This window comes from Oncorhynchus keta, chromosome 6, assembly GCF_023373465.1.
Source record: "Oncorhynchus keta strain PuntledgeMale-10-30-2019 chromosome 6, Oket_V2, whole genome shotgun sequence".
In the NCBI taxonomy this organism is placed as follows: Eukaryota; Metazoa; Chordata; class Actinopteri; order Salmoniformes; family Salmonidae; genus Oncorhynchus; species Oncorhynchus keta.
In genome coordinates this window covers 14612413-14842083 of record NC_068426.1, presented here as the reverse complement: position 1 = coordinate 14842083, position 229671 = coordinate 14612413, and the positions used below count along the sequence as shown (strand labels likewise).

The 229671-nt window shown below is 40.7% G+C and overlaps 19 protein-coding genes across 33 annotated transcripts; 12 read left to right on the top strand and 7 right to left on the bottom strand.

The window, feature by feature from the left end:
- The first annotated feature begins 2736 nt into the window (after window positions 1–2736).
- Window positions 2737–6820, top strand: LOC118385028 (palmitoyl-protein thioesterase ABHD10, mitochondrial). Its single transcript, XM_035771813.2, has 5 exons — window positions 2737–2905; window positions 3636–3819; window positions 3932–4043; window positions 4383–4520; window positions 5597–6820. Exons 1-5 carry the CDS (start codon window positions 2824–2826, stop codon window positions 5936–5938), a joined length of 858 nt encoding a protein of 285 aa, XP_035627706.1. The 5' UTR covers window positions 2737–2823; the 3' UTR covers window positions 5939–6820.
- A 3986-nt stretch (window positions 6821–10806) lies between these two features.
- Window positions 10807–14208, top strand: LOC118385027 (transgelin-3-like). Its single transcript, XM_035771811.2, has 5 exons — window positions 10807–10981; window positions 11850–12048; window positions 12592–12766; window positions 13017–13119; window positions 13386–14208. The coding sequence occupies exons 2-5, from the start codon at window positions 11869–11871 to the stop codon at window positions 13525–13527; spliced, it is 600 nt and encodes a 199-aa protein (XP_035627704.1). The 5' UTR covers window positions 10807–10981; window positions 11850–11868; the 3' UTR covers window positions 13528–14208.
- Window positions 14209–14566: 358 nt separating this feature from the next.
- LOC118385026 (matrin-3) lies at window positions 14567–24201 on the bottom strand. 3 transcript variants are annotated; one of them, XM_052520829.1, is made up of 21 exons: window positions 24009–24201; window positions 21205–21746; window positions 21015–21076; window positions 20830–20871; window positions 20628–20728; window positions 20476–20519; window positions 20197–20313; window positions 19933–20058; window positions 19683–19847; window positions 19319–19443; window positions 18659–19211; window positions 17350–17443; window positions 17191–17210; window positions 16927–17055; window positions 16682–16804; window positions 16426–16554; window positions 16206–16336; window positions 15833–15956; window positions 15435–15603; window positions 15194–15315; window positions 14567–14868 (listed from the first exon to the last, which is right to left on the bottom strand). In XM_052520829.1, exons 2-21 carry the CDS (start codon window positions 21712–21714, stop codon window positions 14830–14832), a joined length of 2925 nt encoding a protein of 974 aa, XP_052376789.1. In that variant the 5' UTR covers window positions 21715–21746; window positions 24009–24201; the 3' UTR covers window positions 14567–14829. The 3 variants fall into 3 exon arrangements, with proteins under 3 accessions (XP_052376789.1, XP_052376787.1, XP_035627702.2); XM_052520827.1 differs by lacking the exon at window positions 24009–24201 and adding an exon at window positions 23026–23172; XM_035771809.2 differs by lacking the exon at window positions 24009–24201 and adding an exon at window positions 23026–23163 and having other exon boundaries at window positions 15435–15579.
- A 3372-nt stretch (window positions 24202–27573) lies between these two features.
- zgc:175280 (cationic amino acid transporter 2 family protein) lies at window positions 27574–34631 on the bottom strand. Its single transcript, XM_035772955.2, has 11 exons — window positions 33969–34631; window positions 33582–33737; window positions 30355–30517; window positions 30111–30247; window positions 29780–30002; window positions 29550–29686; window positions 29305–29407; window positions 29070–29203; window positions 28817–28983; window positions 28632–28740; window positions 27574–28439 (listed from the first exon to the last, which is right to left on the bottom strand). Exons 1-11 carry the CDS (start codon window positions 34336–34338, stop codon window positions 28330–28332), a joined length of 1809 nt encoding a protein of 602 aa, XP_035628848.1. The 5' UTR covers window positions 34339–34631; the 3' UTR covers window positions 27574–28329.
- A 3568-nt stretch (window positions 34632–38199) lies between these two features.
- Window positions 38200–42064, top strand: eif4e1b (eukaryotic translation initiation factor 4E family member 1B). Of its 2 annotated transcripts, none has more exons than XM_035771808.2 (7): window positions 38200–38417; window positions 38599–38699; window positions 39093–39188; window positions 39368–39389; window positions 39550–39663; window positions 41145–41284; window positions 41757–42064. In XM_035771808.2, exons 1-7 carry the CDS (start codon window positions 38391–38393, stop codon window positions 41869–41871), a joined length of 615 nt encoding a protein of 204 aa, XP_035627701.1. In that variant the 5' UTR covers window positions 38200–38390; the 3' UTR covers window positions 41872–42064. The 2 variants fall into 2 exon arrangements, with proteins under 2 accessions (XP_035627701.1, XP_035627699.1); XM_035771806.2 differs by having other exon boundaries at window positions 38223–38417; window positions 39368–39431.
- Window positions 42065–42191: 127 nt separating this feature from the next.
- casr (calcium-sensing receptor) lies at window positions 42192–48517 on the top strand. Its single transcript, XM_035771804.2, has 7 exons — window positions 42192–42402; window positions 43659–43962; window positions 44145–44451; window positions 44539–45378; window positions 45532–45762; window positions 46325–46448; window positions 46550–48517. The coding sequence occupies exons 2-7, from the start codon at window positions 43778–43780 to the stop codon at window positions 47686–47688; spliced, it is 2826 nt and encodes a 941-aa protein (XP_035627697.1). The 5' UTR covers window positions 42192–42402; window positions 43659–43777; the 3' UTR covers window positions 47689–48517.
- A 12378-nt stretch (window positions 48518–60895) lies between these two features.
- LOC118385023 (uroplakin-1b-like) lies at window positions 60896–94537 on the bottom strand. Of its 2 annotated transcripts, none has more exons than XM_052520823.1 (8): window positions 94459–94537; window positions 93496–93576; window positions 92998–93198; window positions 92669–92743; window positions 92249–92383; window positions 91653–91832; window positions 91125–91208; window positions 60896–60989 (listed from the first exon to the last, which is right to left on the bottom strand). In XM_052520823.1, exons 2-8 carry the CDS (start codon window positions 93565–93567, stop codon window positions 60951–60953), a joined length of 786 nt encoding a protein of 261 aa, XP_052376783.1. In that variant the 5' UTR covers window positions 93568–93576; window positions 94459–94537; the 3' UTR covers window positions 60896–60950. The 2 variants fall into 2 exon arrangements, with proteins under 2 accessions (XP_052376783.1, XP_035627696.1); XM_035771803.2 differs by lacking the exon at window positions 60896–60989 and adding an exon at window positions 90050–90274.
- b4galt4 (UDP-Gal:betaGlcNAc beta 1,4- galactosyltransferase, polypeptide 4) lies at window positions 60928–69865 on the top strand. 3 transcript variants are annotated; one of them, XM_035771800.2, is made up of 7 exons: window positions 60928–60973; window positions 62093–62697; window positions 65913–66145; window positions 66360–66547; window positions 67747–67869; window positions 67974–68078; window positions 68179–69865. In XM_035771800.2, exons 2-7 carry the CDS (start codon window positions 62415–62417, stop codon window positions 68312–68314), a joined length of 1068 nt encoding a protein of 355 aa, XP_035627693.1. In that variant the 5' UTR covers window positions 60928–60973; window positions 62093–62414; the 3' UTR covers window positions 68315–69865. The 3 variants fall into 3 exon arrangements, with proteins under 3 accessions (XP_035627693.1, XP_035627694.1, XP_052376781.1); XM_035771801.1 differs by lacking the exon at window positions 60928–60973 and having other exon boundaries at window positions 62089–62196; window positions 62308–62697; XM_052520821.1 differs by lacking the exon at window positions 60928–60973 and having other exon boundaries at window positions 62090–62196; window positions 62332–62697.
- Window positions 78330–90068, top strand: LOC118385021 (rho GTPase-activating protein 31). The gene is made up of 12 exons (XM_035771799.2): window positions 78330–79102; window positions 82912–83014; window positions 83285–83429; window positions 83596–83678; window positions 83781–83888; window positions 84080–84222; window positions 84399–84606; window positions 84962–85086; window positions 85310–85366; window positions 85527–86240; window positions 86369–86544; window positions 86656–90068. Exons 1-12 carry the CDS (start codon window positions 78868–78870, stop codon window positions 88804–88806), a joined length of 4248 nt encoding a protein of 1415 aa, XP_035627692.1. The 5' UTR covers window positions 78330–78867; the 3' UTR covers window positions 88807–90068.
- A 1878-nt stretch (window positions 94538–96415) lies between the features above and the next one.
- Window positions 96416–99415, bottom strand: tex55 (testis expressed 55). Its single transcript, XM_035771798.2, has 4 exons — window positions 99284–99415; window positions 97761–97898; window positions 97592–97654; window positions 96416–96995 (listed from the first exon to the last, which is right to left on the bottom strand). The coding sequence occupies exons 2-4, from the start codon at window positions 97896–97898 to the stop codon at window positions 96936–96938; spliced, it is 261 nt and encodes an 86-aa protein (XP_035627691.1). The 5' UTR covers window positions 99284–99415; the 3' UTR covers window positions 96416–96935.
- Window positions 99416–101053: 1638 nt separating this feature from the next.
- On the top strand, window positions 101054–154321 carry zbtb20 (zinc finger and BTB domain containing 20). Of its 2 annotated transcripts, none has more exons than XM_035771796.2 (5): window positions 101054–101631; window positions 105040–105146; window positions 130418–130603; window positions 133628–135157; window positions 141822–154321. In XM_035771796.2, exons 4-5 carry the CDS (start codon window positions 133648–133650, stop codon window positions 142349–142351), a joined length of 2040 nt encoding a protein of 679 aa, XP_035627689.2. In that variant the 5' UTR covers window positions 101054–101631; window positions 105040–105146; window positions 130418–130603; window positions 133628–133647; the 3' UTR covers window positions 142352–154321. The 2 variants fall into 2 exon arrangements, with proteins under 2 accessions (XP_035627689.2, XP_035627690.2); XM_035771797.2 differs by having other exon boundaries at window positions 105026–105146.
- A 4018-nt stretch (window positions 154322–158339) lies between these two features.
- Window positions 158340–167557, top strand: si:dkey-251i10.3 (uncharacterized protein LOC553498 homolog). Its single transcript, XM_035771795.2, has 15 exons — window positions 158340–158783; window positions 160513–160609; window positions 161038–161108; window positions 161454–161518; window positions 161695–161843; window positions 161932–162087; window positions 162171–162290; window positions 162542–162636; window positions 163170–163293; window positions 163422–163499; window positions 164921–165317; window positions 165478–165938; window positions 166120–166304; window positions 166433–166532; window positions 166663–167557. The coding sequence occupies exons 1-15, from the start codon at window positions 158416–158418 to the stop codon at window positions 166945–166947; spliced, it is 2751 nt and encodes a 916-aa protein (XP_035627688.2). The 5' UTR covers window positions 158340–158415; the 3' UTR covers window positions 166948–167557.
- A 628-nt stretch (window positions 167558–168185) lies between these two features.
- Window positions 168186–170416, top strand: si:dkey-251i10.2 (uncharacterized protein LOC562682 homolog). The gene is made up of 5 exons (XM_035772854.2): window positions 168186–168508; window positions 168890–169008; window positions 169112–169221; window positions 169770–169834; window positions 169934–170416. Exons 1-5 carry the CDS (start codon window positions 168316–168318, stop codon window positions 170041–170043), a joined length of 597 nt encoding a protein of 198 aa, XP_035628747.1. The 5' UTR covers window positions 168186–168315; the 3' UTR covers window positions 170044–170416.
- Window positions 170417–171331: 915 nt separating this feature from the next.
- Window positions 171332–173637, bottom strand: si:dkey-251i10.1 (uncharacterized protein LOC100038774 homolog). The gene is made up of 4 exons (XM_035771794.2): window positions 173444–173637; window positions 172135–172618; window positions 171902–172042; window positions 171332–171767 (listed from the first exon to the last, which is right to left on the bottom strand). The coding sequence occupies exons 1-4, from the start codon at window positions 173552–173554 to the stop codon at window positions 171610–171612; spliced, it is 894 nt and encodes a 297-aa protein (XP_035627687.1). The 5' UTR covers window positions 173555–173637; the 3' UTR covers window positions 171332–171609.
- A 744-nt stretch (window positions 173638–174381) lies between these two features.
- On the bottom strand, window positions 174382–190871 carry LOC118385015 (pre-mRNA 3'-end-processing factor FIP1-like). Of its 5 annotated transcripts, none has more exons than XM_035771792.2 (16): window positions 190847–190871; window positions 188669–188711; window positions 188451–188541; window positions 187015–187118; window positions 185256–185314; window positions 185045–185155; window positions 184804–184934; window positions 182220–182359; window positions 177128–177227; window positions 176857–177001; window positions 176700–176723; window positions 176409–176466; window positions 175870–175907; window positions 175587–175758; window positions 175292–175468; window positions 174382–175030 (listed from the first exon to the last, which is right to left on the bottom strand). In XM_035771792.2, the coding sequence occupies exons 1-16, from the start codon at window positions 190854–190856 to the stop codon at window positions 174907–174909; spliced, it is 1527 nt and encodes a 508-aa protein (XP_035627685.1). In that variant the 5' UTR covers window positions 190857–190871; the 3' UTR covers window positions 174382–174906. The 5 variants fall into 5 exon arrangements, with proteins under 5 accessions (XP_035627685.1, XP_035627681.1, XP_035627682.1 ...); XM_035771788.1 differs by lacking the exon at window positions 190847–190871 and adding an exon at window positions 189095–189391; XM_035771789.1 differs by lacking the exon at window positions 190847–190871 and adding an exon at window positions 189095–189391 and having other exon boundaries at window positions 175870–175904.
- Window positions 190872–196171: 5300 nt separating this feature from the next.
- On the top strand, window positions 196172–199585 carry wdr55 (WD repeat domain 55). 2 transcript variants are annotated; one of them, XM_035771786.2, is made up of 10 exons: window positions 196172–196415; window positions 196540–196599; window positions 196718–196771; window positions 196892–197037; window positions 197129–197229; window positions 197388–197475; window positions 197670–197849; window positions 197979–198078; window positions 198219–198388; window positions 198697–199585. In XM_035771786.2, the coding sequence occupies exons 1-10, from the start codon at window positions 196200–196202 to the stop codon at window positions 199031–199033; spliced, it is 1452 nt and encodes a 483-aa protein (XP_035627679.1). In that variant the 5' UTR covers window positions 196172–196199; the 3' UTR covers window positions 199034–199585. The 2 variants fall into 2 exon arrangements, with proteins under 2 accessions (XP_035627679.1, XP_035627680.1); XM_035771787.2 differs by lacking the exon at window positions 196172–196415 and having other exon boundaries at window positions 196423–196599.
- A 1603-nt stretch (window positions 199586–201188) lies between these two features.
- On the bottom strand, window positions 201189–220053 carry LOC118385012 (uncharacterized). 2 transcript variants are annotated; one of them, XM_052520824.1, is made up of 8 exons: window positions 219868–220053; window positions 219305–219375; window positions 219043–219216; window positions 218895–218962; window positions 218746–218805; window positions 218223–218567; window positions 216818–216939; window positions 201189–202077 (listed from the first exon to the last, which is right to left on the bottom strand). In XM_052520824.1, exons 1-6 carry the CDS (start codon window positions 220029–220031, stop codon window positions 218442–218444), a joined length of 663 nt encoding a protein of 220 aa, XP_052376784.1. In that variant the 5' UTR covers window positions 220032–220053; the 3' UTR covers window positions 201189–202077; window positions 216818–216939; window positions 218223–218441. The 2 variants fall into 2 exon arrangements, with proteins under 2 accessions (XP_052376784.1, XP_052376785.1); XM_052520825.1 differs by lacking the exons at window positions 201189–202077; window positions 216818–216939 and adding an exon at window positions 217820–217913.
- Window positions 201999–211583, top strand: LOC118385010 (UDP-glucose 6-dehydrogenase-like). Its single transcript, XM_035771782.2, has 12 exons — window positions 201999–202167; window positions 205583–205751; window positions 206006–206107; window positions 206507–206707; window positions 206820–207017; window positions 208838–208985; window positions 209184–209278; window positions 209428–209558; window positions 209673–209815; window positions 210072–210163; window positions 210327–210437; window positions 210853–211583. The coding sequence occupies exons 2-12, from the start codon at window positions 205590–205592 to the stop codon at window positions 210955–210957; spliced, it is 1488 nt and encodes a 495-aa protein (XP_035627675.1). The 5' UTR covers window positions 201999–202167; window positions 205583–205589; the 3' UTR covers window positions 210958–211583.
- LOC118385011 (putative nuclease HARBI1) lies at window positions 215616–217998 on the top strand. Of its 2 annotated transcripts, XM_035771784.2 has the most exons (4): window positions 215616–216309; window positions 216403–216518; window positions 216632–216743; window positions 216830–217998. In XM_035771784.2, exons 1-4 carry the CDS (start codon window positions 215877–215879, stop codon window positions 217219–217221), a joined length of 1053 nt encoding a protein of 350 aa, XP_035627677.1. In that variant the 5' UTR covers window positions 215616–215876; the 3' UTR covers window positions 217222–217998. The 2 variants fall into 2 exon arrangements, with proteins under 2 accessions (XP_035627677.1, XP_035627676.1); XM_035771783.2 differs by having other exon boundaries at window positions 215617–216518.
- Window positions 220054–229671: the final 9618 nt, after the last annotated feature.

The window sequence follows — 229671 nt, the reverse complement described above, 5'->3', positions numbered from 1 at the left end:
AGAGTTTAGGTGTATTTCTGGATATCAGAATCATCTTAGGTGGAGATTTTAATTCTGTATCTAATGTGACGATTGACAGATATCCCCATCCTAACAGATCCAGCATGGTTTAATCTATTTCTTGGTCTTGGAGATCTAAATATGCTGGTAAAAAGGACTTCACTTGGAGTAACAAGAACATGTTTTTGTCACCAAAGCCCCGTATAGTACCCACCACTGCGACCTGTATGTTCTCGTTGGCTGGCCCTCGCTTCGTACTCGTCGCCAAACCCACTGGCTCCAGGTCATCTACAAGTCTCTGCTAGGTAAAGTCCCGCCTTATCTCAGCTCACTGGTCACCATAGCAGCACCCACCGTAGCACGCACTCCAGCAGGGATATCTCACTGATCACCCCCAAAGCCAATTCTTCCTTTGGCCTCCTCTCCTTCCAGTTCTCTGCTGCCAATGACTGGAACTAACTGCAAAAATCTCTGAAGCTGGAGACTCTTACCTCCCTCACTAGCTTTAAGCACCAGCTGTCAGAGCAGCTCACAGATCACTGCACCTGTACATAGCTCATCTGTAAATAGCCCATCCAATCTACCTCATCCCCATACTGTATTTATTTATTTATCTTGCTCATTTGCACCCCAATATCTCTACTTGCAAATTCATCTTCTGCACATCCTAGCATTTCAGTGTTTAATCGCTATATTGTAATTACTTCATCATCATGGCCTATTTATTGCCTTACCTCTCTTATCCTACCTCATTTGCACACACTGTATATAGATTTTTCTACTGTATTATTGATTATATGTTTGTTTATTCCATGTGTAACTCTGTGTTGTTGTATGTGTCGAACTGCTGCTTTGCTTTATCTTGGCCAGGTCGCAGTTGCAAATGAGAACTTGTTCTCAACTAGCCTACCTGGTTAAATAAAGGTGAAATAAAAAATAAATAAAAATGTCCAGACAGTCAAGAATTGACTTCTGGTTGATTTCTAATTCATTATATAACACTGCAGTCAAGGTATCCATTGAACCATCAATTCTTGCTGATCATAAAGTTATATCCTTATCTTTAAATATTAATGGATCTCATAAACCGAATCGGAGTTATTGGATACTCAAATGTAGAATGTTGGAAAATGATAATTTCAAGATGAATGCCAAAGATTATATTATACAAGAAAATTGGAGGAAAGCACAACTATTTGTTGGGTCTTATGGGAAATATTGGGAATTAATGAAGTATGAAATAAGACAAACAGCCATGGAGAGAGGTAAAGAAATTGCTGAACTTCAAAGATTGAGGGAAGATGAACTTTTTTTTTTACAACTAGAAATGGACCGCATGTATGAAGACAGAGCAAAAGGGGCATTTGTAAGATCAAGAAGGAAATGGTTGGAGGAAGGTGAAAAAAAAACCTTTTACAATTTAGAGAGAAGAAATTCTGAATTTACCTCTGTTCATAAGCTTAATATAAACTCAGCAAAAAAAGAAACATTCTCTCACTCTCAACTGTGTTTATTTTCAGCAAACATAACATGTGTAAATATTTGTATGAACATAACAAGATTCAACAACTGAGACATAAACTGAACAAGTTCCACAGACATGTGACTAGCATAAATTGAATAATGTGTCCCTGAACAAAGGGGGGTCATTAAAAGTAACAGTCAGTATCTGGTGTGGCCTCCAGCTGCATTAAGTACTGCAGTGCATCTCCTCCTCATGGAATGCACCAGATGTGCCAGTTCTTGCTGTGAGATGTTACCCCACTCTTCCACCAAGGCACCTGCAAGGTCCCGGACATTTCTGGGGGGAATGGCCCTAGCCCTCACCCTCCGATCCAACAGGTCCCAGATGTGCTCAATGGGATTGAGATCCGGGCTCTTCGCTGGCCATGGCAGAATCACGCACGTCATATGACCAAAGAGCTATTGAAATTCAAAATTGTAAATAAATAATTTAAGATAGTGCGAGATGTAAATCGACAAAATAAAAGTGTGTGCAATGTGTGTCTATGCCATCGGGTTAGCTACAACCAGTTTTGAACGTTTTAGGAGTAATGGTTAAAGAGCTATTGAAATTTTAAAATGTTGAATTGTCACTATGTTGATGCTCCCTAACTGCTGTTGGTGAGCGTAAGGAAAACTACAGGCGAATATCCAACTTGAAACTGACTTTACCTCGGTCAAATACCGTAAATCTAATAAGGTGAAGTATCATACGAACTCATTCATAGAATCTACCCTGTAAAGACCTTTATTATACACAGATTCAAAAATAGCTGTTGATAACAAATGTGTATTTTGTGGTTGTGATCCAGAAACTCTTGACCATTTATTTTGAGACTGTTCTTACTGTTCTTAATACTTTATTTTAAAAGAAACGACTATTATTAGTAACTACTAATTATTAGTTATTAGTAGTTATTATTTAACGACTATTATTAACGACCTGACTTAACATTCATTGTTCATTTGTTTATTTTTAATGGAAGATTATTTAGCAATAAAATGAAGTGGGCAGAGAACAAACCCCTCTTCACATTATTTAAGATACAATTGAAATATTATTTTGAAATTATCAGTAAATGTAAAAAACGAAAAGCAATACGTTTTGACAAATTACAAATGTATTTTGATATGTAATACTGTTAGGTTAGGTCTGTTAGGTTTATGTACTCTTGTTTGTATATTTCTGTATCTGTATTTGTTTTGTTCATCCAGCGCAGGGGTTGGTAGGACCCGGAACTGGAAAGCTGGCTGACTAGCTAATCAGCCGGTGTCATTCAAATACACCAGCTAGTTCAATAAGGTCGGACTGTTGTCAGAATGGCGATGGCGTATATTCTAGTAAGGCGTTTCAGCAGGGTTTTCCAATTAAATGTCCAAAGACAAGATATTATGTTTTCAGGTGAGTACTAGCTAAAAGTGTTTAATTCATGTCCCAACTATTACACTTTGAGTAATGCAGACTTCCATAAAAGCAATAACGTCAGGTGTGTCGCTACACCACTGTAGGAAATTAACGATACAATGAGTTAACTAGCTAGCTAATTAACCAATAGCTAAATCCTTAACGAAAAACGTCTACTGGCTAGCTAACTAGACAGATTTTCAAACGAATGTTATTTCTACGAAATCATTGCTTCAAAAACAAAGTATGTTGGCGTTAGCTACGTTAACGTTAGTTAACTAGTTATTTAACAAACTAACTGTACCACTAGCCCAGCCAAGCAAGGCCAACTAGCCCAGCTAGCGAACTACAGTAGTTGGCTAATTTGATATAATGCATGGCTTGGCGACATCGTCTTTTGCTGCACAACCCTAAATAGATGGCTAACTAGGTAGTTACGGGAAAGTACCCTGTTAATGGGAACCTGGAGCTAACTCGCCAACAGTTATTTGTCAGTATTGGCTAACTAATGAGGGTTAACTAGCAAAGTAATATCTACATCTGTCAGCACAGAGCACGATTGGTCAGAGGTGTCAAACAAGAATCAAATCAATATTGGAGTCACAAACAAAACCGTTGTAAATCACCCTTGAACCACATGGCTATCATTGTAATCTCATGACATCATGTATTGCATGATTGACATAGCTAATGGGTTGGGGAAGCATGTAATGTTTCTGTTTTACAGGAGTGAGACACAAGTCTACAGTGCAATATGCTACACGCCCAGATTTGCCGAAACTGGCTTATAGAAAAGTGAAGGGGAAGAGCCCAGGGGTAGTGTTCTTGCCGGGGTTTGCCTCAAACATGGGTGGGAAGAAAGCAGAAGCCCTTGAGGAGTTCTGCCAGTCACTAGGCCACTCTTACCTAAGGTAAGTTGGCTATAGTATTTTCAATGATAAAGTCTCATTCGTGCATACCAGTATGTCAGTCCTTCAATTAGTCAGGAAAACCAATTGTTGCAGATGTATGTGGTCTTTCCAGGTTTGACTATACAGGCTGTGGGTCTTCTGAAGGTGAAATGGTAGATGGCACTGTTGGCACTTGGAAGAGGGATGTTCTATATGTATTGGACGAGCTTGTGGAGGGGCCACAAGTAAGTAGTTCCCCTCCGTTTCTATGAAGAGACCAATTCTAATCAGCCAGGTTTAATCCAAAGTATTTTTAGCTGAAATAGACCTGCAAAGGCTATTGTATAATAGTGTATAACCATTTGGGATGGTAGTTGATGTAAAACTGATACAGATTTCAGTGTGAATTGTCCACTGAGTTAACAATAAACCTCTGGAGGGTTTTAGGGTTAATATACCTCGACTTGGCCTTCAGTTGTATAATAAGACTTTGGGTCCTCCGGCATGCGTAATTGACACTAAAGATATCAGTGCTGTCATTTAGAAGATAATTTCTGATCTAGCTAATTGTTCTGATGTTGCAGATTCTGGTTGGCTCCAGTATGGGCGGCTGGCTGATGTGCCTGGCAGCTATAGCTCGTCCAGAAAGAACTGCGGCCATGGTTGGCATCTCTACAGCAGCTGACCACTTTGTAACTGTCTACAATACACTTCCTATTGAGGTGAGTCAGCATCAATAACCTTAACAGGCTCGGTATACAGAGCCATGCACATTTCCCCTAATGACATGCTTGATTAAATGAGTCATATCAATACACTGAAGGTGGTTCAAAGGAAAGGGACATGTGCATTGTACAGGTAATTTCCTGTATTACTGAACATTGAGAGAGCAAACCACACACAAGTCAAGAATATATTATAAAGTACATATTTAATTATATGAGCTTCACCATAGCCCTGTGACTCTCCGATCAATTCAGTGTCTATAAATGAATTCTCGGAGTGCTTACAAAACAGTTCTTTGTATAATTTATAGCCAAGACACACCCATCTCAACTCGCATGACTAATAACAGATCTTAGGACAAAGAACCTTTTACTTGAAAGAGGAGTATATCCCATAGCTAGATAGCATTAGCTATACATTATTGTTCAGTTTGGTCTCCTAAACTAAGTTCCTATCTTGTTCTTGGTACCACTTAGGACCAAAACATTACCTCATCCAATGGCATATATCAATTGTCAATTCTAGATACTCCCATCTCACAAACACCCCCTCCTGGACAAGATCAGAAAAGACAGTGAGCTTCCTAGGTAATGTACTAAATCAAGATAAGGGCAACCTCAGAGGGGACATACAATAGTTACAGACACATCCACATAAGAAGTCGAGCCTCCATTCTGTCCTCCTCCCCTTCTGATATTCTTCATAGTATCGCATGGTTTAACAGATACATTGACATATGACGACAAGCCTGATCTCCCCTCTCTGGGCCCCTGGTGACTAAGCCCTAGCAGAGAAGGGATAACTGCAAACTGACAACAGTATTATCCAAAAGAAGACATCCTAATGACATATCTCACATAAGCATTATTATGTAAATAAAACATCTTATTTATCAATGTTACCTAACTAATTCTGATTCAGCCACGACAGTTTAATCTTGAAACTGCAAGAACAACATTTGGATGGAATTACAATTGAAACATCTTTACTAAGCACATTTTTTAAATGGCTGCCATCTTAGATAATGTCTTTACCCCCAAAATAAAATGGTATCGTTTTGTTGTCATTGTAGGTGAGGAAGGAGATTGAAGAGAAGGGGCAGTGGGTGGTTCCTACCAAACACAATGAGGAGGGCTCCATCACGTTCACCACAGAGTTCTTGAAGGAGGCAGAGCAGCACTGTGTTCTGCAGAGCCCCATTCCAGTGACTTGCCCGGTGAGGCTCATCCATGGGCTGAAGGACCAGGATGTGCCTTGGCATGTCTCCATGCAGCTAGCTGAGCGTGTGCTTAGCAATGACGTTGATGTCATTTTGCGCAAGCATGGCCAGCACCGCATGGCAGAAAAGGAGGACATCAAGCTCATAGTCTACACCATCGATGACCTCATAGACAAGCTGACCACGTTGGTTTAAGTGACCAAATCAGGACAATGCTGTGGGTGACTCCTACCACCCCGACCCCAACTTTTCCGCACTCAGGCCGTTTGGTTCCCAATGCGTTACATAATCGAAGGTGCTATTGTACCAAACACACACTGTGAAGAAAATGAACTCTTGTGTTTTCTCCCGGCTCTCTCCATGCCTTTTTATTAGGATTTGTATTTACCATTGCCATGACGCTTTGTTCCCACGACTACCAAACTTCTTGGGCCTGCTGTGAACAGTTTTGATTTATTCCCACAATGTGGTCTGATAGTTATTCCGTTAAACCTTCAATGAGTAGGGATCACTCCTATTAGAGTAGCCCATCAGGTACAGATGCATTATGTCCATTTGTGAGATATTTATTTTATCCACTGTCAATTTTAGTCAAACAAGTGTGATGTGCCTTTTGTTATATGTATGCATGTACTCTTAAAGACCAATAGGAGGCAGCAAATATCAGCACAGTATTTTAGGCACTTCACCATGTATTTGTATTATTATGAATCCCCATTAGCTGCTGCAGCTACTCTTCCTTGTGTTAAGGCATTTATACAATGTCAGTTATGGTGTGGCAGTTCTACTATGTAACATGTCTCTAGCAGAGGAAGGGGGGTGTTGTCTGTGGAACGATCGGTTGAAAAATAACTTTACTCAACTAATGCTGATGTCCATGCGTTGCCCATTTCTTATGCTGTCTGTATTTGCTGTTTGGTTCAAATGCTGACAGAACATATCTCTGTTTGTATTGATTTGTCCACGCCATTTGATTTTGCACATAAGGTCAGAACAGAATATTGACTGTATGACAACTCATGTAGAACTGAGCATTGTGTTATATTAAAGTGTATTTTACCGTTTTGGTGTAAAATATATATATAATGGTGAGTGATTTTAGTGCAGTCCAGAATTATAACTTATGTCATTTCAACAGTCACTCTGGGTAACTTTTCAATGTTGGCCCAGTTCATGTTGGTTTTGTTGCATGTATTGGCCATTCCAAAATGACAAAGATTTAAAATAATGATTGAACAGTAGCATGAGATGGCCTGGTATGTTTGACTGGTCTAAGACGCACAAGTAATTAGGTGAAAAGCATTGCTGTGTAGGAAGCTCATGTTTTAGTATAGTCAACATTCTGATTTAACTAGATAAAATGCCATGTGTGGCTACTACGTCAAACAGTGATGGTAAGCTGTCATTAGTGTAATGTGACCCCAGATACACTGCCTAGCACATTGTCTGCTGAAGGTGGTTAGGACTTGATGTCATTGGTTTCCAACATACACTGCATGACTTAAAGTATGTGGACACCTGCTTGTCGAACATCTCATTCCAAAATCATGGACATGAATATGGAGTTGGTTTCCCCCCCCTTTGCTGCTACAACAGCCTCCACTCTTTTGGGAAGGCTTTCCACTAGATGTTGAAACATTGCTGCAGGGACTTGCTTCCATTCAGCCACAAGCATTAGTGCGGTCGAGTACCGATAAGCAATTAGGCCTGGCTTGCAGTTTACGGTCCAATTTATCCCAAAGTGTTCGATGGGGTTGAGGTCAGGGCTCTGTGCAGGACAGTCAAGTTAATACACACCAATCTCGCCAAACCATTTCTGTCTGGACCGCACTTTGTGCACTGTCATTGTCGTGCTGAAACAGGAAGGGCCTTTCCCCAAACTGCCAGTTGTGACGTGTGGTTCATCACTCCAGAGAACGCATTTCCACTGCTCCAGAGTCCAATGGCGGCGAGCTTTACACCACTCCACCCAACGCTTGGCATTGCACATGGTGATCTTAGGTTTGTGTGCGGCTGCTCGGCCATAGAAACCCATTTCACGAAGCTCCCGTCTAACAGTTCTTCTGCTGATGTTGCTTCCAGAGGCAGTTTGGAACTTGTTAATGAGTGTTGCAACCGAGGACACATGATTTTTACGTGCTTCAGCACTCGGTCCAATTCTGTAAGCTTGTGTGGCCTACCAATTCGCAGCTGAGCCATTGTTGCTCCTAGACATTTCCACTTCACAATAACATCACTTGCAGTTGACTGGGGCAGCTCTAACAGGGAAGAAATTTGACCAACTGACTTGTAAAGGTGGCTGCCTATGACGGTGCCACGTTGAAAGTCACTGAGCTATTCAGTAAGGCCATTCTACTGCCAATGTTTGTTTATGGAGATTGCATGGCTGTATGCACAATCTTTATGCACTTGTCTGCAACGGTTGTGGCTGAAATAGCTGAATCCACAAATTTGAAGTGGTATCCTCATACACTATAAATACAAAAGTATCACAACCCCTATCTGGAATGTTTCATCTTGTGAAATAAGTTTGTATTCGACATGTTCTATATCACAGTTAAATGTTTCTAGGTGATAGTACTATGTTGCAGAATTGATGGGCTAGCTCAATCAATCAATCAATCAAATTTTATTTATATAGCCCTTCGTACATCAGCTGATATCTCAAAGTGCTGTACAGAAACCCAGCCTAAAACCCCAAACAGCAAGCAATGCAGGTGTAGAAGCATGGTGGCTAGCTCACTGTATAGTGATGCTAACAATGCATCTGAAGCTGACGCCGATAAGAAAAGTACCAGAACTTATGGATGGACATTTTAGGATGGGCCTAACACATTCGTTTCCACATTTTCACTTGTTTATTTCTGTCATACTGTACATCAGGTAGGCCTCTTTTTTTCTTTTTTTAAATGAGCCATTTCCAAACATGCATAGTGTCTTGTTTCTGATATATATTATACATACACACACACTGCTTTCCTTAATAAAAGCTCAATGTTCACCAATTTAAGAATGAGATATGCTTGTCCTTTACAGTAAATAAACCTAAATATTTGTTAAGTCGGAGTGGAAACAACGTTTCTGTACAGGGTCTCTGCTATGTGATCCTCAGTGCTAGACTTGTCTGTATAAGAGCTTGAAAGCACCAGCCCAGCCAGACAACTTTGTGTGAAAGGCCTATTTCTATATCAGAGCTCTGGCACAGAAACAGGTTGCTAACTTGCAAGTTTGCTGGTATTCATTCCTTAGGGCTTTCTGCATTCCCTGTGAACGAGAGTTCTGTTCCCTTCACATCCGTTTGTGAGATTCCAGCCCAGAGACTCTCACATGCCACAGAGCAACAGCTCACGTCTCCAGTTTCAGGTAAATCGAACTTATTTCTGCTACCTTTTCCAGAACTCCCTTAAATACCTTTAACAGTTAGGTGGTTGAAAGCTATGAGATGTTGCAGCTGTGGTATATTTTTCCAGATGCATAATCAAGCTGTCTGATTTATTAAGGTTTGTGGGGAAACGTAGGCATATTATGTTAGTGTCATATATTGACAAAAAAAACATTTTGTTTTGGTCATTTACACAACTGGATTAAGATTTTATTTTTTCAGGTCAGAAGCAATCCCAAAATAAGATGTTTTATCAATTACTAAACAGAAATGTGCAATACCACTATTTTTTAACACCGGTTTTTGCTGCTTCATTCCTTAAGGAAGAGGAAGCTAAGCTACTTGATTCATCAGACTGATGAGATCATCAGGATACTGGGATCCCAACCAGGACCAGTGGGCTTACACTGTTCAAGAACAGGTGCCTCCACATCTACCATTGTATTGTGTGTATGGATTTTCATTGTATTATGTGAATGGATTTTGTATTGCCTTTGACCAGTCCGAGCTTTCCACCTGTGTGAATATGTATGGGTGTTTGTTTGCATTGCCATGATATATTGCTCTCTCTACCCAAGGCCAATGAGCACTGGACACAACTAAGAAAAGATGCCAAGTATTACATGGATATGGGACACCTGATGTTCGACCACTCTATGGCTACTTAAGTCGCCCATATATAACCGTAACGAGACCCCAAACAAGTCCTATTTAGAACACGCCTTACGAATTCATATAATGTGTAACTCTGCTGTTGGCATGCGTTTTTAAATCGTCAGATTGCATTTATGTATTCCAGGGGAAACAACAGGCTCTTCTTTATGGAGATGCTGGGTAATGCTTGTATTAACCTTGACAGGTGGACAGTGACCGATGGTCAGTAGATGTGTTGTGGAGATGCTGAGCAGGCAGTGTTATGGACAGTAGCATCACCTCCGTGAAGGTGGATGAATACAATCACTGCGCTAAATGTGCTTTCTCTACGGCGCTGTCCTTGACGTAAGAGTGTATAGCTTGCAGAATGCATTTACTGTATGTAGCCTATTATCCTGTTTATTCTGTCAAAATAAACAGTTAAAGGAAAATTCAATTTTTTCGTATGTATGTTTAGTTTTTGCATATACGTTTTGTTCATATAGCATACGCTACTGTATTTCTGGGACATGCATTTAAGTAAGTATATGAATATAAACTATTTTATAGGAATTATAAACATGTGGTTTCGTCGAGATGAAGGCAAATATGCCTTGATTCGACTGACTTTTGAATCAAACAGTTTCTTAAATAATCCCTCCTTTCTATGGCTGTGATACGTGGTTGTCCCACCTACCTATTTTAAGATGAATGCACTAACTGTAAGTCGTTCTGGATAAGAGCGTCTGCTAAATGACTCAAATGTAAACGTACAACAGATCAATGTTTTGATCAACATAGAGAAAGCACATACACATAAACCATGGTAGTAAAATGAACTGGTAAAGATTATACACAAATCATGCAAATTGAATCATTGATGGCCTACAATATATTAATGAATTAATTGGAATGAACTCCCAGTAAATTATTGAAGGGTAATATAGTCCTAAAACCATTCCTGGACATTTCCACTGGATGTTGTGACGTTTCTCCCGTTTGGCCATGAATTAATTCCTTAAATGCCCTGCCCGGGGCGCTGAGGCATCACTGAACTCGCGTGGCTCTGAAAGCTGTGGCGAGTCGGAGAACAGTTGCTGAGTAGGGATGCTGAGCTTGGTACTGCACCCCTCAAAGATGTACAATTTGAACAGCATGTGACTGCAGAGCCGGACTAACGACCAGGAACGGAGAGAAGCGGACCATACATTCATTTAAAATTAGTAAGTAAACGAATGAAATGGAAAAAATAATGTGCTGAGGAATGACATTCCGAAGGGGCCTAAATGTATTGCGCACGCTATAATAAATGAATTCATTTTGCTTGCACTTGCAGTATTTTCCCTCGGCGGGAGTGTATCCAGACCGTTTTGCCTAAGTTATTTCCATAGCTCGAATGTCCAAGAGGAACTTTATTTTGGGGGGGATCCATTTGCCTATCTATGCAAGTGCATTATGGCGTTTCATAAATCCTTCATTGGATATGCTCTCCAGTGGCGAGTGACACCGCGCGCATCACGGGACCACTACGTATAATACATTTCTTTCATATTTACCTTGATTTTTTTTTTAGAGAGAAGTATCACTCACACGGTTAAATTATACATTTCTCGATATGAAACTAGAGGTGTCCGAATATCAAGAAAATTGATGAACTTTCCAACTACGTTTATCTGCATCTCCTTGAAGTCAGAGGCTTACGCATGCCCGCATCTAGCTATATATAGCCTACATATGACATCAGAAATGAAAGCGCAGGGCGTGATTCTGAGTGAGCTGCATAGAGTACATTATTTATGAATACAAAGAATACACAGAGAGCAGAGAAATTTACACAGGCAGCCCAATTCTGATATTTTACCCAATTGTTGGCAAAGGAGCTGATCTGATTGGTCAACAGAACAATTAGTGGAAAAAAATATCAGAATTGGGCTGCCTGTGTGTGTTAACACAGCCATAGTGTATGGTTCCAGCAGCATAGGCCTACACATCTGACACATCCTCAATCTAGATGGCAGTTCAATTGTTATGTATTGGGCCCACAATAATTGATTAAATTGAACCCTTTCCTTGCCGTCCCTCTTTTGGAAGGTCTGTAACTCTGGCAGCCATGGCTAACAGAGGACCCAGCTACGGACTGAGTAGGGAGGTTCAGGAGAAGATAGACCAGAAGTATATTCTGGACCTGGAGGCCAGACTGGTGGACTGGATCATCTTGCAGGTTGGGGGGAACATAGAGCGACCAGAGCCTGGGAGACTGAACTTCCAGAGCTGGCTCAAAGATGGAACAGTGAGTCTCTGAGCCAAACTCTGGTTCACGTAGGGCAGCGGGTAGCCTAGAGAGGAAGGCACATAGCGCTAAGTCACTATGGATAAGTGTCTACTAAAAGGACTACAATTTAAACATAACCTCATGCCTGTACTGTATTCTAAACCTAACTCTTAAAGATGCAGTCCGGGATCTTTTGTACAATAAATTTGTTACATATTGGATTCTTAACATTAACATATCATACAAACTGCAACAAAACCTTTTTTTTTTTGGGGGGACATGTCATGAAATGGATGAGTAGTGCAGAAAAAACGGAGACCCATTTTGACTTGTGAGCACCACTTTCAGAACTACTGGCTGAAATTATACACAAATTATGGAGCAGCACTTTAAAACACACATATACAGATAATCTCAGACTCTAATCTACCATGGTCATAATGTGCCATATTTGATAGCCTTGGGTATTATGGGGTTTCTCCTCCAACCAACCCCTTATGAGGCTGGCTGGGTGTAGGCCAGTTGTATCCTGTCATTACAACATTTCATATCTCGTTACAGATTCTTTGTAGGCTCATTAACAGCCTATATCCCCCTGGTCAAGAGCCCATAAAGAAGATCCCAGAGACAAAAATGGTCTTCAAGCAGATGGAAAAGATCTCCCAGTTCCTGCATGCAGCTGAAGCTTATGGGCTAATCACCGGGGACCTTTTCCAGACTGTGGACCTGTGGGAAGGTACAGCTCTCCTAATACAGTGGTGATTCCACTCCAGCATAAACTCACATGCAGCAAACTGTTAGTTGTTATGTTAGATAACTTCAGGTATGTAAATATATTGGTTCAATATAATAACTTTCTGGAATGGATTACTTTGTCAAATCATACATTTTCTTTAAAAAAAACAAATTTGCATTATAGTCAATGAGGACCAACTAAAGCCAAATATGATATTGAAATATCTGTCTGGTATGTTGCGTGACTACAGGGAAGGATATGGCTGCCGTGCAAAGGACCTTGTCGGCTCTAGGCAGTATGGCACTCACAAAGGATGATGGTCAATATCGTGGTGAACCTGATTGGTTTCATAAGTAAGAAACGAATCAACTAATTATGTTTGTAATGAGTCCTACAAAACAGCAAAAATGGTCAATTTCTTTATTAGATGCCACTCTAAAATTAACTATTTACAATGAGTCTCATTACCCAACACCCACTACCTCTCTCATCTGTTTGTTTATGCATCCATGCTATTACTGTAGGTGTAGGCCTTCCTATCTGACATAGATGTTTGTACAAGAGATTCAAATTTATCACTGCAGGTAACTAACCAGTTGTGTCTCTCCTGTGCTTCCAGGAAAGCTCAGGGAAACCGGCGGGAGTTTTCTGAGGAGCAGCTGCGTCAAGGCCGTAGTCTGATTGGCATGCAGATGGGCGGCAACTCAGGGGCGTCTCAGTCTGGCATGACAGGGTACGGCATGCCACGCCAGATAATGTAAAAATGTCACTTGGCTCCCCTATACGGATCCAAAGTTGCTCTCATTAGCTCAGGGGCAGCGTGAAGTTTCCCTGATGATCTCTCTATAGGGGCCCTAGATGTCACTTCATACTGAAAATCTGAGCGCTCTAATGGAGCATTACAGACATCCTTAAAAAAAAAACACTTTTATGCGCAGTGGCTCTACATCTGCATTTACACAGGCAGCCCAACTCTGATATTTTTTCCACTAATTGGTATTTTGACCAATCACAGATCTTTTTCCAGAGGTGATCCAATTGGTCAAAAGGCCAATTACTGGGGGGAAAAAAGATCAGAATTGGGCTGCCTGTGTAAACAGCCTTCACTCAGTTACATGGTCAGGTGTGTCATTTCGATCAGTGCGGATATATGTTGTCTGTGAATCAGACTGGTGTTCCAAGGTTTCTGTCAACACAGTTGTGACACGACAGCATGGAACTGTGCCATTGTCAAAGAAGACATTTTTGGTTATTTAGGAAAGTCATTGTAATGATAGCCACAATAGTATTACATTACAGTATTCTTTATTCAGGTCATTTACAGCACGACTAGTCTTATTTTTTACTAGTGTGGAATGCGAACGCTATACAGCCATTTTCTTCACATAACTTGGTTGCATGCTAATGTTCAGTATTGAATATATTTTCTGGTTTAATTTATATTACTTGATGTATGAGTACTGTGTGAAATGTATCATGTTATATATTTACAGAATTTCCCCCCAATTGGTTTCAAAATCCTCTAGGCCTCTATGGATTAAATCCTTCATGATGGTTTGGACTGAAAAACCTCCCCCATTTGTCCTTTCCTCAAGCGAATTGCTGCTCCTTGCGACAGGGTAGGTAAATCTTAGCCAGCTCGCTGTCACAGTCAAGCACCAGATGGTTCTTTGCTCTCTGGGTTATGGCAAATTCTGTAGTTCCAGCCAATCCTGTGCACATGTCCTTGATGACAGTTAACCATTAAAAAACATTAACCATAGACCTGGCAAATAAGGTTCAGAGTAAATGTTAGCCATATCAGAAGCAACAAATTTAATTCCAGAAGTCAAAGAAAACATCAAGCAAACATTTGTTTATTCAATAAGAGGAAACTATATCCAGGTACTATTATTAACCACATAATGGGACATTTTGTAATAGGCTGCATTAATTAATTTCAAATGGATAACAATGCTGTCAACAGTAACAGAAAATACTGGAATGTTAAAACTGGACAGAAACATTTATACTAAAAACGGCCAATCTTCCTCTGGGAAGACTACAGGTGGACAGCAACCCTCTCAATCAGCTACGGGCTGTTTATCTTCATCCATCTTTCTCTGAAAAGAAAAATCAGTGGGATATTCAAATGGGGGTATTAACTCAATACCAAGAACACCAGCTAAATCAGATCCCCTAAAAAGGTCTCATATCTTTCCATTTGGTCAAGATTCCACAAGCATAGGTAAAACTCGCTTAAATCAACAATGTTTCCCTATGAAGGTGATGATTATCCAAGATATTTATTGTTAAAAATTAACATTTGACAGTGAAACCTGAAGAATGTTGAGAATGTATTGTGGGCTCCAAGGTCAACTACATTTTCTTACCAATACACCACAAAGTAAGGATTCATAAGAATGACTTGTTACAGTTGAAAATTACCGTCAGGTTTAGGTAATGTGCCTCACTGCTACAGTGGACAGATTTGGCTGTTTTCTCATTTGTGTAGAAGATGTTACACAGCTTGCAGAAGAATCCGGTCCTTGGCACCAGATAGTCTAACCCTGCAAATAAAAGGACAGAAAACAACGTAACTTGTTTTTGTCCTACCTGATATCACCCATGATCATAAAAAACAGACAGCCAAACTGAAACAGAAGTCAGTATCTCTCTAGTCTCTTACCAACTGGGTTGTTGGGTTGATAAGGACCCAGAGGCTCCTGCTGCTTCTTCTTCTCTCCCTCTGGGACAGCTTCCACACCACTGGTCTCCTCACCCTCAAGGTCCACACAGACCCCCTTACTATCAGACACAGGTCGCTGGACATCCTGGCCATACAAACACAATAATGTCTATCACATATTAATTCTATTCAGCCTGAGATTGCGAGACCAACACCAATAAATAATTTCACTATTCTCTGTGAAGCGTTTTAACTGACTACATCTTGACTAACTGGGCAACTATAAAAGTATTGTTCACAGAAATGCCTCAATACATACATATTTCAGCAAGCATTTCACTAAACAAGGTAATCCCTCACCTCATTTAAATTGGGGAAACAAAATTATAGCAAATAACCTTCTCTTTCACCACTGGAGAGTGGCTTTTGGCTGACTGGCCATTAGTCTCATCTCCATGGCGATCTCTTGTTCTCCTGTTGTTCTGACTGGCCAACCACAGCTCATACTTGACTGGAGGCTTCCTGTATCCAGAGTACAGAATACAAGGTCAACCCAGTACTTGAACTCATACAGTCCAGTTTAACCATACAATAATATTGTGTTTATATCTGAGATTGATATCAATTGGAAGAATGAAGTATTCAACTAGCAGTGGACGTTGGCTGGATAGGATATCAGCATTCTTCAAATTCAACTTTAACTAATTTCCATCATCTACTCTGCTGCACACTTCTACTGTATATTCTTAGGGGCTATTGAAAATTACTTACCAGGATATCAGTGAGTCTCCCTTTTTGCACAAACTGACCCTTATCAGGGTGCCGTAAAATCTGGGAGGACGTTGGAAGCACTTCTTCACCATTTTCTGAGCGGCTTCCACACTCTCAAACTGGATATAACACTGGAGGGGGAAAAAAAGAAAAGTTTTTCCTTTACCAATAGAAAAACACATTAAGTCCTCCCTAAAGAAATGGGCTGGTGAAAGCTTACCTTTCTATGAACCCAGTTCAAATGATAGCCAGTGATTTTCCCAAAAGGTTGGGCAAGCCGTAACAGAGAGACGTCCGAGTACTTCTGCCGTGGAAGCAAACAAATGTAGATGGATCTCCCACTGGGACTCTACAATGACAGAAACATAGTCTTTGTGTTACAAATATTGACTATATGCTAGGTGTGTAGCTTAGCTTATTACAATTAATTCATCAAATGCATAACGTGTAAAGCATAGGTACTACACCAAACCAACCTCCAACTTTTTCTGTGAATAGCACATTCTAATATCGACAGGTTTCCCCAACAACTGTCCTTTGCCTTTGTAGAATTTCACCATCTTATGCGCTTCATCGGTAGTATCAAGCTCTAACCATCCCTGCAAATATAGAAAAAGCACAACGGCATACAAACTATGATAACATTATTTCCATCCCATAAACAAACTAGATAACTGATCCCCAAATAACATATGGGCAAGTAACATAATTATGAACCTACCTCCTGTCTGAAGAAGGATATGGTACGGTTTACAACTTTCACGTCTGCTCGCTCTGCCAGTTTCAAGATGGCCACCTCTACGTCTCTATAGCCCTTTCTGATTGGGCTAATATGGACAACTTTTCCATCCTGTAGAAAACAGTCTTACTGAGCAACCTACTAGCAATAATGTTGGATAAAAAACTACTTCTACACTTTTGATACATTCCAACTACACGTTTCTAAATGAACCATGTAGTCTAGTGAACCATGTAAAATACCAACCCATGAAGAATCCTTTGACTCTGCAAATAAAAAGAAACGTAATTTGTATAAATTATGATATGCAGAGTGTCTTTATTTGTTTTCTACACAGGCAGAACAATAGTAATAGTTATGTCCTTTGCTGCCAAGTAAGAATGTTTTTCATCATTCATTGCTTACCCATTGACGCGTCCTCTCCAGCATCATTGTCGAGTTCATCCAATGTAACAAAATCATCCATGTTATCAGGGAAATCCATGTCATCCATATCATCCTGTTGGAATAAGTACAGAACATCAATAAGTTAAAGAATTAAGAATGTTTCAAGTTCCAAAGTGCTGCAACAGAACCACATCGAATCTCATGACAAATATTTATGAGGTTTTTATGGGAAACTGTCAAAAGCTGCTCAAACACTGAAGATGTAAGTATGCAAAACTGTATTCAATGGTCTTGAACTATGATGAAGATCCATATCTCTTAAAGCTAGGACATAAATTCTGTGGCTGCACTATAACAAATCGATAGACAGCTTCAAATCGTATTAAAACCTGTTGGTCAGATCAACATGTTGATCAAACCAGTTAAGGCTGAACAGCTACTCATCCATACATCTAAAATGTCTGGCTGACTGGCTGTGCTTCAAAGCTGTGCCACTTGAACTCAGTCCTACTATGGGAGCCTTAAGCACCTGTTCTGGATTCCTACTGACAGGCTATGTTTTCAGGAACTTGTACAGAGATGATTCGATCACCTTTGATATTCAACCATGGAAAGTAAAGAGAAACCCTTCAGAGCTGATCTCCATCATTTAACTGATGGAATGAATAAACCATGAGCATGTCATTAAGCCTACATAGAGATAAGCCATGTCATTAAGCCTACATAGAGATAAGCCATGTCAGTAAGCCTACATAGAGATAAGCCATGTCATTAAGCCTAAATAGAGATTAGCCATGTTATTAAGCCTAAATAGAGATTAGCCATGTTATTAAGCCTAAATAGAGATTAGCCATGTTATTAAGCCTAAATAGAGATTAGCCATGTTATTAAGCCTAAATAGACATAAGCCATGTTATTAAGCCTAGATACATTGCATGTTATGCTACCAAGCAAACTCAGTATTCCAACAATCCATGACTGAAACCGGGCATTGCCGACATAAGTCACAGAAAACATCTCGACTGTTTGTCTGCGTTGACGAGGTTCAATCTGAGCTTCAATCACAAGTGTCAGATCGATTTGATTTGCCACTGAAACCATTTCAGTGGTTCTACGCATAAGATGCCCACATCTGTTTCAACTGATCAATGGAGGATCTCAACCAAACTACATTCACTGGAATGCACTCAGAACTTCAACCAAGCTGCTTTAAGAACCCATTGCTGGGAACCAACATCTTGTTTACTCGACAAAAACGTATTTTCAATTCTGCGAACAATGCCTTTGTTGGTTCAGGTCACACATATGAATGACAATAATTCCTTACACCATGTTCATGAAAGCTCTCCTGTTCCATCATGTCCTCCATTGAGACGTCAGCATCACACAGAGCTGGATCATCGACAGCCTTTAGGTCAGAATCCACCAAGGTATTGTCTGCCAACAATTCTGTGCTTTCAGGTTCCCCGTTATCTTTTGAGTCAGCCACCAGAGAGGCACTTTTGGAAGGAGCAGAGTCGTTAGTATCAGCTCCAAACTTATCTAACAAGCTTTGGTCATCTTCAACCTGGACGCTCTCTTTGTCTGGTTCTTTGTTTTCCAAATCAATGTCCTCCCCCTTTCTCTCATTCTTGACCACCTCAATCGTTTCCTTGATCTCCTCGTCCTTGATGTCCTGCTTTGCCTCTTCCATAACCTCCTCTGAGGAGCTTTGTTGACCTTTTCCTTGTTCCACCACTTTCTCAGCAGGTTGTTTGCCTGTACTGGATCCCTCTTTGTTTGTGGAGTTTGAGTTCTTGCTGGTCTCCTCGCTCTTCTGTCTGCTGCTTTGGCTTTTACTGGAATCTGTTCTTCTGGATGTGGTGGAGTCAGGACTTTCTCTACAAGGCAAAAACCATTGAGGTAAACTTCCCTGACACAAACTTCCCGACGAGGCCCACAGGAAAATTGGTCTGGCCGCCATTGCACCAGGTGGACTCTTACTTACCTCAGACGCTTCAGTGACGATGACAAGCTGACTTTGACACTCTTTCCATTGATCTTGAGGGGGTTGGAGTGGTAGTACTTCACCATAATGTCAGCATCCTTCCAATCTACCATCTCAATCAGGGCCTGCAGATGGATAAGGAAGAATGTGTAAGAGAAAGCTAGAGGTGGTGGTTAATAACGGAAGTGTGTGTTGATTGATCTACTCCAGTCATACAATTCCATGCTATTCTGAACTTAAAATAGATACACTACATTGTTACATCGTTTTAATAATGTTTTTCTATTTGACAGAGACATTTTGAAGATTTGATTGATCACAAGCAATATGGAATTGATTCAATTCCATATTGCTCAAACCTTACCTGATCACTTAAAAATGACGAATGTCGCACATCCCCAAACATCTTGGCAAGATCGAGAATTTCAGATTCTCTTTCTTTCCCAGGAGATACATGGGAAAAACAAACTACTGTACTGCTAACTTGTTTGTTGGGGCGTTTTCCTGGTGGTTCATCCGATCTTGGCGTCTAAAGAAAAAAAAACAAGCTCATGCTGGGAATTCTGTGATTAAGAATACAGAATCTGTCACTTTTAAGAGGCAGGTGCACTTACATAAATACTGCACACTACAGGTGACAGGTACAGAGTCAAACCATTTCCCTTCACAATAGCTTTGCTTTCACTGTAGTGATCCACCATATTGACTGCCTCTTTGTGCGAACTCAACTCCACAAAGCCCTGGAACAAAAAACAACAGTGAATCTGCCAATAGACAAACTACACAACATTAAAAAAAATATTTTTTTAAAATTAAAAGGCAGAACGTTAAGAGTTGAGTGTTTAAACTTGAGGTTCTTATCAATTTGTGTAACTTACCTTGCAGGGGAACACCAGATGTTTTACAACTGTGCCGAATGGCTTAGCCAAAGTCACCAAGTCTTCAACAGCAACAGACCCACGGGGATATTTAGCGACCACTACCTTTGTGCCAGCCTGATGCAAAAGATAAGATCACACATTCAAGCATGCATTTTATTTTTATTTAACCTTTATTTATTTAGCATGTAGACTTAAGCAAATAAACTACATTATAAGAAGTGAATGGGAAATATGCTTTATTTATTAGACAACACAATGACACAGAAGGGGCATTACCTTGGGCTTCAAATGGTGTCTTTCTGGTGCAGACCAGACTTCACCTAAAGATGAAAACATGTCAAAAAAGATTACATTTTCAAGTGATTTGCCATTGGGCCTTATTTGGTCTGGCTCAAAATTGACATTAGGACAGGACATGAGGTTATCACCTCCTACGCGGTCTGAGCTATGTTGTCTCTTGTAAGGCATAGCAGGACGTGGCGCTCTTCTGGGCGGTGAATTAGCATCTCTACTTGGGATGGAAATTGGTCTGGAAGATAACAAACAGTGCTAAGTAAGAACAGGATGGCTAATTGTTTTACATTATGACATGCTTGTTTTCACCATGAAGCTTTATTTCATGACCCTCACATTTTCTTCCCTTGGACATCTTGTTTTTCCCAATCTGGGAATCTGTAAAAAAAAAAATGTTTTTAAAGAAGACAAAAACAAATCAGATTTGAATAAAACCAGGTAATAGGAAATACCTCTGCGGATTGATTTTGTGATCTGCATCAGTTTATTTTCTAAGTTTTACTTTGCATTTAAACACTTACAGACGCAAGAGTTCCCGACAGCCCTCTGCATGGCGTAATCCATTGAGATGATCCTTCCATTGCTGTGAAAAAAACAAACTCATATTAAGCTAAAATGAATGTCATTACGAAAGGTTGAGTGTTCTGATTAAAAGCATATACTTGTTGACACACTCCAACAGCAAGAGTATTGAAATATAACAAAGCTTACCTTAGTAGAATTCAACATACAGAAGCATAGCGAGCATGTGTGTGGGTAAATGTTGGGTACAACTCCTTGAAAATCTTCCAATTGATAGGAAGAAGGTTGGCTGTCTGATGTTTTTTCCGTTGAGGGCCTAGTGTGGTGGGAATCTTTTCTTGCCTCGGCCTGCTCTGGTCGCACCTCTACTTTCTTATAGTCAGTGTCACTATGGCTGCTTGACCGGAGACGGAATGCAGGGGGACTGTCCAGTTTGCCGCGGTCTTTAACATCTGTATCCTCTTCCTGTCCGTCTCTCTTTGGGGAGGGCTCTCTCTGCTCCTCTTGCTTGGCTCGATTGGCCTTCAGTTTCATTATCAGATAAGGCAGTGTCTCCACACTGATCTCGTTCTCTGGAATCTTGGCCAGATCATCCACGTCTTCTGGAGAGAGCCCCAGAGTGGCATATAAATTCATAGCGCTCAACGCTCCATCACCAGATCCTTTGCGTGCAGAACTTTGACCCTCACTGCCCGCCATCCTCAAATTTCCAGGGCACACAGAAGTGTATTCTGAAATGGGAGAATAGTTTGGATTCTGTCATTTCAACAGATGGCTAAAGTAATGAGTGTAACTGTGATGACTGTGGGCGGAGTGCACTGCCGACTACATCAAGTCACTGTCAGCCGATACAAAGAAACAGGTTGTATTTGACTAAAGTTTTATTAAAAAGTATGGATTTCAGTAGCAGACTAAACTACACGATTTAAGATGAAGTTGAGCCATGAAGTTAAATCCGCTTTGTGTTTTGTTTCCTTGCTATGATATAGCAATATTTTTATTATCAACCGCGATTTTCAGCGCCGAATTGAATAGCCCACATTTATAATTTATATACAGCAGGTTTTTTAAGGTCCAAATACTTTGGTCTGCCTGCTTCATGTTATCATTTTTGCCATGGAAAAAATATTGCGATACTGTTATCATCCCGGCCGTAGTAGTTTTGTTATAAAAACTGCATAGCTCCAGTCCGTCCACACTAGTTGCCGCTTAACTCCATCATCCTAAATCGTGGAGTTGAGTCACCTGGGATTTCAGTAGTGATGGGACACTGAGGCTTTCTGAAGGCTTTAGCGCTTTCACCAAATTGGTAACAGAGAAACTGCGCTTTGTGCAGAAAAACAGAGCTTCATTATTTGTTCACAATACACATTAGTGACATCTGCTGGTCAGCAATAGCAGCGTGTACCAGAGAGGTATTTTTTTCTCCATTGTTTTCATTCTAACACTGTGGCTCAGCAGTAAGTGTTTGGCTTTAGTAGCCTGTAATCAGTTGGAACACCAGGTTTGCATCTTACGTCATGCTTCCCTTTTTGCCTACAAGTTGACTATTTCTGAAAAACTAAATCTACGGCATTATTTATGACGCTTAAGACAGACACTTATACTATAATAAATAAAACCAATTATTTGAACAGGGCAGAATGAACATTTTTCAAAATAGTGTGCCTACAAGATTCAAACTCATACGCTCACGACCCTGAATGTTCCATAGCCATTCCTCTACCTGCTAAACTACCTGTCAGGTAAACGTTTGTTTACAATCCTAACTATATTTGTAAGTACGTGTGCAATTTTCAAAATGGTGTGCCATCAACAAGATTCGTCCTCATACCCTCACGTCCCTGAATTAATCAATAAGGCTGTTCTTAACCACGATGCGGAGTGCAAGGAAACAGCTCTTTAGTCATGGTATATTGGCCATTTATCAAACCCCCCAAGGTTCCTTATTGATATTATAAACTGGTTGCCAACATAGAGCAGTAAAAAAATGCTTTTTTTTTGTCATACCCATGTTATAGTTAGTTATACGGTATACAGGGCTCGAACCACCCAGTTTCTGATGTTCCATAGCCCCTTCCTCTACCTGCTAAACTACCTGTCAAGTAAAAGTTTAAGCGTAGTAGAGGTCGATGTATGAAAACAGCTTGGAATCGGAAAAAAGCACCGGAACCAGGTAGAAATCAGTTGGATCTCTCAACTCAAGGTTTGAAAAAGCACGTGATCAAACGGAGCTTCGGTCGCCATTGATGACGTACTTCTGATAAAGTGATACACCCATAAGCACACTACTTCGCGATTTCGACGCATGCCTAGCCGCCGGAGCACCGGTATCAAACGTAACTAGGCACACTGCAAAGGTTTAAGTGTTACAGTTGAACAATTATCGACTGAGCGACTCGATGTAGTCGGAAGTTCAGTCCGCAAAGTAGTCTCCGTTCATCTCAAGTACATCGTGAGTTAAGAAAAAGCTCGGCTAGTTGCTGGTTGGGTAAAAAAAGTATAGGCCCAAATTAAGACTCCTTAGTATTGACTGAATGCCTACCATCTTCAATTCATTCCATGGTTAGCTTGATCGTCTTCATTTGCAATGAGCAATTTGATGTCCCTTGCTGACAAAAATACACGTTTCCCAGAATATTGTTGCACGCTAAATAAATCATGGTGGAGAGGCCTTCAATACAAGAGCTTTGTTGTTAACGTTAGCTACGCATCTTTAACTCTGCAAAACGAAGCTCAATATCGTTTTACCCCCCTGATAAAAAATATTAGATATCAACCAAGCGCTATGTCAATGTATTGTTAGTTACTAGCTCACGCTGGTGTTACCAAGCTGCACGCAGCACTTGGGAATGCGGCCCGCTAGCATGCAAGAAGTAGTTTACCAAAGCTTTCTAGAAAATTAAGCAATATCAGATTTTTTTGGCCTGAATGTTTAAGCATGAAGATCAACTACTACGTCGAATTCAAATTGTGATTGCTGTAAAACATACCTTTAAAGAAGTCCCCTTTCAGGTATTTCGTAAAATGTTCTAGCTAGTGGCTACAGCACAGTTTAAGTCCTATAACGTTACAGTCTGGCTAATCGTTTTTTCCTGCACCACAATGTGTGCAGGACGGTAAGCAAACGTTTTCATTGGTCAGTTTAGGATGTATGTCAACGGAGAACTTCCGCTCTGTCGTTTGGAAGGCAGAGTGGAATATTTGCTCACTATTCAGAAACACAGACAAATATTATTACCTTTATTCAGGATGCCCACACACTTGCGCAATCTGAACTCAGGGGTAGACGTAACATAGTAAACTGAAGTATGGAATACTTCAATAAGCATGAAATGTTACGTTTCGTATGCTACAATATGCATTCAATTGTGGATGTCCATTATTCATTTCTTATGATAGTGTAACGACCCAGGGTTTATAAACGCGGATATTGACTCTGTCGCACGAGCACCCTTTTACAGCACAGTCGATTGCACACTGGACTTCGGGGTAGAAGTTCGAGACCTGCTTCCCTGCCTGTTTCGTTACAATATGTTACGAATTACAATCCGTATGATGTGCTATGAATTGCCATATATGTTATATGTTACAATTTTGTAAAACATATACACTACCTTGAAACATTTTGGGGTCACTTAGAAATATCCTTGTTTTTGAAAGTAAAGCAATTTTTTGTCCATTAAAATTAACATCAAATTGATCAGAAATACAGTGTAGACATTGTTAATGTTGTAAATGACAATTGTAGCTGATTTCTTTTATGGAATATTTACGTACAGAGGCCCATTATCCTGTGTTTCAATGGCACGGAGTGTTAGCTAATCCAAGTTTATCATTTTAGAAGGCTAATTGATCATTAGAAGGCCCTTTTGCAATTATGTTAGCACAGCTGAAAACTGTTGTTCTGATTAAAAAAGCAATACAACTGCCCTTATTTAGACGAGTTGACTATCTGGAGCATCAGTATTTGTGGGTTCAATTACAGGTTCAAAATGGCCAGAAACAAAGAACTTTCTTCTGAAACTCATCAGTCTATTCTTGTTCTGAGAAATGCAGGCTATTCCATACGAGAAATTCCAATAAACTGAAGATCTCGTACAGCGCTGTGTACTACTCCCTTCACAGAACAGATCAAACTGGCTCTAACCAGAATAGAAAGAGGAGTGGGATGCCCTGGTGCACAACTGAGCAAGTGGACAAGTACATTAGTGTCTAGTTTGAGTAACAGATGCCACACAGGTCATCAACTGTCAGGTTCATTAAATAGTACCCGCAAAACACCAGTCTCAACGTCAACAGTGAAGAGGCGACTCTGGGATGCTGGCCTTCTAGGCAGAGTTGCAAAGAAAAAGCCATATCTCAAACTGGCCAATAAAAAGAAAAGAATAAGATGGGCAAAATAGGTGTTCGGATCACAAAGAAGAACATTCATGAGATGCAGAAAAAATGAAAAGATGCTAGTGGAGTGCTTGATGCCATCTGGTGGTGGTAAGGTGGGAGATTTGTACAGTGTAAATGGGATCTTGAAGAAGGAAGGCTATCACTCCATTTTGCAATGCCATGCCATACCCGGTGGATGACGCTTAATTGGAGCCAATTTCCTCCTACAACAGGACAATGGCCCAAAACACAGCTCCAAACTATGCAAGAACTATTTAGGGAAGAAGCAGTCAGCTGGTATTCTGTCTATAATGGACCAGCACGGTCACCAGATCTCAACCCTATTGAGCTGTTGTGGGAGCAGCTTGACCGTATGGTACGTAAGAGACCATCAAGCCAATCCAATTTGTGGGAGGTGCTTCAGAAAGCATGGGGTGAAATCTCTTCAGATTACCTCAACAAATTGACAACTAGAATGCCAAAGGTTTTTAAGGCTGTAACTGATGCAAATAGAGGATTCTTTAACAAAAGCAAAGTTTGAAGAACACAATTATGATTTCAAATAAAAATCATTATTTATAACCTTGTCAACGTCTTAACTATATTTCCTATTCATTTTGTAACTCATTTCATGTATATATTTATGGAAAACAACAACATTTTTAAGTGACCCAAAACTTTTGAACGGTAGTGTATGTTATGAATTCCAATTTGTTGTGGATAACGTGAGCTAGGTGGCTAATGCAAATGTTAGCTAGGTGGCTAACATTAGCTAGGCTAGGGGTTAGTGTTTAAGATTAGGTTTAGGAGTTAGGTTAAAGGGTTATCTAACATGGTAAGTATACTGAACAAAAATGTAAACGTAACATGCAACAATTTCAAAGAATTTACGAAGTTATAGTTCATATAAGGAAATCAGTCAATTCAAATAAATAAATTAGGCCCTAATCTATGGATTTCACATGACAAGGAAAAGAGATATGCATCTATTGGTCACAGATATATATTATCTGACATCAATGAGACAAAGTCCAGATATTTCTATCTCTGTGCATTCAAATTGCCATCAATAAAATTCAATTGGTTCGTTCTCCTTAGTTTATGCCTACCAATACGATAACCCCACCACCACCATGGGGCACTCTGTTCACAATGTTGATATCAGAAAACTGCTCACCCACACGACACCGTACATGTGGTCTGAGGTTGTGAGACCTGTTGGTTGTACTGCCAAATTCGCTAAAACAACGTTGGAGGCGGCTTATGGTAGAGAAATTAACATTAAATTATTTGGCAACAGCTTTGGTGGACATTCCTGCAGTCAGCATGCCAATTGCGCGCTCCCTCAAAACTTGAGACATCTGTGGCATTATGACAAAACTGCACATTTTAGAGTGGCCTTTTATTGATACCCGCACAAGGTGCACCTGTGTAATGATCATGCTGTTTAATCAGCTTCTTGATATGCCACACATGTCAGGTGGATGGATTATCTTGGCAAAGGAGAAATGCTCACTAACAGGGATGTAAAGAAATGTGTGCTCAAAATTTGAGAGAACTAAGCTTTTTGTGCGTATGGAACATTTTTGGGATATTTTATTTCAGCTCATGAAACATGGGACCCTCACTTTACATGTTGCATTTACATTTCTGTCCAAGTAGTAAGTAGTTGCAAAGTTGCTAATTAGCTAAAATTGTCCATGATGAGATTCAAACACACAACCGTTGGGTTGCTAGATGTTCACGTCCACCCTACTTTCGTTTTTTGCCTTAATTAACGTTCTGTCTTATGTAACCATACCAAAGGTAACATATTATACTACTTTGAGTGTCACGGATTTACATTTACTATACTACGTCAAGTCAATGAGACCAGGCTGACTTGTGAGACAGACCACACATTTAAGCCACTTCATGTTTTTCTGCAGCAAACACAATTAATGTGCCATCCATCCCACTTCTGACACCGATGTGACGAAGTCCAGGTATTTCTGACTAGGTGTGAACTGACAATCTAGTATACACAAGGTGGACATCTAATCACTGTCAATAGAGAAACAGCTCTCTTTGTGATTGTACTGTAGTATTTATGAATTACTATCATTGTTTAAAGGGTAGCAATAAATGAGCCAACTGACCTTTCAATACAGTATTAAGACCAACAGAAAGTAAACATTTAATTTGTATTACATATAATAATATATAAAACACAACAGATACATCATGCAGCAAAATCTACGGCATTTTCCCCCTGTAAATTCGTAATGTATTTTGATAGACAGATAGTTGGAGTGACAGGAATGATAGAGAGCAGTGTCAGGAAAATGGTGAGATAGATTCGAACCCTTGCAAACAGTGGTATATGTATGATGGATGAAGGCAGCAGCACTAACTCCAATACCACCCACTCACCACATCATATAAAGCACTTTTATTGTGATATGCACAACATAATAAAAACCACTGGTATTTTCAGTATACTGTAGGCAACAATGAAGTATATTGGTAAACGTTTGTTAATGTTGGTTACATTACTGGTCTCTTGTGTCATGATTTAAGTAAAAGTGTATTTAAAATTCATCATTACAAGTAGTTTTACATATCGCACAATCAACATGATTTTCAGTGTCAGGGCAACACCTTCAAAGATTAAATTGTTCGCATGATAACTTGAGTTGCTTTATGCAAACTATTCACCTTGTTGTTCAAATTCAAGGGGTATATATTTCAAGAGTTAAAGTGAGTGATTAGCAGTAGGGTATTTTATGGAATGCTCCTTTCAAATCAAAACAGCTTTGTATGGCAATATGAATAACAATTATTATAATTATATCAAATACAATGTATTGATGTTTCCCTTCTTTTGAAATCTTGTATTTCAATTCCGGGTCAGATATCAGGGCCACAGGAATCCTCATCCGTCACAAAGTTTTACTCCATATTTGTGTTAAGACTTTGTATGTTGACCTGATTGTGTGAATTTTCCAGCCTTTGCTTTTGCACACTGTGATGAACTCCATAACAAAAGTAGATCAATAACCCTGTGAAAAAAATACAACGTCACTAATATTTTTGCGACAATAGCATGACATGACTTATTTTCAAATGTATGCGTTGTTGAAGAAGTCAATTCAACGTCTATTCCACATTGATTCAACTTAATTTAATTGAAATGATGTGGAAACAACGTTGATTCAACCAGTGTGTGCCCAATAGATGCCTAGGTCCCTTACCCACTGCCATCCAAACAGCATAGCGAATCCATGTATCTCCTCCCAACTGAACCATCAGATAGACATTGACAAATGTACTCACAATAGGAAGTGCTGGTATAAAAGGAACCTGCAGAGATACCAAACAAAATGGGTGTAAATTGTGGAGAAAACCAAATCTGAGTTAAGCTTTGACACAATGTTACCATAAAAGCAGCTTTGGTTGTATTCTGAGGCTGTCTCCAGATGATGAAAACAGTGAGGACCAGCATCAAAAGGATCACAGAGATGATTAAAATGCTCCACCACGCCTGGTTCATCAGGGAATCCACAGCCTTGGTCAGGAAAATGCTCAGAATAATTTCTAAAAGGACTGGGGGACAAAACAAATGTGTCAGTCCTCTAAGAGAGTATGACACTGGATATAAAAGGAAACAGGATATAAAGAAAATCGCTCACTGATAAAGACTGTGAACATGGATACATTTTTAGAGGTTTGAGCATTGGGCTGAGAAGGAGGGTTTAGGGCCTCTATCATCGAAAATGATTCAGATGTATTATCACTGGACTCCTCACCAAGATCTGGTTGGTACCTAAATAAAAATGCATACACAGTAACCAGATAAAATGCATACATGCTTTGGTGTTAAATCCTATTGTGTAAAATGTCTCTGTTCAGATCAATCAAGCATACCTCAATATGAGAATACATATTGCTACAAGAGTGTAGGCAAAGAGTGTTCCAATTGACATCATGTCCACAAGTGCTTTCAGGTCAAATAATAGAGCCATGATTGCTGCAAAAACAAAAATGTGATACACAGTACATTGTGAATACCAACCCAAACAATGAACAGCATCTGCATTTTACTTTTTAAAATGTCAATACATAGTTAAATGACCTAGGCTTGATGATTTTGTGCTGTTCAGCAACGTTACCTGCCACAACACCTGAAGATAGAGTGGCTACCACAGGACTTTGTTGAGAACTCATGTTACTGAGTGGCTTGAAGAGCAGTCCGTCCCTGGCCATCGCAAAGAGGACCCGGGGCATGGGAAACATGGATCCTAGAAGACTGCGAAACCAACACACCATTTACAATCCACCACTTGAACTTTACAAATGACACTACAGGGGACAACTTATGTAATCATACATAATACCATACCTTGTTGAAAGTGCACAGAGGGAGCCTACAGCCACAGCATACTTTGAAGGGCCCCAGCCGATGTATGTAAAAGCTACAGGTAATGGGCTATTGACACTGATCATGCAGTAGGGCATCATGAGGGTCAGTGCTGCCGACACACCAAAGTAAGCCAGGAAACAGATCAGCAGGGATGCTACAATGCCCAGAGGGATGGACTTCTGAGGGTTCTGCACCTCCTCCCCTGGGAGATTACACATACAGATGTTATACATAAAGATGAGACTAAGGCACATTGATTATACTTCAGATCATTCTGCCCAAGGTTTTCAGCACATTATACAACAGTTACCTGTTGTGGCTATGCAGTCAAATCCAACAAAGGCGTAAAAACAGGTTGCAGCTCCTGCCAATGTTCCCTCAACACCAAAGGGGAAGAAGCCACCAACACCGTAATTTGTGGTTTCATTTAGTGCCGATGTGAAGTTTCTGAAGGGGAATGACACACTTCATGTTCTTTGAATTTCAATTTACTGTACTTCATTAGAACACTTATGTCGTATTTCATAATAGTGCTGGAATTATAAAGTTCATACTCATTTGTTGTTATGTTCAGGATAGTGTCCTCACTAATGTACCAGTTGTCAATGTCACCTTTGATGAAGCCAGCGATGATAACAAACACCAAGACCACTGTATTAACTGCTGTAAAACCCTTATTCACAATAGCAGACTCTTTAACGCCAAATGCAAGGATCCCTATGGAAGTGATACATTATTAGAACCAAGAGTAAGCTCCTTATACAGTATACTAAATATATATATATATATAATATATATATATATACACTGATTGTACAAAACATTAAGGACACCTGCTCTTTCCATGACATACTAGATTGACCAGGTGAATCCAGGTAAAAGCTTAGATCCCTTATTTTTTTATTTTTTTTATTTTACTAGGCAAGTCAGTTAAGAACAAGTCAATTAAGAACAAATGACATACTAAATGACATACTAGATTGACCAGGTGAATCCAGGTAAAAGCTTTGATTCCTTATTTTTTTATTTTACTAGGCAAGTCAGTTAAGAACAAATTCTTATTTACAATGACAGCCTACACCGGTCAAAACCGGAACATGCTGGGACAATTGTGTGCTGCCCTGTGGTACTCCAAATCACGGCCGGTTGTAATACAGCCTGGCTACGAACCAGGGTGTCTGTAGTGATGCCTCTAGAACTGAGATTCAGAGCCTTAGACCGCTGCACCACTCGGGAGCCCAACTTGATGTCACTTGTTAAATCCACATCAATCAGTGTAGATGAAGGGGAGGAGACAGGTTAAAAGAAGGATTTTTAAGCCTTGAGACGATTGAAATATGGATTGTGTACACGTGCCATTCAGAGGGTGAATGGGAAAGATCAAATATTTCTGTGCTTTTGAACGGGCATGGTAGTAGGTGCTAGGCATGTCAAGAACTGCAAAGCTGCTGTTTTCCCCCCACATTTAACAGTTTTCTGTGTGTATCAAGAAGGGCCCACCACCCAAAGGACATCTAGACAACTTGACACAAACTGCATTGGAGTCAACATGGCCAGCATCCCTGTGGAACGCTTTCAATACCTTGTAGAGTCCATGCCCGACGAATTGAGGCTGTTCTGAGGGCGAAAGGTAGGGTGAGGGGTGCAACTCAATATTAGCAAAGTGTATTTAATGTTTTGTACACTTAATGGATATATACAGTTGAAGTCGGAAGTTTACATACACTTTGGTTGGAGTCATTAAAACTCGTTTATCAACCACTCCACACATTTCTTGTTAACAAACTATAGTTTTGGCAAGTCAGTTAGGACTATGTGCATGACACAAGTAATTTTTATAACAATTGTTTACAGACAAATTATTTCACTTATAATTCCCTGTATCACAATTCCAGTGGGTCAGAAGTTTACATACACTAAGTTGACTGTGCCTTTAAACAGCTTGGAAAATTCCAGAACATTTAGAAGCTTCTGATAGGCTAATTGACATAATTTGTTTTTATTTTATTTTTATTTTACCCCTTTTTCTCCCCAATTTCGTGGTATCCAATTGTTTTAGTAGCTACTATCTTGTCTCATCGCTACAACTCCCGTACGGGCTCGGGAGAGACGAAGGTTGAAAGTAATGCGTCCTCCGATACACAACCCAACCAAGCTACACCGTGCATCTGGCAACCTTGGTTAGCACGCACTGCACCCGGCAGGAGTCGCTGGTGCGCAATGAGACAAGGACATCCCTACCGGCCAAGCCCTCCCTAACCAGGACGACGCTAGGCAAATTGTGCATTGCCCCACGGACCTCCCGGTCGCGGCTGGTTACTACAGAGCCTGGGCGAGAACCCAGAGTCTCTGATGGCACAACTGGCGCTGCGCCCTTAACCAATGCGCCACCCGGGAGGCCTAATTGACATCATTTGAGTCAATTGGACGTGTACCTGTGGATGTATTTCAAGTCATACCTTCAAACTCAGTGTCTCTTTGCTTGACATCATGGAAAAATCAAAAGAAATCAGCCAAGACCTCAGAAAAAAAAATTGTAGACCTCCGCAAGTCTGGTTCATATTTGGGAGCAATTTTCAAACGCCTGAAGGTACTACGTTCATCTGTACAAACAATAGTACGCAACTATAAACACCATGAGACCACGCAGCCATCATAACGCTCAGGAAGGAGACGCGTTCTGTCTCCTAGTGATGAACGTACTTTGGTGTGAAAGTGTAAATCAACCTCAGAACAACAGCAAAGGAGCTTGTGAAGATGTTGGAGGAAACAGGTACAAAAGTATCCATATCCACAGTAAAATGAATCCTATATCAACATAACCTGATAGGCCGCTTAGCAAGGAAGAAGCCACTGCTCCAAAACTGCCATAAAAAAGCTAGACTACGGTTTGCAACTGCACATGGGGACAAATATTGTACTTTTTGGAGAAATGTCCTCTGGTCTGATGAAACAAAAATAGAGCTATTTGGCCATAATGACCATCGTTATGTTTGGAGGAAAAAGGGGGAGGCTTGCAAGCCGAAGAACACCATCCCAACTATGAAGCACAGGGGTGGCAGCATCATGATGTGGGGGTGCTTTGCTGCAGGAGTGACTGGTGCACTTCACAAAATAGATGGCGTCACGAGGAGGAAAATTAGGTGGATATATTGAAGCAACATCTCAAGACATCAGTCAGAAAGTTGAAGCTTGGTCGCAAATGGCTCTTCCAAATGGTCAATGACCCCAAGCATACTTCCAAAGTTGTGGCAAAATGGCTTAAGGACAACAAAGTCAAGGTATTGGAGTGGCCATCACAAAGCCCTGACCTCAATCCTATAGAAAATTGGTTGGCAGAACTGAAAAAGCGTGTGCGAGCAAGGAGGCCTACAAACCTGACTCAAAATTCACCCAACTTATTGTGGGAAGCTTGTGGTTGGCTACCTGAAACGTTTGATCCAAGTTAAACAAGTTTAAGTCAATGCTACCAAATACTAATTGAGTGTACGTAAACTTCTGACCCACTGTGAATGTAATGAAAGAAAGAAAAGCTGAAATAAATAATTCTCTCTACTATTATTCTGACATTTCACATTCTTAAAATAAAGTGGTGATCCTAACTGACCTACGACAGGGAATTTTTACTAGAATTAAATGTCAGGAATTGTGAAAAACTGAGTTTAAATGTATTTGACCAAGGTGTATGTAAACTTCCGACTTCAACTGTATATATAGTTATTTACTGTCACCATTGTCCAGTTATTTTGCACCATGAAACCTTTCTGTTAATAGCACTTGCCTGCCAACAGCATGATGAGAGCAGCAGCAAAGAAGTCTGGGTAGGTAGCGAGGCCTGGCATATCCATTACTGCATGTTGACCTAAAGAGTTGGCAATGGCATTTCCAATGAGGTCATCAAAAGTCCCACTCCATGCCCTGGCTACACTCGATGTTCCTGATCAGAGAAGAAATCAAGAAACCAAAGGAGGTGATGTTGGCTATGTGTGAAGGACCATTACAATATGCCAATGAGACATTGTCAATGCAACAGTGAGCTCTAATTGTTATTGTTGATTGATCATTGTCATCCTTTATACAATCCTTATGGGCTTGAGCTCTGACAGTAGCTTCCAATAAAACATATTTTGCATCAAATATTCTATATTCCATATCAGATGTCACTTGCCTATGACATATGACAGCAGCAAGTTCCAGCCAGTGATGAAGGCCCAAATCTCCCCCACTGTCACATAGCTGTACAGGTAGGCAGAGCCAGTCTTGGGCACACGCGATCCAAATTCAGCATAGCACAGCCCTGCGAAAATGGAAGCTATTGCTGCCACAAGGAAAGATATAATTATACTGGGCCCAGCTACGGCCCTGGCCACCTCTCCTGACAGCACATACACGCCAGCCCCCAGTGTGCTGCCAACCCCCAGAGCCACCAGGTCAAGGGTAGTCAGACATCGTTTAAAGTTGGACACCTCCCCCTCTGGCTCCAGGGGTTTCCTACGAGACAGGCTTTGTATGAACAGTAACAGCCTGGCACCAGACATCCTGCAAGAGCAGAAGATCTGTCCATCAAAATGCCATTCATCACATAATTTGTACAACCAACTGTTTTAGAACACTGAGTAATGGTAGGTGTATATTACATCAAAACAGGGTTCAAATGTATAGACTGACTCGATCTATCAACCAATGACAAGCAGTGTTGATTTTAACTATAGATCGACTGTAAACTGTTGTACATACTGCTTGTAAGACACTACAGACAAAACTACTACTATTGTAAACCTTTGCAAGCAGTACATTCAGTATCTAGTATTTCATAAATAGGATTAGATCATCTTCCACATACATTACACATTTGATAACAAGATCAGAGTGACATACAATTTGTAAAAATCAAACAAAGCTATGACCAGCTGTATGTTTAACCCATGTGAACTTCATCAAGCAAACAATTAGCTCTTATCTTTTGAAAATTAGATTTGTGATTGACTATAGCAGTGGATATTCTTCTCCCTGTTTCATAAATACGTTTTGATATGAGATATTTTCAGTTGGAAGACATCTTGCCCGTAGAGCAGCAGATGAGACCATACAGATCCACTCTTTTTGACCAAGGCTGCAGTACAGAAGGCTACAGTGCATGTCACTATTAGTATTAAGTTAAGGTAATCTTACCTTCTTGGCCGTGTGCTAAGGTGCGGACCCTCTGGGTTGTCATGGATTCTGTCCTCGGTATTCGTGGGCACAAACCCATCCTATAGCTTCTCTCCTGTTAACTTTCACATCTCTGAAGTACAAGCATTTTAGACAGATTATGTTACATTTCAGATGTCTGTGCCATTTCTGAAAAAGAGGACCAGACTGATTTGTTGTAGAACTTGGACTTGGTCCGCAACCTGTCCATAATTGGTCATGTCAACGACTCAAGGGGTTGTTTTAGAGAATATGTCCAATAGACTGGGGTTTTAATAAATTATTTGTTTATTGTTTTATTTAATTGTTGTTTTTTGGTTACAGTATGGTGGTGAATTCATTATTTTAGGGATGGATGGTAGTGACTTGAGCTTGATGCTCACCTTCATGGCAAAACCTATATGAACATTCCAGAACAGGGCACATTTAGGTGACTTATGATGTAAAAGGTAATAAGGTACATACAGTATTTCATAATTTACTCATGTATTTCATAACCAGTTGACGATCACAGTCCTCTAGAAGATGTATCAAATCCCCACTTCAATAGATCTTATTCTCTAATAGGAAATGTTTTGGGTTCATTGTTTATTGACTGTGTTTGGAAATTTTACAACCATAGACAAACATATAGTATGATTTATGACAATAAATCATAATTAAATAAAACACTGCATACTTATTTTCGTTATTGCTTCTACTAAATTTCATGAGATGTAAAATGTCAATGATTATGCTTTGTTATATTAACATGCTCAAAGTGTGCAAAATGAATATGCTTTAGAATTCACTGTGAAAATGGAGTTCAGGCCCACTCCCTTCAGTCCAGAAGCTCTGTACTGCACATGTGGAATCCTCTGATTTATGTGGAGAAATCTGTTGTGAACACTTATGAGTATGGTGGGCTGAATTTTCAGGCACTTACTACTTACACTTAATACTTTTAAGATCAATTGGATAAAACAATTCCACTTCTATGTGGAACTTTATTCCTCATCATGTCTTCTCTACTTTTGGTGGCCTTAACTTCATGTTGGATTGCAATTATAATATTGACAAAGTTCCAGTGAAACTTTCTGCTTTTCATCAGCAGGTTCTTTCCCTGATCCTTAATTTATAAGCATCATTTTTCTCCACACATATATTATGCAGTTTAAGTCGGAAGTTTACATACACCTTAACCAAATACATTTAAACTCAGTTTCACAACTGACATATAATCCTAGTAAAAATTCCTTGTCTTAGGTCAGTTAGGATCACCACTTTATTTTAAGAATGTTTATTTCAGCTTTTATTTCTTTCATCACATTCCCAGTGGGTCAGAAGTTTATGTACACTCAATTAGTATTTATATTTGTTGTATTATACATTGTATTATACATTGTTTAACTTGGATCAAATGTTTTAGGTAGCCTTCCTCAAGCTTCCCACAAAAAATTGGGTGAATTTTGGCCCATTCCTCCTGACAGAGCTGGTGTAACTGAGTCATGTTTGTAGGCTTCCTTGCTCACACACGCTTTTTCAGTTCTGCCAACAAATTTTATATGGGTTTGAGGTCAAGGCTTTGTGATGGCCACTCCAATACCTTGACTTTGTAGTCCTTAAGCCATTTTGCCACAACTTTGGAAGTATGCTTGGGGTCATTGTCCATTTGGAAGAGCCATTTGCGACCAAGCTTCAACTTTCTGACTGATGTCTTGAGATGTTGCTTCATAATATCCACCTAATTTTCCTCCTCATGATGCCATCTATTTTGTGAAGTGTACCAGTCCCTCCTGCAGCAAAGCACCCCCACATCATGATGCTGCCACCCCTGTGCTTCATAGTTCGGATGGTGTTCTTCGGATTGCAAGCATTCCCCTTTTTCCTCCAAACATAACGATGGTCATTATGGCCAAACAGCACTATTTTTGTTTCATCAGACCAGAGGACATTTCTCCAAAAAGTACAATCTTTGTCCCCATGTGCAGTTGCAAAACGTAGTCTGGCTTTTTTTATGGTAGTTTTGGAGCAGTGGCTTCTTCCTTACTGAGCAGCCTATCAGGTTATGTAGATATAGGACTCGTTTTACTGTGGATATGGATACTTTTGTACCCGTTTCCTCCAGCATCTTCACAAGGTCCTTTTTTGTTGTTCTGGGATTGATTTGCACTTTTCTCAACAAAGTACGTTCATCTCTCGGAGACAGAACAAGTCTCCTTCCTGAGCGGTATGACGGCTGCTTGGTCCCATGGTGTTTATACTTGCGTACTATTATTTGTACAGATGAGCATGGTACCTTCAGGCGGTTGGACATTTCTCCCAAAGATGAACCAGACTTGCGGAGGTCTACAATTTTGTTCTGAGGTCTTGGCTGATTTTTAAAAAAAAATCCCATGATGTCAAGCAAAGAGGCACTGAGTTTGAAGGTAGGCCTTGAAATACATCCACAGGTACACCTCCAATTGACTCAAATTATGTCAATTAGCCTATCAGAAGCTTCTAAAGCCATGACATAATTTTCTGGAATTTTCCAAGCTGTTAACTTAGTGTATGGAAACTTGTATTCATGTCAGGAATCTGTTTTCATGTCAGGAATCAGTAGATTTATAATTTAACACATTTATGAAAATGTTACACTATTATGGAGAGATGTGCTGCTTGGATTCTTTACCGACAATAGAAATAAGTTGAAACAGTTTTATGCAATTCATTTCAGATTTTTGGGGGCCAAATCTTATATTCACAAATGAAAATTTACAAACAAAACACTACATGTTCTTACTTTACAAAAATACATGTAACTATTACATTTACATTTAACTATGTTTTAAGACAATTAAATACTCTACCAACAAAAAGGCAGTTAGAATTCTAAATGTTTGTAGGCCTCTTAAGACCCTTGTGTAACTTGATATTGTACCCTCTAGCCCAAATGTCCTTTGTATATTCTTTAAATATACTTGTGTTCCCCCCATGTACTTTTTGTATTGATTTAATTATATTTAAAAAATCATCGGATTTCCCCCCAACAAATGTCCATAACATGTTTAAAGAATAATGAAAACAACCGTATGTTGCCTACGGCACCATCTTGTGGTAAATGCTTAAAGTTCATGGGTGAAAGGCCAACATGTCATAACTGAAGTTTAATAAGAGATACTGTATATAATGACGAGATGGTCTTATCTCTGCCCGAACAATTGGAGTCGTTCCTAAGGCGGGAAGGCAGCTGTCTTCAAAGCGGTCTTCTTATCGCTGTATTCCCGCGTGGAAAGATTATGACCGGAGAGGACTCTCTCGCTTTGCCTCTTCCTCTCTGGTTTAATCCAAATTTCGTTAAAAATCCACCGGAAGAACCCGTTTCAATGATCTGCGACACCTCAAGTGCCACACCTGCTTCGTCAAACTAATTACGTTCATGATGGCGTGCGTTGCAGCTCGCTTGGTAAGATTTCATTAGGCTATATTTTGCTGGAATTCTCGTTTTAAATTGACAAACTTTTCTTTAGAACAGTTTTGTTAAAATAATTATTGCTTTTTTTGATACCGGTGCCTTTGAATTCAATCGAAGTCTCCCTACGTGTTAACTAAATGGCTATTTTATAAATGTGTTCTCCCATTTTTAGGACAAAGGAGCCCTAAAAAAGATTGATGGAGCCAAAAAAAGGATCGATAAAGTGGCGCGTGTTGTTGTGGGACCACATGTGAAGCATCCCCTACAAAACAGGTGTGTTTTCCGGTTGAGAGATGTATTGGTACATTTCAATTACTTGGAAGTTTCTATTTTGTCAATCAGTAACATTTATAGTTCATGCCTGGGTGTATTCATTACGCTGATTGTTGCAAAACGTTTCGTCTGCTAAATGTTTTCGCAACCAACCGTTTACTCAACGGAAAACGTTTAGAAACGAAAGGTAATTTTATATTGGACAAATTCAGGTAGGTCCCTCTAATTTTAACTTACTCTGTTTGGTTCATTAACGGTAAATGGTTTCTGTTGCAAGATGAAATTTTAATGTGCAGGAAGTGAAATCACTCATTTAAATAGTTCTGAATTGTAATATTTGAAGATCCACCAACCCCCCTCCTTTTATTCAATCACTTGTGCATTGTGTTTCAGATGGGCTCTCTGGTTCTACAAGAACGATAAGAGCAAAATGTGGCAGGACAATCTGAGGCTCATCACAAAGTTTGACACAGTGGAAGACTTCTGGGCGTGAGTTTTGCAGTATCCTTGATTTACAGTAGACTAAATGGCTGATATCCTTGACAGTTTTATACCTACTGTGGTGAAGTTTCAGTAAATTAAACCTATAAAAGTATATTGAGAACCTATGATGTAGGTCACCACTTTTTTTTTGTTTTCTTGACTGAAAATGTATTTTTTTTTTATAGGTTGTACAACAACATTCAGCTGGTGAGCAAGCTTTCATCTGGTTGTGACTACTCAGTTTTCAAGGTGATGTAGACTTTTGGAGAAAAGTATCCTTCAGTTTGAGATTTACATTTTCCATAATACTTCTCGTACATGTACTCTTATATTAATTGGACTAAAGTGATCCTGTCACTTCCCCCAGGATGGCATTGAGCCAATGTGGGAAGACAGGCGTAACAAGTGTGGAGGACGCTGGCTGATTACACTGTCGAAGCAGCAGAGGCACACTGAACTCGACCGCTTCTGGAAGGAGACTGTCAGTAGTTGGTCCATTCTGCCCAACACTTTCAGTTTTGTATCATGATGAAAACCAGAAATACTGTTTGCTCAATATTTATGTCAGAAAGCTGACTCAAATCTGAGTAAAATTATTGGTTACATTATTTAGCGGACGGTATTGTGGGTGTAGCAATGCTTGTTCCTAGCTCCAACAGTGCAGTATAATCAAATAATAATAATACCATCGAAAAGTAAAATTATGGAATTAAGAAATACTCGGATGATCAATGTCTGAGTACAGAGTAACTATGTGATGTCAAGACATTATGGACAGTGGATATAATATGTAGTATATGTACAGCAATATATTAAAATGATACTGTTTTACCCATTTCATATGTATACACTATGTAAACATTAAAGTGACCAGTGTTCCATGTCTCTGTACATAGGGCAGCAGCCTCCAAGGTGTAGAGTTGAGTAACCGGGTGGTAGCCGGCTAGTGAGTAAGTTTAGGGCGGGAGGCTGGGAGTGATGGCTATTTAAGTCTGATGGCCTTCAGATATAAGCTGTTTTTCAGTCTCTCAGTCCCAGCTTTGATGTACCTGTACTGACCTCGCTTTCTGGATAATAACGGTGTGAATAGGCTGTGGCTCAGGTGGTTGAAGTCCTTGATGATCTTTGCATTGTGACACCGGTGCTGTAGATGTCCTGGAGGGCAGGCAGTGTTTCCCGGCGATGTGTTGGGCAGACCACATCACCCTCTGGAGAGCCCTGCGGGTGTTGCAGTAGCCATACCAGGTGGTGATACGGCCTTACATGATGCTTTCAATGGTGCATCTGTAAAAGTTTGTTGGTCTTAGGGGCTGAGCTGAATTTCTTGAGCTTCCTGAGGTTGAATATGTGCTGTTGTGCAGCCTTCACCATACTGTCTGTGTGACTGGACCATTTTAGATTGTCAGTAATGTGTACACTGAGGGACTTGATGCGTTTCACCTTCACTGTGGTCCCGTCTCTGTGGATAGGGGAGTGCTTCCTCTGCTGTTTTCTGAAGTCCACTATCAGCTTTGTTTTGTAGAGGTTATTTTCCTGTCACCACTCCGCCAGGCCCCTCACCTCCCTGTAGGCTCCGTCGTTGTTGGTAATCAGGCCTACCTACCACTGTGTCCGTAAACTTGATAATTAAGTTGGAGGCCTGCGTGGCCACGCAGTCATGGGAGTACAGGAGGGGGCTGAACACGTATCCTTGTGGGGCCCCTGTGTTGCAGCTCAGTGATGTGGTGTTGTTGCCTATCTTCCCCAACTATGGCTGGCCTGTCAGGAGGTCTAGGACCCTGTTAGGGTTCAGACCCAAGGCCCTGTAAGACTGAGGACACCAATGATGTGGGACCACTGAATTAATACTGTCCCTTGTTTTTGTTGTTGGAGCGGAATCTAACTGTAGTCCTCTGAATTGAAAGAAATCTTTAATTCATGCATTTCATTCAAATTAATTATTTTAAATGTTTTTTTTAACAGCTCCTTTGCCTCATTGGAGAGGGCTTTGGCTCCTTCAGCAGGGATGTTTGTGGTGCTGTCATTAATGTTCGAGCCAAAGGTGACAAAATTGCCATCTGGACCACCGATACAGAGAATGGAGAAGCAGTTACCTATATTGGGTAAGTCTGACATTATTCAGTGTAGCTGGACCAAATTACTAGTTTCTGTAGTGTCATGTCTACCCTGGTTCACAGGTGTCTTGACAGACGAGTCATATTTGCCTTGGAACAGTCATGGATTTTATCTGCCGGCTTCACTCCAGTTACAGCTAGGCTTGGGCCAAATCCCACAGAAGCCAGATGTGTCCTGTTGGCCATCATGTTGTAAACTATAATTGTTCAGGATGAGGACATTTGCATAGCAACCTAATGAAAAATTGATTTCCATTAGACCAAGGAAAGACCTAATGGTGCAATCCATTGCTCCCAGGATATTAGTATTACATATAGCATTGGCTACAAATAATTGGCATCAACCATTTCCCTCATACATCCAGATTTAACAGCTTTTCTTTATTTTCAAAGCTATCTTTGTTTGATCATGTGATTGGTCAGCTAAATGAATGTTTTACCGTATGATTCATATTTTCAGACGAAAGTACAAGGAAGGACTAGGACTACCTCCAAAACTCGTCATTGGATATCAAGCTCATGCAGACACAGCCACCAAAAGCAATTCAATAACGAAGAACAAGTTTGTGGTGTAGAAATGTTTTTTCCAAGTCTCCTATTGCAAAGGACAAGTCTGCTCTGTTTTTCTGTACTGTAATTTAAGTTTGTATTTGTGCTTAATTCATTACCTTATTTCAATAGTAACTTTGGCATGATACATGTCAGACATTGTTTCTTTTGACATTCTTTTGTGGCTACAAAATAAAATGTATATGTTTGTCTTTGCAATTTTCTTCAGATCTTGGAATCTTATTTGACACTACACTAACCCCTGAATTTGGTCTGCCATTTCAGTGCATAACTAAGATTTGGGAAGTACCTTTTTTTCCCCCCCGAATTTACTCAACTACAACGAACTTGAAAAAGGAGTGCCCAAAGATTGGCTCCATCTCCTAAAGGAAATGGACTGTCCTCCTAGTTAATGTTTCATCTAGTTCAGATGCGGGGTTTGGCAAAACCACTGAGCTGAATTAATTCGAGACTAGAATTGCAGGAGAGTCTTTGTTCCAACAGCATTACATTTTTGTTCTATCAGTTGTATTTCCTTTGGTTCGTCTGAAATCAAGGTAAGATTCTTGCCTCAGCTCTTCATATGATGGATAGTGTTTGTATACCATTAAATGCAAACACAAACCTTGTGCTTTTGGGAAATTAACTGTATATACAATCATTGGGTTAATCTTGAAACACCTGTTTCACATGTTTACCAAAGATGCATTAGCTTAAATGTATGCTGTGAAAATAACTTTTGTATTTATCAATTCTTTTGAAGGAAACTAATTTTAGTGTATTCATAAAGTAAAGACTAAGGAACTAGGAAGATGTTTGCTTTCAATTATGCATCGTTTTATGGGAATTGTGACCTGGGGCACCCGAGTGGTGCAAGGCACTGCATCTCAGTGCTTGAGACGTCACTACAGACAACCTGGTTCAAATCCAGGCTGTATCACAACTGGCTTTGATTGGGAGTTCCGTAGGCTGGCGCACAATTGGCCCAGAGTCGTCTGGGTGTGGCCATTGTAAATAAGAATTGGTTCCCTAACCCTTGTCTAGTTAAAGGTATAAAAAAAGAAATTGCTCTCAGACATTACTATGCCACATGAAATTAAATGATGGTTGATGGTAGCCTTGTAATCCATCCTCCCTGGGTTTTCATTATTGTAATATCCAATAACTTTTGCCAGTCACAGCAACCATAGACTCATCTGTGGATGTACAGTATCACATTTTCACACCAATCAGTTTAATTTCTTAGTTGGGCACACATTTGAAAGTTAGGTTGGTATCGACGGGGCATGCCGACCTCTGTATAACCTGTTCAGTATCCTTTTCCAGAGAGTGTTCTAGCAGGCTTTTGCTCAATAGCACAGTCCTGCTCTAGCATTTTTCCAGGATAATTAGCCAGACGCAGGCCGTTATTACTCCCTCTCCATGGTGACCGGGTACACTGGCCACAGCATTGCACTAGCAGGAAGGAAGAGCAGTGGAGTGTGACGCCGCTCTCAGTGCATGTCACTCCTACTGTGCATCTACAAGAGGGAAAAAGACTACAACAATAGGAGCTCAGACACTTGTAATGCTTTTATACCCAAAAGGGTTCACGGTGCAGAGCGACTTTTTCCTCCGTGTTCTACATTGGACAAGATCTAACAATGGCAGTCATTAGGGCCAAACATGGTTAGCTATATTTCATTAACCTTTAAAACATTGTATTTTTTAAATACTTTTTTTCACAGGATTGTTTAAGACAATTGACTTGTCAAACTAAGAATATACACATTTCCAATTCTCTCTTTAATGGACTTCTCACACTGTTTTTCAGATCAAGAACAGCATGAGTCAGAAACAAGGTGACAGCCAGAGTCACTGGAGGGGACAAGACTGAGGTTAACTCTGAAGTCTAATGTGCTGAGAGAACAAGCCCCTCTTGAGAGCTAAACGATGAGATTTTACCTGTATTACCTGGTGCTTTTGGGCTTCAGTTCTGTCATCTCCACCTATGGGCCTCATCAGAGAGCACAGAAGACTGGGGATATTCTGCTGGGCGGGCTGTTTCCAATGCACTTTGGTGTTACCTCCAAAGACCAAGACCTGGCAGCGCGACCAGAATCCACAGAGTGTGTACGGTAAGGTTTGAATCTGCAATTGAGGCTATGTTTATTTTTATGCAAAACTGTATAAACTATGCTTTGTGCTAACTGACGATGAAATGTTTTTTAAATATATACATGAATGTATTGCAGTCAGTATTATTGGATTGTACTTCATGAAAAACAAAAGGTATCTAAATGCATGTTATGGTGTGCAGGTACAATTTCCGGGGATTCCGTTGGCTTCAGGCCATGATTTTTGCAATAGAGGAGATCAACAACAGCAGTATTCTCCTGCCCAACATCACACTGGGCTACAGGATCTTTGACACCTGCAACACCGTGTCCAAGGCCCTGGAGGCTACCCTCAGTTTTGTAGCACAGAATAAGATTGACTCTCTGAACTTGGATGAATTCTGTAACTGCACAGATCACATCCCTTCGACTATAGCAGTGGTGGGGGCTTCTGGGTCAGCAGTCTCCACTGCTGTTGCCAATCTGTTGGGCCTCTTCTACATCCCACAGGTGAGTTACAATCTCAATTCCAATTTCCTGATTTATTTAAATCGATCAACAAATCACAGTAACTTTATTCCCCATGTACTGCTGCAGATCAGCTATGCCTCTTCCAGTCGCCTGCTGAGCAACAAGAACCAGTTCAAATCCTTTATGAGGACCATTCCCACAGATGAGCACCAGGCCACTGCCATGGCAGATATCATCGACTACTTCCAATGGAATTGGGTCATTGCAGTGGCGTCTGATGATGAGTATGGACGTCCAGGGATTGAAAAATTTGAGAAAGAGATGGAAGAACGAGACATTTGTATCCATCTGAGTGAGCTGATCTCTCAGTACTTTGAGGAGGGGCAGATCCAAGGATTGGTTGACCGTATTGAGAACTCCTCAGCTAAAGTTATAGTCGTTTTCGCCAGTGGGCCTGACATTGAGCCTCTTATCAAAGAGATGGTCAGACGGAACATCACAGACCGCATCTGGTTGGCCAGCGAGGCTTGGGCAACCACCTCCCTCATCGCCAAACCAGAGTACCTTGATGTTGTAGTTGGGACCATTGGCTTTGCACTCAGAGCAGGCGAAATACCTGGCTTCAAGGACTTCTTACAAGAGGTCACACCAAAGAAATCCAGCCACAATGAGTTTGTCAGGGAGTTTTGGGAGGAGACTTTTAACTGCTATCTGGAAGACAGCCAGAGACTGAGAGACAGTGAGAATGGGAGCACCAGTTTCAGACCATTGTGTACTGGAGAGGAGGACATTATGGGTGCAGAGACCCCATATCTGGATTACACGCATCTTCGTATTTCCTATAATGTGTATGTTGCAGTTCACTCCATTGCACAGGCCCTGCAGGACATTCTCACCTGCATTCCTGGACGGGGTCTTTTTTCCAACAACTCATGTGCCGATATAAAGAAAATAGAAGCATGGCAGGTATAAATGGATACTTTAAAAAGAGTAGGAAATCTAATGACTAACATTGACACATCCATTTGTATACTCTTTTTGTTTGCTCCCAGCTTTGTTGACCCCTTTGTATAATTTCCTATATCCCTTCCTGATCAAATACCTGGCTCTGTGTTACAGGTTCTCAAGCAGCTCAGACATTTAAACTTCTCAAACAGTATGGGAGAAAAGGTACATTTTGATGAGAATGCTGATCCGTCAGGAAACTACACCATTATCAATTGGCACCGGTCTCCTGAGGATGGTTCTGTTGTGTTTGAAGAGGTCGGTTTCTACAACATGCGAGCTAAGAGAGGAGTTCAACTTTTCATTGATAACACAAAGATTCTGTGGAATGGATATAATACTGAGGTATGTTGCTCCAAACAGGGACAATCAACATAGGACTTTCTGATTTGCAGGTTTTGCATGGGTGGAGTTTTGGCTTGCCTGGTGACATCACCAGGCGGTGTTAATTTATTTGTATTTATTTAACCTTCATTTAACTAGGCAAGCCAGCTTAGAACAAATTCTTATTTACAATGACGGCCTACCAAAATTAATATAGACCAATAATTAATTAATTAATTAGTAAATTAATATAGACCAATAAAATAGCTCAATCTCTCTGCCAATAACAGCTAGTTTACAGATTACACATCCATCGTCCTTAGACCACTCCCAGACAGTCCTATCAAAATTCTTGCTTGAGAAAATGTTTTGCTAAAAAGCCATTTTTGCTGCTTTTTGACCATTTTAATGGACAACTATTACCGTAAGGCACTTAATTGTTACCCAGAAATGATTTGATATTGATTTTTTTTTAAATGTATTCTTCCTAAAATAAAGTATGTGCTGCATTTTGTTTCTATTGTGTCTGTATCCAAAATCATATGATGCATGATCTTTGTCTGGGTTTCTGTCATTTCATTAGGTGCCATTCTCTAACTGTAGTGAAGATTGTGAACCAGGCACCAGAAAGGGGATCATAGAAAGCATGCCAACGTGTTGCTTTGAATGTACAGAATGCTCAGAAGGAGAGTATAGTGATCACAAAGGTAAGAAAGACAGTGAAAAATCTGAACTACCCCATTATATAAATCTGTAACTATTTCATGTTTCTATCAAAAATACAAACACTACTTCTCTATTCCTGCAGATGCCAGTGTCTGTACCAAGTGTCCCAATGACTCATGGTCTAATGAGAACCACACATCCTGTTTCCTGAAGGAGATAGAGTTTCTGTCTTGGACAGAGCCCTTTGGGATCGCCTTGGCATTATGCTCTGTGCTGGGGGTATTCTTGACAGCATTCGTGATGGGAGTGTTTATCAGATTTCGCAACACCCCAATTGTTAAGGCCACAAACAGAGAGCTATCCTACCTCCTCCTGTTCTCACTTATCTGCTGTTTTTCCAGCTCCCTCATCTTCATTGGTGAACCCCAGGACTGGACATGCCGTCTACGCCAGCCTGCATTCGGGATAAGTTTTGTTCTCTGCATCTCCTGCATCCTGGTCAAAACTAACCGAGTACTTCTAGTGTTCGAAGCAAAGATCCCCACCAGTCTCCATCGTAAGTGGTGGGGGCTAAACTTGCAGTTCCTGTTGGTGTTCCTGTTCACATTTGTGCAAGTGATGATATGTGTGGTCTGGCTTTACAATGCTCCTCCGGCGAGCTACAGGAACCATGACATTGATGAGATCATTTTCATTACATGCAATGAGGGCTCTATGATGGCGCTTGGCTTCCTAATTGGGTACACATGCCTGCTGGCAGCCATATGCTTCTTCTTTGCATTTAAATCACGAAAACTGCCAGAGAATTTTACCGAGGCTAAGTTCATCACCTTCAGCATGCTCATCTTCTTCATCGTCTGGATCTCTTTCATCCCTGCCTACTTCAGCACTTATGGAAAGTTTGTGTCGGCTGTGGAGGTCATCGCCATATTAGCCTCCAGCTTTGGACTGCTGGCCTGTATTTTCTTCAATAAAGTCTACATCATCCTCTTCAAACCGTCCAGGAACACTATAGAGGAGGTTCGCTGTAGCACTGCGGCCCATTCTTTCAAAGTGGCAGCCAAGGCTACTCTGAGACACAGCTCAGCCTCCAGGAAGAGGTCCAGCAGTGTGGGGGGATCCTGCGCCTCAACTCCCTCCTCATCCATCAGCCTCAAGACCAATGACAATGACTCCCCATCAGGTCAGCAGAGAATCCATAAGCCAAGAGTAAGCTTTGGAAGTGGAACAGTTACTCTGTCCTTGAGCTTTGAGGAGTCCAGAAAGAATTCTATGAAGTAGGGAAGTATCTTTTGGTGGGCAGAGGTCTTTGTCAAAACCTGAGTTGGTGTTGCATTCTTTGTTGGTTGGGTAGTTGTAGCAGAAATTATGATATTAAAAGCTTTGATGTATTCAGAATGGTGACACAGCATAGGTGGCCAAGATTCCATTATATTACAATAATCTGTGTTGTTCATTATGAGGACATTTCAAAATGCGGAAAATTGTCAAATACATAATTTACTGCGTTTTCTTGAGAATAGAATAGCCCATTCAAGTCATTGTTGAGCAGACATTAATTAGTAATACTTTCCATACCAATTGTCAATAACAATAGATTCACATTGTCAAAGTTCAACTATGACCTGTAAAATACATGAGGTATAACAGGAGACAATAAAACTATGTAATTCACTCTGAGCACAGGACATAGGCCTACTAATGTAGACTATATCAGTCTCTTTCCTGTCTCTCATTAGGCCAGTGTTTAACAACCCTGGTCACTCGGTACCCACGACAGAACACAATTTTGTTGTAGCCCTGGACAAACACACCTCATTCAACTCATTGAGGGCCTGATGATTAATTGACAAGTTGAATCAGGTGTGCTTGTCCAGGGTTACAATAAAAATGTGTGCTGTTGGGGGTACTTGTGGACCAGGGTTGGGAAACATTACATTAGGACTACTTGTAGGTTCTTCAATATGGTGTCATACTACTGTCTGGTTGTTTTCTGCAAGTGTTTATTTCACCAAGTTACTGCACATGTTAGACCTATACACTGGAATAAAAAGTTTGTTTTCACAATGCATCCAATGACAATAAAATCACCATATGCCAAAGAAGAGAAGCATCAGAGTCTGCAATAAGTAGCCTATTAGTGGATGCTCATCAGATGTAGGCGAGTAGTGGAAGCCTATCATTGCATCAGTCTGTCTGGGGACACACATGGAGAAGAGGCTTTTATTTCAGCCCTGCACTAACACACCTTTGGTATCCTGACGTTCACACATTTTGTTTGTGCATGCTGCCACCTAATGTGCAGTAGTGTGTGTTTGATTACATAACATTTTGTGATACAAAAAGGAAGAGGGTAAAAGGAAAACATTGCACCACCAACTAACACCTAAATAGCACTATTATATACCACCAACTAACACCTATATACCACTGTTATATACCACCAACTAAAACCTATATATCACTATTATATACCACCAACTAACACCTATATATCACTATTATATACCACCAACTAACACCAATAAACCACTATTATATACTACCAACTAACACCTATATATCACTATTATATACCACCAAATAAAACCTATATATCACTATTATATACCACCAACTAACACCTAAATACCACTATTATATACCACCAACTAACACCTAAATACCAATATTATATCAAATCAAATCACATTTTATTTGTCACATACACATGGTTAGCAGATGTTAATGCGAGTGTAGCGAAATGCTTGTGCTTCTAGTTCCGACAGCGCAGTAATAACCAACAAGTAATCTAACTAACAATTCCAAAACTACTGTCTTATACACAGTGTAAGGGGATAAAGAATATGTACATAAGGATATATGAATGAGTGATGGTACAGGGCAGCATACAGTAGATGGTATCGAGTACAGTATATGCATATGAGATGAGTATGTAGACAAAGTAAACAAAGTGGCATAGTTAAAGTGGCTAGTGATACATGTATTACATAAGGATGCAGTCGATGATATAGAGTACAGTATATATGTATGCATATGAGATGAATAATGTAGGGTAAGTAACATTATATAAGGTAGCATTGTTTAAAGTGGCTAGTGATATATTTACATCCTTTCCCATCAATTCCCATTATTAAAGTGGCTGGAGTTGGGTCAGTGTCAATGTCAGTGTGTTGGCAGCAGCCACTCAATGTTAGTGGTGGCTGTTTAACAGTCTGATGGCCTTGAGATAGAAGCTGTTTTTCAGTCTCTCGGTCCCAGCTTTGATGCACCTGTACTGACCTCGCCTTCTGGATGATAGCGGGGTGAACAGGCAGTGGCTCGGGTGGTTGATGTCCTTGATGATCTTTATGGCCTTCCTGTAACATCGGGTGGTGTAGGTGTCCTGGAGGGCAGGTAGTTTGCCCCCGGTGATGCGTTGTGCAGACCTCACTACCCTCTGGAGAGCCTTACGGTTGAGGGCGGAGCAGTTGCCGTACCAGGCGGTGATACAGCCCGCCAGGATGCTCTCGATTGTGCATCTGTAGAAGTTTGTGAGTGCTTTTGGTGACAAGCCGAATTTCTTCAGCCTCCTGAGGTTGAAGAGGCGCTGCTGCGCCTTCTTCACGACGCTGTCTGTGTGAGTGGACCAATCAGTTTGTCTGTGATGTGTATGCCGAGGAACTTAAAACTTGCTACCCTCTCCACTACTGTTCCATCGATGTGGATAGGGGGTGTTCCCTCTGCTGTTTCCTGAAGTCCACAATCATCTCCTTAGTTTTGTTGACGTTGAGTGTGAGGTTATTTTCCTGACACCACACTCCGAGGGCCCTCACCTCCTCCCTGAAGGCCGTCTCGTCGTTGTTGGTAATCAAGCCTACCACTGTTGTGTCGTCCGCAAACTTGATGATTGAGTTGGAGGCGTGCGTGGCCACGCAGTCGTGGGTGAACAGGGAGTACAGGAGAGGGCTCAGAACGCACCCTTGTGGGGCCCCGTGTTGAGGATCAGCGGGGAGGAGATGTTGTTGCCTACCCTCACCACCTGGGGCGGCCCGTCAGGAAGTCCAGTACCCAGTTGCACAGGGCGGGGTCGAGACCCAGGGTCTCGAGCTTGATGACGAGCTTGGAGGGTACTATGGTGTTGAATGCCGAGCTGTAGTCGATGAACAGCATTCTCACATAGATATTCCTCTTGTCCAGATGGGTTAGGGCAGTGTGCAGTGTGGTTGAGATTGCATCGTCTGTGGACCTATTTGGGCGGTAAGCAAATTGGAGTGGGTCTAGGGTGTCAGGTAGGGTGGAGGTGATATGGTCCTTGACTTGTCTCTCAAAGCACTTCATGATGACGGAAGTGAGTGCTACGGGGCGGTAGTCGTTTAGCTCAGTTACCTTAGCTTTCTTGGGAACAGGAACAATGGTGGCCCTCTTGAAGCATGTGGGAACAGCAGACTGGTATAGGGATTGATTGAATATGTCCGTAAACACACCGGCCAGCTGGTCTGCGCATGCTCTGAGGGCGCGGCTGGGGATGCCGTCTGGGCCTGCAGCCCTGCGAGGGTTAACACGTTTAAATGTCTTACTCACCTCGGCTGCAGTGAAGGAGAGACCGCATGTTTTCGTTGCAGGCCATGTCAGTGGCACTGTATTGTCCTCAAAGCGGACAAAAAAGTTATTTAGTCTGCCTGGGAGCAAGACATCCTGGTCCGTGACTGGGCTGGGTTTCTTCTTGTAGTCCGTGATTGACTGTAGACCCTGCCACATGCCTCTTGTGTCTGAGCCGTTGAATTGAGATTCTACTTTGTCTCTGTACTGACGCTTAGCTTGTTTGATAGCCTTGCGTAGGGAATAGCTGCACTGTTTGTATTCGGTCATGTTACCAGACACCTTGGCCTGATTAAAAGCAGTGGTTCGTGCTTTCAGTTTCACGCGAATGCTGCCATCAATCCACGGTTTCTGGTTAGGGAATGTTTTTATCGTTGCTATGGGAACGACATCTTCAACGCACGTTCTAATGAACTTGCACACCGAATCAGCGTATTCGTCAATATTGTTATCTGACGCAATACGAAACATGTCCCAGTCCACGTGATGGAAGCAGTCTTGGAGTGTGGAGTCAGCTTGGTCGGACCAGCGTTGGACAGACCTCAGCGTGGGAGCCTCTTGTTTAAGTTTCTGTCTGTAGGCAGGGATCAACAAAATGGAGTCGTGGTCAGCTTTTCCGAAAGGGGGGCGGGGCAGGGCCTTATATACGTCGCGGAAGTTAGAGTAACAATGATCCAAGGTTTTACCACCCCTGGTTGCGCAATCGATATGCTGATAAAATTTAGGGAGTCTTGTTTTCAGATTAGCTTTGTTAAAATCCCCAGCTACAATGAATGCAGCCTCCGGATAAATGGTTTCCAGTTTGCAAAGAGTTAAATAAAGTTTGTTCAGAGCCATCGATGTGTCTGCTTGGGGGGGGATATATACGGCTGTGATTATAATCCAAGAGAATTCTCTTGGTAGATAATGCGGTCTACATTTGATTGTGAGGAATTCTAAATCAGGTGAACAGAAGGATTTGAGTTCCTGTATGTTTCTTTCATCACACCATGTCTCGTTAGTCATGAGGCATACGCCCCCGCCACTCTTCTTACCAGAAAGATGTTTGTTTCTGTCGGCACGATGCGTGGAGAAACCCGTTGGCTGCACCGCCCCGGATAGCGTCTCTCCAGTGAGCCATGTTTCCGTGAAGCAGAGAACGTTACAGTCTCTGATGTCCCTCTGGAATGCAACCCTTGTTCGGATTTCATCAACCTTGTTGTCAAGAGACTGGACATTGGCAAGAAGAATGCTAGGGAGTGGTGCACGATGTGCCCGTGTCCGGAGTCTGACCAGAAGACCGCTACGTTTCCCTCTTTTACGAAGTCGTTTTTTGGGGTCGCTGCATGGAATCAATTCCGTTGACCTGTTTGTAAGGCAGAACACAGGATCCGCGCCGCGGGAAAACATATTCTTGGTCGTACTGATGGTGAGTTGACGCTGATCTTATATTCAGTAGTTCTTCTCGACTGTATGTAATGAAACCTAAGATGACCTGGGGTACTAATGTAAGAAATAACATATAAAAAAACAAAAAACTGCATAGTTTCCTAGGAACGCGAAGCGAGGCGGCCATCTCTGTCGGCGCCGGAAGTATACCACCAACTAACACCTATATACCACCAACTAAAACCTATATATCACTATTATATACCACCAACTAACACCTATATATCACTATTATATACCACCAACTAACACCAATAAACCACTATTATATACCACCAACTAACACCTATATATCACTATTATATACCACCAACTAACACCAATAAACCACTATTATATACCACCAACTAACACCTATATATCACTATTATATACAACCAAATAAAACCTATATATCACTATTATATGCCACCAACTAACACATAAATACCGCTATTATATACCACCAACTAAAACCTATATATCACTATTATATACCACCAAATAAAACCTATATATCACTATTATATACCACCAACGAACACCTAAATACCACTATTATATACCACCAACTAACACCTATATACCACTGTTATATACCACCAACTAAAACCTATATATCACTATTATATACCACCAACTAACACCTAAATACTGCTATTATATACCACCAACTAACCCCAATAAACCACTATTATATACCACCAACTAACACCTATATACCACTATTATATACCACCAACTAACACCTATATACCACTGTTATATACCACCAACTAACACCTAAATACCACTATTATATATATACCACCAACTAACACCTATATACCACTGTTATATACCACCAACTAAAACCTATATACCACTGTTATATACCACCAACTAACACCTAAATACCACTATTATATACCACCAACTAACACCTATATACCACTGTTATATACCACCAACTAACACCTATATACCACCAACTAATACCTATATACCACTATTAAATACCACTATTATATACCACCAACTAACACATATATACCAATATTATATACAACTATAATATAACACCAACTAACACCTATATACCACTATTATATACCACCAACTAACACCAACATACAACTGTTATACACCACCAACTAACACCTATATATAACTATTATACAGCACCAACTAACACCTGCATTCCACACTTATATATTACTATTATATACCACCAACTAACACCAATATACCACTATTATATACAACCAACTAACACTTATATACCACCAACAAACACCTACATACCACTATTATATACCACCAACTAACAACTACATACCACTATTATATACCACCAACTAACAACTACATACCACCATTATATAACACCAACTAACACCTACATACCACTTATATACCACCAACTAACACCTATATACCACCATTAGATACCACCAACTAACACCTATATACCACAATTGTGTACCACTATTATATACCACCAACTAACACCTACATACCACTATTATATACCACCATCTAAAACCTAAAAACTGCTATTATATACCACCAACCAACACCTATATACAGCTATTATATACCACCAGCTAACACCTTTAAACCACTATTATATTCCACCAACTAACACCTACATACCACTATTATATAGCACCAACTAACACCCGCATTCCACAATTATATACCACTATTATATACCACCAACTAACACATATATACTACTATTATATACCACCAATTAACACCTACATACCATCAACTAACACCTTTATACCACTATTACATATCACCAACTAAAGCATACATACCACTATTATATACCACTATGATATTCCACCAACTAAAATCTATATATCACTATTATATAACACCAACTAACACCTATATACCACTATGATATACCACCAACTAACACCTATATACCACTATGATATACCACCAACTAACACCTATATACCACTATTATATACAACCAAATAACACCTACAAACCACTATTATATATCACCAACTATTGTATGTTCCTAAGACCTTTTTCACTTGGAAATAAGTATTAATAACTAAATAGAACAATAACCGTGTAAAGTCAGAGCAGACCTGTATGCCCTTTAAAACAGTATCTTAGTTACTGTATACATAAAACATAAATACAACTTTCAGTCTTCTTCGTAAGTTTGTAAATAATTTAGGCCTTCTGGTCATACAAGAACAAACTAATAAATTGAGGAACCTGAGTATTCCGAAAAATAGTCACCTGATGCATGTTAGGTAACATTAATCAATACAAGGAAAATGACAATACCATGGCCGAAACCATCAATATGTTCCTTCTGGTGAGATTCTAGGGAGGAATATACATTTCTGGACTGTTGATGAAGCCTCGTCCTCCGACGAAGTAAGCAGCCTTTCCCTCATTTCGTGCTTTCTTGGTCGTGGGCCACAACTTGTTCCTTCTTTCTAAGTCCTCTGGGCTGAGATGCTCTGCGAAACACATACCATGGCTCTGAAGGAAGGGGTTCTTCCTAGCAGCTTTCCAGACAGCATCCCGGTAGAATCTGGCAGTGAAGAGGATGGTGATACCCCTTGGTCTTGAATCGTTTTGCTGTTGCTTCTTGCCGAGGTGATGCACAACATCGATGGTATCACCAACTTTGTTCTTCTCTGCAGGCATAACTTCTTGGCAGATGCGGATAGCCTCTCCTCGCACATCCTCATTCTCCACCTCTGGCGCACCTCGTCGCGTGCGCAAGAGTTGCAAAATACATTTAGAAATCTATGTTATTCAATTATTGCACCCACACAGGCTGGCGCGCATCGACATTGCCAAGGGCTAAAATAGAACTCCTTTCTATTTCTGACACAGATCGCGTTGCAAGTCCTGCCTCTCCCATCATTGGTTTATAGAAGCAGGTATCCACGTACCCTCTGCTCATTGTGTCAGGTTCGGACCTTAGTTCCTTTTTTATGTCTTTATTTTAGTTGGTCAGGGCTTGAGTTGGGGTGGGCATTCTATATTGTTTTTCTATGTTTTGTTCTGTTATATTTCTATGTGTTTGGCCTAGTATGGTTCTCAATCAGAGGCAGGTGTCAGTCGTTGTCTCTGATTGGGAGCCATATTTAGGTAGGCTGTTTTCTATTGTGTTTTGTGGGTGGTTGTATCCTGTCTTAGTGTTTTCACTATACGAGACTGTTTCGGTTGTTTGTTTTTATTTGAATTTAATTAAATTTTAATTTTACCACTTTTTTTCCCCAATTTCGTGGTCTCCAATTGTTACAGTAGCTACTATCTTGTCTCATCGCTACAACTCCCGTATGGGCTCGGAAGAGACGAAGGTTGAAAGTCCTCCGATACACAACCCAACCAAGCCGCACTGCTTCTTAACACAGCGTGCATTCAACCCGGAAGCCAGCTGCACCAATGTGTCGGAGGAAACACTGCGCACCTGGCAACCTTGATTAGCGTGCACTGCGCCCGGCCCGCCACAGGAGTCGCTGGTGCGCGATGAGACAAGGACATCCCTACCGACCAATCCCTCCCTAACCCGGATGACGCTAGGCCAATTGTGCGTAGCCCCACGGACCTCCCGGTCGCGGCCCGTTACGACAGAGCCTGGGCGCGAACCCAGGGACTCTGATGGCACAGCTGGCGCTGCAGTACAGCGCCAGCAGTCTGTCCACTGCGCCACCCGGGAGGCCCTAGAAGTTTGTTTTTACTTTTGTTCAGTGTTCTGTTGATTTATTAAATATATCATTATGGACACTTACCACGCTGCACATTGGTCTGACCCTTGCTACTCCTCTTCTGAAGAAGAGGAATTCCGTTACACATTGGTTATACCCACGTGGGTGATTGAAAGACGAACTGTGTTGCCGGTAGGTGTAGTAATACTATGAAAGTTTAGATGCCAATCACCATATAAGCTCAAAGATGAAAAATCCTGGAAGGAGGAGAGCGGACTAGAAACGATTCGGTTGACCATTTTATGTGTGGATTGTGTAGAGTGTTATGTTTGTTCCTTATATAATAACAAACCGGGGTGTAGGTTTAACGAACATATACTTCAGCTAGAAAACTCCATGTTTAGCCATGCAAGGCGTTCTTTAACCATCCGCCTCCCAAGTAGCCTGCTGGGTAACGTAGTTTAAATGTTTGAACACAAAACAACACATTTTCTTTCTTTTAAAAGAAAACTACTTTTCTATGTAACTACACATGTCACATCACATGTGTTTACTCAACCTGCATAACATGCCATTTTCAATAACACACATTTCTTTCCCCAATTTCTTTTCCTGAAAAATAAATATTTTTTCAACTAAATAGTCTGTCCAACAATACTCTATTGTGGCCCTATTTCATTTACATTTACGTCATTTAGCAGATGCTCTTATCCAGAGTGACTTACAAATTGGTGCATTCACCTTATGACATCCAGTGGAACAGCCACTTTACAATAGTGCATCTAAATCTTTTAAGGGGGGTGAGAAGGATTACTTTATCCTATCCTAGGTATTCCTTAAAGAGGTGGGGTTTCAGGTGTCTCCGGAAGGTGGTGATTGACTCCGCTGTCCTGGCGTCGTGAGGGAGTTTGTTCCACCATTGGGGAGCCAGAGCAGCGAACAGTTTTGACTGGGCTGATTTCTTTTCACATAAACCAAACATTCAGTCCAGGTGCCCCTTTTTTAAAATATTTTTTTTTTTAGCTATTCTCAATAAGCCTTTCAGGGGCTCTGACAGTCCTTTTTGGTCGTTCTGCTGAAGTGCTTCCTGAAACAGTTGGACAGCGTTCATTGTCAGTGTTCTGACTGAATTGTCCATTTCTAAAGGCATTTGACGCTTCAGCAGTATCCTCCTGATGATCCTCAGTCCCGTGAGTGAATGGCTGAAACCTTAGATCCACTCTGTTTCGTCTCAGTTGTGATCCATGCTCCGTTTGGATCTCATAGGATCGTGGTGCAACTTCTCTCTGCACACACCCTTGCTGCATCCAGGTTCCTGTAGTGATATCTCGGAGTCGTACATGATCTCCATGTTTCAGTTCAGGTAAGTGTCTTGCAATTTTGTTGCGTCGCTGTTTTTGTTTGTCTTTCTGTTTCTCCTTTGCGAGTTTGACTTTCTGAGCACCTCTGGGTGTTAGCAAGTTCTCATGGATGGAAGGTTGGTTCTGATGGAAGGTTGGTTCTCATGGAAGGCTGGTTCTGATGCGACGTCCCATCAACATTTGTGCAGGTGAAAGTCCGTTCTGCAGCGGTGCGCTGCGGTAGGTCATCAGATTTTTTAGGAAATCCTCCTTTCCATCGTGTGCCTTTTTCATCAGACCTTTGACAATTTTGACTGAACTCTCTGCTAAGCTGTTGGACCTTGGGTAGTTGGGGCTGGAGGTGTTGTGTCAGAATCCCGTTAGCGAACGATCGGAATTCATAACTTAAACTGCGGGCCATTGTCCGAGTACAGTTCAGACGTAACCCCATGTCTTACAAAGACTGATTTCAGGTAGGTGATTACAGCTTTGCTGGAGGTCGTTGGCAGTGTTGCTACTTCACAGTAGTTTGAGTAGTAGTCGGTAACAACAATGTGACTTTTGCCATTGCAGTCAAAAAGGTCAACTCCAACTTTGTAGTAGGGTCTGTTGGGTACTGGATGAGGCATTAGTGGCTCTGCTTGCTGATTTGGCATGTAGATCAAACACAGTTCACATGAAGCAGTGGTCTGGCTGATTTCCTGGTTCATTCTTGGCCAGTACATTGCTTCTCGTGCTCGTCGTTTGCATTTTTCCTCACCCAAGTGGCCCTTGTGTATTTTCTGTAGCATTTATTTGCGTAGTGTCATGGGAATGACAATCTTGTTGCCTTTGAACACTATGTCATTCACAACGGTGAGCTCTGCTCTGCACATCCAGTAATCCTGTATTCTCCGTGGACAGTTGTTTTTCTGTGCAGGCCATCCTATCAGTGTTGTCTCTTTAGCTTGTGCTCTGGTGGTTTCAGCTGCTTGACACATATTCACTGCTTTATCCAAAGTTAAATCTTGCTCACGCAGCAATCTCTCCTTGAGTCCATTATCAAGTATGCCACAGACTATCCTGTCTTTCACTAGTGAGTCTTTCAGATTTTGAAATTCACACGTTTTGCTCAGTGTGTTCAGCTCAGCCAAATACTGGTCAAGACTGACTCCGTTTCTGAACATGAGAGAAAAAATTGTATCTCTCAAACGTGACGTTCTGGCTTGGTACAAAGTACTCCTAAAATTTAGCCATTAGCACAGTCAATGTCAAGTTTGCCTCGTCTTGCTGAAAGCTATTGTAACTGTCCAATGCATCCTCTCCAATAACATGCAGAAAAATGGAAGCTTTCAATTTGTCATCATCTCCCCCTGCACCACTGGCTGCTAGGTAGATATTGAATCTCTGTTTGTTTCCAATTGTAAGCTAAATTGCCTGTTAACTGCATAGGAGTAGGAGGACTAAGCCTATCCATGACGGAGAACAGGAACAGTGTAAATTTCTCTTATGTTGCTCATCAACTTGCTCGTCAACAGATTCCAATGCAGCCTCGCTCTCGCTGCTGTCGCTCTCGCTGCTGCGGCTTGTTGACCTCGCTCTTGCAAGCTAGCATCTTCGACTACTCACGTCACTTGACTTGTGGTAGAATGTTCCATTTTCGTCACGGAAATTTGCAGAGTTACTTCTCTCTTATCTTTGTCTCGTCATAGCGACTACCAATCTGACACCATGTTATGTTTGTTCCTTATATAATGACAAACCGGGGCGTAGGTTTAACTACTTTTAATGAACATATACTTCAGCTAGAAAACTCCATGTTTAGCCATGCAAGGCGTTCTTTAACCATCCGCCTCCCGCATAGACCTTGTGCATTTCAGGTAAAATAACAACTCAATGTTTATATCCCAGAACAAATTAGCTAGCAACTTCAAGCTAGCTAAATAGGACAAATTAGCCAGCAAGTGCAAGCTAACTAGCTAAATTGACATAAATGTTTAATGCTTTTCGACCTATTCCCAAATTAATGGAATTGGTTTAGTTTTGATATTTTAACCTGCATGTCGTGATCGCGTTTGGGGACAATATAAATTTCTGCACGATGGCGCATTTGCGCAGCTGGTTCGGGTTCCGTGTTAGTCTCAGCTTCCATCTTCTTGTGTATTGTTCCAGATCAGTGAGATGTCTATGGTAGACAATGTTATTCTTTTCACACTTTTTTCAACTTTTGCCACTCTCGTTTTCACATCCTTGATTTCACCACATACAAACTCCACAGTCTTTTTCAAGCCTTTGATAACCATGGTGTTCACGCCTACCATTTTCTCAATGGCTTCAGACCTGGCATTGATAAGGAGAGGGTAGTCACGATGTCAGAGTTCACGTTGTTTTTTTTGGAGGGTGGAGGTTTGGACGGAGTAACCGGTAAAGAGGGGAATTCGTCATCTTCAACAGCATTCGAAAGCATGATATTATCCATAGGGCAAGCGTAGTTATGGCAGTTGTCTATAAGCACGTTTCTCTCTTGTTGATTAGCAATAGTACGGGTAGCTTCTTCCTTTCTTTTTTTTGGTCACGACTTCGCATGCAGAAATAAATGATCCAATTCTTATTCCAGTCACAGGAAAGTTCTTATCTTGAACAAATAAAAATAGTAATGACTGTAAACTAGTTTTTTTTCACAATCTTTCTTAAGTTTGGTGCGGAGCTCTGTAAAAAAAAAGCGTGTGTTCAAGCCCCGATCTTGGACTCCAGGCAGCTAACCAGCTAAAGTTAGCCAAGCTCGCTAGTTGATGTGCTGATCCCACCTCTGTCACCAATTTGTAACGAACCTGTAAGGCCACTGAAACTCGCACGCCAATTGTTTTTCACATTTTTACTAACTACTATGGTAATTTAAACATCTGACAACATGCAGCCTTTCTCCACCATGCCAACTTTTTCAGTCACCAATTAATCAATAAACAGTGGAATTAAGCAATGGGAATGTCACAGAATTCAGAGCGTGCGCAGATTCAAAATTTGCAAATTAATTTTTGATTCACAGCAGAATATTCAAACTCGTAAATGGCTTTGTAATAATTCTTACAATTGTCCTTACAAATCTTATTGAATGCATTCAAATGTAAAGTTACACGTTTGTGATCGTTGTTTAATTTGTCACGCATTATGATATAAACTTGCAAAATTAAATGACACATTTGCCAATTTGACTTGCAACCACGAAATTCAAAATACAAACTCATGTAGTTCTGTCATTATAATCGCATAACCAACCCTCCCTTCATGTTCACTTGTGGTGCCGCGTTCAAAACAACTGGGAACTCGGAATTATCTGCCTTCCGACTGGGAAAATCGGTTTGAACGGTCATCCAACTCGGAATTACAAATCTCTAGAACCCCGATTTTCCGAAGATAAAATATTTGACCACGTATTTTTCCGAGTTCAAAGTTCTTTTGAACCCGGCATGAGTCTTGAACCTGGTCCAAACGCTCACATCCTTCCACGTAACGATGTTTGCGAAAGTAGTAGCCAGCCAGGATCCAGCCCAAAACAACATCAGAACTCGAGGCATCTCACAGGCAAGACATCTTCCTTCTACAAGAAAAAAATATTTTGTCGTTAAAAACGGCAAATGCTGCGTAAAAACGTAACTTGTATTTTGGGATTTAATTTCTACCTTGATAGCTATCTGACACAATGGTCGCAGTAGCGGTTAGCTGGCTAGCTAACTAACGTTACAATGCTATTTGCATTGGATAACGATACACTCCACGAGCTACTTACTGCTAGCTAGTTAGCTATCTGCTAGCCTCTTGGTTGCATAACACTGCAACCATTTGTCATCTTCTAAAGTATGTGTCACTGTTCAGAGTTTGCAAATCAGGTGAACGTAGTATTTAATTTTGCGTGGTGCTTAATCAACTATTTCCAACTTTGACCACCCAAAATATGTCGACACCAATCTAGTCAACGTTAGCTAGCTACTGCCAGTTTGAGTAACATTGAATGTGTAGCAGGCAGCATTCAAAAAACAAATACATTCACTCTGTCACAACAGTTTGGCAGAAGGCTACTAGCTATGTCATGTTTCAATTCCACCTAATAGGTAGCTAGCTAACAAGTTAGCTGCCAATTTGTAAAGTTACCATTTTACATCAACTAGTTGTTTTTTTGTCATGGGCCTGTTCTTTAGTCATTTTAGCTTGCCTAAACACAGTTTAGATTAGGATTATAGGTATCCCATTTTGGTTATGTGAAGAGAAGGAGAAATAAGAACAATTTGGCAATGTGATGTGTTTTAAGCTAAGCACACACAAAAGCAGTCTACAATTACAGCCTAGGATTACTATCCAGGACATCCATGAATTGTGTGCATTGAAAGACAATGGCTTGAAGCCGTGTCAACAACATGAAACCAAAGAACAAACAGATGTGAGTGAAGAGGAAAAGAGAATTGTTCCACTTCAGTTACTTTTCCTTTTGGGTGGCGGGAGTATATAGATTAAACACCACAGATGAGTGTACAGCCAAGGTAAAGTAGCCTACTGTGAATTCTGTTGTCGCATAAGCCTCTGTCACAGGCATTCACTGAAGCCTGGGTGCCCAAGGCTAGTTGTGGCATAATGCCCTGGTGGAATGGTATAAATGCAAGTAGGTAGTGTCGATGAAAATGTAAATATTTCTTAATTCATGTCCAGGTACAACAGGCAGAAGAATTGAGTGACCCACCTTCGTTCACATGGACTGGATTTTCTCTGAATTTAAACTTTGCACCAGTGGAAAATCAACAAAATAATTAAAAGTAGGCCTAATGCTTTTTATTTTTACATTAGTGACAATGATTATGAAACTTCCTCAGAATGTTGTGTCATCATGGGATGAGTGATCAGGGGTACTGGTGCTCTTTACCCAGTTATTCCTTCTGTGGCTGCTGCAGAGGAGAACTAGATGTCGTAAACCAAGACTGAAGCCTACCACATTTTGGGGGATTTGACGCTGAACATCTACAACTGAGAAACCATGGGAGTCTGTCCTGCTGTGTCTATGTTTTTCCGCAAGTGCAAGTATATGATACTGTTGCTGCTCTCCGTTTCCGTCTTGGCTTGGTACGCCACTTTTTCCGGTGAAACAGTGAAAGCAATTCAGGGAACCCTTTTGCCAGTGCAAACACTTGCTGATAATACTGAGGTCCTGAGTGGAGGAGAAGGAAATTCGTGGAGATCAGTGACACAGGTCTTCTCCAATCCTCTCCCTGACACCTCACCACCAAAACAAAGCTGTCCTGAGAAATCGCCACTGCTCCGTAAGTACAGACTCCGAGTATCCACAGATGTAATTGTAAGCTTGATACAGGTCTTTCTATAAACTACATACTGATGATGCCATGTTACTGTATAATTCCTTGTAAAGAACGATGATAATGCCATGTTACTATATCATTCCTTTTAAAGAACATTATGTACGGTGTGGCTTAATGTGAAGAGAATAACATTGGTAATCAAGTAAATACTTTAATGTTTTATGTAGGGATTGTGTAACAAGCATTTGTTACTCCTTAACACTGCTAGGCTATGGCTCGTTTTGATTATTTTCACATACTGTAGCAATCTGTGATTATCTCATTCCCAGTCTGATGGACCAACATGTCAAATTTGGCCTTCGTTATTCAGTACTGAGAGCCATGAGAATCTCCCGGCACGTAGGCATTGGCTTAATCATCTCCTACAACACTACCCCTAACAGGCTGACTATACCTCTCGCATCATGTGCGCAAGCATTGCAAAATAAAGGTAGAAATCTATATTATTCAATTATTGCACCCACACTGCTCGCGCGGCAATGAGCGTCTGTGTTGCCAAGGGTTAAAATAGAACTCCTTTCTATCTATGACGCAGATCGCGCTGCAAGTCCTGCCTCTACCATCTCCTCATTGGTTTATAGAAGCAGGTACCCATGTGCCATCTCCTCACTCGTTATACCCACGTGGGTGACAAAGACGAACGAGGTCGGTGGCGGTAATGCACCTAATTTATGATAGTTCCCAATTGCAATATAAAGTCAAGAGAAGAAAAAGCCTAGAAGGAGGAGAGAACTAGAAACTATTCGGTTGACCATTTTATGTGTGGATTAATTGTCGGAGTAAAGGACTTTGTGCATTTCAGGTAAAACAACAACTCAATGTTTATATCCCTGGACAAATTTGCTAACAACAGCAAGCTAAATTGCCATAAATGTTTAATGCTTTTCAACTTGTCCCCAAATTAATGTAATTAGTTCAGAGTTTTTGATATTTTAACCTGCGTGTCGCGATTGGTGTGGGGGGACAATTAAATCATGCACGATGGTGCATGCGCGCAGCCAGTTTGGGTTCTGTGTAACCCTCCCTGTACTCTAGCACACCACAAGCACAGAGCCACGCCTCAGTCGTGTGATTCGCTAAAATTAAATGATGACAAGTACTGTACTAAGTTGTTCACTCCCATATAATTATATGGTCACTCCCATTAAGGCTAAATTTGAGTGGTTGATATCCAAGGCTATATGCACTGTGCGCAATAGCTTGGGGACTCAAAGACTCTGTAATGTTTCGTAGATTGGTGGTATATGAAGCTTTACTGCTTGCTCTGTAATATGAGTAGGATTCTGAATTCAATAACAATTTTCTTACATTAATTTATGAATATTAAAATATATAAACATGAATTTTGAAAAAATACATGATTATCCCCAATTTGTTGAACAAAAGATACTCTACGGCCATATCAAAGTTCCAGAGTGAGATCTCTGGACTATTTTATACAGAGAAATTGGCATAGTATACAATGTAACCAATCACAGCCCTCCTTTTACTTGTATCATTACTTATCATACAAATCACCAGCATAGGGTGACCATTTTGAATCCATTTTCACATTCACTCTGTTGGTGATGTTTACAAAATGGATCATAACTCTAAAAGTAAGGTGGGTAAGGCCCACATGTCATAAATATGCCAACTTGGATTTGTAAAGATATATTATTATTCTGCTTTTAGATATAAATGTCAACAATCCTTCCTCCAAAGGACCATTCTATAGATAAAATATTGTGACAATCCCCCAAATCATTGTCTTTTATTTTGTCCTGGCTTCATATGGAATCAATCTATAGGCCTACACCTATGGGATGCAGATTGCACAGCATTACAGTGGGTTTCCATAAACACATTCAAGTTTGAAGACAGTTTGTGTTTGTCGATGGCCCAAACAAAACAAAAAAGTAAAAGTGCAATATGTGCCATGTAAAAAAGCTAACTTTTAAGTTCCTTGCTCAGAACATGAGAACATATGAAAGCTGGTGGTTCCTTTTAACATGAGTCTTCAATATTCCCAGTTAAGAAGTTTTAGGTTGTAGTTATTATAGGAATTATAGGACTATTAATCTCTAAACCATTTGTATTTTATATACCTTTGACTATTGGATGTTCTTATAGACACTTTATTGCCAGCCTAATCTTGAAGTCATAAACAATGCTGTGCATCAAGCATTGCTAAGAGCTGCTGGAAAATGCAGTAAAGTGCTGTTTGAATGAATGCTTACGACCTGCTGCTGCCTACCACCGCTCAGTCGGACTGCTCTATCAAATCATATACTTAATTATAATAAAACCACACAGAAATACGAGCCTTTGGTCATTAATATGGTCAAATCCGGAAACAATCATTTTGAAAACAAAACTTTTATTCTTTCTGTGAAATACGTAACCGTTCCAAATTTTATCGAACGGGTGGCAACCATCAGTCTAAATATTGCTTTTACGTTGCACAACCTTCAATGTTATGTCATAATTATGTAAAATTCTGGCAAATTAATTACGCTCTTTGTTGGGAAGAAATTGTCTTCACACAGTTCGTAACAAGCCAGACAGCCCAAACTGCTGCATATACCCTGACTCTGCTTGCACTGAATGAGAGAAGTGACACAATTTCCCTAGTTAATTTTGCCTCCTAACATACATTTATTTTAATTACATATGCAGGTTTAAAAATATATACTTGTGTGTTGATTTTAAGAAAGGCATTGATGTTTATGGTTAGGTACATTTGTGCAAAGATTGTGCTTTTTTTGCAAATGCGCTTTTGTTAAATCACCCGTTTGGCGAAGTTGGAGGCTGTGATTCGATGATAAATTAACAGGCACCGCATTGATTATATGCAACGCAGAACAAGCTAGTTAACCTAGTAATATCATCAACCATGTGTAGTTAACTAGTAATAATGTGAAGATTGTTTTTTAAAATAAAATAAGTTTAATGCTAGCTAGCAACTTATCTTGGCTCCTTGCAGCCACAAGGTCCTTTTGATGCTGCACTCGCGTAACAGGTGGTCAGTCTGCCATGCCGTCTCCTCGTGGATTGCAATGTAATCAGCCATAATCGGCGTCCAAAAAGGCCGATTACCTATTGTTATGAAAACTTGAAGTCGGCCCTAATTAATCGTCCGTCCTCTATTCATTATGCCTACTATTGTCTATCTACAGAAGGAGCCCTAAACCTCACATTTAAGGACTCTCTAACGCTTAAGGAGGTGGAGAGTGAGAACAGTGGAGTGGCTGAGGGCCAATACCAGCCTCCAGACTGCCTCGCCCAGCAGAGTGTGGCTATCCTCATTCCCCATCGTAACCGGGAGAAACACCTCCTCTACCTCCTGCATCACCTGCACCCCTTCCTTCAGAGGCAGCAGCTGCACTACAGCATCTACGTCATTCACCAGGTATTACTCTCATGATGTGTAGTAACAGAAAAGGATGTCAGTTTCACTCTAATAATTTGTGAGTGAATTCAAATTTGTATAACCGTTTCATGACGAGTATTTAAATGTTCAACATGTTTCACTTGACTGGAGAATATTGATGGGGGAAAGTGCTGCACTGATTTTGAGCCTGATATGAAATTGATGTTTGTAGTTGATTTGTTCGTTTTGACAGGCTGGAGAGGTGACGTTTAACCGTGCCAAGCTACTTAATGTTGGGTACTTGGAGGCACTCAAGGACTACGATTGGGATTGCTTCGTTTTTCATGATGTGGATCTGGTTCCAGAGAACGACTACAACCTATACAAGTGTGACCAACAGCCCAAACACTTAGTGGTCGGCAGGAACGCCACAGGGTACAAGTAAGTATCTCAGCTCTCAACTCCTATCCACCTATACAGTGCCTTGCGAAAGTATTCGGCCCCCTTGAACTTTGCGACCTTTTGCCACATTTCAGGCTTCAAACATAAAGATATAAAACTGTATTTTTTTGTGAAGAATCAACAACAAGTGGGACACAATCATGAAGTGGAACGACATTTATTGGATATTTCAAACTTTTTTAAACAAATCAAAAACTGAAAAATTGGGCGTGCAAAATTATTCAGCCCCCTTAAGTTAATACTTTGTAGCGCCACCTTTTGCTGCGATTACAGCTGTAAGTCGCTTGGGGTATGTCTCTATCAGTTTTGCACATCGAGAGACTGACATTTTTTCCCATTCCTCCTTGCAAAACAGCTCGAGCTCAGTGAGGTTGGATGGAGAGCATTTGTGAACAGCAGTTTTAAGTTCTTTCCACAGATTCTCGATTGGATTCAGGTCTGGAGTTTGACTTGGCCATTCTAACACCTGGATATGTTTATTTTTGAACCATTCCATTGTAGATTTTGCTTTATGTTTTGGATCATTGTCTTGTTGGAAGACAAATCTCCGTCCCAGTCTCAGGTCTTTTGCAGACTCCATCAGGTTTTCTTCCAGAATGGTCCTGTATTTGGCTCCATCCATCTTCCCATCAATTTTAACCATCTTCCCTGTCCCTGCTGCAAGGAGGAATGGGAAAAAATGTCAGTCTCTCGATGTGCAAAACTGATAGAGACATACCCCAAGCGACTTACAGCTGTAATCGCAGCAAAAGGTGGCGCTACAAAGTATTAACTTAAGGGGGCTGAAAAGTAATTTTGCACGCCCAATTTTTCAGTTTTTGATTTGTTAAAAAAGTTTGAAATATCCAATAAATGTTGTTCCACTTCATGATTGTGTCCCACTTGTTGTTGATTCTTCACAAAAAAATACAGTTTTATATCTATATGTTTGAAGCCTGAAATGTGGCAAAAGGTCGCAAAGTTCAAGGGGGCCGAATACTTTCGCAAGGCACTGTATCTAAAAGCAGGTAAATGTCTATAGCCCATCAAAACAGCATCCATGCTTTTGTATGACAAGTGATGTTGCTGCTATCAATATAAGTATTCATTACCAAGTCCAAACATAAACATTTCGGTTATTAATTGCGTTCTGGGGACAGGTCGGTAATGTCTTGTTTTTTGTCTTTTTGCTGTCGTAGATTGCGATACAAAGGGTACTTTGGAGGGGTGACGGCCATGACGAAGGACCAGTTTCACAAAGTCAACGGCTTTTCAAACACTTACTGGGGATGGGGTGGGGAGGATGATGACCTTCGCATCAGGTGAGACCACTGATAAATGTTGGACCTCTCTGCATATCTCTCATTACATCTTAGTCAATATGGAATGTTATTGATTGATGATTGATTTAATTTGTCTCTGTTAGGGTGGAGCTCCAGAAAATGGAAATTATACGACCCCCCCCTCTCATAGCACGCTATACCATGGTATTTCATAAAAGAGATAGCGGCAATGAAATCAATAAAGACAGGTGAGTCACGGTGGACACATCAATAATAAATAGCTTGCTGTATTCTAAATATTATTAGTCGTTGAATTCATCTCATTCTGAAATAATGTCTCCTTCACAGGATGCGTTTGCTAGCACGGACACCTAAAGTCTGGAGAAAGGATGGCCTTAACACCTGCTCCTACAGTACTCTATCAGTTGAGAGGCCACCTCTGTACATTAATGTCACTGTTGACATTGGCGAACCAATGCACTGAGCACCTCTCTTCGTTTACTGCAGTGTGTACAGGATTATTGATCTGGCATGTCCATGCCTACATGTTACTTACCAGAGGGTCGCAAACAGAAGGTTAGTGGCAGTAGCTGTTGACCATAATTCATGTGATCTACTCAGTTTTCACTGTAAACCATTCCAAGCAGGGCATGTAAAATTGCTAAGTCCTCATAATGTAAGTCTGGTAGCCCTATACAGTCAAACCTGGTGACCAGGTTCTAGGGGTGAGAGTAAGACCAAAATATATATTTTTCTCTACAACAGAGCATTATTTGATTTATCCTAGACTTAAAGGGGCAATCTGCAATTGCTAAATCAATTTTTGGACTTAGAACCCAACATATATAAGCATATTTTACACCAATGTTTGTAAACATTGTACATGTAAATAAACACTGTATATGATATTTATCCATTGATTCTTGAAGAATGTAACTTTTATAAATGCCTAATGAGCTTAGTTCAACTGTTGTACCCCATCAGAACCCAACATATATAAGCATATTTTACACCAATGTTTGTAAACATTGTACATGTAAATAAACACTGTATAGCCTCAAAACATGCTTAAAAATATAATTTTGATATATTGTATGGTCAGTACTTTTCTCTGTCGATTTAATTTGAATATTTTGCATTTCTCCAGGCCAGTCACTCAGCTTTTTGCCAAAATTAGAGTCATGTGGCGCTTTATTGTTTCAACTAAGGATTTTCCCGCTAAGATGTGTTGTTACTTGATTGTTTCAACAAGTTATATGCATTCGAATAGAGTATGTTGTCATGTTTTTGATTCTAAAGAATCCTGGGTGTTAGACCTGGATTTGGTCATTTCTTAAAATCTCTTGTTGTCAAATGGGAACAAAGAATTGCTCTCAATTCATTCCTATTTGATGAATGTAGTAGCTAATATAGGACACAAGGGACTCATTTACATATATTGATCATTCTCACATGGTTCCATGTTTATGAAAGTATGTTACATTAAGATGAAATGTAATTTTTATTAGATCTTGTTACAATATTACAGTGTAGATGGCTTCATTTTATACACTTATCACAAGTTTGATATTTTGGATCAACATTTTGGATATGCTGATTCAAGATTTGTGAAGTTACTCATACAATATTACACATTTGACGTACGTATGATACTTTCTGTTGCCTTAAAGCTGCAATATGTAACTTTTTGGGCGACTTGACCACATTCACGTAGAAATGTGTTATCGATCTGTCATTCGCATTTGAAAGCAAGTCTTAAGAAGCTGCAGATCTGCTCTGTGTGCAATTTCTACTCTTCCCGTCCTTAAAAGTTTAAGTCTTTTACTTTTGGTTTTGTACACCAGCCGAAGTTACAATATTTTCAGTTAAGGAAAATATATTTCACAGTGGTTTAGATGGTACAATGATTCTCTACACTATACTTTAATTGCATCATTTCAGTTTGAGACTAAACAAATTATTAGAATGTTTGCAAACCGGAAATAGCGGAGTGATTTCTTCATAGTGCATCTTTAAATAAACCTTTTTAATAGACCTAGAGGCCTACTTTGTTTGTTATTGCTGATTCATAGTTCCTTGTGGGTTGTCACATTTAGACTGTTATGAACCACACACTCCCTTTATATGTGACACCTTTTTGATAGGCATAAACCAAGAATACATTCTATTTTAAAATGTTATTCAATGAAATAGGACTATTGTGTGTGTTTTATATATATATATATATATATATATATATACACACATACATATATACATACATATGGATTTTTTATGGCCTGCTCTTTCACATATACAGTACCAGTCAAGAGTTTGAACACACCTACTCATTCAAGGGTTGTTTTTTAAAATTTTATTTTAAAACTATTTTCTACATTGTAGAATAATCGTGAAGACATCAAAACTATGAAATAACACGTATGGAATCATGTACTAACCAAAAAAAAGTGTTCAACAAATCAAAATGTATTTTATATTTGAAATTCTTCAAAGTAGCCGCCCCTTTTGCCTTGCCCACTTTTAGCATTCTCTCAACCAGCTTCACCTGAAATGCTTTTCCAACAGTCTTGAAGGATTTTCCACATATGTTGAGCACTTGTTTGTTGCTTTTCCTTCACTCTCTGGTCCAACTCATCCCAAAATCTCAATTGGGTTGAGGTCGGATGATTGTGGAGGTCAGGTCATCTGATGCAGCACTTCATCACTCTCCTTGGTCAAATAGCCCTTACACAGCCTGGAGGTGTGTTGGGTCATTGTCCTGTTGAAAAACAAATGATAGTCCCACTAAGCTCAAACCAGATGGGATGGCGTATCGCTACAGAATGCTGTGGTAGCCATGCTGGTTAAATGTGCCTTGAATTCTAAATAAATCACTGACAGCAAAGCACCATCACATCTCCTCTTCCATGCTTCACAGTGGGAACAACATACAGAGACCATCCGTTCACCTACTTTGCGTCTTTCAAAGACACGGCGGTTAGAACCAAAAATCGCAGTTTTGGACTCATCAGACCAAAGGACTGATTTCGACTGGTCTAATGTCCATTGCTCGTGGTTCTTGGACCAAGCAAGTCTCTTCTTATTGTTAGTGTCCTTTAGTAGTGGTTTCTTTGCAGCAATTCGACCATGAAGGCCTGATTCACGTAATCTCCTCTGAACAGTTGATGTTGAGATGTGTCTGTTTCTTGATCTCTGAAGGATTTATTTGGGCTGCAATTTCTGAGGCTGGTAACTCTAAAGAACTGATCCTCTGCAACAGAGGTAACTCTGGGTCTTCCTTTCCTGTGGCGGTCATCATGAGAGCTAGTTTCATCATAGCGCTTGATGGTTTTTGTGACTGCACTTGAAGAAACTTTCCTTGACATTTTCTGGATTAACTGACCATCATGTCTTAAAGTAATGATGGACTGTCATTTCTCTTTGCTTATTTGAGCTGTTCTTGCCATAATATGGCAAAATATGACCAAATAGGGCCATATTCTGTATACCACCCCTACCTTGTCACAACCCAACTCAAATGCATTAAGAAGGAAATAAATTCCACAAATTAACTTTTAACAAGGCACACATGTTAATTGAAATGCATTCCATGTGACTACCTCATGAAGCTGGTTGAGAGAATGCCAAGCGTGTGCAAAGCTGTCATCAATGCAATGGGTGGCTAAATATAAAATATATTTTGATTTGTTGCTTTAAAAAATTAAAATAATGAGGCTACTACATGATTCCATATGTGTTATTTCATATTTTTGATGTCTTCACTATTATTCTACAACGTAGAAAATGGTATAAATAAAGAAACCCTGGAATGAGTAGGTGTGTCAACTTTGGACTGGTACTGTGTGCTTGGGTTCCTGAGTGGCGCAGCAGTCTAAGGCACTGCATCTCAGTGCAAGAGGCATCACTACAGTCCCTGGTTTGACTCCAGACTGTATCACATCTGCCCGTGATTGGGAGTCCCATAGGGCAGTGCACAATTTGTCCAGCATTGTCCGGGTTTGGGCCATCATTGTAAATAAGAATTTCTTCTTAACTGACTTGCCTAGTTCAGTAAAGGTTAAATAAAACATGTACAAATTCTGTAAGTTATGCCTCATTGATATTTTAATATTTTGAGGTTTAAACTTATATAAGTTCTTCATTGTTTTGGTTTGTTTCTAGGGTCCTACTCTACCTGACCGATACTGAATGATTCATGTTAGAAAACATTTAGGGATGCCATAGTGACTGATTCATTAAGAGTGCCATGTTGGGTGAGGCCTTTCTGTTTAGATTTTTTGTTGTACATTTCCTTTAAAAACCACATGTTTAGTCTTGTAGGTTTTCATTGGGTGTGTGTGTAACCGGTGTGAAATGGCTAGCTAGTTAGCGGGGTGTGCACTAATGAGTGTTTCAATCGGTCACTCGCTCTGAGACCTTGAAGCAGTTGTTCCCCTTGCTCTGCACGGGCTGTGCCTTTTGTGGAGCAATAATAGGTAACGATGCTTCGAGGGTGTCAGTTGTTGATGTGTGCAGTGTCCCTGGTTTGAGCCCAGGCAGGGGCAAGGAGAGGGACGGAAGCAATACTGTCACATATGGTGGTTTAATAACCCATATGAATAAGATGAAAGTTGTGAATTCAAGATCATTTATATATTTCTATCAGCGAAAGGTAATTCTCAACTGTGTTTCAGTTAGGGATAGTCTTTTATTTGCAATGTAGCATTTTTGCAACATGGCTTCAAGTAGCATATAGTGTAAAGTTGTTTCATGTTTTAATTTTTTTAATGGATTGACTCATAAAGTAGCAGAATTTAAACCAAACTACCTGTTCTTTACCCACTTTGCTCTCCATATTTATTTGACCTTTATTTAACTAGGCAAGTCAGTTAAGAACAAATTCTTATTTTCAATGACGGCCTAGGAACAGAGGGTTAACTGCCTGTTCAGGGGCAGAACGGCAGATTTGTACTTTGTCAGCTCGGGGGTTTGAACTTGCAACCTTCCGGTTCTAACCACGCTCTAACCACTAGGCTACCCTGCCGCCCCATGTGATGGACACTATGCAATGTAAAACATTTGTATCTAGTATTCTGACTACAAGTTTGAAGGATGTGCTCTGAAAGGAACACTAGTTTCACCAGTACAGTCTTGTGGAGGGACTCAAAGAGGGGAAGGAGTGTGATGTCTGAGCCTTTGTATGGACAAAATGATGTCATCCCTTTTTCCTGTTGTGCAGAAAGAAAGCAGTTCAATGGAGGCCAGGATGGCCAGAGCACCATTGGAAACTTTAAGCTTTGAGCCCAGCAAACAAGATATCACACGATACCATAGGATGTAGGATTTGAAATGTAAGCCAACTTCACACTACAGCCGACATAAAGGGCTTAGAATAAGGATAACGCCACGGCAATACCTCCTACTTACATGTACTATTAGTCAGCTGTCCTTGGAAAAAATACCAATGAAGGCAATGGGATATGTCGAAACTGTTGACTCCCTGTGTGGGTTGTTAGATATGGCTCAGCAGGCCTGGTCACTTGACTGGAAACTTTCTTTTAAGCAAAAACAAATGCTCCATTAAATAACCCTTATGGCTAAAGACCTGGTGCTAAAGTAAGGGTCCTGACATGATCTCACCTGGAAAAGCTATGGGCCTGAGTTATAACTTACAACTACTATAACTGAAAACACCCTTATTTGACCCTACATGACAGTCATACAGTGCCTTCAGAAAGTATACAGACCCCTTGACTTTTTCCACATTTTGTTATGTTACAGCCTTGTTCCCCTTGTTCCCCTCATCAATCTCCCCTCATCACCCCTCATCAATCTACACACAATACCCCATAATGACAAAGCAAAAAAAGGTTAAGAAATGTTTGCTAATTTACTGCAAATAAACTGATGTCAGAGTTGCTTAAGTATTCAGACCCTTTAGTCAGTACTTTGTTGAAGCAACTTTGGCAGCAATTACAGCATCGACTCTTCTTGGTTATGATGCTACAAGCTTGGCACACCTGTATTTGGGGAGGTCCTCCCATTCTTCTCTGCAGATCATCTCAAGCTCTGTCAGGTTGGATGGGGAGCGTTGCTGCACAGCTATTTTCAGGTCTCCAGAGATGTTCAATCGGCTTCAAGTCAGGGCTCTAGCTGGGCCACTCAAGCACATTCAGAGACTTGTCCTGAAGCTACTCCTGCATTGTCTTGGCTGTGTGCTTAGGGTCATTGTCTTGTTAGAAGGTGAACCTTCACCCCACTCTGAGGTCCTAAACTGCTCCAGAGCGCTCTTCATCAAGGATCTCTCTGTACTTTTCTCTGTTCATCTTTGCCTCAATCCTGACTAGTCTCCCAGTCCCTGCCGCTGAAAAACACCCCCACAGCATGATGTTGCTATCACCATGCTTCACCGTAGGGATGGTGCCAGGTTTCCTCCAGATGTGACGCTTGGCATTCAATCTTGGTTTCTTTACACCACAGATTCTTGTTTTTCATGGTCTGAGAGTCTTTAGGTTCCTTTTGGCAAACTCCAAGCGGGCTGTCCTGTCCTTTACTGAGGAGTGGCTTCCGTCTGGCCACTACCATAAAGGCTTGATTGGTGGAGTGCTGCAGAGATGGTGTTCTTCTGGAAGGTTCTCCCATCTCCACAAAGGAACTCTAGAGCTTTGTCAGAGCTTTAACTTTGTCAGAGCTTTAACTTCCTGACTGATGTCTTGAGATGTTGCTTCAATATATCCACATACTTTTCCTTCTCATGATGCCATCTATTTTGTGAAGTGCACCAGTCCCTCCTGCAGCAAAGCACCCCCACAACATGATTCTGCCACCCCTGTGCTTCATGGTTGAGATGGTGTTCTTTGGCTTGCAAGCATCCCCCTTTTCCCGCCAAACATAACGATGGTCATTATGGCCAAACAGTTCTATTTTTGTTTCATCAGACCAGAGGACATTTCTCCAAAAAGTACGATCTTTGTCTCCATGTGCAGTTACAAACCGTAGTCTGGCTTTTTTTTTTCGATATAGGACTCGTTTTACTGTGGATATAGATACTTTTATACTTGTTTCCTCCATCTCAACAAGGTCCTTTGCTGCTGTTCTGGGATTGATTCGCACTTTTCGCAACAAAGTACGTCCATTTCTAGGCGACAGAACGCTTCTCCTTCCTGAGCGGTATGATGGCTGCGTGGTCCCATGGTGTTTATACTTGCATACTATTGTTTGTACAGGTGAACTTCAGGGATTTGGAAATTGCTCCCAAGGATGAACCAGACTTGTGGAGGTCTAGAATTTGTTTTCTGAGGTCTTGGCTGATTTATTTTGATTTCTCCATGATGTCGTGCAAAGAGGTACTGATTTTGAAGGCCGGCCTTGAAATACATCCACAGGTACACCTCCAATAGACTAATAGATTCCAATTGACATCATTTGAGTCAATCAGAGGTTTCAACAGCCATGACATCATTTTCTGGAATTTTCCAAGCTGTTTAAAGGCACAGTCAACTTAGTGTATGTTAACATCTGACCCACTGGAATTGTAATACAGTGAAATAATCTGTCTGTAAACAATTGTTGGAAAAATTACTTGTCATGCACAAAGTAGATGTCCTAACCGACTTTCCAAAACCATAGTTTGTTAACAGGAAATTTGTGGAGTGGTTGAAAAACTAGTTTTAATGATTCCAACCTGTGTTTGTAAACTTCCGACTTCAACTATATATATTTTTTGACTCATTGCGGTTTCTGTCTGAACATTCCTATGAGTGCCACTTTCTACTTCATAGCCATTGCTCAGTGATAATTGACACTTCCGCATTGTGCTGTTTATTTCTGATAGTTTTCAAAACCTATGAAGATGTCCAGTGATGTGCCATTTGTTAACACAACACGGTACAGACTTGGATAGACATTATGCTGAATTTTATTCAGTAAAAAACATCTGTTAAATTCACTGCTCTGTTTTGCTTGTTTACAGTGGGTCAAGTCATAGGGTATTGAAGGAGGATTTCTCGTTTTGTTACAACACCAAAATTGTATTTAAATTAAGGTGCTAATACGGCCTTACTCTATATACAGTGTGGCTCTGACACTACCTAAGAAACATCAATGGTATGTCAATAGGGTGGCAGGTAGCCTAGCCGTTAAGAGTGTTGGTCCAATAACCGAAAGGTTGCTGGTTTGAATCCCAGAGCTGGCTTGGTGAAAAATCTGTCTGTGCCCTTGAGCACGGCACTTAACCCTAATTGCTCCTGTAAGTTGCTCTGGATAAGAGTGTCTGCTAAATGACACATGTAATGTAAAATGAATTCATTTGGTAGTGTAGTCATTTCTTGTTTGAACAAGGAGGGCAAAAAGACTGAGCAGATCTACAGATTTCCAAGAAACAATTTAAATCAAACAAATGTATAACTGTAGCAGTTCATTAAAGTTATTGTTCATTCATGTCTGTTTTCAGACCTCAAATGGTCTAATGTTGAGTAGTTCACATCCTACACCATTAGTGTTATAGATCCAGCTTTATGCTTCAATGTTAAATGAAAACCCTGAATGTCAATCAACATACCCAGTAGCCTTGTACACTGCTCAAAAAAATAAAGGGAACACTTAAACAACACAATGTAACTCCAAGTCAATCACACTTCTGTGAAATCAAACTGTCCACTTAGGAAGCAACACTGATTGACAATACATTTCACATGCTGTTGTGCAAATGGAATAGACAACAGGTGGAAATTATAGGCAATTAGTAAGACACCCCCAATAAAGGAGTGGTTCTACAGGTGGTGACCACAGACCACTTCTCAGTTCCTATGCTTCCTGGCTGATGTTTTGGTCACTTTTGAATGCTGGAGGTGCTTTCACTCTAGTGGTAGCATGAGACGGAGTCTACAACCCACACAAGTGGCTCAGGTAGTGCAGCTCATCCAGGATGGGACATCAATGCGAGTTGTGGCAAGAAGGTTTGCTGTGTCTGTCAGCGTAGTGTCCAGAGCATGGAGGCGCTATCAGGAGACATGCCAGTACATCAGGAGACAAGGAGGGCAACAACCCAGCAGCAGGACCGCTACCTCCTCCTTTGTGCAAGGAAGAGCAGGAGTAGCACTGCCAGAGCCCTGCAAAATGACCTCCAGCAGGCCACAAATGTGCATGTGTCTGCTCAAACGGTCAGAAACTGACTCCATGAGGGTGGTATGAGCGCCCGACGTCCACAGGTGGGGGTTGTGCTTACAGCCCAACACCGTGCAGGACGTTTGGCATTTTCCAGAGAACACCAAGATTGGAAAATTCGCCACTGGCGCCCTGTGCTCTTCACAGATGAAAGCAGGTTCACACTGAGCACATGACAGAGTCTGGAGACGCCGTGGAGAACGTGCTGTTGCCTGCAACATCCTCCAGCATGACCGGTTTGGTGGTGGGTCAGTCATGGTGTGGGGTGGCATTTCTTTGGGGGGCCGCACAGCCCTCCAAGTGCTCGCCAGAGGTAGCCAGACTGCCATTCGGTACCGAGATGAGATCCTTAGACCCCTTGTGAGACCATATTCTGGTGCGGTTGGCCCTGGGTTCCTCCTAATGCAAGACAATGCTAGACCTCATGTGGCTGGAGTGTGTCAGCAGTTCCTGCAAGAGGAAGGCATTGATGCTATGGACTGGCCCGCCCGTTCCCCAGACCTGAATCCAATTGAGCACATCTGGGACATCATGTCTCGCTCCATCCACCAACGCCACGTTGCACCACAGACCGTCCAGGAGTTGGCGGATGCTTTCGTCCAGGTCTGGGAGGAGATCCCTCAGGAGACCATCCGCCAGGTGTTTTAGGGAGGTCAAACAGGCACGTGGAGGCCACACACACTACTGAGCCTCATTTTGACTTGTTTTAAGGACATTACATCAAAGTTGGATCAGCCTGTAGTGTGGTTTTCCACTTTAATTTTGAGTGTGACTCCAAATCCAGACCTCCATGTGTTGATAAATTTCATTTCCATTGATAATTTTTGTGTGATTTTGTTGTCAGCACATTCAACTATGTGAAGAAAAAAGTATTTAATAAGAATATTTCATTCATTCAGATCTAGGATGTGTTATTTTAGTGTTCCCTTTATTTTTTTGAGCAGTGTATTTAGGCCTACTTAATTGTATTAATGTTGTTTTTTAAAGCATTGGTTCATTCTTATCAGTTGAACATTTATTTCGATAGGAGGAAGCGTGCTTTAAACACGTGGTTGGAAAGCTTCAGTCTGCTGTAGAGGGAAAATGATGAAACGGCTAAGCAGTCAGTAACAAGAACCATGTGTCCTCCCCCCCTTTCCCCATCTGCGCCCTTCAAGCCCTCACCCCCCCCACTTCCCTCTTCCTTCTTAACTGTTTTTGTTTTCCAAACAAGGCTCTCTGTACAGGAAATTGTGTACTTTGGGAGCATTCAGGAAGGCAGAGAGCACATTTCCTGTTAGGACCATGGCAACAAAAAAAGTGTGGATAAAAGGGGTCAGTAATCTCTAAACCAGAGAAACAGCAGTCAGCTATTCCCCTCCCCTGACTTCACTTCCCTCCCCTTCTCACAGTCTTGAAATTTCTAACCTCCGTGCCACTCCAGTGCCACAACTACCATGACCTTCGAAACATGGATAAATTGAAAACTGGAAGCAAGAAGGATAAAGAAACAAACACAGAAACAATATTCCTGCGCCTCACTGGGTACATCTCCACAGATACAGGGGAGCCAAAGAAAAGGGAGAGTGTCTGGGCGGAAGGAAAAGAGGAGCGAGAAAAGACAGAGGCAGACTGAGTAAAAAAAACTACAACAGGAAACCAACTAATTCTGATGCTGTTTCTGCAAATCCTTCTGGAATAAATCTCTTCAGAAGACTGTCTTTCCCAATCCACATTTCCAGATATTTCACAATTATAACTGACTATGGTTTTTCCCTTCTATTTTTGCTAGATTGATTTGGAAATGTATAAAGCACTAAAAAGCTAAAAGGAAAAGTCACGTCAACTTTATTCTTCTGACAAGGACTTTTCAGTCTCCCAAACTGTTAGTGTCGTTGGTCAAGATGTGAGTGGATGAATCCTTTTTGGGCGGTTTGTATGGTTTTTACTTTTGGGCTACAATTTTTGCCTTTCCCAGGGTCTTGGATCAATGGTTGTATATTTGAGGATTTGTTTGTTCTGAACTCCTGGACTAATAACTGGATCCAGATGAAGAATAAAGGAGCCAAGCAGAGGTCCAAAAAGAAAGGATGTGACAATGCATTTGACTGTGACTTGACAGAACATCTACAGAATTCAGGAAAAGACGGTAAACTAGTTTCTTTCAATGTTTATTATGTTGCTTCCCTTTCCTGCTGCTTCTATTTTCTAGCAGATTTCAGCAGATTTCATCATGTCCCATAATAATGACCTCATGAATTCAGAATGCAAACAAACTGTTACAGCAACAGAGCCCAATTATTGGTCCATATATAGTCATTATTTAATGTGTACTGGATTTATTGAGGGCATTGTCATATTTCATGTTTTCAGATTTATTAGACATAGTAATAACCTGAATAAATAACAAATAATAATAGTTATGATAATGACACAATAATAATAATACAGGATGATTTAGAAAACACTCCCAAATCCACCCACATTGAGAAAAGGTGTTCTCAGACCAAACACTTAACAATTGAACAACTTGGTCTAGATTAGGTAGACATTTTTATTTTTTATTGAGCTATTACAATGTTGGTACTTTGGTCTGAGAACTGCTTTTCCTAAATTCACAGCGAATTCTCGATGACTGTTCGATACAGACTGAGTGACAGACACGCTATGTAATCGTGCAGTTTAATTATCAATACATGTTCTGTATGGAACACCTCTAAGGTTCTAGGAGAATTCTGAATTAGATTGAGCCTTATTCAACACCTATGTTTTCGGGCAGAGAATATGTTAAACCTCTGCTTTGGATGATTTGGTCAACTTAGTGTGAAAATGGTTAGGAATGATCCCTGCTGTTTACATGGTTAACAGTTAGACAGTACATTATTTTGTTTATTCAGGTGTGTGATGCAGATGTATGTTGCAATTTGGAAAATCAATGGACATATGTTTTACATTTCATTAAGTCCTTTACGCAATAACAGAGGGGATTTGTGACTTAGGGTGTGGCTCCTGGTGTTTTTATCAACTTCTCACCAAGAGGCCTGCGTCTTGCTCTCTTTCCTCTCTCTCTGTCTCTCTCCCTCTCCGTCTCTGTGTGAGGATTCTGGGTGGGCAACACTGTTCACGGGGCAGTAGCAGCCGACTGATCATAATTCAGACAACAATTTGAGGATGGGTGTGTTTACCCAGATAGTATTTGAATGGAGGTTTTAAAAAAAAGAGTTCAGTGAGGTCATGCGATGTGACTTGGAAACCTTTTACTTTGAACAGATTGAACCGATTTAACAGCTAAACAGATTTGATAAAGTAGATCCTTTTTACACAAGACACATGTTTCTGTTACAGGGGGAGAAGGGACTATAATTTACTGTATACGGCTAATATGATCATATTTAGTTTTTATTTGTTAATTACAAGTGGCTTGTGATGATATCTGCTTTTGTTGACTGTAACTAACTCTGTCTGACCCTAGACAGGGAAGAGAAAGAATATTTATAATGACTTCATTTACACCGACAATTTACCTACGAGGATGTTATCCAATTTAACAATCAACAGCATCTTATTCAATAAGCCGTATTCTTAGATTCCTTTTGAATCCACGAGAAGATTTCCAGGCAAGCAGGAGTTTCGTTCTGAGCAAATACTCAAAAGTAATGGTGAATCAAATCCCATTCGGACCAGGCAGCTACCATTTTGACCACAGGCATGTCAGTGCGAGTGTCTGTTCAGATGTGGGAGAACAGACTTTCATTCATACAGCCCATGGGAAACTCTGGGCAGATTGTTTCAAAGCTCCGAAGATGGAATGAATTGTTTTCGTTTTGCTTGGCTAATGTTCAGCTGCATATCAGCGACATCCTCATGTCTATGTGCTTACTGATTGTATTGTTCAGGTTGAGTTGTGTTGTTCAGGAGATATGTTAAGACTATGAAAGTAAGGGAAACAATGTTTAAGCTGACATTGATCTATGCCACTGAGCCACTATAAGGTATTGTATAGATGATATACAATAGCTCTTCATTCTCTGGGGACAAGTCATCCACGTTTGTCATTGTGTGGCTAAAATGTTAAACAATCCACTGCCACTGGGCCACGCCAATGGCCAGATGGTTCCTCATCTCATTGTAAAGAGTTCTGGGAAGGGCCTCATCATGGGGCGGCAGGTAGCCTAGTGGTTAGAGTGTTGGACTAGTAACCGAACGGTTGCAAGAACGAATCCCCGAGCTGACAAGGTAAAAAATCAGGCATTCTGCCCCTGAACATGACAGTTAACCCACTGTTCCTAGACCATCATTGAAAATAAGAATTTGTTCTTAACTGACTTGCCTAGTTAAATAAAGTATATACATATATGTTTTAAGGGCCTCATCTAGTGTATCTGTGAAGTGGGAATGCCTGGTAGCAAAGTGGGAAGTTGAGCTGTGTGTCTCATGCTTTCCTTGTGGAAAATAGGAGCTCACAGGAACATTGAGCACTGTACAGCTACATTTCTCTTCTAAGGTTGTTCAATATAATGGTTTGCCCGATTTCAGTCCAGAGTGGAGTCATTTTGGCAAAACGAAGTCAGCTATATCCGTTTGTTTTTCTTTCAGCATAGCAAGGAGGTAGACTAACATATTAACTGCTGTAGTCTATGCTATACTGTGCAAAAGAGGAGATATACATTTTTTATTTTCAGTTTAAATGTATTATAAAGGTGTTCCTTGATTTCCAATTATATATTAGTGTAGAAAGTGACCCTACGTTCCTCTTGAATACAGAATTGTAGATAACATATTTTAAGAAAATAGATACCCCACTAGGGAATAAAGTTTCGAAAGCAATAGAGAATTGGGTGGTAACATTTTGAAAGGCCGTTTTCTATTAGAGGAAGTGTCACAAGTAATACCAGCTGCAAGGATTGGGTGTGTCCAACTTCCTCTGAAACAAACAAACCATCTTTTACTTCCTGAGAAATTCCACCTTCTTCACAATCAACAACCTTATGGAATAAAAAGCAGAGCTACTGTCTAAAGTATGTTTAGAAGAAATAAGTACTGATACAGTTTATACTAATGGCATTCGGTTTCTCCCAAACTGCCCTTCTCTATCCTTCTCTGCCATGGAAAAAAAAGTGTTGACTCAAAGAATGAGCCAAAGATCCAGATTCTGTTTATAGCACACACAGTATTAAAGGCCCAGTGCTGTCAAAAAAATGTGATTTTGTGTGGTTTATTTGTATTTCCACAATACGAGGCTGGAATAATACTGTGAAATCCTGAAAATGATTGATTGTGCCCTTTTAGTGTAAGAGCTTTTTGAAAATACAGCTTGAAATGTTTGCCTGTTTTGGTGGGATGGCATTTTGGTCTCAACCGTCAGTAAATTAGTTAATAGACCAATAAGAGAGATCCAAACCTCTCTGCCAAAATCAGCAAGTTTTCTGTTTTCCCCTCCCCACTCAAATCACCCCCAGACAGTCCTAGCCAAAAAGCTATTTTTGTTTCTTGTTGACCATTTTAATTGAAAACAATCACAATAAGGTACTTACTCATGACCCAGAAATGATCTGATATCGAGATAAAATGGCTGCATTGGACCTTTAAACTGACCCTGTCTTGTTCAGAGAGGCACTCCTCTTTCTGCTTCATGTCCGCAGTTGAAATGGAATGCCAGAATTTTCCTAACTGCTAAACCCCAAGTTGCCACGTTTTCCATTCACCTCCCTTGACTGAAAAAGTTGCCTATTACAGAAAACCTATATTACGATTTCTCTCATAAATCATAGCGTATTCACATAACTTAGTAAACAAAATCATATTGACGACAGTGTTATATGTTGACCTTCACCGCTCAAAATCTGTATGTTGCCAGACTGGACCCTCCAATTCTTTTTATTTGGTTTGCTATGTATGTGTGTCTTTTGATGTTGAATGTATGGTTAAAACAATCTTTTTTTCAATCTTTTTTTTCAGTTCCTCAAGTTTTAAGGACATGTGCAGAGTTCATTGAGAAACATGGTGTTGTGGATGGAATATACAGGCTCTCGGGAGTCACCTCAAATATCCAGCGACTAAGGTAACTATTTTAGCCACATAAAGTGCCTTCCAAAAGTATTAGGACAAGGAAGTCACAGATGGTGTTTGGTGCTCTACACTTAGCATGTTTGAACAGTAAGTTTATAGATTTAGGACATTGTGATAGTTGTTGGACAACTTATAACCAATACAAACACACGTTTCTACATTTCAATCTTACAAAACATACATATACATTACTAGAGGAGTGTGGAAGCGTCATACGTCTCCAGATGTATTGATACCCATGTGTTTGTGTTATTACTTACAGACAGGAATTTTGCTCTGAGTTGTGCCCTGACCTCACAAAGGAGGTGTACCTCCAGGACATCCACTGTGTGGGCTCCTTGTGCAAGCTGTACTTCAGGGAGCTACCCAATCCCCTACTCACTTATGAGCTTTACAAGAAATTCACTGTGAGTACTGCTCAAAGAGGTAGGGTCTCTACCTGTCTGTAATGCGCCCACTTTGTTAACCAGAATGTCTCTTTGATTTATATTAGGACTGAGTCCTTTAATAGTGAGTCACATTCAAAGAAAGAATGACAAGCGACATTGATAATACTTGACTTTTACTGTGTAGGACGCCGTCTCAGTCCAGGAGGATCATGAAAGGCTACAACATATCCAGGAAGTCATTAAAGAGCTACCACTCCCCCACTTTAGGTAAAACTCACTTTAGCCCTTTTGCTGCCTCTGTGATGTACCTTTCCATTGTTTATATGTGGTTAAAAAGCTAAACATATTGTGTTTGTCCTCTCTCTTCAGGACTCTGGAATATCTTACCAAGCATCTGGCCCACCTGGCCACCTTAAGTCCCCAGACTAACATGCACACCCGCAACCTGGCCTTGGTATGGGCTCCAAACCTATTGCGGTGAGCTCTACACTAATTGTACACAAACCAATATCATCTTATCCAAGAACATACTAAAACACTTGTATGATAACTATATTTTGTTCTTCCATTTTGTTTGATTTATACTCCAGCTGATATTTAATGTAAAATACCTCCTTGGTTGTGACTGAAAGCATTTCTACTTTCTCGTTTGGCTATGTGTTTTGAAGCTCGAAAGATATTGAAATTGCATCCTGCAATGGGGACATGGCTTTCCAGGAGGTGCGGGTTCAGCAGACTGTGGTTGAGTTCATTTTAAATCACACTGAGCAGATCTTCAACCACGCAGCTGCACCAATAAAAACGAAAGAAGGTACACTGTTTGAAAGTGTTGATTGTGTGCATTTAGAGATTTCCTGAATGTTGCCCTCTTGCTTGTTGCCCTCGTATCCTAATTTTATGTTGCCATTGGAAAACACATTGTATTTACTGTCCTCCTTTCTACCTGATGCCAAAAGGAATTTTTTTAAAGACATTGTTTTGCTACAGGACCCAGTTTGATGTGTGGGGAGAAGTATGCCACTCTTCCTATCAGTGGCCAAGGTGGGCCAATGAAGCTGATGAGCCTAGAGGAGGCCCAGGCCCGCTCCCTGAGCCCGAACCACCCAGCACGGAAAGAACGAGAACGGGAGAACAGTCTACCTGACACCAGCGCGGCCACACTATACCATACCGTCATAGACATATCGGATACCAAGTGAGATGAATGAGAATTCAACTGACTGATTTATTTAGTATACTTAACAAACATGCTTAATACACATTCCTCTGGGCTGCCAGGCACCTGGATATATTTAGCAGTGAAAACATGAATCAAAAACACCTGGTCAAACATAGTATACAATCTAACAATAACCCCGAAACAGAGTACACAGTAAAATACCCTGAAAATAAGTCTAGGTTGATTGTACTGTTTTAGCAATATGTATGTTAATTTGTATTGTTTTGTTGTACATTTAGCTTCTGCTCTTCAATGCACACATCGAACTTCAACAAATAACATCCGAACAAGCCATGTTGTTAACGTACTTCATCATCTCCCTGTCTGTCAGAGAAAAGGTTTCTGGGAAATCGAAGAAGTGGAAATTCATCTTCAACCTGGGCAAGTCTGTGACGGACTCTAAGGGAAGACTGAGCCGGAATGGGAGCGTGTTCATGAAAGCACAGAACATCACAGGTAAAGCATGATGAATACGCTTATCAACCAATATAGTGAACCCCTTTTCACTGCTAAGGCTAAATGATATATCAAGGTTGCAAATGTGTACTATCTTACTATGTTTCCCATGATAAATTGAATGATCAAATGAAAATTAATATCACACAAATAAACATGCTACTTGAAATAATTGAGATTATGATACAGAATAAAGTAACATGACCATATTGTTCGTTCACAGAAAAGGCAGCTATCCGACCAGCGAGAAGCATGGACTCTTTGTGCTCTCTGCAGGCAGGTGGGGCTGAATGCACTACATTGTATACAAAACACTTGTGTCATCATTAAATCTACTCACAGCAGTTCTCTCTCCTATATACAAATCTTAATTTGCTTTGTAAATAAGGCTGAGATGATGTGTATCTAACAATTTGCTTCTCATTTGATTTCCAACACAGATGATGACAAGGCAGGAAATTTCAGCTCAGCAGGCGGGGCCAACGGTTTCTTTGCGCCCGGCATAAAATCCAGAACACTTGAATCTGGCACGCTCCATGATGTCAGTGAACAGGACCAGAGGCGGGAGTTTGAGATGAAGAGTTTGAGCGAGGCCACAGGTGGCAGCAGCCCTAATATGAAGAGAAGGGGCTCTCCAAGTGTCTCACCACCACAGCAGAAGGCTCTACCCGAACAACTGAAGGTTTTCAAAGGCGAGGATGACCTCAGCAGCTGCCAGCCCAGCTCCCCTAAGAACAGGAGGATGCTGTGTTCTGGCTCCACCCACAGCAGTGCATCCAGGCCCTCCTTCCCTGGAAGTCTCTTTCCAGAGTCCTCCCCCAGGCATCAGCGCAAGGCTCTCAACATATCAGAGCCCTTTGCTGTGTCTGTGCCCCTGAGGGTGTCTGCAGTCATCAGCTCCAACAGCACTCCCTGCAGGGCACAAGGGAAGGAGAGGCCTGCTGCAGCTGCTCTGAAACCAAGCAGAGAGACCTCCCAGTCAGAACAGAGTGACAGTAGTGGCAGCTCAAGTTACAGAGAGCACCCCCTTGGAGAGAGCAGTGTTGTGAGTGAGAGCAGTATCTACAGTAACAGCAGCTCAACCCCAGTGGAAAAGGAGGAGAGACCAGCAGAGAGGAGCAGAGAGGAGGCAGGTTTCAAAAGGGTGACAGAAGGTAGGTCATGTTCACCTGTTTACATAGAAAAAAGCCTGTGTGTGTGCGCTCAGATTAAAAACCTTCCTCATCATCCATGGTAATATTGTCTATTAATAAAATAATTACATATCTATTTATTTGATTAGTTTCAAGAAGTGAAGGAGAGGTGAACAATGTTCAAGGGAAGGTGGGAGTATCTGACCTGAGACAGTCTTCCACTCCCACCACAAGAGAGGAAGATCAAGAGAAACTGCAATTTCCTGGGGAACAACTGGACAACCCGCCAGCACCACAGTATGAGCCAAAAGAACTGACACAACTGGTATGTTTAATCTCCAGTTTAACACTGTGCTTCATCACAGATAATATACAAAGAATAACACAATGACAATGACTGCCGCTTTAATAAGCATTTGTAATTCATGTTTTGCAGGATTTGGGATCTTTACCTATCAAGGAAGAGCTGTGGTCTGACCTCCATCTTGAGCTGAAAATTACTGAGCCTGAGATTGACATAATGGACGAGGAGATAATGCCTGTTTTCTGTTCCAATAAGAAAACTTGTGAGGATGTTAAGGAAATGCCAGATGCACCAGCAAAAAGAAGAAGCAGCCTTCCAACTCACTCATTATTATATAAGGGACAGCCTTTGATGCCCACCAGGCCTGCGCTGACCTATCACGGTGCTGACACTGTAGCACATTCAGCAAGAAAGCACTCCTCAGACACACAATTTCCAAATGACAAAATGTTACATTTCACGGTTGGCACAGATATGAAAAATACACCTCTACACGCTGCTGATTCAACACATAAAACAAAAAACAAACTACACACTTCCTCAAAATCTAAGCTCCCAGAAACTGATAAACCCACTTTCGTCAAGCCACGGCCTGTGGTTACTCACCTCGCAGAGCCAAGTTTACATTCTACTCAACAAAGCCAGGTCACAAAAAGTTTGCAGCCAGGGGATGTCGTAACAGACATAGGCACGTCTGTAGCAGAGAAGGGAAAAGAGCCATCGGGGAAAAGTAAAAGTCAAGATGGGGTCAAAGGGGTTTTCCATGACAATGGAAAGAATGCTTTGTCAGTTGTCATGGGAGGCATTGAGAGGCTTTCAATATGTTTGGAAGAAAGACCCCACAACACCTTGGGGCGACCACACCAAGACGATGAGGATGGATGTGGAGGACACTCCGAGTTGGAGGACTTGGAGGAGGAACCTTGGGAGGAGGTCTTCAGCTCCACCAAACAGTGGGTGACCAGTCCTCTCCATTCACCCACACTTAAGGATTTGTTTGGAAAACTAGATGTGTCATCGTCTTGTTCTGCAGGAGAAGGTTTGAGCTCCAATGAACTAAACGTTCCTCCTCTATCTAGAGATGACAAATCAACAAATGGATCATGTCCTTTTACGAGCATAGAAGTGTTCCCAGGAAAGAGGTCCCAGGCATGCAGCAGCAAAACAGAGACCAAAGTCACACATCTACTTCCCTTACCCTCCAAAACCACCCTGGTTGGTGATGATGCAACTGGAACACAAAGAGGAAACAGCTGCACAGCCAAACAGAAAAACACCTCCTCCTCCCAGAGGTTTCAAAGACAGATGTCTTCTGAAGCATCTCATTCAGGAAAAATAGAGCAGAACAGCTTTTCCAAACACAGGCCCTACTCACTCAATTTGGATTTAGGACATCGACGCATCAGAGACATTTCCAATCAGCAAAACCTTGAATCAGCTGAGTTGTCCTCCATTCAGAGAGGGGCAGTGACACTGTCTGAGACCAAATCCAACGGCCTGTCCCAGGAACTGGAGCTGTTCCTGAGCCATCGACAGGCCCCTGTGCGCCGGAACTCGGCCCCCGTCAGTGTGTCGTCTGTCAGGACGGCCTTCATGGTAAAAACGTGTCAGGCCAAAGCCGTGCCTGTCATCCCCCCCAAGGTGCAGTACAGCCACATACCTCATCCTAGGCAAGACAAGGGCTCTGGTGCAGGAAAGGGACCAGAGAAAGAATTCACAAAAACCAGGGGAGATGAACTAGATCCTGTACCTCTTCTTCCCTCTATGAGGGATCTAAAGGAGGAGTTGGAGAATAAGGAGCCAGTGCCCAAATCCCAGATAAGGCAGCCTATTGCAGAGAAATGTACAGAGACTAATAAAACTACACCTACTTCAGACCCACCGGTGCTACGAAGAAAACGCTCCTCCAATGCAGAGGCCTTTTCTGATTTTCCAAGACCTGAACGTTCCACTGTTCTACAAAGGCCATCCTTTAGGAACCGCCAGAGACCACAGAGCCTCATCTTGTTCAGTCCACCCTTTCCCATCATGGATCACCCACCACTGGGGGATGATGCCAAGCTCATCCTCTCGCCCATCAGACGTCCAACTGAAATATCAGCACTTGACGTCTTTTCCAAAGAGATGGCAGAGAACCTCAGGACCCCAGAGGGGGTGACACTGCAGAACAAAATGACAATACCCAAGAGTGGACAGAGACTGGAGACCTCGACCAGCTGCTTTTATCAGCCACAGAGGAGGTCCATGATATTTGACAGCAGAAACCACAGGCAGATTGAATGAGACACCGGACAGTTTAACCTCAGACTATGTTTCTCAACACTACTCTGGTTATCCTCCTTTTCATCCACCCTGTTCTTGGACTTATGTACATGATTTGAACAATACTAGGTCTATAAATCTACCTTTTGATATGAAACTATTTGGGGAAATGAACAGTTTCTTTGTTTCCAAAGCTCCACCAATCACCTCTCTATCCTGCACTAAAAGAAGTAATCTGGACTCGTGGTATGTGAAAATGTTGTGTATTTCCTTCAGCCCAAATCACATGCAGTAATTATCAATATTTAAATGATATTTTTTTAAATCAAATGTTAGACATATTTTGTCATGTGCATATGAAGGATAGACAGCCCAAAAGAGGAAAATGTTACATCAACCCATATAGCCATTGGTATTTCAGAAAAGCCATGTACCGGTAGTTTATTTGTTTACATCTCGTCATTAGCAATCACAAGATTGCCTTTTGGCAAAGAGAGTTGTGCCTTCAGTACTAGCTAGCTACTTTGTAATTAGTTATACCTTATGTCTTAAATATGTTGCGAACTGAATAATGACTTCATATAGTATGAACCTGCTGACGTCCAGCTATTGTCACTGTGATCAGCTTTTATCCTAACAGTATCAGGGTAGTGTTTTTCAACATTCTATGTAATGAGAACTGCAGAAAACTGCTCTTTTAGTTTTAACTGTATTATGGACACTAATAGTATTTATTTATCCAATTATTAATCTATAGATGGTCATTAACACACTTGACCCATTTTAATTTGTTTTGTTGTTGTTACTTTTAAGATGGACAGTATGTTCTCTTTATAGGTTTGTAAAGTAATGTTTTGGTAAAGTCCGATGTTCTTTTAGAATGAGGAGGACAGATGACAGAAATACCTAAAGTAAAGTGTCTGATGTGATAACTTTATCTTAAAAGCAAAGCTTTGCTGAGAAATGTTTTGAGTTATAATCCAAAAGGAATTGAGGGAAATGGATGTGCTGGCACTTACAATGGTGTAGATTGTGAAAAAGAGGACTCAAACACTATGCATTAAATGTTGTGAAGATTTAAAAAGATATCAGAACAGGGATTCTGGTTGTTTGCAGCTGTGTTGACATAATACTACACTTGTAATCTGTACAATTTTGTATTGAGCAAAATTGAATGTATTAATGTATAGCAACAAAAAATGAACAGTACAGATTATTGTATGGGACAATTTCCTAACTTTTTTGAGAAAGGTCATTTGAAAAATAAAATTGTACTTAGTACATTTATTGGTTCTTTTCATTTGGATTAGAGACATTAAAATGTAATGAATTGTAAGGTTATTAGTTGATCATAACAAAAAAAGTGTTATATTTGCATTACTTCTTTACTCGTAGGTCTGAACTGAAGTTTATTTGAAGCTTTCTTTGTTGGTCACCCTCAGATATCCAACTGAGTGTAGTGGAAAATGACTCCCAGTATCACAAAGAACTGCAGGGGAAAACAAAGAAAACCGTTGATCCAATTCTCCATGTCGCTTTTTTCTTCTTTTTCCCCACCACATTTAAAGGGGCAATCAGCAGTTGCTAGATCAATTTTTGAGATGATAAATTCGCTAAATGTACCCACTGATTCTCATGACTCATGAGCTTAGTTTAACTGTTGTACTCCGTCAGAACCCAAAATATAAGCTTGTTTAACTCAAATCAGATTTTATTTATCACATGTGCCAAATACAACAGGTATTTACTGTGAAATGCTTACTTACATGCCCTTAACCAACAATTCAGTTCAAGAAAGAGTTAAGAAAATATTTACCAAATAAACTAAAGAGAAGATTATAATAAAGTAAGAATAAAATAACAATAATGAGGCTATATACAGGGGGCACCGGTACCGAGTCAATGTGCGGGGGTACAGGTTAGTTAAGCTAATTTCTACTTGTAGGTAGGGGTAAAGTGACTAGTGTTTGTAAATAAAGTAAATGTAAACAAACACTGTATAGCCTCAAAACATGGTTAGAACTTCAATTGTTATGTCATGGATGGTCAGGTCTTGCATCCATTGCTCTGTTTCTGAAATTGAGAGTGATTATATTTCTCCAGCCCTATCCAGTGATGGGGACGTTTTTTGATATTGTTTCTACTGCTGATTGGCCCTTTTAAGGAGAATTTTAAGTAATGCCATTTTACATTATTTAGGTCTACATGATGAAACAAAACTTATTTTGATTAATGCATACATTGTCTCAATGCTAGAGCAACTACATTTGTTTCTGTCGTGCAGATTTGTTTGAATACTATAATATTGCATACAAATGGATAAGGAAGTCTCTACTCACTGTCCAACACAATATGGCGAATCCAAACCATGAGACTCCAAAGCTGTGTCTAATCAAAGGACCAGCAATGTAATCATAACAACCCTAAAAGAAAGATAGATGACATTTTATATTAGAGCATTGTGCTGTTTAATGCAGCATAACCCCTCTAGGCACCTCCATAATTTTACCACACTTTATGTCGATGCAAAAAAAAAAAGGGTTATTAAATTATTCTTCATTGTCCGTTCATGGAAGAACTATTCACAATAAAAACTCGGTAAGTCACTTTATAAAAAATATTACTTATGATTTTTTTCAATTAACAATTACTTGTATTTTCATGGTAGCATGAAATTATCTATCACGCTGGCAATCCTAGCTAACGTTAGATAACGTTATTTACTGCTAGCCAGCTTGTTAGCTAGACCTTTGCTAAACCATTTTTGCTGCACTCCCTCAGTCTTTTGGGGTGTGTGGGGCACTCAATAATGAGGGGATGATGAACATTTCAGTGTGGTCACTGACAAAGTCAGCTTTGAGAATTACCTGTGCATGCAGGAAAGGGCTAACCCCAATTTTGCAGGCTTCTAAATGGCTGATGGCTCCCATAGCATCCTGCTGACAGCATTGTCTGGGCCAAGGATTATCAGCATCTGTGTTCTGCTGCCTGAAGTGGGACTCATACTTCACCCAATCCTCTGGCCCGTACACTCCACAGCATTTAGACTGCAAGAGGAGCACTCTGGTTACTAAAATGCGTTAGTTAATAGGGACAGTTCAAGACCATAAACGATTTTACATTACCAATCTGTGATAGCATAGAACAGTAAGTAAATAATAAATCATAATAAAGTAGTCAGTACCACTGAGTAAAAACTGGTTGAATCAACGTTGTCTCCACATCATTTCAACCCCAAAATTTGATGTTGAATCAATATGGAAAACTGATTGGATTTGCAAAAAGTCATCAATGTAAGGACATTTAATATTTTTCTCACCCATCTTTGAACTTAAATCCAATGACATGGTGACATTTGTTGTTGATTTCACATTGAATTTATGTTAGTTGTCAACTCAACCAAATGCAAATCAAAACTAAATGGTGAACTGATGTCTGTGACCAGTGAGGCAGGCCTCGCTACCTCAGTCATGAACCGGTTCCATGCTTCTGTTATCCCGTTGATTACATAGATCTGGTCCTGGGTGCTGGGCAGATTATCTGGTAGAGGTTTGTTGTAGTTCTGTAGCATTTGCTTCAGGAAGAGTTCAGGGACAAACTGAGGAGATGCATCAAAATGTTGAGAAGATAGCCAAACACTGGTTTTATTTACATTTTTTATTTAAACTTTATTTAACTAGGCAAATCAGTTAAGCCCTATGGGATTCCCGATCACGGCCGGTTATGATACAGACCGGGATCGAACCAGGGTCTGTAGTGCCTTAGACTGCTGCACCACTCGGAAGCCCTAATTCCATTTTTTTATCATAATATTGAGTGTAGCAAAATCTGAAATATAATATGCCAAGACCATTTTAACAATATATTAATCTTAATGATTTACCCAGTCTTTATGTGTTGCAGCAGTAATAGCTGATGCCACCTCAAATGCATATATGATCACCATCAGGAGGATGTACTGCAGGTAAGACCATTAAAACAAAAACATGTCTGAGTCATGGGTTTTCTGGCCAAATGTTCCAGCAGGCCAAACCAATGATGTTTTTCAGTCAAAAGGATAATATTAGAATGCCTTTAATAACATAAGTATAGAGGCATATACACATGCATAAGTATAGAGGCATAGAATGTGTTTAAATATATTATTATTATTATATATTATTTAAAATATTATTGTTGGAGATGTGACAGGGGTATAGCAGAACAACTCACAGCAAGTAGGATATTTCTTTTGGACACAACTATGGCGTGCATTCCAAAGATCGATGTGCAGAAAAGGGCAAACCCAGTGAAAAGGCCTATCCAGGCTCCCCTCCAGATGCTGTCATTTCCTGTAGCATAGACCAAAACATACAATCCGGCTCGATCCGATATGAAGAAGATACACATGGCCATCAAGGCAATCCCGCAGCACTGAAAACAGAGGGGGAAGGGGGATACCTAGTCAGTTGTTGAGACAAATGATATCAGAGGTATCTTTTTTTAAATTATTTTTTTAAACCTTTATTTAACCAAGCAAGTCAGTTAAGAACAAATTATTATTTACAATGATCGCCTACCGGGGAACAGTGGGTAAACTGCCTTGTTTAGGGGCAGAACGACAGACTTTTATCTTGTCAGCTCTGGGATTCAATCCAGCAACCTTTAGGTCACTGGCCCAACCACTAGGCTACCTACTGCCCCTCACTATTTCATATTTGTCAAACTTACTGCAATGACCAAATTGCCTTGGATAAGCAAGGCCCTAAAGCAGCGGTCCTTGGTGTCCAAATCAGGTGTCATGTTTCTTCTCTGTATCAAAAGTAAAGCATAAATGAGTAGAAGTGCTTAACATTTGTGCATAGACGGTTATAAACTAAACCAGTCAACATAGTCAAGGTAGTGGCATAAACATTTTTACATCTATAAATGTATTAATGAACAACAAGTAAATTAAAAAAAATTGCAAGACCAGATGAACTTAAAACCCAATGTGTTATGATGATTCAGGTGACACTGTGGCCTGTAAATACAGGTGTGGATCAAATGTACATGGTGTCAGATTGAGAGGTGTTGTTGTTCTCAGGGAGACAGGAATCTGTGTGACAGCAGAATCTCATGAAGAAAAACCGACCAGTAGGATTAATACCGGTCTACAACCTTCTTTCAGAAAGACTGAATACTAGATCTATCAGAGAGTCAGACTAAATCACTCATTTTCATACAAAACCCTATAATCCTGTAAATAACAGTGTTAGTAGGGAACTGATTCGTGCTCCGTGTCATTGCAAACCACAATACAAGTGGAGACCCTACTAAATTAAACTCAAGAATTGTCATGCAAGTTGCAAAAACTAGTATGTTTACAGTAAGATGTATTTGGCAACAACAGTAGCCCAGGCAAAACTGAGGTACAATCTAGATCAACTCACAGACCTCTTGACCTTCATGAGTATCCCATTATTATGGTACACTTAGAAAAAAGGTTCCAAATGGGTTATGCAGCTGTCCACATAAGAGAACCTCTATGGAAAAGGTTCTACATGGAACCCAAAAGGGTTCTACCTATGGGGACAGCCGAAGAACCCTTTTTGGTTCTAGATAGCACCTTTTGTTTTCCAAGAGTGTATTTTAAATATCACTGAAGTGTCATATGTGTAGTAAATGTGAAAACAAACACAGATAAAGGCTTACCTCGGTAAACGGAGTGACCTGTGAGACACATCCACAACCAAATAAAGAATGAACGCTCCCCACGACTGGTCTTTCGAAGTAACGTGAGATTGTGAAACCTGTTTGGTTAGTTTTCAGTGTTTATTGTAAAAGCAAGACAATCCTGAGTGACAAACAAAACAAAAGTGACCACCTTGGAACAGACAGTTGGTTCTCAACTTTAATGACTGTATTTCCACAAAACCAAAACTTAGTGGACAACCAAATTGGGAAACTGGTCCAAAAAGTGTTGTCATTGTTGCTAAATTTCATGTAGGCTGCTCACTTATAACAGTTCTGCCAAGTGCCAATTGAGTATGCCTAGGCCTATTCTGAAATGAATTGAGTATGCCTAGGCCTATTCTGAAATGAATTGAGTATGCCTAGGCCTATTCTGAAATGAATAGAGTATGCCTAGGCCTATTCTGAATTGAATTGAGTATGCATAGGCCTATTCTGAAATTAATTGAGTATGCCTAGGCCTATTCTGAAATGAATTGAGTATGCCTAGGCCTATTCTGAAATGAATTGAGTATGCCTAGGCCTATTCTGAAATGAATTGAGTATGCCTAGGCCTATTCTGAAATGAATTGAGTATGCCTAGGCCTATTCTGAAATGAATTGAGTATGCATAGGCCTATTCTGAAATGAATTGAGTATGCCTAGGCCTATTCTGAAATGAATAGAGTATGCCTAGGCCTATTCTGAATTGAATTGAGTATGCATAGGCCTATTCTGAAATTAATTGAGTATGCCTAGGCCTATTCTGAAATGAATTGAGTATGCCTAGGCCTATTCTGAAATGAATTGAGTATGCCTAGGCCTATTCTGAAATGAATTGAGTATGCCTAGGCCTATTCTGAAATGAATTGAGTATGCCTAGGCCTATTCTGAAATGAATTGAGTATGCATAGGCCTATTCTGAAATGAATTGAGTATGCCTAGGCCTATTCTGAAATGAATTGAGTATGCCTAGGCCTATTCTGAAATGAATTGAGTATGCCTAGGCCTATTCTGAAATGAATTGAGTATGCATAGGCCTATTCTGAAATTAATTTAGTATGCCTAGGCCTATTCTGAAATGAATTGAGTATGCCTAGGCCTATTCTGAAATGAATTCAGTATGCCTAGGCCTAGGCCTATTCTGAAATGAATTGAGTATGCCTAGGCCTATTCTGAAATGTGAAAGTATGACCAGGTTCTTGGTTTAAAGTTTATCCACAGCATACGTTATGTCATAACTGGATGATCACTCGTTATAACCACAGCATTATGTTCTTCTGTTTTCTCCATCCATCTGCCATGGCTTGCGGTCTTTACAATGATTGGAGAATCATCTTGAAACATGAAAAACATAGATCAGATAGCGTGCTTCGCTTGATCTATTACTATGTGAACTACACATGGTATAGGCCTGTCTCCATGGTGACATAACATGGCACTTTCTTCAGTCCTCTTGCTATGATGGCTAACAGACCTAGTTACCATGGTCCTATCTATTATCAGTGATGGGCTTAAAGAAGATAGAATTCAAATTCTGAAGAATTACTTTGAATTTAAATTCTGAAGAATGATTGTTTCCCCAGAGTCTCATTATTTACAACACTGTGGTGCCACAGGGGCTTACTCAAATTAAATGAAACGCATCAGGAGTTTCAAGGTCGATGTGTTGCTGTGGCAGACAGATAGCACAAGGGCCTGTAGTGGCCATTCCTTCACAGGCAGAGTACAGTACGTTTTTCTAAAATGAAAAAGTGGAGGAAGAAAGTGGGAAAAATTATAATATTAAGCATATAGGTTATTTTCTGAGATTAAATAGGCTAGAAAGGGAGGGAGGGAAAGGCTAGGTGCCCAGATGATAGCAATACATTATAGAGATAGAGAAAAAATAATAATTCTCAAAAGATTAAAAGAGAATCAATAATTTTGTTTTGATTCATGTTGTTAATGCTTTTTAATGAACTCTAACATACAATTTATGAAACTTTGACTTAATGTCTTGAAAACGTCTAAACACAGATTGCTTCATAATAGTGTCTCATCTGAATAGCCTATTTGGTGACTGGCTGAGCATTGAACAGTCTGCCTGGGATACTAAATCAAAAATAATATTTGTTTTGTATACTTCTGTTGCAATGAAGTTATTCTGCATTTGAGATAGCAAAATTGTATCACAAGGTTGTTTGTATGTCTGGTCTTGCTAAATTGTCATTTGGACTATAAGATAGCTAGCCTACTTCACAATCATTGCCATTTTACTAAGACTTGGTCTATAGATTGCTGAGGCAGTTTATAGTGTAACATAGCCAATGTGTATTCCTGTGAATGGCCTATGCTCGCTGGTGATTTGGAGTCCCCCCGGAGATATACAGACGACACTGTGAACAATGAATTACGTTTTACTCATGATTGAATGACGCAGGTGTCTTCTGCAGTGCATGGTAGAACAGGCTGCTAGCCTACTCTATTTTCTCTGGTTTGCAGTTGGATTCTTCTCTGTTTCGAATCTTCAATTGTACCTGAGCAGGAAAAAGGGTGCCTTTCCATTACTGAGCAGTTATATCCTTAAGCAATAAGGCACAGGGGGGTGATACATGGACAATATACCATGGCTAAGGGCTGTTCTTAGGAGAAGGAGTGCCTGGACACGGCTAAGGGCTGTGTATATTGGTCATATACCACAAACCCCCGAGGTGCCGTATTGCTATTATAAATTGGTTACCAACGTAATTACAGCAGTAAAAATAAATGTTTTGTCATTCCCGTGGCATATGGTCTGATATACCACGGCTGTCAGCCAATCAGCATTCAGGGCTCGAACCACCCAGTTTATAATGTAGGCTACATAGTGAGGGGGATTCATGGTGACATTACAGGGACCCAACAACAACCCACCACCTCTGTTAAACAACCCACCTCTCACCCTCTGTTTATATGTGGCAATACACACAGGGTAAAAAAAAAGAGAGCAATGAAAGGATTTAAAATAGTTCAGGTTGCCTGGGCAGTATTACTGCCTTGATGCCAAGATCCCAGGCAAACATGTAATAGGCCTTGTTATTATATCTGTATTGTCTCTAGGCCTTTATCTAAAAACATAAAGGAGTCATCTAACCTGTTCTAACATGAACTGAAGAGGATCGTCTGGCCTGTCAAAAACCAGGTTCTCAGCAATCTCCTGAAGAAAGATCACACAAAAAGATGATTAGATTGGAAACACTGTATGCCCATGTTTCATGATCACCAACTTTTGTTTCACTTCAGAAGTAAGGTGTTTTTCTGACCTGAAAGATCTGAAGAATTTGATGACTTTCCATGTATTTTACAGAGCGCTCATAGGGGTCAAAGTAGGATGGCACAGAACGTGAAGACAGTTCAGCCGTCTCTGTTATAAGCACTTTGTCTGTTGCTGGGTCTGCCATCTAAGCAGAGAAATTATTACATTGTCATTTTTCCATACTGCATGATATAACAATCCAAAAACCTGTATACAAGACTAGGAGGAGTTTCAATTATTAAATTGGCATGAACAATGACCTCTGAAAAATGAAAAAGTGAAATGGTCTGGCAAATGATCCATAACCTGTTTTTAAAAGTGACAGGTTATTAGCATCACTGTCAAGCATCACTAATTTGGACGGTTCTGACTTAGAATATGGGGACAACTACAAATATATAGGTGTCTGGCTAGACTATAAACTATCCTTCCAGACTCATATTAAACATCTCCAATCCAAAATGAAATCTAGAACCGGCTTTCTATTTCGCAACAAAGCCTCCTTCACTCACGCCATCAAACATACCCTCATAAAACTGACTATCCTACTCATCCTCGACTTCGGCGATGTAATTTACAAAATAGCCTCCAACACTCTACTCAACAAACTGGATGGAGTCTATCACAGTGCCATCTGTTTTGTCACCAAAGCCCCATATACCACCCATCACTGCGACCTGTATGCTCTCGTCGGTTGGCCCTCGCTACATATTCGTCACCAGACCCACTGGCTCCAGGTCATCTATAAGTCTTTGCAAGGCAAAGCCCCGCCTTATCTCAGCTCACTGGCCAAGATAACAACACCCACCCGAAGCACGCGCTCCAGCAGGTATATCTCACTGGTCATCCCCAAAGCCAACACCTCTTTTGGCCGCCTTTCCTTCCAGGTCTCTGCTGCCATTGACTGGAACTAATTGCAAAAATCGCTGAAGTTGGAGACTTATATCTCCCTCACTAACTTTAAATATCAGCTATCTGAGCAGCTAACTGATCGCTGCAGCTGTACAAAGCCCATCTGTAAATAGCCCAGGAAATCTACCTACCTCATCCCCATATTGTTTTTATTTACTTTTTGCTCATTTACACACCAGTATTTCTACTTCCACATCATCATCTGCACATCTATCACTCCAGTGTTAATTTGCTAAATTGTAATTACTTCACCACTATGGCCTATTTATTGCCTTACCTCCTCACGCCATTTGCACACACTGTATATAGACTTTTTTTATATTGTGTAATTAACTGTAAATGTGTTTATTCCATGTGTAACTATGTGTTGTTGTTTGTGTCGCACTGCTTTGCTTTATCTTGGCCAGGTCACAGTTGTAAATGAGAACTTGTTCTCAACTAGCCTACCTGGTTAAATAAAGGTGAAATAACAATTAAATAAATAAATAAAAGTGACAGGTTGTGAGAAATGAAGAAAATAGAACGTAGGTAATTGCGTTCTCTCGCATTACTCTATATCAGCACATAACTTCATGAACAGTAAAACGAAATGACTGAAATTCATTGACAAACACCCACCTTTTCGTATGACAAGTTATTGTTTTTCCTCAGTTACTACAAAATGTCAATGCCACTGATCTTTAGGCGCAGTGGTGGCTGTGAATGTGAACGGAACGGAACCTCCCCGGGGCGGGTATTTGACGTTTCCCCAGCAACTGTAAACAAGAGCTTTTGTGAAGTCATTTATACAGCTTTCAACGGTATAGAAAGGTGCCCAGTTGTGAATTTGAACTATTGCAGAGGACACCCGTCTGCCTAGTAGTAAAGAAGTGCTGGATACGGGATGCCTTAGCAATATTCTTCCAATCCCTTATTTTCAGTTGAACAATAGGCCTATATAAAATGTTTTATTATATCAATTATTCATGGAACAGCTCCAAATGCCACTTATAACTGAAATAATTTAGTTCATTGCATCAATAAATGGTGCTGTGTTTAACATAATAAATAACTGTAGAAACGATTTAGACCAGATGAATCCATAAAAACGATTTAGACCAGATGAATCCATAAATATGCCTGCAATGCCTAATTGATTTTAAAGTGTTAGGAAATGTTCAAAAGAATGGTTGTTATATTCAGTTGGTGTCATGTCTACAACCGAATACTGTTTTTATATGTAGGTTAATAGTCTAGCAGTTAACAGCCTCTGTGACACTGAGTGTCCTCCCCTGAACCCGAACCCGTAATAAAATCACATACAAATATCCGCCAGATGGCGCTCGTAATCAACTAAATGTACACGTCTCACAATATCCGGAAATCTACTAATCGGGATGAACATTTAGGCTACTGCCATAAGAAATGGCGTTTGTTTGACGCAACACCCAGCTAGCTATACTGTACATTGTTTGTAGTTATGAGATTTGTCTTGCTGTACTAAGCGAAAAAGGAAATACGCTTATTTCATTTTAATGGGCTACATTTGCTCAATGGTTCTCTTCCTGTTGTCTTTCATAATCTAATATAGTAGGCCGAAGCACGCGCATTATTATTATGCTATAACACACGTAGCCCAATTATCCTACAACATAGCTTTATTCATGAAACATAACCTCCTGATAAGCATCATTCCGTATGAGAACGTAGATGATACTTGGGGTTTTGCAGATACGTTCAACATCGTGGTGTTTGTTGCCTGCAACTAATACCCCACGTTTAGAATATACAATAAACATTAACTTCAGCTCAGTTTAAGGTTGATTATTCCAGTCTAGACATCAGACAAGCGCGCGCGCACACACCACACACACCTGTCACTGTCTAGACGAGGAGGGGGCACACGGAGGGGGTACGAGGAAAGGGGGGTCACTATTTCTTTATTTCTTGCCAGTCGGAACATACTGTAGGTCTGTCTATATGTGAACGCATTGGAGAACAACATTTTTTAATATTGCTTTACTCAATCTGATTGGCCAGCTAAACCGTCAGCATTTTTTCCCCACTTGGCTTGAGGTCAGCTAGGGACGTTGAAAAATAAATAAATGAGAAAATAGAAATGCGTAGAAAGTAAAAGACACGGCAGGCAATCTAGCTTGTTGGTACTAAAAATGATAGGCAGGTACGTCATCCAATATAAAGCTGCAAACCAATCGGTAGCGGTTACTGACAACGACATTGTCCAATGCAAAGTACAGACACATGATCGACATAATTCTCAATTGACTGCCCTTTTGATCGAGGATGGAATATTGAGACTTGAGACTGCTTCTGTTTAAATTATAGACCAAGTCATAATTCCAATATAGGCCTGCTTCATTATATTTTAGGATAAAAGCTTGTAAGACGAAATGAACACTTGATGACCACTGTAACAATGATTTCCGTAGAGAACATTCTGCGAACAAGACATACATTCTACATGGATGAGCATTTTAAGACCCAGAGAGCAGAATTTAATTAAGAAACTACAGCCTTCGGTTGTCCATATTGGATCAAACAATATCCCCGTCTGCGTAGGTGGAACATTTACTATTTCAGAGCCCCAATGGAGCCAGTTTCACCGTCCCACCGCGCTCCGTAGAGAGGGTATACGACTCAATGATTGGGGCAAAACCACGCTGACCGATATATCTTCCAACCTACACCGCTCAAGAGATGGCTCTCTGTTCCAATCGTAAATGAAAAGGCGTGCCTGTCCAAAATATTCAACGTATAGTTAAAAAATGGGTGGGTACATTTTAAACTCGTTTAGGTCCTCTATGAAGGTAGGCTGCAGCGTGTGTTTATTGATGAGATGAAAGAAGATGGAAGTGAGAAATGAAACAAAGTAAGGGAAAATATTAAAAAACTCGAAGCCTTGCCGGGGAAAAACCGGGGAAGCTGCAAAACGCTGTCGCCACTGGAGAACAAGCTTAGGACAGCAGGTAAGAAATAGGAAAAGTGAGGGAAGGGGCGGGTGTTAATAGTATCTATGTTAGGCTATTTATAAGAAGAGAAACGACAGTTATTCCCAATATATGAGATATACAAAACTTAATTGTAAGTGAAGCTTAGAACACAGCCTACGGAACATTTTCCGCTGAGTTCCATTGCCTCCATTTCTTGATTTCCCACCAAAATATACATCAGAATCAAAAAACTTTATTTCATTCTAGAGGCTCATTGAAGTACAATTTAAATTCAGAATGACATATGCTATTGTGGGGTTTATTGATTGCAGACAGTCTAGTTTTACAATAGCCTGGTCCGTTTACATTGCACCCGACAAAAAAGACGCGCTGCACACTGTCATGACGTCCCAGGTTGTCATCTGTCATTATTCTCAACATCAATGCTTATTTCCTTAGTTTTACTCCTTCCGATTTTTGACAGAGATATTAATTATGTTGACTCAGTTCTACTTCTGTCTGTTTGAAAACGTCATTATGAATGAGACACCATGGTTAAAAATGGATGAGACAAGTGAGACAAAATAAGGATAATTTGATCGAAACATCTGGAGTCCAGTGCAGGCGGTGTAGTAAGAAAAGCGAAATAAACACATTTATAATGGTCTTTAATTTGTGAATGAGAAGGAGCGGGCATGCAATTTACAACCACCATGTAACTCAGTCTGTTAGCTATTTTCCCGGACTATGCCCAAATTTGCCCAACCTTTATCAAGTCAACACTTGTTGGCACGAAATAGAAGTAAAATTGCAATAAAACCCTCAAACCAGTGTTTTGGCACATGCTGTACCAGAAGTTAAAATTGGGATGCATGGTGTCTGACATTTGTCAAATTAAATTATACATTAACATCTGCCCGACTCAGAAAGGTAGCCTACATTTTGAGCCAATATCCTCCGCTAAAAGTATAAAAGACAGTGCTGATTTAGTTCACCGATAAAAGAAAGATTGTCCATCTGCTCTGGATTTTGGTGCCATGTTTTACAAAATGAATGCCCTCTTTTATTGTCACGATCTGTGTTGCGCAATTCCAGCTAGGCTATATTAACGCACATGACCGTATAGGAAATTAGAAGAGGGACCATTTTAAAAAGATTTTAATCTAGAAATAACATATGAGTAGTTTATAATCTACTTCTCACCATTTCACCCATAAATGTGGCCTATGAGAGACCGTCCGATTTGTATAATAAATTACAGCACACGGGTGCTTGAGATAGTGCATTTGTTCATCAAGAGGTTGTCTTATCCACTGAGATGTGGGCCTACCCCCGAAAACACAAACAGTTTTATTAGTTTTAACAATTCTAGTTACGTTTGATTAGACAGTTGATCACTTGGGCAAAACATCCTGTCCATCTCTCAAAGTTGTTGAGACTGTTGCCTCTGCGCCGCATGTGGATTTCAGCACCGGACTTGGGCATCAAGGTTAGGAGTATAGCCTATAAGAATGAAACCGCAGAGAAACATCAATCTTCGAACCTTTTGAGGTGATTGCAAAAGATAGGACTCACACAGCACCAGTTAGGGAGCTGACAGCACATTTAAAACACTCAAAGAGATGACCTTGGAGGCACGATTGACTCAGTATGAGCCCCCTCGGTAGGCCTATGTGTTGACTTGCTCAATATTAGACCAAACTCGGACTACACTATATGTTCATATCTAACATCTACATTTTTTTCGCTGAAATATCAGATTTAGCGTAATGGTACAAATGTTGCACGTTGAAGGGGTTTTTGGGTGAATAATAGGCTACTGTAGGGCTATATCACGTCGTCCATTATGTCAAACTTTATTGAATCAGTTAGAGATTGTCCACAATGTCCTTTTCGGATAATTACATTTTTAAGTAGAACTTGTTTCGGTTCGGCTTGTATCCCATTCACCCCCTTACAACTCCCTACTAATGGTTATAGACTACTATTGAGTATTTTCTGTCCTATAGACTATATATAATAGGCCTACTTTATGTAGCTTGATATACCGGTAACTCCACAACAGAAACTTTGCTTGGCACTGTGAGTTGTGACGAATGACCGGCCACACGTTTTAACCGCGCATGTACACTGGCTGCTACTGACATATGTGTGTTGCGTGTCGCTTCTCCTCCCAAATACATGTAATTTGGTCGTACTTGTGACGTCATAGACCACACCCAATGAACGTTAAATTGCGATCAGATATTTTGTGGATATATAAAAACAATTGGGCTCAGAAGTAGCGTATCACTATGGATGTTCAATTATTATTATTATTATTATTATTATTATTATTATTATTATTATTATTATTCATATTATTGAGTGTGCCATAAATTGATGGTATGTAGTCTGTGCTTTCAGAGAGGTGTGAATTACTAAGCACTTATAACTCTGTGATTTTTATGAGGTTATATAGTTGACAGGTGTAACCTAAATCTCACACAGGTCTTTATGAAGTGAAAACATATTCAAAATTAATTCACAGCCTTTCTTTGGACTGATGCCAAAATGTCTCATTGTTGGGCCTATACTGCAAACTTTGGATAACAATCCCTTCACATAATCCTGAAATTGGTATAGCCCTACATATGGCTAATAGGTTTTCACTAAATGGTCCGTGAATCATAGGCTGTTTTCTATATACATCATGAAGAATAGTGTCATGTGTGCTGAACTGAAGTGTAGCAAACATACATTGAGGTATCCGTTGTTTGAAATGCCTGTTGACAAGGAGCCTCAAGATACACATCTCAAGATAAAACTCATAACTCAAATGTACATTATAAATAATAATTGTACCCTCTAATTTTTCTGTATCATGATCCATTTTCCCTTTAATGATGAGATGGAGAGAGGCTATTTTATGTTAACTATTTTGTTTTGATATGGCAAGTTTGGACTGAAAACATCCACTATTGTAGTGATTTGAGGATGTGTGCAGAGTATGCTATGATGGATGAAATTGTAATTGTTGTAATAAGTGCCAGTGTTGTGAAGTATTGCAATTTAAGCCTGTTTGCTGGCACATTTAGGCTTATTCTTTAGAGGGAGTTTGGCATCCAACATCCATCTATGCTGTTCCGTTTCTGTTCATTAATTGAACCACAACAGATAGTAAACAGGCCCAGTTGTCCGATTGTAATTGTAATAACAATAACAGTTTAACTACATGCACATCATTACATAGTACCTGCAACTATCACAACATATTTTCAGTTTGTGAAGGAAAAACCTTTTTATTCTGGCTTTAGAGAGGCTAGCAGTGTTGAAGGAGTTTGTTTGCAAACCAATGTCTTACAAGAACTCTTCATATGAGCAATCACAACAACAAAAAAACTGTTAAATTCAAGATGTCGAGCTTTGATTCATATAATAATTGATTCAGTATTTTGTCCATAGCGATAGTTCTGGATTGGCTCACGAAGGCACTGCCAGGACATCAAATGTGATCTGGGATGTCATTGCCAGGTGGGGAGGTTTCGGAGGCGTCCAGTTTAAATTGAAAGGTAAGCCATGTAGCCTATTTGTGCTAACAGAACAAAAGTATGATGAAAATGTAATGGTATACCCTTCAGCTCTCAAGGGTACCACGTGCTTGTTTGTGTGGTTAATTCCATAATCAAGCAATGGGTTGCAAATCTTGTTTAGAAATGTATTTGTTAATGGATTACAAAGCCAGAGGAAAAATGTATTTGCAGTTTAGTATGACTTTCTCTCCACTTTTGCTCAATCACATAGAAAGGATTCAGTCTCTCAGTTTTCATAGTTCCAACTTAGAACTGATGTTCAATCAAAGCTGCCTCCTTGCAGAGAGTGTTCTGCAGGGTTAGCAAGCCCAGCTGTCAGCTCTCTGGCAACTGGTCACTCAAATATTGACATATTGAGATATTTGTAAATGGAGGACCCACTCTTATAGTGCCTCCCCTCCGCAGAACGCTGGGGCCCTCCCCTTCTCTTCAGCACAGCAAGCCTTTAAACTGAAGACATAGAAAACCCTCAATTAGCTAAACAACAGCCGTGTTGTTCTCATTGGCTGAGTAAATCAGTAAATGTGAAACTGAGGCTCCCCGACATATTATGTAATGATATTTCAGCATTAGGCTATAATCAACTAAGAAACGTATAATCGTGTGTAATCTGGGGCACGGATGACAATATTGGTCATTTTTTTGAAAGCCCATTATAGGCCTTTCAGGAGCACGCTGTGAGATGTCATGCTGGAAATAGCTCATTTTAGTCCTGAAATATATCCTGACAATTTGAAGATGTGTAAAATTCAGTAACAAGTTTACATTACCATATTATGTCCTCTTAAAGATACTTCAAAAATATAATTGTATTTGTCACATGCGACGGAATACAACTGGTGAGGACTTTACAGTGAAATGCTTGATTACGAGCCCTTCCCAACAATGCAGAGTTTTAAAAAGAAAATACTAACACAAGAAGAATAAAATAAAATACACGGGAATGGAGCAAAATTCAGGGAGTACCAGATCAATATGGATCTATATACAGGGAGTACCAGATCAATGTAGAGCTATATACAGGGAGTACCAGATCAATGTGGAGCTATATACAGGGAGTACCAGATCAATATGGATCTATATACAGGGAGTACCAGATCAATGTAGAGCTATATACAGGGAGTACCAGATCAATGTGGAGCTATATACAGGGAGTACCAGATCAATGTGTAGCTATATACAGGGAGTACCAGATCAATATGGATCTATATACAGGGAGTACCAGATCAATGTAGAGCTATATACAGGGAGTACCAGATCAATGTAGAGCTATATACAGGGAGTACCAGATCAATATGGAGCTATATACAGGGAGTACCAGATCAATATGGATCTATATACAGGGAGTACCAGATCAATGTAGAGCTATATACAGGGAGTACCAGATCAATTTGTAGCTATATACAGGGAGTACCAGATCAATATGGATCTATATACAGGGAGTACCAGATCAATGTAGAGCTATATACAGGGAGTACCAGATCAATGTAGATCTATATACAGGGAGTACCAGATCAATGTGGAGCTATATACAGGGAGTACCAGATCAATGTGTAGCTATATACAGGGAGTACCAGATCAATATGGATCTATATACAGGGAGTACCAGATCAATGTAGAGCTATATACAGGGAGTACCAGATCAATGTAGAGCTATATACAGGGAGTACCAGATCAATATGGAGCTATATACAGGGAGTACCAGATCAATATGGATCTATATACAGGGAGTACCAGATCAATGTAGAGCTATATACAGGGAGTACCAGATCAATGTGGAGCTATATACAGGGAGTACCAGATCAATATGGAGCTATATACAGGGAGTACCAGATCAATATGGATCTATATACAGGGAGTACCAGATCAATGTAGAGCTATATACAGGGAGTACCAGATCAATGTAGAGCTATATACAGGGAGTACCAGATCAATATGGAGCTATATACAGGGAGTACCAGATCAATATGGATCTATATACAGGGAGTACCAGATCAATGTAGAGCTATATACAGGGAGTACCAGATCAATGTAGAGCTATATACAGGGAGTACCAGATCAATGTGGAGCTATATACAGGGAGTACCAGATCAATATGGAGCTATATACAGGGAGTACCAGATCAATATGGATCTATATACAGGGAGTACCAGATCAATGTGGAGCTATATACAGGGAGTACCAGATCAATATGGATCTATATACAGGGAGTACCAGATCAATGTAGAGCTATATACAGGGAGTACCAGATCAATGTGGAGCTATATACAGGGAGTACCAGATCAATATGGAGCTATATACAGGGAGTACCAGATCAATATGGATCTATATACAGGGAGTACCAGATCAATGTAGAGCTATATACAGGGAGTACCAGATCAATGTGGAGCTATATACAGGGAGTACCAGATCAATATGGATCTATATACATGGAGTACCAGATCAATGTAGAGCTATATACAGGGAGTACCAGATCAATATGGAGCTATATACAGGGAGTACCAGATCAATATGGATCTATATACAGGGAGTACCAGATCAATGTAGAGCTATATACAGGGAGTACCAGATCAATATGGATCTATATATAGGGAGTACCAGATCAATATGGATCTATATACAGGGAGTACCAGATCAATGTAGAGCTATATACAGGGAGTACCATATCAATGTGGAGCTATATACAGGGAGTACCAGATCAATATGGATCTATATACAGGGAGTACCAGATCAATGTAGAGCTATATACAGGGAGTACCAGATCAATATGGATCTATATACAGGGAGTACCAGATCAACGTAGAGCTATATACAGGGAGTACCAGATCAATATGGAGCTATATACAGGGAGTACCAGATCAATATGGATCTATATACAGGGAGTACCAGATCAATGTGGAGCTATATACAGGAGTACCAGACCAATATGGAGCTATATACAGGAGTACCAGATCAATATGGATCTTTATACAGGGAGTACCAGATCAATGTAGAGCTATATACAGGAGTACCAGATCAATATGGAGCTATATACAGGAGTACCAGATCAATATGGATCTATATACAGGAGTACCAGATCAATGTGGAGCTATATACAGGGAGTACCAGATCAATATGGATCTATATACAGGAGTACCAGATCAATGTAGAGCTATATACAGGGAGTACCAGATCAATGTGGAGCTATATACAGGGAGTACCAGATCAATATGGAGCTATATACAGGGAGTACCAGATCAATATGGATCTATATACAGGAGTACCAGATCAATGTGGAGCTATATACAGGAGTACCAGATCAATGTGGAGCTATGTACAGGGAGTACCAGATCAATATGGATCTATATACAGGAGTACCAGATCAATGTAGAGCTATATACAGGGAGTACCAGATCAATGTAGAGCTATATACAGGGAGTACCATATCAATATGGAGCTATATACAGGGAGTACCAGATCAATATGGATCTATATACAGGAGTACCAGATCAATGTAGAGCTATATACAGGGAGTACCAGATCAATATGGATCTATATACAGGAGTACCAGATCAACGTAGAGCTATATACAGGGAGTACCAGATCAATATGGAGCTATATACAGGGAGTACCAGATAAATATGGATCTATATACAGGGAGTACCAGATCATTGTAGAGCTATATACAGGAGTACCAGACCAATATGGAGCTATATACAGGGAGTACCAGATCAATATGGATCTTTATACAGGGAGTACCAGATCAATGTAGAGCTATATACAGGGAGTACCAGATCAATATGGATCTATATACAGGAGTACCAGATCAATATGGATCTATATACAGGGAGTACCAGATCAATGTAGAGCTATATACAGGGAGTACCAGATCAATATGGAGCTATATACAGGGAGTACCAGATCAATATGGTTCTATATACAGGGAGTACCAGATCAATGTGTAGCTATATACAGGGAGTACCAGATCAATATGGAGCTATATACAGGGAGTACCAGATCAATATGGAGCTATATACAGGAGTACCAGATCAATGTGTAGCTATATACAGGGAGTACCAGTACCAGATCAATATGGAGCTATATACAGGAGTACCAGATCAATGTGTAGCTATACACAGGGACTACCAGATCAATATGGAGCTATATACAGGAGTACCAGTACCAGATCAATATGGAGCTTTATACAGGGAGTACCAGATCAATGTGTAGCTTTATACAGGGAGTACCAGATCAATATGGAGCTATATACAGGGAGTACCAGTACCAGATCAATATGGAGCCTTATACAGGGAGTACCAGTACCAGATCAATATGGAGCTATATATAGGGAGTACCAGATCAATGTGGAGCTATATACAGGGAGTACCAGATCAATGTGGAGCTATATACAGGGAGTACCAGTACCAGATCAATATGGAGCTATAGACAAGGAGTACCAGATCAATATGTAGCTAAATACAGGGAGTACCAGATCAATGTGTAGCTTTATACAGGGAGTACCAGATCAATGTGTAGCTATATACAGGGACTACCAGATCAATATGGAGCTATATACAGGGAGTACCAGTACCAGATCAATATGGAGCTATATATAGGGAGTACCAGATCAATGTGGAGCTATATACAGGGAGTACCAGATCAATGTGGAGCTATATACAGGGAGTACCAGATCAATGTGGAGCTATATACAGGAGTACCAGTACCAGATCAATATGGAGCTATATATAGGGAGTACCAGATCAATGTGGAGCTATATACAGGAGTACCAGTACGAGATCAATATGGAGCTATATACAGGGAGTACCAGTACCAGATCAATGTGGAGCTATATACAGGGAGTACCAGATCAATGTGTAGCTATATACAGGGAGTACCAGTACCAGATCAATATGGAGATATAGACAAGGAGTACCAGATCAATATGTAGCTAAATACAGGAGTACCAGATCAATGTGTAGCTTTATACAGGGAGTACCAGATCAATGTGTAGCTATATACAGGGAGTACCAGATCAATATGGAGCTATATACAGGGAGTACCAGTACCAGATCAATATGGAGCTTTATACAGGGAGTACCAGTACCAGATCAATATGGAGCTATATATAGGAGTACCAGATCAATGTGGAGCTATATACAGGAGTACCAGATCAATGTGGAGCTATATACAGGGTGTACCAGATCAATATGGAGCTATATATAGGGAGTACCAGATCAATGTGGAGCTATATACAGGGAGTACCAGTACCAGATCAATATGGAACTATATACATGGAGTACCAGTACCAGATCAATGTAGAGCTATATACAGGGAGTACCAGATCAATATGGATCTTTATACAGGGAGTACCAGATCAATGTAGAGCTATATACAGGGAGTACCAGATCAATATGGATCTATATATAGGGAGTACCAGATCAATATGGATCTATATACAGGGAGTACCAGATCAATGTAGAGCTATATACAGGGAGTACCAGATCAATATGGAGCTATATACAGGGAGTACCAGATCAATATGGTTCTATATACAGGGAGTACCAGATCAATGTGTAGCTATATACAGGGAGTACCAGATCAATGTAGAGCTATATACAGGGAGTACCAGATCAATATGGAGCTATATACAGGGAGTACCAGATCAATATGGATCTATATACAGGGAGTACCAGATCAATGTAGAGCTATATACAGGGAGTACCAGATCAATATGGAGCTATATACAGGGAGTACCAGATCAATATGGATCTATATACAGGGAGTACCAGATCAATGTAGAGCTATATACAGGGAGTACCAGATCAATGTGGAGCTATGTACAGGGAGTACCAGATCAATATGGATCTATATACAGGGAGTACCAGATCAATGTAGAGCTATATACAGGGAGTACCAGATCAATGTAGAGCTATATACAGGGAGTACCAGATCAATGTAGAGCTATATACAGGGAGTACCAGATCAATGTAGAGCTATATACAGGGAGTACCAGATCAATGTGGAGTTATATACAGGTCAGTGTGCAGAGGTACGAGGTATTTGAGGTAGATATGTACATGCGTTCAGGGTAAAGTGACTAAGCATCAGGATAGATAATAATAAGAGTCAAATAAAGAACAGAGTAGCAGCCCTTTGGAATATGAACATGTAAAGAGTAGCCTTTACCTAAAGTTCAAGCAGAGGAGGAAAAGTGAGCTTAAAATATTTTATTCACTAGTAATTGTCTGAGCATATACTCTATGAAATGATTTAATCTTAATAGTGCTATTTTCCCTAAATTGTGTGACACAGATCTCTCACAGGCCTTGCCTACATGCAGAAACGTTGGGTGACACAGATTTCTCTCACAGGCCTTGCCTACATGCAGAAACGTTGGGTGACACAGATTTCTCTCACAGGCCTTGCCTACATGCAGAAACGTTGTGTGACACAGATCTCTCTCACAGGCCCAGCCTACATGCAGAAATGTTGGGTGACACAGATTTCTCTCACAGGCCTAGCCTACATGCAGAAATGTTGGGTGACACAGATTTCTCTCACAGGCCTAGCCTACATGCAGAAATGTTGGGTGACACAGATTTCTCTCACAGGCCTAGCCTACATGCAGAAACGTTGTGTGACACAGATTTCTCTCACAGGCCTAGCCTACATGCAGAAATGTTGTGTGACACAGATTTCTCTCACAGGCCTAGCCTACATGCAGAAATGTTGGGTGACACAGATTTCTCTCACAGGCCTAGCCTACATGCAGAAACGTTAGGTGACACAGATTTCTCTCACAGGCCTAGCCTACATGCAGAAATGTTGTGTGACACAGATTTCTCTCACAGGCCTTGTCTACATGCAGAAATGTTGTGTGACACAGATTTCTCTCACAGGCCTTGCCTACATGCAGAAACGTTGGGTGACACAGATTTCTCTCACAGGCCTAGCCTACATGCAGAAACGTTGGGTGACACAGATTTCTCTCACAGGCCTAGCCTACATGCAGAAACGTTGGGTGACACAGATTTCTCTCACAGGCCTTGCCTACATGCAGAAACGTTGGGTGACACAGATTTCTCTCACAGGCCTTGCCTACATGCAGAAATGTTGGGTGACACAGATTTCTCTCACAGGCCTAGCCTACATGCAGAAATGTTGTGTGACACAGATTTCTCTCACAGGCCTTGCCTACATGCAGAAATGTTGGGTGACACAGATTTCTCTCACAGGCCTAGCCTACATGCAGAAATGTTGTGTGACACAGATTTCTCTCACAGGCCTAGCCTACATGCAGAAACATTGTGTGACACAGATTTCTCTCACAGGCCTTGCCTACATGCAGAAATGTTGTGTGACACAGATTTCTCTCACAGGCCTAGCCTACATGCAGAAATGTTGTGTGACACAGATTTCTCTCACAGGCCTTGCCTACATGCAGAAATGTTGTGTGACACAGATTTCTCTCACAGGCCTAGCCTACATGCAGAAATGTTGGGTGACACAGATTTCTCTCACAGGCCTAGCCTACATGCAGAAACGTTGTGTGACACAGATTTCTCTCACAGGCCTAGCCTACATGCAGAAACGTTGTGTGACACAGATTTCTCTCACAGGCCTAGCCTACATGCAGAAACGTTGTGTGACACAGATTTCTCTCACAGGCCTAGCCTACATGCAGAAACGTTGTGTGACACAGATTTCTCTCACAGGCCTAGCCTACATGCAGAAACGTTGGGTGACACAGATTTCTCTCACAGGCCTAGCCTACATGCAGAAACGTTGTGTGACACAGATTTCTCTCACAGGCCTAGCCTACATGCAGAAACGTTGTGTGACACAGATTTCTCTCACAGGCCTAGCCTACATGCAGAAACGTTGGGTGACACAGATTTCTCTCACAGGCCTAGCCTACATGCAGAAACGTTTCTCTCACAGGCCTTGCCTACATGCAGAAACGTTGGTGACACAGATTTCTCTCACAGGCCTAGCCTACATGCAGAAACGTTGGGTGACACAGATTTCTCTCACAGGCCTAGCCTACATGCAGAAACGTTGTGTGACACAGATTTCTCTCACAGGCCTTGCCTACATGCAGAAACGTTGGGTGACACAGATTTCTCTCACAGGCCTAGCCTCACAGGCCTACATGCAGAAACGTTGTGTGACACAGATTTCTCTCACAGGCCTTGCGTTGGGTGACACAGATTTCTCTCACATGCCTAGAAACGTTGTGTGACACAGATTTCTCTCACAGGCCTTGCCTACATGCAGAAACGTTGGGTGACACAGATTTCTCTCACAGGCCTAGCCTACATGCAGAAACGTTGGGTGACACAGATTTCTCTCCTACAGGCCTAGCCTACATGCAGAAACGTTTCTCTCACAGGCCTAGGGTGACACAGATTTCTCTCACAGGCCTAGCCTACATGCAGAAACGTTGGGTGACACAGATTTCTCTCACAGGCCTAGCCTACATGCAGAAACGTTGGGTGACACAGATTTCTCTCACAGGCCTAGCCTACATGCAGAAACGTTGGGTGACACAGATTTCTCTCACAGGCCTAGCCTACATGCAGAAATATTGCCTCACTCCGCTACATAGAAGTTGGTAGACGTGTATTTTGGCTGTTGATATGATTTGTAATTATTTTAACATTTCTAGTTTTGTATTTGTGGTTTAAAACTTTTGTGCTTAGCATATTGTAGTGTCATTGCCATTAGCAACCATTATTTGACTACTGCCAAGGACATATGCCTAGTAGGCCAAGGAGGTAATAAGCGTGTGTCTACGTCATGTGAAAGTGTTGGAAAGAAAGTTGAGGGGTATGTGCCTTCCAGTGCTAAGTGTACTACAACCACTGCTATGGGAGTTCCTCTATTCTCACAGGAAGAAGAGTTGTTAACACATGTTACTGATGGAATATGTGGAATAGGGTAAAACCACAACACTATTTGATCACTAGGCTTGATCATTTATTTGACAAAACTATTAAACGTCACAATAGTGACAAGCTTGTAAACTACCAAACTCTGGTAATTGACTGGTTAGTTGGCGTTCAAGCTATCAGAGAAGATTGCCGGCTGCTGTTAACATTCTTACCCTGTGACAGTCACTTAGGAGTCTAATCCTGACTTGAGAAATGGTCATATAACTCAAATAATACTTGAGATAGCAAAACCCAACTGGTTTATCAAGTATAGGTGAGACTTTGTTGAAAGGATTTCAGTTAGGCAATATTCTAGTTTATTTATTTGCCAGTACTCTGTCAATCAGTTTTCTGTGCCAGATCTAAGGTGACTGCTTCTTAAAATGTACAGTGAATCGGCTTGATCTTTAGATAGATAGGGTGAATTCAACCAAACCCACACTGCAGCCAAGCCGCACTATGGAAAATAACATTTCCTTTTTTATGTCATGTGATTTTTTAGATAATATTTGAGTAAAAAAAAAAAATAATAAAAAAAACATTATTATTCAAACCATGCATTTTCTCAGCACTCCCCCCCACATACCACAGTGGGGGTGTTATAGGATTGGCAAACATAGCACTAACACTTGTTAAAATATTTAGTGAACTTTAAGGTTGATTGTCATTTCTCTCATGTGAAGATCTAAGGACTTTGTAACGTACAGCCGTTCATTGTTTCAGAATCTATTTTTAGCCTGTACGGTAGTGTCTCTGTACTTTCTTTGTGTGCTTGAATTCCTTAAACATGTATTTTATTTGGGCTAAAGACAGGGGCATGTAAATACTTCTCCGTCTTACTCTTTAAACATACACGAGGGCTCAGGCATTTCACCGATGCCAAAAATGTATCTTGGTTTCTAATAGGGAAATTGTATGTTTGCCAAAGTGCATGTGTGTCCTTAGCTAACCCTTCTACCCATATGGTTTTCTACAATTCATGGTTAGATCACTGTGCATTCAAAAGGGAAAGTATCTGGAGATGGTTTAAGAAAATAAATCAAATAGAGACTCTTCTGTATCTTTTTGTGGATAATGCCAGAGTAAGTTTATATTCTGTTTGTTTACACCTAGGCCGCCTGAAAAGGCTTTTAGGCCCCATGCTAGTGAAAAACACTCTTAGCATAGTGGCCAAAATTGTATGACGGACAAGCCTACAGCTCATTAAAAAAGGCACAGTGACACTGGTGTGCAGTGGAAAAACCTGAGACGTATTATCTACACAATGGCTTTTGTGTTATAAAGCCAGAGTTGACCCACAGAAGTCAAGGCTATTAGGACTTTCCACACCTCATCGTTACTTTATTATTAATAGGGTAGCAATTAGTTTTTGGGGAAATAGCCGACAGTCATATCTTTAGATGTTTTGTTTTACCCATGAAAACAGTTAAACCTGCTATTATTATGAAATCCTTTTTGTTTATGCACAAACAAATCTCTCTTTTCCTAATGAGTATCCACTGAAGAAACAGACGGTCTCTGATTTTTCCATTATTGTTCTTTACGAACACTTCCTGCATGAAATGGATCACGATTATCAAATTATACGGATCATAGACACTTTATAGAAGCTTGCTTCCCAGTATTATTTTTAGGAAGGTGTGCTGACTGATTCAGACAATTTAACATCTAGGTAGCTAACATTTTAGGGAGCTTTTGACAATTGTGCTTTCTTGTAAGGGTAAGGGAGAACAGGGAACAATGGGGATATGGCCTAACGATCCAGACACACTGTTATTTTTCTTTCAATTGAAACATGTTTGTTTCTAAGAATTTCAGGTCTCTACTTGCCTTTACATGTTGCATCAACTTGCATGTCAAGCACAGTAAAAGTAGCTTGTCTTACGTGTTTAATCTCTTATCGATTGTTATGCTGTGTGGGATAATACATGGCAGTATGTTCATGCAAGCTATGGTGGCCTGCTGTAGGACATTTTACACTGAAAGGGACAATTACATTTAGCCCAAGGAAATATTTGGCATAATGACATATACAGTTCCTTCAGAAAGTACTCACACCACTTGACTGTTTCCACATCTTGTTGTGTTACAGCCTGAATTTAAAATGTATTACATTTAGATGTTTTGTCTCTAGTCTACACACAATAGTACATAATGTCAAAGTGGAATGAAGTTTTTTGATTATTATTATTTTTTAAACAATTTAATAACAAATGAAAAGCTGAAATGTATTGAGTCAATAAGTATTCAACCCCTTTGTTATGGCAAGCCTTAATAAGTTCAGGAGTAAACATTTTGATTATTGTGATTTTGCTATCCATTGTAAATGTTTGTGGTCTTATGTAGCCAAATTGTATATATGATATCATATGTTATCCATTCGTGCTTTTTACATGTTCTATTTATATCTGTAAATTAACCAATGAAATCAAGCCACACACAGCCATGATTAAAGACACCTGTGTGTCCTTTGAAACGATATAAACAAGTGACCCACAGTGTTTGTCATTATACCCTGATGAAAACAGCTCGTCTGTTGAAACATTAGTTATTAGGTTATTACATTTTTGAATCTGAGCTCCTCGAGTGTGTGCCTCTCCTTTTCTTTTTCAGGTGTTCTACTCCGCTAGCCAGCACCTCGCCTAAACAGGTGTTCTACTCCGCTAGCCAGCACCTCGCCTAAACAGGTGTTCTACTCCGCTAGCCAGCACCTCGCCTAAACAGGTGTTCTACTCCGCTAGCCAGCACCTCGCCTAAACAGGTGTTCTACTCCGCTAGCCAGCACCTCGCCTAAACAGGTGTTCTACTCCGCTAGCCAGCACCTCGCCTAAACAGGTGTTCTACTCCGCTAGCCAGCACCTCACCTAAACAGGTGTTCTACTCCGCTAGCCAGCACCTCGCCTAAACAGGTGTTCTACTCCGCTAGCCAGCACCTCGCCTAAACAGGTGTTCTACTCCGCTAGCCAGCACCTCGCCTAAACAGGTGTTCTACTCCGCTAGCCAGCACCTCGCCTAAACAGGTGTTCTACTCCGCTAGCCAGCACCTTGCCTAAACAGGTGTTCTACTCCGCTAGCCAGCACCTCGCCTAAACAGGTGTTCTACTCCGCTAGCCAGCACCTCGCCTAAACAGGTGTGCGTTTCTTTTGCCTCCAGTAAAAATGTGCTTAACATGTCATGTAATAAGTTCAATCGACTCACTCTGTGCAATAATAGTTTTGAACATGATTTTTGAATGACTACCTCATCTCTGTATCCCACACATACAATTGTCTGTAAGGTCCCTCAGTCAAACAGTGAGGCATTTTCCAATGCCTCACAAAGAAGGGGGCCTATTGGTAGATGGGTAAAAATAAACAAAAGCTGACATTGAATATCACTTTGAGTATGGTGATTTTTTTTAGTATACTTTGGATGGTGTATCAATACACTCAGTCACTACAAAGATACAGGCGTCCTTCCTAACTCATTTGCCGGTGAGGAAGGAAACCGCTCAGGGATTTCACTATGAGGCCCATGGTGACTTTAAAACGGTTACATAGTTTTAATGGCTGTGATATGGTAAAACTGGGGATGGATCAACAACATTGTACTTACTCCACAATACTAACCTAAATGACAGAGTGAATAGATGTAAGGCTGTAACACAACAAAATGTGGAATAAGGTGAGGGGTATGAATACTTTCTGAAGGTGCAGGACATGTGGCTTGTCAAGGTTTTATTTGTTCACTGACTATTTGTGTCTGCAACAGCCTTACACATTATCCAGTGGTTGTGCAAATGATAGTTATTTGCCTACCTAGACTAAATCACACTCAAATGTATTGTCATTAAATGTATTGATTTAAGAAATACAGTACATTTTACATGTCGTCTTGTGAAGATGATAGCAGCTAGGCTTGAACTATTTTAGAATTTGGTTGTTGCGCTTTTCTTGACAGTTTCTGTTGATCAACGACAAAATATTTGTGTTCACAATTAGCCTATATAAAATAATTTCAACTTTATTTTACCAGGTTTGTCAAATTTGTCTTATTTAGGGACCTTTTAAGAGTCCCTCTGTCATTATAAATTGGTTTATGGTTTAATGGATTAGTAAACTTTTAGTACAACACTGTAGTCATCACAGATTATACAGTATGTTTGTCTCTTGATAGTTCACCCTTGCTATTAACCTAAATCACGTTGCTATTTTCTGAAACAAGCAATGAGCTTCTGGCTCGGGGCTTCATTGTTGTGAAATAGCTGGCTTTCTTAACAAGTTACCCTTACAACACAGTTATTAATCTATGGGTCATGTTTATAAAGACCGTATATTTTCAGATTGTCTGTATACATCTACCCATTCTGGACTAACAGAAAACAATACCTTTGTTTCCTGAATGACACATACTTTATAAGTGTATGTTTGTGTATGTGTGTGTTTTTACATTTTCTCTATCTCTGATGCAATGTGTAATTGGGACTAAACTTATGTAGATCGTTACAGAAGCTGCATGAGAAACTGGCCAGCAGGCCATTGGCACCAAAGTAAGGTGAGATTTCATCTGAAAGCATAACAATTATAGAGAGGTCAAAGGTTATGAGAGCTAACAAGATACAGTGACACTGTAGGGTAGATACAACATACCCGTCTTCAGAAGTCTATGTTGTGTATGGCTTTGGAGTGTGGTATGGTGTAAAGCAATGACATTGCTCTTTGAATGTAAAATCTATGATAGTTTTTTCAGATTCCTCATTACATCCTATAGTACAAGTGATTACTGTTCCTCTTGAATATATATGTCCCCCCCCCCTCCAAATGTAGCAGTTGCTATGGACACCTGACATGCCTAAATAATAAGACTCTATTTGTGCAACTATCTGCTTCTGACTTAAAGTATTTTAAAGACTGTCCATGAATGGCCAAATGCTTCCTCTTCTGAATGACTTTGTGAAACACCAAACCCAATAAAGTTAGCATATTGAAAGGCAACCAATCATGGGATTCAAACAACATCCTGATATTGACTGTTTTTTTACTAGTACTGTATGTAGTAAGACTACTGCAAGATTAACTTGGTCAATGGTTTGAGAATAATTCATGGTTGAGCCTCAACTTTGTTTTGAGTTCCGATCTTAATTATTGTTAAGAACATTTGAGTATCATGTAGTAGCCTAAACCTAACGATGTTACATTGAACAGGGGGAATGGAATAATAGAAATATGCTGCAATCGAAATAAGGCCAATCTCATGAACCAAAAAAAATGTCCTTCCTTATTTTGAAAGGCACGACTGCCACTGAGCTACCTCTATTTGAAGTATTTGAAAACATTTTCAAATAACTTTCTATAAATAGCCAAAATGGTTTTCAAATACTTATTTCCAAATACTTATTTCAAATACCCCTAGAAGCAAACCAACCAGGGTTCAAATGCATGTAGTATTTAAATATTTATATTTGAAAATACACTTGTCTGTGTATTTGAGTATTTTCAAATATGCCAATACTTTCCAAGTGTATCTACAAATACAATCCAATATTCAACTACTTGTATTTTCAAAGAAGAAACAACAAAATACTTATACCAAATTTGCAAATAAATTCATAAAAAATTCTACAATGCGATTTTCCGGATTTTTTCTCTCTCATTTTGTCTGTAATAGTTGAAGTGTACCTATGATGAAAATTACAGGCCTCTCTCATCTTTTTACGTGGGTGAACTTGCACAATTGGTGGCTGACTAAATACTTTTTTGCCCCACTGTAGATGCTCATTCTGGTCGAAATCCGACCTAATCTATGTGCTTTTAAAGTAATAGTTTACTAAAATAGCCTATCTGTGTCACGTAATCATTTGAGCATTTTCAATATTTTCGACAAGTTCTGTACCTTTATCTTGTTTTTCTTGCAAACAGCCAACATTTGCATTGGTCATTGTTGGAAAAAAACAGCAAAATCAGCTATTATGTACTAAATTTGAGCAAATGAACCATACAGTAATGGTGGATTGGAGACTGTAATTACGGAAAATAATTCAGCAATACAGACTTATCCACTTCAGGGTGTAATTTAAAGTTATTAAGTTATTCTTAAGACTTCATTGTGTTGAAGTACTTTTGAAGTTTGAATGCTTTTGGATCAATGAGATTGACAATAACAGCGAGTTAGCTAGCTAGCTGAGTTTGGTTAATGAATTAGCTATCTTATCATGAAACGTCACGACTTGTAAACTAGGGGCACAAAGATGATACCAGATTCTTCCACTTGTATTTCCGACTTGAAAGCTCACGTGAACAGTTTTTCAACGTTAGACTGATAACCCGAAAATTCCGATGCACATGAATGCAGCAATATATCCATCGCAAATAAGAGCATTCAAATGAAATGTACAGCAGGCCTGTTCACATACCTCATGTAGTAGCAGCTTGGTCTCGTAATCTTTGTGCTGGGAATTAGTCCAGAGGTGGAAAAAGTAACCAATTGTCCTACTTGAGTAAAAGTAAATCTACCTTAATAGAAAGTGAAAGTCACCCAGTAAAATACCACTTGAGTAAAACTCTAAACGTATTTGGTTTTAAATATACTTAAGTATCAAAAGTAAATGTAATTGCCAAAATATACTTGTGTCAAAAGTAAAAGTATAAATAATTTCAAATTCCTTGTATTAAACAAACCAGGCGGCATCCTTTTATTTTTAATTGACAGATAGCCGGGAGCGCGCTCCAACAATCAGACATCATTTACAGATAGCCGGGGGCGCGCTCCAACAATCAGACATAATTTACAGATAGCCGGGGGCGCGCTCCAACAATCAGACATAATTTACAGATAGCCGGGGGCGCGCTCCAACAATCAGACATCATTTACAGATAGCCGGGGCGCGCTCCAACAAATCAGACATCATTTACAGATAGCCGGGGCGCGCTCCAACAATCAGACATCATTTACAGATAGCCGGGGGCGCTCCAACAATCAGACATAATTTACAGATAGCCAGGGGCGCGCTCAACAATCAGACATCATTTACAGATAGCCAGGGGCGCGCTCCAACAATCAGACATAATTTACAGATAGCCAGGGGCGCGCTCCAACAATCAGACATCATTTACAGAATCAGACATCATTTACAGATAGCCGGGGGCGCGCTCCAACAATCAGACATCATTTACAGATAGCCGGGGGCGCGCTCCAACAATCAGACATCATTTACAGATAGCCGGGGGCGCGCTCCAACAATCAGACATCATTTACAGATAGCCAGGGGCGCGCTCCAACAATCAGACATCATTTACAGATAGCCAGGGGCGCGCTCCAACAATCAGACATCATTTACAGATAGCCGGGCCGCGCTCCAACAATCAGACATCATTTACAGATAGCCGGGGGCGCGCTCCAACAATCAGACATCATTTACAGATAGCCGGGGGCGCGCTCCAACAATCAGACATCATTTACAGATAGCCGGGGGCGCGCTCCAACAATCAGACATCATTTACAAACAAAGCTTGTGTTTAGTGAGTCCACCAGATCAGAGGCAGTAGGGATGACCAGGGATGTTCTCTTGATATGTGTGTGAATTAGACCATTTTCTTGTCCTTCTAACTATTCAAAATGTAACAAGTTCTTGTGAGTGTCAGGTAAAATTAGTGGAGTAAAAAGTACATATTTTTCTTTAGGAATGTGGTGAAGTAATAGTTGTCAAAAATATAAATAGTAAAGTACAGATACCCCCAAAAACTACTTAAGTATAACTTTCAAGTATTTTTACTTAAGTACTTTACACCACTGAATTAGTCCTATTCAATAGTGGTGTTGGCATGTGAAGGAACAAGTTGATCAAGAAGAACGCTTACGTCCACTTTGTGCTTGAGTAGCAAGTCACATTGGGCTCCCTAGTGGCACAGCGGTCTAACGCACTGCATCTCAGTGCTAGAGGCGTCACTACAGACCCTGGTTCAGTTCCAGGCTGTATCACAATTGGCTCAGCATCGTCCGGGTTAGGGTTTGGCGGGGGAGGATTTGTTCTTAACTGACTTGCCTAGTTAAATAAAAAACGTTGGCTACACTGCCCCCTGGTGGAACATTAAGTGTTGACATCACTACTGAAGTCTTTTAATATGGCCATTCAAAAAACTACTCTTTACCTTTGTTATCTCATGTGTTATCTCACTGTGTCCATGTGGTGATCAGGAGATAAGTTTCTCATTATCTCAAAAATATATTTTGTTTCAACGGCCTTTAAAGACTTACGTACGTTAAACATTTTGGGATGCACATTTATTAACACAAACATGCAACCAAGCGGGTTGGGCTCTTGTGTGGCTACGTCGAAAACACTCATTACTAAGACGCTGGATTGTTAGCATTTCCCATAGGAAAACATGTCACACTTAGCCGCTATGCTAATACTAGCCGGGCATGTACAATTCTACCGGATAGCTACGAAAGTGCCATAGACAAAGAAGAACAGCTTTAGCTAAGATCTGCATTATGTGCATGGGGGTTTTCCCCACTCTGAACATTGGTATCCATGCACCTGTCAGTATCTCGGTTGAATACTTATTCAATACTTATTGACTCATGACTTTCAGCTTTTAATTTGTAGAAATTTCGAGGAACATAATTCCACTTTGACATTATGGGGGTTTGTGTGTAGGCCAGTGACAACAAACACATCTAAACGTAATCCATTTTAAATTCAGATTGTAACACAATAAAATGTGGAAAAGAACGAGGGTTGTGAATAATTTCTGAAAGCACTGTATGTCACAACCAAATGGGACCTTTAATTTAAGGCAACATCTCTTCTAATGTATGTTATAGATTGATGCATAATGTAACTTCTCAGTAGTGCTTTTATTTCTGAGTTCCTAATCTAACATTTTGTTGTAATTTTAGTCAGTCATATCAACAGCCCCACCCTGCCTTCGTTTGGTAATCTGAGGGATGGACCAGGGACATGTAACCACTGTGGCATTCATAGATATGGATGCATGGATTGACAGTGCTAATGATGATTTTTAAACAATCTTTGAAGCTATACATTGTTTTCAAAGACTCAAATTACCAAAGAACATTAACAATGGAGTAAGATGACCTTAGATTAGAACATTACCTAACCCTCAGGGGTCGTGCGGGGGCAATCATTACCTAACCCTCTTTTTGTTGGGGGCGGGGGCGGCAATCATCTCATTTATCATTTATGAAATCATCCTCATGTTTTGAGTGGTGGTATTGCTTTGACTTAAATGGCCTGTAGTATTGGCACGTACTGTACCAATCACTATACCTTTATAAACATGCCAATTGTGTATGTTTCAACTTCGTTTTGGCCAACACGTTATTAAAATTAGAAACATTTGTAAGGAATGTTAGGCTACAGAGCACATCACGACAATGTGGCCTTATTTGGGGGGTATTTTTATATATTTGAAGCTGTGTGTAGGTGTTTTGTTAATGTTGTTTGATGGATTTTCTGACATCAGAGTTCATATGCAGACCAAAGGTTAATCAATTAAAACCTGAGACTGAGTTGTTGTTTTCCAGTATGGGTGCATTGAGTGTATTATCAGGTCATTTTCATGTTTATAGTTAATAACACAAGGGCTTGATTTTAAACCACTCAACTGTAATAAGAGATGTAGTACTGTATATTGCTCATTAATTTAATTACCCAACAGAATGTTGTTGGGAGAAAACTGAACATTCAATTGCCAATAATTTATTCAGATCAGAGTGGCATTTGCAGTATTGTTCAGATGTGGTATACAAATTGGTGCAATGATGTGCAATGTAGCTCCCTGCGGTGAATGAATAGATGTAGACCTATGTGTATTTTGTTATTCAAGTTATTCAAATCATTTTGGAATGTATGTGACATTATAGAGAGGCTGTGATGAAACAGTGAGCCTGCTGCTACTGGGTTTGACCTCTGTCAAACTGTACCTCAGCAACAATACTGGAACAGAAGAAAAAGAATAAATCTAAATCACACTTGCTACTCTTACGATATTTGTGACTATAATTGTTTCATCTGGTGTGAAAAAGTTTTTTGGGGCAATTTCGTCAGTGTTCAAATACTTACCCTACTATTCATAAGTGTTGAAAGCTGACCCATTTTTTAATGCTTCATTTTTGGCAGTAGAAATAACAATCGTGATGAAATGATGGTTGAAGCAGATTGTTTTGACAGATTTGATAGATGTCCTTTTACGTTACAGTTATTGATAGTATTCATGTGCCACAACAAAAAGTAGCAAAACACTGCATGCTGCGTTAATGTCTGTTTTCTGTTAACACTAAATAGAATCAGAATAGGCCAGAATATCCTTCTGAATGGTACAGTATGCACAAAACAATACACATCACAGATTATTCATCGCCCAAGGAAACAAATGGGTTGGTTCATTTCCATTAAAATCCCTCTGTAGGCTCACATGTATCAAGGAGAAAATATATGCTTGTGGTGTGTATTGTAAGTCACATTTGCATATTCAAGATGTATATTATTCACATGGCTAACATCGTCTCCTTTCACAAACCCGCCTCTCATCTCTGTCCTCAACCCCAACCCGCACCCCCACCTCCTTTTCATTTTCCCCCTAGATTAAACTGATTTCCAAATTTGGCGCAGTATTCTTCATGAGGTTGCCAACTAATTAAGGCAGGCTAGGCAGCTCTGATTAACCTGAAGTCAGACTGGTGATGCTGCTCTCTTCCCTTCTCTCCTCCTTTTTTTTCTCCTGTGGTCTTTGTTGTGGCAGCAGGGCATGGCACTGGCAGTCTGGAGCATTGTGTCTGATTTCTAGCAGACGAACTGACCTCTGGGGACTTATTGACAGCTAACTCTACAGAGAGGGACACAGTGCAGTGCAGGGAGAGAGAGAGCGAGCGAGATAAAGAGAAAGGGAGAGCTGTGGAAAGGCTTGGGGAAGATCAATATCAGACACATAAATGCATTATAATAGTATAGTTTGATTCCCTCTGAACAGGGATGAAAATACAAAATTATACAGATTTGGCAGAGGCATAAGTAGTGGAAGAAAATGGCTGCCTCCAAAAAGGATCTAATTAATTTTGAAGGATCATCATCAGCCCCTTTCGTCCAAGGCAGGGGAGGGAGGAGGGAGACCCCTGGACTGATTAGCATTCACTGCAGGTAGGAGCTGGCTGCTGCTCACCCACTGTGTCACAGCTAAAATGGAATCACTGTTGTGAGTGGCAGTCTGGGCAGCAGAAGTCTGCTTTCCTTAGTCTGCTCCTTTGTGCCCCTATTCACCTCACTTCAACGCTCAGGCAGGTGGATTTACATGTCTAGATTGCAACTGAGACCAGGGAGGAAGTAAATATGCTTGTGTTGTCTAAAACTGGCCCTGTAGAGGCCTTTGTCATCAGATCACCATAGAATGACACTAACCTGACGTTAACACACTATTAAACCTGCATTCACTGGCTTTTGTAAACTAGTGAAATTTCCCTCTTGATTTCAGCACTTTGTGACACTTAAAAAAAAAGAACTAGAAAAAGGCCCCTTAATGTTCTTTCTATTATTTTCCTCAAGTTAAAAGTGAGTGAGGGAGTGAGGGACTGCATACTGTGCGTGTATGTGTGTGCGTGATGAATGGTACAGCTCTATGATGTTCTTTATTATAGAATGTACAATTGTACTTGAATTCAAATTCTATAGGAATAGGTCTGACATTTAGTTGCTCAGTGTTGGGCAATGGGCATACTGTGTAGGCAGTGTATGCACATAGAGGTTAACCAGTGACTACGGTCCTGGCAAGTGTGCTGACACATTCAACTTTATCAGGGGTCCGCAAGGGTAGCTGCTGGGATCTTATTGTGATTATATGGATTATTAGGGGTCAGAAGACAATTTAGGGTGTTGCGTTGGTTTGTTCCAGCTGTTGCCACGCAACACTCAAAATCTTTTCAGTTGCATAGCAATTAGGGGTGTGAACGTTTAAACGTTTAAATGGAGTTGGGATCCTTAACGTTAAGAAAAAATCCCTAACCGAAAAACAATGTTTTTTCGCCCACATAATTCAAATCACAGTGCAGTTATCACAAAACATGATTTTCCATGCTATAGCCTAACTAGACTATATGTCTGTAAAGGCCTGGGGAAAGTTGTGTCATTTAAATAAAACCAGAGAGGAAAAGGAAAACTTTAAGCTACTTTGGTGAATTTGCCAGGCATGCAATACAATTAAGATATTGCGAGATGCAGATTACCAAGACATATGCACACGGTTCTGTCTGCCCCTCCTCTCTCTCCCTCATGCTGGCCAGCCTGCTCTTTCTTTTCGTGAATGACACTAGTGTGTGTTCAGTCTTCGGTCTGTTGCGTGTAGAAAATCCTAGCTTAGGCTATTCATGAACTGATACAGTATATTCGGACCAGTCTAGCGAGCACTGTGTAGGCTACTCTTCGTTGCAGAGTGGGTGGGGGTGTTTTTGTCTCATAATATGAAATTACAGTAGGCTACCGGTATACTGTAGCCTGTATCAATTACCCTTTTCAGATATAATGGTATGTGGCCCCTTGAAAGCACCCCGGCTACAGCATGTTTACTTGCCTGTTAGGGCAGGAAATACTACGGCTTCATAAACGCTGACACAAAACCTTCTCTGGAGACATGAACGGCCTTTTACTTGTCTGTAAAGTAACGCCGCTTCTGAAGCGGGACTAACTTTCATCACTAAGCAACCAGACCTGTCAATCCTAGCCTGCCTGCTGCCTGAGCACAGACCACTCTTTCCTAAAAAAGTATTTTAAAGTTACCATAATTTACCATTAAAAAAAAACATAAACAACACAGCTGAACATCAATCAGCAAAGTGTGTTGTTGTCAGGGAAACAATAGAACATTATATGCCAGGTCAGAATTCTACTGTCTGAAAAGATACAGATGCTTCTGATGCTGCACTTTTTGAAATTGTCTTAAAAGTGATCAATTATTGACATGCTACTGTAGCAGTGTTCTATGTCTGTAAAGGGTTGTGGTAGATATAACTTCATTGCCCGGCCCTAGTGGTCTTACATACGTAATAGGACCATTATTCTGCATTGTGAATTGACATGGAATTGTATGTTTTTTTCTTCTGGTTTAAAAAACAAAAACAATGCAAAAATTGCAGTTTAAACATTAAGAAAAATGGTCCACTTGTCACATCCCTAATAGCCATGGCTTCAGACGTATTTCTTAGCATCATTGGAAGGTGTTTTGCAAAGTCCCTATATATTAAAATAATTTGGCTGGTGGCGTAGTTGGTGAGGCTAACCAAGGCTTGTTTCTGTTGAGCTGTTTGACCTAAAACCACAGCAGTGGCTCGTTATGGAAACATGGTGCCATTTTGTCCAATATGGAAAACAAACAGCAACACATGCTTATAGCTATATTTACTGTGCCTCAAACTATAATTTGATAAAACAATAGAGAAACAAACATTATTCATGGCGGGGAACACAACTATTGGCATAGAGGGGACGCTGTATGTCAATCTTCTGTGGTGTAACCACAGGCATTTGGTTGTTAGGAAACAGGTTGAAGAGGTCCACATTTCTTTATTTTATCTTTATTTTAACAGGGAGTCCCATTGAAACTAAGAATCTCTTTCGCAATGGAGCACTGCATATATCCAGGTAGAACCCTTTTCGTTCCAGGTAGAACCCACATGGGTTCCATGTACTGTATAATCCTTTCCACAAAGGGTTCTACATGGAGCCTGAAAGGTTTATCATATGTGGACAGCAGAAGAAACGTTTTGGAACCCTGGTTGTACGTTACATTGTGTTTTCTTAGTTTATGATATTTTGTTTTTCCAAAGGTTGTATCTGACTGCTTCTGTGCATCTACAGATGTAGGATCTTAATTTGATCACCCTGTTGCAGGATAACTGTCCTATCAACCCCCCACAAAAATCTCCAATCATTATGATCCACATAATAATTCATATTTCCTGTTGCAGCTGTATTATTTTCCTGCTGTAGCCAACTGGCTCAAATTAAGATCCTACATCTATACAAAGCAGTGTTTAATTACATTAATCTGGCTGGTCTGCCAGAGGCATAGGCCTACTAATACAATGGAAAGTATGCAAGGATAAATAAAGCCCTTTTTAGAAAAATAAATATCTATGCTCAGAGCAGACTGGGAAAGATAACCAAAAGCAGAGAATACATCTGATGAATAGATAAAGGACATAAAGCATTAATGGAGACAGTTCAGTATTCATTAACGTCACATGCTATGTCTTGTTTGTCTGTTGCAGTCATTACCTTTTGATTAGTCGCTCTTAAAGTTAATACAAGTTGTTTTACTTGATGCCAGTACATTTTCCCAGAGTCAAATATTTGAAAGGTTCCTTGGAATGATTAAAATGGTTGTTGGTTACCCCCTCTACTAATGTTTACAGTTTAATCAAGCTTAGTGCTTTAACCAAGGAATAGTCGCTTCAGTAACAGCTAATGGGGATCAGAATAAAATACCAAATACATGATATTCCTACAGTATAGTGTATGATCATATTCATGAAGATCATCCAGTAAATAGATTGCAATATATGAAAGACACATGGCAAGAAAAGGGAAGACAAAAAAAAATAGGAACGGTTCAAAGCAAATATGGGTATTTATCCTTTAGGAAACTTCATGATATAATCAGGTTTATTTGAATTTGATATATGGAAATTTCCTCCATTTTGTGAACAGTTGTGAGGACCTACAGTACAAACCTGAGGATGCTCACATCATCTACAGTTGGCCTTTTACAGTTTATGGCCATGCACACATATGTATGGCTTAGAGTCTGTAAACCTGAAAATCACACCCTGGGTGTCGTTAAATGCCTTTTTGTGTTTCTTCAAGAATGCCTTGTGTTACAGTATTTCTCAGTTGACTGTTACTGATCGTAATGTCTTACTATGGTGCTCCATACTAACCCCATGTTGTCTATTTTAGTTTCGATATACAGTACCAGTCAAAAGTTTGGACACACCTACTCATTCCAGGGTTTTTCTTTATTTTTACTATTTTCTACATATTTTCTACATTTTAGAATAATAGTGAAGACATCAAAACTATGAAATAACACATATGGAATCATGTAGTAACCAAAATTGTGTTAAACAAATCAAAATATATTTTATAATACATTAGACTACAGACCCGGGTTCGATCCCAGGCTGTGTCGCAGCCTTCCGCGACCGGAAGACCCATGGGGTGGCACACAATTGGCCCAGTTGGCCCAGAGGGTTTGGCCGGCATGTCCTTGTCCCATCATGCTCTAGCGACTCCTTGTGGCGGGCCGGGCGAATGCATGCTGACTTCGGACGCCAGTAGTGCGGTGTTTCCTCCGACACATTGATGCGACTTGCTTCCGGGTTAAGCGAGCAGTGTGTCAAGAAGCAGTGCGGCTTGGCAGCGTCGTGTTTCGGAGGACACATGGCTCTCGACCTTCGCCTCTCCTGAGTCCGTACGGGAGTTGCAGCGATGGGACCAAACTGTAACTACCAATTGGATATTGCGAAATTGGGTAGAAAAAGGAGTAAAAATAAATAAATAAATAAACATTTGAAATCACATTCAGTACTGCTTTGGCACACACATATATACACACACATATATACACACACACACACACACACACACACACACACACACACACACACACACACACACACACACACACACACACACACACACACACACACACACACACACACTGTTGCAGTCCTTTGTATTGGAGAACAATCCTTTCGCCCTTGTTGCAACCTTTTATTCAAATAAATCAAGCTCCTGAGTCCTCTCTAGGCCCTCTCTAGGCCCTCTCTAGGCCCTCTCTAGGTCCTCTCTAGGCCCTCTCTAGGCCCTCTAGGCCCTCTCAAGGCATGTTGTAGAATTTTCTGGTCTCTCACAATGCTTTTCTGATAAATCTATGAGATCTTGAACAAATGTATATAGCCTTTGACCTTTGTACTTTTATTCAGAATGGGAAAATATGATACAGTATAAGGAGTATAATATCTTTGTGGGTAAATCAGACTGGAATGTGGAAGGATCTCCTTTGTAGGGTGTGGTTCACTGACCAGTAGTTTAGATAACGACTGAAAAGAGATTTGGCCCTGTGACCATATGATTTCTAACCTTGACATATAATTGGCGGTCAAGTGTCCACTAGAGTAAACTGCCTTAAATTGGTCTAGAAGGTTCACTCACTCTTTACCTTGGAAAGTATAACACATCCAGATTGCATTGCTCACTTCATTATCTATGTATGAAGGTTAGACACCTACACATTTCTTTCTCAGTATGAACATGTTGATTTATGAATTTTCTCTTTTTCCCCCAGGGTGGTATTGAAGAGACCACTGTGGCCCTGTGGCAGAGCGACCTATGATAGTGGCAGCAGAGAGGACTGAAGGGACAGCCTAGGACTGGTCTTTCCATAACCACCTTCACCAGCAACCTGTAGCAGTGTGCCCTGTGCCTCATCACCAGCCTCACACACATCTTCCCAACAAAGAGTCATCTGACTGTGAGTATATTTCTGTGGTTGGTCAGTTGGTCAGTCTGTCGGTAGTTAGGCTACTCTGGCCACTGTATCTCTAGCTACATGGGTGTGTTTGTAATTTATTTATAAATATATACCCAAGCTGTCCTGCTGTCACAGCATGTTGCAGTCATCCCATTTGTTCTCTTTCTGATTGTATTAAGCCTAATGGCTGTGATTAGAGGATGTTTGTTTTAATAGGTTTTTTCCCAGTTTTATATATTATAATGCTTTCGATCAATTGTTTTCCCAAGAGTAAATAAAACTAAATGGTGTTCATTAGTTCTTCCCTTGGTTTTGATAGCAAGTCTTATATAAAACATGAAACTAAATAGACATACTGTAGATTCAAGGCTTTTATTTTCTCTGGCAGATGGTCAAAGGTAATCACTTGACCTAAAAGCAAGGCATGGCCATGAATATACATTATACATTATCTAGGAAGATCTTGATGATTGTGTTTAACATTAAAGGGAAGATTGCAGAATTAGGTTGCTGTTAAACATTCGGATTGAATTTCATCCTTCCAACTAAAATTCCCAATACGACATATCACTTTACATTTGTATTTTGAGAGAAATGTATATTTTATCCGAATTTGACAGAGGTCATGTCAGAAAAGCGTTCGGATAAGTGACTTTAAGAGAAGGACACAAGTGAATACACAGCAGGAGTGAGGCCACTGTCCACATAAGACGGTAAGGACCCCCATCATAGCATGTACAGCATTTCTCATACAGTTACACAAAATCAAGATAAACCTTATACCATCATAGTAGACATTGAAAGTCTATAACCAAAATGGCTAAACTATTGGCCAATGGTAGCTATAGCTAGCTGCTAACCTGAGTGCTAATGTTACTAACGTTATTAGCAGCAGTAATAGTAAATCCAGGTATAGTGGCTAACACAAACATTGGCTACCATGATATCCTGCAAGTTTTATCGGCCAAGAAAGATCAGGCAGTACAGCTAAAATAAAGGCCTACCTTGAAATAAATAATGACATTAATCCGATTGGTATTTGACCATTCATTTCTAAAAAAACGTACAGTGTTGATGGGTTGTTGTAGCTTGCTTGATAGTGAGTTAGCTTATTCCATCCCCAAACACCATGTTAGATCTGAGTGGGCCAGTTAGTTTTGCATGGCCCAGTGCACTTAGATAGCTGGCTATCTTCATTTTTTAGAATCTACTAACAAGATAACATGACAAAACTCTTTGGGCACTTTAGTACCTACTTACTCGATTAGCCTCCATCACCAAAACCACCAGCCGGCTGTTCCTTTCTTGACGTCAAAGCTGCATTGTATTGTTGGTATAGGAGTTTTTGATGAATGTAATTCAAATTGCAAAAATATTTTATCCACTTTTGCATAAAGACCGTTTAAATGGAATATATTCAATCTACGTTGTTAGATTTTTGGAATATATTGTATATCATGCCACTTTTCATTTACGATTGCATAGGAGAGAAGTCTGATTTAATTGTAGTTTTACTGCTATTGCATATGATAATTACAAGGGTGATAGTAGTGAAAGGGGGTCAGGTGCTGTAAGAATAAACGTGTGTGTGTGTGTGTGTGTGTGTAAGTGAGTGAGTGAGTGAGTGAGTGTGTGTGTAGGTGTGTGTGTGTAGGTGTGTGTGTGTGTGTGTGTGTGTGTGTGTGTGTGTGTGTGTGTGTGTGTGTGTGTGTGTGTGTGTGTGTGTGTACAGTATGTACCCAGAGGGTAAAGGGGGAGGTACTGTATAATAGCCGTGGTTTCAAGAACCCTTGTGCTCTGGGTGTGGGTTATGTGGATGAATGAAATTATGTAAAACATATACGATTGTATGAACAGGTGTTCAGTCTTACAGAAAAGCCATTCATGTTTTTATAAGGACAGTATAATGTAGAGGCTGTTTGCTTGAGGGCTAATGCTAAATAATATTTAGTGATTTGATACTTGTTCTGCTATCAAAGTGGTTAATAAAATATGTTATTATGGTGAAATGGTAGAAAACCAATTTAATTCATCTAGATTCCATGTGTGGAATGACAAAGCTATTGGATGCCATTGTCTTTCATTGTCATATCCAGTCTTTTCAACTGATCTTCAAATGTCAGCTAGAAAAGTCAAGCATTATTCAACAAGTCAGTTATATATTGTCTTTGTAGCATTTTGTTCATACTACATTTACATGTCTAAGAGGAGCTTTAACATTGCATGAATTGAGAGCAATACTGTTACGCTTGGAATATAATGGAGCTATCTTTGAAGATTTGTTTAGTTGCTGAGACAATTTGTAGATATGAGTTTCAGGTACAGTTTGTGTTCAGGGCCACAAATCCATTCATGAGGATGGCGTAAACATTGTCAGAACAAATTTTAGCAAAGGACTCTGGCACAAATACCAGCTTAATTTGTGTAATGTCCCAAAACTGGGAGAGCAGAGGTAAGATAGTTAGGGAGCACCATCACTGAGCACGCAGGTGGACAGCTGATAAACTAAGCCTAATAGTTTAAACCCAGAGCACCACCTACTGGGGGTTTAGAGTCTCAGAGAAAATCTACCACCAGACTTGTAAGATGGGAACAAAACTAATGAGATGGGGATCCATCTTGATTGTCTCTTTCGCTCTATCGCGCTACAGATCCTTTGTTGTGCAGTTTTGTGCAGACATTCATCCAACTACTAACCAGCTAGCTAGTTTACCTTGACTAATTTGATTGTTTCAATAACAAATGCCAACATGTTATGAAAATAAGATGACCACTGAAATGTGAGGAAAGCACATGGGGTGGATGGAGAAGGTCATTTGTTGAAATTGATTCAACTTGGCATTTCTGTGCTAAATAACCTGATTATGTCCCTGCAGTGCAGCTATGTTCCATCTTAAAATGTATTTGATAATCATTAGCATTTTTTTTGTATTAGATAGTACTCATCATGTGGCCCACATTTTTACTTTCTAAAGGTTTATTAATTATTTTTAAAAATGAAGCCTTTTTTTCTTCTGTGTCCAGGTGACATCTGTTGCAAGGGGATGACCGAGCGCATTCATAACATCAATCTCCACAACTTCAGCAATTCTGTACTTGAGACCCTCAATGAGCAGCGCAACCGCGGGCACTTCTGTGACGTGACTGTTCGGATCCATGGAAGCATGCTGCGAGCCCACCGCTGCGTGCTGGCCGCTGGGAGCCCCTTCTTTCAGGACAAGCTTCTCCTGGGCTACAGTGACATTGAGATCCCCTCGGTGGTCTCGGTGCAGTCCATCCAGAAGCTGATAGACTTCATGTACAGCGGGGTCCTGCGGGTGTCCCAATCAGAGGCTCTCCAGATCCTCACTGCTGCCAGCATCCTGCAGATCAAGACGGTCATCGATGAGTGCACCCGCATCGTATCCCAGAATGTGGGCCTGGCCGGTCCAGGGGGGTTCCCTGTCAACCCAGGGGACTCTGGGCAGGAGACGCCCCGGGGCACACCTGAGTCAGGCACCTCTGGGCCCAGCAGCGATGCAGAGTCAGGGTACATGCAGGCCACATCCCAGCAGAGCCTTGAGCGTGCGTACACATCGCTGTACTCCTACTCGGGCCTCTCACTGCAGAATGGAACCCGTGAGCGCTCCCACTACGTAACCAGTATGACAACAAGCTACGACCCAGCCCTGAGCATGCAGAAGGACCAGCACGACCAGGACCCGCCGTGGATCACCCGCATCCATGAAAGGTCACAGCAGATGGAACGCTTCCTCTCCACCCCTGAGACCACCCACTGCCGCAAGCAGCCCCGACCGGTACGCATACAGACAGGAGGCATTCACATAAAGCAGGAGGCAGAGGATGAGTACAGCTGCTATGGTATGGATGAGTGCACAGAGGACACTGACCACGTTGAGGGTGTGGAGACTGAACCGAAGGGTGAAAGCTTTGACTCAGGGGTAAGCTCCTCCATTGGTACTGAGCCAGACTCCGTGGACCAGCACCAGTACCCCGTGGGCTTTGGGAGGGAAGGAGGTGGAGAGGGGACCCCAGTGCAGATTGAAGTCGATGACTCCTCCCCAGAGCAGATTCATGAGACGGAGGAAGGGGGCACATCCCACAGCACTAGCGACAGTAACATGTTGCAGCCCCTGCCCAACCCAATCATGGCCCAGTCTCTGCCAAGTGCCCTACTCTATATGCGTCAGGTAGAATCTCACACCAGCAATCTGAGGATGCCGCTCACCATGACCAGCAACACCCAGGTAATGGGCATGGCTGGCAACTCCTACCTGCCCACTCTGTTTCCCACACAGTCGGCCAGCAACAACAAGCCCTTCCTCTTCAGCCTGCAGCAGCCCATGGGAGGCCAACAGCCCCAGTTTGTGTCCGGGCCTACCCCTAGTATGCCCCCATTCCCTCAGCAATTGACGGTACAGCAACAGGCAGCGCGGGAACAGCAACAGGCGGCCTCGATGGGACAGGGGGAAAAGAAGCCCTATGAGTGCACTCTCTGCACTAAAACCTTTACTGCTAAACAGAACTACGTCAAACACATGTTTGTGCACACTGGTGAGTACACTGGCTCCGTTTCAAATCATTTCCCTATATATTTGCAAACATAAAAGACAAACACAATGAATCATTATTTTAGTTTAGATGTAGCAATGGAATTTTTCAAAACTAGGCTGAGACAAGGTCTCTTTCACAGATAAGCCCTATATACACATCAATACACATTAAACACATCACTATACACATCAATATACACTATACACATATTATACACTATACACATCAATATATACATCACTATAAACTATACACATCAATATACACATCAATATATACATCACTATAAACTATACACATCAATACACATTAAACACATCACTATACACATCAATATATACATCAATATACACTATACACATCACTATAAACTATACACATCAATATATACATCACTATAAACTATACACATCACTATAAACTATACACATCAATATACACTATACACATATACACTATACACATCAATATATACATCACTATAAACTATACACATCACTATAAACTATACACATCAATATACACATCAATATATACATCACTATAAACTATACACATCAATATACACATCAATACACATTAAGCACATCACTATACATACACATCAATATACACTATACACATCAATATATACATCAATATACACTATACACATATTATACACTATACACATCAATATATACATCACTATAAACTATACACATCACTATAAACTATACACATCAATATACACATCAATATACACTATACACATATTATACACTATACACATCAATATACACTATACACATCAATATACACTATACACATAAATATACACATCAATATACACTATACACATCGATATAGACATCAATATACACAATACACATCAATATACACTATACAAATCAATGTACACATCAATATACATTATACACATCAATATGCACTATACAAATCAATATACATATCACAATAGAATATACACATCAATATACACTATACAGATCAATATATAAACCAATATACACATCAATACACATATCAATATACACTATACACATCAATATTCACATCAATGTACACTATAGACATCAATACACACTATACACATCACTATGCACATCAATATACCCTATACACATAAATATACACATCACTATACACATCAATATACACGTCAATGTACAAACCAATATACACTATACACAGATATGTAAACACTATACACATCACTCTGCACAGCAATATACACTAAACACATCAAAATGAACATCAACGTGCACTATAAGCAACAATATACACTATATACATCACTATACACTATACACATCAATATACATATTAATATACACTATACACATTAATATACAAACCAATATACACAATACACTACACTATACAAATCAATAAACACTATACACATCACTAGACACTAAACACATTACATCAATATACACTATACACATCACTATACACCAATATTCACATCAATATACACTATACACATCACTAGACACTAAACACATCAATATTCACATCAATTTATACTATACACTATACACATCAAAATATACATCACTATACACATCAATATATACATTAATATACACTATACACATCAATATACACAATACACTACACTATACACATCAATATACACATTAATATACACATCAATATACACTATACACATCACTATACACCAATATTCACATCAATATACACTATACACATCAATATGCACATCAATATACACATCGCTGAACACTACACATCAATATACACATCAGCATACACATCAATATACACTATACACATCAATGTACACATGAATATACACACCAATATACACATCAGCATACACATCAATATACACTATACACATCAATGTACACATGAATATACACACCAATATACACATCACTATACATTAATTTACACATCAATATATAAACCAATATAAACTACACTATACACATCAATTCACACATCAATATAAACATCACTATACACTAAACACATTCATATATACATGAATATACACTATACACATCAATATACACGTCAATATACACAGAAATGTACTCTATACAAATCAATATACACTATACACATCCCTAAACACATCAAAATACACTCAAAATATCAATATACACATCAGCATATGCTGGGGAGGCAGGTAGCCTAGTGGTTAGAGCGCTGGGCCAGTAACCAAAAGGCTGCTGGATCAAATCCCTGAGCTGACAAGGTAGAAATCTGTTGTTCTGCCCCTGAGCAAGGCAGTTTGTTCCCTGGGGGCAGAAGACGTGGATGGCAGCCCCCTGCTGATTCAGAGAGTTTAATGCGGAAGACACATTTCAGTTGAAGGCATTCAGATGTACAAGTGACTAGGTATCCCCCTGTTCCTTATACACATCAATATACACAACTCTACACTATACACATCAATATACACTATACATATCAATATACACTATACACATCTATATACACTATACACATCAATATACAAACCAATATAGACTATACACATCAATATACACTATTTACATCAATATACAGATCAATATACAGTACCAGTCAAAACTCTTGGCATTCTCTCAACCAGCTTCACCTGGAATGCTTTTCCAACAGTTTTGAAGGAGTTCCTTCACTCGGCGGTCCAACTCATTCCAAAACATCTCAATTGGGTTGAGGTCGGGTGATTGTGGCGGCCAGGTCATCTGATGCAGCACTCCAACTTGCGCAATTACTACAAAATATCTCAAAAGTTACCTGTAAACTTTGCCAAAACATTTCAAACTACTTTTGTCATACAACTTTAGGTATTTTAAAACGTTAATAATCGATCAAATTGAATACTGGACAATCTGTGTTCAATACAGGAAGACAACAAACTCACGCTACTTTTCAAGTCATGCTCTTCTCTCAAAACGTTGACTTCAAATGACACTCATTCAAGATGGCCGTACTTCTTCATTTCACAAAGGAATAACCTTTGTGTCACCAGTCTAAAGACTGGTGACATCCAGTGGAAGCGGTAGGAACTGCAAACAAGTCCCTTAGAAGTCTAGTTTCCCAATGAAAACACATTGAATAGACAGTGACCTCAAACAAAAATAATCTGAATGATTTGTCCTCTGGGTTTTGCCTGCTACATAAGTTCTGTTATACTCACAGACATGATTCAAACAGTTTTAGAAACTTCAGAGTGTTTTCTATCCAAATATACTAATAATATGCATATCTTATATACTGGGGATGAGAAGCAGGAAGTTGAAATTGGGCAAGCTATTTATCCAAAAGTGAAAATGCTGCCCCCTATCCCGAAGAAGTGAACACTTTTTTGGTTACTACATGATTCCATATGTGTTATTTCATAGTTTTGATGTCCAAACTATTATTCTACAATGGAGAAAATAGTAAAGAATAAAGAAAAACCCTTGAATGAGTAGGTGTGACCAAACGCTTGACTGGTACTGTACATAAGGGATAATCAACAAGGGGCTATGTGTTCTATAGGAAATAATGAAGGAGGTGGAATGTGTGTTCCAAGACGTGGAGTGGAACTGACCATCCATGGAGTTGCATTAGCTCCTCGTTGATTATCCCTTATGTACAGTACGAGTTTGGTCACACCTATTCATTCAAAACTATGAAATAACACATATGGAATCATGTAGTAACCAAAAGTCCTGAGTTGATTATCCCTTTCATACCATGGCTATAATTTCATACATTTGCCACTAGAAATGAGGTTAATTTGCCAGTAGACATGTGTTCAACATCCACTGAAGTAGCTAGAAAGTTGACTAGATAACTACAGTAGTTGCTGTGGTAACCAAACAAACAGACTTGCTAGCTTGATATTATGAAAACCAGTGGTGTAAAGTAATTAAGTACTACTTAAGTTGTTTTTTGTGGTATCTGTACTTTACTATTTATATTTTTGACCATTTTTACTTCACTACATTTTCCCTGACACCCAAAAGTATTCGTTACATTTTGAATGCTTAGCAGGACAGGAAAATTGTCTAATTCACACACTTATCAAGAGAACATCCCTGGTCATTCCTACTGCCTCTGAGCTGGTGGACTCACTAAACACACATGCTTCATTTGTAAATGATGTCTGAGTGTTGGAGCGCCGCGCCCCTGGTCCTAAAAAAATGTCTGGTTTGCTTAATATAAGGGATTTGAAATGATTTATACTTTTGATACTTAGTTATATTTTAGCAATTCCATTTACTTTTGATACTTAAGTATATTTAAAACCAAATACTTTTAGACTTTTACTCAAGTATAATTTTACTGGGTGACTTTTACTTGAGTCATTTTCTGTTAATTAAGGTATCTTTACTTTTACTCAAGTATGACAATTGGTTACTTTTTCCACCACTAATGAAAATCGAATTCAACAATACCAATACTGTTTTCAATTTGACTTTTGCTTTCAAAAGCAGCTTAAACAAAACATGTAAAAATGAACTAAGGCACATATACCAGGTTTCTGGTATATGGCCAAAAGGCTGTACTTTCAATGCTTTCACTGCAAAAGGCTGTACTTTCAATGCTTTCACTGCAAAAGGCTGTACTTTCACTGCTTTAACTGCAAAAGGATGTACTTTGGCACGACGCATCTCGGTGTATATTGGCCATATACCACACACCCCTCAAGCCTTATTGCTTAAATATACACTATACACATCAATATACACTATACACATCACTGTACACATCAATATACACTATACACATCACTATACACATCAATATACACTGTACACATCAATATACACATCAATATACACAACAATATTCACACAACAAGCATCAACACAATCATAGAGAACAAACATCTTCAGTACAAAGGTGCTCAATCACCCTTTATTAATTCCATCCTAATAAATGTGTATTTTGTTTAGTTGCTTGATGTATATGGGTTATTTCTTGATGGGTGGATGGCTGACTCTGATTCAGAGGGGTTGGGTTAAATGCGGAAGAAACGTTTCAGTTTATTGAATGCATTCAGTTGTACGACTGACTAGGTATCCCCCTTTCCCTTTATACAGTATATTTGTTTTCTGTGCATGAAAGAAGTAGTGATTTTCAGGGATTGACATTAAAGGTTGTGCTACTGGCCAGGCAAGTGAACTTTCTGGTTTCTTCCCTTATGGAAGGAATGGCAGTTGGGCAAGTTGAGCCTTCTCTGTGGTTTCCCCATTGGTCAAGTTGAGCCTTCTCTGTGGTTTCCCCATTGGTCAAGTTGAGCCTTCTCTGTGGTTTCCCCATTGGTCAAGTTGAGCCTTCTCTGTGGTTTCCCCATTGGTCAAGTTGAGCCTTCTCTGTGGTTTCCCCATTGGTCAAGTTGAGCCTTCTCTGTGGTTTCCCCATTGGTCAAGTTGAGCCTTCTCTGTGGTTTCCCCATTGGTCAAGTTGAGCCTTCTCTGTGGTTTCCCCATTGGTCAAGTTGAGCCTTCTCTGTGGTTTCCCCATTGGTCAAGTTGAGCCTTCTCTGTGGTTTCCCCATTGGTCAGGTTGAGCCTTCTCTGTGGTTTCCCCATTGGTCAAGTTGAGCCTTCTCTGTGGTTTCCCCATTGGTCAAGTTGAGCCTTCTCTGTGGTTTCCCCATTGGTCAGGTGAAAACAACCAAACTTTCCAGTAGCCTAAAATGTGTATTTTTGGTTCCACCCAATTGTTTATTAAGTGAAAGAGAGACAATTTATGGCACTTTATGGCTCTAGCTGTTTGCACACAGAAGTGTCATAAATTGTCATTCCATGGAGGGCCAAGTGTCTGTAGGTTTTTGCTCCTCCCTTGTACTTAGTCACTAATTAGTAAAGAACTCCCCTCACCTGGCTGTCTAGGTCTTCATTGAAAGGAAAATGCAAAAACCCACAGACACCCCTGACTTCAAAAATGGGGAGGAACCATACATATCTGTTGTAGGTTACCTTAATGTCAATCCCTGATTTAGATTCAACTGATCTATACAAATGAGTTATAAGGCTCTGTCACATTGAAAAGTGAACTGTGGCTACCTGCATCATGTAGCTGATTTTTGATTACATTATAGTGGGTGATATATAATGCCCTGTATGGTTGCCCATTAAGCTTGTTCTGTATATCACACATTGATTAGGTACTATTTGTCATTTTAAAGTATCAGTGGGTGGTTGGTGCATAAATATTAAAAGTAAAGAATAGGGAAGACAACACCGAGCAGGATGTTGGAAGGGGTTCAAATTTGACCTGAATTCATAATTGGGCCATTTAAGAGCAGAATGAAAGAGCAGTGAATATTAAAAATTATATTGTTTTTGATTAGTTTACAAAATATATTCAAACTGAGATACTCGTTCATACACTGATAACATGTTAATGAGTAAGAGGGAAATATCGGTGCCTATTCAAATGTAACGAATCAGACACTGGAGGATGAGCGTGTCCATAAACAATGGCTGCTTGACAGTGAGTTCATGGACTGAGGTGTTGGGTTTACTGTTGTTTTGTGATGAGCACCGTCCTCGTTAATTAGCAAAAATCATGCAACATTCTCAAGGCTACATTCGAAGAATGGAGCTTCACTGTCAGTCAGTGTTCTTTGTTGTTTAGCAGGGTTTTGTGTTTTTCTGTCTCCTTTTTCCTCCTAATGACTGTGACTTCTTTGTACATCCAGGTGAGAAACCACATCAGTGCAGCATCTGCTGGCGCTCGTTCTCCCTGAAGGATTACCTAATCAAACACATGGTCACTCACACAGGGGTGCGTGCCTACCAGTGCAGCATCTGCAACAAACGCTTCACCCAAAAGAGCTCCCTCAACGTCCACATGCGGCTGCACCGTGGAGAGAAGTCCTATGAGTGCTACATCTGCAAGAAGAAGTTCTCTCACAAGACCCTGCTGGAGAGACACATGGCTCTGCACAGCACAGGGGGCGCTGTCACAGGTCTGTCGGGGGCAGCAGGCGCCGGTGGTCCCGTCTCCATCCCCATGGCCGTGCCCGAACCTGGTGCCGGCGTGGTGGCCCTCGCCATGCCCGTCGGCGGTGGCGCAGGTGTAGGGGGTGGGGTCGGACCAGGAGTGGGTGTGGCTGCGGAGGCAAGCTGCCAAGAAGGGACCACCTACGTGTGCTCCGTCTGCCCTGCCAAGTTCGACCAAATTGAGCACTTCAATGACCACATGCGAATGCATGTCTCCGATGGATAAGTACAAATAGATACACTTCTTTAAAAAATATTAAATGAAAAGAAAAATGGCACTAGATTTTTTTTATTTTGAGGCATGAAGAATAATCAGTATAGACACTGGCACATTAAGTTTCCCAGAAATGAGTTTTTTTTGTTATTCTAAAAGAAAAACAAGATGGTGGCCTTAAGGCTTTGTAGTTTGATATTGATCCACTGGATGGATCCTTACTACAGGCCTCTAAATGTATGCTTTCCTAAAATACTGATTTATGTGTTGAACACTACCGAAAGGCCTATGAAAGAAACACACACACATACACAAATTCAAACTCACACACCTATATACAGTATAAATATATCTTTGTATGAGTGTATGTGTTAATCTGTGTATGTGTGTACTTGTGCGTGTGTATTTGTATGTGTGCGTGTGTGTGCGTGTGCAAACATTGCCATGGAATTTGGAACATGGTAAATGTAATCCCATATTGACCGTTTTGGACACTATTAGGAGTCCAAGCTTACTGTGGTATAATTTTCACAAAAAAATATAAAAAATCTGGCTTGGGCTAAAGATTCCCTCTGAAAAATATTGTTGGTCACAAGTTTGCCTTCTTATGTAGGGTAAGAAAAGGAGAGTAATTAATTTGACACTGGGTTTTTATTTATTGTCATTAAGGTATTGAGGGATTACAATACAGCTGTTGTGAAGGTACAAATTGATATTAATAATTGTACTGAAATGTAACTTCCTGTGAGTGGGTATAGAAATGGGTATTTAGTATATGTGTTATTGTCCATGCATTTTGATGGTTCAGGTTAAGTTTACAAAATTAGGGTTGTTGATAAGACAGTATTTGAGCAAAAATGTAATATTATTAGGAGTTTATTTCATTTGCATACACTGCCACTAATATCTTAGAAGACTGTTAAGGCTATTAGACCTCTTCCATTTACAACATGTGACATAGCAAAAGACTAAAGGTTCTTCTTGACATAATGAGGTTATAAATGATTGTTTAGTTCTACAAATAGGATTTGACATGTGCAGTTGTAGCAGGCTTGATTGAGTATGCTACCAGACTCATCTTGACTGCTGCTTCGCAATCTGCACCAGACTGTTATCAGCTGTAGATTACAACATGATTGGTCAATATTACTATTAACGTTTAAATTAAGAAACTAAAATATATTATTTGATAATGGAATGGTTTACCAGGATAGTATAAGACAGCTGTCAGATAGATTACCGGTAAATTGAGTGATTCTGTGAACTTGCATTGGACAAAAATATAATTGTATGACCTAAATCTCTGTATATCCTGTTCCTATGGACATGACACAGCTGTTTGAGCAGGTGGAGAAACTAAAATGCACTACTCCTGAAATGTTAGCTCCACCTGGTGGCCCAAATGGCATGTCACGTTCGGACATTTAATACAGACACCGAGACAGACGAGGCAAAAGAAACCACAATAACATATAATCCCGGTCAATAATTACTTCATAATATAACACAACTTGCAGATGGACTTCCAAGACAATAAGATACATTCCTGATTTCACAGATACCTAGACACAGTGTGTACAGAATAGATTTGGGAGTAAAGCAAGTGTCACGTCACTCAAAGGCTCTGCTCTGATATTTGGCTTCCTGTTCATGCATTTTATCCAAAATAAGACACACACGTCTGCCTGCAACTGCAATCTGAAGATTTTGCTCATTTCTTTGAGTAGACACCTTTTTAGTTACCATGACGAGATAGTAACTTACCAGAATTACAGTACAGTCTGAAAACAATATGTTGTAGATAAAAACAAAGTGCTGCTTTGCACATTTTCTTCAAATGCCTGTGCTTAATATTTTATTGTTTTACTTAATAAATGAAATTCTATTATTTTCATTTGTTCATTTTTTAAAGGAAAACATCTTTCTTAAAAGCTTGATAAGAGGACTGCATTATTTTCTTGCATAGCCTATATGTTGCACTGCTTGAGCCGATAAGTGCACTACTGTTACCAGAGATATTATAGTTTTAGAGAAAAATAATCATTTTTTATCTAATACTTTGTTGTAGAATTAACGAGTTAGAATAGCTTTGTTCCATTTTACGATAAGGTCATTTTATGTTTCTTAGCTTTTGTTATCTCTTGTTATTATATGTATTTACTTGTGCTGTGTTTGTGCAAAGCGTTTAGTTCTATTTAAATGTGATCCATCGTGTTTTCAACATTTTAATGTATTCTTTTCAAGAGGTAATCCCCTTCAACAGCAGTTATCCCATTGCATACATTAGAACAGATGCTGAATTTTCATACAAAAGCATTCATGCCAAACTAAATTCCCCCAAAAAAAGAAAAAAATATTTTATAGTGTCCTTGGACATAAATTATGTGGTTTTTTTTAGAACAAGTTTCTTTAGGAATTACAGGGTGGGTGGGAGATTGTACGCAGCTATTATTTGCTATTTGTAAATTGTACACAAGTCTGCATCTCTTGTGTTTGTCTGTGTGAGTGTTTGTGTGTGTTGTATAATCAAACTGTTGGTGTCCCAAGTGGAGGTGTAAAACCTGAACTGTAGGGCTTCCTTTGCAATATGCAGTGCAGGTACTGTGAGACGCAGCTTTAGCTAACCCTCTTGGGCTAATAAACACATTTGTTGTGCACATTTACAAAGACATCTATTGATCAAATATTGATAGTGGTAAATACATTGCCCCGAGTGGAAGAAGTGCATGGCATCTTGTGCCTAGTGCTTTAGTTAGCTTCAGCTGGTTGATATTTGGATAAGGCCTACCTAATACTCTTCTATCATCTTCACCGTATTCTATCTTTGTCTCTTTCAAATTGAAAACAAGGAAGTGATGAGGGCTATTAGTTAGTAATCAATCCCAGAGTTTCCTCATATCATCAGAGCGAGGGCCTTGCATTATGTTTCATAGAGTTTCATCTGGTCACTGAAATAGCATGTGGTTGTCAAGTAAAGGGAACAATATATGTGACTTGTGATTGGGCCGCAGTTTGTTATCCTCAGCTGCAGAGGTCTCTATCGGGAACACAAGCCTATAAATGCTTCTACTCTGTTGCTCCCATTGCTACTCTGTAGGACCAGGAACTGCATGTCTGCATACAAGGTTAATTGTGTCTAGTTTTAGAGGACTCTGTAGTCTCATGTTTGATGAGACAAAGTCCTTAACAGATGGTTACAGTATGTAAGGAACTGCTGAGATCTATTTTGATCACATGTTATTGCTCTGGCATACAGTTGTTGTTGGTGGTGATAGTGGTGGTGGTAGGGGTGGTGGTGGTGGTGGTGGTGGTAGAGGGAGTAGTGGTGGAGGTGGTGGTGTTGTCTGCTCTATGGAACAATATAGAAATGGTCAACCAGCTAGACAGAGCAGTACATTCACCAAGTTAGTCCCAGTAAACACAGTAAGAACCATGCACTGTGAACTAAGTCCAACCTTCAGTTTCAGAAACAGAATAATGAATGCTAAACAATTTAACCATCACTTATTTCTTATGAAACCAAGACCAGACTATAGTTGCTTCCAAATGTATTATCAGTGAGATAAACTAGCATTATTTTGACCACTTTGCAGTCTCTTACAGTCAGCCTAAATGATATTTATGTAATAAATTAATCAAATGCACTATTGACTGTAGATGTTTTTCTAAAGTACATTTTCTCGTTGTCATAGGTTGTGAAAAAAGATAATAGCAAAGGAATAGTTTAATGTTGGTTTTGAGATATTTCGAGAGTGGATTTGGGCTATATAAATCACCCATATTATCACACAGCTCACGAGACAGGTTCATTTGAAACATAACATAATCTTTGACAATACTGAGGTATAGACCTGTTGGCTCTCCCCTGCCCATAGATGGTTGACCTCACTTATACCTATGTGTGACTTACAAGCAGACGTTTAGCATTAGTATCATCTTATGATACTATACATTGACATGACATAAGAACTTTCCAGGATTTGTTTTCCAACAACGCCATGTTTTGTCGGCAGTCCCTCCATGGCCTTTCTTGTCATTCTCTCTTTTGTTTGATTAACTTATTGTACCAGTGGCTCATGTCATTGTGTTCAATTAATAGTTAGTTAAAAAGTTGGGAAAACATGCAATGCAACCCTGAAATTACGCCCCTGTCGCTGTTGTCCTTGGTTTATATACTATAGTCAAGAAAGAGTTTAGAATTTATGTTTGTAAGATTACTATAACATAATGTATTTTTCAGCTATACAATATATTCACAAGTATAGAATTAGTTAGAATTAAGCCTACAGCTTTTCGTTTGGTGTTTTAACTATCATGTTCTTATATTTCACGTTTTTACTTAATTGTAGAGACACAGGATCAGTTTTGCAGTGTGTTTGAATCATCTATGTGCTTGTGTGTTCCAGGGCTTTAATTTGCCTGTTTTTCTTGCAACCATTATGTACCGGTGCATTTGTAAATAGTTTTTAGTTAGTGGGCAAAGGATAGACAGCCATTGAGTAAGACATCGTAGCTTGTCAGAAGCGCCTATCTTCTCGTTGGACATGAACCCTCTTTTCAAATGGGAGATACTGTACTTTCAGTTGAAGACAAAAAATAGGAAAATATAACAAATGTAGTGCGAAGACTAATGTGATGTGATCAGTTACTAGTATAGCTCTTGTGACTAAGCAGGCTTTTAGAGAAAAACCCATGCTGTTTATCTTACAGTTCCTGATTTACTTTCCTTCAGTGTCCTCACATTCATTTTATTCACTCACCTAGAGTAGTAATACGTAGTAACTCAGAAACTAACAATTACCATGACAGTAATCCTGCTGGCATACATTATACAGATACAGTCCAACTACGTAATATCAGTTGAATCTAAAGTATATATACACAGTTTTTTTAATCAATATGTTCTTCATCAACAACTTTAACACATATAATGGAAAGCGTTTGAGATACAGACAGAAATGTAACTATAGGAATATGCTTTGAGGGATATAAGGAGTATGCCTAGCTATCAAGTGCCTATTTATACATTACTATACTAAATCTTCATAAAGTAGTTTTGCTCTCCTACCGTACATTTTTCAAATATATACAGTCGCTATATACACATGATAATCTATACACAAATTATAACAATATTTATACTACTACAACAATGTTGGTCACAGTCATAGCACAGTGCATCCTAAGAAAGCCCTTTAAAATATCTTTATCCGCCTCAAATCTTCTATTTATATAAGATAGATTTGTTATTATTTCCTGCTGACATACTTAGTTTTATAACTAGTACATAGGAGAAAACAGCTAAGATAAACAACTGGAGTTCATGAACTGTAGTAAAGATTCGCTATAAGGGGCTTGGCCATGAGGCATTCAACTAACTCTTCTTCATTAAAACAATGAGTAAGCATGTGTAGTAATATGATATAGTAGCTAGTCCCTATCTTAATGTTTGCCATTACAAAAACACAACATTGTTTTGTTCGTCTAAAACTACAGGTATGTGTTCCGAAAGATTTTGAACATTTTTGCGTAGTTTGCCCAGGTTTGTAAGCACACCTAAATTGTCATGACTTCTGGCTTATCAGCACCAGCCATCCTTCTTCTGCCACACTGAATGTCTATAATTACATTTGGGGGGGTTTTGCTGTTAAAAATAATATAAATAGTAGTCACTAAACCACTTCTTTTCTTACCTTTCGATTTTTGTTTTGATGCAAAATACCTACCACAATCAAATGTTGTCCTTAGACATAGCCTAGCTGTTCTCTCAGAATACAGTGATTATGATCTCACATAAGACATGCCAGTCAGTTGAGCACATTCCTTGTGTTTGTTCTCTGGTTGTAGCTCATAATGATGGATAAAGTGTATACTATTGTCTTTGTGCTGGTCGGAATGTTTCAGACCTAGCAATCAATGATACTACTCGGTCCCTGCAGCTAGCTACACGTGCGCGCCTACGTTACTGTACTTGATCAGTGACATCAGTGCAGTGCTATATTTGCTTCAGCTACTACAGCCTACAACAACACAGCAATATCAGTTAGAAGTGCAATCAAGTTTTACATGAAGAGTACCAAGCATTTGTCTGAGTGCTAGCTGTAATTGAAAGTGTCCTTGTAAGCAAGAATCAGACCGCTAGCAGTCTTGTCATAATCTATCATTTTATGAGAGTGTTACTCTACAATATGATTTGAAATCAATATTCACCAATTCTGTGTCTCTCTACCTTGAATTGATAAGGAAAGTTAGTGTCATAAATGATTAGGACCCAATACCCGCAGCATATCTGAAATATGCACATTCCTGTAATGTCCAGAACATTCCTGTCCCTAGTCTGGCCTCACTCTACGAGATTATGTTGTCGATTATTTCAGACTCTGTAACAAATGATGTGACCCCAACAGCCTTACTAGGACAATAGATCAATGACTTTCTTTTCATTACTTGCTGGTCTGCTCTGCTGGTTATTTTGTCATGTGACATTTTCCCCTCTACGTTGGTTTACGTTTAGTTGAATCTCCACAATAATCATCCTCACATTTATTATAGTATCACTGACTTGCTAAACTGTATATGATTGCAGATCCGTCTCAGAAAAGCACTGCTTAGCATCTCTGGAATTGATGGTCCCATCATTGGATTTTTTAAAGCTTCTAACCATAGTGCAGAGTATGCCCCTGCATAAAGGAAAATGGCCTGCTTGCTACCATGGTGTGTTCTTCTGGAACATGGTGTGTCCTTCTGGAACATGGTGTGTTCTTCTGGAACATGGTGTGTTCTTCTGGAACATGGTGTGTTCTTCTGGAACATGGTGTGTCCTTCTACCTATCGGATTGTGTTCCATATGCAATATATCTCAAACTCTCCCTTAAATGTCTCTTAGTTACGGAGAATACTGAGTCATCTAGAAGATGTGGAGTTTGAAAGGTGCTGAATAAAAGAGCCTCAACAGTAGCTTGCTTAGCACCTTGAATAATTGTCTTGGGGCTTTCAGCAGGTCTCTTGCACTTCTCACATGTCCAAAATATAATTGATGTCTATGGTGAGACTAAGCAACATGCACTGCACTGTGTTACCCATATGTTTCTCTACGTTTGTCTCTCTTTTACCTAATAGGTTTGGTGAACATATTTCTGACCACTTTCTGCCGTGTACCAGACATACTTGTGGTCTCAATCAGCATGCAATCATATATAATTAGTTTGGACATGCAGAGCTTCCATTACAATACGTTGCTTGGTGTTGTTAAAGGTGCCGGTGGTAGTAATGATTTGTTGTGATATGAAACCAAACCATCAGGGGGCTATTGAACATGTTGGATGACATATGCTTGTTTCCGTAAACACCAAAGAATGTTGAGAATATCACAGTGTCTGAATTTCAAGCAGAAAGAACATTATCTGTTGTGTAAGCGATAACAAAGACTACCAAGATGTACGTTCCTATAAATTTGTATGTGTTCAAATCTGGAAAGATGGCTCAAATTATATTTTCTTTGATACTCAAGACAGGGTGCTTGTGAAAATGCTTTTCTGCGTTTTGTCCTCTGATCGCTATTGGTAGACTGTAGTTTAATTGTTGTGTTAATGTGCCTACTGTAGACCAAAATAGCTTTTCTAAAGAAATTCAGCAAAATATAAAAAGAAACCTGACACGTAGTTGTTGTTGTAGAACTATAGCATGTTATAACATGAATAAGATTGTAAATGTTGCATTGTTCCTCTGCTTAAAATTAATACTCAATATCCATTCGTTATTTTTTCTACACACACTTAGCAAATTGATTTAGGCTTTTCCAATACACATTTGATTTTGTTTGATTGATCCGTTTATCTTTGTTTAATCCATTTGTCTGTTATTCCAGTTTTCAGTAATTCATTTCTTCCTGCCATATTGTTGATTTCAAAGCTTTTATTCTCTGATAAACTAAATGCACTCGATTAGCGGAGAACTGATACTAAATTGACATGCCATGCACAATTTATCTGTTTGTCTGACTAATATTCTAAAGACATCTGTCTCAAAATGTTAATCAAACATATAGTGGAAGATCCATACCGAATTTAGACGGTTTTTTCAAACTTTGAGGTGGACCAAAATATGAGTTGCTTTTGCACATACTTGTTTTGCAATGTGTTTTAGCCATTGAGTAAAAGAGTAGGAAGATTAAACTTGCCGCCTCCCATAACAACCGAACCAAGCAACACAAAGAGGCCTAAATCTGATTCAAGGGCAAATGATTTATCCCACAATACGATATTATAACATTTTGATGGCTTACCTAGAGCCTGCTACAGATACATTTCCCCCAGAGAGCTTTAAACTCAAAAGCCAGCTGACATTTGATGAATAATTAAGGCAAAAACAACAAAACGGTGTAAAGATATTACTATTAATTGAGTTGTATTAACATCTTGATGAGTTGGACCAAATTTCTTATCAGTTGGTAGCATACAGTACATGATGTTGATTACTACATTATATATTTGTTGTAATATGAATTGTTCATATCAAAGAAAAATGTAAACTGTTGGAAAATATGTATTAGTAAAATGTCACTTATTGTGGAGGTATGACACCATTGAAAGTTTTTTTCAAGCTGGATGTTTGAAATATGATTAGTGATTTGGGTCATGCTTCTTTAGTGTGGTAGTTGCATGAAAACAGTGTCTACATTGGACATTGTAAGATCCACTCAGTGATGAATCAGAAAGTCAGTATGCTCCCACAGTACATGTGTAGATTTATGTTACAGAAAGCTTCAGTTTTTAATCAGATATTCAAGCTTTTTTTTCTGCCATCTTAAAGCTGTTTATTTAACAAATGTACCTGCAGTGAAAAATAAGTTGCACTTACACATATATATATATATTATATATATGTGTGTGTGTGTCTGTGTATGAACATGTATTTAATTAAGAATCTTTTGTTAGGTTTTGTTGCCTGCTTTGGCTTCTGATTTCTTTATCTTCCTGATCAAATACTCCTTATATATTAGAATAATAAACTTGGCAGAAGTGGAGCTGTTGTAGTAAAGGTATTTAACATCACAAATAAGCAACCCTGACTTATATGCTGCAGTAATGTTGTGTTTTCAGTTTGTTTTCTTTTATGTGTGCTCTAAGTTGGTTGGTATTTTTATTACTCTTATGAAACAACCTTGTTTGAATTGTAAGACTGCTGTTTTGAAATAGGTGATGAGTTTTTTTTATGTATGTATGTAGGTAGGTAGGTATGTAGGTAGGCTACAAGGAAGTTTCATACTTTGACTTGTCAAACACTGGACTGGAGTGAGTTTTCCAACATTTCCAAGTTGAGAGCTACTATATGAGACATGAACCGACTGCACAGAATACAGCCTTATCGCACCCATTACCTGACAGACAGAGAGGCTCCAACCTGCTACAGAAGGAATAGTGACTTCTCTGATTGGAAATTATATTTCCACCATTTAATAGATAAGGTGCTGAAATATATCTGCCAAAATGTTGCATTTGTCAGGCTTATAAAATCTGGCCACCATAATTATACAATGATTTCAAAATTCCCTGTTCTAACAAAATAAGTAAATGCTAAAATATCAAAAGGGATACCACTTAATAGCAATTCATTAATCAAAAGAAACCACTTGGTATATGTTGTCTTACTATGTCAATCAAACATATAGATTGAACCCTGTAGTGATCTTAATGTCAGAGTCTTTTTTAGAGCCAACTACCACTTATCAAACCAGAAAAGAGATTTGCACTAAACATATTTTGGTCTTCGTTGATGGAAAGCAATATGACACAGAACAATTGACACATTCTTCAAGCCACAGTATCTCAAAGAAGAGAGCTGTCTGTGCACAGGGGTAATGCTGTGTAAAAGGTGATATTTCAAAGGTTTGTTGGGGGAAAAAATTGTGTAAAGGTACAGAATGGAAACTTGTTGTCTTTGAGACGCACATTATAAACTTGGACACGCACACATTGTTGTTCAGAGTTGACATATTTGACCAATCAGAAGTGTCCGAGTCTGAGGTGCATAGTTTCCTCTTGTGATTGTTTTGGAGAAAATGAAACGGCTCTTACTAGCCCTAAATGAGGGACGGGAAGGAGAGGAGAGTTACAACATATCCCATAAACATGCAATCATTGTAAAATGTCCTCATCAAAAAGATAACGGAACAAAAGGTAAAAAAGGTAAAAATGTTACGTAGACACATTTTTTTCCCAAATGATTCCAACATAGACATTAAACTTCCTCCATGTTAAAACATACAGTTTTCTTCACTGATTTACTCATTTTTGTTTTAAAACACTCATATGATCTGTAAAGATTCAAGGTCAGTTCAAGGTAATTTTTCTGGGAAATGATTGATTAAAAATATTTATGAATAAAAGACTACAACATTTGTGTAGTAAAACACTGATGGGTGGGAAATGCAACTTTCCTTGTCAATTGTAACATCAGTTTCGCCATCCAAAGAATCAAAGCCCACCCACATATATTGTAATTCATAATTATCCATAAGAAAATAGACAAGAGTTAGTGAGGTGAAATATTGTTGACGCCTAAATGTTCTTTATTGAGAATTTTAAATCATCAATCATTTATGATAGCAATCATGACAACTATGATTTTTGGTATCTGGAAATATTAGCTTTCCTGTTATTAGGACTACCGTTTTGTGGTGCTGCAGTTTGTCTAAATATGTTGCGTGTTAGAGGAAGCATAAGTATGTGCCTTCTTGTAATCTCCTTGGTGAGCTTGTTATTATTGAGAAGCTTAAGCCAGCCAATTGTGTTTGCACTAAAACCAAATTGCTTTTGTGATGTAGGCTATTTAAAGCAAGCTTGTTGCGTCACTTTAACCGTACAGTATGCATGAGGGTGAAATTGGTAAGTGATAGGGCTAGAGCTCCCATCTGTTGAACTAGTGCAGCTTAGGGAATCCCCTGAACATATCAGCTTTGTACTGCGTTCAGTTTTTGATTCCATCTCATTCATTACTCTTCTAAATTATCACAGACACATGTTCCACAGTAAATAGTCTCTGTGGAATATCCACACTCTAAAAGATAAGTAAATAACATAAGAAATCAAATACAGCTCTCCTTTTATATTTGTTTCATATGCCACAGCTGAACAGCTGCATTACTGTAGTAAGAGATATTCAACCATTCTCTCAGCCCATGGAGGTGCATGATTACAAGAGGTCGCCTCGAGACTTGCTCAACGTTATTTTTATGTTTTGTGAAAGTTTCTGTTTCTAAGTTATTTGTGTTTGATTAAATCTAAGAGAAAGACCTACAGTACATGCTTTGAGTCTTACAAATGCACCTTATTCATGTCAGTCTGAGTGGAAAAGACTGGCTATGTAATATCTCTGGTTTAACACCTTACTACACAGCATGTTTTCACTTTATGACAGTTTTGCTATTCTTCCGTGCATATGATTTCCAAAATAAACCTTATATATTTTGTGAAAATGTTTAAAGGGATGTGCCAAAGTTTGGAGGCGATCTCCCAAGTTTTTATGCTAATTATTTGTTCTTTCTTCCTCCTTCAGTTATCACAGTGGTATGTCAAACCTTTCCTATCAATGTGTGAAAGCAAATTATTTCAGCAAACAGTATCATTACCTGCCATTTTACAGCCCTGTATTTCACATATATTTACCAGTGATGTGTATTTGTTATTATAAAGAAAAATAGCCGTAAAGCTTCATTATGTTACATAATATTGTGACTTTTTTCGAAAAACTGTGAAGACTTATCTTGCATATACTTTATACAGAAGTATTAAGCCTTAATACAAAAGACTAAAAAAAGTGAGGAAGAATAAACTGATTGTTGCTAAGTAAGGATGATTTTTTGTAAATGTTACCAGCACTTTTTTTGTAATTTTCACTCTGAGGTATTGTACAAGTTCACGCTGTTTGTGAAGTTTGATTATGAAGGAATAAAAACTAGTACTTTCCTGTACTTCACAGAAAGTAATGTTGTGTTTTTATTTCATTAAAGGATTTGCTTAGTGGACCAGCCATATGTTGCTACTTGATGCTTCAATAATTCAAAGGTCCATACTACATTAAAGCCACTGATTTCCAAATAATTTAAACTACTGAAATGTACTCTTTGATGGTCAGCCTATGCAGAGTGTGGTTTTGATCATGTTAAAAAAATTCATCCCCAGACCATAAAGTTCAAATCTTTAGTTCAAGAAAAAATAAACATTTTATGATTCAAGACATTAGTTATTGTTGATTGCACCTTCTAGTTGGCTATATATAGCTGTTCAGGAAACTACATACCTCTCCAGAATTAAATTATGGAATTAATTTAATGCCATCAGATGGCTGTATACATTGTTTTACAACACAAACTATGTACAAAAAGACATGAAAACAACCCAACTATTATAGTCATCCTCACTATATGAGCCACATTACAACTGGGTATGTTTATTTTATTTTTTTTCTCCACAATTTTGTGGTATCCAATTGGTAGTTAGTCTCATCGCTGCAACTCCCGTACGGACTCGGGGAGGTGAAGAAACGACCCAACCAAGCCACAATGCTTCTTGACACAATGCCCACATAAACCTGAAGCCAGCCACACCAATGTGTCGGAGGAAACACAGTCCAACTGGCGACCGTGTCATTGTGCATGCGCCCGGCCCGCCTCAGGAGTCACTAGAGAGTGATGGGACAAGGACATCCCTGCCGGCCAAACCCTCCACTAACCTGGATGACTTTGGGTCAATTGTGTGCCGCCCCATGGGTCTCCCAGTCGCGGCTGGCTGCGACACAGCCCAGGATCAAACCCAGATCTGTAGTGGCGCCTCTAGCACTGCTACGCAGTGCTTTAGATCAATGCACCACTTGGGAGGAAATGACATTATATGTACCTTAGCTTTGATTGGACTGATCATGTCAACATCATACTTTCAAAATCTTAGCTAGCAAGCTAAACAAGCAGTCATCATCATAAATCACGTTGACAATCTACTGGCAAATCGTTTTCAATCGTTGTCATATAAAGCGGAATTATAGATAAAACGTATCTGTGCGCATCGGCCATTGGACACAAACGTTACACAACAAGTTGGAAATCGCTAATTCAACAATGAGTGGTTTGGAAGGAAACAGTGGCTAACTCTGAGTGTTGCAAAGCAATCACTAGCCTACTATTCAGTGTTGTGGGTGTGTGGTTCAAGTCTGGGTTTATTGGTCTCTTTTCCAAGCTTAAAAGGATAAACTTTCAACACCGAGGGCAAGAAAAGTTTGAATACATTGGCCATGCTGTCAATCCAGCATGACTTTAGTGAGTTCAAGACAACCGGGAACTCTGAAAAAAACTAGTTCCGACTGGGAAAATACGTTTTGAACAGTCATCCAACTCAGGAATTCCAAGTCTGGAACTTGGAATTCCAAGTCTGGAACTCGGGCCTCTTTCTAGAGCTCCGACCTGAAGATCAATGACGTCATGATTCGACCTTGTGTTTTTCCGAGTTCCCACTTGTCTTGAAAGCACCATAAATTCAGATAATGCCAGACTTTGATGACAAAATTTGCCCACAAGGACCTCCGTGCCACCTTTCTGTTCAAGTGAGTACAGCACAACAAGGTGAGTCCAAAAATGTATTTTATGCTACTGCATAAATTATGTAATATGCCAGGGAAATATATATACTTTAACTAAGAAATTAATACTGTGTGTGTTCTGTAGTAAACTGTTTGTAGCCCATATGTCTCACCCTAATAATTTGTTCCCTTTCCCCCTCATAACTTAGCCTACTGTTCTGGCTTGGTGGTGCACTGTAGCCTATAGCCAGTTTTAGAGAAATGTAATCATCAAATATTGTAAGAGCTTTCATTGTCTGCTTATTTGCCCCATTTATTTATACTGCAGTTCTGACTTGGTGTACAGGGAGAATACTGTAAGAACGGCCCATGTTCTGAATTCTGTCACTGTATATTTCTAAAGTTCTGAACAAATGGTTATGACTACGGCCGTCCCAGATCGTTCATTAATGTCTTAATCAAAATTATGAATTGCCTCTTATGCGCTCGTCGTCCCCTTATGCCATAGTTTGTACATCTCAATTGTCAGTAGAAACCACATTTGTTTAGGCAAGTCAGCCATATCGGCTATGTTTTTTAAAAAGGCAGTAAATGAGGCTATATGAACTGTTTTGCTGCCAGACAAGGCTCCGCTGATAGCCAGGTGTAGCAGTTGTAAGGATTCACTCCATTGTGCTGAAAAGAAAGCTCTGCTGTTGGGATAGCTTTATGTAGTCCCTAACAGTTTGTGGAGGGAATTCGTGTTCCAGAAGAAGATAAGTCATTAATTATGAACTACTACTACCGAGTGGAGCAGCGGTCAAAGGCACTGTATCTCAGTGCTAGAGGTGTCACTACAGACCCTGGTTCAATCCCGAGCTGTATCACAACTGGCCGTGATCGGTAGTCCCATAGGGCACACAATTGGCCCAGTGTCGTCTGGGTTAAGGGAGGGTTTGGCCAGGGTAGGCCGTCATTGTAAAATAAGAATTTGTTCTTTACTGACTTGCCTCGTTAAATTATTAAAAAAAAAAAAATTTATAAACTGGATGGTCATGATTTGAGCCTAGCATTATTTTTCGGGTAATGGGTAACTGCATAAATGGAGTGTGTCTGTAAGTGGCCGTGTCAACAGAAGTGGGAGGATCAAGAGAAGTGGGTGTATGGAAAGTGAATCAGCTAATTGGGCAGATTTGTTGTCACTCAAGACCGTTTTGCGTGACTGATTGCTACTGTTAACCTACAAAGCATTACATAGGCTTGCTCCTACCTATCTCTCTGATTTGGTCCTGCCGTACATACCTACACGTACGCTACGGTCACAAGACGCAGGCCTCCTAATTGTCCCTAGAATTTCTAAGCAAACAGCTGGAGGCAGGACTTTCTCCTATAGAGCTAAATTCTTATGGAATTGAGTGTAGTCTGGCCCAGCAGTGTGAAGGTGAACGGAAAGGCTCTGGAGCAACGAACCGCCCTTGCTGTCTGCCTGGCTGGTTCCCCTCTTTCCACTGGGATTCTCTGCCTCTAACCCTATTATAGGGACTGAGTCACTGGCTTACTGGTGCTCTTTCATGCCGTCCCTAGGAGGGGTGCGTCCCTTGAGTGGGTTGAGTCACTGATGTGATCTTCCTGTCTGGGTTGGCGTCCCCCCTTGGGTTGTGCCGTGGCGGAGATCTTTGTGGGCTATACTCGGCCTTGTCTCAGGATGGTAAGTTGGTGGTTGAAGATATCCCTCTAGTGGTGTGGGGGCTGTGCTTTGGCAAAGTGAGTGGGGTTATATCCTTTCTGTTTGGCCCTCATCGGATGGGGCCACAGTGTCTCCTGTCTCAGCCTCCAGTATTTATGCTGCAATAGTTTATGTGTCGGGGGGCTAGGGTCAGTTTGTTATATCTGGAGGACTTCTCCTGTCTTATCCGGTGTCCTGTGTGAATTTAAGTATGCACTCTAATTTTCTCTTTCTCTCTCGGGAGACCTGAGCCCTAGGACCATGCCTCAGGTCTACCTGGCCGTGCTGCTGCTCCAGTTTCAACTGTTCTGCCTGCGGCTATGGAATCCTGACCTGTTCACCGGACATGCTTCCTGGCCCAGCCTTATTGTTTGACCATGCTGGTCATTTATGAACATTTGAACATCTTGGCCATGTTCTGTTATAATCTCCACCTGGCACAGCCAGAAGAGGACTGGCCACCCCTCATAGCCTGGCTCCTCTCTAGGTTTCTTCCTAGGTTTTGGCCTTTCTAGGGAGTTTTTCCTAGCCAACGTGCTTCAACACCTGCATTGCTTGCTGTTTGGTGTTTTAGGCTGGGTTTCTGTACAGTACTTTGAGATATCAGCTGATGTACGAAGGGCTATATAAATACATCTGATTGGTCCGCATGACTAGTCGATTGTTGAAAACTGTCGCATTTTTAGCTAAACCTAACATTCTGCTAACCTACCACCTTAATGATCCTAACCTGCTACGTTAGATCTCTTAGCCTGATATGTAAACATTAAGCTACTCATCACTGTTGATCCAGCCACTGATGTTTTTTGTTGTTGTGTTACACCCATCGCTGTTGATCCACCAACTTCTTTTGCAACGCCAACTTTCAGACACTCCAAGCAAATATTTTTTTCTAACTAACCTCATTGTTCTACCTGTGCTGCAAATATCCAGTTACCCACACTTGTCAATTTCAGCAGATCTGGGCCACGAGTTCCAACTGCGTAGTACGCAGCATTTGATGTCCTCGAACATGCCAGCTGTGGAACACGCGCTTTTACGACAGCGTACGACAGATTTGACTCCCATACGGCATTTACGTTACACGTGTGTTTCTTGCGAGTTTCTAGTCAAAATGGCCAAGTCAAAAGCTGCACGAAAGAGTGGAGAAACTATGAAGATTACAAGGTTTGTGCACTGAACTCACATTTTCAATAACTCGGACCTCTACTGATATTCTTTACAGTGCGACTAATTACTTGAAAGGAAAGGTCGAGAGCCACTGATGGTACCAAATACATCAAATTACGTTAAGTAGCTAACATTTGTGTTTTAGCTAGCTACCTGGCTCACCAAAGGAAAACGCTTAATGCATAGTACCAACTGTAAAGTTTGGTGGATTAAGAATAATGGTCTGGGCTGTTTTCGTGGTTGGGGCTATGCCCCTTAGTTCCAGTGAAGGAAAACCTTAACGCTACAGCATACCATGACAGCATACAATGATATTAGCCAAATCGCTAACTAACGTGATTTGGTGTATTTGGCACCATCAGTGGCTCTCGACCTTTCATTTCAAGTAATTAGTCGCACTTATTTATTACACTACATGACCAAAAGTATGTGGACACCTACTCTTCGAACATCTCATTCCAAAATCATGGGCATTACTATGGAGTTAAAATCCAATTGTATTGGTCACATACACGTGATTAGCAATGGTATAGCGGGTGTAGCGAAATGTTTGTGCTTCTAGCTCCAACAGTGCAGTAGTATCTAACAAGTAATATCTTAACAAATTGCACAACATACCCAAAAATCTAAGTAGGAATGAATTAAGGCTATATGTCTATGGACGAGCGATGTCAGAGCAGAACGGACTAAGATACAGTAGAATAGTATAGAATACAGTATATACATATGTGATGAGTAATGCAAGATATGTAAACAAAGGGTCCCCCCTTTGCTGCTATAACAGCCTCCACTCTTTTCCTGGCATCCACCAAACTCAGATTAGTCTGTTGGACTGCCAGATGGTGAAGTGTGATTATCACTCCAGAGAACATATTTCCACTTGCTCCAGAGTCCAATGGCGGCGAGCTTTACACCACTCTTTACACCACTTGCGCATGGTGATCGCTTGGCCATAGAAACTCATTTCACGCAGCCCCGGATGAACAGTTATTGTGCAGATGTTGCTTCCAGAGGCAGTTTGGAAGTCCATAGTGAGTGTTGCAACCGAGGACTAACCATTTTTACTCACTACACACTTCAGCACTCGGCGGTCCCGTTCTGTGAGCTTGTGACACTTCTGCACTCGGCGGTCCCGTTCTGTGAGCTTGTGACACTTCTGCACTCGGCGGTCCTGTTCTGTGAGCTTGTGACAATTCTGCGGTCCCGTTCTGTGAGCTTGTGACAATTCTGCACTCGGCGGTCCCGTTCTGTGAGCTTGTGACAATTCTGCACTCGGCGGTCCCGTTTTGTGAGCTTGTGTGGCCTCCCACTTCGCGCCTGAGCTGCTGTTGCTCCTAGACATTTCCACTTCATAATAACAGTACTTACAGTTGACCGGGGCAGCTCTCGCTGAGCAGAAATTTGACAAACTGAGTTGCTCCATCATATGACGGTGCCACGTTGAAAGTCACTGAGCTCTTCAGTAAGGCCATTCTACTGCCAATGTTTGTCTATGGAGATTTCCTGTGCTTGATTATTATACACCTGTAAGCAACAGGTGTGGCTGAAATAGCCAGATCCACTAATTTGAAGGGGTGTTCACATGTGTGTGTGTGCTAGCTAACTACACGTTGCACAGAACTCCGGGGCTAATGAGGATGGTCTTTTGTAGATTAGTCAAATATTGATGGAATAAAAAGATAACTAAGTGCGAAGTAACAGGTAGCTCTTTTGTCCCCCACTCCAGTTCCTGTGAGACGGTGGTCCAGGGGACGGATGACGAAGATGACGAGGAGCTTCAACGTGCACTGGCAGATGACATCATTAGTGCTAGTGAGGATGAGGTAGGATACACACACACCTACAGTAATTATCTTGAGCAATAATAAGACGGTAGCTTATCTGTATATTTGGAATTTGAAACATGCAGGAGGAACATGCAAGAGGTCACTATATTGAGAATCAGTATGCGCTGACTTTTCAAAGCACATGAATTCTGGATTGGTCGGTTCATTTAGGGTACAGTGTAGTGCTCTACGCTGACCTTTTTTACAAGGCACATGTTTGCTCCTAAGTTGAAAATGTATGCATACAGAAATACATTTAGGAGCATGGGAAAAAATGTCTCCGGGTAATAAAGCTAGAATCCTTCATTTTCTCAGTCGCTGGTGCTCCTAAATGAAAATTCCAGATCGCACTGCAAAATATTTACGTGCATGTGCGAGTAAAATGGACGAATGTAGAGCACTGCTGTGTGTTTTGTCTGATACAGGGAGGCAGCGATGATGAGAGGAAACACTGCAAGCTGCTGGAGGCCATCAGCTCGCTTGGGGGGAAAAAGAGGTGAGAGATGTCAGAACATTGTGCTCCTGTAGTACCTTCCTAGATGAGTTAGGCTTCTGGAGTTATACAGGAGAAATGAGGACTGGTGAACTTGGCCCACCAATTCATTATATTATTCACCAGTATGTAATGTTACATTTTTACTTGTATTGCTTTTGTAGCCATGTTTGATCTGTTTTTTTTTGTCTGATGTGCATTGTTCTCACGATCAGGAAGGGGTAGTGTTGGGGTAGTGTTGGGGCAGTGTTGGGGCAGTGTTGGGGTAGTGCTGGGGCAGTGCTGGGTTAGTGTTGGGGTAGTGTTGGGGTAGTGTTTTTGTCTGATGTGCATTGTTCTCACAATCAGGAAGAAGCTTACTGAACGGTCTGAAGCAAGCATTCAGGTGTCAGAATTCACAGTCAATGCTGAAGGTAAAATATGCTGAATGTACCTGATTTACTTATTTGAAAATACCTTGTGCTTTGTTAGTTTGTGAAAGTTAAATGTCTGTAATGTCAGGTTCCAGGAACCGTGATGGAAATCAAAATGTGTTTGAACAATAAGCTGAGTCTAAACTGTATGTCTGTCTGCGTGTCATGACTGACAGGTGAAGGAGACAAAATAAATTTGTCTGACCTCATTGGAACCTTGGATAAGACCCCCAGTGCCTTAATCAAGACGAAGAAGCAGCTGAAGAACCTTCAACACAACCAGAGCACCCTGGAGACGCCCCTGACCAGGAAGGAGACTGAGAAAGTAAGACCACCGACAGAGGCAGGATGTCTAGTCTTGAATGCAGGCCACTGTGCACAACTCAGACGATTGAACAAATATTCTTGTACAGATCCAAAGAGAAGTGGCTTTTGAGAAAACGTCGAAAGAGGTGTCTCGCTGGCAGAGTGTGGTCCTACAGAACCAGAAGGCAGAGCAGCTGGTCTTCCCACTGAACCAGGAACCCTCTGGCCCCAAACGCATAGAGCAGGTGGTGGCTGGATGGAAGGTGGGTGTAAAAAGATCCTTTTGATTTTGTTGGTTATGTAACATGATTATAAACTAATTTCAGATTCATATGTTATGTTCAAGGCCCAAACTCCCCTAGAACAGGAGATATTCAGCCTCCTACGCATGAACAAGCAGCCTCTCCATGACCCTGTCTTGACACCCACTGAGGAGGCTTCTCTCAGGGCCATGAGTCTGGAGGAGGTGAGTCCCCGCCTCAAGCATGACATCCAGTATGTGGTCAGATGCGTAAAATAAGCTGAATATGGTGTGTTAGTGCTGGGCAGGGACAGAGGCCTGCACGCACTACTGATATTGACTTCATTCTGTATGTAGACAAAACGGACAATGTACTGAAAAACAACAATGTACAAATTAGGGAGTTTTTCTAAATGGTTCTTGGTTGTCACATATCTACAACCAATATATAATACATTGTTACATTTTTTTTGCAGGCCAAGATCCGTCGTGCAGAACTCCAAAAAACCAGAGTACTACAGTCTTATTATGAAGCGAAAGCCAAAAGGGGGAAAAAAATCAAAAGCAAAAAGTGAGGGTTTGATATAACTGAACCATGTAGTTCCCTGTATTAATGAGGGTTTGATATAACTGAACCATGTATTACGTACCCTGTATTAATGAGGGTTTGATATAACTGAACCATGTATTACGTACCCTGTATTAATGAGGGTTTGATATAACTGAACCATGTATTACGTACCCTGTATTAATGAGGGTTTGATATAACTGAACCATGTATTACGTACCCTGTATTAATGAGGGTTTGATAGAACTGAACCATGTATTACGTACCCTGTATTAATGAGGGCTTGACGCTTTATTTATTTTGCACTACAAAAGTGAACTGTTGTATTGATTTTCCTAAATTGTGCGGTGAGAAGAAATTCCTAGCTTCTGTAGCTGTAAATTCTGCTGGAGGATGAGCAATGCGAAGTAAAAGGAAATTAGCTGATCCAGGGGGAGGTTTATTAACTGAGATGGTGGAAGGAAGGTGGCTTGTGAATGGTGTAAGGGAACATCGGAGGCACAACATGATGAATAACATTCCCATTTCTTCCCCAGATACCACAGGGTACAGAAGAAAGTGATGCGTAAGGAGTATCTAAAACAGTTTGATGAAATGGTTAAGACAGACCCTGCTGCTGCCTTGGAGGAGCTGAAGAAGATGGAACTGTCAAGAATGAAGGTAGTAGGCTTTGTGAGACCTTTACATGAAAGGAGAGAGTGATGGAAACAACTTGAAAGAAACTAAGAATAAACTGATTATTAGCATTAAACCTGCTTATTTTCTCTGTTTCATCTCTATTCCCACAGGAACGAATGTCTCTGAAGCACCAGAACAGTGGCAAATGGGCCAAGTCCAAGGCCATCATGGCAAAATATGATGATGGGGTAATGTGCTTTTAAGACGTTTTTAGATGTTTTTTTAAAAGATATTACACTACCAGTCGCAATATTTTATTAGCAAAAATATTTTAAATGTATTGGCGGGCAGTTTGAGAGAACCAGTGTTTTCAGAAAAGAGCTGTATCATGTGGAGATAGAAATTTATCAAAATGTTTAAAATATAAGTAGTGAGTCACAAAGATACCAATATTTTTTTCAAGACTAAAATCAATATAATCTGCAAATGACAATGAGAAAATGCAAAGATGGTGTGCATGTAAACATGCTGACTGGTCAAACGGTAATATTGTTTATACAACTCTTTATCAATCTTACACAATGTAATCAGTCACCAAAGTTGATGGTAATTTCATTTCTAGTTTAAATTCTGTAGTTTTTTTTAAATTAAAAAGTGTGTGTGAGGGCTGACCTCTGACCTGTCAAATATGGAACCCCGCTGCCTCAAGGGTCTTCCGGTCGCGGCTGGCTGCGACACAGCCTGGACTCGAACCCAGAATCTCTGGTGGCACAGATTCACTGTGATGCAGAATCTCTAGTGGCACAGCTTCACTGTGATAGAATCTCTAGTGGCACAGATTCACTGTGATGCAGAATCTCTGGTGGCACAGATTCACTGTGATGCAGAATCTCTAGTGGCACAGCTTCACTGTGATACAGTGCCTTAGACTACGGCACCAGTCAGGAGGCAACAATTGCATTTTATCGATGGCAATTTGAATGTACAGCAATCCTGATCCTGAGGCCCATTGTTGTGCCTTTCATCCACCGCCATCACCTCATGTTTCAGCATGATAAAGCACAGCCCCATATTGCAGGGATCTGTACACAATTCCTGGGAACTGAAAATGTCCCAGTTCTTCCATGGCCTACATACTCACCAGACATGTCACCAATCTGGAACGACGTGTACGACAACGTGGTCCAGTTCCCGCCAATATCCAGCAACTTCTCACTCTTCCAATGACAGTGAGACGACATTCCACAGGCCACAATCAACAGCCTGATCAACTGTATGCAAAAGACATGTCGTACTGCATGAAGCAAATGGTGGTCACACCAGATACTGACTGGTTTTCTGATTCACGCCCCTACTTCTTTTAAAGGTATCTGTGACCAACAGATGCATGTCTGTATTAGGGCCTAATGAATTTATATCAATTGACTGATATTCCTTTTTATGAACTCTTTGAAATTGTTGCATGGTGCGTTTTATATTTTTGTTCAATGTGTATATACGGGCTAATTTACAGACAGGTTTTTATTTAAAAGTTGCATTCTATATTTGCACAACACTTGTTTGACTCACTACTTTAATTTCTATCAAAATGTTTAAAATATATCGCCATAGGTATGTGTCGTGAGACTGAAATAAATTGGAGACTCATTTGGTTTCTCTTGGTCCCCAGGCTCGCAAAGCCATGCAGAAACAGCTGGAAGTGAACAAAGATCTGACGCAGAAGTTGGTAATACCTGCTGACGAAGATGAGGAGGATGAAGAGGAGTCAGCAGAGACCTTGCCAGACTTTGTGAATGACGTAGAGCCCATACTGGACCAGGTGAATCCATGGATGAGAGGCAAGCTTTCTACAGAGCCTATGATGGAGGAAAGCAACCGTTTAGATCCTCCTGTTTGGCCCAGAGAAGTGGGAAAACCAGGGGAAGGACGGGACGACCAAGAGGAGGATGAGGAGCAGATGGAGGAAACTGAAGAAGAATCACTTTTAAGAGGGTTTGAAGAGAGGCGGAAATTGCGTCAAACTGAAGATGTTAAGGTTGCACCTATGCCTATGGAGGAGAATGACGGTAAGGTGATTGATATAGTGTGTCACAATGTAGCATCAGGTCTTTGCAGATTAGTTTCACTCTATCATGATCCAGAGTGAAATGTCAGTGGGACAAGTTCCCAGTTTTGTGTTTGTGTTGTCTCTCACAAAGTACAACTCCTTTTCCATTCAAACTCCAGAAGGGAAGAAAGCTGAGATTTTAGAGATCTCTGATGATGATGAAGAGGCTGTAGAGATTTCAGATGATGAAGAGGCTTTAGAGGTCTCTGATGATGAGGAGGCTGGGCTCTCAACTTTCACCAGCCTGTTCCATGGGCTAGTGAACCACATGGAGCTTCCAGCTGACCAGCCCAAGGCAGGCCCAGGTCTAGGCCAGGGGGAGAGCCCTGCCCTGCTGGAGGAGGGCCTGGTACGGGTTAGGACCCTGGAGGATGTGGAGCTGCTCAGTCAGGACATCTCTGCCAGTGACACAGCACTTCTGACCACCCAGATTCTGGGCACAGAGGAAACAGACACTCAGTCTGCAACTCGACAGGCAGACAAAAAGAGAAAGAAAATGATTGATCCCAATGAGGTTCTGACCAAGGAAGCAAAGGTCATCGAAATGCCGTTTGCTCCAACAGCTGTTGAGGATGTTGAGGTAAGGGACACAGTTCAAAGACCAATACATGTATTTTTCATCTGAAATGAGCGCCCTTCGGTTTGCAGAAGGCTTCAATGCACCAATCAGCTCACCTTCCTGCAAAAAGATCTTTACGTATCCTATGCTGTTACCTGGGAAATTAAACTCTGCCTTTACCTGTCATGTATTACCATCTCAGGACAAGGAGGAACAGAGGGTCATCATTAAAGAGGCCTTTGCAGGAGATGATGTCATCTCCGACTTCCTGAAGGACAAAAGGAAACAGGAGGAGGCAGGAAGGCCGAAGGTTATTGACCTGACGTTGCCTGGGTGGGGAGAGTGGGGGGGCCTCGGTCTCCAACCTTCTCGTAGCAAACGCAAGAGGTAAGTAGATGGCAAAGGCATTGAATTGTGGTCTTTTGACAAACTGCTCCAAGTGGTATCATGCAGGCTTAGTGAAGGTATTTTTGAGTTTGTCCCCCTAACATTGTTTGCTTTTTCGTCCACTTAAGATTCCGGGTAAAAGTTGCTCCACCTCCACCAAGACAAGACCAAAAGCTCCCTAACATCATAATCGCAGAGAAGCGGGATTCCTCCATTGCTGCACACCAGGTGACCTAGCTCGCGTACTATTTACTACGAAGATATGACATTGTCAGATGAGGATGGTCCCCCCAAAAAAAAAAAAAACAAGTATGACAATGAGTTCTGGTTTAACTTCTTCTTTCTTCTTCTCTTGCAGGTGTGTCAGTTACCGTTCCCATTTGAGAACCCCATACAGTTCGAGCGCACCATCCGTTCTCCTGTTGGCCGCACCTGGAACACCCAAAACGCAGTGCAGAAGATCACAGCGCCAAAGGTCGTCACCCAGTTAGGTGCCATCATTGAGCCAATTGCTCGGGAGGACTTAATAAAGGACAACAGACAGGCAGTCACAGGGCCCAGTATTAACCTGGAGTCAGACCAAGGACCTCAGAAGAAAAGACGCTCGCAGCAAAAGAAGAAGCACAAACGCAAAAAAAACTGATGGTCCTAACTAGTTGTCATCACTGAAATGTCTGAGACTGTTGATAAGAACTCATTCTGTTCATTATTTTAGGGGCTTGATTCAATCCGTATCGCTGAAGTTCAGCGCTATAGTGCAATTTGAAATGTCAAGGTGTCAATTGAGCTCACATACAGCATTTATCGTATATGCCGTCTCTGCGAACGCAGACACGTTGCCTTTTAAATGTCAATCACGCTACAGATTGAATCGAGCCGTCCGGTTGAATTTGACTGCAGAGGGTTCTGTGTCTACTGGTTATGTCTATTTTAGTGGTTGACTCTAATGAGGGGAAACCAAGCTGTGCGCTTTCTGGGCAGTTCTGACTAATTACCATACCTGCCTCTGTAAGGAAAGCCAGTTGACCTGATGGTTCTTGGGGAGTTGTTCACTCCAGATATTGTTTGTTATAAATAAAACCTTGAAATGAGACCATGTCATGAAATTATATTGTAAACCTGAATCTGGGATATATCAACAAAAACCAGGTGTTGAAATGGAGGATATAAAAGTACACTTCCATAAGAAAACATCTGTTTATATGAAATTGTTTTGTTGGTGTAAAGTGCTTAATAAAACAAAGCTCACTGTCTGGACCTTTCAGGACTATTCTGTATGAGGTGCTGTTTTCTTTTACCATTATGTTTAGAACATTTTGCTACATGGAGTGCGTTTGCTGGAAAAAGTTGATTCTTGAGAGATATTCCATCAGCAAAATAATTTTTTGACTCATCCAGAGCCATGGTCAGTAATCCATAGATTAGAGCTACTCATGGTGTAAAAGCTTGCTGTTGATGACATGACTTGGTGATTAAACACAGTTTACTTGGTCACATTGTACAATAACTTTCCATTGCAGTTCAGAGAATTTGACATCAAGCCACGAGTCCAGTGAGCATAATTGATATTTTTCATGGCTGTATGTGGAGAAAGAGTTGCTTTGTTTTGCCATGCATAGAAAAACATGTTTTTGGGGGAAATAGAATGGGGAACTGTTGCTCTTGCGCGTGGTCAAGGGTTCACCTGACACCCCTGTTGGTGCACGGGCATGTGCACGAGTGGTGAGTAAAATTGTCATTTTTCACAGCAGTGTGTGAAGAAGAAAGAGTTACTTTGTCTTGCCATGAAAAGAGGATAAAGCTTTTTGGGGGTGGGGGGATAGAATATGGGGACTGTTGCTCTTGCGCATGTCAAGGGTTCAGCCCTGTTAGTGCACAGGCATGTGCATGAGTGACTCAGCAGTAATTTGCTTCAAAAGAGCATCTCTTGATTCAAGGCTCCCATTTCACTCTTCCCCCACCTGCCCTCTGTACGTAGTGCTGCTGTGCTGGATTACTTTGACTTGACCTGATGGAGCTGTTGATGTTTAGTCTGGTCCTTCTACAAGGGATCTCTCCCTGCTTTAGCTTTCCCAATGGTGCACCCACCTCCGCCTGTGATGACATGGTTCCTCGTCACACTGGGGTGCAGCCACAGCCCACCCCAGCACCCTACACCATCCTCACCAGCACCAAGACCCTTCAGACTGGCCAGCCCATTACAGGTAAGATGTTGGACATCCTACCTACACCTTACAGCTTTGGACATGCCCAAGGAACTAGATGTGATTTCTAATTTGATCGGACCAGTAACACTTGTCTACTGACATTATGAAATAACCCTAAAAAATAGTTCACAAATTAGAAAAATGTGTTGTCTTAAATATTACAGTTCTTAGTTCATAGTGGAAGGGATAAGGCAGGCCAATGATAGTGGTCACATCTAGGCACTTTTCGATGGGTAAGACAGTGTGTCAGAGGCTTCTTACATTTTCTGTTATCATGCCTGAACATTGATTCAAGATACCACATTTCTGCAGATGAAGGGGAACGCAATGGCCTGTTTGTATCACTCTGTACTGTTTGTTGGTATATTTCCCCATAAGTGACCATAACTGGAACAAACTACAGAGGCGTGCTTCTGGAGGCCAGATCGGCAGCCAGCACTAGCACTAATGCTTTAGGAAGTTGGCAACTTCCTCCTCCAGATACCAAATTCCTGCAGGTAAGTTAATAGCTTCCCATGTTGTAACCTAATTGGGGTGAAAATTCCACGAGTAAATTAAACATTCTAGAAAGAGATTGACAAGTCTGATTGTGTCTCCAAGTGCTCAGGAAATAAAGAAGGTGCCATCACCCATGCCAATACTAATGTGAAAGACGACACTACTGTGTTTACCTGGTTACCACCCAACAATACCAACACGATCTACTTCATGTAAGAACATAACACCAAGGGCTCTATTCAATCTGTATAGTTCAGTGTTACATTATTAAGTTTAGAGCCTCATCACCCTTACTACACTTTTCTAAAAAATACCATTGGCTACACTTATTACTCAAATGTAAACTTGCATATTTGCTCAATCTCGACCACTACCTCCAGAGGCCATGTTAAAAGCAATGTTCAGGCATTCACGGTAAAGACTGCATATGTCTGCTCAATCGGGAATAATCTTTACATTTCCAGTACGCAATCCTTAAGCTTCAGCGATCCAGATTGAATATAGAGCCCTGAATCTAATCTTGAACCCTTTGTGAGTCTATAAAACTAGATGATCCGTTTTGCTCCGCACGTTATACACAAATGATATGACAATGTTAATGAATTCTTATAATACATGACATTAGAAGAATAAGGGTACATTTACCATTAAATTATATGCCAATTTAAATCAAAAGTCAGATTTTAAAAAATCTGTTTCTCTCACACACAGCATTTTGACAGGCAAACTTTCATTAATCTGCATTGCACTTTTTTTTCAGGGCCACTATAGCCCAACAGCGCACTGTCTACTGGTTGAATATCAGGTCAGGAACTTTGATCAAAGGTGGGTGTGAATGTACTACAGTAAATTAGATTATGATCCATCTCACTTTCTCTTCCAGGGGTCTGTGCTGACCTCTTTCTACTGTATCTTGTGTCTCAGGATCAGAGGGCATTGGTCTGGCTACAGGTGGAAATCCAGGGATGGCCAGTAAAGGGTTTCTGCTGCTCCTTGCCCCATGTATGCTGGTGTCACAGATGCTCCCAAGATAGTTTCATTCCATTTTGATTCTACCGAAGCAGCTTCCATCATCTGCTTTTATTGGAAAAAATATTGATTGCATGATATATTGTATTAGAAAAAAAGTACTTTCCATACAAAAGTTTTAGATTAAAGGTAGTATCATGCAGCAGTTTGTGATACATTTGCTTTGTCTTCATTCAATTGGGGACTAAAATCCATCCTAATTATTTTACTTCACTATAACCTCATTTATACTTGTTAACATGTCCTGATGTTGTCCATATTCTGATTGTCAGAAATATGTCTACACACGGTATTACAATGTCATCTGTCCACTGTGTCCGCATTGTGACCAGATGTCATGGTTCTACCTTGTCTTAAAATAAAAAGCATACAAGTCAATGGTGGCACTTGTCAATTTGTTTGAAGGCAGATTATTATTTAAATACCTTACTGTCCAGATCCATCAACACATGAGTGCCTGACTAGCTCTGGAGTTCATCAGGAAGATCTTCCCAATGTCTTTAATTCTACACCCATGTAAAAATGTGAGCATAGAACCAGGTTTAAATGGGGGGAGGCTGGGCAATGAGTTTTGTTTACTCTAGAGGGCACTTTGCCTACCACATGTAAGGCAACTATGCCAATTTCCCACCAGACTCCTAATGTAAAGCATACCATAATACCATAACATGTGGACAGGAGTTGAACTACATTCCAACTGTAGAAATGAGAACTGTGCGGTCACAAGCCAAAAGGGAGTGTTCTGGGATCATGTAACACGCCTATGGCAAGACTAGCCAACAAGGCACCGGACACCATTGGCACAAACTAAATATTATTTTTAGTCTGTTCAAACTTGTCAGCGACTATATTTCACTTCTTGGATCATTATGCCATAACTCAACCAAATCCAAGTATGTATGACTGCGTAGGGCAACAGGCCAGTTAAACCAGGTAGTGCAAATTCATGCAATGGGTTCAGTTTACATTGCAGTCTCCAGATGTTTCAAAATCTTCATATTCCATCTGCTGAAAACATCCTGGAAGTTTATTACATGCTGAAACACTGGTACAGTAATTTCATTTAAATTGTAATAGACTATAACCATAGCTTTAAGTCAGAGGCTAAGTAGTTGATAAGCACAGAACTATAGCTGTAAGTGGTGTAATCGGCTTCATGCACTTGATTAGCCAATCAGTGCACATTTCCCATAATCTCTGAAGCCCACAGTCAACAAAACTGCATACCAATAGAACAGTTCACTTTGCAGCCCCCCCCCCCCCATAAAAAAACACCACTGACATCATCCAGTGTAGGTTTGTCCATTATAATGAATTTATTCAAGTGGTGGTTAGAAACATACCCACTGGTGGACAGGAGTAGTATTTGAGGTTTCTTATACAGGAATGACATTGGTAAATGAGATCGGAACGTTTGAAAGATAATCAACTTACAGCCGCCACCCTCAACTAGTAGCAGACCACTAGCTGGTTCACATAAATAAGGCAGAATGCAGGATCCATAGGAGTGGAAAGTTGTTACATTTAGCCATTTAATGTAAATTCAACAGTGATGTTAAAAAAACAATAATTTAAAGGACTTTCTTTAGCTCATCGTACAAGACCAGCACAAAGGCACCACCCATGCCTCTGAGAACATTGGACCAGGCTCCCTTGAAGAAGGCCTTGCCACCCTCATCACGAGCAATCTTCTTCCAGCAGTCAATGGTACCAGAGTACATGATATCAGCTGGAGGAAAAAGTTGACCCAAGTTAGGACATAATGTCAATTTAGTTGTATTTGGAATTGCATGTTTCTACTAGTCTTCCAATGTACAATTTCTCCCTAAACACTGGACAGTGTAGGTGAGGAGGAAAACTCACCTCCTTTACGGCCAGACTGCATCATCATACGACGACGGACAGTGTCGAAGGGGTAGGAGGTCAGGCCGGCCACAGCAGTTACAGACTGAGCGATTGCCCAGCTCACTAAGATGGAAGCGTTCTTGGAGTCTGGCAGCATACCTGTTACATACCACACATAATATTACATATGCATATCGCACAAACGGACAGCTTTCTGTGAAAAGCTGTTTATGGTGTTAAAAAGTCTATACCTTTAGCTGTGTCATAAATTCCGAAGTATGAAGCTCTGTAGATGATGATGCCCTGGACAGACACTGCGAAGCCCTGGTACAGACCCCTCATACCGTCAGACCTGAACGTCTTCGCCAAGCAGTCTGCCAGACCGTTGTACTCCCTCGCACCAGCTTTTCCGACATCAGCTCCCAGACGGGTTCTAGCGAAATCAAGAGGGTAGACAAAGCAAAGGGAGGTGGCTCCTGCAGCACCACCAGAGGCCAGGTTGCCAGCGAAGTACCTCCAGAACTGCTTTCGCTTGTCTACGCCGTCAAGGAAGACACTCTTGTACTTGTCTTTGAAAGCAAAGTTGAGGGCCTGGGTGGGGAAGTATCTGATGACATTAGCCAGGTTACCTCTCCAGAAGGCAAGGAAGCCCTGCTCCTTTGGAATGCGGGTAACACAATCTATGATACCCTTGTACTGCATTTCTTTGCTGATCTGCTTGCTGGCATGTTGGACCTGTTAAGAATATGAGAACACTTATATGATAAAATATATAAACCCTTAGATGCATGCTGGTAATGCTGACGTTTCCTGCCCTGCAGTAATCTCCGAGCGCTGCTCGTCTCGACCTTGCCACCTGCTTAAATCCGGTCTTTCTGGTTGCTAACGATTTGCATCAACTATTTAATTGAACAAGATAGACTAAGAACACTAGATTACTGTTTGCCGGTCAAATTACCCTGCAGACTTTCAACGCCAGCCAGGTATTTAGTTTAACCTCAGTTCTACCACTGTGGCTGCAGTAACTACACAACTACTCGATTGTTCAATTCGTGATAATGTATATTTTACTGGTATGATTTACTACGAAACCAAGCTAGTTAGTCGAGTAAAGTAACTAAATTGTTACATGTAAATTAGTTGTGTAGTTAGCGATATCAGGTGCCATCCAGAAAGAGGAATAGCCCAATGTCATAGACTGGCCCTGGCTTTGTTAGCTAGCTAACGTTAGCATTGTGTGGCTGAGCTAGCCAACCTGTACTAGTGACGGACTGCGTTAGCCAGCCGGCTAACGTGTAGGTCATTTGAAACATCTCATGACCTCGAATTATGGCAACCAGCAGAAGATGCTAGATAACCATCCTGCGTTTATTGAACATATCAAATCAATATAACAGCCTCAAGACATTGAAAAGACATACCTAGCTAAATGTAAAGTTGCCGCAAGGGTGATAAGCAGCGTGCATTTCTCTAGCTAGTGATAACGGCTAAGTTAGCTAGCTGATGCTTGCCATGCAGCAGAGGCGGCATAACTTTAGCTAGTCATGGACCAATAGCTACCTGAAGGAGAAGCTTGACTCTCTCGATGGGCGCAACCGCCGTTTTGGAGATGGCAGCGGAGATGCCACCAGCCAAGAAATCCTTGGCAAATGAAACTGCGGTCTCGTTCATTGTGCGATGTTATAAATTGACTTGCAGACAGAAGAACACTTGCCCTGCAACAGCGGATGGCCTACCACGAAATGGCCGATTTTATAGACGCGTAGGAATTTTATGAATTCAGCAGATCGCGAGACACAGCGGGAACTCATATCACATTGTCATCTGACGATAGTCGCAGGGGAGAAGTTATCCGCAATCACAGATTTAGCGTCGTCACTAGTTACCACAAGAACAAAATCATAATTACGTCTACAATTTATCTTCTTAAAATCTGATTTAAACCTAACCACACAGCTAACCTTATGCCTAACCCTGACCTTAACTGAAGAGAAAAAATGAACATTTTGTTTTCATTCATCTTTACGAATTTGTGGCTGTGGTAATTTGTGACAACCCAGATCTAGGATTATATCGTCATACCCATCCTTAATCTCAACAATCAATGGGACCTAAAATATATCTGACCCTGTATCAGTGGAAGGTGCAACTTCTACCTCCCACGAATGCCTTTGTAATAAGGGGTTTATTCAGAAGGGGCACAATCATTTTAAACATTGCAGATAAAATGCAACATGATTTCCTATTATAATCTAAACCCCATGAAATCAATTTGAATATGCCTCATCAACATTGTCATAGCACCCTTCAAAATGTAACAAATGTCAAATGAGAAGTCTACAGTACCATGACCTGATGGTTCATCACCACTACTTTACATGCAATTGTTGGACATAGACAAAATTAGAATTTGCTGTATTTTTATTGGGTGAATTCTCAAACCCTGCTGTGATTACAAACTAAGCTACAGTGGTCGATGGTCACAGATTACAAAAAAATAGTAAAACCCAGGTCAGGATTTAGTTTAATGTAAAGAGAGGCGACAGTATACAGTATTATATTATACCATGCTACTCAGTGCCAGAATGTCAGAAGATAGGACACATTTTTATAGTTTGAATCTAATCTACATGATGACATATCTGTATCAACTAATATTTTTTTTAGAAAAAGTGGTATCAACACAGTGTTTGAAATGGCTTCTGGCAAATAAATTACATTCTATATATTTACAATATGACAAAGCAAGATGGGGCCTGTCCTAACAGTGACAATTGTGAATCTGGACAATGTAATGATGCAGTTGATCAACATTCTCGTATGATTACATTTGTATTTTAGGCTACACACCATTGAAACAACTTAAGAAGCCATTCTCAAGAAAGAGATTCCAATCACTTCACTTGAAATGGACATTTCATATTAAATTTTTCCTTACAAGAAATCAAAATTGTCTAGCCATGGTCATTTTCTTTTTACAAAGATTAAAGAACTAGCCATGGAGCCGCAATGTTCTGCCTTTTTCAGTCCTTGTGCTCTTCCCCACGCCCCAACATATCCTCTGGGACATCCTTGTCCTCTTTGCTGCGTTTGCTTTTCTTGTGCTTGTGTCTACGATGCCCCTCCCCCTCATCATCATGCTGCTTGCTGTAAGGAAATGAATAATATAATATAATTCTGTTAACATTTTTGTAAGCGTTTATCTTAAGGCTTAAAGTGAGTAACCACACATTGCTAGTGAAAAAGAACCACAAGCTTATCAATGTAGCTTATGTTCATCAATCTCATAAATGTAGGCCAGTAAAGTAAAACCTAACCAAGTGTGTATAATATATTTGCAATAAACCACAAATTCTGTCCTACTGCATTTTCCTTTTTCTCAATCTGACAATACTAACTTTCCCTCACCGTTTGGAAGACTTGTGTTTACCACTCTCCTCTTTGTCACGATGGCGTCTGTCTCGCTGATGCTCCTCCCTCTCCCTGCTACGCCCACCGCTGCTGTCGTGAACATGAAGGTAACTGTGCTCAAATTCTCGCTCACTCTCTCGATCATGGCTGTAGTAGTGGTAACGGTCATCCTCACTAGGACAGATATCAGGACAGATGAGAGAAATTTAAGGCATGCGAAGGTTCAATTTCACCACAAAACATAAGCAAATGTATCTACACTGTTTAACTTTCTTTTTCTTTGTTGACGCACTTATATTCGCTGGTGGTTGGAGTATGACCTCTCTCTTGATCTCTGTCTCTTTCACTATGACTTCCTTGGTACTCCCAATGCCCTCGTCCTCTGTCTTCCCCCCCCTTCTCCAGCACAGAGCCCCAAGGCATGTGTGATGATGAGACTGGAGGGTAGCTAATGAAGCTTGACTCTGAAAGAAAATACACTGCATTAACTGCAATACAAGGGGAAGTTATTTGATGTGTGGAGTATAAGGCATGACAATTGTATTTTGAACCTGCCAGGTAAACACGATACATACCTCCACTGTTGTATCCAAAAGGAAGAGGGGCTCTACTGCTGTAATTCAGGGAAGGACACATTGTCAGGATTAAGACCATCACTTAAACATTCACACAAATGTGGCAGAGTAAAGAGAGGCTCTGACTGGTACTCTGCTTATGAAACAGAAGTTGTCTGAGTCTGATGCCTCACTGCAGTCCATAGTAGAGCTGCAGGAAGATGTTTTGGGGTGGGGGTGCTAATTGTTTCAGAAAGAATTTTTAGCATGGCTTACAGACTGCTCTATTGGTCTGCTAATACAGGACTATTAAATGCCTAGTGCACTACTTTTGTGAGAGAGAAAAAATTTCAGGGGGTACTGCAGCACCCTCAGCACCCCTACTTCCTGTGGCTATGGTTGATAGCACAGCAGAGGTACCTGTCCTATCATCAAAAGAGTGGCCCGGCAAACCGGTTTGCAGACATTTTGGAGTTGGGCATGGCTTTAGAGCAGCGTCTGAACGTATTACCTTATTAATGCATTAGTACATTTTAATTAGTCTATTGACTCTCACATACCTATCCACAGGTGGCATCATCAAGGTAGGGGGAGGAGCAAGGGGAGGTAGAAACAGGCCTAGGGGAAAAGCCGTATGTAATCATCACCAAACAACAAATATTTGATCTTGAGTATAACTATGTAGCATAGACATTCAGATTACATTTCTAGATGAATGTTTATGCATGTTTACAGCCATTTCAAAGCATGTTGTATAATATTATCATACTACAATAAAAATGCAGTTCTCTTGAATCCTCTAGGAAACTAAGGACTACACAGAGTTTTGTGGTCTAGCTTTAAAAACTTACCTGTAATGGAAGGTGGGGGCATACCTGAGAATGAGACCAAACATGTAAAGGTATTATAACATTATGTTATAATTTGTCATGGCTCTCCTTATCATATCACAATACTATGCATTTGGTATGCTTTCATTCATGTTCTGGATAAAGAATGATACCTTACCTGGGGGGTGAAGAGGTGGGGGCATACCAGATACTGGTGGAGGAGGATGCAGGAAGTGTGGTGGGGGCATACCCATTGGAAGAGGAAGAGGAGGTCCTGCTGGTGGAACCAAGGGTTGTACCTTGTTACCATGGTCTCCGAGCACCTGCAGAGTTGTTGAGAACATTGAATGATGCAGAACAATAGGTGTAGGTGTGTGTCTTACTCTCCTTAGCCTGCAGTTATCTTTGACTTCATCACATAAAATCATTGAATGTGTGAACTGATTAACCTGGATAGGATTCTGTTCCTGCATTTCCCTCCTTCGGCCTTCAACCCGGCGAATGGCTCCTGTCTGTCCACCAATCACATCAATAGTTCCACCCAATTTCCTACAGAAAGAGATGACAGACATCTGTACTCTCTCTCACTGCAGTCAGGAGCCATTTATGCTTCACATGATTTCTCTACCAAGTGTAAAATAAGTATTTAACAAACGTAGCTCTTTACAATCCAGTTCTTTAGGAAAATGTTGTACCAGATCTGAGTTAGCCTCGTAGATCCCAGACCTAGGGCAGCAACAGCACTTGGTCTGGGATTAATGATTGAGACAAAAAAAATGTTTAAAGCCAATAAATCACGAGGCTGAAATGCCAGAATGTCATGATTTGAAACCAAAGTTTTGCAGGCAAAACCTTGGCAGTGGTTTTAGTGAAGGTGGTTGATGCAAACTAGCCACTTGCGAAATGCACTCATGAAAAATAACCCCTGTGATCTCCATCTTGCTAGCTACTATTTTGTGTCCAGGAATGTTTACGTTAGGACAACAAGCTAATAACGCAAAAAGAGGATAAGGCAGTGATGTAAGAAAGCCGAATGTCCCAACACCGCCCTTTCCTCTATGCCAAACTGACATTGTGGGAGACAAGACTGAGTTGGTGTGATGCTTGAACAGGTAGAGGTTATTACTTCCATATTTAAGCATAACTTTATTAACAGGTTTTCAAATAAAATCAAATGTTACTGGTCACATAAACATGGTTAGCAGATGTTATTGCGATGGTAGCAGAATGCTTGTGTTTCTAGTTCCGACAGTGCAGCAATATCTAACATGTAAGTTAACAATTCCACAACTACATAATACACACAAATCTAAGTAAAGGAATGGAATATATAAACCTAGCAATAACAAAAAAGTCCTCTCACTGTCAACTGTGTTTATTTTCAGAAAACTTAACATGTGTAAATATTTGTATGAACATAACAAGATTCAACAACTGTGTAACGGTTCTCTTGTGGTGAAGGTGAGTCGGACCAAAATGCAGTGTGTAGATTGCGATCCATGTTTAATGAACAAATGTAAACACGAATCAATACAAACACTACAAAACAATAAACGTAACGAAAACCGAAACAGCCTAATACTGGTGCACATACACACAGAACAAGGACATCAAGACACTAAGGACAATCACCCATTAAAACACACAAAGAATATGGCTGCCTAAATATGGTTCCCAATCAGAGACAACGATAAACACCTGCCTCTGATTGAGAGCCACTTCAGACAGTCATAGACTTAACTAGAACACCCCACTAAGCTACAATCCCAATACACACACACCACATACAAAAACCCATGTCACACCCTGGCCTGACCAAATAAATGAAGATAAACACAAAATACTTCGACCAGGGCGTGACAGAACGGACTGCCGAACGCACCTCAAAACAATAGGGAGGGTCCGGGTGGGCGTCTGTCCATGGTGGCGGCTCTGGCGCGGGACGTGGACTCCACTCAAACACTGTCTTAGTCCCGCCTCCTCGCGTCCTTGGATAGTCCACCCTCGCCGCCGACCATGGCCTCGTATTCCTCACCCAGAACCCCACTGGACTGAGGAGCAGATCGGGACTGAGGGGCAGCTCGGGACTGAGGGGCAGCTCGGGACTGAGGCAGCTCGGGAGTGAAAGGAAGCTCGGGAGTGAAAGGAAGCTCGGGAGTGAAAGGAAGCTCGGGAGTGAAAGGAAGCTCGGGAGTGAAAGGAAGCTCGGGAGTGAGAGGAAGCTCGGGAGTGAGAGGAAGCTCAGGAGTGAGAGGAAGCTCAGGAGTGAGAGGAAGCTCAGGCAGGTTGATGGATCTACCAGATTCTGGCTGGCTGGTGGTTTCGGCAGATCCTGGCTGACTGGCGGATCCTGGCTGACTGGCGGATCTGGCAGATCCTGGCTGACTGCCGGATCCTGGCCGACTGGCGGATCCTGGCCGACTGGCGGTTCTGGCAGATCCCGGCGGATCTGGAAGATCCCGGCGGATCTGGAAGAGTCTGGTTGACTGGCGGATCTGGAAGAGTCTGGTTGACTGGCGGATCTGGAAGAGTCTGGTTGACTGGCGGATCTGGAAGAGTCTGGCTGACTGGCGGATCTGGAAGAGTCTGGCTGACTGGCGGATCTGGAAGAGTCTGGCTGACTGGCGGATCTGGAAGAGTCTGGTTGACAGGAAGAGTCAGGTTGACTGGATCTGGAAGAGTCTGCTGATGGCGGATCTGGAAGAGTCTGACTGGCGGATCTGGAAGAGTCTGGCTGCTCCTGGAAGAGTCTGGCTGACTGGCGGCTCTGGAAGAGTCTGGCTCCATGGCTGACTGGCTGACTGCTCTGACTGCGGCTCTGGCTGCTCCACAGACTGGCAGCTCTGGCTGCTCCATGTGGCTGACAGACTGGCAGCTCCTTGCAGACTGGCAGCTCCTTGCAGACTGGCAGCTCCTTGCAGACTGGCAGCTCCTTGCAGACTGGCAGCTCTGGCTGCTCCATGCAGACTGGCAGGTCTGGCTGCTTCATGCAGACTGGCAGCTCCATGTAGACTGGCAGCTCTGGCTGCTCCATGCAGGCTGGCAGCTCCATGTAGACTGGCAGCTCTGGCTGCTCCATGCAGGCTGGCAGCACTGGCTGCCCTGAACAGGCAGGAGACTCCAGCAGCACTGTAGAGGATGAAGGCTCTGGCAGCGCTGAACAGGCGGGAGACTCCAGCAGCGCTGTAGAGGAGGAAGGCTCTAGCTGCGCTGAACAGGCGGGAGACCCCGGCAGCGCTGGAGAGGCGAGGTGCACTGTAGGCCTGATGCGTGGTGCTGGCACTGGTGGGACTGGACCAAGAACACGCACAGGAAGCCTGGTGCGGGGAGGTGCTACCGGAGGGCTGGGGTGTGGAGGTGGTACTGGATAGACCGGACTGTGCAGGCGCACTGGAGCTCTTGAGCACCGAGCCTGCCCAACCTTACCCGGTTGAATGCTCTCGGTCTCCCTGCCAGTGCGGCGAGGTGGAATAGCCCGCACTGGGCTATGCAGGCGAACCGGAGACACCGAGCGTAAGGCTGGTGCCATGTAAGCCGGCCCAAGGAGACGCACTGGGGGCCAGATGCGTAGAGCCGGCTTCATGGCATTTGGCTCGACGCTCAATCTAGCCCGGCCGATACGCGGAGCTGGAATATACCGCACCGGGCTATGCACCCGCACTGGAGACACTGTGCGCACCACAGCATAACACGGTGCCTGCCCGGTCTCTCTAGCCCCCCGGTAAGCACAGGGAGTTTGCGCAGGTCTCCTACCTGGCGTAGCCATACTCCCTGTGAGCCCCCAAGAAATTTTTGGTGCTTGCTAACCGTGTTCCCTCGTATCGCCGGCTCCTCTCTCCGGCTGCCTCTGCTCTCCTAAGTTCCTCCACCTGTTCCCATGGAAAGTGATCCCTTCCCACCAAGATCTCCTCCCATGTGTAGCAACCCTTGCCATCCAATATATCGTCCCATGTCCAATCCTCATTGCGCCGCTGTTGCTGCCTTTGTTGCTTCTCCTGTGGCTCCTGCCTGTTGACACGCTGCTTGGTCCGTTTGTGGTGGGTGATTCTGTAACGGTTCTCTTGTGGTGAAGGTGAGTCGGACCAAAATGCAGCGTGTAGATTGCGATCCATGTTTAATGAACAAAACGTAAACACAAATCAATACAAACACTACAAAACAATAAACGTAACGAAAACCGAAACAGCCTAATACTGGTGCACATACACACAGAACAAGGACATCAAGACACTAAGGACAATCACCCACGAAACACACAAAGAATATGGCTGCCTCTGAAGAACCACTATGGTTCCCCAATCAGAGACAACATAAACACCTGCACACTGATTGAGAACCAAAATACTTTGACAGGGCGTGACAAACCATAGACTTAACTAGAACGTCAGTGAAGAGCACTTTTGCTAGTCTTGTCTGGTGAGATGTTACCCCACTCTCCTGAACAAAGGGGGCGGGGGGGTCAAATGAAAAGTAACAGTCAGCACGGTGGGTTTGTGCCCATAGGCAATGGGATTGTTGCCAGTGATGTCTGGTGAGGACCTGCCTGGAGGGTATAACAGGCCTACAAGCTTCCTCAGTACACCCTCTCAGCCTATTGTGGACAGTCTGAGCACTGATGGAGGGATTGTGCGTTCCTGGTGTAACTTGGTGAGACGGGCAGTTGTTGTTGCCATCCTGTCCCATAGGCAATGGTGTGATGTCTGCAGTTGCCTTATAACAGGCCTACAAGCCCTCAGTCCCCTCTCTCAGCCTATTGTGGACAGTCTGAGCACTGATGGAGGGATTGTGCCACACCTGTCCTGTCCCGCAGGTGTGATGTTTGGATGTACCGATCCTGTGCAGGTGTTGTTACACGTGGTCTGCCACTGTGAGGACGATCAGCTGTCCATTCTGTCTCCATGTAGCGCCGTTTTAGACGCCTCACACTACGGACATTGGAATTTATTGCCTTGGCCACATCTGCAGTCCTCATGCCTCCTTGCAGCATGCTTAAGGCACGTTCACGCAGATGAGCAGGGACTCTGGGTATCTTTCTTTTGGTGTTTTTCAGAGTCAGTAGAAAGGCCTCTTTAGTGTCCTAAGTTTTCATAACTGTGACCTTAATTTCCTACCGTCTGTAAGCTGTTAGTGTCTTAACGACTGTTCCACAGGTGCATGTTCATTAATTGTTTATGGTTCATTGAACAAGCATGGGAAACAGTGTTTAAACCCTTTACAATTAAAAAAAAGTAAAGTTATTTGGATTTTTACGAATTATTTGAAAGACAGGATCCTGAAAAAGGGATGTTTCTTTTTTTGCTGACTTTACATAGAAATATATGGATGAGCAATGACAGAGCGGCATAGGCAAGATGCAATAGATGGTATAAAATACTGTATATACATATGAGATGAGTAATGCAAGATATGTAAACATTATTAAAGTGCCATTATTAAAGTGACTAGTGATCCATTTATTAAAGTGGCAAATTATTTCAAGTCTGTATGTAGGCAGCAGCCTCTCTCTGTTAGTAACAGTCTGAATCCCTCTGACGTGTTTACCTGTTAGGTGGGGGTCCTGCCTTCAGTCTGTTGGCAGCGAGGGCCAAGACTGAAGCAGGGGGAAAGTCTGGCTTGTAATCAGGCTTGATAGAAGACGGTTCTGTATCCTTTTCTAAAGTGGTTGCCCTTCCCTGCTGAACCTCGAAAATAAAACAATTATCCAATTATTTCCCACCCGCAAAATATCACTGTTAATATAATCAAATCTATGTTAGTACTATATCACATTTAGAAATAAGATAGACTATTATTTTATATTAACATTAGTAATATTATTATCAATGGAATTATTAATGTATTATTTGACTTGGGGCCAAATCCAGTGGGGTCTGGTCTTGATTTAAGTGTGGGATGAGAAATCTGACACAGGAAACAGCAGCTTTTCCTTGGCTGGGCCAGTCTATTTTATTTCAGTTCACATAACTACATTTCCTGTCTTTCTTCATGATTAAAGATAGAATCATTAATTGCTACATACATTTTTTGACTAATAAATGAATGATACAGTGCCTTTAGAAAGTATTCATACCCCTTGACTTATTCCACATTTGTTGTGTTTGTTACAGCTTGAATAAAAAATGTATGACATTTTTTTTCTCTCACACATTTACACACAATATCTCATAATGAAAAGGTTAAAGCATGCTTTTAGAAATGTTTGCACATTTATTGAAAATGAAATACAGAAATATCTTATTTACCAAAGTATTCACACCCCTGAGTCAATACATGTTAGAATCACCTTTTGCAGCGATTACACACTGTGAGTCTTTCTGAATAAGTCTCTAAGAGCTTTGCACACCTGGATTGTACAATATTTGCCAATTATTATTTTCAAAAATGTCTAAATTCTTCAAGGTTGATGATCATTGCTAGAAAACCATTTCAAGTCTTGACCATAGATTTTCAAGCAGATTTAAGTCAAGACTGTAACTCGGCCACTCAGACACATTCACTGTGTTCTTGGTAAGCAACTCCAGTGTAGATTTGTGCTTGTGTTTTAGGTTATTGTCCCGCTGAAAGGTGAATTCATCACCCAGTGTCTGGTGGAAAACAGACTGAACCAGGTTTTCCTTTAGGATTTGCCTGTGCTTAACTCCATTCCGTTTATTTTTTATCCTGAAAAACTCCCCAGTCCTTTACGACTACAAGCATACCCATAACATGATGCAGCCACCACTATGCGTCAAAATATGAAGAGTGGTACTCAGTATTGTGTTGTATTGGATTTGCCACAAACATAACACTTTGAATTCAGGACAAAAAGTGATTTTTTTGTAGAATTACTTTAACGCCTGCTTTTTTGGAAGATTTTTAGTCTGTACAGGCTTTCTTTTTTTCACACTATCAATTAGGTTAGTATTGTGGAGTAACGACAATGTTTATCCATCTCAGTTTTCTCCTATCACAACCACTAAACTCTGGAACTGTTTTAAAGTCACCATTGACATGGTGAAATCCCTGAGCGGTTTCCTTCCTCTTCGGAAGGACGCCCGTATCTTTGTAGTGAATTGATACACCATCCAAAGTGTACTGAATATCACTATGCTCAAAGGGATATTCACTGTCTGCTTTTTAAAATGTTTACCCATCTACCAATTGGTGCCCTTCTTTGCAAGGCATTGGAAAATCTCCATGGTCTTTGTGGTTGAATCTGTGTTTGAAATTCACTGCTCGACTAAGGAGCCTTACAGATAATTGTATGTGTGGGGTACAGAGATGAGGTGGTCATTGAAAAATCATGTTAAACACTATTGTTGCACACAGAGTGAGTCCCTGCAACTTATTATGTGACTTATTAAGCACAATTTTACTCTTGAACTTATTTAGGCTTGCCAAAACAAAGGGGTTGAATACTTATTGACTCAAGACATTTCAGCTTTCAATTTTTTATTAATTTGTAAAAATATCTAAAAACACAATTCCACATTGACATTATGGGTTATTGTGTGTAGACAAATGACAAAAACAATCTCAATTGAATTCATTTTAAATTCAGGCTGTAACACAACAAAATGTGGAAAAAGTTATGAAAAGGTTAAGGGCTATGAATGCTTTCTGAATGCACTGTATATACCGATTCATTTTTTAAGAATATAACTCATAAATGCCTCATGAGCTTAGTTCAACTGTCATACCATATCAGAACCCAAAATATAAGCTTGTTTCACTCCAGTGTTTGTAAAGAATGTAAATGTAAACAAATACTACATAGCCTGAAAACATTGTTAAAAAATATTATTTGTAATAATAACTTTGTTGCTTTGTCTTGAATTTGAGAGTGGTTACATTTCTTCAGGCTCATCTCTCAGCTTTTTACCAAAACTGAGGCAGGGTGGCGCTTTGTTATTATATCATTTCAGGATTCTATCTTAAAGGTTAACTACTCTTAACAAATCAAATCAAATGTATTTATATAGCCCTTCTTACATCAGCTGATATATCAAAGTGCTGTACAGAAACCCAGCCTAAACCCCAAACAGCGAGCAATGCAGGTATTAACCATCACTGTTTGGAGACAAACAGAAAGTTTTACAGTAGTGTGATAAAGTAGGTATAATTAATCAATGTTTTGAGGACTCACTGTTATCTTGTTTTCAAAACTGAGAGGAGCACTGGGCTCCAGGCCAAGCTGTAGTCTGCGCTGTCTCTCACAGTATCCCTTCCACGTTTCCTCATTAAAACCATAGTTGAAGTAGTCTGAGAGGTCGGCACCTAGAGACAGAACAACATACAAAATAACTAATTGATGTTGTAACAATCTGCAGCAATTTTACTTCAAAGATTCAAATGGTCAGTTCAGTATACGTAAACAACCCCCTTACCTGGCTTTCTCCATGGTTTGTCCTCAAAGATGTCCATTTCCACCTCCGCAACTGGTGCACCATTGAAGGCCCCTAGTGTCTCTATATCTATCCCTTTGGGCTGCAGCTTAACTTGTAGCAAAACAGTAACATTATGAATTAGTCAACAAATACAATAAAACCATTATTGCCCACCTTATATAATCCCCCAAAACAGGACGAGTTCACTCACTGGCTGCTGCTGAGGCATAGCAACGAGCTGGTTTCAAGCTCAGGTTCATGCCCGTTCCCCTGCAGAGATTCAGAAAGATATTTTTTTAAATGTATCCAGTGGCCTTTATTAGCTCCCCAGATTTTAAATCAAATGTGATACTGTCTTTATTATTCATTACAGCAGTTTACACAGCCCCTCAGAAAGTATTCACACCCCTTGACATTCCAAATGTTGTTACGTTACAGCCTGTTGTGTTGTGTTACAGCCTGATTTCAAAATGTATTTCAAAATGTATTACATTTTGAATGTACTTTTTTTTACCCTCACCTGTCTACACACAATACCCCATAAATGACAAAGTGAAAACATGTTTTTGACATTTTTGCAAATGTATTTAAAATGAAATACTGAAATATCTCATTTACGTAAGTATTCAATCCCCTGAGTCAATACATGTTAGAATCACCTTTAGCAGCGATTACAGCTGCGTTTTTTTCTGGGTAAGTCTGTAAGAGCTTTGCACACCTGGATTATACAATATTTGCACATTATTCTTTTTAAAATTCTTCAAGCTCTTGTCAAGTTGGTTGTTGATCATTACTAGACAGCCATTTTTATGTCTTGCCAGAGATTTTAAAGTTGATTCAAGTCAAAACTGTAACCAGGCCACTTAGGAGTATTACATGTAATCTTGGTAAGCAACTCAACTATATTTGGCCTTGTGTTTCAGGTTATTGTCCTGGTGAAAGGTGAATTTGTCTCCTAGAGTCTGTTGGAAAAAAAGACTGAACCAGGGTTTCCTCTAGGATTATGCCTGTGCTTAGCTCTATTCCATTTTCTTTTTATTAAAAAAACTCCCGAGTTCTTTCCGATGACAAACATACCCATAACATGATGCAGCCACCACCATGCTTGAAAATATGAAGAGTGGTGCTCAGTGATGTGTGGTGTTGGATTTGCCACAAACATAATGTTTTGTATTCAGAACATAACGTTAATTTCTTTGCCACATTATTTGCAGAATTACTTTAGTGCCTTGTTGCAAACAAGATGGATGTTTTGGAATATTTTTATTCTGTTCAGTCTTCCTTCTTTTCACTTTGTCATTTAGGTTAGTATTGTGGAGTAACTACAATGTTGTTGATTCATCCTCAGTTTTCTCCTGTCATAGCCATTAAACTCTGAAACTGTTTTCAAGTTACCACTGGCCTTATGGTGAAATCCCTGAGCGGTTTCTTTCCTTTCCGGCAGCTGAATTAGGAAGGACACCTGTATCTTTGTAGCGACTGGGTGTATTGATACATCATCCAAAGTGTAATTAATAACTTCATCATCTTCAAAGGGATATTCTGTCTGCTTTTTTTTTTTACCCATCTACCAATAGATGTCCTTCTTTGCGAGGCATTTGAAAACCATGAATCTGTGTTTGAAATCCACGAGGGACCTTACAGATAAAAATGTTCTCCTGAACTTATTTAGGCTTGCCATAACAAAGGGGTTGAATACTTATTGACTCAAGACATTTCAGCTTTAAATTTTGTATTAATTTGTAAAAATTTCTAAAAATATAATTCCACTTTGACATTATGGGGTATTGAGTGTAGGACAGTAACACAAAATCGAAATGTAATCAATTTGAAATTCTGGCTGTAACACAACAAAATGAGGAAAAAGTCAAGGGGTGTGAATACTTTCTGAAGGCCCTGTATTTAACCCTCTGACTTAACACAGTTTTTTGGAAAAGCAACTGTCTCTCGGGATGCGCAAGTACACTTACATGTAGGAAGGTGCACCAGTTTTGATGTTACCAATGGTGACCTTGACGTCATCCTCGTCATCACTGTCACTGTCCTCCTCTTCACCTTCAGTACCTTTGGCTTCCTGTTGAAAAAAGGGAGGAGCATAGTAACATTAACCCCGTTGAGTCGCCCATTTTGTACTTCTAGCCCCTTTTAAACATTGTGTCTTTGAGCTACAGTAGGTTGTACCATTGGATTATTCTATTTCTTCTGCATCTGTAGATACCATCCATTAGTCTATGTGATTAACGGGGCCTGAGCTAAAGCTGTGTTTCTGAGAAAAGGGCAGATCCCGAATGGTCTGAATGGTTTACGCTAGAAACTATTAAAAGCTATCTATGAAAAGATGAGACTCTCACAAACACAAGCATGTTTTGCTCTGTGACGCTAACAAGCCACACAACCCTTAAAAAAAACAAAGATTGCAGTTTTGAAACTGCCGCAAAAGTGCAGTAACTGCAGTCGACTGTGGTATTCTGGACACAGTAATTGCAAAATAACTGCGGTGTACTGCAGTTGAATTGCATTTATACTGCACTCTAACTGCAGTTACACTGCAAAATTACTGCAGTAAAAAAACAGTGTTATTTTGGACGCAGTATTTGCAGCATACTGCAGTTGTACTTCACTCTAACTACAATTGTTTCCGTAAGGGAAGAGTCGTTAGAAGGTAAGGGGTTCTTCTACATAGATCATAGGAAATCCCAGGACAAAGGGTCTATAATACTGTAATAAGCTCACATATAGCTGCTGTCATGAACTCTAAACTTCACACAGTTGTCACTGACAAGTTGGATATTTATTTCCCAGTAAGCAAACCATTTCTGTAATTACAGCATTCATACAAATACATTTTTATCAGGTTTTTACTTTGACGGATTTAGCTTTTTTAAATTGACATTTGTCAAAAAAACTCATGAATACAACTGTTTATGTTAAATAGTTTTGTGTTCTACTTAAAGCCCTTGTTGTCCTGAAAATAAAATGGTAAAATACTTAATTGTGAGGCTAAATATAAAGTCTGGACATGCAGATAAATGAAAGTCAGATAAGCAGATTTTTGAGGGAGTCTCGGGACTGATAGGGTTAACACTACAAAATGAACGCTCACACCTGCACCATTACGTAAACCAACACACAGCTCATTGGTTGCCTGTGAGAGGTTCCTCTATTTCTATTGGTTGGATCTCATCGCTGTGTTACAGTATGAATGAACCATCAGAGGTTTTGGAATATCCATTTTCTCCGAGAGAAAAGCTATGCAACTAATAACACCGGTGTACTATTATGTAACAACTTACAACAGCTGTTAAGATACAATGGTAACTCTTTAGCCTACATTGTGAAAATGTTTTAGAACTAACTATTTATCTATGTGATAAGAAATGTAGATGATATTGCCCCCATGCCATGCCTGTGATGCAGCATCCTTCTCTTCGGTATTGCCCATTGAAGTCAGCTGAAGGGTATTGCCCATTGAAGTCAGCTGAAGGGAGTCACCAGGCCTAATAAGCAGAGGGGGGAATTATTGTAGTTACATTGTAATAGCATGTCAAATAATATTTGGAACATCATGTGCCTTGAGTGAATTTGGGTGAGAGGATCAAGTGAGCAGGAAAGTTACATTCTTACCCAGGCAAACCCTCGGGGGCATTTTGTTTCTTGGTGTTTTCCCCTAAGAAAAGATGACATGATGATTGAAGGTCGATGCATTTATTGCCAGTCGCCTAACATTTAAGACAAGAGCGTTTTGGAGCCAATTTGTTTTGGGCTGAGCTGCCAAACCATACTGCAGATTTTGCAGGGGAAAATGTACATGATAAAATCATATTAGGTGTGCATCCTAAGATAAATCAAAACACTCCACAAAAAAGACACCACGAGATGTGCAAAAATGTGCGATGCGTAGGGCTCCTATATGTTTTGGACCAAGCATCATCCGTGAAGCCGGTGGTTGGTGTTGTGCGTTTGTTAACTGTCTCAATTAATCTTGATCAACATCTGAGGAACTGTTTAGCGCATGCCTTGTGTATCCATGTGGATACATTGTATATTCACCCCCATACAGCCAATGCTCTTCGTCTTCAACCTGATGGGGCTCACTCAACGGGACTGCTGATTCTGAAATGGTCAACTCAGTAGCCATGGTGTAAATTAGATGCGCGGTCTATTTTCCCGGTTTTCGACCTTGTCCGGCCGCGAGTGTTCGCCGAATAGCAAAATCCTATAACAAATCATGTGCCTGATAACACCTCGGCCATTATCAAGTCATCAAAATACGCTAATTATCACGAACTGATGATAGTAACCTCTATGACAGACAGCCTACCTCTTTCCCAACAACACCCGCCTCCTTGTACAGTGGCATTCAAAAGGCAAAACAAAAGGCCCTGGGTCCTAGTGCCTTCACAAGGCTTTGTATTTTAACTATTCAATTTAAGGGGCTTTATTGGCATGGAAAACATATCTTTACATTGCCAAACCACGTGAAATAGATCATAAACAAAAGTGAAATAAACTATAACAAATTTACAGTAAACATTAAAGTAATAAATACATTTCAAATGTCATATTATGACTATATACAGCGTAGTAGTGATGCGCAAATAGTTAAACATAAATATGGGTTGTATTTACAATGGTGTTTGTTCTTCACTGGTTGCCCTTTTCTTTTGGCAACAGGTCACAAATCTTTCTGCTGTCATTGCACACTGTGGTATTTCACCCAATAGATATGGGAGTTTATCAAAATGGTTTCTTTTCAAATTATTTGTAAATCTGTGTAATCTGAGGGAAATATGTGTCTCTAATATGGTCATACATTTGACAGGAGGTTAGGAAGTGCAGCTCAGTTTCCACCTCATTTTTTGGGCAGCGTGCACATAGCCTGTCTTCTCTTGAGAGCCAGGTCTGCCAGATCCTAATTGGTATGGCGAATTTTATGTTCATTTTGATGGCATAGAAGGCCCTTCTTGCCTTGTCTCTCAGATCGTTCACAGCTTTATGGAAGGTACCTGTGGCGCTGATGTTTAGGCCGAGGTATGTATAGTTTTTTGTGTGCTCTAGGGCAGGTATTCCTAAACTGGGGTACTCGCAATGCCAAATAAAAATGTGATTCACATTTTTAGAAATGTGAATCTATATTTTAGAAATATAGATAACATTTTCTTCACATTTTCAAACAGTACATTTTCCAACAGGGCTATACATTTGGGTGAGGTTTTTTCTCGCCTGAGTAGCCTCGTTTCACTGCCAAAAATAAACTTAAACCATCTAGTGTTCAGCGAAATAACAACACAATGTCAAATACAGGTAGCCTAGTCAAATAGTTAACATTCAATCCCATTAACCGTTACTCTCTCGCAGGAAATCTTCACTCTTGTGCAGACATTTAGAAACGAAACATGACAATTTGAAAAATAAGCCACAGGAGGTTTTTTGCGAGAATAAAGACGACTTTTGAGGAGTAAGACCTGTACAAAAGTAAAAGATATGTCACGCCCTGACCATAGTTTGCTTTGTATGTTTATATGTTTTGTTTGGTCAGGGTGTGATCTGAGTGGGCATTCTATGTTGTATGTCTAGTTTGTCTGTTTCTGTGTTTGGCCTGATATGGTTCTCAATCAGATGCAGGTGTTAGTCATTGTCTCTGATTGGGAACCATATTTCAGTAGCCTGTTTTGTCATTGTGGGTTGTGGGTGATTGTCTATGTTATGTTGCTTGTTAGCACAGTGGTTCAGTAGAGTCACAGTTGTCACATTGTGGTTTTGAAAGTGTTCAGTTTTTCCATTAAAATGACGAACACTTACCATGCCGCATCTTGGTCTGACCCTTACTCCTTTTCAGACGAAGAAATCTGCAGTAACAAGATAACAATAATAAGAAGGGACAAGGAGCATCTTATATGGTGAGCTACCAAGTGTCTAGGACAGGTAAGCCCCATACTATTGGACTTAATTCTTCCTGCTGCCGCAGATATGGCTGGGACAATTCTGGGGGAAAAGGCCCTAAAAACTATACAGACAATGCCTTCATCAAACACTGTTTCACAACGCATCAGTGACATCGCAGGAGATGTTTTGAAATTACTGCTTTGCATACAAGCCAGTGAATTATATGCGTTACAGCTGGATGAGTCAACAGACGTGGCGGCCTTGGCACAACTCCTGATATATGTCCTCTACATTTATGGGGGGTTAATTAAGGAAGACGTCCTCTTTTGGAAACCAGGACAACATGAGAGGATATTTTGAAGTACTGGACAGCTTTGAGACATCAAATGGAGTTTGGTGGTCAAGATGTGTTGGTATCTGTACTGATACCACAAAAGCCATGACGGGGATACATAATGGAGTGGTAACGAGCGTGCAAGCAGTTGCTCCCGATGCCATTTGGGTACACTGCAGCATCCACCGAGAGGCTCTTACTGCCAAGGGAATGCCTGACCGCTTGAAAGATGTTTTGGACACTACAGTGAAAATGGTTAACTTTGTTAAAGCAAGGCCCCTGAACTCTTGTGTATTTTCTGCATTATGCAATGATATGGGCAGCGACCATGTAACGCTTTTACAACATACAGAAGTGTGCTGGTTATCAAGGGGCAAAGTATTGACAATTTTTTAAAAATTTAGTGATAAGCTTAAAGTTTTCTTTACTGACCATACTTTTCACTTGTCGACCTGTCCCTCAATGTAACCAAGACTAAGGAGATTATTGTAGACTACAGGAAAAGGAGGACCGAGCACGCCCCCATTCTCATCAACGGGGCTGCAGTGGAGCAGGTTGAGAGCTTCAAGTTCCTTGGTGTCCACAACAACAAACTAGAATGGTCCAAACAAACCAAGACAGTCGTGAAGAGGGCACGACAAAGCCTATTTCCCCCTCAGGAAACTAAAAAGATTTGGCATGGGTCCTGAGATCCCCAAAAGGTTCTACAGCTGCAACATGGAGAGTATCCTGACTGGCTGCATCACTGCCTGGCACGGTAATTGCTCGGCCTCTGACCGCAAGGCACTAGAGAGAGTAGTGCGTACAGCCCAGTACATCACTGGGGCTAAGCTCCCTGCAATCCAGGACCTCTACACCAGGCGTGTCCGAGGAAGACCCTAAAATTGTTAAAGACCCCAGTTATAGCCTGTTCTTTCTACTACCAGGTGGCAAGTGGTACCAGAGTGCCAAGTCTATGACAAAAAGGCTTCTCAACAGTTTTTACCCCCAAGCCATAAGGCTCCGGAACAGGTAATCAAATGGCTACCCGGACTATTTGCATTGTGTGCCCCCCCACCAACCCCTCTTTATACGCTGCTGCTACTCTCTGTTTATCATATATGCATGGTCACTTTAACTATACATTCATGTACATACTACCTCAATTGGACCGACCAACCAGTGCTCCTGCACATTGGCTAACCGGGCTATCTGCATTGTGTCCCACCCACCAACCCCTCTTTTACGCTACTGCTACTCTCTTCATATATGCATAGACACTTTAACCATATCTACATACTACCTCAATCAGCCTAACTAACCGGTGACTGTATGTAGCCTCACTACTTTTATATCCTCGCTACTGTATATATTCACCTTATACCTTTTTTTGCACTATTGGTTAGAGCATGTTTGTAAGCATCTCACTGTAAGGTCTACCTACACTTGTTGTATTCAGCGCACGTGACAAATAAACTTTTGATTTGATTCAACAAGGTTTTCTGGGTCTATGTTTTTGGTTGGACAGGTTTCTCAATTTCTTTGTTAGGTTTTAGCATCCTTCATCAAACCATTTGTCATTGTTAATTTTCTTAGGTTGTCTGCTTGACATTTTTTAGATTTGATAGTATATTTGACCTCTCAGCTTCCCTGTTTAGGTTTTCACCTTCACCATTACAGTGAAACATTTTGTCTGGGAAATTTGTCTAGAAGGGATTGAATTTGTTGTTGCATGTCTTAATATTATTCAGTTCCTTTGGCTTTGATGCCTCATGATTGCGCAAAGTGCTGTTCAAGTAGAGTGTGATCTGATAGGGGTGTCAGTGGACTGACTGTGAATGCTATAAGAGACTCTGGATTGAGGTCAGTGATAAAGTAGCCTACAGTACTACCGCCAAGTGATGAGCTATGTGTACCTACCTTAAGAGTCCCTTCAAAGCCTAATATTAACTACAGTGCCTTAAAAGTATTCATCCCCCTTGACGTTTTTCCTATTTTGTTGCATAACAACCTGTAATTTATATTGAATTTATTTGGATTTCATGTAATGGACATATACAAAAGTGAAATGAAAAAAATAACTTGTTTAAAAAAAATTACAAATGGAAAAGTGTGTGCATATGTATTCATCCCCTTTGGTATGATGCTCCTAAATAAGATCTGGTGCAACCAATTACCTTCAGAAGTCAATTAAAGTCCACCTGTGTGCAATCTAATTGTCACATGTGTGTGTGTGTGTGTGTATATATATGTATATGTGTGTCCTGAAAGGCCTCAGTCTGCAACACCACTAAGCAAGGGGTACCAGGAAGACCAAGGAGCTCTCCAAACAGGTCAGGGACTAAGTTGCGGAGAAGTACAGCTCAGGGTTGGGTTATAAAAAAATATTGAACTTTAAACATCCCACGGAGCACCATTAAATTCATGATAAAAAATGGAAAGAATATGGCACCACAACAACTGCCAAGAGAGGGCCGTCCACCAAAACTCACAGACCAAGCAAGGAGGGCATTAATCAGAGAGGCAACAAAGAGACCAAAGATAACCCTGAAGGAGCTGAAAAGCTCCACAGTGGAGATTGGAGTATCTGTCCATAGGACCTTTTTAAGCAGTACACTCCACAGAGCTGGGCTTTACAGAAGAGTGGCCAGAAAAAGCCATTGCTTAAAGAAAATAAGCAAACACGTTTGGTGTTCGCCATAAGGCTCCCCAAACATATGGAAGAAGGAACTCTAGTCAGATGAGACAACAATGTTGCTTTTTGGCCATCAAGGAAGACGGTATGTCTGGCGCAAACCCAACACCTCTAATCACCCAAGAACACCATCCCCACAGTGAAGCATGGTGGTGGCAGCATCATGCTGTGGTGATGTTATTCATTGGCAGGGACTGGGAAACTGGTCAGAATTGAAGGAATGATGGATGGCGCTAAATACAGGGAAATTCTTGAGGAAAACCTGTTTCATTCTTCCAGAGATTTGAGACTGGGATGGAGGTTCACCTTCCAGCAGGACAATGACCCTAAGCATACTGCTAAAGCAACACTCGAGTGGTTTAAGGAAAAACATTTAAATGTCTTGGAATGGCCTAGTCAAAGCCCAGACCTCAATCCAATTGAGAAGCTGTGGTATGACTTTTTACAGATTGCTCTGTACAGATTGCTGTATGCTAGCGGAAGCATTCCAACTTGAAGGAGCTGGAGCAGTTTTGCTTTGAAGAATGGGCAAAAATTCTAGTGGCTAGTTGTGCCAAGCTTATAGAGACATACCCCAAGATACTTGCAGCTGTAATTGCTGTAAAAGGTGGCTCTACAAAGTATTGACTTTGGGGGTGATGAATAGTTATGCACACGCAAGTTCTGTTTTTTTTTGTCTTATTTCTTGTTTGCTTCACAATAAAACATATTTTGCATCTTCAAAGTGGTAGGCATGTGTAAATCAAATGATACAAACGGTTGTAAGGCAACAAAGGGGGGTAAATACATTCGCAAGCCACTGTATGTACATACCCAGCGTCCAACAGAGATGCACGAGTTGTGACCCATTTTTGTTGGTTATGTTGTCATAGTTGTGTCTATGGGGGCATATGGGAGAGGGAATGCTGCCCCCCCAGGTACCCCCTGTGTGCTGAGGGTATCAAGTTCTTGTCCAGTTCTGGCATTTAGGTCACCACAGACGAGTACGTGTCCCTGGGCCAAGAAATTGTTGCTCTCCCCCTCTAGGATGGAGAAGCTGTCATCCTTAAAGTATTGGGGGTATGTGGGTAGCCTATCAGGTGTAGGCTATATCATACTTCCAAATGAAGATAGCCTAAACAGAATACAAACGTAAAACATAATAATAAAATAATAATAATATCCACATGTTTTCTAATGGCAGCTATTTTTCAGAGATGTGATCAACATTAATCAATCAATCAATTAATCAATAAATCTATTCTAATTCTCGTTAATGCAATATACACTCTCCCACCACCATTTGCTACAGAAGTGTTTCTTAATCCTGTTCCTGTGGTGAGCTGTGTACTGCTAGGGCAAAAACACAAATGTGCACCCACTATACAGTCATTAACAGAGGTTGTTCAGTGAATAACGCTCTGGTGATTAACCTCGTCCGTCTGAGACCTGAAGACTTGTGCTCCCTGAGATGATGCCTTGCCTTTAGCTCAGCAGACTTTCGAGATCAATGGTTGATGTCACTATGTGTTGGGGCCAAAGATCAAATTTAGCTTTAGGGCCACTAAAAACCTTGATCTATGGACCCATGATCTGATAAGCAGTAGGCTTCATAGGAGCAAAGGGATGTGATATGAACCTCAGCAACAAAATGTAATCCACCATTTATAAAATTGTGTAGGATTTGGCGGAGGGAGACCTCGTGTGGCAGTCGTTGGAGCTTTTTACAGTCTGTGTTGGAGTCATTCGAAAAAATGTCAATGTTTTATTTCAGTGTAACTAGCTAGATACATTTATTTATCTGAATGTTTTTTTTATTTCACCTTTATTTAACCAGGTAGGCAAGTTGAGAGCAAGTTCTCATTTACATTTGTGACCTGGCCATGATAAAGCAAAGCAGTTCAACACATACAACAACAGAGTTACACATGGAGTAAAACAAACATACAGTCATACAGTAGAAAAATAAGTCTATATACAATGTGAGCAAATGAGGTGAGAAAAGGGAAGTAAAGGCAAAACAAGGCCATGGTGGCGAAGTAAATACAATATAGCAAGTTAAACACTGGAATGGTAGATTTGCAGTGGAAGAATGTGCAAAGTAGAGATAGAAATAATGGGGTGCAAAGGAGCAAAATAAATAAATACAGTAAGGGGAGAGGTAGTTGTTTGGGCTAAATTATAGATGGGCTATGTACAGGTGCAGTAATCTGTGAGCTGCTCTGACAACTGGTGCTTAAAGCTAGTGAGGGAGATAAGTGTTTCCAGTTTCAGATATTTTTATGATGTATTTTTTATGCAAAAAAACAATAATTCTGTTTGCGTTTGTTGCTGCCCTAATGGGCATTGTCCGCTTTTGGTCCAACCGAGGGTATGCCTGGTTAATTTTGCAACGTTTTGGTAAATTTCGCAACGTTAATAACGTTGCAAAATTTGCATGTTTGAATGGATCTTTGGCTTGGTTGACGTCTACAGAATGCATAATGGCGGCTTCCTTGGTGAGACCACGAGTATCTTTACCATACGACAATTCTGGTGTTTGCCCGCTTTAAACAAGTTTTTGTCAATGGCTAAACGTGATTGTGACTTATCAATGGTGTTGTTTTTGCCTACATTATTCAGGAAGTCGGGGCTATTTCGATAATGACTGGTTCTGATGATTTGAAAACAGAAGATACCGGGGTAGCTAAGTTAGCTAACCATTCATACATGCTTCAGCTCTTGTCCGAATGTGTACATCACCACATTTAAACTATTTTATTAAGCCAATCTGACAGTCTTTTTCTATCCCATTCTATAGGACGAGTCGGTAGAGGATACAAAAGATGATTTGAAAAAAGATCAAGTTTCTGAGGTAATTAGCAATCATGCATGCAACTAGGTTATAAGGCTTCTCCGCGCCTAATGTGCTTCGGTGTCATCACATTTAATGACAGCCTATTATAGTAGTCTTTTCTTTATCATATTCTCCTAGGAAGACGAACCGGCAGAGGAACCAAGAGAGCCAAGGATTCGTGAAACGCCAGAGGACATCAAACTCGACGCAATTGTCAACACATTGGCCTTCCATCCAAAACAAGATATTTTTGCTGCCGGGGATATTGACGGTGATATTTACGTGTAAGAAATATAACCACTTGTGATGCTTATTAACATTTACATAAATGTAAGTGCCATTGTGGAAGTGAACGTCATTGTTTTGCATCCCCAGATACTCCTACTCATGCACAGAGGGGGAGAGCAAGGAGCTATGGTCGTCTGGACATCACCTCAAGTCCTGCAGGGAGGTTGCTTTCTCTCATGATGGACAGAGTAAGTGTGATCACTGGTAGGGTTTGGTTGCCTTGAACTTATTTAGCTTGTGATACATTTTTATCATCATGTTGGTCAACACAACTTGCTGGGCCCTTCTGTCTGTTATGCCGTAAATAGTTAAACATCAACCAGTAGTTCCTTTTCTGTGTATGTAGAACTGTTCAGCGTTTCAAAAGACAAGTCAGTCCATCTCATGGATGTGGAAGGGGGAAAACTTGTCACACGCATCGCCAAAGCCCACAGGTAAAGTCTCTTTACTCCATTGATGTCACTAGTTTAGGGCTTTTTGTTTCTTTTTCTACACCCTCACTTGTTCAATATTATGTTGTCCAATTGCTTAACTCTGAGACTGTCCAAAGCAGAGAGTGCCTAATGATTGTATTGCACTATTGTGGTTGCAATGTCTGGTTTCCTCACCTTCACCAATATTTGACCAGTGTCCCAATCAATGCACTGCTGCTGGTGGATGAGAATGTGCTCGCCACCGGGGATGATGGGGGGACACTGAAGGTTTGGGACATGAGGAAGGGCACATCGTTCATGGACCTGAAGCATCATGATGACTATATCAGCGGCATTGCTATTGACCAGGCCAAGAGAATGCTTCTCACCTCCAGGTAAGAGTTCAGTTCAGACACGGGATGGGGACGGATAACTGAATAAGTGTTTTCAGTGGCTCTATTCATTGAGACTAGCATGTACAGATGTGACTTGTCAACTGACATGAATTATGTTTTATGTCACAGTGGTGATGGGACGATGGGGGTCTTCAACATCAAGAGGCGGCGATTTGAGCTCCTGTCAGAGTTCCAGAGTGGGGACCTTACCTCGGTGGCCATTATGAAAGTGAGTGTCTCATCCTCTTTCTCTGAAGGTTCAGGACTGGCTAGTCTACTGGCTGAGACACTTGAAATCCTTGCATTATCTAAAAAGACGTTCAGAGTCAATAACTTAAGTTGTCCACTGTTCCCTGCCTTGTCACACAGCGAGGGAAGAAGGTGGTGTGTGGCTCCAGTGAAGGGACTATGTACATCTTCAACTGGAACGGCTTTGGAGCCACCAGTGACCGCTTCGCTGTGAAGGCAGAATCCGTGGACTGCATTGTTCCCATTACAGACAGTATACTGTGTGCTGCCTCCATGGATGGAGTTATACGGTGTGTTCTACAAGTGTTCAGTTGGATTTTATATAGGATCTAAAGAGTTTAATGGTTTTGGATACTTTAATTATTTAGAAGTAATATGTTAAATTCTCATCTGCATTAGATGATAACATGCAAAGCACAGATTTGAGGGAGATTATTTTGCAAGGCGTTGTTCTTCAAATCTCCTATAGAGGGCAAGAGTATGCCAAACATACTTATGACATGGCTTGATTTTTCCTTGGGACCATTTTTAGTTTTCAGTGATACAGTACTGAAGGTTTTACTTAGACTAATTAGAATCTATCTCTCCCTCTTGACAGTGCCATAAACCTCCTGCCCAATCGGGTACTGGGCTGCATAGGGCAGCATGTTGGGGAGCCTATTGAGCAAATTGCCCGCTCTCGCGACTCACGTTTCCTGGCGAGCTGTGCCCACGACCAGATGATCAAGTTCTGGGACATTTCAAGTCTCCGCGACATGACAGTCAGTGACTACCGGAAGAGGAAGAAGAAAGATGGAAACCTCAAGTCCCTCAGCAAGAAAGCCTATGGGGGTGGGGATGACTTCTTTTCTGGACTGATGGAAGAGACTGAGGCAAAACAGGAAGAGAAAGAAGAGGATGAAGGAGACAGTGACAGTGACAGCGACAGTGATTAAAAGATACTTTTGGAAGTCACGCCCATCATATGTTGCCAGAGGTGTTGTGTGCTATTGGTCAAACAACTCCTGGCCATTGCACCAATAAACTCTTCTCAGCCGGCACTGTTGAAAGAGGCATCTTGGCAGAGTGGAAGCTTTAGATGGTGTATGCTTGGGGCATAGCCTTGGAGATGAGAACAGCCTGTTTCATCCACTGCTTGCAGTGTGGTTTTCTCCTGAAACATGACTCTTCAAAAGTCTGGTGCAATCCCAAGTTAAAATAAAAAATGTTTGTTAAATGTAGATCCCTTAGAAAATTAGTCCCATAGATCTGGTTGGATTCTGCCATTGGAGAGCTGAGCTATGGGAACTCAGGATCAAGGAAGATTCTGGGGCTGCTTATGGGGTCAGAGGTCAAGGGTCACGGTTCAGATTCGTCTTGCAAGAGGAAACCCCTCGGCCTGGTTTGCTGTAGTATCTTTGCCTTATTACCGGTATTGTAGCATGACATCATGCACATGTATGTAATGTACAGCATGACATGGAAATAAAATGTTTTTTTGTTTTTTACATTCGATTGATGTATTGTTTTAAAGTATCACTCATTGGCATCTTGTACAAAATATTATTTACAATTTAGGGACCAGGTAAAGTGATGGCAGAAGTGTGGTGTTCTGTTGGCTGTTGGAGACCGCAATAGTACTAAAGAGAGCAGTGCCAGAATAGAAGACACATTCCAAGTGCTTTGTCTGTGCAAATAGACAAACTGACAACCAGTCCTTAGAGGACACAAACTCTGGGATCTACAGGACAACAGCATTTTCACGGTCCCATAAGGCTCCCTCAATAGAGCATCTCACCATCTTGGTTTGTATCACATGGCCCAGAATTTGTTATGGTGGCATCGTAAATCAAATTTTCAGTTTAGTCTAATCTACACTGTTCTTTTTTTATGGGAAGTTTGACCAATGTCAACTAGAACAGATGTTTTTCAAGAATGGGGTGCCAAGTTGATACGCTACCAGTGGTGTAAAGTACTTAAGTAAAAATAAGTGGTGCAGCGGTCTAAGGTACTCCATCTCAGTGCTTGATGCATCATTACAGACACCCTGGTTCAAATCCAGGCTGTAGCACAACTGACCGTGATTGGGAGTCCCATAGGGCGGCGCACAATTGGCCCAGCATCGTCCGGGTATGGCCGGTGTAGACTAACATTGTAAATAAGAATTTGTTCTTAACTAACTTACCTAGTTATATATATTTGTTTATACTTGAAAGTACTACTTAAGTCGTTTTTGGGGGTATCTGTACTTTGATATTTTTGGCTACTTTTACTACACTACATTCCTAAAGAAAATAATGTACTCCATACATTGTCCCTGACACCCAAAAGTACTAGTTACATTTTGAATGCTTAGAAGGACAGAAATTGGTCCAATTCGCACACCTATCAAGAGAACATCCCTGGTCATTCCTACTGCCTCTGAGCTGGTGGACTCACTAAACACACACGCTTCATTTGTAAATTATGTCTGTTGGAGTGTGCCTCTGGCTAGATGTAAATTATGCCATGTGGTTTGCTTAATATAAGGAATTTGTAATGATTTATACATTTAAGTACGGTATATTTGAGCAGTTCTAAATACTTTTGATACTTAAATATATTTAAAACCAAAGACTTTGACTTTTACACCAGTAGTATTTTACTGGGTGACTTTCACTTGAGTCATTTTCTATTAAGGTATCTTTACTTTTACTCAAGTATGACAATTGGGTACTAGATCCAGCATTGCGCTCTACTTAGGACAAAGGGGCACCTAAAATTAGGCTAAGGTAATTACATTTGCCCTGAGGGTGGATAGAGAGAGGGAAGTGAATGAGTAGAGTGCTTTGGTGTGTAATGACTCCTAACTTTTCCTGGGTTAGTAACGATTTGGGGGAGCTGGGTATGACTTAATCTGACGAGTGGGTGGACCCTGGCCGTGTTTTCTTAGGAACACAACACAAAAACAGCAGTCATGATGCTGAGGGGGGAGGGGGGCGGACTAGTGAAATTACCCAGCACCGTAACACGTCAGCAATGAGTGTTTTAGAATATCCTTATTGAACAGCACCACGGTTTCCTAGCATAATACTACCGTAATGTGTATGGAATGAGGGACTACGATTGGGCTGTGAGACAATTCCCATGGCTTTTATTTGCAAATTCCAAATGCGTACTTACGAACCCCTCCCAACAATGCAGAAAGAAAAATATAGAATAAAAATAACAGGATATGAGACGTACTGTTTTTCTCTCCACCCAGCTGAGTTACTCGCTCTATAATAACAACGGGGAAGGACACTCCGCTGTGGTCTGTGCATGTCTGGTCTCAAATTGAGCTGGGTTGTGCCTCGCGGTTTACGATTAAATCAATACGATGAGTGGATTGCTTTTGTGACACTGTTACAAATTCCACTATGTTTTTCTATGCTGTTCTCCATTCATCCGTTAGTGTGATGGAATTGTATTATCATTGGACTAATAGAATATAGTATACTCCCACCACCTCTCCCATATCAGTCTCATCAACTTCCTTCTGCTATAGTTGTCTTTTGCTCAGCTTCATGTTTTGTCTCCAAGGTTTATAAATAATACTCAATATGTGAAATAATGTGTTTTCATTACATTTGCAAATGTTTCTGTCACACCCATGTACTAACTGGTGATAGGCAATCAATACTTAAACTACATGAACTGGATCTCAAATAACTAAATCCCCCTTCGAACAAGATTTTTCAGCCACACACTGGCATAACAATGTAATTACCCTGTAATAAATTGTATAATATGAACTTCTGTAACTTTGTTCCATAGACTGAATGGTTGCGTCTTCTTAAATTAACACATTTCTAGTAAGCATCAGTGGGGATGTGATGCTAAAGGAATGTGAAACCGCGCCGCCCTGTTTGAGATGTAGATAGAAGTCTCACGGTGGCACTCAGCATACCAAACTCTTTTCACTGGAGCATGCGTCCACACCACTTCTGATCGTCATCACCACAGACCAGCAATCATACCCCTGGAAGAAAATAAAACGGAATCACTTTAATGTGGTTGATAGTCTGTGAAATTGTATTCGGTTGAACAGCGCACCCATCATTAAACACTGGTAAGTGTTTTGTGTTTAGTGGGCTAGCTAGTTAGCCCCCCCCAAATAAGCTATCCAAATTGGCTTTGTAACGTTAGCTAGCTAAACACATTGATGATCGACTAGATGGGGATACATGCATGTAAATAACAGGTATGGATCAATTATAGGTGGCTGGTGTACAGGCGCAAATGACCGAGATACCGTTAGGTAGCTAGCTAGCAAATAACATCGAAGTGTTGGCCCCCACCTGAAACGTGTGGCCAAGTTTTAAACTCTCTAAATTACCGTGTGGGAAGTTTTAAACCCACACGTTTATACGTTACATACTCTAGTTGGTTCCGGAATTGGATCCCTTGATAAAGATGTTGAAATAAGACTGTATAAAATAAATACAAATACTGAGCTACAGTAGCTATATTGTATGCTCTATTTTATTTTATACTTAAACAAATTCTTTCTCGGAGCAATTGTATAACAAGTTAAGAGGCTCTCTCTCCTGTAATCAATACTTCAGCACCCTCCACTTACGAGGACAACCACACGGAGCTTTTTACTGAAAGGTTTTATGAGATTGGAGAACACATTGGGAGAAATCTCAGAACATTCAGAATCTTTCCAGATCCTTGATATCCTTCGCCTGCGCATATGGACTGCCCTTTTCAATTCATACTACAGGTTTTCAGTGGGGTTCAAGTCCGGATACAAATAACCATTGCGAAATATAGATCTTTGTGACCAATTAACCATCTTTGTAGATTTAGTTGTGTGCTTGGTTCCTCACCGGCCACAAAAGGGGTTCTGACTGTGAAATGCAGTTTTGTTCACTGAATAATTTTCGATGTTCGTTCAATATCCTAATCATCCCTCGAAAGATTCTTGACTTTGGTCTGGTTACTGTGATGATTGGTCTCCCGAGTGATGCAGCAGTCTAATGCACTGCATCTCAGTGCTGGAGGTGTCACTACAGACCCTGGTTCAATTCCAGGTTGTATCACAACCGTCTGTGATTGGGAATCCCGTAGGCCGGCGCACAATTGGCCCAGTGTCTTTAGGGGTAGACCTACATTGTAAATAAGAATTTGTTCTTAACTGACTTTCCTAGTAAAATTTTGAAAAAAATACAAATAAATAACTGATTTACTACTAATAAAGGGTATACTCATATCTGGCAGATCCTGTACATGGTAAAAGTTGGGAATAATGTATAATTTGTATCTAGTGCGGTGGAGGGCTAGGGGCCAATTATGTGTGCGCACGGTCGTGTGTTGACTGACAGTAGTCCCAGGAAGTTCCATCTGACTGCACATAGAGCCCTCTGTGATTTAGAGACAGCGTGGCAGCATAGGTAGAGTGAGGGGGAAACTGGTCAAATAGAGGTGGCTTAATTTGCTACACAGAATTTTCCTTTTAATTCCATTGATACCCACTGGGGAATTCAACTCAATCTTGAAGGTATTGCCATGAAACATTCAGATTATGCTTTGAAAATCATTTTAGTTTTGATAGTCAGTATTGACTTTCAAATAGCACAGCACATAAAGCCAACCAGGGTTCTCACCAAAAAATGAGAGGCACTGTGCCATCTTTTGGACTGGCTGTGCCACTAAGTAAAACATATATTTATATGGCAGGTGTTCAAAAACACAAATCTCTCGGGCCTCCACCCCAGCCATATTCGGCAGCACCACCTTGTTAAAAAATCCCGGTGAGAACCCTGCCAACGTTTTGACCTCGAGGCTGGTGCCCTTCTCAATGACGTGCTGGATACCAGACATCCTTGGGAAAGGACAAACTCAAAGGCTTGACTGAAACCATGGGTTGATGTGCTGGTCTAAAAAATATATATTTTCGAGGCTTTAGTTTATTACTTTGTTTATATAATTATTAAGGCATGGACTGTACACTGCAATTCAGCTCTTATATTCCAATGTTGTACACCATGACAAACTAAACTTGACTATTACGGCAAGTTATTAGAAAATGCATATACAGAGCATTCGGAAAGTCTTCAGACCCCTTGACTTTTTCCACATTTTGTTGTTACAGCCTTATTATAAAATTGAGTAAATAAATATTTTTCCTAATAAATCTACGCACAATACCCCATAATGAAAAAGCAAATTTGTTTTTAGGAAGTTTTGCAAATTGATTAAATATATAACAGAAATACCTCATTTATATATTCAGACCTTTTGCTATGCGACTCGAAATTGAGCTCAGGTACATCCTGTTTCCATTGGTCATCCTTAAGATGTTTCTACAACTTGATTGAAGTCCACCTGTGGTAAATTCAATTGATTGGACATGATTTGGAAAGGCAAGCACCTGTCTATATAAAGGTTGACAGTGCATGTCAGAGCAAAAACCAAGCCATGAGGTCGAAGGAATTGTCCGTAGAGCTCAGAGACAGGATTGTGTCGAGGCACAGATCTGGAGTACACCAAAAATGGCCTCATCATTCTTAAATGGAAGTAGTTTGGAACCACCAAGACACTTCCTAGAGCTGGCCGCCTGGCCAAACGGAGCAATCGGGGGAGAAGGGCCTTGGTCAGGTAGGTGACCAAGAACCCGATGGTCACTCTGACAGAGCTCCAGAGTTCCTCTGTGGAGATGGGAGAACCTTCCAGAAGGACAACCATCTCTACAGCACTCCACCAATCAGGCCTCTATGGTAGAGTGGCCAGACGGAAGCCACTCCTCAGTAAAAGGCACATGACAGCCCATTTGGAGTTTGCCAAAAAGGCACCTAAAGGACTCCCAGACCATGAGAAACAAGATTCTCTGGTCTGATGAAACCAAGATTGAACTCTTTGGCAGATGAAAACCTGCTCAGGACCTCAGACTAGGGGCGAAGGATCACCTTCCAACAGGACAACGACCCTAAGCACACGTCCAAGACAACGTAGGAGTGGCTTCGTGACAAGTCTCTGAATGTCCTTGAGTGGCCCAGACAGTGCCCAGACTTGAACGTTACAAGCTTGTAGCACCATACCCAAGAAGACTCAAGGCTGTAATCACTGCCAAAAGCATTTCAACAAAGTACTGAGTAAAGAGTCTGAATACTTATGTAAATGTGTTATTTCCGGTTTTTTAAACTTAAGTGGTTTTGCTTTGTCATTAAGGGGTATTGTGTGTAGATTGAGGAGGGGAAATTATTGTATCAATTTTAGAGTAAGGCTGTAATTTAACAAAATGTGGAAAAAGTCAATGGATCTGAATACTGTCCGAATGCACTGTATGTAATTGACACCCTGCTTGGTAAAGGATGTCAGTAGTGCCAGAGGTTAAAATAAATGACAGGCCCATCTGTATTTGCTTAGTTTCTGTTAAATGGACATGTTGGGAAAAAATATAGCTATTTTATCACTCAATCCATTGAAAAAAATGTTTTATGTAGACCCCCGTCTTACATGATTGTATTTTCTTTCTCGAGAGGGAGAATGATGGAGGTGAGGAGGATCTGTTGTATTGGGGCTGGCTACGTGGGCGGTCCCACCTGCAGCGTCATCGCCCAGATGTGCCCTGAAGTGACGGTTACCGTTGTTGACGTGAACGAGGACCGCATCCGTGCCTGGAATTCTGATAGCCTTCCCATCTTTGAGGTGAGTGGGAGGCAAGAAACTATCGGAATAGATCCCAATTTAGTAGAATTTGTCTCAACTGCAGGAAATTAAGTAAAACTGTATTACTCATTCATATCCAGGTTTCTCAAAGATCTGTTCTAACTTGTAATGGTCTTTACAATATTTCCAGCTTCTAGTGTTGCCACGTAAAGTCATTCATTTTGGCCACTTGACTTTTGATCTCTCATGATACTTTTGACTCTTGTGCTCTAACAACCTCTCTCTCTTTCTAGCTTGGACTCCAGGAAGTGGTGGACTCATGCCGCGGGGTCAACCTTTTCTTCTCCACAGACATTGATGAGGCCATAAAAAATGCAGACCTGGTCTTCATATCTGTAAATATTCCTTTTCAACACTTTCCTTTCTTATGTCAATTGCTTTCATTGGAATTATTTTTGAGACGTGTCTCAGTTTTGCTTTCTTTGAAGGTAATAGTAATCATTTGGTGGTTGTTTATATTTGTCCTATGCAAAAAAAAATTCATGTTTATTTTTTTTTGCATATCTCCCCCTAAGACAACCTCTGGGGGTCACGACCAGGGTCAGCAATTAGGGTTAAGTGCCTTGCTCAAGGACACAGACAGATATTCCACCTTGTCTGCTCGGGGATTTGACCTAGTGACCTTTAGTTAACTGGCCAAATGCTCAAACCACTAGGCTACCTGCCGCCCCAAAATGCAGTGATGGTGAAAGATGGTTGAATCCACTTGAAACATTTCCCCTTTCCTTTGCCAGGTTAATACGCCTACCAAGACATTTGGGATTGGTAAGGGTCGAGCAGCAGACCTGAAGTACATAGAAGCATGTGCCCGGCGCATTGCCGACGTCTCCAGTGGCTGTAAGATTGTTGTGGAGAAAAGCACAGTTCCTGTACGTGCTGCTGAGAGCATCCGCCGCATCTTCAATGCCAACACCAAGAGTAGCCTCAGCTTCCAGGTGATTTCAGGGGACAGGCTTGCATGGGTGGATGGACTGCACATCAAACGTCTACTTTCATCTACCTGCCATGTCTTCAGGTCTTTAAAATTATGATCTTGTTCTCCTGCAGGTTCTCTCAAACCCAGAGTTTCTTGCTGAGGGAACAGCCATCACTGATCTGAAGAATCCAGACAGGGTATTGATTGGGGGGGATGAGACCCCTGAGGGCCAACATGCTATTCAGGCCTTGCGGAGCATCTATGAACACTGGGTCCCCAAGAACAAGATCATCACCACCAATACCTGGTCCTCTGAGCTTTCCAAGCTGGTATTTATATGTCCTTCTATGTCCTTCTGTACATTACTGTATAACAATCTCAGGTCAGCAGTGTTACGATCTGAGACTAGAGGTCGACCGATTATGATTTTTCAACGCCGATACCGATTATTGGAGGACCAAAAAAAAACCCGGTACTGATTAATCGACCGATTTTTTTTTATTTTTATGATTTTTTATTTGTAATAATGACAATTACAACAATACTGAATGAAAACGTATTTTAACTTAATATAATACATCAATAAAAATCTATTTAGCCTCAAATAAATAACGAAATATGTTCAATTTTGGTTTAAATAATGCAAAAACGTGTTGGAGAAGAAAGTAAAAGTGCAATATGTGCCATGTAAAAAAGTTAACGATTAAGTTCCTTGCTCAAAACATGAGAACATATGAAAGCTGGTTGTTCCTTTTAACATGAGACTTCAATATTCCAAGATAAGAGGTTTTAGGTTGTAGTTAATATAGTATTTAAAGGACTAGTTCTCTATACAATTTGTATTTCATATACCTTTGACTATTGGATGTTCTTATAGGCACTTTAGTATTGCCAGTGTAACAGTATAGCTTCCGTCACTCTCCTCGCCCCGAACCAGGAACACATCGACAACAGCCACCCTCGAAGCAGCGTTACCCATCTCTCCACAAAAGCCACGGCCCTTGCAGAGCAAGGGGAACAACCGTTTGAAACGCTATTAGCGCGCACCCCGCTAACTAGCTAGCCATTTCACATCGGTTACACCAGCCTAATCTCGGGAGTTGATAGGCTTGAAGTCATAAACAGCTCAAAGCTTGAAGCACAGCGAAGAGCTGCTGGCAAACGCACGAAAGTGCTGTTTGAATGAATGCTTACCAGCCTGCTGCTGCCTACCATTGCTCAGTCAGACTGCTCTACCAAATATCAAATCATAGACTTAATTATAACACAATAACACACAGAAATACGAGCTTTTGGTCATTAATATGGTCGAATCCGGAAACTAAAACGTTTATTATTTCAGTGAAATACGGAACCGTTCCGTATTTTATCTAAACGGGTGGCATCTCTAAGTCTAAATATTCCTGGCATCCCTAAGTCTAAATATTCCTGTTACATTGTACAACCTTCAATGTTATGTCATAATTACGTAAACTTCTGGCAAATTAGTTCGCAACGAGCCAGGCTACTCAAACTGTTGCATATACCCTGACTCTGCATGCAATGAATGCAAGAGAAGTGACACCATTTCTACTGGTTAATATTGCCTGCTAACCTGGATTACTTTTAGCTAAATATGCAGGTTTAAATATATACTTCTGTGTATTGATTTTAAGAAAGGCATTGGTGTTTATGGTTAGGTACAGTTGTGCATGGTTAGGTTAAATCATCCCCCCACGTTGCATCAATTATATGCAACGCAGGACACGCTAGATAAACTAGTAATATCATCAACCATGTGTAGTTAACTAGTGATTATGATTGATTGATTGTTTTTTATATGATAAGTTTAATGCTAGCTAGCAACTTACCTTGGCTTCTTACTGCATTTGCGTAACAGGCAGGCTCCTCATGGATGAGAGGCAGGTGGTTAGAGCATTGGACTAGTTAACTGTTAGGTTGCAAGATTGAATCCCGGAGCTGACAAAGTAAAAAAAAAAAAAATCTGCCAAATCGGTATCCAAAAATACCGATTTCCGATTATGAAACCTTGAAATCGGCCATTCCGATTAATCGGCCGACCTCTATCTGAGACACCTCCTGCAATGTTTCCTGCCTTTATTCATTGGCTCACTTCTCTATCCTTGGTTTTCCCCCAAAAAAATTATAGGCAGCCAATGCCTTTCTTGCCCAACGTATCAGTAGCATCAACTCTATCAGTGCCCTCTGTGAGGTAACCGGTGCTGATGTGGAGGAGGTGGCACATGCCATTGGGACAGACCAGAGAATAGGCAGCCGCTTCCTGAAGGCCAGCGTAGGTGAGTGGGAGAGAAGCAAGGCGCGAGTGGTTGAGTTGTGGGGTAGTAACAGTTAAGTTCTGGTTGGATGAGATCATTGGATGACTGAGCGGTTGGATGAGATCATTGGATGACTGAGTGATTGTGTTTCAGTTATGGAAAAGTGGGATGTGAGTGGATGAGTTCAGTCATGATAGATTCTGTGTTTTTGTTTCACAGGATTTGGTGGCAGCTGTTTCCAGAAAGACGTTCTCAATCTTGTGTACCTATGCGAGGCGCTGAACTTACCCGAGGTTGCAAGATACTGGCAACAGGTGTGCTTTTATCATCAACTCAAAGTAGTGCAATACAGAACTCGCTTCTCATTTGATAAGACATTGCTGTAACACTTTTTTGTTTTACGGTCAGTAAAATACAGTATCACAATGACAAATGTTGAACATCTCATTGTTGTGTCTCCCAGGTTATAGAGATAAACGACTACCAGCGAAAACGATTCTCCTCACGGATAATCAACTGCCTCTTCAACACAGTGACAGACAAGAAGATAGCCTTGCTCGGATTTGCTTTCAAGAAAAACACTGGCGATACAAGGTATGGAGGGGCATTTCAAATATTTATCTGCTTACATCCAAAGCTCTGAGCGTATTGTCCTGTTGCCCCCTCCATGCTCATATACTCATATCCTTGTGTGCATTTTGTTTTTAGGGAATCCTCTAGTATCTACATCAGTCGCTACCTGCTGGAGGAGGGAGCCTGTCTACACATCTATGACCCAAAGGTTAAAGCTGAGCAGATCATGCAGGACCTGACTAAGCCCACACCCTCAGAAAGACATGACACTGCCACAGGTAGCCACAGTGTTCTTTCTGTAAATTAATATAACAGTAAATCCTAAAGACGATTAACAAGAATACCTTTATTGAATACATAATGATATTTCAAGGGGTGTTCTGTTCTCTCTGTGTTAGGTGTTAGTTGCCATAACGTGGGAGACTTTTTTTTCGCTCATTCTAATGAGATTATTTTAATGTTTGTTGTACAATTGTGTGAAAAAGTTGTATTTATATGCATGAAGTAATCCTTGTTTATTCTCGCTCATCCTAGTTTCTCGTCTAGTCACCATCGTCACAGACCCATACAAGGCTTGTGAGAATGCCCATGCAATTGTGATCTGCACAGAGTGGGATATGTTCACGGTGTGTATTTACATTTTTAAGCTACTCACTCATCAAATGGCAAGGAGATGACTCTGGCCACACAGATATTTTGGTGCCACTTATATAATAACATATCGTTGCACTGTTCATTGATGAAAGGGAGCTCTCAATGTAAACCGTGAAGTCTATATTTGTATTGCAGGAACTGGACTATGAGAGGATCCATAAAGCCATGCTGAAACCTGCCTTCATCTTTGACGGCAGAAGGATCTTGGACAGCTTGCACGACCAACTCCAGCATATTGGCTTCCAGGCGAGTAACCATGGCCACAGTAAAATGTATATGTTTTGTAACATACACTGGATAGGTGCAAGTGAAATGTGTTGCTTTACAGGGTCAGCCATAGTAGTATGGCAAACCCTGGAGCAAATTAGGGATAAGTGCCTTAGTCAAGGGCACATCGGCAGATTTTTCACCTTTTCGAACTGGTCCAACACTCTAACCGCGAGGCTAATAGTTATCCTACAGTAAGACGTGAACAATGTCTAGGACTCTGATGAGATTATGAAAACACCCTAAGACCTGTCTTTTCTTTTGGAAGGCTGTGCTGACAAAAAGCTAAAGATCCATTCACAGCAGCATGCTTAGTGAGTCCCATTAGTATTTGAAAAAAGTTGAGTAATAGACAGTCCAGCAGTTTCCAAAGTAACTGTTTTGTCCTTTCCAGGTGGAGACTATTGGGAAAAGAGTTAACCAAAGAATCCCTTTCACTACCAGTGGCGACAGGTCAGACATGGACCAACCGCAGCCATTGAAGAAGAACAAACTGTGAAGTGTTCTTTACAGGACAGCAGCGTCAGAGCCGGCTCAATGCAGTAGTAAATGAAACCAAGTTATCATTTTGCTGTAATATTAAAATCAGTCATTTCAGCACCTGCATCAACTAGATGGGATGACTTCAAACAAATAATTATGTTAGCTACAATGAAAGAGAGGCCTGGATAATGTTTTGGTTAGGGTTCAAGATCTGGTTTGTCGGCTACATGCGGCAACAATATCCCTCCAAACTTATGCTTCATTTCTTTGTTTTGTGCATGTTGGACAACTACCAGGGTTTGGATGTTTTACTTACACAAGGGGTAAAACAACTTAAACTGATTTCATAACTTTCTGTATTTGCCCTTTTTTCAAGTTTTCTGCCTAAAAAGTATTCCTGTATGAAAGCAATTTTTAAAGGACAGATTCCATTTTTCTTACTGAAGATAATGTATTTAGTTTTTATTCATTTCAAAGCAATTTTTATACAAGATGGTGCTAGTTGAATGTGAACTTAAGCAGTGTGAACATGAACCCGAAAATGCAATATTCAAATTATATGTATTATCTTTATGCATGAACTCTGTAAAGTAAAACATTTATCTATAGTTTTTACATGCAGAATAAAAAGCATTTTTAGTATCTGTAATTTAAAAAAATAATAATTTGCAGGCCCAGAATCAATAGTACTGTACTACAATTATGTTACTTTCTCTCAAGTGTTGTGTACTATGTAGTGGTGTCCCCCTCTTTAGTTAGTTAGAGGTCTCATGGATGGTCAGGCATTCGCACGGTCATTCTGTCAGCTAATTCTAGGAAACTGCATATGGAACTGCATACCTCGGTCGACAGTCTTGATGCACTGCTGGGTTCTCCATGGAGCAGTGGCTTTATTTGACACATTAACCTAATCCTCAACATCTGTTCTGCTCTGACAAATGCACTTTAGCAACAAGGCCCAAATTATGACGCACATGTAGTGCCTTCAGAAAAATATTCATACCCCTTGATTTATACCACATTTAGTTGGTGTTACAGCCTGAATTCAAAATGGATTCAATATTTTTTCCCTCACCAATCTCCACACAATACCCCGTTATGACAAAGTGAAAACATGTTTTTAGATAAAAAAATGAAATACAGAAATATGTAAGTATTCACACCTCTTTGCTATGGCACTCCAAATTGAGCTTAGGTGCATCCAATGTGCATCCAATTTCCTTTGATCATCCTTGGGATGTCGCTACAACTTGATTCGAGTCCAATTCAATTGTTTGGACATCATTTTTAGAAAGAAACACACCTGTCGTGCGGCAGGTTAGAACGTGGGCCGGTAACCAAAGGTTGTTGGTTCAAATACTGGAGCTCACGAGGTCAAAAATATATAATCTGTCACTGTGCCCTTGAGCAAGGCACTTAACCCTAATTGCTCCAGGGGCACTGTACAATGGCTACCCATACTGTGACCCCAAAAAACAACATTTAGATTACACACTTGCCTGCAACAGGACAGATATAAGCACCCCCCAAATTGTTATTATATAGAAGGTCCCATAGTTGTCAGAGTAGAATCTATACCTTGAAGTCCAAGGAACTGTACGCACAGTACCAGTCAAAAGTTGACACACCTACTCATTCAAGAGTTTCTTTATTTTGACTATTTTCTACATTGTAGAATAATAGTGAAGACATTAAAACTATGACATAACACATATGGAATCATGTAGTAACCAAAAAAAAGTGTTAAATAAATCATTTATATTTGAGATTCTTCAATATAGCCACCCGTTGCCTTGATGACAGCTTAGCACAACCTTGTCATTCTCTCAATCAGCTTCACCTGGAATGCTTTTCCAACAGTCTTGAATGAGTTCCCACATATGCTGAGCACTGTTGGCTGCTTTTCCTTCAATTTGCGCCCCAAATAATCCCAAATCATCTCAATTGGGTTGAGGTCAGGTGATTGTGGAGACCAGGTAATCTGATGCAGCACTCCATCACTCTCCTTCTTGGTCAAATAGCCCTTACACAGCCTGGAGGTGTGTTGGGTCATTGTCCTGTTGAAAAATCAAATCCAAATCAAATGTATTTTTATATAGCCCTTCGTACATCAGCTGATATCTCAAAGTGCTGTACAGAAACCCAGCCTAAAACCCCAAACAGCAATCAATGCAGGTGTAGAAGCACGGTGGCTAGGAAAAACTCCCTAGAAAGGCCAAAACCTAGGAAGAAACCTAGAGAGGAACCAGGCTATGTGGGGTGGCCAGTCCTCTTCTGGCTGTGCCGGGTGGAGATTATAACAGAACATGGCCAAGATGTTCAAATGTTCATAAATGACCAGCATGGTCGTATAATAATAAGGCAGAACAGTTGAAACTGGAGCAGCAGCACGGTCAGGTGGACTGGGGACAGCAAGGAGTCATCATGTCAGGTAGTCCTGGGGCATGGTCCTAGGGCTCAGGTCCTCCGAGAGAGAGAAAGAAAGAGAGAATTAGAGAGAGCATATGTGGGGTGGCCAGTCCTCTTCTGGCTGTGCCGGGTGGAGATTATAACAGAACATGGCCAAGATGTTCAAATGTTCATAAATGACCAGCATGGTCGTATAATAATAAGGCAGAACAGTTGAAACTGGAGCAGCAGCACGGTCAGGTGGACTGGGGACAGCAAGGAGTCATCATGTCAGGTAGTCCTGGGGCATGGTCCTAGGGCTCAGGTCCTCCGAGAGAGAGAAAGAAAGAGAGAATTAGAGAGAGCATATGTGGGGTGGCCAGTCCTCTTCTGGCTGTGCCGGGTGGAGATTATAACAGAACATGGCCAAGATGTTCAAATGTTCATAAATGACCAGCATGGTCGTATAATAATAAGGCAGAACAGTTGAAACTGGAGCAGCAGCACGGTCAGGTGGACTGGGGACAGCAAGGAGTCATCATGTCAGGTAGTCCTGGGGCATGGTCCTAGGGCTCAGGTCCTCCGAGAGAGAGAAAGAAAGAGAGAATTAGAGAGAGCATATGTGGGGTGGCCAGTCCTCTTCTGGCTGTGCCGGGTGGAGATTATAACAGAACATGGCCAAGATGTTCAAATGTTCATAAATGACCAGCATGGTCGTATAATAATAAGGCAGAACAGTTGAAACTGGAGCAGCAGCACAGCCAGGTGGACTGGGGACAGCAAGGAGTCATGTCAGGTAGTCCTGGGGCATGGTCCTACGGCTCAGGTCCTCCGAGAGAGAAAGAAAGAGAGAAGGAGAGAATTAGAGAACGCACACTTAGATTCACACAGGACACCGAATAGGACAAGAGAATTGGGAAGTTGAAAAAATATGGAACTACCCAGACTCTGCCTAGTGCTAGCTGTCCGACCAAACTGAGCAACCAGGCAAGAACGACCTTGGTCAGGGAGGTGACCAAGAACCCAATGACCACTGACAGAGCTCCTTGGCTGAGATGGGAGAACCTGCCAGAAAGACAATAGTCTCTACAGCACTTCACCAATCTGGGCTTTATGGAAGAGTGGCCAGACAGAAGCCACTCTTGAGAAAAAGCCACATGACAACAAACCTGGAGTTAGCCAAAAGGATGTGAAAGACTCAAGAGCATAAGGCAAGACATCCTGTGGTCTGAAGAGACAAACATTTAAATATTTGGCCTGAATGCAAAGCGCCATGTCTGGAGAAAATCAGGCACAGCATCACCCGTCTAACACCATCCCTACTGTGAAGCATGGTGGTGGCAGCATCATGCTATGGGAATGCTTTTCAGCGGTAGGGACTGGGAGACTGGTAAGGATAGAGAAAACAATGAATGGAGACAAATACAGGCAAATCCTTGATGTGAACCTGCTTCAGAGTGCAAACGACCTTAGACTGAGGGCAAAGATTTACGTTCCAACAGGACAATGACCCCAAGCATACAGCCAAAGAAATGCTGGAAAGTCCTTGAGTGGCCCAGCCAAAGCCCAGACTTGAATCCTATAAAAAAAATCTGTGGAAAGACTTGAAGATTGCTGTTCACTGCCACTCCCCATCTAATTTAGCAGAACTTGAGAAAATCTGCAAGGAAGAATGGGAGAAAATCCCCAAATCCAGATGTGCAAAGCTGATACAGACATACCCAAGATGACTCAAAGCTGTAATCTCAGCCAAAGGTGCTTCTACAAAGTGTTGATTTAGGGATGTGAATACTTATGTAAATTAGATATTTCTGTATTTAATTTTCAATAAATGTGCAACCATTTCAAAAATGTTTGCACTTTGTCATAATGGGATATTGTGTATGGATGGGTGGGGAAGATACCTACCTTTAATACCTTTTTAATTCAGGCCGTAACACAACTAAATGTGGAATAAGTCAAGGGGTATGAATATGTTCTGGAGGCACTGTATGTGTTGTCCACTAATCATAACTGTAAGTACGCAATTTCATTTCAATAACAGTGGAGAGCGAAAACCATTGATGATCATGCCAAAGCAGATTGATTGCATTCAGTCACCACAGTTTATATTGCTCATGCAAAGAGGGGAGGATTTAAACTTTTATGCAATCACTACCACTAAATATTCAGAGACAAACAGTATTTCAATTTCATGTAAGCTATTCATGCCATTGGTATTTACAAATACTCAAAATACATCCCTCATAGGGACTGGGGGTGAAATAACATGTAGCTCGCTAATCTTCCTCTATTTCTGGACTCAGGTGAGAGTATTTGCACTGAAGTGAATGGGAAAACAAACTGAAAATATATATTTTTTTTATTGCCATTATTAAATTTGTGATTGTTTTAATAGTTGACAATTCTTACAGTTAATATGTTGTTTTTGTTGAATTCACAATTAATTCATTTGGGGGCTTTTATTTTGAAGATGTCATTCCGGATATTCCGTCAGCAGAGAAAACAAATGAACGTTTTTTCCATCCACGAATTTTGCTTTGAACGATGGCGTGCCCTTTTTTACGAGATCCAATTGACATCGGGGCACAAGTTGTGAGAAAAACAATACGAACTAAGCGTTTGTTCAGAGACAGACAAAATCCTCTAAGTTTTTCCGAAGAATACATTAACGAGAGGTATCACTTCTCGTCTCATTGTATAGTATACCTGGCGGATCTGTTGACACCTTCATTGAGCAACGATACACTGCGCAGCTGTGCGCTTACAGTAATGCAAACACTCTGCATCGGTTTACATTTTTTCGCATGTGGAGAATATATGCATGCAGTCGGCGACGCTGAAAACTTGAGCAAATCCACAGTTTGTCGAGCCATACGGAGAATATGCATCGCACTGACGAGAATTCTCCCTGATTTCGTGAAGTTCCCTGGTCATTGTTCTCAACAAGAAGTTAAAGACGGATTTTATAGAATAGCAGGTTATGTATTTCATAGTAGGCCAATGCTTTTGTTAGCTTACAGTTTAACTTACTGGTACTATCTAAATAATTTAACGCCTGTGATCGTTGCAGGACTACCTAATGTTATTGGTGTGGTGGACTCCACTCACATATCCATCAAAGCGCCTTCAGGACCAGAGGTATCTGATTATACTAATCAGAGATCATTTCACAGCATAAATGTGCAGGTAATACTGGGGAAGGTGTAAATGCTTAACTGTGATAAAGAAATAATATATTTAAAAAATATATTCCTAGAGAATGTAATTTTAAAACTCACTGCATTGTAAATCTTTTCCAGATGGTTTGTGATTCGCAATGTCTCATCACAAACATTGAGGCAAAGTGGCCTGGATCTGTGAATGACTTCCACATACTCCAAAAGAGTGTGCTGTACCATCAGTTTCAGCAAGGTGACAACATTACACAATCACAATGACAAATGTTACAACTTCCAAGTTCTATGATTTCAGCATGTCTCTCTTACCTCACTTCTCAGGTTGTTTTGATGGGCAGCTTGTGGCTGACAATGAGTATCCCTGTCTTCCATTCTTGATGACGCCATACCTGAATCCTAAACCAGGCGCAGAGAGCTGCTTCAACGAGGCACTGTACGAGACAAGGGCATGCATTAAGACAACATTCACCACGTTACGGTCCCGATTTGGTTGTTTGAAGGGTCTCAGAGTATCGCCACAGAGAGCTTGTGACATAATAGTGGCATGCATGGTCCTTCATAACGTTTCAATCATTCGTAAGGAGGCTCCACCCTGTTTCAGTTGGATGCCCCGGAAAAACCCAGAGCCTGTTCACTGTGATTACCAAGATGGTACAGCAATCAGGGATAGCATTGCTGCTCAGCTCTTTGTGTCATGCAGCCAAGTGTTATGACAATTTCACACAATTACATTTTCTCCACTAAGTGATTGAACCACAGTGGCCTTTTCTCAATTGGATTTGCTCAACTCCTGGATCCCATGTCCTCTGTTCTCTCTGGCCCCCATTTTTTTTTAAAGTTAAAAGCTAATGAGATTTGAAAATGTGCTTGTATGAAATGATTCCTCCAATCATGCATCATCAGGCAAATTACATTTACAGGGTGGAATCACAAAATACATGCAGCTAGTTGTACAAGCTATTTTATATATAAAAGGATAGCATATTGTTTAAATGTTTGCATGCTTTTCTGATTTTAGAAAACAATTGGTGATTCATAGGGGGTGTGGCAGATGTCAAAACATTTCTGAAAAGGACTCCGGTAAGCTACACTTGTGCTTCCTTGCCAAAAGGAGGCTATTGAGGAGGGGAGGACAGTCTTCCGTTTGCCTACTAACAAATTAACATGCTCCTCGACCACTTTCTGGGTCACGGGAGAAGGGTAAGACTTCTGCCCAAATGAGAAAAGGCCACTGACTACATATAGACACTGCACCACTCCAGAGATATGCCCTCCAGAAATCAGTAAATGGAAGAAGGAATCTGACACACCTTTTTTGGGGGGAGGGGGGGAGAACATTTATTCAATAAGTAAAACTGAAAGATTGCAATAACTGTACATAAGCATGATTCATTTCCGTTCATGACTGCAAAGAAAAGAGAAACATGTAAACATGAGCTAAGGTTGATAGAAATTTCATGAATAAATCCAACATTTGGTTAAATTAGAAATATGACAACTGGTTGTTGACGTGATGTGGATGGGTTTAGGTTAAGTTACATTCTGAACAGCCTTCCTGTTAGTTTTCTCCAATCCTGGGCCTTTTACCACCAAGTTTGACTTTGTTTATGCAAAAGTTCTAAGTTGATTGTTTATTTAACTGTCCTACAATTCTACTAACATGATGCTGCTTGTGTGACATGACATCTTGTAAACATTAAGGTGTGGAACTTACATTTAATTGTTTCTCAAGTAATTTCATCTCCAAGGACATCTTTTGCATCTTTAATCTCCTGTAGTCAATCTCCTGTTGCAAGTATTTCATATACAAGTCCTTCACTTGGACATTTGAGGGCTTTCTTTTTGTCCCCCTTAAAAACATTGAGATTTAATCAAATGCATAATTTGTATTAATGGCTGCCATTACACCCATAATTTTCTCAGTATATTGTATTCATAATGTAGAAATATTAGACCTTACATGGCAAACACTTTTTTTTTGGCATAATCTTACCTCTCTGTCCCATGTTTTGGAAGTGGATGGTGTGGCCTCAGGTGAGGTCTCGTTTATGCCTGGACCCTACGGAGGTGTAATGTTTAGGCCATTATCTTTATCTATGAGGTCTGATAACTGATTAGGCCACTTCCAGAATACTTTATATAATAACTATATACGCATCAAATACATTAATTTAACACATTCCACTTGAACATTTTCCAACCACACATCTCTTCTGAATAAACCATATTAGGCCTACCTCATGTATAGACGAATCTGACGTGATATCTTCAGCATTGTCAATGTATACGACTGGTGCCTGAAACATACAAAGTAGTCAAATTAACAAAAGTACAGTAGGCTGAGAAACAACTGCTTGAATGTTATCGGTAGCTTTCGACAACTCACATTATCCAATGACACTTCGGACCCAGATTCTGCTGTGATCTCCTCTGATGTCATGTGGTTTGCTAGCACTGCAAATGTGTTTAAAAAATGGTGAGGTCAATGCCAGATCTAAAAAGATGCAGTGGTGATCTCAATGGATTAGACTTGCCTCTCACAAAGTTTGAGCAGGAGAGTGTTGACTTGAGTTCTGTGGAAGAGGTTTCCTCTGTGATGGTGTCTATAGTGGAACAGAATTTATGGGTTTCAGCCATCAGGTCCTCTGCAGCAGAAAAGACAGGTTGCAGTGGGTCTAGCGTGGTCTTCCGCCGATCTGCTTTTTTGGCTGGAATCAGAGATTACATTGTAAATTAGTATCTTGACAAAACGTCACAGTGGAGCCTATGGGGCAGTGCACAGACTGTGCAGCTCACCTGTTTGTACCATGTTCTTGTATTTCACCTTGACCTGCAGCCAACTTCGTTTTACTCCAGATGGATTAACCCTGTCAGGTAGGTGAAATAGTTTAATCTGAATCAATGAGTAGTTACAACATCTCTACACACAACAAATAGCCTATCCAAAAACTGGATTGTTTACTTTGTGTAACTTTCATCTCCACTGACTGTGACTTGAAATTGCAATATTTTCGCAAGCCGTAGGTTGACATCTTGCTATTTCAATGGATAACCACAGATGAGATGGATGAGGGAAAGCATGTAACCTTAACAGTAACCGTTATCTTTAGAATAAGGTTAATTAGCTAGCTATACTAGCTGTTCGAAGATGCTGGTCAGACAGCTAACTTAGTTAGCTGAATTTGCTATCAGACAGGAATTACAAAGCCATTCATGGTTCCTTGTCAGACTGTACAAGCTGTACAAGTAACAAGCTAGTTAGTCAGCCCACTTCTTTACCCAGAGAGCTATCAACCAATTCATCACGCTACACTCACTGGGTACTGTATTTAAAATCTATGCCACCTCACGTTACTTACGCGTTGACTGAATCGGCAATTTTCTGCCATGCTGCCTGTCTCGCTTTACCAGCAGCAGTTGTATTCTTTTTGTGATTGAAAATATGTTTTAGGTCCTCAAACCGCTGAAGTATAACTTGCTGCTCTGCAGCACTGAAAAAGGCTGCCCTATCTCCCTTTTCCATTTTTTAAAATCACGTGGTGTGGTCGTTGTCATGGAGACTTACACATCCTCCTTGCTCAGGCTATTTATTTATCTTTATTTGTTTACATTATTTGAATATGATGCCCTACCTAAACAGATTCTGAAAATGAGAGAAAAGTAGATGCATATGATATTGAGAAATTAGATAAGAACATTTTATGCCCTCTAAGAGGGCATAATGACCTTTATGGCACACAGACACACGTGCAAGCCCTGGCCTGTACAGGGTCAGTCTCAGAAATTTCAAACCTGTAACATTATTTTGTTTGTTATTTTAATTTTATAATTTTGTATAATTGTTTGTTTATTTTTAATGTATTTATTTATTTATTTTTACCCTTTTTTTCCCCCAATTTCATGGTAAGGTATTGGTAGTCTTGGACAGTCTTGTCTCAATGCTGCAATTCCTGTACGGACTCGGGAGAGGCGAAGGTCAAGAGCCTCCGAAACACGACCCAACCAAGCTTCTTGACCCAACCACTGATTCTTGACACAATGCCCACTTAAACCGGAAGCCAGCCAATGTGTTGGAGGAAACACCTGGTATACCTGGCAACCGTGCATGTGCCCGTGCATGTGCCCGGCCCGCCACAGGAGTCGCTAGAGCAAATAGGACATCCCTGTCGGCCAAACCCTCCCCTAACCCGGACAACGCTGGGCCAATTGTGTGCCGCCCCATGGGTCTCCCAGTCGCAACAGAGCGTGGACTCGAACCAGGATCTCTAATGGAACAGCTAGCAACTGCGATGCAGTGCCTTAGACCACTGCTCCACTCGGAAGGCCCAACCTGTAAAGTTGTTAATGTGGGAGCCAGTCCTTCTGCCTAGGCCTAGGGAGACTAGCCTAGAGGTTAGAGTGTTGGGCCTGTAACCAAAAGGTTGTTGGTTCGAATACCTGAGCTGACAAGGTGAAAAATCTGTCGATGTGCCTTCGAGCAATGCATTTAACCCTAATTTGCCTCGGGGGGCGCTGTATTCCTATGGCTGACCCTGTAAGACAACACATTTCACTGCACCTATCCAGTGTATGTGACAATGAAAAGAAAAAATTAATAAACAAATTTAGTACACAATCTGTTTCAAGCAGACCACCATAGTCTTGTGCCCAAGAACGCACTCACATCTGTAGCCATGATAGGCTGGTCATGGCTCACATCAACACCCTCACCCTGGACCCGTTCACTCCAATTCGCATACCGCCCTAACAGATCCACAGATGATGTAATCTCTATTGCAACCAACACTGCCCTCACCCATCTGGACAAAATACCTATGTAATAATGCTGTTCATTGACTACATACAGCTCAGGAATTCAACGCCATAGTCCCCCCCAAGCGCAGGACCCTGGGACTGAACACCTTCTGCAACTAGATCCTAGACTTCCTGGCAGGACATCCTCAGGCGGTTAGGGTGGGCAACAACACATCAGGGGTGTGTGCTTAGTCCCCTACTGCACTCTCTGTTCACCCACGACTGCAAGGCCACATAAATCAAACACAGGGCATGCACCAGAATGAATCAGTTGGAATGACCTTTGACTTCCATAGGTGGCACATTTTTTTCACAGGACCTCCTATGTGTGCACAGGCTTACTTACGGGTTCACCATTTTTAAATGGATGTAATAGTAAAGACCATAGGCAGTTTGTCACGATCATCATAAGAAGCGGACCAAAGCGCAGCGTGGTGTGAATGCATCATTTAATAGATTACGAAAAACACGAAGTAAACTGTACAAAAACAACAAATAACGACCGTGAAGCTGTCATAAGAACTGTGCTGACACAAGCAACTAACATAGACAATCACCCACAAACAAACAGTGAAACCCAGGCTACTTAAGTATGATTCTCAATCAGAGAAAACTAATGACACCTGCCTCTGATTGAGAACCATACTAGGCCGAAACATAGAAATCCCAAAATCATAGAAAAACAAACAGACTGCCCACCCCAACTCACGCCCTGACCATACTAAATAACGACAAAACAAAGGAAATAAAGGTCTGAACGTGACACAGTTCCTGAGTTTCAAGTTTGTGGAAGCTCACAATTTAATTTACCATTTCAACCGATCTGTGTGCCAGTTATGATTATTTTTATATGCGTATTTTCGTGGAATAGTTTCATTTCAATAATAATGTTTCAAAATCATTGTCACGTGGTTAATCATATAAATCTGAAGTCAAATGATAAAAATCAAAAAGTTAAAATTCAACTAAGCCGAGAGAACCAGCCTAATATGGACACATTGATACACTGTGGTCCATTGTTGGCTAAAGAAATAAAAGAATATAACTCAGAGATGGCCAATGCAGCAGTAGGGCTATAACGTATATGGTCAAATAAGTAAAATACATAGGCCTAAAGCCAACAAATAAAAACAGTAGAACATATTATGGTTCTTTCAATCACATTCATCTCTCGACTCTGCCTGTCTACTTCCCTTTCTATCTGTCTTAACTTGAGCTATTGCTAGTGAAGTGCAACATTGTAATACATATTCACTGGGTTCGCCGGAAGCTGTCGCAAGCACATTTGACATTTTTATCAACTTGCCTATTCCGGGTGCTCAGAGTCTCCTGTGTCAGTGAGCTCAGGACAGACAAGTGTTTTTATGACGTTTCCACTGGATATATCCCATACAAAAAGCTAGCTTTTAAACTGCAGTAAAAATAGTGTTATTGTGGACGCAGTATTTGCAGCAATACCGCAGTTATAATGCACTCATGATATTTTGGTCTTTCCCACTGAGGTTTGGTGATTATCGAGGTCGGGAGTGTTGGCTAAGTCATCCTCCCTGGTCAAGTATTTTGAATGATTTTATTTAGACAGAAGTAATTATGTAATTTTGGCGAAACATCCATTTACTTTAGGGCAATCCAGTATCCTGACAGTGCACTGATCACCCGCTAACTATCTTTTCCAATTCTGACTCTTATGGTCCAGACAGCATCAGGTACGTTGTCTACACATACTGAGACAGAGGGGCGCCGTTTCCCTTGCTGGAATGCTTTAACAATGTCTGTGTCACGTTCTGACCTTTATTTCCTGTGTTTTGTATTTAGTTAGTATGGTCAGGGCGTGAGTTGGGTGGGCAGTCTATGTTTGTTTTTCTAGGTTTTGGGAATTTCTATGTTTCGGTCTAGTATGGTTCTCAATCAGAGGCAGGTGTCATTGGTTGTCTCTGATTGAGAATCATACTTAGGTAGCCTGGGTTTCACTGTGTGTTTGTGGGTGATTGTTCCTGTCTCTGTCTTTGCACCAGATAGGACTGTTTTGAGTTTTCACATTTCTTGTTTTTTGTAGTCAGTTGTTCATGTGTACCTTAACGCATTAAAAAGGAACCATGGACAATTACCACGCCGCGTATTGGTCCTCTGATCCGTTTCGCCTCTCCTCTTCGAAAGAAGAGGAGGAAATTCATTACAGTCTGGTTTCTCTGTCCTGATAATGTTGAGGGAGTGTGTGCGCCTGAGCACACACAGAAGTAGGCCTGCTGCATACAAAAGTCTGAAAATTGCAATTTTTTAATGTGATTCTTATTGAACTATTATTCAAAACAAATTAGGCCACCTGCCGGGAACAGGGTTGGGATGAAAAAAGAAGAAAAAAGGACAAAACACACATCATGACAAGAGACACCACAACACTACATAAAGAGAGACAAAGACAACAACGCAGCAAGGCAGCAACACATGACAGACAACAACACAGTAGCAACACAACATGGCAGGTGCACAACATGGTAGCAGCACAAAACATGGTACACACACACACACTATTGGGCACAGATAACAGCACAAAGGGCAAGAAGGTAGAGACAACAATATATCACGCGAAGCAGCCACAAGTGTCAGCAAGAGTGTGCATGATTGAGTCTTTGAATGAAGAGATAAAACTGTCCAGTTTGAGTGTTTTTTGCATCTCGTTCCAGTTGCTAGCTGCAGCAAACTGAAAAGAGGGGTGACCCAGGGTTGTGTGTGTTTTGGGGACCTTTAACAGAATGCGACTGACAGAACGGGTGTTGTATGTAGTGGATGAAGGCTGCAGTAGGTATCTCAGATAATTGTATAAATAATCATCAAACAGTGGGTCTTGCGATGGGTATACAGAGATGACCAGTATAGAGTGGAGTGATGTGTCCTATAAGGAGCATTGGTGGCAAATCTGATAGCCGAATGGTAAAGAACATCTTGCCGCTCGAGAGCACCCTTACCTGCCGATCTATAAATTACGTCTCCGTAATCTAGCATGGGTAGGATGGTCATTTCAATCAGGGTTAGTTTGGCCCCTGGGGTGAAAGAGAAGCGATTACGATAGAGGAAACCAAGTCTAGATTTAACCTTAGCCTGTAGCTTTGATATGTGCTGATGTAACAGTATAACTTTAGACCGTCCACTCGCCCATACCCAGGCACGAACCAGGGACCCTCTGCACACATCAACAACAGTCACCCACGAAGCATCGTTACCCATCGCTCCACAAAAGCCACGGCCCTTGCAGAGCAAGGTGAACCACTACTTGAAGGTCTCAGAGCAAGTGACGTCACCGATTGAAACGCTATTTAGCGCGCACCACCACTAACAAGCTAGCCGTTTCACATCCGTTACACTGAGAGAAGGACATTATACCATCTAGCCATACTCCAATGTACTAGTATGAGGCAATGTCTGATTTCTGGTTGACATAACTCCCCATGTCCACCACTAATAAGATGAGCTTCTCAATAATGTTTTCCTCACACAGTAAATCAACAAAGTCTGTTATTTTACATCCATTGGCAATGATAGTTCCTCAGTAGTTGAAAAATCTTTCCAACACCAAGCCTCGGTGTGAAAGAGCAACATATATTGATCTGATGATTCCATATATCCAGCGAAAACTTCCTAAAAATAACAGCTTTCCTGAGCTCACTGGTGTGGGAAACTCAGAGTGCCCGAAAAACGCTAGTTGATACAATGTTGCAAGTTCCCTAGAGTGACAAATTCAGGCTGGACCCAGTTGATGATTTAAAACAATGTTGCACTTCACTAGCAATAGCTCAAGTCAAGAAAGATAGAAAGGAAGTCAGACAGGTGGAGTAGAGAGATGAATGTGATTGAAAGAGACAGAATTTTCATCAGGATATTTTATACTGTTTTTATTTGTCGGCTTTAGTTGAAGATTGATCACAGTGTATCTGTAACGGCGTTCGTCTGTTGAAGGAGAGTCGGACCGAAATGCAGCGTGGTGGTTACTCATGTTCTTTAATGAAGAATATAGCGATACATGGAATAACTAAATAAATACAAAACAACAAACGGAACGTGAAAAAACCTAATTACAGCCTATCTGGTGAACACTACACAGAGACAAGAACAATCACCCACAAAATACACAGTGAAACCCCGGCTACCTAAATATGGTTCCCAATCAGAGACAACGAGAATCACCTGACTCTGATTGAGAACCACCTCAGGCAGCCAAACCTATGCTACACCCCTACTCAGCCGCAATCCCAATGCCTACAAAACCCCAATACGAAACACAACAAAATAAACCCATGTCACACCCTGGCCTGACCAAATATATAACGAAAACACAAAATACTATGACCAAGGCGTGACAGTATCAATGTGTCCATATAGCAGAGGTTGGTGCTCTTGCCTTAGATTAATTTTAATTTAGAGATTTTAATATTTTACTTCAGATTTTTATTATTAACCACGTGACAACGATTTTGAAAAAGGTAAATTGTATTATTGAAATGAAGTTGTTCCATGAAAATGCATATATTCCCCATTTCTCCTTCTCCCAAATCTGTTCAGCTGATGTTCTGAAAGAGCTGCAAAATCTGGACCTCTACAAATCAGCCGGGCTAGACAATCCGGACCCTTAATTTCTAAAATGATCTGCCGAAATTGTTGCCACCCCTATTACTAGCCTGTTCAACCCCTTGCGTGTCATCTGAGATTCCCAAAGATTGGAAAGCAGCTGCGGTCATCCCCCTCTTCAAAGGGGGGACGGCACTCTTGACCCAAACTGCTACAGACCTATCTATATCTATCCTAGCATGCCTTTCTAAGGTCTTCGAAAGCCAAGTCAACAAACAGATTACCGACCATTTCGAATCTCACCATACCTTCTGTTATGCAATCTGATTTCAGAGCTGGTCATGGGTGCACCTCAGCCACGCTCAAGGTCCTAAACAATATCTTAACCGCCATCGATAAGAAACATTACTGTGCAGCCATAGTCATTGATCTGGCCAAGGCTTTCAACTCTGTCAATCACCACATCCTCCTCGACAGCCTTGGTTTCTCAAATGATTGCCTCGCCTGGTTCACCAACTACTTCTCTGATAGAGTTCAGTGTGTCAAATAGGAGGGTCTGCTGTCCGGACCTCTGGCAGTCTCTAAGGGGTGCCACAGGGTTCAATTCTTGGACCGACTCTCTTCTCTGTATACATCAATGAGGTCGCTCTTGCTGCTGGTGAGTCTCTGATCCACCTCTACACAGACGAGTTCTCTGCTGCCAATGACTGGAACGAACTACAAAAATCTCTGAAACTGGAAACACTTATCTCCCTCACTAGCTTTAAGCACCAACTGTCAGAGCAGCTCACAGATTACTGCACCTGTACATTTCAGCCCACCTGTAACGGTTTTCTAGGTGTGGTGAAGGAGAGTCGGACCAAAACGCAGCGTGTAGATTGCAATCCATGTTTAATGAACAAAAACGTAACACGAATCTAAAATACAAACACCACAAAAACGTAACGAAAACCGAAACAGCCTATACTAGTGAAACCTATCACAGACAGGAACAAGGACACTAAGGACAATCACCCACAACAAACTCAAAGAATATGGCTGCCTAAATATGGTTCCCAATCAGAGACAACGATAAACACCTGCCTCTGATTGAGAACTACTTCAGACAGCCATAGACTTTGCTAGATCACCCCACTAGCTACAATCCCAATATATACACACCACATACAAAAAACCCATGCCACACCCTGGCCTGACCCAATACATGCAGATAAACACAAAATACTTCGACCAGGGCGTGACACCACCTATAATTTAGCCCAAACAACTACCTCTTTCCCAACTGTATTTAATTAATTAATTAATTTTGCTCGTTTGCACCCCATTATTTTTATTTCTACTTTGCACATTCTTCCATTGCAAAACTACCATTCCAGTGTTTTACTTGCTATATTGTATTTACTTTGCCACCATGGCCTTTTTTGCCTTTACCTCCCTTCTCACCTCATTTGCTCACATTGTATATAGACTTGTTTATACTGTATGTTTGTTTTACTCCATGTGTAACTCTGTGTCGTTGTATCTGTCGAACTGCTTTGCTTTATCTTGGCCAGGTCGCAATTGTAAAAGAGAACTTGTTCTCAACTTGCCTACCTGGTTAAATAAAGGTGAAATAAAAAAAATATATAAAAATAATCATAACTGGCACTCAGATCGTTAGAAATGGTAGGATAAATTGTAAACTTTTCCAAACTTGAAATTCACGAGCTTGCCTGGTCTTTACTACAACACCCATCAACAAAAAAAGTGAAAAACGTGCCCGCCTATGGAAATCAACGGCTCATTCAACTGACTTGTTCTGGCCAGATATGGTCTACACATACTGAGACAGAGGGGAGCTGTTTCGCTCGGTCGGATACTTAAACTAAAATTAATGCGTCTTTCTGTTGGCGTGGTCAAATAAATGATCAATATTTCAATATTTTATTTGGATGGGCAAGAAGATACAGTAGGGCAGACAAGGCCCCCTAAGACCCACCCATAATTAATCATCAAGTTTGCTGACCACACAACAGTGGTAGGACTGCTCACAGATGATGATGATGATGAGACAGGCTATAGGGAGGAGGCCAGGACAACAACCTCTCCCTCAAAGTCAGCAAGACAAATGAGTTGATTGTGGACTACACAAAACGGAGGGGCGAGCACACTCCCATCCACATCAATGGGGCTGTAGTGGAGCAAGTAGAGAGCTTCAAGTTCCTCGGTGTCCACATAAATAAGGAATTAACATGGTCCGCACACACCCACACAGTTGTGAAGAGGGCACGACAGCGTCTCTTCCAACCTCAGGAGGCTGAAAAGATTTGGCATGGGCCCTCAAATCCTTAAAAAGTTCTACAACTGCACCATTGAGATCATCTTGACTAGCTGCATCACCGCTTGGTCAGGCTACTGCAAGCCACTACAGAGTGTGGTGAGTAAGGCCCAGTACATCACTGTGGCCGAGCTCCCTGCCACCCAAGACCTCTATGCCAGGTGGTGTCAGAAGAAGGCCTAAACAAATGGTCAAAGATTCCAGCTACCCAAGCCATAGACTCTTGTCTCTGATAACGCATGGCAAGCAGTACCAGTGCATCAAGTCTGTAAACAACAGGACCCTGAACAGCTTCCACACCCAAGCCATAAGACTGTTAAATAAGACTGCTAAATAGCTAATCAAATGGCCACCTACTGCTGCCACTGTCTTATCTATCCTGTTGCCAAGTAACTTTAACCCTACCTATATGTACATAGCTACCTCAATTACATCATACCCCTGTACATCAACTCTGTACTGGTACTCCCTGTATATAGTCATGTTATTACATCATACCCCAGTACATCAACTCTGTACTGGTACTCCCTGTATTTAGTCATGTTATTACCTCGTACCCCTGTACATCAACTCTGTACTGGTACTCCCTGTATTTAGTCATGTTATTACCTCGTACCCCTGCACATCAACTCTGTACTGGTACTCCCTGTATATGTTCATGTTATGTTTTACTCGTCAGTGTTATTCGTTATTCACTGTGTATTTATTCCTTGTCATTATTTCTATTTAAAAAAAAAAAAAAATCTTTAACTCTGCATTGTTGAAAAAGAACCCATAAGTTAGCATTTCACTGTTAGTCTACACCTGTTGTTTTTGAAGTATTTGACAAATTCAATTTAATTGGATTTGAGGACCAGAATCTAGCCCTACCTGAACCTTTCCTTCCTGCTAGAGTTGAGAGTAGGGATGTGCGGCTGGTGGCCCGTGCTCCCCTTTTGATGGCAAATGTGGAATTGCAGCACACTACAATGTAGCTTATAAATAGCAACATTTTCTCTACACCCCATGGCAAAATATGTAGGATGTTTTGTGGCCCCCACCCCCATCAAAGTTGCTCATCCTTGATGTAGAGATTTCTACCCACAGTATTACACTGAAAAAATATATAAATGCAACAGTTTCATGCGACAGTTTCAAATATTTTACTGAGTTACAGTTCATATAAGGAAATCAATCAACTGAAATAAATGAATTAGCCTCTAATCTATGGATTTCACATGACTGAGATTACAGATATGCATCTGTTGGTCACAGATGCCTTAAAAAATGGTAGGTGCGTGGATTAGAAAACCAGTTATCTGGTGTGACCGCCATTTGACTCATGCAGCGCGACACATCTCCTTCACATAGAGTTGATCAGGTTGTTGATTGTGGCCTGTGGAATGGTGTCCCATTCCTTTTGGCTGTGGGAAGTTGCTGGATATTGGCGGGAACTGGAACACACTGTCATACACGTAGATTCAGAGCATACCAAACATGCTCAATGGGT

Excerpts from the sequence above, each read along its gene's own strand:
- LOC118385028 (XM_035771813.2), top strand. The coding sequence starts at position 2,824 with ATGGCGATGGCGTATATTCTAGTAAGGCGTTTCAGCAGGGTTTTCCAA. Across the intron at positions 2,906-3,635 it reads ACAAGATATTATGTTTTCAG|GAGTGAGACACAAGTCTACA; the intron begins GTGAGTACTAGC and ends TCTGTTTTACAG. Across the intron at positions 4,521-5,596 it reads ACAATACACTTCCTATTGAG|GTGAGGAAGGAGATTGAAGA; the intron begins GTGAGTCAGCAT and ends TTGTCATTGTAG.
- LOC118385027 (XM_035771811.2), top strand. The coding sequence starts at position 11,869 with ATGGCTAACAGAGGACCCAGCTACGGACTGAGTAGGGAGGTTCAGGAG. Across the intron at positions 12,049-12,591 it reads GCTGGCTCAAAGATGGAACA|ATTCTTTGTAGGCTCATTAA; the intron begins GTGAGTCTCTGA and ends ATCTCGTTACAG. Across the intron at positions 12,767-13,016 it reads GACTGTGGACCTGTGGGAAG|GGAAGGATATGGCTGCCGTG; the intron begins GTACAGCTCTCC and ends GCGTGACTACAG.
- LOC118385026 (XM_052520827.1), bottom strand. The coding sequence starts at position 23,086 with ATGGAACATCAGAAACTGGGTGGTTCGAGCCCTGTATACCGTATAACT. Across the intron at positions 21,077-21,204 it reads GTATGTTGAATTCTACTAAG|CAATGGAAGGATCATCTCAA; the intron begins GTAAGCTTTGTT and ends TTTTTTTCACAG. Across the intron at positions 16,555-16,681 it reads ATTCACAGAAAAAGTTGGAG|AGTCCCAGTGGGAGATCCAT; the intron begins GTTGGTTTGGTG and ends CTGTCATTGTAG.
- zgc:175280 (XM_035772955.2), bottom strand. The coding sequence starts at position 34,338 with ATGTCTGGTGCCAGGCTGTTACTGTTCATACAAAGCCTGTCTCGTAGG. Across the intron at positions 30,003-30,110 it reads TGACTGCATAGCCACAACAG|GGGAGGAGGTGCAGAACCCT; the intron begins GTAACTGTTGTA and ends GTAATCTCCCAG. Across the intron at positions 29,204-29,304 it reads ATATGTATTCTCATATTGAG|GTACCAACCAGATCTTGGTG; the intron begins GTATGCTTGATT and ends ATTTTTATTTAG.
- eif4e1b (XM_035771806.2), top strand. The coding sequence starts at position 38,391 with ATGATGGCGTGCGTTGCAGCTCGCTTG. Across the intron at positions 38,700-39,092 it reads AAGCATCCCCTACAAAACAG|ATGGGCTCTCTGGTTCTACA; the intron begins GTGTGTTTTCCG and ends ATTGTGTTTCAG. Across the intron at positions 39,664-41,144 it reads ACCGCTTCTGGAAGGAGACT|CTCCTTTGCCTCATTGGAGA; the intron begins GTCAGTAGTTGG and ends TTTTTTTAACAG.
- casr (XM_035771804.2), top strand. The coding sequence starts at position 43,778 with ATGAGATTTTACCTGTATTACCTGGTGCTTTTGGGCTTCAGTTCTGTC. Across the intron at positions 44,452-44,538 it reads GCCTCTTCTACATCCCACAG|ATCAGCTATGCCTCTTCCAG; the intron begins GTGAGTTACAAT and ends GTACTGCTGCAG. Across the intron at positions 45,379-45,531 it reads AGAAAATAGAAGCATGGCAG|GTTCTCAAGCAGCTCAGACA; the intron begins GTATAAATGGAT and ends TCTGTGTTACAG.
- b4galt4 (XM_035771800.2), top strand. The coding sequence starts at position 62,415 with ATGGGAGTCTGTCCTGCTGTGTCTATGTTTTTCCGCAAGTGCAAGTAT. Across the intron at positions 66,548-67,746 it reads AGGAACGCCACAGGGTACAA|ATTGCGATACAAAGGGTACT; the intron begins GTAAGTATCTCA and ends TTGCTGTCGTAG. Across the intron at positions 68,079-68,178 it reads AATGAAATCAATAAAGACAG|GATGCGTTTGCTAGCACGGA; the intron begins GTGAGTCACGGT and ends TCTCCTTCACAG.
- LOC118385021 (XM_035771799.2), top strand. The coding sequence starts at position 78,868 with ATGAATCCTTTTTGGGCGGTTTGTATGGTTTTTACTTTTGGGCTACAA. Across the intron at positions 83,679-83,780 it reads CTACCACTCCCCCACTTTAG|GACTCTGGAATATCTTACCA; the intron begins GTAAAACTCACT and ends CTCTCTCTTCAG. Across the intron at positions 86,545-86,655 it reads CAAAAGAACTGACACAACTG|GATTTGGGATCTTTACCTAT; the intron begins GTATGTTTAATC and ends CATGTTTTGCAG.
- LOC118385023 (XM_035771803.2), bottom strand. The coding sequence starts at position 93,567 with ATGACACCTGATTTGGACACCAAGGACCGCTGCTTTAGGGCCTTGCTT. Across the intron at positions 92,744-92,997 it reads AAAGAAATATCCTACTTGCT|TACATCCTCCTGATGGTGAT; the intron begins GTGAGTTGTTCT and ends TCTTACCTGCAG. Across the intron at positions 91,209-91,652 it reads GCCCTTTCCTGCATGCACAG|GGTTGTTATGATTACATTGC; the intron begins GTAATTCTCAAA and ends TCTTTCTTTTAG.
- tex55 (XM_035771798.2), bottom strand. The coding sequence starts at position 97,898 with ATGGCAGACCCAGCAACAGACAAAGTGCTTATAACAGAGACGGCTGAA. Across the intron at positions 97,655-97,760 it reads AAATTCTTCAGATCTTTCAG|GAGATTGCTGAGAACCTGGT; the intron begins GTCAGAAAAACA and ends ATCTTTCTTCAG. Across the intron at positions 96,996-97,591 it reads TTCAGTTCATGTTAGAACAG|GTACAATTGAAGATTCGAAA; the intron begins GTTAGATGACTC and ends TTTCCTGCTCAG.
- zbtb20 (XM_035771796.2), top strand. The coding sequence starts at position 133,648 with ATGACCGAGCGCATTCATAACATCAATCTCCACAACTTCAGCAATTCT. Across the intron at positions 135,158-141,821 it reads ACACATGTTTGTGCACACTG|GTGAGAAACCACATCAGTGC; the intron begins GTGAGTACACTG and ends TTGTACATCCAG.
- si:dkey-251i10.3 (XM_035771795.2), top strand. The coding sequence starts at position 158,416 with ATGTTTTTTGTTGTTGTGTTACACCCATCGCTGTTGATCCACCAACTT. Across the intron at positions 161,109-161,453 it reads TCGCTTGGGGGGAAAAAGAG|GAAGAAGCTTACTGAACGGT; the intron begins GTGAGAGATGTC and ends TCTCACAATCAG. Across the intron at positions 166,533-166,662 it reads CCTCCATTGCTGCACACCAG|GTGTGTCAGTTACCGTTCCC; the intron begins GTGACCTAGCTC and ends CTTCTCTTGCAG.
- si:dkey-251i10.2 (XM_035772854.2), top strand. The coding sequence starts at position 168,316 with ATGGAGCTGTTGATGTTTAGTCTGGTCCTTCTACAAGGGATCTCTCCC. Across the intron at positions 168,509-168,889 it reads GACTGGCCAGCCCATTACAG|TGACCATAACTGGAACAAAC; the intron begins GTAAGATGTTGG and ends TTTCCCCATAAG. Across the intron at positions 169,835-169,933 it reads GTCAGGAACTTTGATCAAAG|GATCAGAGGGCATTGGTCTG; the intron begins GTGGGTGTGAAT and ends CTTGTGTCTCAG.
- si:dkey-251i10.1 (XM_035771794.2), bottom strand. The coding sequence starts at position 173,554 with ATGAACGAGACCGCAGTTTCATTTGCCAAGGATTTCTTGGCTGGTGGC. Across the intron at positions 172,619-173,443 it reads GAGTCAAGCTTCTCCTTCAG|GTCCAACATGCCAGCAAGCA; the intron begins GTAGCTATTGGT and ends TATTCTTAACAG. Across the intron at positions 171,768-171,901 it reads GCAGTCTGGCCGTAAAGGAG|CTGATATCATGTACTCTGGT; the intron begins GTGAGTTTTCCT and ends TTTTTCCTCCAG.
- LOC118385015 (XM_035771788.1), bottom strand. The coding sequence starts at position 189,182 with ATGGCTACTGAGTTGACCATTTCAGAATCAGCAGTCCCGTTGAGTGAG. Across the intron at positions 185,315-187,014 it reads ACTGGTGCACCTTCCTACAT|GGGAACGGGCATGAACCTGA; the intron begins GTAAGTGTACTT and ends GAATCTCTGCAG. Across the intron at positions 177,228-182,219 it reads GCAGGACCCCCACCTAACAG|GAAATTGGGTGGAACTATTG; the intron begins GTAAACACGTCA and ends CTCTTTCTGTAG.
- wdr55 (XM_035771786.2), top strand. The coding sequence starts at position 196,200 with ATGATGTATTTTTTATGCAAAAAAACAATAATTCTGTTTGCGTTTGTT. Across the intron at positions 196,772-196,891 it reads AAAAAGATCAAGTTTCTGAG|GAAGACGAACCGGCAGAGGA; the intron begins GTAATTAGCAAT and ends ATATTCTCCTAG. Across the intron at positions 198,079-198,218 it reads CCTCGGTGGCCATTATGAAA|CGAGGGAAGAAGGTGGTGTG; the intron begins GTGAGTGTCTCA and ends CTTGTCACACAG.
- LOC118385010 (XM_035771782.2), top strand. The coding sequence starts at position 205,590 with ATGATGGAGGTGAGGAGGATCTGTTGTATTGGGGCTGGCTACGTGGGC. Across the intron at positions 209,279-209,427 it reads TTGCAAGATACTGGCAACAG|GTTATAGAGATAAACGACTA; the intron begins GTGTGCTTTTAT and ends TGTGTCTCCCAG. Across the intron at positions 209,816-210,071 it reads AAGACATGACACTGCCACAG|TTTCTCGTCTAGTCACCATC; the intron begins GTAGCCACAGTG and ends CGCTCATCCTAG.
- LOC118385011 (XM_035771783.2), top strand. The coding sequence starts at position 215,877 with ATGGCGTGCCCTTTTTTACGAGATCCAATTGACATCGGGGCACAAGTT. Across the intron at positions 216,519-216,631 it reads TTCACAGCATAAATGTGCAG|ATGGTTTGTGATTCGCAATG; the intron begins GTAATACTGGGG and ends AATCTTTTCCAG. Across the intron at positions 216,744-216,829 it reads GTACCATCAGTTTCAGCAAG|GTTGTTTTGATGGGCAGCTT; the intron begins GTGACAACATTA and ends CTCACTTCTCAG.
- LOC118385012 (XM_052520824.1), bottom strand. The coding sequence starts at position 220,031 with ATGGAAAAGGGAGATAGGGCAGCCTTTTTCAGTGCTGCAGAGCAGCAA. Across the intron at positions 218,806-218,894 it reads CCGAAGTGTCATTGGATAAT|GCACCAGTCGTATACATTGA; the intron begins GTGAGTTGTCGA and ends TGTATGTTTCAG. Across the intron at positions 218,568-218,745 it reads CAGATTCGTCTATACATGAG|GGTCCAGGCATAAACGAGAC; the intron begins GTAGGCCTAATA and ends ACACCTCCGTAG.